This window comes from Necator americanus, chromosome II (genome assembly GCF_031761385.1).
Source record: "Necator americanus strain Aroian chromosome II, whole genome shotgun sequence".
Lineage (NCBI taxonomy): Eukaryota > Metazoa > Nematoda > Chromadorea > Rhabditida > Ancylostomatidae > Necator > Necator americanus.
The window spans coordinates 36,091,281-36,379,638 of NC_087372.1; the positions used below are offsets into that span (position 1 = coordinate 36,091,281).

A 288,358-nucleotide genomic window follows, 5' to 3' on the forward strand; every position below is an offset into this window, starting at 1 on the left:
AATCAAAATATACATATATAAATAAACAAATAAATAAATGTACATAACGGATATAATACCGAAGAAGCCTTTTTTAAACAATAAATGGAAACAGTGGGAACGATAAAAAACAAATAAATAAATAAATAAATATAACATAACATAATATAGCATAACAAGTATAATAACATAGGAGTGTTGTCTTTAAGTGGAACTCAAGTCTGATGTTCTCTTTCTCTTCTCTGTTGCAAGAATAAATTACTAATGTAAAGTTAAGGAAATACCTTACCTACAGTAAGTACATAAGAACAGAATCACATCGTAAAAGAACGAGAAAGTGTCGATGACTGAACGAAGTGAAGAACTGGGCAAATCCTAGCAATTAGAAATCCAGAATGAACGTGATGATAAAATCGTCCCATCAACGGTTAAACGAACTGGAAACGAACATCGGACGGCCGGGCGGGAGGAGGAGAAGCTGTTTCTAAACGTGCGGGAGATGTGTTCGATGAAAGAAAGAAATGGAAGGATGGATGACATAAAGACTCGACCACTCCACCACCACCATAAATAACAATGCTGAGAAATGTGGAATGAATGATTTGTGAAGAACATAAGCGGCGTCACGGATACGCCACCAGATGGCTGATGGCGACGACGCTACAGATTTCGTCGGTCGTACCGTCTTTTTTTTCACCCACTCTTACGCTTCTCATACAGGCGCCAGATCGTAATCCGCCCTGTTTCAAATGCTATAAATACTGACTGAACGTTGTTCATCTTCACATTTCCACCGTTTTCAACTAAAATTTCCTCGTAATATTTTTCTACATTTTAATTTTCCATAATATTTCGCTATTTTTATTTCTATCTAAAAATCTATATAAAATCTATAAATCTTTTTTATCTACTAAAATCTTTCTATCTATTTTCAATGAAATTACCCTGTAATATTTTTATATAGTTCTACATTTTAATTTTCTATAATATTTCGATGATTTTATTTATATCCAAAAATCTATATAAAATCTATAAATTTTTTTTATCTATTAAAATCTATATAATACTCCGCTGTTTTATTTGTATTTTAATTTTCTACAATATTTCGCCGCTTTTATTCGTATCACACGCACATCATATAAAATTTCCTCCTTAATCTCTTTGCAATGTGCATAAATATATCAACGAAATAATAAAATCTTATCTTAATGAGTACTGTTGGGCTTTCAGCGACATTTATTGCAACATATATGACACGAGGAAAAAAAATTTGGATCTTTGTCCTCGTAAACGGCAAAAAAAAAAACGCTTTGGATGTTTGCTCTGGACTATTAAGATAGAAAAAAATAGAGCGAATAGAAAAAACAAATAAAAACGTCAGTAAAACTAATGAAAAAATAGAATTATTGGAAGGAGGCCATACGAAATTGGGCAAATTTATTTCTGTACTTCTTTTCATTTGTAAGAATTCTTTTTCATTCCTTTATTTTCAACCCCAATTTTCAATTTTTAATCTTTATTTTCAGTTTTGAATTCGTAGGTGCTCTGCAAAGAAAAAAATGAGAAATTTCTAGAAAGTAAGTCAAATTTTTCAATTCTATTCTTCCCTCGGTTTCCTTCTTCCAGTACTTGCCAAATTTTTACAGTATATTTTGGAATTTTTCGACTGTACTACTATATTCGAAGCCAACTGCCTTACGAATTCTCCATGTGCGACTTTCGATGAACCTCGGCATGTTAGTGCTTCAATAATTGTTTTCTTTAGTAGAGCCGTACACAAGGTTGTTATAGTCCTTTATTCGTGGCTAACGTTTCGGCAATATCGCCTTCTTCAGAGCCTGAAAGGGGTGAAATCGAACGTGACTAATCCGATCAAACGCCTTATCCGCCCAATAGGGTATGGATGAGTACCAGCAAATCAACGCAATTACCACCCTCGACTGCGACCCGGCTTAAAACAGAGTTACCTGCGTGTCCTGTCTTGTACCTCCTAATAAAAACTCACAAGCTGAACTCTGATAGTGAACTTGCCTCTGAAGATCCTTCAACGTTCAAGGTAAGACCTATCATAAGCTGCGTAGGAGGTCCCACAGATAGCATCGCTTGGTTCTTAAACGTAGTGTTGGTGCAGCTGTTAAAATTCGTACCAGCCCACCTTACGAACACCCATATGTTTTTGGACCACCTAAAGAACACGCATTTTGATAACTCATGCGTAATGGAGTCTTTCGATGTTACTGCATTGTACACGAACGTCTCCAACGACTCGGCTATGCAGGCAGTTTTTGAGCTTTTAACTGAACACCAGAGCTCTATAAACATGTATGGCTTTTCCGTGGAGCAGTTGATGGTTGTTCTCAGGGAATGTCTCAAATGCACTGTCTTTAGATGGTCGGGCAACTATTTTGCGCAAATCAGGGGTCTTGCCATGGGACAACGGTTGGCGCCAACGCTCGCCATTGCTTTCATGGCTAAGATTGAGGCACCGATTTGGGAAACACGACCTTTGCTATATTGCCGATATATCGACGACTGTTTCCTTGTCTGTTCGTCTCAAGCAGAGATGGACAACTGTTTCAAGATTTTAAATGAGCAGTCGGAGTATATAAAGTTCACTCGGGATAAGCCCAAAGGAGAATGGTTACCCTTCCTTAACGTCCAAGTGCATATTTCAAACAGAACGCACAGGACAAAGTGGTACCGCAAACCCAGTAATAAAAATATCTTAGTTCACTTTCTTTCTGCCCATCCCACACAAGTTAAAAGGTCGGTAGTACGAAACATGTTTCGCACGGCCACCTCCGTTTGCACTGGAAGAGAAGAAAGACGAGAATCTATCGAGCTTGCTAGGAAAATTGCGGTCAGTAACGGCTACACACCTATGCGGTCTATCACAAAAAGAGCACAAACCCGAAATAAATCTGGTATGGAGAAAGTACCCTTTTGTGTACCATTTATTTCCGATGAGGTTAGCACTGCTATTCGGCGGTGTCTGAGGAAAGCTAAACTTGAAGAATCTGTCACCATCGTGGAGCTCCCCCCTAGCAACCTTAAGCAAATACTCATTCGTAATCGCCTATATGATCGTATTTGCACGACACCGGAGTGTAAAATATGCCCGGATAACAACAAGGGTGATTGCATGAGTTCATGTGTTGTTTATATGATTTGCTGTGTACAGTGTGGTGACGAATACATAGGAGAAACAGCTAGACCACTATGTATTCGAATCAAAGAACACCTGGACGGCAAAAGGAAATCATGTGACTCCACTGCATTGGGTGGTCACAGGGTGCGGCGTCATAACGGAGAAGATTTTGAAGTTAAGATCACGATTTTGGCGCGCGAACCCAGCATTGCGGCGCGCAAGGCTCTGGAGGCTTTTTGGATCCACTCCAAGAGTCCAAAAATGAATCGCAAAGAGGAATGCCTCTCCATTACGCGGGAACTCGCGCCTTATTTAAGGTTGATATTTGATTGCGCTAGTCACCTCACATCAGATATCTAGCAGTGGCAGGATAGTCAGCTGATGCTAAGGTACGATGTTTTCTTTCACGGATAGCTATGAGACCCAACGGTTAACGTAGGACTTTCTTTGTTGGGCGGATAAGGCGTTTGATCGGATTAGTCACGTTCGATTTCACCCCTTTCAGGCTCTGAAGAAGGCGATATTGCCGAAACGTTAGCCACGAATAAAGGACTATAACAACCTCGTGTACGGCTCTACTAAAGAAAACAATTATTGAATGCCTTACGAATTATGAGAAATTAAGTAGGATGCGTAATTTAACTAATACTACACCTCTAACATATTTTTTAAAATAATGTTTTGAATTATATTTCACTTTGAAACAATAACTTTAGTAACCTTATAGTTCTAATCACTTATTTGAGGCGCTTTCTTAAAATATGCCTCTTTTTTATGGCAAAATCTCCCTTCTAAAACTATTTGCCGCTTGTAAATTACTCCCAAAAAAATTTTCTTCTCATTTTTTTCAGATTTTTTTGCTGCTCCTATTATTTCTACACTAGCTATTGAAATCAAATTAATTTTTGGGTTGATGCATAAATAAATGCGTTTTTTTCACCTGAATTTAAAACCAGAAGTCGAAAATTAAAGAGACGAAATTAATTAAGGACGAATGAAGGAAAAATAAAGAAGATAAAGAAGGCGCCTAAAGTTGATCTCAATTCTTGGTTCTTGGTTCAACGGAAAAAAAGAGTTTAGCGTTTTTAAATAAATAAATAAATAAAATAAAGGCGAGTTTCTCCTCCTTAACTTAAAATCGCGTGCAAAAAAGGTTAAGCGTAATGTAATAGAAACTATTTGAAAGAGCATATTCCATTCTCTAGAAGGTTGTATTTATTTATTTATTTGTATACTATTTATTATTTGATTTTTGATGATTTTTAGATGAATAAGTAAGAATTAAACTGTTTAAATCTGTCAACATTTCTTCGCTAACCTATCGAATTTATTTCCTACATAAAATTTCGAACAGACGGATACGGAGGTGAGTTGATGTTGACGATGACGGCCACCACATTTCTCTTCCATCCACGTGTAGATTTAATATGCCACAAAAAAAAATTCATCGCCACACAAAAGAAAAAAACATCATTCAAACGGAATCCACGGCCACTAACAAAGCGACGGGAAGGTTGAAAAGTGCGAAGAGTGCTGCTCTTCTTCTCCGTCCCCGTCACTTACTCACCTGTCCTCATTCTTTTGATTCACGTTCACGAAAATGTTTCGGTTTTTATCGCGGTGGCGGGCGGCACCGGGATATCCGGGCCAAACACACATACTACATACATCCTCTGCCTTATATAAATACCACATATGGGAAGGTGGTGGTGGTGGCGGTGGTCAGCGATCGGCGACGACTGTGCCCCTCGTTCCGGTCTCAGAACAAAATCCGTCATTTTATTTCGGATTTCCCTTCACTTACTCTATTCTCTAGGTGATGTTTTTAAAGTAAATAGTAAAGTAAAAAAAGTAAAATAAAAGTAAATTGTAAGGTAAAAAAGTTTTAAAGTAAATGGTTTAAATAATAAATAATAATATGTAAATAAAAAATTTCTGGTGTCTAAGCCCATAATCTTGACAGCTAAACAAAAATTCCAGCTGAGAACAGTGGATCTTTACCGTTTATTTTGTTTTTTAAATGTATTTTTTTATATTTATATTATTATATTATATTACATCATATTTTAGTTTGACATTTGTTCATTTTATTTCCGTATCTTATTAGTTTAGCATTATATTAATAAATATAAATATTATTATTAGCGATCATTTTAGCATTATATTTCATTTGGAAAAAAAGAGGAGATTTTTGTTTTTCCATCCGAATACGTGATAATGATAGTTAATTATTAGTACATATTATTATAGTTTATTTTGTTTTCATATTTGTTCGTTTTATAATTTCATATTTTTGTATTATAATTTATTTCGTTTTTATATTCAATTATTTTATATCTATGAATTGCTATATAATGCTTCATTTTGTTTTAATATCTATTTATTTTATTTTTATACTGTTACATCATAAATTTTTTTAAAAATGTATTCTTGTTTCATTTCTTTCAACATCATCGCCTAATTCCTCTACGAATTGCTCGAAAAATCCTTGCGAAGATTTTCGGCACTTCTTGAAAATGTGCTGTCCGCTTTATAATATTTTATTAGCATTTTCATCATTCATTTTCATTTAATTTATTGACTTCGCAAGAAAAAAAGCGTCCTTTGCCTCATTCATACCTCAGATCTGTCAAAAGATAGGAGAAACTTTAGGAAGGAATAGAAATAGAGAAAAAAAAAGAGAATTTGAGTTATTTCCCAAATTTTGTTCCATATGAATTCTGCTTTTTTTCTTTTTTGATCGCAAAAATTCTCCCGTAATCCTTCCTGTTCTTCCTTAACACGTTGCTCTTACATATTTTACTACATATTTTACTTTCAGTCATTTGAAATTTCGGAAAAAAATTTCAGGATGAATTTAACTATTCTCCTATTACTCGGATTTTTTGTGATCGTAGTCGCAGCGGATAGTTCCAAGGTGGGCAGCTAATCATTTTAGCTCATTCATACTTCATTTGGAAAAGAAAAAAAAAGAGGAATTTTATGTTTTTCCATCTGAATATTTGATAATAATAGTTAATTATTCCAGAGAGAATTGACAGATGAGCAATGGGAAGAGAACATGCAAATTTTGGTCTGTTTCTTCGGGAAAAAATCGGAATGAATAGTTTTTAGATTAAGTGTAGTTGGTCGATGTCCGGATAGAGCATGCATGGGAGGGGAAAAATGCAGCAAGCAGTTTTTCGTAGAAATTTTTGAAAACGAATTCTTTCAGAGCACCGTTGACGAAAAGGAAGAAGTTGCTGTCGCTAAGAAAAAAGAGGTAAATTAATTTTCATGCGAACTTTTCTTCAAAGAGGGGGAAAAATCGATTAGTTCCACTTAATTATGCAGATATATCCGTGATCGAAAAGTAGCCGAGCCATCCTATTTGCAAGCACAAAGCATGAGAATAAAAAATAATAAATAAAAATAAAATAATAACAAAAAAAGACGAGATGACAAACGACAAAAAAACAACAGTAAAAGTAATAAATAACTTTATAACAATAATTTCGTTTACTTTTTCCGACAAACCCTCGTCCCTTCCGCCCCAAATTTTCAGAATCAGAATCCAAAATATTAGGTTACTTTAGACTTGCAATATAGGAGCTAAATAAGATAGATGTTTATGGATCTACGTCGTCTATTAAGGCTACCGTACACTTTGTCAGCGTAAATGCCAAGGAAATTTATTGAGAAATTCAGAATCGTGAGAAGAAAGTGGTGAATCACTTCTAAAATGACCAAGATTTTTAACGATATTTATTTCGGCTGAAGTTTTTCTGCGTCGTCGCCTTTTGAAACGTCCAAGTTCTGAGTAATCAAGGAAACGTACAGTACCTGTCTGCCTACGCCTTCCCTCTCTCTCCTCAAACCACTCACAACCCCCACAACCTACGATTTAGCAAACGGACTACTCAAAGGCAACAAGTTAGACATTGTCGGTGGTCTGTTACCTGTTACAGCCAACTACCTAACAGAACGACTACCTTAATAACCCTTAAAGCGATGAGGTTAGCGGACAGTAACGTCAAAGGAGGCTCTCAGAGACACTAGAACTTAGTCGCGTGACCTGACCATGGGACCCTGTACAAGAAGTTCTCTAGCACAATGCGCGCATATTTCACCAAAGCGACTGGTGCCGCTGGTCCTGAGGCGAACTGTCGTCGATCCTGGAAAGTTCTGGACACTGAGAGACTTTTTTTGCGTTCTACTTAGCGGACTACCATTATTTAGAATTGCGCCGCTAGTAGAAACTAACGGGAATATCTCCTCGTATCCGAGCCCGCGACTCAAAATCCACAAATATCCTGGTACGTTCGTTGTCAGTTCGCTGTCACAGCGGCATATTTCTCTTTACTATTAATCATAGGACTTCAGGCTTTCGATCAAACCTTTCTGGATGTTTTGCGCGTAGGAACATCTGGTTCCATGACAAGATCGTGGCTATTGTCTTGAAAGCAGCACTGTCGTGAACGTTTTTGAAAAAATTCAAAGATTCAGCGGAAACACCAAATAATACCTCTCAATAGATGATAACATCGAATTAACGGTACTGTTGAGCTGATTACTGTAGTTCTATGTGGAAGCAGGATCCTCGTAGCGAATTCTGTTGAACTACAAGTTGAGGGAATCATGAAACGGAGGGTTTGAAAAATTGAAATAATAAAACGCATGAGATAAAAAATCGAGTAGAAATAATGTTGAAGCATTTAAAAAAAAAATTCTTGTAAAAGTCTTTTTTCTTTTTTCTTGCGAGGGTTTGTCAAAATTCACACCAAAACGTTCAATGATATTTGAAAAAAAATGTAACAAAAATAAATAAGCTCAACGAGGAAAGTAAACTGATAAACATAAACAACGCTCATCTCTCTTACAGAATGCTATCGATGTCTCAAAGACCGACAGTGCCGCGAAATCGGAGGATCACAAGAAAAAGGTTTTGTTTTGATTTTTATATGATCTTACTGGGAATATGGCTGCCTACCCTCAGGGCTTATTCCTGTATGATCGCTGCGATAGTACGGAGTGATTACATAATCGCAGCGATTACCTTAACTCACGCATTGAAGTATTAAAGGAGAACATCGTACTATCGCACAACGCTGCGATCGATCTAATACAAAAATTTTATTAGTTTTTTTTTTGTTTGTGCAAAAAAATATTCTTTTTCGTGTCATATATTTGTCGAGGACTATAGGATAAAATTTTATCAAAATTACTGATTTTTAGCTCGTACAGCAGAAATATCGCTGTGTTCTGGAGAAATTTCAGCCGCAACACCGCGATATCGCAGCAAATCAACGATCCATATTCAAAATATAGGCCAAAATCAGAGTTTTTATTCAAAATCAATATTTGACCTCCTTACAGGCCTGCCGTGCATCTTTCTACCGTTCAGAAATTTAGCGAGCGATTTATACGTAGAAGTAAAAGAGAGAAAAGTAATAAAAGTGAAAATTTTTAAAAAAATTTCAAAGTATATTTTGTTTATTGTGATATGTCATTGCTAATAATGATTATTTTTTAAAGAGTTGTCACAAAATGATTCCTGAGAAATGATTCCTGAGACAGCTGTGAGCATAGTATATTAATACCTTCTAAGAGTAGAATCAATATAAAACAATAATCCACCTGATTTACTTAGTTGTATTTATTTTGGAGGCTTCTAAGCAAATAGTAGATCAAGAAAAATCTATCGCGATCATTTTGAATTTTAGTTTTTTTGGTAACGATAAAATAAAATGCACCTATTCACTTTAATGATTTTTTAGCTTCGATATTTTTTTTGCTTTTTTCACCATATTAATTACATATTTTATCTATAACATTACAATTATTGAATTTTTCGATGCGATATCGCACAGCGATTCGGTGCAGAATTTCTTGAGGATTAGTGTCAATGTCCTTGAATAGCCAGATTTTTTTCAGGAGAAGACAGAAAAACTTCTCGTACGACAGAGACGAGGTGCTAAACGTCGCCTTAAGAAGAAACTACGTCGACTACGTCGTCAGAAGAGCTATCTGGCACGACATGACCAAGAGATTATCAACAAATTAAAAGCGGAAAAGAAAGAAGCACTGAAAGAAGTGAAAACCCTACAGGAGGAGAAAAAAAGGGACAAAAAAACAAGTAAAAACTGAACAATAGACTAACTCCTAGTTATTTATGTTTTTTCATTTCTAACATTCGTAAATTATTTATTAACATGGAATGGAATAAATTACTTTAAAGATATGAGTTCGTACAATGCACCGTATTTTTTCCGTGGACTTTGTAAAAGTCCCTAGATTTCAATGTAAACAGACTGTTTTTTTTGCTTCAAAATGATACGACCACAGGAATTGAAAGACTAGTTGTTTTTTTTTCGTGAGGAAAATAATGAAAAAAGAGAATCGCCCAAGAAAAAATTCCCTTAGAACAAGGTGAAGGAAAATACGTAGCGATATGAAGTGAGCGGCAAGTTTTATTTTTTCGGTCGCGTTGCGGTCCCCTCGGACGGCTAGAGCGCAGACTACCAGAGCAATGCGAGTGCACAGTCAATTCATAGAGGTGCAGAGATAGCAAAATGGTATTATTTTCAAAACGTCCTATGCTGTTGTTAGTGGACTTGAGTGGGAATTATTTCTTTTGAAAAGGTTTAAAATTAAATTTTAATTAGAATTAAATTAATCAATTAGGAAATTGATTGATTGAAAATTAGGAAATTAAAAAAATAAAATTAAAAAAAATTAAAAATTAAAAATAAAATTTAAAAATATCTTGAAAAATATATTATATTCAGTACAAACGAATATGTTGTATTTATTATAATTTATATATTTTATATTTTATTATTTTATTATTTGTATTTATTATATATATTTTATATTAAAATATTTAGTATAAACGTCGTCAGTGTTGTGATTTCCGTCGGATACGTCTATCAGAGAATTAAAAATTCGACAAAGACCTAAAGGAAAAATTATTTAAGAATTAATTTAATTGAATTGAAATTAAAACTATTTTAGTTGTGATATTTTAATTATGGTTCAATTTAGAAAAAAACTTCGTCAGTGGTTGTGATTTCCCCTGAAAATGTCCGGTCAAAAATTTAAAAATATTTTGTAAATATTCAATTAAAATCTGTGAAGAAAAATCGACTAAAAGTCAATTAATTAGGTTAAAATCAAAATTATTTTAATTATGGTGCAATTTAAAGGTCAGTAGTTGCAATTTTTCTGGATACGTCCGATCAAAAATTAAATATTCAACAAAAATCTGTGAAAAAATCAAGTAAAACTCGATTAATTAAATTTAAATTAAAATTATTCTAACTATGGTGCAATCTAATACAAAAGTCGTCCGTAGCTGTGATTTCCTCTGAACATGTCCGATCAAAAACTCGATATTCAACAAAAATCTATGAAAAAAACTCAATTAAAAGTTGATTAACTGAATTTAAATTTAAATTATTCTAACTATGATGCAATTTAAACGTCGGTGGTTGCATTTTTTTTCTGATTACGTCCGATCAAAAATTGAATATTTGATCAGAAAAAAGAACAACAGAGATTCCTCCTTTATGACCGAGATAACCACATATGTACTTCTCCACCGGTCCAGGTTGCCCTTTTATCATTTTTATTCCCATTCAAAGACTGATAATATAATTTTTCTGTACAGTAAAATTATGGCGCCACGTCACGTGCCTGTACTGTTCTCCCTCCACCGTCGCGTCTTTGCAACATCATATTCCTCCAGGCCAAGCAAACATTCTATGAATAATCTTGTTGCTGAAAGAAGAAGAGTAAATAATATGGAGAGAGAGTTCAGTAAAAGTTCCAGAAATTTCTCAGTAAAACCTACATCCCTTCGAAAAGTTTTTCACCCATTGTGTGGTAATGCGAAGTGCTCGAGAAAAGGATCATACCGGATCATTTTTTTTCCATCCCTCGCCTTTCCCCTTTCCCCTCTCAAAGCTTTAGAGTTAGTCTTCAGCTGTTAGTCATATCGTTATGTGCATAATATTTTCCATTTCTCTATTTTTTTATTCCATTTTGTTCCCAAATCCATGAATTTTATAAGTTAGTAGTTTTTTTTATAATTTATAATTAATTTATCCATTTATAGTCATAAGTTTTTTTTTAATAAAATATAATTTATTTTATTCTATAAGTTGTAGCTTGTGTGTACGTCTACGTGTGCGTGTGCCTGTCCCAGAAGTTTAAGCTGACCTTAAAATATTTTACCTTCGACATCAGTACTCACGTATATTGGGGGGAGGGGGGGGGGGCGGAACTGCTTAGGAAAAACTTTTAAAAAAACAAAAACAACCAAAACAAAGCTGTTGCTAATTAACCTCAGACCTTCGTGGATCCCGAAAATTGACGGACCTTCCGTCATGAGACTGAGTAAGTATCGCCGCTCAACTGTAATGATGGACCCGTTCACCATGGATTAATCTTGATTCAATCCGAAGAAGAAACTACCCACGTAAAAATTTATTTCCTATTTTGTATTTATTTATTTTTATTTATTTTAAAAATTTTGAATTACTAGATGTTGCTATGCATAAATAAATAAGTAGTAATAATAAAAAGTAACAATAATGAATAATATTAGCATAATAAATAAATAAATAACCTCAGACCTTCGAGCATCACATTCATTCATTTCTCATTTTCTTATTTTTATGGGATATATCTGTCTTATTTGATCCTTTCATACTCCGTGCTTAAAAATGTAATGAAAAACATAATAAAAAAACAAAAAAAAGTAAAAAATAAAAGTAAAAATAGAAACATAATAGAAATGTAATGAAAAACACATAAATAATGATGTAATCAATGATTGTATAAAATAAATAAATAAAGGGGGTGGCCTCCCAAATCGAGGACACAGCGACCGTAAATCACCTCGCGGTTACTTCAGTAACCGGATAGCCGTATGATATGATCACAGACATGATGTATCGATGGGCTGATGACGTGAAACCGTGGAATCCGAAGCGATTCTCGAACCTCCTCTGCACCTCCCCGAAACACGTGTCGTGTCGCTTTATCGCATTTTATGTCCTTTTTCCCCGTATACATGGAATTCTGGTTGCTGAAAAAGGGAATAACACTGTTGACATTGGATTATCTGTCGTTTAGATATCAAACGACTACTGATTGTGCTTCTTCTCATATCGTTCACATTCATTTTGTTCTCTGGTGATTCTTACCCTCAGAGAGGAATCTTTGCTGATTTTCCGTGACGACTTTAATAATATGATTCCAGCAAATTCCAATCGTAGTGTATTTTAGGCGGGTCTAGCGCAGTCGACCCCACCGCGACTGCGACTGAAGTCCGAGGAACGCTCGAGACCGGGCTTGAGCCAACCAAGCTGTTCATCCCTCCGTGATCGATTAATTGGTACCAGACTGATCTGAGTGGATGAAAAACACTGATCTGATAGATCGGCTCGCCCACGCAAGTCATTTGTACAGGCTAGGCACAGGTTCCTAAAACTGTAAGCGATTCTAAATCAAAGTCATCACTCCACGAATCTGAGATGGTACGAATTTCAGGTGGAGTATTCATATACAGGATAGTAGATTATGGAGAGGGGGTGATTCCGTTCATTTCTTCCTAATTGCCGTAAAAACGGCCCGGAAGATACGGCTTCGGGCGTTACGGCACGCTATTTTCTACAACGAGTTCGATTGGAGCGCACCAGCCTTGTGCACGCGCCGCATCCCTCTCCTTGATGTACTATCCCGTATACGAATACTCCACCTTAAATCCGTACCAGCTAAGATTCGTGGGGTGATGTCTTTAAAGTCGAAACTGTTGGCGCAACCCAAGTAAATAGATTAGTGCTGTAGACCTCATCCACTTATCCTATATGGACAAATAAAAAACGTAGGTGTAGCTTCAAATCTACGGCTAGTGGAATTCAATTCTATTTAAGAATCATAGCGAAAAACTATCACAATTTGGTGAAATTCGCTAATGATGTGCCCAGAAGGACTATATTTTTCATAAAGGCGGGACGACTTAGGGTTTGGCTTTAGGTTACGAGTTTGAGCGTACCCTTTTTCTGTTGCCTCTAATCGCACTGCTAAGGATAACGTGGGAAACGCGCTTAACTCCTACGAGGTGCGTCAGAACGTGCCACCCGGATGCACGCGTCGCGTCGACGAGCGAGCGGTCGACGAGCGAGCGGTCAACGATCGATGAGGTCTCCTCAGTGACCTATTCAACTAAAACCAATGAATATGCTGCTGAGGGAACCATAACATGTACGCCAGTCGCGTTCTATCGTAACTCATAGGAACTAAAACCATTCCCTTTTTTTTCTTTTCCAAGACGACTAAGGGGAACTAACTCTACGTTTTCGTTCTTTGAATTTCCGTGCCACATCAGTTTCGTGATACACATCCGCCTTTAAATCATCTGGTCAATATTGCGAGACAGAGGAACCATATCGCCAACATATCCCATAAAATCCCATCAAAACCCCCGAAAAAAGTCGAAAAATCGAAAATTATTCCATCCGTTCGTTCAGCCGCACAGTCGTGTTCGTGTTTTACCGGAACGTTCGATAATGATACGATTATTTCACATATACATAGCTAGCTGTACACGCGCCAAACATAATTTTTGTTTGTGTCTCTCGTTTAGTGACGCTTTTTTCTTGCGTTAATGTGAAATTTTAGAATAATTTTCTGGACTTTTCTTTCCCCTTTTCTTATCGTTTCGTTCTTTCCTCTTTTCCTTTTCCCTTTGAACCACCGGACACGTATGTTCTGATCTGTTCTTTATTGAAATCAACCGATTTCAGCCTTCAACCAAAGAGCTAACCTACATATTTTTTTCTCTGTTAAAATAGTATGCGTATTAATTTATTTCTATTTTATTATTTGCTATTCATTATTTATTTTTGTTACTATTAATTTATTTTTATTTTTATTTATTATTTATTTATTATTTATTTTTGTTTCATTTTTATTCTTTGCTATTTTTTAAAAAAATTTTTGTTTTGGTATCATTCTATGTACCAGTGAATTATTTTTTGTTATTTATTATACATTTATCTAATTTTTTTATTTGTACTTTAAGGAATGTATCGAAAACTTCAAATTGCTTACATACTTTTCTTTTTAATTTTTCTTTTTCTTTTCCTTTTTTTTCACTTTTCTTTCTTTTTGATGATTTATATTTTGATTTTCTGATGATTTTGACACAAAACCATCCCAGTTCTCTCCTGAATCAGTAAATTGGTCCCTTCTAGATATTTCCTCCAGAAATGTCCATTCGTACGGGTGTTTACGCGAGAAAACCATCAAGTACAGTCGTATTTCGGTTGATAATCCGTGACGGACGTGTCACGGAACCACGAGTCGAAGCCATATGCCCTATCGGCTCATCAAAGACTGATTTATTCTCTCTGTTTCCAGTTATTTTTCAGTTATAATATTTTTGATTTTAATTCGTTCTCAAAACAAAAAAAAAACAAAAAGCACAAAATTCAAGTTTTTTTCGGGAAGAAAAATTATGTGCAATTGAGCTACGAAATAAAATTATTCCTACGATATCCTAACGATTCCAGGATTCTCACAATAACGATGAAAAATAGGAAAATAGCGACAATTTTGAAGAGAGGTTTATGTAAATTCTTCATCTTTATTGAAAAGTATTACAGTTGCATTTTTAATCGGTTTTCGGGGCAAATCACATCATTTGCGCACTAAAGCATTAAATGCAAATATTTCTAATTTGAATTTGAAACATTTATTCCAACGCGTATATATATATATATATATATATATATATATATATATATACGCACACGCTCAGAGAATGTTTTTAGTACGATTCTACTACCGTATCATATCATGTCCGGATTCACTTTTCTCGCGGCCAACTAACCGCCGCTGTTGCTGATTGTTCGAAAGAAAACGATCATGAAAAAGTTCATGTGGCCTTTTCTTATCTTACAAATTTTTAAATCTAATCTAGAGAAAATTTGCTAAATCTTTAAACCTAAATCTATCTTTTGCAAGAAAATAAATTTAGCTGATCGTGGAAGCATAGCGGAAATGGCTGTGAAGAATTTTTTCCCGGAAACTTTTCAGAAGATCCGAAATTAGCGTAGGACCTGGATGTGTATGTGTTAAAAGTTACTTTCCCAGCTTCTCGATCCTATTAGAAGCGATCTTAGAACTTTAATATGTTGCCGTGGATTTCACTACCGCATAGATCATCTTTTAACGTCATTATCAATTTTTCTTGTTATTTTTTCCTAATTCAAAGTAATTTTAGTCATTAAAAAGAGAAAGATATAAAAAGTCCTGAAAAAATTGTCCTGATTTTGAATAGGCACATCTTAAAGCAGAATTTGTATGGAAGAATGTGAAATATGTCGACTAGATTAAGAATTTTGGAAATTTCCGTAAAAAGTGTTTTTTAAAGAATTTCTATTGTGTTTCTTAAGACATTTCTTTCACAAATTTCTTTAGAATTTTTTTTTTTTCAGAATTTTTCTTAGAATTCGTTTCGGGAGGAAAGAGAAAAAAATGGAAGTTTTGAAAAGAAAAACTGACCAATCAAGCGTACTCAAGCATAATATAGGAGTCTTGACATAGTGTCGATCGTGGAAAACAAGAAATCTAAGAAATAAAGACAGAAAAAAATTTCAGAAAAATAGAAATATTTAATATTGAAGGTAGGAGCGGAGAGGATAGTTGGGCGAGATCGAGAAACGTACGTAACTTCTCGAAAGACTCGCCGGACGTTTCGCCCTAGAACCGATTGATTGGTAGATCATTGGGTTTGATCTGGATATGGCTAGTGACGGGCATTGTTGATTCACTTCTACCCATTCATTCTAGTGCTGAGGATCACGATTAAAAAATATAAATAATTTTGAAAATCATTGCATTATGTATTGTCATTGTATTGAACGGCTTACTTAAGGTTAACTCAACTGAACTAAAAAAAAACACTGCCTTAAAAAGCCATTAAACTCTCTGAAGAGTAAATTAAGTATAATTTTTATTTTTAAATGAAGCTGAACATTGATGTTTACTTAACGGCTGAATCCGTCTCAGTCATTCGTTAAGTCTGTCAGCAAACTCTCCAAGGTTGTTTTACCTGTGTACTTATTAGCAAACTTCTCTCTTTCATAGAATCTGCGAGCTGTTCTCCAACAAAGTCTCATGGATGTAACGTTTTGTTTAATTGAAGGAAAAAAAATCCGTTGAAATTCCGAAACAATTCAAAAATTTCCACCGAAACCCGCGCTTCGCCTCGTCATTTTATTGTCCTTTTTTCCCGTATGCATGGAATCCCCCTAGTTCAACTGTGGAAAATCTGCTGTCCTTGATTTGCGTGTTGTTTTGAGACCCGTATTCACTGATCCAACTCGCATGATTATTGCGATTTATTGTGATAATCAGTGAGTGAATACGAGACCTTTTGATGGCCACTGATCCGACTCACAATATCGTTCACCCTCATTTTGTTCTCTGGTGAGTCATGTTTTTAGAGGTGAGTCTTTACCTGGTCTTTGAACGATTTTTGTGTACTCTTTGTGAATTTCAATCGGCTATAACGCAGTTGGAACGATCAGCTACGAGCGCATGGTCGAGGAAAGCTCGAAACCGCCTTGGAGCCAACCAACCCTTTCATCACTCCGAGGTCGCCATGTTGATATCAGACTGGTCAATAAATACACTGATTTAATAGGTTGGCTAGCTTCCGCAAGTCATTGTATAAATTAGACATGCGTTCGTAAATCTGAGGCGAATCTGAATTAGAGTGAACGCCGTTGCGAATCCCAAGCGGATTGTCGAACAGAATTGCGCCTATGACATCTGATTGAAGGCATCACCCAACGAATTTGAGGTGTATTACTTTCTATAATCTACTCTACATACGAGTACTCCACCTGAAATCCGTACCACCTCAGATTCGTGGGGTGATGCCTTTAACGACAGACACTTTGTCATTTTTTTCTTTTACTGATCACCTGTATCACTTGTCCTCCCGTTGTTCGTCATTTTGTTCAGTGGGCATCAGTAATCCTTCGATTTGTTTTGATTGTGCGCAAGGGCAGCCAGTGGCTTCCCTTTGCGAGCAACACGAAGAGGATTATATCCTGCATAAAAGAACATTATGGAGAGGTCTGACCACAGGTCGAACGTTCTTGCTGCGACGGGTTTGATATTGCGTGGTATTCATTTGCTCACAGCACCGGTTCAACAGTTGTCGTTGAAACGCATCACGTGTACGCACCACCTAATTTTACTTTCCTTGACACATGAGGCAGGGTCTCTTCGATCGGTGAGAGAATCTTCTGTGATTCGCTGGTCGCATTTTCCTCCTGGTAGCGGAACGCCCAGGTTTTCAACGTCTAGGTCGAGGAGTCAAAGCCAGAAGAAGAGTGGTGTTCAATGGACGGGCTCATAACCGGATTACTCATTCCTCACAACATCCTCGATGCTTTTACATGCTCCACAGGGCGCTCGTTCATTCCTGTACAGCTCGGAGGCCAAGTCATTCGTCATTTCAATTTCCCGGCCAAGATATACATAGCTGGAGCATTCGGTTAGATTTGCTACGTTGAGTATGAATGGGGCATCAGAAACCAATCCGCTCCTCATGAATCTCGTCTTTTCCGGGTTCATCTGAAGACCGATCTTCTTACACGTCTGGTCAAATCCCACCAGCATTCATTTCGCCTGATTAGTGTTTAAAGGCATCACCCCACGAATCTGAGGTGATACGGATTTCAGTTGGAGTATTCGTATACGGGATCGTAGATCAAGGAAAGGAGGTGATGCCTTTAATGTTATCAGAACAATGTCATCAGCGAGGCGAAGATGATGTAAGTGCCGGTCGTCAACATTCAATCCGTCTTCATCTCATTCCAAACGTCTTATCACGTTTTCAAGAGTGGCATCGAATTCTTTAAGGTGGGACTGTATCACCCTGTCAAACCTCTCTCTTCACGTCGATTGCGACATATGTTAAAAATGGGGAAATTTCACCTATTCTTTACTTAATTGTAATCGTCGCATTTTCTCAATGTGTGTCTAGGACAGGAGTGCGAAGTTCTCGATATGCTTCATTTTGCAGTGCGGCTGCAGCGAGGGTGCTCTCTCGACCGCAACCGATTCGTTCCACCACGCCAGTTCGAGCGCAGGCGCTAACGTAACTGTAGACAGTTTCAGGTCGTCTTGATCCGACTGTACATGTCATGACTGTATATGAGGTAAATATCGTATGTCGTAAGAGAGGAGGAGGATGGAGGGGGGGTCGTGTTTACTCGTACGCAAGGGTAGCAAGGGTAGGGAGATCTGTGTCCACTTTGCAAGTGCAGGATATAATACGAATATATTTTTGAACTTCATTAGTAAAAAAATATTCCGATTTTAAGATCAATTTAGACACAAGAACGCAAACAAACCAATTCGTGTTTTTAAAAGCCACAAACAGCCACAAACACGAATTGGTTTGTTTGCGTTTTTTGTTTAGAATAATCTGAAATTGAAATATTTTTCAGTAATGAAATTGATGTGTGCGACAAAAAATTTTGAAGACAAAAAAAAACGAGAGAAAAAAAAAACGAGAAAAAAAAACCGAAAAAAAGTTTTGAAGAGTAAAAGAAAGAAAAAGATTGTGGCTGCGCAAGCAACAACAATAATTGTTTTTACGGCTACGTTATGTATCTCACGGATTTATTTCGTATCCAACGTGTGAATAAGCCGAAAATTAGGGAGTGTAGCAAGAAATTTTGGCCCTCCTCTAAGTTCTGTTATCCAATTTCCAGTTTGGAATTCTACATATTCATTGCTTTACAAACACGACTATGAGTTGACGCGATAAGCGAGGAATCGCTATTTCAAATTTCAAGAGAAAAAAAACCAATACAAAAAAGATGTGTCGTTGTGCAAAGAGGTTGTTATCAGCAAAAAAGTTAGATTACTGTATCACAAATCATTGAACCATCCCCACAGCTGAGTTACTTTTTCGAACGTCTCTTCTGTAGTCACAGAATCTCATTCTGTTCCTACCAGCGCTTTCAATAACCTCATTCATTTTGAACAGACCAACTGAAACACTTTTCAACATCTTTCTTGGGGTTTATTCACAATTTCTAAGGATTTCAAAGAACATCCTCTTTGAGTTCCCTTCTATGTTGGGTTGTTCTTCGATAAGGCGCTTCTCACGTTGTTGCACTAACACATGTGAACTCCTCAAATAATAATAGGATCCATGGAGTAGGTTGTCCCGTAAGCGTCTCTCCTACTTTTCTGAAATTTGTATTCTTATTCAACAATAAAGATATCCGAATCGAAAAACAGTCATCATAAATAGTTAAAGGCATCACTCCACGAATCTGAGGTGGTACGGATTTCAGGTGCAGTATTCTTATACGGGATAGTAGACTATTGAGAGGGGGGTGATTACGTCCATTTCTTCCTAATTGCCGTAAAAAACGGCCCGGAAGATACGGCTTTGGGCGTTCTGGCGCACTATTTTCTAAAAAGAGCGACTGGAGTGCGCCAGCCTTGTGCGGCGTCGCATCTTCCGTGCCGTTGTTTACGGCAATTAGGAAGAAATAGACGGAATCACCCTCCTCTCCATAATCTACTTATAAGAATACTCCACCTGAAATCCATACCACCTCAGATTCGTAGGGTGATGCCTTTAAACCTTAAAATTTCCTTGAAATACAGGATTTTCCACACGGATACTTCAACTTCTATGGGACGCAGCCACCCCAGAATATACATCGACGTGTTCGCAGTTATTCGCTCACAACGCTCACCGATCAAAGAAGGACTTCGAGCATCCTCTAGAATTACTGGTGATACTATTTTGAATGACATCTTGTCATTAAAAGTAGTATACCACGAAATTGGCGATGTAGGATTTCAATGGTACGATAAAGTTTTTTTCCCCTGAAACATTTTCTGTCGATGTAGTCAGATAATTGGGGCGCAAAAAAAAGGAGTATAGCACCATGCGGCGGATACGGTAGAGGTCACTCGTCGGTCGGTGTTGTGTCAAATACTCCCTGATTGTGGAATCGTGTTGCTCGACGATGATCCAACTCTTCACGGTTCCTGAACCTCCAGGTGTGCAGGACATGAAGTCGCTGCCTGTTCATCGCAGTAAAAAAGATTCCTGGAGAAGTCCACTTTTTTTTCCTTTTTTTTTGACTGCGACACCATGTACGTCATCTGGATGGGGTTCTCTGAACCATCCAAACAATGTGCCAGAACCTTTTTCTTCATTCAAAAGTTCATTTCATTCAATTCTTTTCGGCACTTTTTTAAAAATGTATACATTAAGGATTTCCGAAGATGCACATACCGTGTTTGTGCATTGGATTACAGTTTCTTACATTTGAAGAAAGAAAGAAAGTGCAAACACACATATCTCCACAAAAACCACATCAGAACTCATGTACGTGTCTCAATAATCGTATTTAAACGTGAAAAAAAGTGGTTCTCTTATCTTTCATTGAAATTTCTCTCCCCATCACCTTGAATGGTTTGACGTTTTCAAGGATTAGTGTCGGCAACAGGACAAGATAGTGATGAAACAAGGATACCACCTATATAGTTGGTGATAAATAACAGCTAACGTTCGAGGATAATTTCTCAGCCGATTATCCGTAGCTTCGAAAAAATAATCACCTTGCAAAGCAGAGTTCGACATTAAAACCCTCCACTACTAGTAAGCTAAGGGGCGGGTGTAGTGAAGCGGTTAGAGGTTCCGCTTCCTGCACGATCGATCGGAGGTTCGAGTACGCCCTACTGCTCACCAAGCCTTTCATCCTTTCTGGGGTCGATAAATTGGTACCAGACTCGTCTGGGAGGAAAAAACACTGACTTGACACATCGCCTAGCCCCCGCAAGTCGCTGTAGGGGCCAGTTACACGTTCCTCGTAAACCTCGAACGATTTTGAATTGAATTGAACGTGGTGGCGAAGGTCCTAAGCGGATTGATTAACGCCAGACGCTGTATCCTTTATATTTTAACCAGTAAGCTAAACTTTCAAGTACATATCACTTGCTATTTACCTCCCTTCAACAAAAGAAGTGAAAAAAAATTCGCCTTCTACTTTTTACTCGAAGAGAAGGAAAATATTGCAAGCATTTCCAAAAATTTCGGCACATCATTTCTGATTTACCATCAAAAGCTGCCAAGATATCTGTTACTTTATTGATTGGTTATAATATTACAAATTATTGAAGGCATCACTCCACGAATCTGAGGTGGTACGGATTTCAAGTGGTGCATTCGTATACGGGATGGGAGACTATGGAGTGGGGGGTGATTCTGTCCATTTCTTCCTAACTGCCGTAAAAAAACGGCCCGGAAGATACGGCTTCAGGCGTTTTGGCTCACTATTTTCTACAGGGAGTTCGACTGGAGCGCGCCAGCCTCTTGTGGCGCCGCACTTTCCGGGCCGTTTTTTACGGCAATTAGGAAGAAATGGACGGGATCACCCCGCTCTCCATAGTCTCCCATCCCGTATACGAATACTCCACCTGAAATCTGCAACACCTCAGATTCGTGGGGTGATGCCTTTAATAGCTTGATAAAAGGACAAAGTGTCTGGCGTTAATCAATCCGCTTGGGATGCGCCCCCACGTTCACTTCAATTCAGAATCGTTTGAGGTTTACGAACGTGTAACTGACCCAAGCAATGACTTGCGGTGTCTAGCCAATGTGTTAAGTCAGTGTTTTTATCCTCTCAGACAAGTCTGGTACCAATTTATCGACCTCGGAGGGATGAAAGGCTTGGTGAGCGCTAGGGCGGATTCGAACCTTCGATCAATCGTGCAGGAAGCGGGACCTCTAACCGACTGCGCTACACCCACCCTATTATTAGCTTACTATTAGTTTCTTTTTATTAATTATTACTACTAAACCTCGGCTTCACTGTATTAGCAGGGATCAGACAAGTACAGTCCGCAAAGCCTTACACGCAAATTTTTGGTCTGGCACTGCTGGTGTTTCCCTGCTACTTCTTCTTTATCAAGTCTATAATAGTAGTGCTTCCATCTCTACATAAACCCCGTTAGATTGAGGTGAGAGAGTAACCGCTAACCGCTTGCCGAACTGCCGGTGCTGTAGCTACAACTTCCTAACTTAAAGGCATCACCCCACGAATCTGGGGTGGTACGGATTTTAGGTGGAGTATTGGTATACGGATAGTATTTCATGGAGAGGGGGGTTCTTCCGTCCATTTCTTCCTAATTGCCGTAAAATACGGTTAGGAAGATGCGCGCGTACACAAGGCTGGCGCGCTCCAATCGAACTCTTTGTAGAAAATAGCGCGCCGGAACGCTCGAATTCGTATCTTCCGGGCCGTTTTCAACGGCAATTAGGAAGAAATGGACGGAATCACCCCCTCTCCATAATCTACTATCTCGTACACGAATACTCCATCTGAAATCCATACCACTTCAGATTCGTGGAGTGATGCCTTTAAGAGCACAACCTGCTGGCTGATGTTAATAGATGCCACTAAAATCCATAGCTTACCCACACCTTATAACTCCTCAGGTCTTAATACCTAACTTCCTAAGTTTTGGATGCGTTTGATCACTAAATTATCCTTGTGCCGAAATCGTACACGGGACTAATCGTCCCTGCTCATTCCATTCTTTCGCTGCTTTTTCACTCTGTAGTTTCTGTATTTATATGTATTCATCGGTCCCAGATCCTTTTGGGACGCCATCGAGCCAACGCCTAGTAAATAAACAAATAAATAAATAAATAAATAAATAAATAATTGATTAAACAGTTTTTGTTACAACTGTTTATTAATTATATATCTATCAGATTCTATTACTTTATAAGTCATTTTTTATTAGATCAAAAAACTGCAGGGTATCGATAACGTTCCAGTTCCTTTTTTCAACTTTAAGGAGCTCTTACTTGATTTAAAATAGATAAAAGTGCCGTTGGTCTTAAAGTCTTAAAACGAGCTGAAGTTCGCTGCAGTTGCAGGAAATGGCTGTGGCTCAAAGCGGCCGGGTGAAGCGTAGCGCAGGTTGGGACCGAGGTGGGACCTTTGTTAGCACTACTACTAATGGCTGCAATTCGCGATAGTCCCACCTTGATCCTCGGAACCGCTTCGCTTTGCCTCTTTGAGCGCAGCCGCTAACGCAACTGGACCGAGTTTCTGCTTTGACCCGACTATTGTCTAGAAAGTGGAGGATCCTCCCAGCGTGGAAAAAAACGTTCTCAAGAAAAAAAAAACGATCAGAGAAATGTGAGAAACACTGTGACGCTAAACTAAACAGATTATTTATTTGGAGGAGATTTTTTGAAGTGAGAATCGGTCCCCGGAAGTTGATCCATCAAATCCTTAATCGAATGCAACAAACGAATTAACCGGATCAGAGAGAAGTGAAGAGAATGGAATGGAAGAAGAAGAAAAAATATTTGTTTAAAAGTACGTGACACGTGCGCGTACATAGTGGAAATCCTAAGAACACTGGTATTTGAGGAGAATGAATAGTTTTTCTGTTTTCTCGCAAAAATGTTAAGCTTTTATCAGTGGCCTACGTTGACAAATGTTTGCAGAGAAAAAAAAACTATAAACTCCTTTAATTTGCGCTGATAATATCTTACACGCTCCCATTGAACACCGAAAGTCACGCCATAGCCGTGACGATGCGTCAGTTTACCATCTGTCGATGTCATGCAGATTTAATTGCACGGCTATATGTCCAAATATACTGTAGCTGCCATAAAATGCTAATGTATTGCCGTAATATTGCACTGTTCCTGTATTTATTTATTTATTTATTTATTTATTATCACAAAGCTATGATTTGAAAAAAATGGAACAATTGGACGTAGAAGGATCAACCAGCCACTTTATTTTTTTACTTCATTAATTATTATTATTAATTATTTTTATTATTTATTTTTTGTTTATTATTAATACCTAATCAATATCACGACCACTTTATTTTTCTATTTTCTATATTTTTTATCACGAAGTGCTGATTTGAATTTTTTTTTACTTTGTTTTTCTATTTTCTATTTTTTTTTATCACGGAGCGATGATTTGAAAAAAAAGAACGAATGGGCGTAGAAAGACTCTCTCCGCTCTCTTTCTCTTTCTCTCTCTCTCAAAAAAGATGATCCACCAATATTCATTGTTTTGCCGCTCACTGCAGTTTATACTCAACATGCTCGCGATGCATCCACCGACTTATTTCGATTACTTTCAGGTATGCTCAGCAAGTCGGGGACACGAAATATGTTATTTGCTATTTTTTTCGGGTTATTGTCTTTAATTGTAGCGTTGAAGGACGGGGAAATGGAACTACTTCTGGTACAAGTGGTGAGTAACATCGATTTATGATGGCAGTGAGAAATCCAGTAATTTTTTTGGGGCAATTTTCTAATTTTTTTTTAAACGTTGAAGTTCTTCAAACTACAGAAATTTTTGAAAGAATTTTTTTTTTCAAATTATAGATCCTTGAATTACCGTTACAGGTGGTACAATCTGAACCATGATAAGTTAGTCTCAAACGCTTCAACGGCTCCTAGGACGTGAGCTTAGATCTTTAAGACCTGAGCGGGTTTGGGCGAAGGTTACGGAGTTGCATCGTACCTACGGGCCCTGAATTAGATTTTTCCTGGCGCCTCACTTCTGCAAATCCTACACTTGTTCAAAATATATTAGTGACAAATAGGACCGTAACCGCACAGTTAGACATAGTCCTGGTCGAAACGACGCGAAGTTCCGTGTAGTTGCGTAAGCGGCTGCGCTCGAAGCAGTGCGGTAGAGCGTAGCGGCAACGATCGACGAGGGACCCTTGGTAGCAGCACTCATCGCTTCATTTCGCGATCATTCCAACTCAATCGCCAACCACCAGCTCGGCCGCACCGCCTACGCAGCCGCAACGAGATTCCAGCCGTTCTCACCCTACTATAGACGCGCGTCGGGATCACCACTTGCAGCGCAACGGTCGATTTATGTGAGGGAAATGGATCTCGAGTGACGGTCAAGCTTCACTGGATGTTTTCTCGAAAAAAAAAACAACCCTGTTTTTGTTTTCCTTCCAAAAAAAATTCTCTTTTTAGATATGGCGACATGGAGACCGATCACCAACATTAACATTTGCATCCGATCCTATTAAAGAAAATAGATGGAAATTTGGAGGCGGAGGTTTCGGGCAGCTTTCTCCGGTGAGGAATTTTGTTTTTTTTTTGTCCTCTTTTTCCTCTTTTTTTCTCGCTTTGTCGAGGACACACACACAGTACGACAGTATGGCTCACTGAAGGGTCAAATCCGTTCAGGACACGTTTAGGAGGATGTGATTGTGATTGATTGATGTGATCGGACATAATCCTATTAAAAGATTACTATAGAAAAAAGTATGGAAAACTAGCAAAAAAGGAGAAAGGAAACGACTCAGAACGCTATCACTGGAGAGATTACTTTCCACAGCTGGTGGTCGTATGCGAGAAATCAAAAATGACTGTTCCCAGGGTCCCATGTCCACAAAAACTAAGAAACAACTAATTCAATGTGTTAACGGAGATAATGAAATGGTTTTTTGGAAAAAAAGCGCATTATTTCAGATAGGAATGAAACAACATTTGGAGTTTGGAAAACAATTACGGAAAACTTATGTCGATACGGGATTTTTAGGCGCACGATATTCGTCCAAAGAGGTTAGTCCTTTTTTTTACAGTAATTCCAAAAGAAATTTTGGCGCACAATTGCCGCAAGGGGAGCTTTCCCGCAACATATCTGCTCTTAGGGTGAAATTGAAAAAGTCCAACAAAGATGACGCGTAAATCACTTATATAAAAGAAAATTTTTTAAAAAATACAAAAATTATATTTAAACTAAGAATTAAAATTTAATTTGAAAATTCAAAATTAATTAAAATAAAAAATTTTCTGGAATAATTATGATTAACTCGATTCCCATGTCTATCATTTGAACCATAAGTATTGATTGCAATGTCTTCCATTAAGAAAAAAACATGAAAATTTCTGAAATGTTGGAGATTTTAAGAAGTTTAGAACAACTAATCTGATTCTTAGGACAGGTTCCTTAGAGTTACAGGAAATTTCTTACTTAGTTGCTCCAGCTGTTCACTTATTGAAGCACTTAGAGAGAAATTAAAATACAAATTTTTTCTCTTACTGTATCTTAACAGGTCTTCTTACTGTATCTTAACAGGTCAGTGAGGAATTAGCATAAGGTAAAGGATAAAATCACTTCCGTATCAATCCACATGGGATACGCCAGAGCGTTTTACTGTAATTTGTAATAGTTTTTTGAGACGGGCGTGTTATCCTATAAAATAACTTCCGGGGGCCAGTCGATGATCAACGCAGTGTTTTTGTCCTACCGGGTACTAATCTGACGACCATGAGGAGATTAAGGGGTTAGTTGGCACTTGGCCGGTGTCGAACCCTCGACCTTGTGGCTACAACGGACCTCTTACCGACTGCGCCACACCCGCCACTGAATTGACATTGGAAAAAAGCCTAGCGGTGTCCATGTTCGACAGTCCTCGAATCCTTGCGTGCTTAGTATGTGGATTTGATTGATTTGCTTGAGTTTTAGCCAAGTTATAGTTAGTATTTACTTCTTTTTCTTTTTTTCTTTCTGATTTTTCCAAGCTCTGACGAAGATGATAACGAAAAGTTAGCTGTTAGTAAATAAAAAAAGGTCATTACCAATCTTACAGCTACAGCTCAAGCAAATCAATCAATGGATCCCTTGGATAAAGATCCGCAGGATCTTGGATCTACACAGGCCAGGCAAGACTGCCTGCAGCATGCTGCAATGGTTGGTGTAAACGGTTCCGCTCGACCTCGTGATAACGAGATGGGACCCTCATTCGCGTCCAAGCGGACCGTAAAGACAAGCCAGAAAATTCCCAATGGGCCGCTCTGAGCGAGCGCAACTACGTCAGCGCTCGATTGCACTAAGCTACATACAACAAGTGTTGACTTCATTCCACGTTTTATGTGCTCTCAAATAAAAATCTCCTAGAAATCACAGTTTGTCATTACTATCTTCAACTATAGGAGATATCCACGAATTGTTACAGGTCTATTTCCGTTCCTCTGATGTTAATAGAACTATAATTTCTGCTATGGCAAATATAATGGGTATGTATGGACAAAGCAACGGTAGCAATATCAAAGATGTTGACTATCCGGATGTAGAAGGTTGGCCGCAAGGATTTGTTCCCATAGCAGTGCACACGGTAGATCACGACACCGATCATGTGAGTGAATAACACATTTTATTTATATCAATATACAATACTTTTTTTAGTGGAAAGTAGTAGTTCCTTTGGGAAAATCTGTGTAAAATTTCGAGTTGAATTTGGCTACATTTCAAATCTGAGTGTCCGTATATCTTTAGTCGGATGAGAACGACACGACGTACGGTACAGTTGCGTAAGCGTCTGCGCTCCAATATCAACGCAGTTGGTCTCCTCCCTAAGAAGTAGCAGAATTACACGATAGAACTATTATATTTTGTCAACGCAGTGGAGATAGCGTTTGGAATCGAGATGGGACCCAGTTGCGAACTGCAACGATGATAGGTGCGTCGACATGGGTCCCTAGTCGATCATAACCGCCACGCTCCACCCACCTACCGTAAAAACCAGCTAAAAAGACTATGAAAATACTAAGAAGTATCAGAATTACACGCTGGAACTATTATATTTTGTCAATACCAATTTTTTAAGACTCTGGTTCCCCATGCACCATGTGATCGACAGACACAACTGTGGAAAATGGCAAAACAGTCCGAGGAGGTCCGAGGATTCCTAACCAGTCCTACTGTAAGCGAATACAATTTCCCTCGTTTTTCAAGAAATCCTTTTCTTTAGCGCGAAGTGGTTTCGAACCAAAAATTATGTATTTTTTCAACAAAAAATCTACTAAATCCCGCTACAAAGATATGTATCAGCACGAGCAGAAGAAATTCCTTGTCGCACAAAAAAATGAATGAATACCGCTAAAAATTTCCTTAGGCTTTTCTAGAATGATGCGCCCAGTGAATGACAGAAAAAGTACAATTACAGAAATTTAAACAAACACAATTCTCATCTGAGATGAGAAAAAAAATAATACTTCGTTCTGTGGGAAAAGTAACAACGAAAAAACTGAGAAAACCTAATCCTAACCGGTTAAATTCGAACCTGGACACCCAAAAATACACAAGAATTTTTAGAGTTTTTTTTTCAACTTTAACCAATGCTTAATAGTTACGGATATGATTATTGCAGGTGGAAAACTTGATGAAGCATCTAACATTGAAATGTGGAGAAGTAGTGGATGCCGATAATTTATGGATAGTACAGGATGCTTTTAAGATCGAGGTCAGTGCAGAAAAAAAAGATCGGTTCAAAAAGTACGACAAACGACATTAAAGTGGAAGAAGCTTCAGTTTTTTACCGCAAGAAACAATTTCTCTTCTAATTTGCCCTTGGAACCCATCTTTGATGCAAGTAAAAATATTTGCTCTTTTTTTAAAAATTTTTTGGCTTGAAGGCAGCATGCCACGAAACTGACGTGGTAAGAGAAAATAAGGGAAAAGCTAGAGGCGGGGTTGTAGATCGAGAGATCCGACGTGGTTTCGCTCATGTCTTCCGAATCGTCGTAAAAAATCGTTGTGAAAGACGACGTTCTTTCCTACGGAATCGGTTGCAAGGCGTCACTCACGTGCACGCGCCGCATGCACACAAGCAAGCGGTCGCGTAGAGTGATGAGGTCTCCTCAGCAGCCTATTCGAGTGAAACCAATGAATAGGCGGTTGAGGGGACTGGAACGTGTACATAGAAGCGCGTTCTAACGTGCCTCGTAGGAATCAAAGCGGTTCCCACGCTGTTTTTCACGACGTGTAGGGAGCGATGAGTGGAACCACCACTGATCCTGCCATCTACAACCCTAACTATAGCTTTTCCCTTATATTCCTTTTCGTATCCTATGTCAGATCCATTGCATGTTTCCTTCAAGCCATCTATGCATTACAATAAGAATGGGTCCTAAAATTTCATAGATTCTAATGACTTCAAATAATTATGAGTGATTTCAACGGGGAATTCGTCCGAAGCAATCATAGACCTAGAAAATAACTCTCAAATGTGATCAATTGTTGGCGTCGTGGACGAGTTTTCATCATCACTGTCCAACTGCAGACGTCAAACAGATTCACGTCGCGTGACCCGAATACGCGTTTTGACGAGTACACGCGCTAAAAAGCGGTGCAGTGAACTCGTCCGCCAAATCTTCAAAAACCAACCCTAAGTTTTATCTCCACTGTCTATTATAAATCTTTCTAATTTGTATTGGTCATTGAGTTTTAACCTAATCAAAATTTAAATGATTAAAAAATAAATAAATGAAAAATCTAATTTAAAATCTCAGAAAAAGAAATAGATTAGGGGCTCCTACAAAACACATGCGTTATCCGAATGAATGGAAAATAATTTCACCGCGGGTTCTGTATTCGAAAAAAATAAAAAAAGCAAAAAATCTCGCGAAAATAATGCCTCGATTTTCTGAAAGGAAAAAATGTGTTCTCTCAAAACAACGGACTAATTTTTTCAAAAAAAAATCTTTTAGCAACGTCACTTAAATGAAGACTTACGACGAGAAAATAAATGGTTCTCGGACAAACTCTATGGAGAGATCACGAAGGTTAACAATCAAATTCAGCTTTATAACAATGGGATTTATGGTGAGTACCAACGTATACCGTACCCGTTACGTATACAGTACAATGTTAGATATACTATATGTCTACAATAATAAAAAGATGAACAAAATAAAAGGTCATGTGTACGATAGAATGCAATATGTACCGTTAGAATACTCCTAGACAAGTCCGTACACCTTCTAATGTGGGTTTTGCAAAGGTAATGGAGCAGATCTCCTTTAAATATAGTTCCCCTACCGTATCCTGAATCGATAGGAATTTAATGGATGCTTTGGGGAGGTCTTACTCAGTTTTTTTTTTCGAGAAAGAGAATGACGCGACCGCAAAGTAACCTACGCACTCGTCGAAAAGAATAGGGTCGGACATAAATCGAGTGAAGATCGCAAAAAGTCTGCGATATCCCTTTAAACGCTAAAATATAACATTAGAACCTCTTTTAAAGGGATGCTCCTACCTTTTTCTCAAAAAAAAAACATCAGTACAGTCGATATCATCGAACCGCATTTGATTTTGCTGCCGAAGAAAAAAAAGAAGGAAATAGCACTGATGATTTGATTAAGATAGCCGCATTGGTAGCTATGACCTACTCAATATTGACGGATTGATTCAAACATTCTTATTTCCTCCGAACTACGAACCACACAGAAAAGCTTAAGATTCAAAAACTACACCTGTGGAGTAAAGCTGATGAACATCTTTATATTCTACATGCATTTCGCTTAAAGGAATCACCCCACGAATCCGAGGTGGTTCGGATTTCAGAGGAGGAGTTCCTAGACGGGGTCGTAGATTATAGAGAGGAGAGTGATTCCGTCCTTTTCTTCCTAATTCCCGTAAAAAAACGGCCCGGAAGATGAGGCGCGTGCACAAGGCTGACGCGCTCCAATCGAACTCCTTGTCGAACATCACCTTGATCACCTTGACTCCCGTTGATCTTCGAACTGGTCGAGCGGGCGCCAGTAATTCTTCCATTTGTCCCGATCGCGTGCCAGAGTAGCCCAGTGGTCCCCCCTTCCCGGGGGGACACGAAAAGAACCCCATTTTTCTTCCCAGACCCCGGGGGGAAAAAAAACAACGGGGGGGGGGGGGGCCCCGGGGGGGGCAAATCGGGGGGGAGGGAGACGCCCACGCCCCTGGGGTCCAACGGTTGTCATTAAAGCGCATCACGTGTCCGGCCCACCTTATTTTACTTTCCTTGGCAAACGCGGCAGCGTCTCTAATCTTCGATCGCTGACGTAGGAGAGAACTTCGAATCCCGTCCCTCACTTGCGTGAAACGGGATACTCCTAGCATCACTCTCTCAATTGCGCGTTCAATGACGCTCACCGCGTTTTCTTCCTGCTTGCGAAATGCCCAGGTTTCCGAAGCATAGGTCAAAGCAGGAAGTACGGTGGTGTTGAAGAGGTGAGCACGGGGCCGGGTGTTCCTGGTCTTCTTCACTACATCCTCGATGCTCTTGTACGCTCCCCAAGCCGCTCGTCTCCTCCTGCCCAGCTCGGGGTCAGGTCGTTCATCATGTTCAGTTCCCGACCCAGATAAACGTAGCTGGTGCATTCGGATATGTTCGTTCCGTTGAGCGTGAATGGGGCATCCGAGACCCATCCGTTCCGCATGAACATCGTCTTTTGTAGATTCAGCTGAAGACCGATGCATCCACATGTTTCGTCGAATTCGGTCAGCATTCGTTCCGCTTGGCTGATGCTAGGTGTTACCAGTACGATGTCATCAGCAAAGCGCAAATGGTGTAGCTGCCGACCATCAACCTTCACTCCCATGTCGTCCCATTCCAACTTTCGCATTGCGTTCTCGAGGGTGGCTGTGAATATTTTGGGTGAAATTGTATCACCCTGTCGGACCCCCTCTTCACGTCAATGATGATGTTCTTGTAGAATGGCGAAATTCCGGTCGTGAAGTTACTGTACAACTCTCGAAGTACCTTTATATATTGAGTAGGGACGCCTTGGTTGTCCAAGGCTTCCACGACCGCTTCCGTCTCAACCGAGTCGAAAGCCTTCTTTAAGTCGATGAAGGTGAGACAGAGCGGCATCTTGTACTCTCGTGATACCTCGATGAGTTTCGAAACAGTGTGAATGTGGTCAATCGTGCTGAATCCTTTTCGAAACCCTACTTGCTCGCATGGCTGTCCTTCATCCAAGACTTTTCAATCCTATCAAAAATTACTCTTGTAAAGAGCTTGTAGATGACGGACAGTAGGCAGATTGGACGATAGTTGCCGATGTCATGTGGATCTCCTTTTTATACAACAACACGGTCTTGCTGGTCTTCCACTGTTTAGGAACCTTGCATTCCGACAGATAACGTGTAAAGAGCCTCGCCAGGGTGTTGATGAGTACTGGCGGAAGGCTCTTCAGGTGTTCTGGTCTTATTCTGTCGGGACCGGGTGCTGTACGATTTCTTACCGACATGATAGCATGTCGTATTTCGGACGGGAGAACCTCTGGAATGACTTGTCCATCTTCCCTCAGATGGTGAGGAGGCAAGTGGACATGGCTGTCGAAGAGATCAGAGTAGAAGTCGTAGATGATTTTCTCCATCCCCCTTCTCGATGCAATGGCTGTTCCCTTTGGTTCCGGAGAGCAGTCATCCTCGTCTTGCGACTGGCGAAGTCTCGACGGGCATAGCGGATGTTTTTCCCCGCCTCTGCAGCTTCAGCCAGCACTTCTGCTCTTCTCTCTTTAAGGTCTTCCTTTATCGCCTCTCGGCAAAGCCTTGCGAGCTCGGACGTGAGTTCTTGGTTCCCTGCGGCTCGTGCTGCTCCACGCTGGCGTATCAGCTCAAGAGTTTCAAGAGACAGACGCCTCTTGGTGGTTTTAAAACTCTCAGCCTTCTTTGCGCAGTCGTGAAGGTGTTCGACAAGCCGGTCATATTCCTCGTCGATGTTGTCCATTGCAGAATCTTCCCAAAAGCCGATTAGCGTAGCGAAGAGATCCCAGTTGATGGTAGTCCTGGGATTTCTCTCTCCGAACTTGGCGGCTTTCTCTGCTCTCCTTGTGAAGGAAAATCTTCCTCGGAGGAGGCGATGGTCCGATCCCGTATAGAACTTTGGTACAACACCGACGTCCGTCAGGCAGAACCTTTTATTGACGATGATGTGGTCTATTTCATTACGGTACCCTCCACCGGGTGACTCCCCCGTCCACGACGAGCGTAAAGCTGATGATTTGATTAAGATAGCCGCATTGGTAGCTATGACCTACTCAATATTGACGGATTGATTCAAACATTCTTATTTCCTCCGAACTACGAACCACACAGAAAAGCTTAAGATTCAAAAACTACACCTGTGGAGTAAAGCTGATGAACATCTTTATATTCTACATGCATTTCGCTTAAAGGAATCACCCCACGAATCCGAGGTGGTTCGGATTTCAGAGGAGGAGTTCCTAGACGGGGTCGTAGAGGAGAGTGATTCCGTCCTTTTCTTCCTAATTCCCGTAAAAAAAAAACGGCCTGGGAGATGAGGCGCGTGCACAAGGCTGACGCGCTCCAATCGAACTCCTTGTCGAACATAGCGCCCCGGAACGCTCGAAGCCGTATCTTCCGGGTCGTTTTTTAAGGCAATTAGGAAGAAATGGACGGGATCACCCTCCTCTCCATAATCTACGATCCCGTATACGAATTCCCCACCTGGAATCCGTACCACCTCAGATTTGTGGGGTGATGGCTTTAATTATATGTTATTATATATTATATTTCTAACTATTTAATCTTAATTTTCATTCATTTTAACTTTATTTTATTTATTTCAGCCAAGCCGATTATCATGAACAATCTCGATATTGGATTGGAACTTCAGAAAATCCGTGGAGGATCAATGTTTAACGATCTCAACATGCACATGAACATAAAATTTGACTGTTTGAATAATAATCATCGACCACAATGTTCGTGGGTCAGCGGTCTGAAATATTACGTTTATTCAGCCGTGAGTGAAAGTTTTTCAAACGTTGCCTAGGAACATAGTCGACGCCAGGCATGTTCTTCCAGGCGGCCGCGACGCGTCCCCAGTACGAGTGGGACAAGAGGGTAAGGGTGTGCGCATCAAGCGGATGAAGAGCGTGAATTACAGCAGCCGCGTCGCGGCCATCCGGCTGGACATGTTCGACGTCGACTATAAATGACATTTGTTTTTTTTTGCTACAATTATCCTTTCAGCACGACACTACAATTTATGCTTTTCTCTCTGTTATGGGAATTCAGACAAAAGTTGTTGGTTCTGGTGGTGGATATCCAGATTATACAGCGGCTGCATTTATTGAATTATGGTACAACACAACAGATAAAAAACCTTATTTCAAAGTATCGTAAGATCAACAATTTCTGCATTTTAATGGAATATTTCTGTGCATTCATATTTCTAGATGTCCTATCGCGCTAGTGATTTAAATCCAGAAATACATCCCATAACTCATCATATAGATGCTTGTCGTGGTAAAACCTATTGTGATTTGGAAGTGTTCAGAAGTTATGCGGCAAGAACGAAGCCTGACGAAACGATGGACAAGGTGGTTTTGTAATATTGAAGTAAAAAATTAGTAAAAAATAGATGAATAAATTACCATAAATAAAGAACCCGAAACACGATGTTGTAGAGTAAGAAATGCTTCATCAAATAGCACGTAAAATAATATTAAACTCTTTTATTTCGTTTGCAAGTTTTTATTTTTTGCAAGTTTAAATTTAAATTAAAAAAACAGTGTCGTTACTTATACAACAACCCAATATTAACAATTATTAGAGTAAAATATTAACATTAACTAATATTAACATGTATTAGAGTATGAAAATGAAATCAACGGCACGCTCTCATATGCTCTCTTGCGTTCAGCGAAAAATCGTGACGCGTTTGAGGAACTTTTGCTTCGCGCGAACTGAACCCGCCCTCTGCGCTCTCGCCGCGTCGCGGTCGTCGTGGTAGACACAACTCCTCGCAAAAATGCGCTGGATATGAAATTTTGTTAAAATGTGAGAAATGAAGCTAAGAACCTACGTACATTGTGAACATACGTGCAATTTTTCCTTCAGAATCCTTTTGAGGAAAATTCCGAGTAAGTTTGCAAAAACTCCCCTGTTTATAGAAAGATTCTCGCAGTTTTTGTTCTTTCTGTCCATATTCTTTTTCCACGAAAATTCAAGAATGCCACCGAAAAAGTGTTTGTGGAAACCAGCAGTACATTTTTCGACAGGTCCTAATCCATTTAGAGTCCCATACTGTCGTTGTCCCATACTGTCGCTTCGCCATCGTGTCGCTCTCTGCTCACTCCTCCATATCTGTGGTATTTCGGTAGTTGTGCGCACCAGCCAAAAAATCTCTGGCATATCTCAATCTTTCCAATCAATAAATATTGCACTACGTAGAAATGCTGAAAATGCGCAAAATTTCCGGAAAACTCGCACATAGAGACTTACGAAGAACGATTTTTATGCACTTCTCTTCGTACCATTTGGATTTTTCTAGAGGAACTCGGGACGACGGTAAAAAGATTGCAAAAATTGAAGATATTATAAAAAATGAAGTGTGACTTAGAATTAAGTAAATATTTCTAGTCCTCAGAGTTGATTACGAGAAAAAAAAACTCGATTAAAATCATACTGAATAGTGCAATGGTTCCATTTCAGTGGTGTAGTGTGGATCCACTGACGTCGGCCGCAGCGTTACGATCCGTTCTAACGATAGGTACATCGATTTATCATCTATCATCAGACTTTTCCTATTTCCAACTATTTTTAGCTTCTCAAAAAAAAAAATCCACGGTTTATTCCAGGTCCGATTCTGATTTCTTATATATGGTCTCACATTTGAGTTTCGCGAAAAAACTGCATATTAACGCTGAAAATGACAAGATTTTCGAAGGTGTTGTTATAAAGTTATAAATAGTTACTGGCAATATATTGTATACTTTGAAAGGTGCAATAAAAAGACTTCTTAATCTCTGTTTTTTTCCTCAGCAATTGTAGTTAAAAGACATATTTTTCAATCATTTTAAAACAAATCCTGTGATTCTCGCTTATTTCCAAAGCAACTTCAAAGGTTTTGTTTATAAAAACGCAGTTTGTATTCAAGAACCTTCGATCCTCCTCCTGATCTATTCCAAATTATAATCTATTGATTACACCTTCATCAGTACCTATTTAATATCCAGTTATTCAATCAGATTTAAAAATTCAAGCAATCAAGTGTCAGATGTTTGTTTTTTACTTAGTGACGCACGACATTTTAGCCAAATTTGTCCCGCTGAAATTTAAAGGCATCACCCCACGAATCTGGAGTGGTACGGATTTCAGGTGGATTATTTGTATACGGGATAGTAGATCATGAAGAGGGGGTGATTCCGTCCATTTCTTCCTAATTGCCGTGAAAAACTGCCCGGAAGATACGGCTTCGAGCGTTCCGGCGCACTATTCTCTACAAAGAGTTCGAATGGAGCGCGCCAGCCCGCATCTTCCGGGCAGTTTTTTACGGCAATTAGGAAGAAATGGACAGAATCACATCCCTCTCCATAATCTACGATCCCGTGTATGAATACTCTACCAGAAATCCGTACCACTCCAGATTCGTGGGGTGATGCCTTCAAGAAGAATTCTGCACCCACTTATCCTTTGCACATACGAAATCTATTTGGTCAAAAGAAGCGACTCTTCTATCAACTCGATAACCCTTTGAACAACGCTATCTAAGAAAAAATTCCTGCTAATCTTGACTATCACATAAAAAAAAACTTGAGTGAGCGGTGCTTGTCAAAAACATGTATGAAAACGTTCCATAACTTTCTTTTTAAAAGAATTAAACAAGCACTGAAACTGTCTGTGTTGAGGACTTTGAGGACTGTTGAGGACGATGAAAATTCCATAATCCAGACCGATCTCAAAAAAGCTAACGCACTTGCTTAATTCTTTGACTCTAACTACTCATTAAATTTGAATGAAAGCAGTCGTAATTTTCCATTGTCCACTACTGTTTTCTTTGTCGTTGCTCAAATTCGTTTGACTTTGTCATTCACCTAAATGATGTTCTTACCGTTCTGAAATGTTTAAATCCTTTCTTTTCGTGTCCCTACGACGGCATTTCCCAGATAGTTTAGCCAAAATATGCAGATGTTTCGTGTCTTTCTCTTGATCATATTTTAAATGTGTCGATTATCTTCAGTGAACTTCCGAAGATTTGGAAAGAGGTCCTTATTACAAAATTATAAGTGCCCAAAGAAGCAATTGCAACGCTCTATCAGTCTCTCACGTTCGTCGTGATCAGTAATGTATCGTTCGTCAGCAAAATTTTGGAAAAGATAATCAATGAAAGACACAACGAGTGGCTTTCAACAAGACAAGTCATTCCTTTCGAACAACACGGCTTCCAATCTGGATCCTTCACTACTTCTCTATTGCCTGACTCGATCTATGAGTGGATGAACGGAATAAACAAGGGCAAATCAGTCGATGTAATATTCTACGACCTATCTGAACACAGTGAATTACAAAAAGTTGGCCTTCAAACTTGAGATACCATAGTGTTTGTGGAGAGTTGCTGAATTGGTTGAAATCGTATCTTCAAGAACGACACTTGACTGTAAAGGTTCGCAGCAGTTACTCCAGGCACTATGCACTCCAAACCAAAGTTCCGCAAGGCAGTGCACTTTCACCGTTTCTTTCCCTTGCGTGCACTGCTGACCTTCGCAATTATTTGAAAACCCATCCTGACATGAAAGTTCAAATGTTCGCCGACGACATGAGGATATATTTTTTGTGTCGACCTAATGAGCAAACTTCCGTCCGCAACAGCGTTTCCCTAGCAGTCGAGAGGATGGTGTCATGGTCAAGAAAACCCCTAAATGTTTCCAAATCTTTAGTGGTTTTGCATTTTGGAGAAACTCCTCAGATACCCTGCTTATGCAAATCAAGAAATATGCAATATTGAGAGCAAGTTCGAGATCTTCGGTTAGTAATTGATAAATCGTTTGACTTTTCACTCAATTTGACTTGGTCACCAAAAAAGCGCCTTCGCCCAATTCTATAATATTGAGGAACATGACGGTCGATAAAGACCCAGATTTAGTTATGGAACAGAGGATGATTGCATAGTATCAGGAGTGGTATACCGTGTCACATACAAGTCGTGTGGTGACGATTATATAGAAGAAATGGGACCCTTTTGTCTATTCGGGTCGAGGAAAATTTAGATAAGTTAGACTTAGATTTTTTCTGCATTTTACAAGTTTTACAATATAACAAATGCTCGGATGGTTCAGGCTCAAACTTGGGTAATTAAACTTATGCTTATTAAGTAAACAAACAAATAACACGACGACATCAATGCTCTTATCACTATGCACAAAATGATAACACACAAAAATAAATGTTCAAGGAAACAGTAATGAGAGAAAATAAAGAAAATCAAAGAGAATGGATACAACAGAAAATCGCCGCTTATATAGGCGCACGCAGGCGCTTCTGATATGATATCGCGGCATATCTACTTAGCAATGTAAACATAAACAAAAGCGAAAGCAAAAGCATCTACATTCTTCTACTTAAGTTCTACTTGTCCGTGACACTCCCCCCTAATCTTGGTTTCGACCATCCGGATTACTGTCCAGGACCGTAGTAGTCGGCGAAGGTCTCCAGTTCTCGCTCAATCTCCTCCAGTTCATAACGCTGGTCGTGGATGCACTCTGGTAGGATGCACAATGCTTTGTTGTGGTTCCTCGATCCACAGTGCATGTATTCTCTGCTCTGATTCCAAAAATGCTCTGTATCGTGGCGACTGTCCATGCACCTTTTGCAGCGAACACGCTTCCTCCTCAATTCCACGCTCACGTACACAGGGCAGCTATCGGAATAGTGTTGTCCCTTTGCCAAAAAGAACGAACACACCAGATAGCGTTCTTCCGCTCTCATGAAGTTGACATGACTGGTCCTTCTATCTGGTACTTTCCTTCTGCTTCCAAGAATCGCTTCGAGTGCATCCCTTCGCTTTTCCAGTTCCACTCTCTTGTGGCGTCCTGGGTATTCGTGGTTTGGAATGATTCGTCGTTTGGAATGAATCTCGAGATCCGTGGTTTGTGCCCTGGTTGCCTGCCTCCTCATGGTCGTCGATCACTTCGTAATTGTCGTAGAGATCCAGAAGATCCTCTTCGGGCTCCTGATGCTTTTCGGCGTCTCGTGGGTCACCTTCGCCTTGGTTCCTCGAGGGCGGCATGGAATTATCTCCATGAGGTCTGGTTGGCTCTCTATCTTCCGAGTTACACTTCTGGTCGGACGTTTCCCCATGATGCTCTCTCAGTCTCTCCATTGACACCTTAATACCTTCGATGCTCCCGATCATGCTCTTGAGTTGCCCACGGAGTTCCTCGTGTTTTTCTTCAGATTCCCGACGCAGCTCCGCGAAAAACTCCTTGAATTGGTCGAACAGGCTGGCGTGGTTCTCGCTTTTCTCCTGCAGCTCAGCCTCCTTGATCTCGTTCTCGACCTTCCGCCTGAAGTCGTCTATGAATTCGACTTCCTTACAAATGAAGTCGGCACTGAAGCATGGGCGGATAATCACTCCTTCTTCCCAGTCATCATAGAAGTCTTCGCGTTCATCTGAAAGAGTATCATCCGCGAGAACGAGAAGTCCGTACAAGTCGTATGCTATCGATAGCGTTTCGGCTGCGCTGCGGATCCTCTCCATCAAATTGGACGCTTCATAATGCACTCTCTCCAAGCGACAACGGTAGAGCGCCGCCTCCCTCCTGGCGAAAAGTTGGGGCCTACTCCCACGCAGCTCAGTGAAAGTTTCCACGAGATTGTTAAACTTAACAAGCTTGACAACAATACTCAGAAATCTACGGATCTTGCATTGGATCTCTTCTGCCGACGGGAACGTGGGTGCACGTCTCACGCATGACCGTTTGTACCGAATTTCTTCGATCAATTTTCGCTCCTCGGCTCGGCGCTTCTTCGAAAGATCGTCATCATGCGTCGATGCCATTTCTCTGGAATGACGAGATGCGTCCACGAAACAAAATGCACTGAAGTGATGATGCACTGCATGCACGAGCAAATTTTCAGAGAAGCTTCTCGTCGGTTTTTGCAAATCTCCTGGTGCGTAAAAGGGGGACATGCTTAGGGATGAACGACAATATGCACTGAAGCAAGTTCCACGCACATTTGAAGGCTTCTACCAAACATTTCATGCAAAGCACGAGTAAGCGACCAAATGTTGTTGAGAGGTAAAAGTAGCTCAGGATGAGAGCTCCTGCTACAGCGGCAATGACTAGAAGAAGTCCTTTGTACCACTGTAGGTAGACGTCTAGTATGTGACCAATGTCTGCCCAGCGAAATTCAGAGGTCACATTGTGATGTTGCTCTATGTAATGTATATGTCCTCCTTGGAAGGTGTGCGCATATTTCAGTATGCCAGTTAGTTCAAAATAGGTCACTCGCAAACCGCACTTGACAGAACACTTAGTTTGTATTCTAGCTGACTCATAAAGAAACTGGATTTGGGATGATGCGCCAGTAGGAGAACAAAGGATGGTGAAGCTGTTGGTGCCGCATACAATGCCGATATGTTGTAGAAAGTAGATAAGCATGTCACCGTAGCTCTTGCTCCTTTTTTACACTGGTAGCAGCCGGTGAGTTGAGTGCTCTCGATTGTACAGACATCATCTCTGATCACTGTGATGAAGTCGTCGACAATTCCTTTCATGTTAAGGATTATCTCCGCAGAGATATCTTGGTCTACCTTGGCTACCACTCCATAATATGGGTGCTGTGAAAAACGTACTTGTTGACGTGTAAACGGAAGAACGTTTTCCAGTTTTGAGAAGCTCGTCTCGACGTCATCGTCTCTACATTTGCACACGACCTGCAACTGGCCAGAAATATCCTTGAAGAAATTCACGAGACACACGAAACGTTCGGAAAACCGAGGCATTACCTCCCACACCAACCTGTGATTACCCCACAAAAGGACACTACAAAATTCAGAGTAGTGTTCGATGCATCCGCGCATTACAAGAACTGCCCTTCGCTGAATGACGTGGTGCATCAGGGACCAACAATACTCCCTAAACTGTATGGAATTCTTTTACGCTTCCGCACGAAGACGTACGAACCCATCCTGACATGAAAGTTTAAATGTTCGCCGACGACATGAGGATATTTTTTTGTGTCGACCTAATGAGCAAACTTCCGTCCGCAACAGCGTTTCCCTAGCAGTCGAGAGGATGGTGTCATGGTCAAGAAAACCCCTAAATGTTTCCAAATCTTTAGTGGTGTTGCGTTTTGGAGAAACTCCTCAGATCCCCTGCTTATGCAAATCAAGAATTATTCAATATTGAGACCAAGTTCGAGATCTTCGGTTAGTAACTGATAAATCGTTTGACTTTTTCACTCAATTCAACTTGGTCACCAAAAAAAGCGCCTTCGCCCAATTCTATAATATTGAGGAACATGACGGTCGATAAAGACCCAGATTTACTTATGGAACAGAGGATGATTGCATAGTATCAGGAGTGGTATACCGTATCACGTGCAGGTCGTGTGGTGACGATTATATAGAAGAAATGGGACCCCTTTGTCTATTCGGGTCGAGGAAAATTTAGATAAGTTAGACTTAGATTTTTTCTGCATTTTATAAGTTTAACAATATAACAAAGATGACGAGAATACATTCTCCGACTCCAACTACAACTCCGAAATCGAGTTAGTTGTTACGATATTATTGTTCGAGACCGAGATCAAAGCACGCAGAACACTAGAGGCATTTTGGATGACCGTGAGAAGTCCACAAATGAACGGAAAGGATGAGTGCATTGCGATCACAAACGCATGTCCCTTCTCAATATACATATGTGCGGGTTTTGGCCTACGGGACCCTATAAAAGACACTTGTGATACATAGTTGTGGTACGTGATGGTCTGTTACGCTACCAAATTTTAGCAAATGAGATAAGCGCCAGCCGACGTGTTGTCCTTTAAGTTTGCTCATCGTTTGAGTGCTTTCTGTAGGGTGATAAAGCGCTTGACAGGATAAGCCGCTGATGGTTTTGATTTTTCCAAGCATTGACGGATGCGATAACGTCGAAACGTTAGCTGTTAGTTAATGAGCAAGATCAGTGTCAGTCTTGCCTACAATTCAAGCAAATCAACCAAAGCTACATATTAAATCATGCCAAGATTCAATGGCAGTCTAATATGAGCGTTACTAATCTCAAATTAGTTTTTAATTGATTTTCTTGAGCTGTAGTCAAGATTAATATTGATCGTCTTTATTAAACAACAGCTAACGTTTCGACGTTATCGCCCTCGTCAGAGCCTCATTAGCTAGACTTGGTAATGCAACAGACCACCACGTTATCAAGTCGCTACCACCACGTTGCGTTACCAAGTCTAGCTACTGAGGCTCTGACGAGGGCGATAACGTCGAAACGTTAGCTGTTGCTTAATAAAGACGATCAATAACAATCTTGGCTACAGCTCAAGAAAATCAATTAAAAACTACGTTTCAACATGCCAAGATTCAAAGACAGTCGAACATGGGCAATCTCAAACTAATTTATATTTATTCAATTCAAGAAATACAAGACTATAGAAACAGTGATTGACACAACGGTTGCGTTTTTCCCCGGCCTCAAGTCATCGCTGTATTCTATCAAGAACACCACTCACGTACATACCCGATTTAGATCCTCCTTCCCTAGGAGAAACAAGAAATGATTTTATCTTAGTTCAAAAAAATATTGTATGCTTATAGCGGGTGTGGAAATAAAAGTGGCCGGTGAAAGAGTTCCAGGTTACAAAGAAATACATCAGAGTTGGAGATAGTTCGCTAATCTGCTCATAGGAGATGTTGAAAACGATCATCATTAATCACTTTGCACCTTTGAGCTCTGTTCAGTAAGTTACAAAAGACAGATCAAAGCCGGACTGTTGGAATGGGTCTAATCTCATCAGAAACGTTCTGATGCAGTTCTTGAAGCTGTTCTATAAAGGTTGTTGTTGCGATAAACCTTATCGTTGAGTATTCGCCACAAAAAGTAATAATAGCACATGGCAGATCAGGTGACCTGGGTGGTGCCAGTGGTGCCAGTCTACGTTTGAGATAGGATTGACCTCTGCTAACAACTCTGTCGGAGAAGTGAAGATTGTGTGAATGTGATCCATTGTTCGGCGAGGTGTATGGGCCGCTGCACCATTACATTGTTGGAAGTAACTGTAGGCTAATTTTTCCCCTCAGTTGATGTTGCACAATTGGAGTGAAAATGTTGGACATGTGAATGAAACTCGACCAGCTGAGAGCTCAGCTTGATACGGCTCAAGGACCTCGTCTACGTCACTCAGGAAACTTGAGAACATCTTGGATGACAATGGCGAGGGAACGAAACGAGTGGAAGAGATGCTAGGGCCCGCACGTCCAGTGAAGATGGGCCGTCTAAGTATCTATCTAAGTAAGTAACCTAGAAGTCTTTTCCACCCAGGCCACTTTTATTTGCTCCAATCATTGCTAGCGTGAATTTCTGAAGAGAATGAAAATTTCGAACCGACATATGATGTGGGGTATCAAAATGCTCTAAATAACCTCCTGATTACGGATGTAATAAGCATTTTATTCAATTTCGAGAAATAAGCGGAAATCCTCTGAACACCCCTTCCTTCCATGCAGATGTATCCGCGAGATATGCCAATGGCAGGATAGCGGAGGTGTGAAAGTAATTAACGGGACTTGAGGAAACTTTGCCCGTTTTCAGGCCACACATTTGTCAAAAGTGAATTCTCGAAGTATATTTGAAATCAGCAGCTCATTTACTTTCGAATGGTACTTTCACAATTTAATTTTGACCACTTCCAAGCATCCCGACGGTTTGCGACGGATTTTGGGGCACAAGTTAGTAGCGGTGTTGTACAATGAATAAAATAAATAAATAAATAAATGCCATAGTGAATAGCACTCCACCTAAATCTCCATAATATGACACAGATCTCCACATCACACTAATTAGGGTATACTCTTGATAACTTCAAGGTGGAGAAATCAACGTGACGTTGGGAAATAAACGAAATATAAATGGTATTTCCCAAAAGATTTATTCCTTCATACACTGAGAAATTATTCATTCTAGGAAATTATTAATGGGTTTAATATTAGTTTGGTGGAATCTAAAATGGAAAAACGAGGAATTAGAGCAATATGAAATTTCTTAAAACTGTAGCGATAAAGTACTAGACGGTACTTATCTGGTTCTTATGCCGTATAGGACATTAATCTAAGGACATTATGGTACCTGTCCTTTTATCAGCACAACTTTCGCGCCAGTTATCCTTTGTGACCGTTTTCTTTCATTATTCGGCTAATTAAAATCGAATTAATTAGTTGATTGATTGTGATCTGTTAAAAAAAAAGATGAGAAAAGATGAAAAATTCGGCAGGTTCATGTGTAGCTTTGAGTAATAAATAATAAATAAATAAGAAATAAAGTAAAAGGTGGATGCATGAATCAGAATAGTTTCTTGCCTGCATGTTCCCGTTTTCTGCTCTTTCTGATCAGTGCCCATTGTGAGGAAAATTCCTCCATTTATACTATGAGTAATCGTGTTCACTCGTCATTCATTTCTGAAAAAAAAAACTTCCATAGATTCTACATTCTATTTTTTTTCCTGCAGACGCTGGATAGTTTTATTCTGAATTTCTTCCAAAAAAAAACAACAGTTTCTGAAAGGGATACCATGGGATCCTGTCTCTATTTTACAGCATCTACATCTGGTTCATAGTAAATCTCAGACATTTGCATTGAACTTTCTGGAAATAGAAAATTCCATGAGATCTCTGTAGAAATGGAGGCGTGGCGCTTCCTAAGAGGACAGCCGCCGTAAAAAGCCGCAATGTAAGACAAGTGCAAAGTACAATGTTTACGTCAAACGCTCAGCTAATTACTCTGCACCGTCCATGTCCGTCGCCTATCGCTTTCCGACGCGATCTATGGGGAGTGAATTGGACTCAGGCAAAGCAAGACAGACTCATTCCCTATTTATTCCATTGTTATTATTATTATTATTATTATTATTATTGTCATTATTATTATTATTATTATTATTATTATTGTCATTATTATTATTATTACTATTATTATTATTATTATTACTATTATTATTATTATTATTATTATTATTATTATTATTATTATTATTATTATTATTATTATTATTATTATTTTCCTTTGCGAATCAGAGATCTTAACACCTATCAAATTTATGGGAAACTTTCTCATTGATATTTACATAAGGCTAATTTATTCCTCAGCTTTTTTCCTAAAAAAAATCCACGGTCTCGAACAAAACTCATCTGTATGCATGGTTTTTGAAATTAACCGGCGCAGGTGTCTCTTTAGTACGTATTTTTGCGTTTAATTTCAAATTGATACGATAGGTGTATGGAGAACTGAGTTAGGAGAGTTGTCAAGAATTTTCGCATTTTTTTCATTGCTCGAAATTCACAACTTTCTTGTGCGTTCTCCGTCGCGTTGTCGTCGCTACGTGAACGTCGCAGGTCGTAGGCTACGACGGAGACGAGCCAGCGCTGCTGTTGTAACTAATGAATATGATACGCTTGGCGACAGCTCGAGTTTTTCGGGTTTGCATCGTGTTTATGGCGGCTTTAAATAAATAAATAAACAATTGAATCTGGGAAAAATCTGAGTTGGGTGTTAATTTTCACGACTTCAGCGTCTCATTTTGAAGATTTGAAATCTACTTCCAAGAGTGTACGGTTCAAATTATGAGTTTACTGGTGGTGAGAAATGTTCTCTTCTCCCAAATGTTGCGAACTATTGCTATTGACAAGAGATTAAATAAAAGATTAGACTACATATGTCAATCATAAGGGTATTATAATGCAACTAACCGGGACAGGATGATATCGTTTCTTTCTGATTCTGATTGACTTGTCTCACTTTAGATGCTAAAGTGATTACAGGAGTTTAAAAGTGATTTCATTATCTCTTCGAATGCTTAATCTTTCTATTTTCTGGGCCAGAGATCACTTTTTGTCCAAATTATTCGTTGTGCAATAGTTACTGACCTCCAGGTCCTCTCCTCTTTAAACATTGGTGTGATCAACTGGATTTATCTTTTCCTCTTGTGTCGTCGAGATTTTAGTGGAAATTTATTTATTGGCTTAACCTCTTCCTCATCAAAGGCCTAGAAATCGTTGTGGGTGATTTGATGCTATGTACATATCCCACCAAGCTCCTCCTCTCTTTCTAAGTATTAGCCAAGGAGAAAGAAATGTCTGCTGAGAGCGTAGGAAGCATTTTGGATTTTAGTCTGGAATCCATCCATGAATAACAGAGATGAGTGCTTATCAATTACCACTTTATGTCGTTTGTGATACTCCATGAGCTATAAGATTGTCCCACATGCAGTTCCTTAGCAGTATCCAGACACCAGTACTTAAGGATACTGCACAGTTCTCATTCGCTCTCTCTGTATCTGTAAAAATGCGGTGGTTCATCAACCCCCCCCCCCCTCCCCCGTTCCACCAGTTCGTTTGGAAGGAAAAGAATCTGGTCAGTTTTTTTTCCCTTTCCGAGTTCTTTCGTAGTGTACTTGGACCGATGCCGAGGCCTTACGAGAAGAAGGAAGGAGATCAATGGGAAATGCATAGCATCAAAGACCTCGAAGCATTTTTAGCTTTTTCATAGAGAGGAGACTCTCGAAAAGTCAGCCCAAGAATAAATTCTCACCTAAACTTCATTGGTATAACAAGAAATCCACTCACTGATCTGTTTAGAGGATTTTTTTTCTGAACGTGTGTAATGTATGTATAGACGTTAATAATTCCCAAAAATTTTCAGTATACGGTTCCCTCCATCACTGGATAGAATTCGGGATCCAATTCGCAAGTATCGCAACGAAAACGGAAATCATCGCCGAGAAATCCAGGAATTAGAGGCATTCGAGGCATCCAGGGTATCTGTTCATCCAACGAGGCGACTCCTTACACCCATAAAGCTAACCAGGTGAGAGCGCGTAAAATGGAATAGTGGTGATCATTACCAAAGAAAAGAACTCTTCAACCGTTTCAATGATTAAAAGCAACGTATCACAAAATTTTTGATGTTGGGACCTCTGCTGCACAAGTAGATAGTGAGGTAGAGGCGTAAATCAGGAATATGAGAAGTTCCAGCTCAGTGATGTTGGAAGATCAGGAAAATGTGTATTGTATCTCTGTGTGCGTTCTTTCCAACGATAAAACTTACGACGGGTGATAGAACGCAGGCGATTTGCAACACGTGTCACAGTTGTGCTGGTTATTCGAGCTATATGTACTGCTTGGATTAAGAACTTTAAGTGACGTGGTTGCCCGTTTCCTATCGCGTAACGTGTTGCATCGTTGGGAGATGGGATCACACAGGACTGTTTCACACATATATTGTTGAATTGGGAGGATTGAAGTCTGATCACGTGCACAACACCACCACCGATATCCACCCGTGCAGAGATCAGAGCATCGAAAACTCCCCGATACGCTTGAGAACATTCTGGACACCAAAACTACGGGCTACTATAAATCTTTTCAAGAAGCCATGAAACCGAGATTATTTTCTTAAAACATTGTTTTTTTTTCTAAAGCTAAGATTTTAATTTCACTTAACGCTTTTTTGTTTCCTCACTTCATGTCTGACGGCAATTTCCTCATCCAGAAGAGATAAACGACTTCTTGAGGCTTACACGGTGTTGAACCCTTTACCACGCGAACGCGTAATGATGACCTCTTGGCGCTGCGCTATACTCGCCATGAACAGAGCTACAGTTCAGTGCAGTTCAGCTAATATTGAGAGATATTTCAAACGTTTCCTTCCCAGAAACGTTTCCCTGGATGAATTTTTTCTTTTGAAAAGCAAATTGTTCTTATGATAAAATCTCACTTCGAACGTGATGATTTAGGCATCATGGAAATTTTTCAAATATTTACATCGTATCAGATGATCCAAGGACCCGATGTCAAGGAAATATTTTTTCTGGATCTGATTTCTTAAGCGGTTTGAAAAAAACCGCTAAGATGATTACGTCTACTGATATATGCGAAAAGAAATTTCTGAAGGGAAGAAAACGCCTCATTTTGGCGGCAACAAACCATACACTCGTCACGTTCAGAGCGTTTATCAAAAGAAAACGAATACTGTAAACCAGAAAAAAATCCAAGGAGTGATAAATTATGTCACGAACGTAATGATAATATAATGGTGTTTGGTGTCATGATTTCTTGACAACCCTCTGTTTAATGTCTCCAAATTTTTAACATACTACGAAAAAAAAATTAAAATTTCAATCCTAAAAATTATGGAATTGCAGGATAAAATAGGAAAAAAATTAATGATAAAAATAATTATATTTCTAGTAATAGTATTTATAATATAATAGTATTTTTTAGTATTAGAATTTAATACTAATTACTAGGGAAAAAAGTTAAGTTTTCAATCCTAAAAATTATGGAATTGCAGGATAAAATAGGAAAAAAATTAATGATAAAAATAATGATGTTTCTAGTAATAGTATTTATAATATAATAGTATTTTTTAGTAATAGAATTTACTTAATTAATTAATTTAGTAATAGAATGCTAATTACTAGGGAAAAAAATTAAGTTTCCAATCATAAAAATTATGGAATTGGAGGATAAAATAGAAGAAAAATTAACGATAAAAATAATAGTATTTCTAAGAATAACATTTGTAAGATAATAGTATTTTTTAGTAATAGAATTTAATACTAATTACTAAACAAAAAATTACAGCCAGAGAGCTATCATTGGAAGGTATTTCGCTATGCTTTGAAACGGAATTTCCAGGATGGAATTCAAAACACCTGTTTGGTTTGATTTATCACTTTCTTCTTTCAAAAAAAAATTTCCTTTGTATTTCTTTTCCACCGTTTTGCGTGAATCGTTTGGTTTATTTTTTTTGTAACTAATTTTGCGTTCCTGGATCTAGTTAGATTTCGTCGTTATTTCTGAGGGTATACTAATGTTTTTCTTATGGATGTACTGCTAATCGGATAGGTTATACCTTGATTGATTTGCCATAGCCCTGCCTCCTTCACTGACATATTTAAAGGCACGAAATTGACGTAGCATAGAATTACAATGGAAAACTCAGAGTTCGTGGTGTAGATTATGAATAGAGACGTGACTCTGCTCATTTTCCCCCTATAGTCGTCCTGAAAACGGCGTGGGAACCGCCTTAGTTCCTACAAACTACGTTAGAACGCGCCCACCGTATGTGCACTTTCCGGTCCCCTCAGCAGACTTCATTGGTTTTACTTGAATAATCTGGTGAGGAGACCCCATTGTTCTTCGACCGCTCGATCGTGGATGCGGCACGCTCAAACTTAGGAAAAACCCCATTTCCCATAACAATTTTTAAGACGATTAAGGGGAATTCACCAGGACCGCGCTCATTTTCGTAATCTGCACACACGGAACTCTTTCCGAACATTTTCCAGCGGGTTTCCATTTGTTTTTTCTCTGGTTTCTTTGTCAATTTTGTGATACGCTGCCTTTAAGGAGTACCGAGACTCATCTTAATCTTTATTTTTATTTCTAACTCCCTTCTCAATCGAGATATAGAAAAATTCCGAGGGAAAATTCTAGTACACCTCCTACATCTTCTTGTTATCACGACGTAAGGTAAAGCTTAAGAGAGAGAATGATTCATAGGAAATTGAACTCCTTAAAATTTTCATTGCTTCGTATTGCTACCTACAGCAAAAGCAAAACCGCACCGAGGAATAATTTCCATCCTTTTAAACGGTAAAAAGTTTTTTGATTCTAGATTGAAACCTGTTTTAGGAATTTTTCCACGCAAACTTTGTCAATTCCTAGTCGTGAGACCGGACCCATATCCACATCCACAAGACGAAGATGTTAGTCCTCTTCACGTTCCTATTTGTAATGACCGCTGCATCGGTGCGGGATAAAGAGATGGAACTTCATTTCGTACAAACGGTGAGTGCTTGATGAAGCTTGAATCGGAAGGAAAATTCCAGAAAACTATAAAGCAGCAGAAATCCTTAACTAACAAATTTTTGATCTCCAAGAAGAAAAATCTAAAAGAAATTGATTGCTCTATATATATGTTCCTTGGTTACATTTTTTTAATGATTGTAATCTTTTAATTAAGCAAATAAATTTAATTAATGTTGGTGATTTATTTAGTGAACAACCGATTAATTTAACTAAAAAGTTATTCCACCATGTTTACAATCTGAATAAGTGAAGTACAAATTTCTATTTCGGCTTTTAAGATTTTTCAAAAATAATTTTTGATCCCCATTCCTTTCCCTCTTCCCTTCCATCCCACTGTATCGTAATTTAATGAAATAACATTACTGTATTACTGCAATTATTTAACTTCGTTATAGCACCGCACAATATTTCCGCAATAATGATAAAAACAAATTTACAACAATAATATATTAAGATATGGCGACACGGAGATCGCTCACCGTTGTCCACTTTTCAAACCGATCCATTCCAAGAGGACTACTGGAAATTTGGAGGAGGAGGCTTTGGGGAACTTTCACCGGTAATGAATCGTTTTTTTATGAGGACTTCAAAGCTATAAAAATATTGAATTTAGCAAAAAAAAACGGTAAATACAACCTTTTTACAATGTAGGTATTTGGCTTACTTACTGAATGTTAGGGTACACCAAAATAAAAATTAAACAGTCACTAGAAGGATTTGAAAAAAGTGAAGAAAAAAGAATCCACGGTACTTTTGTAAAAAAAAAACTTGTACGTAAACCATGTACAGTACTTTTGTAAAAACAAAATTGTACGTAAAAAAATACGTCGTAATTTCCCACGAAAAGTTTTTATTTAACAAGAATAAAACTCATCGTTACTGTTTCTATTACAGCTAGGAATGAGACAACATCTCGATTTTGGGAAACAGATCCGAAAACGTTACGTCGACACTGGATTCCTCGGCCGACGATACTCATCCAGAGAGGTTAGCGTATCTAACAGTTCAGATTGTTGCAGGCACTTTACGTCATCATTAAGTCGCATAGATAAGAGAAAGAGAAAAATTCGAAAAAATGAGCTGCAAAAAACGTTAATTCTGGAACTGCTCATAGAAATATGAGATAAAAATTTACTCGCTTTTTTGTTTCCTCAAAGCCATTTACTCGCTTTTTTGTTTCCTCAAAGCCAATTTGCAAGTTTGATAACAAGAAAAGAAAGAAAAGTAGAAATTTGTTGAAATATATCCGTGAAGAAAATTCCGGGCGAAAAAAAAAACTACGTGTGTTAAAGCCTTCTAAAAACGTCTCAACGCTTTTGGTAGAGGATTCATTAAATTGGCGGTAAAGAAACTAAAAAAGAATTTATCTTCAGGAAGTAATGGAAAAGATCTGGTTAAAAAAAGACTTTACGGTGAAAATGATTCAACTCTTGTCTATTCTCAATTATTTAAAATATACATGATGCCGCTAATATATTTCTCTTCTAAATTCTATTTTTAATTTCCATATTTTCTATAATTAACTGCAAGAGTGACCGGTGTAGCGCAGTCAGTTAGAGGTTTCGCTTCCTGAACGATCGATCGAAAGTTCGAATCCGCCCTAGTGGTCACCAAGCCTTTCATCCCTCCAAGCTCCTTAAATTAGTGCCAGACAAAGGTCCCAACTTATCGCCATTTTAGCGCAATTAAATTCATCACCCCACGAATCTGGTGTGGTACGGATTTCCAGTGGAGTATTCGTATACGGGATCGTAGATTATTGATAGAAGAGTGATTGATTTCTTCCTAATTGCCATAGAAAGCGGCCCGGAAAATACAGCTTCGAGCGTTCCGGCGCACTATTTTCTACAGCGAGTTCGATTGGAGCGCGCCAACTTTGTGCACGAACCGCATTTTACGGGAATTAGGAAGAAATGGACGGAATCACCTTTCTCTCCATAATCTATGATCCTGTATACGAATACTCCACCTGAAATCCGTTCCACCTCAGATTTGTGGGCTGATGCCTTTAATTACACAACAGCTCTACATCGTCAAGTGTTTTTGACTCAACTACACCTCACGCGTAACAGATCGATGAAAACCAAAGTTTTTAATATCTCTCTCGTTGTAAGATCGTAATTCTTGACAATCTTGTGGGAGTCAAACATTGTATATTCACAAACGAACTAGCCCCATCTCATGCCCATCCGAGCAGATTTTGATCTACAGGGTGAAGCGTTGGTTCTCCTGTAGAGACCGTTCTGACTCATAGTTGTGGTAAGTGGTAGTCTGTTACGTTACCAAATTTCTGCAAATCAGGTAAGAACTAGCCGATATGTGATTATCAGAGTTTTCCCATCGTCCAAATCCTTCCTGAAAGGATAATTAGGCACGTGAGAAGAATAATTACTGATGGCTTTGATTTTTTCCTGGTTAACGCCGAAATTTTCGTTAGTAAGGAAAGATCAGTACGAGTCTTGGCTACAGCTCAAGCAAATCAATATAAAATCAAAATCAAATCAAAAGAGTTATCCAGTTTACGGAATAGTGGATTAAAGGCATCATACCACGAATCTGAAGTGGTAAATCTGAAGTGAAGAGGATTTCAGGTGGTGTATTCGTATACGGGATCGTAGATTATGGAGAGGGGTGTGATTCCGTCCATTTCTTCCTAATTGCCGTAAAAAACGACCCGGAAGATGCGGCGCCGCACAGGGCTGGCGCGCTCCAGTCGAACTTGTTGTAGAAAATAGTGCGCCGGAACGCTCGAAGCCGTCTCTTCTGGGCCGTTTTCTACGGCAATTAGGAAGAAATGAACGGAATTACCCTCCTCCCCATAATCTACGACCCCGTATACGAATACTCCACCGGAAATCCGGACCACTCCAGATTCGTGGGTGATGCCTTTAAGTTGTCCAAACTCTTCGCACGATTCCACTATCACAAAATCCCATTAATTCCATTACAGATCTATGTCCGTTCCACAGATCGTAATCGTACACTAATTTCTGCTATGGCAAATATGGTCGGTATGTATGGTCAAGACGATAAATCAAACATTAAAGACGTCGATTATCCTGACACAAATGGCTGGCCGTCAGGCTATGTTCCTATAGCCGTGCATACGGTAAAACGTGAAACTGATTATGTGAGTTAAATCCTTTTATGTTTTTTTTTCTTTAGGGGTGCACGCTATTTTTTTTTTCAGGTCGGAATCCCTCATTTACCTTGTGAACGTCGAGATCATCTGTGGAAAATGGCGAAAGAATCGGATGAATTCAAGGAATACCTGAGTAGACCTGCCGTAAGTCCTTGCTAGAGATTTTTGTTCGAATTATTCGAAATAATGTGAATTTAAGGATAGCTGTTCCAGATTCTTAAGGATGCCCGAGTGCTCAGTACAGAATTTTGTTTAAAATTTGAATTATTATTATTATTTGCAATTATTTTAGGTTGTAAATCTATTAAAGAGCTTAACGGAAAATTGTGGAGAGGAAGTAAACGAAGATAATGTTTGGGCAGTTCGTGACACTTTATTGATTGAGGTTTGTATTAGTAAAAATTATTCGGAAAAAACATACACAGACAATACCACATACTTATTGGATACGAACGACAGAAGATCCAAAAATGTCCGGGAAGAAAAAAATTGAGAAATCTTCCTTGAGTCTGTGTCCATTTGATCGAATATACAGAGCAACTCGTGCAAAAATGCGGAAAACTCTGTCTACGACCTACCTGTGGAAGTATAGAGGTTCCAGAACTGCCCCACAAGTATTATAGAAACCAACAAAAATTCTCGGAAAAATCCCAAAGTTGATTTTTTTCTTCTAAAGATATGTAACGGCTAAGTGTCTTAGTATCTCTGCACTGGGATTCGGTTTCGCTCATCTTCCGAACGGTTCTTGTTTACGGGATTACGGTATCGCTTTCGATGTTGAAAACGCGATCGACAAGGGGATAAAAAGCAGCCGATAGTAGCAGTATATAAATCCATTCGAGAATCGAACAGGAACAAACTTAATTACCAAGTGTCCTGTTTTTAGTCATACATTTTAAGAAAAGTTGAATTTTCTGGAAAAAAAAACATTTAGAAATTCCATTGTGTCCATGAAATGACAACAAGCAAAGGAATGAACTTTCCTCGCAGATGAAGTAAATCTTCACAGTATCAAAAAATTCGTGAATTTATTTACATTAAAAAGCATATTCTGCTTAATTGTTGGGTAATTTCATTCCACTACAACTTTTAAAAGAATCTATTTATCCATTTAAAAAATCTAATAATTTTTCAGAATCTCAGTAATTTTAGATCAATTTAGCAAATTTACGCCAACGAATCATTACGAGAAAAGAATAAATGGTTTTCGGATGATCTTTTCCGAGAGATGTCAGAAGTTGATGTTCGGATGAATCGCTATTTCAATGGCCTTTTCGGTAAGTTTATCGGAGAAGAATTTGCTTTTCTATAAAAGAAAATTCTCACTGCCTTTCTGAATTAGTATAAGTTTTGTTGCGTTATATATTGCTAGCAGAAGTTGAAAAAAGTCAGGGAATGTGCGCAATACTCGGAAATTCCTTTAAACATGACATAGTCTACCTGGGAACTCTTTTCGGGAACTGTCGCGTTCCTATATGCTAGTGTCCCGGGTCCAGTGCTGAAAGCTCATTGATGTGCGAGTACGGTGAGGAACTGGCACCGGTATCCTAACAATAGAGGGATGCGACAAACTGGATACCAATCTATAGGGTATTCGCAAGAGGAAATGGTAGCCACCACGCTTGCGTTCGGCATCAGTGGTTCACACCTTGCTTCGAGAGGACACAAACCAGGAAGCCCTATGGCTACCGCTTCACTTTCCCGTACTTTACTCTTACTCTTGGCTCAAGCCGGCTCATACAATATGCTCTGACACTTGCAAGGTGTCACCACTTCACAGGGGCTACAGCTGGGCTCCTTGAGCCCCTTCACACACATAATCACAACACACATATATTGCTATACTATATGGATTGCTTCGCCACTCTCTTGTGGATCCTGTGCAGTCGATTGCATACCGTACACATTCACTACTTACTCAGTCTTCATTCCACACCACATATATACACAACAATACAAAATAGGCGGGGTCTAACCAGCCACTCACTATGGGCAAAGGAAGTACAAATTACCGAACGTGTGAGCAAAGACTGGACGCGGAAGCGTGTGCTCCACCTCGCCAGACAGTGTCAGAGACGCCGATTACCTCTGACTCATATCAGATCCTCCTCCCCTTTGGCCGATGGTATTGTCTGTATTGAAATTTGCGCTGCTGTTCTTATTGATATTGATTGATTATTATGTTATTATTGATCGATAGTATCCGCTCCTTGAACCAGCACCGTTTGTCACCGCTCGATGGAAATGATGGTATAAATGACTTGCGGAAACACAGAACGGCTCCCTTTATAAAGGTGAATATCGGTAGAGCCTAAGGCGCGCGAAACGGAAGAGAGGTGTAGGACCTTGTTGCGCTAGGGCTAAGCGTTCTTTAGATGGTACGGCAAAAGAGTCGCGTGGAATCCATGACAAAAGTCGTTCTTCTCTTTCTTCGACGTCTCATCATTCAAATAATTCATTATAAAATAGCTATCAAAAATTATCTTTAAAAATTAAGTTCAAAAATAGAGATGTGAAAGATAATTAATGAGTGCTGGGCAAATTCTTCCTAATCGTTGTTGCTAATTGTAGCTCATTGATAGCTTGAGAGCGCTTCAACAAAATCAGATAATTTCTGAATAAGTTGTATTAAACGTTTCAGAGGAAGAACACATATTTCAAGCGTTCCAGATAAGCCTGCGATAAGAGACAATATCGACATTGGACTAGAACTGGCGAAAACTCGTGGTGGATCGATGATCAACGATCTTAGTACGCGTATGGATATGAAAATAGATTGCTTGAACAATGCACATCGACCAGAATGCAAATGGATAAGTGGTCTCAAATACTTCATTCATTCAGCTGTAAGTTAAATTACTGAACAGAAAGTTGATTTCTCAGTACTCAGGTTTGCTTAGACGATCGCAATTTGAGCGCCGTATGAGGCAGAGCCAGAAACGAAGACATTGAATAAATTGCGGTGGACGCATTGCGGTCGCTTGGCGGAACATAGGTCGAGTCCTCGTATAGTCGCTGGTGAACGTAATTTTGGATTGTTTACCGTGTCAAATGACCGTAAAAAAAGCACCAAAAGGATTTTTTCGCATGTTATCCGATACCAGCCAGTGACTAATATGGTATTCCACCTAAAATTTGTTAAATAATTCGAGATAAGTGGTGGCGCCACCATGGTTGGAGTCGATCGCTGCCGAAAATGCGTTTTTTCTTACAGCACGACTCTACTCTTTCTTCATTCCTCTCTGTTATGGGAATACACAAAAAAGTGGTCATAACTGGATATCCCGGCTATACGGCGGCTGTCTTTATCGAGCTATGGATGAATTCTACGGATAATCAACCTTACTTCAAAGTAAAGCTTACCAACGACTTTCTCTTCCCCTTGACATACTTATCACTCGAATAATTTCAGTTATCCTATCGACAAAGTGACGTGGAGTCTAATATTAATCCTGTAACACATCATATCGATGGTTGCCAGGGTAGAATGTACTGTAAAGTGGATGTGTTCAGAGATATTGCAGCAAGGACAAAACCAGATAAACCAATGGAAGAGGTACGTAGCGGTTCACGGAGGAGTTTGGCGACAGAATCTCAGGAAAATTTTTTTAAAAACTTATCAATATCGAACAGTCAATATCGACTTGAAAAAATACGCGTAGTGTTTTGGTGCGATTGGTATTTTTGAATAGATCGGGTGTATTTTTGTAATCATATGGGTGACCTATAAATTACACCTAAATGACATTTCAGAAGAAAAATTGAACATAAAAAATCCAACATCTGAAAGCGGATTTTGTTCAAAAAATGAAATTGAACTTAAATTTCACATTCTAAGGATGCGGGAGGAAATTAAATTATGTACGAAGAAATATTAAATCTATGAAATATTAATGTAGACAAAATATTATAGTAGAAATCAAATGCAAATAGACGCTGCTTTTAAAAAAATTATACAAATGTTAAATATAAAGTTTAAAAAATATTTTCACAATATCAGTATTCCTAAAAATTTGAGTGCGTATTGCTGATTTTTGTATAACATCCATGTAACACCATCATAAATTACGCTGAGATAATTTTAACGAGGAAAAAATTTTCCCAGAAAGAAGAGGAAATTTTTGAGTACAAAACTTCTGAAATAAAAGAAATTTTTGGAAGAAAATTGAATTAGGCTTAAAGTTTACGTTTAAGAGATGCAAAGGACGATTAAGCTATGAATTAAGAAATTCAGAGAAGAAATTTCTTACATGGATTCATCCAAAAGTACGATTACCTTAAATGATTTCATGATTGTCTTCAAGCGAATGAGAAGAAAAAAAAATAAAATGCAGAAAAAAAGTAAGTCAGAATTTAGAAGAGGAGAATAAATTCATATTTCAGTGGTGCAGCGTGGATCCACGGAAGGCTACGTCTGCATTATCGTCGTTCTCTAGCATAGGTAGGTCTAATAAATACTTGAGTAGTAGTTTTGAGTACAAAACTTCTGAAATTTGAATTTTTTAAAAATTGTAATTGAAAAAAGAGCTGGATTGGACAAGTTCATTTGTGATCGCAATGTAGTCATCCTTTCTGTTCATTTTTGTTCAAAAAACGGTAGCACTTCAAAAAAACGGCAGGGATTTTCTCCCCGGAAAAAAATCTACAACCATTGTGAAACTGCACTAGTTTTCAGGCCATCTGAGGTTCTCAGTTGATTAATAGTCTTCCTGGTTTTTTTTTTTTGAAAAAAATTCAGTATGCTTTCTTTTTTCTCTGGAAAAGAAAAGAGTTGTAGTAGGAGTTATTGATATTTATTAATAATATGATAATAGTTGATGAGAATAACAATGATAATAATTATAGTAGTTAATATTTACTAATAATATTCCATAATAAGCATGGATGTGTGAGAAATTCTTTGACTGAGCATTTTCTCAATTATAAAAAAGAAAAGTTCAATGACTGACGGTATCAAAGGATCTTTTTTTTGTGGAATGGTGGGGACCCCGAAAAAAAAAGCATCTCTATTTCAAATATGTGCGCGAAAGTAGTGAGAAATTGAAGTTATGGAAGATAAGAGTCCAAGAAAATCTAGAAGGATGAAGATCAAAATATGCCTCTGAATTATATTTCTGATTAGTTCACGAAAGGATAATGTTACAAAGATCTTCCTGCTCCATCTTGAAAAAAAAGTGGGGGAAGAAACAAATTTAATCACCAAATCGAAAAAAAATAACAATTTCCGGAATATACAAAGGAAAAATGCCACGAAACCCACCCTGAATAGGCATATTAATCCGTGCAAAGAAATTCTCTCCAGATGCTCGTTGATGCGGACGTAGAGTGAAAACGCGGGGAGTTTTTCTTAATGATTGATCGTGGTGGAAGATCAGAGAGGTAGATCAGGCAGAAGGTGGCAGATATACATATACAACTACAAAATTATTAAATTTTATTATTAGGAATGCAACAGAACCCTGGAAAGAGCTGAAAATAGAAAAATGCCTGAACATTCTTTCATATTTTTATTTTTATTTTTTTATTGGTTGGGGATGGGGGAATTGTATCTTGTGTTACTTGCAATCATCTCACATGATCACCTTATTGAATTAGGATTTATCGGTGATGTACTCTAGGGCCGCTTACTCCTTTAAGATACCGAAAGAGTACCTAAAAAAGCACTCTTCCAATTTTTCATTGATTTTTCACTTCCAATTCTTCAATTTTCAATTTTTTCTGTGTTTGTAAGAGAATTCCTATTCGGTGGATTCGAGATGACGTCATCCATTATTAAAGGCATCACTCCACGAATCTGAGGTGGTACAAATTTCAGGTGGAGTATTCGTATACGGGATGGGAGACTACGGAGAGGGGGGTGATTCCGTCCATTTCTTCCTAATTGCCGTAAAAAATGGCCCGGAAGATACGGCTTCAGACGTACTGGCGCACCATTTTCTACAGGGAGTTCGACTGGAGCGCGCCAGCCCGTATCTTCCGGGCCGTTGTTTACGGTAATTAGGAAGAAATGGACGGAATCACCCCCTTCTCCATACTCTCCCATCCCGTATACGAATACTCCACCTGAAATCTGCACCACTTCAGATTCGTGCGGTGATGCCTTTAAGCTACACGCATTATCTTATTTCATCCTAGGGGTTTACCAAAACATCAGCCACCCAACCACTACCATCCTCCCAGCACTTGTGCGGGTCATCAAAAAATCAATAAGCGTGCCGGCCATCTCAAATCTTATATGCTTCACTACAAACACAAATTTTGTTGTTACTTTATTTTATTTGTTATCATCAATTTTTATTTCTATTATTTGATTTACTCATTATAATTGATTATTTTATTACTATTATTTATTTTCATTCATTTACTTAATCTATTTTTACCTAATAATGTGACTTTTTCAGTTTTCGTCCTGTTATGGTACATATGTTTGCAAAGCTGACATCCAAACATGGAGAGCTAGCGGTAAAATTATAACACTACTGGATAGTTCGTTTCACGGATGTTCCGCGCTCAATAAAACATTTTGAAAGATTTTATTTGTTGTTGTAAAAAGTCGTATTATTATTATTAATTTCTATTGTAGTCAGTCACAAAAATGTTAAAAAAAAAGTTCAAGGTCTTATTGGTGCTTACACTAGTTGCCATAATTAACTATTTTATTGACCAGAAAACTTTCTTGGAAACATTTCGCACCGAAGACGTCGAGATATCATTGAAATCTGATCGAAAATCATGTATCTGCTCAGTTTTCCTAGAAAGCACCTGAACAGCTTCCCTTTCGGCTACAGTCGAGCTTCCCCCTCACCGTCGACGAGCTCTGCCCAAGTCTCTAATCCGTACATCATGATAGGTGGAATTGCGAATAGGTAGACTTGTAGTTTAACTTCTTGGCGATGAATGCCGACCACAGGCACTCGGTCAATGAGTTGAATGCCGAATTAGCTTTAGCGCATCTTTGCTGAGTATCTTTCTGGTAGCTGCCATCGTTTTTCAGCATAGAGCTCAAATAAGAGAACTCATCCGCTGGTTCAACAGGTCTGCCCGTCCTGATTCCCAGTGAGGGCCTAGAGTTGACCCACATCTCCTTGCTTGTATTTATCAGGGCGGTGTCGCAGTCAATTTCGACATGAGGTTAACAACATGTTGTAACTTCGCGCTGCTAGAAACGAATATTACTACATCGTCGGCGTACTCGAGGGATCCACCAAGGGACGTGCAGAAGGTGCCAAAATAACATCGGCGGGACACTGCGCAACCGTTCTTCGCATTATGTCATCGACGGCAAAGTTGAAATGAAAGGGTCCCGCTACGGCCCCCTGTCTCAGTCCAGCTTCCATTTCGAACGGTGTGGTACATACAGTGTTCGAAACGCAACAGTTGCTCTACTCATGTTGTTAACTAGGCGTACAAATTTGGCTGGGACTCCATCAACGCGAAGCGCGTGGAGAAGACGTTTTGAGGAGCGAGGAGAATCGAAAGCGACACCGAAGTCCATAAAACCTAACTGTTTGCTCCGTGTTGTAGAACTATTTTCCAGGTTGTTGTTCGAGTCCCACCTATGCATTCGCATTAATTCATCAGTTATAGTCTTCAGCGTTTCCGTTTGTGCGTGAGCACTTACGATCTGGAGTTTGAGTCCTCTGCGATCCGCCAATCGTACAAAGGCGCATCTTGGCGACGTTTATCCAAACTTCTCCACCAGATTGTTGACGTCGTTTCTCATTGCTGTTGCGCAGTTTCCTGCTTTTTTCACCAGCATTGCCGCAGTAGATGGTGTAAATATCGATATTGATAAGGGGGCGATCCCTGATGGGTGTTTCCTGCAGTGCAGCAGACGGGCCATAAAGATATCGTTGAAGTCTGGGCAGCGCGGCTTGTTCACCTGATAGCGACACGCAGTTCAATGCTACAAGACGGATGTTTTTTGCCAAAGATTTTATATTTTTCTCAGGTATTCGACCTCCCAGGGCTCTGTCATGGTGCGGGATGACAACACGTAATAAGTATAACTTCACCGACACCTGTCACAAGAAAAACTTTAATCCGATTCACAATGTTGTGGTTTCAAAGAGCACTTGGAGGATTTATTCATTTCTCAGATCTTTTGTTTTGTTGCAAAAGATAAAGGATAAAGGAATAAAGTGCACAGCGTCGAGCAATCTCTGCGTCAGTTCGCCTACGCATTCCACTTCAATTCAAAATCGTTGGAGATTTATGAACGCACGTGCAGCCTTACAATGAATTACCGAGGCGCTGATTCAAGTCAGTGTCTTCATCTACCCAGACAGTGTGGGCCAGTACCACTTTATCGACGCCGGTGGAATGAAGGTCATGGTTGGTACTAGAGCGGATTAGAACCTACGATCGTGTAGATATAGCGTAACCTCTTACTGACTGCACTAAACCTTCCCCGTAAAGTATACTAAAAACTAATATAGTGAACTGAAAATTTCTATTCGTTCATATATTTGAACGTGTCGCAAAGCAAACGCTGACCTCCTACACTTTTCACAGAAGATAATCGACAATAATTTGAGCGAAAAAAAAATTGTAGTTTCACTGCCGAAGCGATTAGATAACGTTGTCTACGTGTAGTATGTTGCATCAATTTGACATTTGCTTCGACAATAACAAAAGATAAAATCAGTTCTTAATTCCGTTTCAGTTTCCCTTCTATACAGTATCTTTCCATTTGTGTGGATACATGATTTTTTTTTTGCTTGCAATCACCTAGAACATATGTGAAAACAATTTAGAGTTTTCGATTCCGGCTTAGAGACCAGAAATAAGTGCACTTTTGCAAACAGTCCGATTCTTCATCGACATGGTTTAGTTACAACATCCAGTGACGCTCACGAAAAACCTGGAGCTTAGAAAATATGGTTCTTTGAAAATAACAAAATCTAATACGTGAAAATTCGTTTCGGGATTTCTCGTCTTTTCTGCTTTGATTCGGCCTGAATATGGCTTTCTTTTTCCGCTACATCACTTCATGTATGCGGATACAAATTTAAAAATAAATAAATAAAATGAACCAAAAATAAACGATGTAGAGGAATAATCAATATACAGTAATATAATTTTTCTTCGTGGTTCTAGCTGTCACCGCTGAAGTTGCTATAATCAAACCATGTCAGAACCGTTACATTTGTGCTCCCTCGAAAAACATTCACTCGTCTTCGTTCATGTGCTAATCGATAGTGATCAGCATCGATTGATGACGTATGTAGTTCATACATGTCTGTGTTATGGAATCAATGAAATGTTGGGTTATCCCATAAACAGTCTCTCGCTTCTTACGTTTTACGAAAAAAAAAAGTTGAAAAAACAAAAAATGTACCATTTCTCTCTCCGAACTGAAAGAAAACATTTTTTTCGTTATAACATGTGCTCTCCTTCATTTCTTACAATTCTTTTCCATTTTCCTGATGTAATTTCAATCCAACTTTTCGAAAATTTTCTGTTTATGGTGAAAGAAAAGCTCTGAAACGACGTGAAACATTATGAAAAGCTATACTGTTTTTGAGGTGATCCAACCTTGATAAATAATATAATGCATATCAAAAATCAATCAAACAAATCAATATCAAACGTATTTTCTCATTGAAAAAACCGCGTTATTCACGAGATAATTCAATAAATGAGAAAATAGCTAAGGTCTTTTTTTCACTAATGTTTAACGTAGGAATTTCAGCGAAGAGTATTTCTTCAATCGTAATTGTCAGTGATAAACTCATAAGAATCACGGGGATCACCGATAAATTCGTACCTTTCGTCAGAATTAGTTGTAGTTGGCGACTGATCCTCCTACTACCTTCCGACTATTATCAGAGTTAGTATTTACTGCTGTAAATATCAGAAATCAGGAAAGAGTGAGAAATGATCTCATTGATGACCAAGAACGGATCGGAATAGGGTAGCGAAAAAAAGCTGCATTCATTTTGCGATCACTAGTAAAAGTAGAAAAATTAGCTTGACCTAAAATCCCTTAAAAGAAATCAATAGATCAAAGTGCACTACATTTTCCTTAGTCCAGCGTGCAATTCGCGCTTATTGTTCTCTTCTTCCTTAACTTCCCTTAAATACGTCCTCTTAGAGGCAGCGTTCTACGAAATTAACGTTGCACGAAAACCTTAAGGAAAACGTAGAGTTCCGGTTGTAGAAACGAGCGTTTCCCTGGCGACGTTAACCTAATCATCTTTAAAAAAAAGTGTGAAAGACGACATTTTTTCCTACGAAGTCAGTTACAAAGCGCCACCTCTGTGCACGTGTCACTTCCACGTGCGAACTGTCAAGGATCAATGATGCCTTCTCACCAACCCATTCCGCTGATTGTGCTGGTGAGGGAACCGAAGCGTGCACAATGGGCTCGTTCTAACGCATCTCGTATGAACTAATTCGGTTCCCACGCTGTTTTTTTAGGAGGACTAGAGGGAGTTGAGTGGGGCTACGCCCGTTTCCGTAATCTACAACCAAAACGATACGTTTTCCCTTGAGTTTCTGTACCACGTCAATTCCATGATACGCTGCCATTGATTGAAGAATAAGATACTTTGAAAAGAAAAATGTACTGAACAGAACACTAGTAGCTAGAAGGTAGGTTCACTATAATTTCTTCAGAGAGGCGAAGATGAAAAATTTGTCAAGCCTTGATCACATATTGGTACCTGGAAATCAATAAACAATCATCAATCCATGTTTTGCTGACGATCAGCGAATTCTTCAAAAATTTCATCAATTTATAGGTGGTCGTATGACGCATTAAGTAGAAACCATGCTGCATTGAGATCACATTGACGCGCCCCTTCTGGTGTATAAAAGTCTCACTTTAAGGGAGGAAAATCTACGAGAACTTATATGTCTTTGCGGGTTTTTTCTTCTCAAAGTTAATAGGATCATCTTACTGTACTCGCAATTTTTTTTGTTTTTTCTCTCTTCTTCTTATAACACTAAAACCTACCGTCTTGGGGAACACTTGTCGGCTCATCTGACATCGAAGCCGAACCTATATGATCTTTCATATCGTTCTCATATCATTTTACAAGAGGAGATTACAAAAAAATAAATTCTTTCACTTTCTATTTTCATCCATTTGCTTGCAGCCATAAAAGTAATAGAGATTCATCGCTGTGGAGGCCATCACTAAATCTCAAGATTTGATCTTAGGCAAAAGAATAATGTCAAGGATAAACTCTCATACATGAAAAACGAAACTGAAGAAAAAAAAGAGAGAGACATTGGAAAAATGTGACGACATCTTCCAAAAAAAGAAAAGAGAAAAAAAAAATTAAGAATAGTCGTTTTGATTAGTGAGTGTTGGTTCAAGTGACTCCTCCAATCGTCCAATGCCCGTTCAAATTTTCAATTTCCCTTGTTTGAGAGCTTCACATAGACCCTAAGGAAAGGATGATTACTGTACCCAAATACAACATAAACAGGAATCTTCGTTTTAATCGAATACACTCATTTTCTCACAGAATTAAAACTGAAGAGGACAAATTTTTCTTGTCTTCCCTTTTCTTTTAAGTTCGAAAAAATTCGTTTTTTTTTTAAATCAGAAACGAAGAAGCTTGTCTTAAACCAGATTAAATTAAGAAAATTATTTTACGCTCTATTTTCGAGAGTCTGCATGGAGATAACACTCTGAACGCAATTTTTTCAATCAGTAATAGTCTTCTTTGTTCCACAACGATAATTTTCATAGAACAATGGGGTTTGGAAATGAAAGTCTCTCTTTAAAGAAATCCGTTAAAGAAATCCTATTTAAAGAAAAAACTAAACCTGATAAATAAAGTGTGTACTACTTTTTCGGATTCAATTTTCGTTGCTCTACGTACGCTATGAAAATTCTCTGTTTTTTTTTTCCTAGAAAAAGAAAAATCTGCTCAATAAATAAAATATCCATACTATTCCGTATGTGAATTGAAAAATTTCAAAGCTATTTTCAAACATTCAATTCCGAAAATTTTCAGTCCATCTGAGGATTTCAATGATGTGTAAAACAATCGAAACAAGATCTCCTATCCATAGTTCTTCTTTTACTGCCACAGAAGTTAACGTTCGTAGAATATGTAATTTTTGCAACGGATGCATTTGCTCAGTAAAAACGTAAAAACGTAGGAGAAAAAACAATGAGTACTTTAAAAAAAAACTAAATAATAAATGAATTCAATACTGGAACATTTTAAGCGATTAATTCTCATTGAAAATGCTATCTCCATGATGTGGAACTAAATAGCATTAATGAAACTGCTTCTTAGCAAAGCATTATAACGCTGGTGATAATAAGTGTCTAATTTGCATTGATTCTCGTTCAATTCAACATCAATGCGCTCTTTTTTCGATGCTATGGAAATGACTTCTTCAAACCGCATCACCGTTTACAGATTCCCTTTCATCTGTTCCAAATGATATCTACCGTAATCTGTGTCGTCGTGTTTCTCTTCTCCCACGTGCTAGCTCTACAGGACGGTGAAATGGAATTGGTTCTAGTACAAGCGGTAAGTCATATCCACGTAGGACCGTACCGTACTCTTTTTGTCTTTTGTTTTTTCTTTTGATAAAATAGTGCTGATAGAATGACTAGGAAAAAATCCTGAAGGGGTAAAGTTTATCTATTCATACATGGAAATATAGGACTATTTATAGCGGATAAGTCAGGGAATACTGGAGAGCAGGGAATACTGGATGGTTTCCAGATTCATTCACTTCACCTACGGTCATGTATCTGAATATTTTCCGATGGAAAATCTTTTTTGATTATAATAATTAGGAGAAAATGAAACGATCATTATTTACCAATCAACGGCGCTAATATTGCTGTTATTGATTACCGCCGCCTTCCGATGAAAATTTTCCCGCGGATAAATGCATCACGCGGCTAAAATAAACACTATCACCTCCTAACTAGTGCGAAGTTCATCAAAACAAATGGCTAGGTCTTACAACGAAGTTCCGCTGCAACGAAGTTGTATCTCGCCCAATTCCAACTAATAATAGAGGACTGGACGGTTAGAAAAAGGAGTCGCTAATGGTTTCCATCACATTTATCCTCCCAAGGACAAATATGTACGATGGATACAAGATCTGAAAATTGCGCTTCATTTTTTGTAATCACGATCAGCAATAGCGGATTGAACAGCGTTGTCTGTGCGCATAGTCGATGCCAATTCCGTTCAACCGGCCGCATGGTTGCAAGGCGTCTATCGCAACGCATGCTGCTTCTCTGTCTGCCGCACACTCCCTCGTCGTCCTGTTCTGTCCCAATCGATAGCGCGTCGTCGCTGTTCGAAGAAAACAGATTTCAAGGGGAATTGGGAAGGGGTGGGAAGGAGGTGGGGTATTCGTAAATCCTTATATATGTGGAATAAAAATTCTTCGCTATTCGCTTTTTTCTGCTCCCAAATTAGAAACGCTTCAAAAGAGTAAAACTAGTTAAATTAATATAAGTAATACTAAATTACCAAATTAATATTCTGCTTCCTGCGATCCTATAGTACCGTAAGAAACGTTAATTCCGGGCAAATTACAACGACCGAAATACCAGAATCAATAATATAAACGCAAAATAGAAGTATATATAAAATTAAATGTACAATAGAAGATTTCCATTGTTATGGACGTTCTCAATGTCATAATTTCGAGAATCGCTTTATTTTAGATGTGGCGACACGGAGATCGATCACCGACAAAAACGTTCAAGACCGATCCGTTTCAGGAAGGGAACTGGACGTTTGGTGGTGGTGGATTTGGACAATTGTCACCGGTTCGTTCGTACACGATCAGCTAACGATTTCCTATAATTCATAAATTGAAACGAAGTTGTCGAAAAATCAGCGAAAAAACGTCGCTTCCAAAAAGAAATTAAAGAAAGGATAAGGATAGTAAGTGCAAGTCTCTTACTTTGCTCCCTAATCTATCCACTAGCTATCGAAATGGCGAGAAAATCGAACTTTAAAAAAATGAGTTTCAGAGAATATGACTGGAAAGTTTTAAGAATTAGATGGAGTTCAGGGGGAAGAATTATTCTCACAGTCGTAAAAAAGTAAAAAACGAATTGTTGGTCGACGAAAAGATTTTCAAAAAGTAGGATATCACATGATTGTTCCTAGCGAACTGATTACTTTCTAACCAAAAGATGAGCTGATATAGCACACTTTTTAGGGGAAGTATGGGAATTCCGAATATCGTTTAGATAGTCACCTAATAAATTGTGTTAAACAAATTTTGCAATAAATAAGATAATAAACAACGCGAAGATAAAGTGATCAAATATTGAAGATTGGTAAAATTAGGTCATTATAAAATCAAGTTAAATCCGCCTCAATCAGGCCGTATTATTAAAAACTGTAAAAACTCAACTTAACTATGATAAAACTATCAATAAATAAAAATTCTCACCGACTTCTTCACAATCACTCAGCCTTATTTTCGATAGCTAAATAAATAAAAGAAAAAGGACGAAAAAAAAAACGCTAAAAAAATAATTCTCATAAGAAATAAAAGTGAAAGTACGATAGGTACGAATTTCGTGCGTAGCTCCATAATCTCTTTATAATTTTCAAGATACGAGAAAATCGGACTTCCAAAAATGAGCTTTAGAGAATATGTAGCTATGTAAATGTTTGTTTACGTATGTTTTTGGGAATTGAATGAAGCTTAGAGTGAAAAATTATTTCACACGCTATAGGTGTTACTGAGGGAAAAATTGTTCCTCTTACAAAAAGATTTCTAAAGCTAGATCTAAGGTAACTCATTTTTTAGAAGAAGATGGGAACTAAGAATATCGTTTAGATAATCGCGCAATAAATTTTATTAAACAAATTTTGCAATAAATAAAACAATAAACAATGCAATGATGGAATTACCAATTATTAAAAATTGGTAAAATTAGGAAAAAAATTATTATAATATTAAATATTTAATAAAATAATAATAAAATGTTAATAATAAATGAAATAATAAAAATAAAAACAAAATGATGATAATAATAATAAATAATAAAATATTAAATAATATAAATTATTTGTTGATGTATTATTAACAACATGTTCTCCATTGAGACCTTCCCCACATCTCAGAGCATCACCGATGAGGTCAGATCACCGTGTTACGATAAGCCTAATTTCTATACGTTTAGTGCTTGGACTGGCAAAAACACTTTGTTTACGTTTGAAAATTTCCCATCACTCCACTAAGAAGTTTACTTACAGCCGACCCTTGAGGTTAGAAGTTCAGTGATCGGAAAAAATTATTGATTAATTATTCAAATTTTAGTTTGGAATGATGCAACACATGATGTTGGGCAGACTCCTGAGGAAAACCTATGTTGACACCGGATTTCTAAATAGAACATACTCATCCAGAGAGGTTTGAAACTATTTTAAGCTCTAAATAAAGTCTAAAGAGGTAATAAAAGATTTTTTCTTGCTAAAAAAGAATTACTTCTAGAATTTAGGTTTTGCTATTATTACTTTTTTTTGTAATTTTATTTTAGATTTTTCCGCGAAAATTTTAGATCTATGTTCGTTCGACGGATGTGAATCGAACTATTATTTCGGCTATATCTAATCTTATGGGAATGTATGGTCAAAGAGATGGTGGAAATGTTCCTGGCATCGACTATCCGTTCGATCCGAATTGGCCTATCGGATTCGTGCCGATCGCTGTGCATACGGTTCATAAACCTACGGACTACGTAGGCTCTTAAGGCATTTTTCACCTTGACTAATTTTCAGTTGAAAATAACAAAAAAAATTGTCAATCCAATAAAATGTCCAGTAATCCAGAAATGTCTTTACAGCAACCATCATCTCTTGCTTTACCAAAATCGATAGATTTATTTTTTAACTTTTTTTTAATTTTATTATTTTTTGATTTTTTATCTGTCAAATTTACAATTTCCTGATGTATTGTAGAATAAGAAAAAAAGGAAATAAAAGAACAATATTTTATACTATTTGAAATAAATCGTACGAAATTTTCAAGACATTTCCTCTCAAGTCGAACTCTTTCCTTTCAAGTCTAGTTTTCTAGGAATTTCCAAAATTTCCCTCTCAATTTATCATAATTTCTTTCATTTTTTCTTTTTTTATTTCCCACCCTGTTAAGTTTATGTGCTTTTTGAAATTACTAAATCGTCCCTTGATTTCCTGTTCGCGTGACTTATCCCTACTTATTCTCATTCTATTCTTCTCTCGTTGCTGGATTTTCTAATGCTTATTTGTATTCATTCCTTGCCTCTTACTCTGGGCACGCCTTTGAGCGTGGTAAATAAATAAATAAACAAACAAACATTTGAAATGATAGTTCAACTTTTTAAATAAAAAAGCGAATTAAAAGCTCTGTTTTTTTCCTCGAATTCAGGTTGGGATACCTGATGGGGATTGCTATCGGCGAGATAAACTCTGGGAAATGGCAATGTCTTCCGGAGAAGTAAAAGAATATATGACCAGGGAAGATGTAAGTTTACTCGATTTTTTTGCAAAAAAATGGAATGAAAATTGTGAAAAACGGATAAAAATAGGCTATAGGTGTTCGAGTGTCGGAGTAAAATTAGAATTGTTGTCGGGAATTTTATTCGGATTTTTTCAGCAAGTTATGACCTGAAACATGAAAATTTTACTTTTATTATATTTCATTTCAAAAAAAAAGAAGGAAAACGTTGCAGAATCTATAAAATTTGCCATTTCACAGACCCAAACCCGTCCATCCAGAATTTCTACCTACATATCGTGATAAGGTTTATTCTGGATAAACGAAGACGTCGCTGTCGTTCCCCCCAAGAATGTGCGTGCGTGTGCGTGTGTGTGTGTGTGGTGTGTGTGTGTGTGTGTGGTGTGTGTGTGTGTGTGCGTGCGTGTGCGTGTGTGTGTGTGTGTGTGTGTGTGTGTGTGTGTGTGTGTGTGTGTGTGTGTGTGTGTGTGTGTGTGTGTGTGTGTATGTGTGTGTGTGGTGTGTGTGTGTGTGTGCGTGCGTGTGCGTGTGCGTGCGTGTGCGTGTGTGCGTGCGTGTGTGTGTGTGTGTGTGTGTGTGTGTGTGTGTGTGTGTGTGTGTGTGTGTGTGTGTGTGTGTGTGTGTGTGTGTGGTGTATGTGTGGTGTATGTGATGTGTGGCATATGTGTGTGTGTGTGTATGTGTGTGTGTGTGTGTGTGTGTGTGTGTGTGTGTGTGTGTGTGTGTGTGTGTGTGTGTGTGTGTGTGTGTGTGTGTGTGTGTGTGTGTGTGTGTGTTTGGATTTACCTCATTTTTCCTGCGTTAATCCAATACATATGGATCAACGGCGGTCAAGTGATCTATGACATCTATGATCTCATGTCCCAACATCAAATCCATGCATTATCCCAGGATCTTTTGTTACTTGTATATTACTCAGTAACGAATAGGGGCACCAGAAAGATTTTCGAACGTTCTGCTCAGATCCGTCTGCTCCGAATCTCTGAATTTCGAAGGTTTTCCAGATAACCCCTTTAACAAAAAAAAATTCCCCTGATTCTCCGCTCATTTTTTCTCCCATTGAAAAAAAATTTAATTTTCTCAGAGATCACATTTTTATTAGCATAAATTATATTTGGCATGTATCCATATTTCATATTTATATTCTATTCATCTATCTTATTATCCTTATTATTATCTCACTATCTTTATTCATATTTCATATTTATATTTCATATGTATAGATTTATTATATGTATGTTTAAATTTATATGTATAGATAGATTTTGGCACGCACATAGATTATTTTGTTGATTTTTTTTCTACATTTCTTATTCTAGCAGATAGTTTTTGACTCAGTGCTTTTGGAGTGCTATGTCTTCTAGCAGCTCTATGAAATACTCACATTAAACGTATATGTATCGATTTTTCATTTGATCTTTGGGATTCTTCATTTGTAAAAGTGCTAAAAGTAATTAGCTAATTCTACGACTTTGTCCCGGAATTCTAGGAAAGGTTCAGGATCTAAAAATATCCTACACAACATTTATGCAACACTTTTCTATACTCATTACAAATTTTTTAGGTATTAAAAACGCTAAATTTTCTAATTTCTAAGTGCGGACAAGAAATTTCGCTCGATTATCTTCATGTTGTACGTGATCCGTTATACGTTGAGGTATGTTCATAACTTTTCGTGTTGCACTCCTCACAAATTCTTATTTCCAGGATTTTTGAGGTTTCCGAAAATTCTTGTTTTTATTTTGGAGCTAAGCGATATTAAATGTGCCAGAAACATCGGAAATGCATGACTAAAGAAGAATTTTTTCGTCCAAGTGCTCAACTAAGTCCCAAAAATTCCCTACTTCACTTTCCCTTTCATATTTACTTTTTTCTTCAGTTAAAATAAGCCTTCTCTCTTTTTCAAACACTTGCATTCGAAAAAAATTGCGATCGCTATTGGGTCCTTATCTTTCTATCGGATTTATTTTTCTGAAACTCTTTTCTCGTGGCTGCAATCCTTCGTCGCTGCAATATTTCCGGAAACAGAAAATTCGCTCCTAAAAAATCGCTTTTAAGTCTTTGAACTGCATGAGTGGGGGCAGTTGTCGTCTAGATCGTATTGATTTTAGAGATTTGGTTGTGACGTCCATGTTTGATCTTTCTTCTCATGTAACTGATTTGATCTGCTACTTCAGAACAAAACAACAGTGTTGTAGGATTGACTTAGAGAGCACTCTTTTGTAACTGCGGACCAGCGGTCTTCAAATGCGGTTATACATGGAAAAATTCTCTCGAATTCGATAATTCTGATGATAGCTGCTATGTGCCTTTAATATACTCCCTCTAGTCTCGCCCGAATAGAAAAAAATTGACTTATCATAAAAGTAGGCGAAAAAAACTTCTAATTTATCACAAACTCCTCTACGATTCCATCAAAAGTCAGCAATCACTGGATAATCCCGCTGAATTTATATCAAATTGGTCCAAAAGTCTTGCATCAACTTTTCCGCACCTTTTTCAAATGATTATAACTTTATTGTTCATAGATATCAGTCAATAAAATAATGATCATCACGATCTATAACGTACGGCCAACGCTTCACTATGTTATCAATTCCAGAAGTCCAGAACTCCGGCGGCTGCGAATCGAAGAAGCGCGAAATCTCGATTTCCTTTCTCTTCATGATCATCGAATTAATCCTCTCGTAGATCACATCTTCAGCCCCAAAACAAATGGTAGCCAGATGATGCCAAGTCAGAGGAATAAGCAGGGTGCGGTAGAACTTTCCTAGCAGGCTCGGCAATTTCCTGGCGAGTAGATTTTGTCACGTGAGGTCGGGGAGTTTATGAATGTATCATGAAGTAGAGCAACATAGCCAATTTCCTTAACTGCGACTGCAAGCTTCTGTAGTTGAGAGGAGTAGAGTTAAGCGGTGTATCCAGATGGGGAGAGGGAGGTATTTCATACTGCAGCATTCCCTTGGAGTCCCACCAACAACACAGTGAAGTTTTCTTTATGTGCAATTCTCCTCTCGGCCATTTTAAAGGTGATTCGCCACGCGGGAAACAATTTTTCTGCCATTTATGATCAGCAAACAACACCCAACTCTTATCTTCTGAGTCGGCGGAGAAGGTCCTGCTTGCGTGGACGAAGAAAGACTGACACACTCACATTTGTCGGTAGCTGCTGGGCACTCAATTCGTGGGGAGCCAAATCGACATCACTTTTCTGTAGCCCTGAAGTTGAAAACGTCTGATGAACGTGTAAATCCGCATACAAGGGCTTGTCTCTGACAGCGTCACGCAAAGCTTCATCATTCCAGTCAGTCGGGCGGCCAAAGCGAGGTCAACCCATCAGGCGAAATATCCTCTGATTTGAACTATTGAACAAACCGGCGTTTATTGAACACTCTAGTGGGATACTATATCTCTCTTAAAAGCATCACCCCACGAATCTGAGGTGGTACGGATTTCAGGTGGAGTATTCGTATGCGAGATCGTAGGTCATGGAGAGGGGTGTGATTCCGTCCATTTCTTCCTAATTGCCGTAAAAAAATTGTCCGGAAGATGCGACGTGTGCACACGGCTGGCACGCTCCAATCGGACTCGTTGTAGAAAATAGAGCGCCGGAACGCTCGAAGCCGTATCTTACGTTTTTTACGGCAATTAGGGAGAAATGGAAGGGATCACCCCTCTCTCCATAATCTATGATCCCGCATACGAATACTCCACCTGGAATCCGTACCACCTCAGATTCGTGGGATGATGCCTTTAAACACAGTACGGATATGAGCGGTAGCGTCGCATGCGTTGAGATTTTACAGAAATTCATAGCACACGGTGAGTTGCATTTGACTCCGGCTTATTGAAGTTATGGTGGAAAGTGGAATGAACGTAAAATGCGCGCCCTTATATACACCGGTGTAAGCTTCTAGAACATTCCACCAGTTCACAGAAAGATCAATTAAAGACCTTTAGAATTCTGGATTGAAAAATGAATTTTGATGCAAGACTTTCGGGACAACATAATAGTTAGCTTCAACCTGCTAGCCGCATCGGGCCGCTTGGCCGCAAGCTCGGTCTGCCTAGCGCGATGCGTCTGCAGCACGCAGTGCGTCTTCTTCGCCCGCGGTTCGCTCTTTCAATTCTCTGGATTGTTCCTACGTAGCGCGTACAGCGTTCCCATCCATAGACATATGTGCCGGCAAGTATATACTGCAAAAGGAAAATTCTTCACTAGTTCTAGTGAAAATTTTACACATTCTTACTGCTATCACAGACAAGTCCACCAACAAAGTTCCAAGGATTGTTTTTATACCATGTTTGTATTGTTCTTAAATATTTGTTCATTTTTCAGCAAATTTATTTCAATGAAACTCTAAGAAAGGTCAATCCCTGGTTCACAGACGATCTCTACAAGAAAGTGAATGATATGCATAAAAAAATGGAGCGATTCAAATATGGGAACTTTGGTGAGTTTGTTCTTTAAACAAACCTCAACTGGATGAAACATTATGAAAGAGAATAACAATCCCGGCGAATGAAAGACGTACCAGGAAATAAGGATAATTTGAAGGTAAAGAGCTAGGGTAAGGTCATCTTTTAAGTCCCAAAAAAACTGACTAAAAAAATTAATATAATGAAAAAGAACTAGACTACTCGAACATCACAATGATCGAATATTCCACTAATCCGGTGTTTGAATGCTTTTTCCCCAAGGCAAATCTTAGGGAATAGAAGCGAAACAAAAGAATCTGACTTGAGTGTTGAGAAAGGGTGAAATTTTGAATGGAAGGGAATTCAAAAGTTCTCTTACGAGAAAGAAGTTGAACAAAATTTTCGGCAATGCAGACATAAATAACTAAAGCGGTAGGAAGCAACGTAGATATGAACACAAACAAATAAATCCTCAAGAAAACCAGCATTACTTCTCTGTTATCATTTCGAAAAACCAAGGCCAACAATTTCTTTTGATGCAATCTACAGTCTATCCGAGAATTTTGGTTGCTCAACTTCACGCACCATGTGCGACCGTAACTTAAAAGCATCACCCCACGAATCTGAGGTGGTTCGGATTTTAGGTGGAGTATTCGTATACGGCATAGTAGTTTATGGAGACCTCGAGTGTTCCAGGGCGCTATTTTCTACAACGAGTTCGATTGGAGCGTGCCAGCCTTGTGCAAGCGCAGCATCTTCAGGGCCGTTTTTTACGGCAATTAGGAAGAAATGGACGGAATCACCCTCCTCTCCATAATCTACTATCCCTCATAAGACTACTCCACCTGAAATCTGCACCACCTCAGATTCGTGGGGTGGTGCCTTCAAGCGAGCACCGTACAGTATTTCTATTAATTATGAATTTATTTACTTATTCATAAAAATACAGAATTACGACTTGTTCCCAAAAAAATACGCTGCTAATTGTTACAAGTATTTTTTGAATAATAATAACTTAAAAATCGCTCTGAGTAGAACTCCAGGAGAGTCCTGGTAATTGTTTTTCAATAATTTTACTTTTCCACTTCAGAATTGTGGAGTTATGCCTTTAAACGGCCGCATCACATTTCGTGATTAGCATCGAACTGCAGAACGATAAAAAAGAATGTTGTAATAAGAGATGTAACAAGATGCAAAAGGACAATTTTCTTACCCTCCCCCCCCATATCAGCAAAACTAATGTTTGGCTAATTTTTTTTCTCGTTTTCAGAAAAGAAAATCTTAATCAACGGTCTTGATATTGGTTTGGAATTAAAGAAGATGAGAGGTGGACCGATGTTTAATGAGCTTACTACGCGTATGAATTTTAAACTTGATTGTATGGGAAAGAATAAGCCCGAATGTAAATGGATCAATGGTCTTAAATACTACGCATATTCAGTGGTATGTTTTTGCAGCAACATTTAGTGGTTTTCAATTCAAAAGAAAGTGAAATTGCATTGTATTTTATTATTCCAACGGAAAAAAATCCTCTTACATCGCACTACATCACATTACATCATCTTACATCTGACTGTCGTTGGACGCACATAAAATGATGTTTGACTAATTGCTCAACTTTTCCATCTTTTCTCTCCTTTTTTCTTTTTCATCCATTAATCTCTAATTAATATTCTCAAAACTTATCCACAAACAATTCCCAGTGTCTTTTAAACACACCTATCAAGAAAAAAGATAGAACTCATCGCAGTTCTGCAGCTTACGCAAAACTATCCGAGATGATCGCTGAATGTGTACAGTCTGATGAAGACGACTTGATTTGTGGTGCAATCGTGAAAGCGCGTTGCGTTGCGTGTTGTACACGTGCTCAGTATTTCTATCAATCCGCGATACACAACGTAACACCACTGTATACGCAATAAGGGAATACAGAGGCGATGCTACAAACCGAAGTAACCGAGCCAACTGTATTAGGAAACTATAAGAAAGCGAAACAGATGAAAGACAGAGGATGGCGAAATTGGTTCCTTTATATTGTCCGGGCTCGAGTGGGCGGTCCTTCACAGGAGAAGCCAGCCTATGCACCAGCTCGCTAGTGAGAGCGCGCATTTGGCTACTGGGCACGGTTAAAGGCAGCATACCACGAATCTGAGGTGGTGCGGATTTCAGATGGAGTATCCGTATACGAGGTCGTAGATTATGGAGACGGGGGTAGTTCCGCTCATCTCTCCCTGCATCGCTGCAAACGGCCGCCTCCAGAATCCGCTGTTTTGTACGACGCCATCTGTTGCAACGCTCCACCCCTTGCGCCACCTCCGGCCTGCGATTCGTCGAAAATCAATTCGGACTGTCCCGATAAGCAGTAAGGGACGCTGCACGTGCAAGGGCGTCGCGCGCTGCAGTAGAACGCACCATACAAAACAGCATTCAGGGCCGGCTGCTTGCAGTGATTCAGGGAGAAATGAGCGGGACCACCCCCACCTCCATAATCTATGATCCCCTATACGGATACTCCTGCCACCTGAAATTCGTACCACCCCAGATTCGTGGTATGCTGCCTTTAAGCAATGCTCTCGGCCAGCCCTCGATCAAGAGAAGCGAAGCGAGTCGAGACACTATTCAAAAAGTGTTTTTTCAGAAGTAAAATATAAGCACTTCACTATTAGACCTACGCTAACCGTGCTATTCCTTAAGCATTGATTGATATTGCAGGATCCGCCACGTGGCCCGCACATTGAAGGAATTTCTCTCAAAACTTTATGCCGAGCAGCTGAAAACTTGTATTCAACCAATTCCTATTCTCTATTCCCGTCGAAATTTTGCAATATTTATTACGGAATTCGTTTGAATTGCTGAAAAGTTCCATTTATTGACTTTTTGGGGGTTGCTTGGAGTTTAGTTCGAAAAAACCCTTCAGTTTGCAAATCCTGCAACATGCGCGTCGCGGTAACCTGGCTGAACCCAGGCGGTGGTGCCCGCGGAAACGTCTATGGGCACAACTTGGGAATTTTTAAACAGCCGTAATAATTAATATTATTAGCTCACGTTAACTTTATCCACTTTGTTTACTGTTTACCAAATTGTTATTACGCGGTAAATTGTTGTAATTATTGCCATTATTATTACTAAATTATTATGTCGTATTATTAATTGTTTATTTTCAGAATGTTATTATTATTAATTATTTGTTATTATCAATTATTATTAGTTATTTATTATATTATCGAATAATTGTCACTTTTTGCCAGATAGTCACAGATCCTTGAAATTCGTATTTCCAGCATGATTCCACGATGTTCGCTTTCTTTTCGGTCCTTGATATCGCCCAAAAGGTTTTGGTACCAGGTGTTTATCCTGAATATTCAGCAGCAGCGTTCATAGAGCTATGGATGAATCATACTGATAATCAGCCATATTTCAAGGCGAGTGGTGTTGCTGTAAGAATCTCATTATTATTATTATTATTATTATTATTATTATTATTATTATTATTATTATTATTATTATTATTATTATTATTATTATTATTATTATTATTATTATTATTATTATTATTATTATTATTATTATTATTATTATTATTATTATTATTATTATTATTATTATTATTATTATTATTATTATTATTATTATTATTATTATTATTATTATTTCATTGCTTTATTGCCAATAAATTTTACTACACGTCGGTTTTCCGTTCAGCTTACCTTCCATCCGGATGACAATTCCGGGATAAACTCAATAACAAAAGAAATTCACGGATGCGATGGTAAAGATTACTGTAAACTGGATGTTTTCAGAACTATTGATAAGAAATATAAGCCAGATCAGCCGCTGGAACAGGTGCATCCTTTCTTGGTGATCTGTCCTTGATCTACGTGATTTCGATTTCATTCGATTCGACTACTTGTTTCAGTGGTGTGAAGTGGATCCGAATTCAAAAAGTGGATCCGGAGGAGCTGGATCCAGACAAATTTCAACATCATGGACAGCTTCAATACTAGGTAAAGATACTTGTTCAATAGAATTCCGTTATTTTTTGTGATAGCGAGAGGAATTCGTAAAACAAAGAAAAAATCTTCTAAAAAAAAACTAAAAAGCTTTTAGCTTTTAATAATTCCCTGTTTAGCGTTCGCAGTGATCTTCTTCATGTGGTAGTACGTTTGAGAAAAGGCACAGATCAAGATTTCTGATAATTATTTATAAATGTATAAATATTTTCTGTTGTAATAGAGGAATGTTCTACGTGAAAGTGAATTATTAAAATGGAGGCAAAAAATAGATTCCAGACAGCAGAATCGTGGGTAAAGTGGATATGTCGTGCTTATCTGTGCGGGACCAACCGGCTCCCTTGCTACTATTGGCTGAAAACCCATATTAAGTGTTAAGACTACAATTAACTTTCCCAATATCCATTATTGCGGGCGACCACACGACTTTCTTAAGCATACAGCGTATCACGAAATTGAATATGTTGCGGTCTCGCCACGAACAGATAATCGCATGCGGTGTACTACACAAATGTGAGCGCAACCGTTTTCAATTCCTACAAGCAATCCCGAGGAAAGAACGTGTGAAACAATCATGTGTGACCCAATCTCCCCAACGATGAAACTTATTACGGATAATAGAGCGCGGGCAAATCACAATGCGTCCGCAATAGTTTATGGTGGGGCAACTTCTTTTGCTTACTTGAGTTTTATTGGTATGATTGTGGACGTTGGTAGAGTTGCCCACGTTCTGTCGCGTAATAAGCAGCATCGTTGGGAAATAGGGATCACCCAAGACTCTTTCATGCACCTTTTTTTATGGATTACTAGGGAAATTGAATGTGGTCGTACATATCGATTAATGGTGATTTACGTTCTCCTCCTCCCGTTCCTTTCCTTTTCTTTTGTTTCCTTTCCTTTCTTTTCCTTCTCTTCCTTTCCAATTCAATTTCTATCCTGTACAAATCCTAGCATTGAAAATTCCGTGACACGCTTGAGACGACGACTTGACTCGAGACGTTCTGAACAACAACCCGCACCCGCTTCTACTGATCTTCCAAGGAGCCACGGAACCGAGAACATCTTTTGAAAATCCGTTTTTTTTTTCAAATCCAAGTCTTTAAAGTCGCTCTCGATTGCCAAATTGTCACAACCACGTCATGGATTTACATTTCTGCACCTATTCATTCGTGGATGAATTCCAGTATCGTAAATTTCGCCGTACAATGTATTCAACGCAATCTACATAGTAAATAACAGTCGTTTGAGGAAGCTCCACTTATTCCAATGTCTTGGAAAAGTAAAATTATTGAAAAACAATTACCAGAACTCTCCTGGAGTTCTACACAGCGCGATTTTTAAGTTATTATTATTCAAAAAGTACTCGTAACAATTAGCAGCGTATTTTTTAGGAACAAGTCGTAATTCTGTATGTTTATGAATAAGTAAATAAATTCATAATTGATAGAACTACGGTGTACGGTACTCGCTTAAGTCGGTACGGTGTCATTGAAGCTCAGCAAATGTGAATTTCACTGCGAAAATAAACACAAAGTATTCGCCTGTACATCGATTCCGTGAGATTAGATAAGAAGTCCAGAGAGCAGCGATTGCTGCGGTGTGAAGAAGCTCAGACAACTTGTTCCAATCAGACTCCTAGTAACACACCCTATGCCATCCTGTCCGCTTTTGTGTAGGTTTCGTTTCGACTACGGTACCACTTGCACAAAAATGTGCTCTACAAGGTGCTTCACATGAAGTGTGGCGCAAAAAAAAAACTACAAACTTGCCCCGTCCAAATAAGAAGTGCTTTTTTTTCTACATAATATACATACAGTCATAAAATTCTACATAAGATCTCACACATCACTTTCAAAATTATTGCCTTTAGCTTCAATAGAAACATCCAATCTTTTCCGGGAATTTTTGAGGATACGCGCGATCATTTCCCGTGCGCCATATCTTCTCCAGGACTCTTATCAGCTAATCCTGTGAGCTGTACTTAAAAGGGCAGGTTTTTTGCGCCAGAACCGTAGAATCCTAAGAAGAATTGAGTTCAGGCGAGTTTGACGGCTAAACACATTCGTCCAGAAATCCGAAAGATTTGTCTAACACCACTCCAGTGTCCTCTTTGAGCCGTGGGCTGGGACTGAAATTTCCAGGAAGGTCCAGACATTGTCCTTACCGGTTTCTTTGTCTCAGAAAAATACCGCATCTGTGGATTTTCCATAGCCCGTCACAATTCATGTGAACCACCCCGTATTTGCAATGTATACATAGAAGGATTAAACGTAGCTAAAACGTAGAAAGTAAACACGTAGGTATTACATTTTTCTCTATTGTATGATTCTATGCGATCCTCCAGCATCAATGTTTACACAGGCGACCGCGACGCGGCCGCAGTAATTTACGCGCTGTACCTGTCTGGCATTTCTCTGCCTCGTATCCACCAGAGGTCATAGCAGACTTTCAGAAAAACTAGAGATGCTAGCTATCTTAATGGTAATATTTCATATAAAAATAGAAATATAAAAATGATATTAATAATTATGTGCATGGGAATTTATCGTGGAAAAATTTGCAGTCGTCAAACATAGCGAAACTTCTAGATAATCTAGAAAGTTGACTTTCTAATAATAGTTGGCGCTTTATCAGACACTGTGAGTCACAACTGTGATGACTTTAGCAAATTTCCCATCAGACCACATTTGAAGACTGTACGTAAGATAAAAATGAGGAAATTTTAGCGCTTATCATAACAAAGTTCGCGAACGTTAACAATAGGCGGCGATAAGTTAATCTGCGTAAACGCCCGTCGCACTACGCCTGTTTTATCACAGCGTCTTTCCGAGGAGCACAGTGCGCTCTTACGCTCTTCTGAACCATCCAAGACCAGAAAATTCCTTTTAAGATCAGAAAATCAAAATTTTTTTTTCATCATATATTTACAACATAAATTTTTTGGAATTATAAGTGATCATCTACGACTTATTGATTATTTATTTTTTGATATTTTTTAAATCCTTGAAACATGCAACAAATTACACCTTTTGGCGAGATTGCACTCCACGACCACTATAAAAAATTAATTCAGAATTTTTAAATTTTTTATTTTTAATCAATTTCCTTTGACTTAAAAAAAAATTTCTTTAAAATCATTTATGCTATTATGTAAGAGCCGCGACTTATGTTTATTCGCAGGGCCAAAATGCTCGTCACGTTAAAACAGGAAAGAGGGCACAGGGTGTTTCTGAATTAGGAGGAAATGTGCGAATTGCTGCGGAAGCGTCGCGTTCGTCTAGGTAAACATAAGTGTACCTGAGGCACATATGTCCTAAAGAAAGTCCTAAAAAAGTTGATGGATATGCGGTCAGGACGTGAAAAAATTCGAAATAAGCCAGAATTCTATCCTTAAAGCCAATGTTTTCTATATTTTCCAGTTTTTGAGCTTGAACCACTCACGTCAGGATGTCCTTAAAATTTCAGCCGTAGAAAAATCATGTTAAAAAAAGGAACATAAATGATATATAATAGTTTATAATATGTATAATAGGCTATATGATATAATAAAGTATAATACGAAATAATAATAAATAACTCTTAAAAATTACCTCCATTACCAAATTCCAAATTACCTCCACCTCCAAAATTACCTCTATATGGCCTTTGTCTTCAATTAAATTTCAATTTTATCCTCTCGTTCTCTTTTTCTCTTTTTTCTCTTTTTTGTCGCACTTCTCTTTTTTTTTCGCATGTATCAACGGTTTCCGGAAATTATTCCTAGGAACAATTTCAGGGACACATTAAACCTTGTTGGGCCTAAAACTCATATCACATCACTCACAAATTTTACCACAACATAATGGTGCTAAGGCTACTTCTCGCAGTGCTTTTGTGCCAGACAGCAGAGATGATCAGGGACGGGGAAATGGAGCTACTATTCGTCCAAGCAGTGAGTAGTTCTGTCACTATTATAGCCCATTCTCGTTAATTTTATTGAAATAGCAAACGAAATTAATAAGATTTATAATAGTTAAGAAATGAGCTTAAGATACCCAATCTGAGGTGGTGCAGATTTCTTTAGGTAAAAAAATTTATAATACGGCAATTGGGAAGAAATGGACGGAATCACCTCCCCCACCCTCCAGTACGAATACTCCACCTGAAATCGGTACCACCTCAGATTCGTGAAGTGATGCCTTTAATCATAAACTATCACTGAATTAATATTTCTTCTACACAATTCACTTGTTGGGATTGGAACAACGGTAAGATCTTGTGGAACGTTAAACAACCGTATTTATTTATATTGAGGATCATTTTTTTATCATAAACTGCTTCTTATAAACTACTAATCCTTTTATTAAAATTTTTCAGGACTAGGAAAGTATAAAACCTAAGTACATTTTATTATTTTTTTTAGATATGGCGACATGGAGATCGATCACCAACAAAAACGTACCCGACTGATCCGTTCCAGGATGGAAATTGGACATTTGGTGGCGGAGGATTCGGACAACTTTCACCGGTAAGATCCTTATAAACTGCTGATACTTCCGAAAGCGATATCCAAATTAAGGAGATATTTTTTGAAAGAAAAATGAACTTTAAGAAGAGATACTTTAAAACCAGAATTAAAATAATTCTTACAATTTTGAGAAAAGAGAAAAAAATTTTTTCTAGATTGGCATGAAACAACATATGAATTTTGGAAAATATCTGCGGCACGACCTACGTCGACTCCGGGTTCCTCTCACCGAGGTATTCGTCAAAAGAGGTGAGGCTGACTCAATAAAGTAATGATTAGTAATAATGCTAAAGTAATGATTAATAATAATGATAAAGTGAATTAAAATTTGGAGAACCGATGTCTCACGTTCCTGGAACACTCATCCAAGATTTTGTGATACACCGGTGCATCACCAAACCGCAAACAATCAACACCTTGATATGGCGGTGACTTACGGTCTTGATTGTTGATTTCAAATTTGAACTTTTTGCAGATGTTGAGAAGTAACTGTATTTGTGTGCTGAAAAAATCAAATTTAAATAGATGCCCTCAGATTTCTTATCCTGTTACGCTTCCTCTCAGTTGCAATCGTGAAAATTTTTCCTTTTTCTTTAAAGGTATCACCCCATGAATCTGGGGTGGTACGGGTTTCAGGCGAGAAATGCCTATACGGGCTCGTAGATTGTGGGAAAGAGGGTTATTCCGCCCATCTCTACCTATATCTATCCCTATCACTATAAACTGATGACCTCGGAACGCTGTTTCTTACGACTGCTTCTGCGATGCAATGCGTAATCATTACGCTCCGCCCCCGCCTGCGATTCGTCCGAATGGGCATTACCCGCCAGAAACCCCTACCACCCCAGATTCACACGGTTATGCCTTTAAAAAATGGAAGTTGGATGAAAACAATAAAAAAAAACTTTGAAATTTTATAATTGAAATTGAAAACAAACTTAACCTTTGTATCCTCTGGTCCACCACAGACTGATTGTTGACACTTTAGCTCAACTATTATCAAATAGTTTAAATAGTTAAAATAGTAAATATGTTAAGAAAAAAGTTATACGCTAGAGCAGAACGTCATTAAAGAAAATATTTCAAAAATCACATTTTTTTTTTCTTTTTGTTCTTTTTGTACCTTTTCGATTGCCTTTTAGTTTAACAGAAGCGTAGAATACCCGCTAACTATAGACGCAGAAATAAGCGGAAAAAAACACACAACAATTCAGCAAAACAAGGTTCAACAAAACAACAACAAAATCAATCGAAAATGTTGTCCTCATTGTCACCGATATTTCGACTCTTCTTCCCCAACCCCCTCCCCCCTTCTCCCCTTCACGAAAAAAAAAAAACATGAAAAAGAAAAGTTTCATTCGAAATTAAGCGCTAACGTTAGTGTTCGTCTCGATCATGTCCTTAGGAAGAAATGTCATGGAATTCCATAGTAATGATGCGTGAATATAAAAAATAAATAAGTAAATATAATATTGAAAATGTGCCTGGATTTAGATCTACGTTCGATCAACGGATAAGAATCGCACGATCATATCGGCGATGTCGAACATGCTCGGCATGTACGGCCAGGACAACAACGCCAGCGTCGCCGGAGTTGATTATCCGGATGAACCGGGTTGGCCCGTTGGCTATGTGCCAATCGCAATCCATACGGTCGACGATGACACCGATTATGTAAGTCAGCGAAATTTAAAGGTTCAAGTCACACGTTCAAAGAAATTCAAAGGGGATTCAGTAATTTCTATTTTAGATAGGCAATCCTGACGCCGTATGTCCGCGCCAGGACCAACTATGGGATATGGCGAAGACTTCCGATGAACTGCAAGAATTCCAGAATAGGAATGATGTAAATCTATGTTATGACATAAAAACCTTAAACTTCAAATCAATTTTACTTTATTTATTCTTATATATTATATTTTTTTACTATTATTATTTTTGAAATTGATTTAGGAATTTTGTGCTTGAATTAAGTCAACATGAGCGTTTGAATTTCAGCAAAAAATAAGTGTAACTGTATAAAGTAGCAATAAATAAAATAGACAATAAAATAAACAATAAATAACTAATAATTGTAAGTTATTATAAACAAATTATAGGTTTTGATGCTACTTGCAAATCTAACTGAGAATTGCGGAGAGAATGTCACCATCGACAACCTTTGGATCATTCAGGATGCCTTAATGATTGAGGTGTTCCCCTTTCCCTTTGCAGTATTTTCTTTTATTTTTTTCAAAATAAGCTCTAAGGTTGAGCAATGTTTTGTTATTATACGTCCTTAAAAAAAAAACAGAAAACAAATTGTCATTTATAATACCTAATTTTTTTCGAAAATTTTATTCAGCAAATCCACGCGAATGATACCTTAAGACAAGTAAACGAATGGTTCACGGATGATCTCTACAATCAAATGACAGTGATCAATGATCAAGTAGAATTATATCAGAATGGAAATTTCAGTGAGTTAAAAATGTGGATATCCATCAATATCGTTCCTAATTGCTTTTTTCATTGAGTTTGAGGATTTGCGTACGTTATTAGGGCATTACACTCCTCATGGTCATTGAAATTTCGTGCCACTATTTTTTATGCGATTTTCACCTGGACTTGGTATAGCGCAGCGGTATGTAGTCATCAATATGTCTGCGTGGTAGAGAGTTCGATATCGGCCAGAGCCAACCAAAACATTCATCCATTCTGGATGTAAATTTCTACAGTACTTGTTCGAAACGATACGACACACTGACTTGACACATCGGCTGAACCTCGCAACTCATTGTTTATAGAGTTGCGGCTGTAAAACTTCAAACTCGATCCTGAATTGAAGTGAACGCTTTGGCGCTGTGCCAAATACATTATCTTTTATTCATCTGTTTAAATGGGTTTAAAGGTTCGTCGTGAGGAATAACAAAGCTACAGAGCCACATTTCCGTTACGTATGAAATATTAAGGGTGAAGGGATGAAGTGTCTGACGTTAATCTGGCATGAAGTGTCTGACGTTAATCAGGCTTAGGCGGATCTGTTTGGGATCCGCCTAAGCCTGGACTTCAATCCAGAATCGTTTGAGGTTTATGGATGAGGGTGGTTTTTATCCTCCTAGATAACTCTGATACCAATTTAACTGTCCCTGAAGGATGAAAGAGTCGATTGGCACTAGGACGGTTCCCAAGCAACGATTGATCGTGCAGACGGCAGCGGAACCTCTTACCGACTGCTCTATAAAGGATACAAGGATAAAGTGTTTAGCGTTAATTATTCCACGTGGGATCAGCCACCGCCTTCACTTCTATTCAGGAGTGGGGTTGCCGTTTGGGGTTCAGGAGTGTGTAACTGGCATATACAATGACATGTGGTGGCTTGTGTCAATTCAGTGTTTTTATCCTCCAAGAGAAGTCTGGTACCAAATCATTGACCCCGGGGGGATGAAAGACTTGGTGAGCACTAGGGCGGATTCGAACCTCCGATCGATCGTGTAGGCAGCGGAGCCTCTTACCGACTGCGCTACACCCGCCAAAAATGAGAAAATTAAGCAAAATAGCATCTAGTATTCATTTACTAGGCCATCAGAACATTTTCTCACCAGGTAAGACGGAAATTGCACGGAATTTTCCCAAATCAAGAGTTCTGTCGCAGAACGATGTACTCTATCGATTGTTATTCCAGGTTAACTTCACCCGATGGAAATCACCAACGTTCATCCAGACTTATTACTTTCAATACTCATTTTTCTTATTTTCCATCGTTTTTTTTTTTTTGAAAAAAAAATCTATTCGGTAGTAAGGAAGAGATGAACGAGCATGTTGATAAAAGAAAGAACTTTTGCCATTACAGATGGCACTTTGATGATGAACGGTCTCAATATTGGCTTGGAATTGCTGAAACTTCGTGGAGGATCCATGATTAATGACTTATACATGCATATGAATGTGAAATACAATTGTATGTTTTCTACGAATGCGAATCCTACGGATTGCAAATGGATGAACGGAGTCAAATACTATGTCTACTCAGCTGTAAGTAATTCATTATAGATTTTTTATTTACGAAAAGAGGTAAATATTTGGTTAAGCTTATGATGAGCAATTAGTTCACTTCTTATAGTGATGAAAATAGAAATTTTCATGCAAAAATTCGATAAATTAATCAGAAATCATCTCAGAGTCTAATTGTAACAAAGGTAATCTCATTTCGTTGGACTATGAGTTAGGATCAGGAATGTAAAGTGATGGATGTGGCGCTGAGGTGGTCCTGTCCAGTTCAATTTTCTCTAAGCAAAGTTTTTAAAAAAAACTGGCTTGTTGGAGAAAATTAGAATAATAAAGAATCATCATAATCATTTAAAGATTAAAAAGAATAAAAGGATAATAATTTGGTAGAGAAATGTGGATTAGGGGATTTGTAAGACCTCAAATTGAAGTTTCCTGGAACATTAATGACTAAATTACTTCATCTCTATATCAATTATTAATTCAAATTAAGATTCCCTGGAACGCAAACGACTAGTTGACTTTATTTATGTATTAATTATTAATTAAGTCCTAATTAATTTATTTATAGCATGACACAACTATTTTCGCATTTTTCTCGATAATGGGTATCGTCGAGAAGGTGATCCGACCTCGTGGATATCCTCTATATTCGGCGGCGACGTTCGTGGAACTATGGTTGAATCATACCGATAATAAGCCATATTTTAAGGTTGAATCACTTCAAACCTGTCAAAAACAACACTTTTTATAGTTGATTTATTTTTTTTAAATATTTTTTATGATCTACTCTATCATAGTTTAGCTTTCCTACCATGCAAATGACGTTAACGTAACGATTTATCCCATTACTGCGGAGATCGAGGGATGCAATGGGAATAAATACTGTAGTTTAGACGTGTTCTCGAATTTTGCCGCTACGGCAAAACCAGATAAACCAATGGATCAGGTACGTTCGGAGATCAACATCACCTCGGGAACTGAACCAATTTAGGGAAAAATCTCTAATTAATCTAATTTTAGTGGTGTAACGTAAATCCAAATGTGATAAACACCACCGCCACTACTCCTGGAAATGACGTTACTCCTGTGAATGTGACTGTTGTTCCACCTAACGGCACTACTCCATGCACTGAACATTGTTCTGCCTCCTCATGGACCACATTTATCACAGGTGAATCTCCGGAAAATTCTCTCGAATTCTACAACGGAAATTTTCAGAATTCCATTCATTTTCAGCTATCCTTACGATATCATACGCATTGCTCCGGAACTAAGCGTCACCGAATAATTATTTATGTATTTTTTTGGTTGTATTTGTTTCTTTTTGTTGTAATAAATAATAACACATAGATGAGAGATAGGTGACTCACCTAAAGTGTTTTACATACTATCAAGCAGCATCAAGCAATCTCGTGATACACCCGTGACTCACTCACCGATTCCACACGTCAAACCCAGCTTACTGTCTGCTGACACCAAGTATCTCGCAAGAAAGCTGTGACTCACCCATTTCACATATCACCTCCAGTTTTACTGTATGATTAGCTCAAATATCCGGTGATACACCCGTGACTCACCCATTCTTCCACGTCACATCTAACTCTGATTGGTCATGTAAATTATTGTGGCTTGTACAGCGTTGGCTTCTCGACGTAGGTATGGCTGACCGTGATGAGGTTTCTCGCAAAAGAAAAAAAAAATCACATTGCAATCGATTTGCATTAATTTCATAGAATCCTGGAAAAGGAGTTATGCAAGCGATTTAATAATTCCATGCTACCGTGTACTGTAGTCCTTTCTTCTCGGGACCGTTTTTTCCAGTACAATTGCAGATTTCAGTGGGAATTTGTTCTGAAGTATACTCAGACCATCTATTAAAAAATTTACCTCGCTGAGAAAGAGGACAGATTTTATATGTATATAAATATCTCTACAGATTGCGTGTTTTCTGCCCGGTTTGGTTAAAATTTTGAAAATTGGGCCCATTTCCTTCAGAAAATCTTCAAACCACACCCGGGTGGACTACCAGCCATCTAAGCTTTTTTCTTCCGCTGTGAAAAAAAAAACCAACACTTCATTTATATATTTTTGTTCAAATAATCAAATGACAAAAATTGAAGGATTCGCAAAAAAAAAACCTCACACGTTCATAAGAGCAGAAAAATAGTGAAATTTCTATAATGACCTCGGAAGAAGAAACAGAAAACATAGGGTTACTTGACCCAAAAGGATTTTTACAGATGGTCTGATGAAGGATGATGTCTCGGATCAAAGTTGCTAGTGAAGAGAAAAGTCAGGAGAGAGAAGAGGAGGCTCCTCTTCTTTGTACTCATCGGAGTTCATTTTAAAAAAAATGTGCAAAAATGCCAAAAATCCCCCCCCCCTCCCGAAAAAAAAATGAGAGTTCCCCCGAATCACCTGTAGAATCGTGCACAATAGCCCAACAAACGTATTTCCCTATAAAGTCACGCGAAAAAAAGGCAGGAAAACAATCAACGAAAAAAACACCTACGCAAAATACTGAAACAATGCGAAATGAATAAATATTCGGAAATATTTCTTTTTGGCGTAACCCAGGAAAAAAAGGATAGAAAAGGCTAACAAGTAAAATTACTACACAAAGAAAAACTATTTTTAAAAAAATGCAAAACAATTAAATATTTGATTTCTTCTTTATCGTTTCCGCAAGCAGCTTTACCACTTTTTCGATCTTCTGCTTGTCCGAGTTCCCTCCGAAGGTACCAATTCGCCAGAGTTTTCCCACCGTTGGTCCAAGCCCTCCGGCTATCTGTAAGGGCACATTTCACATGTGTGGGTAACCGATGGGACCTTTCCAACAAATAAAGTCTAGCATGGAGCGCGCTTTCCCATCTTTAGCCATGATCAAAGTCACGGTTATTACGGGATTAATGACAGATCCAAATCCTAAACAAGCATATTCGCCGTCGACAAATAATGACGCGCGATGGGACCCGCTGAAGGAGGGGGTAAGGAAGGGACGTCTGGTCTGAGCGGTATCCAACCGGGCATTCGGGAACGCATCCGCTTTTCTATTCTAGGCCGTATATTCCTTAAGCTTCTTAGAGAACAATTGCTTCTGCACTATTTCATTTTTTTTAATGAACGAAAGAGACTTATGTTCAAGATAATACGAAGAAAATAAAAACTTGAACAATTATTTTGTACCTTGGATTTATGGTCATTTAAAACTTTGAAAAAATTCGCCACACTTCTCCACATTCCTCCAATCCTCAATCATCCTATCTATTCGTGGTCGATCCTAACAGGAATTAAAGACATCACCCCACGAATCTGACGTGGTATGGGTTTCCGATGCCCAAATACTATACTTGGGCGAGGATTGCAAAAACGGGGATGGGACCTCGCCCATCTCTTTCTGCATCACCGTGAACAGGCGGCTTCGAAATTCTCCTTCCTTACGACGTCCTCCAATGCAATGCGTAACACTCCCTGCCTTCGATTCGTGAAATGAAGTGTATTGCCCATCGGGGCGTTCGAATGGACGTTCCGACGAATCGCAGGCAGGGGCGGGGCGCAAGAGTGGCGCGTTGCAATGGAGGACGTCGTAAGGAACCGCGTTCCGAAACCATCTTTTCACAGTGATGCAGGGAGAGATGAGCGAGATCCCATCCGTTTTTGCAATCTACGCTCCCGTATAGTCTTTGGCCCTCGGAAATCCATACCACGTCAGTTTCGTGGGGCGATCCCTTGAAGCAGCTAGTACTCTCTACGATAGGTACAACACAGTCTGCAGATCACATAAATTAAACTATAACTTTGTATCGTACCTCTGTGCCTTGTTTCATCATTTCTTCCATTACTCCTTTCCAATCGACTCCTTCCGGAACTTTTACTGTCGTTAAACATGGTAGACGCCATTTCTGTAATTGCACAAAGTTACGCATCAGCGCACTAGCACATAACCTGTAGTTCTTCCAAATTACAGCGAAAAAAAAACGACGAGGAAAAAAGAGACGAAAAAAACGAGAAAAAATAACGTATTCTAAAGGTTTCTGCTTATGCAAAAATTGAGATTTTTAGTTAAATACATTATTCCGCTTCTAATACTAAAAATTATGTTTGGTGTGGAAGGTGTTTCTGATAAAGGCATTTGAACGAACAAGTCCCGAATTCCTTAATAAGTTCACTTGAATTCCTGGACACCTCAGGGACCATCGTTCTGAGCACCGGGGACGAGTTCTCATATCTTTGACTTTGAATTTAAGCGAAGAAAACATTCTGGAGCGGATACCAACGAATCAGCGAACTTACGAGGAATTTTCACACTAAAATCACCCAAATTTAAAATTATTCGATTAATTCATATTTATTATTATTTATTTTATTTACTTCGATTTTATTTATTATTATTTAATTATTCTATTCATTCTAATTTTATTCAATCACCCAAACTACTGGAGAAGATCACCCACAATTAAAACCATGATGATAGAGACACTGCATAGGAACAATTTTAACCAAACTTGTACCGTACCCTTAAGAACATAACCATGAGCATCTAACATACCTCTTGTTCAACAAAACATTCCAACCGTTCTTCTTTTAGTTTCTCGTAGAGAAATTTCGCATTTTCTACATGTCTGCGCACTCCTTCGTCGATCCCCTCTTTCGCGATGACAGCAAGTGCAGCTCGAAGCGCATAGACGGACGAAATAGGAGCCGTATGATGGTATCTGTAAGCGTGGAAATACATGACCGGACAGAATGAAACACCTTAAAGGCAGCATGCCACAAAACGGGTGAGGTTAGGATCTATTCACGGATAGATAAGGTTAGGGATGTAGCTCACGAGCTCAAATCCCCCTAATTATTCAGAAAAGGGTGTGAGAAACCGTTTTGTCGCCTTACGAGAACCCCTCTACGAGGCACCTAACAACGTGCCACCAGGCAAGAATACTGTGGACAGACAGAGATGCTGTGGACATGGATTGTCCATTCGCTAGAAGACACGTCGCGCGTGCTTGCTCCCGCATACCCGACACGTTGTTAGGTGCCTCGTAGGGGATTTGGTGCTGGTTCCTCACGCCGTTTATCAGAATGATTAGGAGAAACTGAGCATGATTGCTCTCGAACTCATAAACTACACCCCTAAATCCTATCTATTCCTGGAGAGGTCCCAACACGCCCAATTTCATGGTATGCTGCCTTCGGGGAAAGAAAGTATCGGCTCCACTGCCCAAGCGTATTCGATAGCAGTTATAGTTGATAGTACGCGTTTACGTTGACCTCAACGCTATCACTGTGTGCTATCGCTGAAGGATCCGTCAAAAATCGATAGAATAAATTACTGGTCTCCTGAAGACAGCAAGGCAAGCGACTCAACAGCGTTCACCAATGTTTTGTTTTAGGGAAAAAAGAGGAAAAAGCTAGAAAAGGCTAAAGAGGCTCCAGCGCAGCTGGCTTCAGGTCATTTTTGAGGTTCCTCTGTTCCTTGAGGTTTTCGTGTTCCCAAAAAGTCATAACTTCGTTCAGTTCTTGATCAGTTTTTTATTATTGGAATTGAACCACTCCTCAGAGCTTCATTGCCTCAAAAAGGTTCGAATAATCTTAGATGAGGCCGAACACCACACTATACTACTACATACTAATATGTAAAATATAATAAAAAATATGTGACACTAATATATCTGTCTAACATATGTAATATAGGAGAACGTCAACATCTTGGTGGCCCTTCTGAAGTGGTCACGGAAAACCGTCTTCGCTTCTCTGGTCACGTTATGAGAAGACCGCCTGATCGTCTTGTTAAAGTCGCTCTGAGGATCCATCCACCCTAACTAGGATCCTAACTGGAAAAGGCCCCCTGGTCGTAAAAGAAAGTTCTGGACGGAGGTGGTGAATGAAGATCTGAGGACATTTAGCGGTGACAGGGAGTTCAGTCAAGACGTAAAGTTCCGCCCTAACAGAATAGCGACGGATGAATAGATTCTATGCGAGCTCTTGCTGAAGACCGAACAGGATGGGCTCAGGATGGGCTGTTCAAGGACGAAACAACTCGGTGCGGAAGGTGAGGATAGGCCTCAACATAACATCCGCCCTTAGGCCATAACATCCGCCCGCCGATTAAGAAAGTCATGTAATACTGTACTAGCCCGTACACTCATCAACTACCGTTCTAATCCGGATGATACGCTTGTTTCTAGGATTTGTGAAGTTTCTAAATGATCGATAAAGATAGACTAACTCACCGCTTTGCCTGGTCATCACATCCCCAGTAGTTACCCAATTCGAGAACGTCAAAATAAAACGATGGCACGCGTTCCTTTCGATTTTTGATTTTTTGTCTGCAAAAAGATGTAAATTTTCTAAAATGTGCTACATCTACAGTACCCCTCGCCCTTATTCATTTTCCACTTACATTGCTCTGTCACTGAATGAAATTGGTGCCAATCCTGGTGGTGCATTCAGGACTTTTTGTGTTGCCGAATACACACAGTCCACATCCCAGTCATCCATACGAAACTCTGCTCCCCCCAGTGACGCCACCTGGAGAATTGATCAATAGAAGGATGCGACTGTCAGATATTGATTAGTACGAGATTTTCGCAACAAATAACAAAAAATGAAGTTAATCCTAAAAAAATCGGTAAAGACTGCTATTATCGGGCATCGATCGGTAAATCATTCACATACAACACCGCTACTAACTTGTGTCCCAAAATCCGTCGCCGACGGATTAATCCATCGCAAACCGTCGGAATTCTTGGAAGTGACCAAAATTAAATTTTGAAAGTACCATTCAAAAGTAAATGAGCTGCTGATTTCAAATATACTTCGAGAATTTACTTTTGACAAATGTGTGGCCTGAAAACGGGCAAAGTTTCCTTAAGCCCCGTTAATTACTTTCGCACCTTCGCAATCCTGCCATTGGGATATCCCGCGGATACATCTCCATGGAAGGAAGGGGTGTTCATAGGATTTCCGCTTATTTCTCGAAATTGGACAAAATGTTTATTACATCCGTAATCAGGAGGTGATTTAGAGCATTTTGGTACCCCACATCATATGTTGGTTCGAAATTTCCATTCTCTTCAGAAATTGACGAAAGTGCTCCATCGAAGCTTAATAAAAAGCCATACTTTCCAAGCTGTGAAAAATCTCCTCGGAAAGTTTTCAGCAAACAACTTGCACTTGACAATAGTTTATATTGTAAGTTTCTAGCTTTGAAAATGTCTAGTTTTTCCAGTGTCAAACTTACAACATTACTCTATTTCGTTATTTGGTCCAATTTTTGAGCAGCTGTCAACGGCTTAGAATGAACGCTTAAGTCTCGCGATTCGGTACTTGCCTAGAACTCTCCTTCCTTTACGAGAAGTGAATAAGGCGCTAACCTTGGATGAGAGCTAGACCAGTGTATTGACACCATCACTTACCGTGTCCACCAGTAGTAGGGTCCCATGACGATGACATGCTTCTGCAAGTCCCACTAACGGTTGACATACACCAGTTGAGCTCTCACCATGACAAACGAACAGTACGGCCGGTTTATACTTAGCAAGAGCCTAGAGATTCATTCAATAAACAGTGAAAATTTTTTTAAAAAATTGCGGGACCATCTATTATCAATAAACACAACAAATAAATAAATAAAACTCAATATAAATAATAATATAATAATAATATAATATAAATCATAGAACCATTCAATAAAGCATAAAACGAACAAGACAGCATTTACAAATGAAAAAAGAATACTCAGCGAATATGGGACCTTATTAAAAGGATTTGCAGAGTTCTGCCTATCTTCCGGCACTGGTACAGGTATTCTGGATCAACTGTCTATCGCTGTAGGTGATGTTGCACAACAGTTTTGTTCTTTAGGATACGTTTTGAAACTGTTTCGAGCAAAATTTGTCTTTATACGCTTCTGGACATACTTATCCAGAATTCGCAGTCCAAATCTTATTTGATTCCTCAAGAACGCGCTGCGACCATTGACGTAGACATAAGTTCTGAGGTATATACTATTTTGTTATGGAAGAAATTCGAATTGAACTGATTTTCTGACGATCATGAGCGTTCCAGGAGTAAAATTGTTTATAATATGAAGGAATGAGGCAGCTGTGGAAAATCGATTAGAGATCAGCGCATCAGCGCCTACATACACGGATGAATCAGAACGTTTTCTTTTAAAAAAAAAAGAACAAAAAAAAAGCAAAAAAGCAAAGCAAAAAATACCTCTCCCTTGGATATAAAATGAGGAACAAAAAAATGTTTTATTCTAAAAATAATTCATTCATTTGATTATTATTATTCACCATTTTATTATTATTATGCATTGTTTTATTATTATTCATTTATTTGCTTATTTCCTTTACCTCTTCAATCGCTTCCACCTCGACGGCACAACCGTGTGGTGCGGTGACCGTATGCACCTTGGCTCCAATCCTAGCTCCAAGATCAGCGGCTCTCTTCCCCCAGATACCAATTTCCACCACCAAAAACACATCATCTCTTTCCACAAGATTTATTACAGCACATTCCATGCCAGCATGTCCTTTAAAAAGAAGAAAAAAGTTTTCTTTCGGTTATTTTTGTGCACTAACGTGGAAGTTGTGGCTTTACCTGTCCCGCTGACAGCAAAAGTGTAAGCATTTTTTGTTTTGAAGATGTATTGGAGACCTTCTCGAGTGTCTGACATCACCTAAAATCACAATTCTTAAAATTTCTGAATGGATAAATCTTCGAAGTAAAGCAAAGATAAGGAGAGAAAGATGAGGGAGGGAGATAGAGAGGAACAAAGAGAAAGAGTGAATGAATGAACGAATGAATGAATGAATGAATGAATGAATGAATGAATGAATGAATGAATGAATGAATGAATGAATGAATGAACGAATGAATAAAAGGTGGAAAGTATGCATGCACAAATAGAAGCTCGAAATGATGCGAGAACTGTTCCCCTAATCGTGAGAATGAACAAAAATGTAAGAGTAACATAAAGGAAGAAAAGGTATGTACTCTGACAAAGCAATCGGCAAGTAATGAAAACGACAGCCTGGCAATTTTCCTTAGCAGCAGAAATTAAAAAATATTCTCACCTTAATAAATTCAGGATGTAGATGTCCCAATAAGGATCGAGATTGCGATTCGGCGATCACATCTCGCATATTTGATGGTCCTGGGCCGAATAATTGCCGTGGCGGTATGTCCATATCTTTTTGAAGACATGCTGGTGGTTGACATGTTGACATTGCTGTGACCTAAGCTACATAAAAATTAAGCGAAACCTTAAAATCAACCGTAAAAATCGAAATTTTTCCGAACATAATCAAAGCGCAGCTGAAATTGGAACAGATTTTCTTTGAAAATCAAGAGAAAAATAGTTTCATGTTACAGTACATGCTATGTACAGTATGCACGTTTATTCATTTAAAATAATAAATAATAGTTAGTAAAGATCGCTCTCAAATAGGTGATACTGTTGTGTCTAGGACAAGTTCGTAATTACTGATAATAGAATTGAGATCATAGTTCAAAAATCAATTATTTACATGTAAACAAAGAATCCAAAATCGTGGTAAAATACGGAATTGAACGATTCACAGTTGAAATTACTTATAATCTCAATTCTTATATATTGTTAGCCCAATTATTGTAATTTATTCTTATAATTCTTTTTATTAGGTCAAATTAAAAAGTAGAAACGGTGAAAAAAAAATGCTGTAGAAACGTGTCTTTGCTAATTTTAAAACACCTATGATACTACTGGTATACTACTAGTAACACGGTAGTACAGTAATCATAGAAAATATGGAAGAATACTTCTAATGAAAAAAAAATTGAAATAGGAGGAAATGGTGCGAAAAACTTATCAATCATGCAAAGGGTCACTCTATACGTTAATGTGAGTAGAACGAGGATTATCCCACCTACGGAAGATCACAAAAGATCAATACATATTCCTAATAAATACCTTAAAACATAGATAAATTAGTCGAAATTCTTGTGGAAAATACGTGAGCGTGAGTAAGAATAATCATTAACATAATGGGAATTATATTAGGAACTAAGAAAAGTCGAAAATCCAAGAAAAGTTTAGAAAAAAACAATAATATTTGCATAGAAGAAGGATCGATGAGATTTATAATGTCTACATAAAGAATAAGTGTAAAGGATATGCAACTATAAGAAAAAAAACGAGTTTCAAGGATTTCCGTGGATTCATCCTATCGCTATGAATTATTTTTTTAGCAGCTTCATGGAAAAAATCCACTCAACTCAATTCTAGTTGTAATTAATCAATATTCAATTCCACAAGCTATTAGCTATTTAGGAACGTAGAAATAGAAATTACGTAGAAATCCTAAACGCTTACCGTAATGTGTCGTAAAGTGCTGGAGCACCTAAGGAATGTGGGTGCAAGGCGACTGCAGATCATTGGTGTGAGATAGTGATGGGTGACCGCTGGCTCGGCACAGCCGGGTGGGTGCTCAACGATTTCGGCTGGGGCCACCCCAGCCAGCAGTCGATCGATTTTTTTCTCGTACCCCTCGATTGTAGAGTGCACAGGAAGACACCACCAGGTCAGGTTCACCTTATATCCACGGCTACATCCGGAATTCACTGATATACTAGGCATTGCTCGCGTTTGGTTAGTTAATTTCACTTCAATTCAATAATTTTTCCAGAATTTCTGGTCTCTTCCTTTACAATCCGCCCCAGCTTATCACGGCGCTTATCACCGTAGGCCCGTTTGCACTGGGACAGGAGTGAGTACATTAAAGAGAATTCCAGGGAAAATAGCATCTTCTGATGAATTGTGCGACAATTGCAGTTGAGTTGAAAAAAAAACTATTTTTAGAAAATAATCTCATTTTCACGCCCACATGAAAAGAAGAAACCACCGAACCTGGACATTGTCCTCAATCTTTGCTGTGTTTGAGGGTTTTCATGTCCTCCAGCGGGGAATTTCTGGCAACTGCATTGTCGAATGGAAAAGTACATGTAAAGGCGCCGCAAAATTTTCCATCCTCGAATAGGCCACGCCCCTTTGAAACTTTCTCACTTTAATAATGCCGGTAGTGGCTACTATATACTGTGTAACCCTTTCGTAAACATTTTTTTTGGGAATTAGCCGGTTTTTTCAGGAACCGAAGAGAAAAAAAATATATCTGGATTTTTTTTCCACTGCTGGTGCAATATCGCGTGGACATTTGCGTACAACGCGCCGAGCAGCGTTTCACAGCTCTCCGATGTTTTCGAGGATACCAGTACCACTATCAGCACCTTATTTTATACCTGAAGGCACTACAAACGAATACCTTAGTGTGAAGCGATAGAAATGACGATATATTCTGCAGCGACATGTCCGGATGGCCAGGATATAGGTCGGTGATGGTGAGTTTTCAAGAGTTTCGTAGTTGAGAACTATTTTCCAAAAAGTTAAGTTAAAGAGTAAAGTTAAAAGTTACTATTTTCCAAAGATTCAAGAGAAATATTGCAAATAAATCCATAATATAACGTTTTAGAGCTAATAAACTAACATAAAATCAAAAACTCGATATGAAATTGAAATTTTTGAGGAATTTGCAGTATCAATAGTAATAATATCGACCAATGTAAATAATAATAATAATTAGAGCAGCACCTCTCACAAACAGCGTTCTAATGGGCATCACTGGTAATGTTATTAATGTTTATTGTTATCATTTTTATACTTTATTTTTTTAATTTATTTATTGAAAATACCTGCAGGTGTGCCATAAAACAAAAAAAAAAAACCAAACCATATATCTTTATTATGTCATTATTCTGAGATTAAAACTTTCCTTACTATTATTTAATGCTAATAATATTATCCTATTAATGTTTATTAATTTCAAAACACAAACAAGATGGGAACAAATCCTTTTCACATTTTTTTTTCTATGATCGAAAATGATTATTCATGAATATGTATGGATGATTTAGCTGAGCACCTATGAGTATTGTCTTCTTTATTGTAAATTGATTTATCATATTATTATCGTTATTTTATAATCAAAGGGTTTTGATTTTAAAAAAATATTGATTCGTAAACAACAGGCAGTTGATGGATCAGTAACTGCGATTCCTGTCGTGAGATGCAGAGTGCGAAGGAAGATGGCTTTCAAACTGTATATGCAAAAGAAAAAAGAATGAAAATTAAAATATGAAAGAAAGGAAGGGTGGGGATGAAGGGTAGAGAAGCATTTATATATGTTGTTTATTTATACTAACATTTATGCCTAATAAACAAAACAAAAAGTACGGAATTCAGAAATAAAGTCAATTTAAATTGAACTAAACACATAAATATTTAGAGAGAAAATTATGATGTGAACAACGAGTTTAGTGGGGAGGCTTATGAAAGTTTTTTTGAAAAAATCCAGGGAAGAATTACAGGACCGTTCTGCCGTTTATTTCCAAAACCGCGAATGTTGCTAATACTGATTTAATATTAAAAATAGTAGTAAATAACAGCAGACATATAATCTAGGAAATCTCTAAAAATTAGGAATTTGAAAACAGCAGAATAATTACATTTTGTGACATAACATAGGAAAAAAAAAACTGAAAATATCTATGAGATTTTAAAAACTTTCAGAGTATGGTAGTTTTTTTTTGAGCAACTACACGAATTAAGTAGTTTTTGACCGCCGTACTGCAAATCAATCTATATCGATTATTAAATAAGGTTCAATTCTGCGAATACATTCACGTCTTAGTTAATTTTAACAACGGAACCCAGAATACAGGTAAAGCAGTGGAAAATATGAATAGACGAGAAAATTAGCCAATTTTTTCCTTCACAACACATGTTTTCCTGTAAATTTCTCTTCTAAGATAAATGGTAGAAAAAGGAAATTTTGAGAAAATAGAGCTGAAAATTAAACGATGAGAAAAGGGGTAATGGATTTGTTTGTTAAACCTCATCCGGAGTTAGAAGAGAAATGCAAATGTGAATGTTAGAAAACTGGTTTAACTGGTTTTTTTCTTTCCTTTCAAAAGTTTCAGAAGATATGATGTTGAGCAAAATAAATGATTTTTGACGGCGTAAATCGCTTTCTAACACAAATAAATCTAAAATAATTGTAAAATAAAATAGCTAAGAGATGTTCTCGATGGAAAACTCGGTATCATGATGACCGCTGCGGTATCGATCGAGCTGCGATGAAAAATGCGAGAGAGAAACGGCTGCCCACAAGAGCGTTTATGGATGAAAAGGACGGGAGCGGGTCAATTTTAAGCAAACAAACACCTTAGAGCCAGGAAACACCCGTTTAACTGCTTCGCAACTATTTATTTATTGAAAAATGTTTTTTTTCCTGGCTCAATGCTCCTAGATGCATTTTAAATTTTAAAATTTCAATTAGAAATCAATTTCAATGAAGAAAAATCTTTTACGTTCTACTTTTGCTTTTGGAGAGTTACTTTCAGAAAAAAAAGTAGCATGATATGAAAAAAAGGTGTTTGTATTGTTTACAACTAAGCTACAGCTACTAATTACAACTTCTTGTGAGAAATTTCCCGAAATAAATAGGATGAGGTTCAACTGTATAATAAAACCGTTTCGCTCAGCATCAATTCAAAAAAAAAATAAAAGTCAGGAGAAAAAACCTGGTTTCTAGCTAGAAAAATGCAGCAAAATATTCAAAACCACAAAAAAAAATAAACGGAGGAAAATTGCCGTTCAAAAATATGCTGATTTGTTGTTGTTTTGTCAGCACGTAATCCTTATGACAGATTCCAAATTACTCCATCCGGCACTGTGTAAGTGCTACTTAAAAAAACCTCAGCTGAGCCTGACATACTATCAATTTCTTTGAAATCTATACGTATCGATCAATTCATAATTAAGGTGGTTGGTTGTTATGCGTGTTATATAGGCTAAACTATGGATACCAATGATCTCCAGACATCTTCAACAGAACAGCCTCCAAATTCTTGTTGGCTAACAAAAAGGTTCGTACGGCTCTTCTCCATTAATCTGTGCACGTAAAGTTGCAGACAAAAGATAAAAGATGGGACACTTGAGTTCCTAACCTAACTAATCAGTCAATCAATCACCATACAATTTAATTTAATTTACTCGTAGTGTGTAGGGTCAAAGGACGCACCCTATTGTATACGCGGCTTATCTTGAGGCGCTTCGGTGGAGCGTAGCAGCTAGGATCGTGGTGAAACCCTTGCTGGCAGCACCTATCCCTGCAGTTCGCGACGATCCCAAATCCCAACTGCAGCCTCCACCGCGCCGTTTCCAGCGCGTACGCAAATGCATCGCAACTACACTCATGTCATTCATGTGATTCATGTCATTTTGACCCGACTATAAACTCTTCAACTGAGCGATATTACCACAACCCGAACTTTGTTGACAAAAGCTATACATACTACAGAAAACGAAATAAGACTAGAATCCGTTCGAAAGAAAACAACAAACATACAATAAACAATTTTTATTAGCCTGATTTATGAAGCCTGAATACCAAACAAAAAGGGAAACAAACAAGAAACAATTGCGAAATCTTTGATTTCAGGAAGCAATTAATAGCCATAATATACATGAGGAACCACACTCTTCCAACAAATACTCGCTTAAGAAAAAGGCGCACTAGAAACACGTCTCTGAGAAAGGCAATCGAACGAAATCAGCATTGCATTTGAAGCATCTTCACGCACGCTTCCTAACGCAAAAGATCAATAAAGAGCTATTCAACTAAGAAGTACACACATACCTCCAAAAATCTGACGACAAACTTCTCAACAACAATTGAATCTTATGATTTTGAGGATGAAAATAATGACCGGCGCATATGTCCAGCCAAAATTAACTAAGCTTATGAGCAAAACACTGCACTGAGCATTTGAAGAACCCTGTGTGAGAGAGAGGAAGCAACGGAGGATCAGTTTGAAAAAAAAAACAAAACAAAACGAGTAAAAGTAAGCTCAAGCATCCAATGCTCGCACTTTCATGGATAGATGTGCGGGCTTCCTCTCTAAGGTACTATGGCTAGAAACTCGCGAAAGAGAATAGGATGGTCGACGTAGGTTCGACGTGGATCTTAAACAGTAATGTGATCAGCTGTTAATTGAAATTTTAAAAACGCAGTAGTATGATGCAATTACTAACATTTGGTTGCGATTGAGGTGAGTGATTTTTAAAGAATTATCGAAATTACAACTTTTCCAGAGAAAAATGGTCTTATATTCTCCAAAAACTTTTTTTTCTGATGAATTTCGAACCCTTCACATAAAGTACAAGCCAAGTATTGTTTGTGAAGCAGTAAACACGGATTCAGATGAGCTGGCATACTTGAGAATCCAAAGAGCTTATAATTTTTACATTTTCAACACAATATCAACGTTATTTACTTATAAGAACACTTACCTTGAATGCATAAGCGAGTATGAAGAAGAGGAAGACGAAGATGTACCGAATCCTGTGGTGGTAGTAGCAGATCTGCGGAGGCCAGATGGACCATTTGTCGCTGAAAATAATAACCGAAAAGTTCCCAAACTCGTTTTATTAAACTTGCATCTCAAGAAAATAATAAACCGAAAAGTTCCCAAACTCGTTTTATTAAACTTGCATCTCAAGGCACACACGAAAACTTCATGTGTTCAGGCAAACAACAAGTTTGCACCCATTCAGCTTGTCAAAAAAGGAATAGTTTTGAAAAAAAAAGTGAAAGAAATAAATGAAGCGTTTTCTCAACGCTACATAAACGCAAAAAGTCTAACATAAATTCACAAATGCAAAGAAAAGTTCAAGAACTCACAATAAAATGTTGAGGAACTAAAAGGACTCTTACAAGGCGACGGAGACGATGTTTCCAGTGATGAAGTAGAGGTACTCATGGTATTTCGTGAAGATGAAGATGGAGTACGTGATGGTGGACGCGGCAATGCAGACTCGGTAGCAGCTAGAATTTGAATGTAACCACATTTCTATTAAATTTAAGAAATAAACCAACTCCTTGGGTAAGTAGATTTCAAAAAATGAGAAAATACCTCTTTTCAACGTCTCCTTCTCTTTTTCCCTCGCGGCTGTACTCAATGGCAGACGGCTTGGTCTACCACCATCGTTAGGCTTTGGCACGGGGCTGGCCGACCTGTAAATTATTATTACATTAAAGATGGGAAACTACGAAATTATTGATGCAATACTATCTTAAATGCAGCTCTCAGATCACTGGAACAGAAAAATCTCGGGGAAAAACTGATGCTGGTTGTTAAGTCAGTACTATAAAAGTCGAATTACAAATATCTTTTGACTGTATTGCCACGGTCATAAGACAGTAAAGTAAGAAAATGAGTAAAAGCAGAAGAAAATGAATATGAATATGAATATATATATTTTTTTATATATATATATATATATATATATATATATATATATATATATATATATATATGAAAAATCTCATTACCTCATAACCACAACAGGTTGTGGACGAACAACTGCGACGGCTCGACGTTGAGTTCTCCATGGTGATTTAGATCGAGATTCTGGCGACCTAATATTGATATTTATAATATTTGTGAAAACCAGGTGCAGGACCAACATAAATGCTTTGCCCGATATGAATCGCAATATGTTGACCGTTAAAAATTCTGAAATGCAAGGACTGGAGAATTTTGTCCTTCTAAGGGTCCGCCCACAATTGAAAAATAATCGGGAGATGTATACTGTGAAAACAACCTACTTCGGTACGGAGAGTTCTTTCTTTACATTCCTTGGGCTGGATGACGGTTTCGTTGTTTGCTTCTCTTTAACCTTATTCTCATTCCACAACCGCTCTTCTTCCTTTTCGCGAGCTGCATCCTCTTTATCACCTTTCGCCCTCGTCTCTGTTCTAGACAGCTCACAAGCGGCCTAGAAGGATTGAGCTGCGCAAACGGACACACAGAAACACAGTCATTGAAAGGTCTACGCTAGACATAGAAGTACAACTGACCGTTTGCAGGAACTGTCGATTTCTGGAGTCTTTTTCCGCACTTAGTGCCTCTCGTACAGCCTTTTCCAATGATAGAAGTACACCATCGTCATCAGGAAGAATGAGATGCTTTTTAACCAGAGGTAGTAATCGAATTGCCTTTATTCTGAAGAAAAGGACTTATTTAGAAACACTGACGTATTTCAAAGAGAAGAGATCGGAACTACAACTTTTACGTCTATTCGACAAAGTCACAGGAAGTTTTGCAACAAATATGATCCACAAAAAAATGGAGTAGGGGCTTCCGAATCAAGTTGAAGTAAAAGAATACAAACATGAAAGAGAATGCCAATCTAAACAACATACCTAACGTTAGAAACTTTGTCTTGGACAAGTGCTAGCAATTTATCCAGGAAATATTGTATGAAAAATTTTCGACTGAATAATTTTAGCACATTCATTACAACATCCAGATAAACCATTCGCCGATAGCAGCTTGAATGTCCAGCTACTTCTAAAATGTTTTTTATTTTGGAACTATGGTACAGGCCAATACTTTTAGATAAAATTTGACAAAAAAAAAAGAATTGATTTCTACCTATTCTGAAAAAGTCGATAGTCTCCTCTCTCTTCTTTTTCTCAGGTTGTTCCCTCATAAATTGCAGCAATGTACTCACAGCCGCCACTCGGCAAGGAATAGCACGCTAAATCGAGAAGAATTTTAATCAATGAAAAGAAAACTGAACAATAATTTTATAGTGACTTACCGCTTGCAAGACTTCCCTTTGCAACATAGGTATGAACGTGTCTGCTAACTGAGCGTGCGATAAACAGCTTTTCAAAACACTCATATTTTCCAGTAAGGCTGCATGACTTCTCCATGAACCTGTTCCACGTAGAACTTGGTTGCATCCGATCAATATGCGATCTAGTTGTACTGTTGTAACTTTCTGTAACAAAAACCCCTCCTTGTTAGACACACCGACAATATCTTAAGAAAAAAAGTTATGAACGCACCAAAATTCACAATTTATTACTACAACCACTAAGCTGATGACTTGATTCTCAGTGGGTTTAAAAAAAAACAGTATAACAGAACACTAGCAAGATTCAGTTTTGTTTCTGTTTTTCTCAAAGGTTTTGTCACGCATATATTACCTATAAACCAATTTATATACTTTTAAAGAAAACTCACAATATTTCCGTGAGATGTGGATGCACACTTATAAAGAATCGGCAAAATTTTATCCATATTGAAGGTCAACTGCAATATTGAGACATATACTTCTATTTTAAGAAAAGTGGAAGCGAAACTGTACTTATACAAAGAAATACATTTCCATTAAAATGACCTGACTTGTGCAATTGCATAGGTACTTTCATTCGAATTTGTGCGGTTGAATCCTTGCTCAACCCCACATCAGATAGGAACTTGCCTGGATCTGAACGCGAGCCGCTGCCGTTGTCGCTTACGCAAATGCACGAAAAGTCAGGTCGTCCTAACTGATTTGCAGAAAACAAAGGTTGAACGAAAAAAAAGATAAATTACCTTCGCCACAACCTCTGCCGATCCACCACGGAGTAAGTCAATGAACGGCTGCAAAAGTTCGGGCTTCGTTGAATGCTGTGTGAGAATCTCGTGATAAGATGCTGCCAGTGACAGCCGAACTTCATCATCTAAATTTAAAGGTTAGGATATTTCAAAAATGGTTCTTGATATTTATAGCTTATAGAAAACGCTGCAACATCCACCATATTGTAGATAACATTTACGGAATTACAATGGCTTTAAAATGATGAATATAAACGCTTTACTATGTTGAGACCATGAGTGACTATAGTTCACTCAGTTGGAAGGACATTGGAACCCCGACAAGGAGATTTGATAAATAGAGGGATTACTTAGACATGGAGCTCTTAAACATATCGTGAAGAGGAAAACTTTAAATCGGAGACATATTTACATTATTAATTTAGATGTGGCTCTCGAAGCGGTGCGGTGGAGACAACGGTTGTAATCGAAGTGGGACCATCGCAAAATAAAGCAAGGAATGGTGTCAGCGAGGGTCCCTCCTAGATTCCGACCGCTACGCTCCGCCGCACCGCTTACGCAACTGCACCGTGCTTCATGTCGTTTTGACCCTATTATATCTCTAATGCTGTCTATCAAAGTTGGCAATAGCGGCTTCCTTTTTGATAGGAATTGATTATGGGCGTGGTAGTCAGGACAATCGCCGCTATCTTCCAGGCGGCGATCAATACCTATCAAAAGTGAAGTTACCGTCACCAACAACAATATTAGAACCCAAAACCTATCGTTCATGGTATCCAGTAGGAACGTCCGTCATGTACTTGGCACACTCCACAAGACGAAATACACTACATTTCCCCCTGAGAAACCGGACAGAAAAGTGGAAATGGAGCTGTCTAATCCTCTTTTTTCCGGCAATACAATCCAGTAAGATTTGGTTGATTCATAGGTGAACAATCGATGCAGCAGTCCCTTGTTCAAAGATTTGAGTGTTTTCTCTTCGGATAGGCGATAAACAGTGTTGGGACGGATATAAACACATATCTGCCGCGTGCGGTTGTATCTGCGGGCAAACCCTTACGGGATGGAATTATATCCTAGCCGAACCTTCACATCTACTAAACCTCTTTTATTCATTATGATAAATTATACATAAATTATGGATGCAGCACAAATACAAAAAAGTGATTTATACTGCATACATTAAAGAAAAGTGCGTAACCGTTCCCAGTGGGTGCAAAAACAGAATCGAACTCCCAGAAATGGTGTGATTACGACAAAAACAGCACATCCTATGACGGTATTGCTGTGGGCGAGTCCAGAAATCACCTTTTTTCATCCACTACTCATCTTTGGATCTTATGACAATGTATCCAGTTATTTCTACAAAATTCTCGGGAATTATGGTGTGTGGAGATGTTTTTTGAGATAAGGTTTCATTTATTTGAGTGTTTTTGGTTTATTTTTGAGAAATTGAGCATTCTATGGCTCATCCGATAAAATCGTTCTTTCACGAATTTGCCTCTTTTTGCTGACAAAAGCAATACTATTATTGTTTTATTTAGATACTTATTATTTGCTGCTTCCTATTGTTGCTCACTGCTTATTTTTACGATTGCTATTTCATTTATTTGCTTATTACGACGATGCTCAATCAATGCTAAGGTTAAGATCCTACTTGGAAAACTCCTGACAAAGGGAGTCTAGCGCATACACAGCTGCCAGCAATAGCAAATTTTTAATGATGGCAGCTACCAGATGTATTACTTCTTCAATTTTTTCTTAAAGGTGGTCTAGTTAAAAGATCTTAATTCTTGGAGTTGGTACTACTAACTGCGCAATGCGTTATATGTGGTTTTTCTTGATAGTAATCGATACTATACTAATCTAATCTACTATACTAATCGATTAGAACATTAGTGATTCAGCTGAAGCTCAACACTCAACTCATGAAGTCAACTGTGCAGGTGCACCAAATAAATATTGGATTTTCATATTTTTCTCCTGTAGTTTTTAGCATTTTTCTCGTATGCTCCTTTAAAATCAAATTCACAAATTTTAGAGGGATTTTTTTCACTGGTTTCAGCTTCTATTACATAAGCTGTGATGCTCTAATTGAGATGCAGCAACAATTAAAGCCCAGATAGGTCCGGAAGACGTTTGTTTGGGAAATTAAACATCGTCAAGGTGAATGATTCTACCAGCTTTCAATTTTTTACTATATTTTCGGTAATAACTTCCATGTTTCGGTTGCTCAATCGATTGGGGCACGTCTTCAAGAGAAGTGGAAATGTTATGTTCGAAACGTTAAGTATTAAGTGCTAAATTTATGAACATCGTATGAATTTAAGTCCTTTGAATTTTATAGACGTTTTCTCTTTGAATTACAGAACTTTTTTTCAGACAGAAACTGACGTTGAATAATGTGCTAACTTAAATAAGTAATTCCAATACCAGTTTGCTGCCGTTCAAAGTAAAATTATTGCATGCGTCCATACAGTTAATCAATAAAAGTCAACGTTTTCTTGTTTTCCCAAGGAGGATTTGATGAAAAGTATAACATATTGTAATATAATAATAATAATAGTTATTTGTGACCTAACGTTTCGACAACCTCGTCCTTATCAAAAGTCTGGGAATGGTTCAAGGTCTTGGATGCTATGGATATCCCATACTACTTTCCTCCTCTTTCCTCGCCACTCCTTGACCGTTCTAGGTACAGCACGCGGGTAAAATGTAGTTAAGGGGAGTGGAGGGGCACTCTGTGACGCCCTTATTTCCCTAAGTAAATAATTAAATCAATTGGGCCCTAAGGCCTAAGCATTAGTCTTAGAGGATCTATGACATACAAGTTAGAGTTACTAAGAGAAAAAAGTAAGTTAGAGGGTCGAGAAATAAAGAAAGCGCCACTGCTATCTGGTACCAATTTATCGACCCCGGAGGGATGAAAGGCTTGGTGAGCACTAGGGCGGATTCGAACCTCCGATCGATCGTGCAGGAAGCGGAACCTCTAACCGCTACACCACACCCGCTCTGGAGATTAGTACCAGACTTGTCTGGTAAGTGAGGAGAATGAGATAACTAATAAAAATCAATATTATCATCATCGTACCTGCATCGGTTGCGAACGATTCGACAAATGGTAGAAGACGATCGAACGATTTCGGGAACATTTCCACCATACACTGAAAATGACGCAATTCAAAATATGCGGCAATCAATGAGAAGTAACGCGTTCGAACACGTATATGGGACTTCTTTTTCGTGTCAGTAAACGGTTGGTTTAACATGTTAGAAACATGTTCGAAACATGTTTTCGGCGTTATTTTGATGTTATTTTGCTCATCTCTTTTCATTTTAAGCAGTTAAAATGGAGAATCAATAAAATCAATAAGTCATGATGAGACCTTCTTGTAGGGTGAAAAATTCTCTATCGAATGATTTATAACGTTATGGGAATATTATTTGTTCTCAGCATCGAAAACATTGGATCTTTGGTAGTGAAGGGCGAAAATGTCGACAAACCATGTAGAAGTAGTTTTTAATTGATTTTCTTGAACTGCAGCCAAGATTGGTATTGATCACCTTTATTAAACAAATTAAACAAAAAATCGATTAGAAACTACATTTCAATATGCCGAGATTCAAAGACAGTCGAACATGGGCAATACTCATTTAGAAGTAATCAACAAAATAAAACTCAAGTCCTCTTAAGATTTTTTCTCTTGGTTTATAGCTGTCGATCGAAAGCGCGTGATCCCCGCAAGGTTACCGCGCCAAGTGAGCGTCCCGCAACGAACGAGCCGCAGACACTCGACAATGGAACCACAGGGAGACCAACCGTCTTTGACCCGACTATGCACCATGTTGTTTTTTGAAGTTTTTTTTTTTTCGCTTCCTTTTTTTATTTCTTAAGTTTTCAGTTGTTTCTTCGACATTATCATGGAACTGTATTTTCCAACTGTGTTTTTCCTCCCTGCGGCACAATTACAAATAATTTTCACCTAGTATAGATACCAAAATTTGGATCAAAGAACGGAGTTGAAGTTAACGTTCCGCAGCGCAATTATCTGTAGGAGATCCACCTGATCCAAACAGGCCGCAATGGAACTTTGCACTGTTATGAGAAAATTCTCGAGGAATTTTAGACGTGTTGCAGACACGTGGCGACAGCGACACGCGAATTTTCTCATCGCATTGCGCAAAAGTATAAACCGTGAACATGTCAGCTTTGCACTGTACATCAACATCTGTATGTCCTACTTGTCCCACTCACCTAATCATGTTTGGGGAAGATCGAAAGACAAAAAAACTGAACTTCAGGGGAAAAAATCGATACTTACCGGTAGGTTAAATGCAGACATTCTTCGACACATGGTGAACATCATTTGTTGTGTGGTGTTCTCCCCTTCAGCTTGTGCAATTTGACCAATTTTACAGTACGTGTTCAGTACCCAACATAGATCCAACTTATCCAGAACCTCTTTCAGTACAAAACACCTGAAATTCTCAACTAAACTGTTGCATTCATTTGTCGCTTAAACTATAGCCCTTGAAGTATAAACGGGTCGAAATGTCCTGATTTTGGTGCAAGATGGCGCAAATTGCATTCGATTTCGGCGCTATGAGACCTTTGCGCAACCGCGTAAACTGGTCAGGATTTGGAAGGAACGAAAACCAGAATTGAATTTAAAATCAAAATGTTCGGCTTCCAATGAACCTCGCCAAAGAAAGATCTCTTATTGATTTTTTCCTAAGAGCTGTACACGATGTTCTTCTATTGATTTTATAGGTTAACGTTTCGAAAAATCGCCTTCTTCAAAGCTTAAAATGGTGAATTCAATTTTAATTGAATCTAAAATAATCAATATGTACCGGTGGGTTAAATGGAACCAAAACACGAGCGTTGAACGCAACCGTTCGTGTCTTACTGTACTTCAAGTCAGGTCATTTTATCGTATTTGCTTTATCATCGTATTATTATTTTATTATCGTATTTTAAAGTAGAAATCGTTAGCTTGCTCACCATTCACCGAAGTTCTTCGCAATAACCATTAAAGTGTCGTCGTGCTTCTCAAGGCTATACTCTGTCGATTTTTTAATCAACGGAAATACCGTAGTCTTTTTGGCTTCTGAAATGCGCCCTTTTAAAAGACTTATAAGTAATTTTCGACATTTTTTTAAAAGAATTAATGAAAGTTAAAAATTTCAAAGAAAATTAGAAAATGATATGAAAGTGCGTATACGTAGTAACAATCTAAAAATTTAAAATTCTAAAATTCTAAAAAAAATCTAAAATTTTTAAACAATCTACAATTGAAAGAAAAATTTGATTCTAAAAAAATTGCGGTCACTTTACCGTTGGTAAAGTGTGGTATACATTGCGCTATGTTATTCATACAAGCTTCCTTAACGGTGATGTCATCGTCCTGATATAACTGCACAAAACACGGCAACAACAGCGAAACAACGTCCGTGGGGTTTCTGAAAAAAAAAGATCAGAGCACAATTATTGATTTTTCCCACGTTCAAGAAATGTTCATACTTTAACGCTCTAGCGATCACAGGTAATCGTTGAGCCATTGATGTCCGCACATTAGAATTGGTATCCTGGCAGAGAATTTGTGCACAAGGACCAAGTTCTTTGCGTACTCTAAAATATAACGAAGATGTGATTGGTTTTTGTGCATTTGCGGACAAGTGCGCTAAAAATGAAAATAAAGTATTTAGAAACGTTTTTAGACTTTCTGAGACTTTCTAGGAAATCCGGATTCAAAAATCAGTAAGGACCCCAGTAGTTGCCATTCCATGCACCGAGGACTGCTTACTAAAGCCCGGTCTCCAGCAAGAGCATTACATACACGGGACGGTAGTGGCGTGAATTGCAGTAGACGCGTCGCGGTAGTCCGCGTCAACATGGTCGACGTGTGCAATTCCTGATTTTTTTCACTGTTTTCGACTAATGAAGAATTGTACTGTGGACACTGTAGTTTTGCATGTTTTATTTACATGCGAAACTACAGTATCCGTAGTACAGTGCAATTTAAGGATTATAGGCGTTTAAAGCTCTGTGATTAGTAGATTAAAATGCTTCTTGTAATTATGAAATCACCCATCAACGTGTCTTAAGTCAGCGAATCTCTCTAATTTCTTATCGTTTTGGTGTGCTCCATTTTGTGAATACTTGAAGATTTCACTCAATAGTAATCAATCAATTTCAATCAATCAACCTACTCGTTAGATGGTAGAATATCCGCAAGTTTATGTAACAACTTGGTCGCGATTATTCGACGTTGAACTCGTTGCGCCGGTTCGGCTTGTTGCTGGACAACTGGTACAATCTGAAAACAGGTCTTTCACAGTAGGATAGCGATTTTTGTTGTTCTGGTGGATATTTTTCCAAATTTTTCCACGAATTGAGCCATGTATCACTCACATATTGTTTCACGGACTCGACAGACACTCGTTCGGCAACGTCCACCAGCGTTTCTAGCCATGCTGCAGCACTTACTGAAAATTCAAATCTTCACTATGTTTATGACCTTGTGCCTGTTGATATTCAAATAATTAAAAAGTATAGGAGGTGAATACGTCTAAAAATCCATGTTCCAAGGTATTTGAGGTTACGTAGCTCAACATTGAAATTCTATTTATTATTTATTTTTAGTGTTATTTTTCTACAGATTTGCTTGGAATTGTTGGATAGGTGAGGAACCCACAGCGAAAGCATAGGGTTCGGATAGTAGATTACGGACTCCAGCGTGGTTCCGCTCATTTTTACTTAATCATTGCGAAAAAAGGCCTGGAGACCAGTTTATTTCCTACGATACACATTAGAACGCGCTTATTTGTACACGTATCGGTTTCCTCAGCAGCCTCTTCATTGGTACCATATGAATAGGCTGGTGAGAAGCGGTTATTGATCTTTGACTACTCGCATTTGGATGAGACACGTGTACAAGGCTGACGCGTCCCAACAAACGTCGTAGGAAAGTACGGCGTCTTTCCTACGACGTAAATTGAAGAAAAGAAGTTTGGGGAGGGATGAGCGGAACCACGCTGTATTCATGTTCTCCAATCTATTATCGGAATTCCGTGCTTTCGCTGTGGATTCTACACCACGTTATAACCGCGATAGGGTGCCTTCAAGTTACCTTATGTAAGCTTGCCGCCTACCAGATCTTACTGTATCACTAATTATCCTATGAGGGCACTATAATCGCAGTAATCCGGACGGTGCTGATAAACAACGATAAACCTGCGCAGCTCGTACTACCTGCCACAAAACTGTAAAGAGGTGTTGTACAAATTTTCCACTACCAACAATTGCGCATTAAGGAACGGAAAATTCTATGTATAGCCTCAAAATCCTTGGGACAATGAAATTTTAGAAGATGGAAGAAGAACACAAAAGACAACACAACGGTGTTAGCTGTTCATTTGTTACGTTATCACACGAAAGGTTGAAGGAACGCAGAATATGGATGAATTCCGTATCGACATCTCTTGAATTGGTAGCTGGAACTCACGATAATGGACCTGTGTCTCGACGCTCACTTTCAGACGATATTTACCGTTGCCGTTCGTTATTACTGAAATTCACGTTCACAACGAATATTAGATGAAGTAGATCATATCTGGATTAAGAAAGCATGTATAACTATGCGGATATGGTCGGGTGAAGGTCACATGAAGCTGGGTGTGGTTGCGTAAGCGGCTAGTTGCAGTGGGTCCCACCTTGATCATGACCGCTACGCCCTACCGCACCGCTTCGAACGCAGCCGCTTACGCGACTCCACCGAGCTTCATGTCGCTATCACCCGACTACAGCTAAATACACTACTATAGCTTGATAGAAGAGAAACTACGCTCGGAAATAAACCAAATTACACGACATTCACGATGACCTACACAATCTACACATGAACACGGAAAGCGATTGAATCCAACTAAAATTAAGCGATGTTATATGTGGGCGGGAAAAATCACCGGTCGCCAACAATCAGGCAAACTCTCGCTAATACAGTAACAGGAAACCAACAGGACCGAAAACGGTAAAGTTTAGTTTTGCTAGTAAAGTCTAGTTTTGCTATGGAAACATCTCGCTATACTACTTCTTCCTGGATGAAGACCACATCCTTTTGCTATGCTATTTTAAGGTTTTTTCTTCTCAGAACTTCTCATGTTTATGTCTCTAGCAACTCAATCAGAATAATAAAACTTTAGCCTGCTACGCCCTCAACTTTCTACAAATTCGTTTGCGTTTCGCTACGATTTCCAGGAAGGCTTTCATATGTTTCTATCAAACGCAAAACTTGACGTACTAAGGAGATCGCTGGGAAAACGTAGAGCTCGGGTTGTAGGTTACGGAACCCAATTTGGTTCCTCTTAACCTTTCCTAATCATGGTAAAAAAGGACGTGGGAACGGGTTTTGTTCCTACAAGGTACGTTAGAACGCGTCTCTATGTGCACGTTCTAGTCTCCTGAGGACTATATCCGTTGCTTTCAACTGAGTAGGCTGCTGAAGAGACCTCATCGATCTTTGACCGCTCGCTCGTTGACGCGGAACGTGCGCAATGGTGGTGCGTTCTAACGTACCTCGTAGGAAAGAACGACGCCTTCTACGGCGTTTTTTACGACGACTAAGGAAAGATGAGCGGAACCACGCCGGATACCGCAATCTACTACTCGAAGATTACGGTTTTCCCGCTTTTCTGTACTACGTCAATATTGTAATATGCCACCTTTGAGGATAATTATCTACCCAACCAGAGTGGGTAACTCTGAATGAGCATAGCATTCGTGCTGACATATAAGGTTTCTTTCAGAAAGAAAATGCATGACTCATTCTAAAAAAAACATTTTGCTTTTCTTGACTCTGAAGAAAAATTGAATACCCGATAAAAAAAACTCACAATTGTCGCGTTGTCCTGTAACATTTTCCAGAACATTTTGCAGCATAGTATCAACGAGACCACTGAATAAAGGTGGATTCATGCTCGAACAAAAAGAAAAACGATGATTAAAGGATAAAAATCCATTGGTTGTTAACTTTAGACACTCTCAGTGTTCTGCTTTTATTTTATGAGTTCACAGGTTCTGATAGAACTCTCTCTTCCTCCGCTGATTCTCCCACATTCTTTTCTTATACTGAATTACCCTTCCTCGCAAGTTTCTTTTTTTTTCAACAGAAATATCTTAGTTTCATTTGCTAAATCTTCCTGCTAGGGTCCTAATGAGAGAGTTGAAAAACAAACAAAAAGAATTGGATTGTTCCATTGTAAATAAATATGGGAAAGTGCAAATGCGATAATCTATGTATGCCTGTTTCATTTTCAAAACTGATTTTCAAAATTGCAGAAAATGAAGAAGAAATCTAACAAACAGATTTTTTGTTGAGCCTAAAATATACCCTCCTTTATTTTCTGCAACCATCCATCTATCTTATTTCTAGTAGATTTCCAGTACCCCTCTTCCAAAATTCAGTGGTCTGTAACGAAAACTATCCACTTCACCACTGCCGTTGAAAAATTCTCATTAATTATTCAGTAATTATTTCATTAATTATCTTCAAATACCTTAGTGACACAGGTTATAAGCACAGAAGCGTTTTGGTAGTTGAAAAACATTATTTTATTCCTTGCTCCTCTTTTAACTTTTTTCCTCTTTTCTAAAAATACAACAGATTAAGGCTATAGTTATTAATTAAAAATTAATGTTGAAAGTACTTTGGTTAAAAAAAAAAGTTTAGAAATTACTTATGTGAGGAATTGGTCCCATAGATGTACGGGGAATGCGAGGTTAGAGGTCAGCATAACGATTAGAAGGAAACGAAAAGAAAAACGTACGGAAATCTACTGCACAGCTTGTCATTCTGGATGATTCCCTTAAAAACAATGGCAGCTTCGCAATGTAGATCGAGATTTGATCGTTCTTCTAGTAGTGCTCGCTAAAAAAATTTATTCAATAATTTTACTTATTTCCTTATTTTGAATTAATTAAAAGAGAATCACATGTATCTTTGGATCTTTTTAGATCGTTTCCCGGAATTGTAAGGAATAACGTCAGCAAAGTGGGAGCAAAGAAAAAGAATTTTAAAAAAATTCTGGCATGGGTGGAGCTATAAATACACCAGACTACTGCGAAAAATTAAGCGAAAAAATATCGCGTTATTTACCATTGCATCTCAAAATCTCCCAATCTCATAATATTGATGTAAATTGTCAAAAGCCAGAATTAGCGAACCCTAAAAAGCGCACGCGTGCGGTCGCGGTGAGTGCGCACCTACTTCGGCTACAGCCACATTTTTGAATAGCGCAATTAGTACTACTTTTTAAGTCATTCTTATGGTTTTTTGTCCAAACCCAGAAACCACGGATGTCTCAAGAGATCACTCATCACATCACCAGTCTAAGTTGGCAATTGATGGATAGTGATCGATACGTCGATACTGCACACGGTTGATCATTAATTGACGCGAGAATCTTGCGCGCGTCAAAAAAGTATAACCACCCACACCGCTATGTTTCACCGTATAGGAGCGGCGCGATAACAAAAAACCTTGTGATTTTCTTTTAAATACTCTTAATTTGATGCGAAAAGAGGTTCTACAACATCATCGTTGTGTCCTTTTTAGAAAGAAATACGGAAGAAATCGTACGATACCAAGTTGAAAAATGATCAACGACAACACTGTGCGATTCTTGGCCAAAAAATCAATATTTTTCTAATTTTCACCTAATCAATAACTTCTAATTTCCTCTAACACACATGTTTATATGATTAGATTCCATGGCATGCGACGTAGACGCATGTGATCAGTAAAAAATCAACAGGAGGATGTCCGAAGTGCATGTTTTCAGGATTTATGCATATCAACATCTGGGAGAGTCACCTGAACAGCTGGCAGCACTCTCTGGATCGCGTCCTCGCCTTCGCTTTGAAACAGCTCGCCAAGATTTCGTATCGCCGAAAGTTTGTGGACTTCTTTTCCTTCGCTGAAAAAAAAATAAAATTTAGTGGGGTTATGACTCTAAAGGAACACTTATTTTACAATTTCAATAAATGCCAGAGAATAGTGTTTGAAATTTATATTGATTTGCTTGGGCTGTAACCAGGATAGGTATTGATCTTTTCTTTTTTATCAAAAACTAAAGTTTTGGCGTTATTGCCTTCGTCAGACTCTGAAAAATACCAAGCCGTCGGTGGTTTTTTCACTCAAAAGCCTCATCACCCTACAGAAAGAATTCAAACGATGAGCAAACTCAAGAAAGCCCATTGCCTGGTGCTTACTTCGTTTGCTAACTCTAATAAAAATGAGAAAAATTTCCATTATTTTTATTCTAATTCCATTTTATTATCTTCTGATCCTAATAAAACAAATAAAAATATTTTGATAAATGACCACTGCGTAAAACAATTATCCATGTTTAGATTATTATAATCACTTGACCATCTGTTTCATAGATATATTGATCGAGCAAGCCTTTTCAATCATATCAGGAATTCATCAAATATTAGTAATCCTGGCATACAGAACGGTACAAGGCTCATTTTCCAGGCTCATTTTTCCGGAGAATTACGTTCAAAGGCATCACTCTACGAATAAATGAAAACAAAAAACTTCATTCCACGAATCTGAGGTGGTACGGATTTCAGGTGGAGTATTCGTATACGGGATGGGAGACTATGAAGAAGGGGGTGATTCCGTCCATTCCTTCCTAATTGCCGTAAAAGCGGCCCTCAAGATGCGGCGCCGCACAAGGCTGGCGCGCTCCAGTCAAACTACCTGTAGAAAATAGTGCGCCAAAACGAATGAAGCCGTATCTTCCGGGCCGTTTTTTACGGCAATTAGGAAGAAATGGACGGAATCACCCCCCTCTCCCTAGTCTCCCATCCCGTATATGAATACTGCACTTGAAATCCGTACCACCTCAGATTCGTGGGGTGATGCCTTTAAGAAGAGTTTTTGTTCTCTCACAAACGATCTTTACAGTGTTAACACTAGCAAACGCTTGAATTTAATAGAAGTACAATAATTAAGGGAAGAAGTTAGAAGAATAGCTTTATATACAATTATTTTATTGCATTTTTATATTTTTCAGTATTAATATTTATTTGATTCTGTTTTTACTATTAAATTTCTTTTGGATAAGCCACCCTTTCCTACTGAGGAGCCTCAAGGCAGGCTGATCCAAAGTGGATCGTCTAGGTAGATGCGAAAGAATCCAGCTTTTCAATTTTATCCTCCATCCTTTTTCATATTGACGTTTTAGATCGAATGAACTCTTTAGTTCAGTTTAATTGTCGTTAAGTAGAGGAAAAATCAGATAATTACCTCATTTAGGCACTAAAACTACGGCAAAGAGATCTCATGCGTCTCATTACTTCATGGATGCTGTAAAACTCATCCATACGAATAATAACCCAGTTCTCGATAATGATCACTGCTGTAAAGCTATAAAAGTAAAAATTCTAGCGGGAAACAAAAACCATAATCGAATCAGCGATGAGAACTGGGGAAAGTGTCCAGAGTTATTTCATGCGACTTTTGGAAACAGAAAATGCATTTCCAAAAGCACTGAATCACTCCAGATTCTCTTTTAAAATTGAAATTCATATTTTAAGCAAATTATTGTAGCCGTACATGCACTGAACAGTAAACAATTTATAAACTCTTGATGATGTTGGTCCGACCCCAATACGTTGATTAGCGAGCATTCATAAGCATATGACTACGGTGCCAGGCAAATCCCTGGATAAGGAAAAGTTTTTCCAGTCCGACCTACTAGTTACTGAAATTTTCCTATCATAATAGTTGATCTTTTTTTTGTTGGAAAAAATAAAACTGAAAAGACAAAAAACTAGGAACAGATAAAATGATAAATCGAAAAGGATTAAATAAAAACAAAAGTATACTGAAAAAAGTGGTGAGAAATTCACCCCAGAGACCGTGAGTTGTCAGAAACTGCAAATATCGATATTCTATTTTCTTCGCCATCGTTGTAGCTCTTTGAAAGTTTCTCATTCTTAGAAATAATTCAGAAAAGTGGAAAAAGAGTGAAAAATGGAATTGCGGGCGTGTTGTATCGCAAAGGTGTGTTATTTAGGTGTTCGAAAAAGTTATTTAGGTGCAGAAAAGTGTTCTAACGCTAAAGAAGACGAAATATACTTTCGAGAACATTCAGCTCTGGAATGGATCTGGATTAATGAGTGATTCCCTAATTTTTATCCCAAAATACACCAACATTAATTGAAATTTTGGAAATTCCAAAACGAAGAAGTTAATCTCAGATAACATTAACTACCGTAAAATCCCATAAGTCTGCCCATGGATAAGTCCTAAATGGAGAGCCCATAGATGACTCCGAAATTATTTTGACTTAGCTGGCTTTGTTATAATATCTTGTTAATATCGGGGTGGCAGAAAAAAGCATACGTCTTTCCGTAAAAATGAAAGCATCTTTGGGATTTTCGAGTAAAATAAATTCCACTAATAGCACAGAAATTGACGTGTCTAATTATTCTTCCTCTGTATGTCTCCCATTATTTTCCCTCGGGGACTGAATTATTCATTTTCCTAACCACAGTGTAGAAAATTTTACTAATTTATTTCAATTTTTTTCTATTTAATTGGACCCTTTGTTTACTTGAATTTATTCAAAATCGACTCACAGGTGCACCAACGCATTTTCGATTGGGCCACGTGTAACCTCGTCAAGATCCAGGTCTTCGGCCATTTTGAACAATTTGTCCCAATCGAGCCCGTTAGAGACCGGGCTGTCCTCGAGGTTTGCATCCACCATGACCTGTGAATGCAGAAAAATCGAATCGAAATCGAAAAACTAATTTCGTAAAATTTCCAATAGAAGCTGTGGGAACGTCCAGAAAAACAAAGAAAAATCTCAAACGTTGTGACCTAGTTCCTGTTTTTGAAAGGAATGCTCAATAACTTGCTGAGCGGATGAGATAGGGCTGTTGGTCCCTGGTTGGCAATAAAAATTTCGAATCATTGCCCTCAGTCTCAGCATACGAACATCACCAACGAGTGTGATAAAGGGAATAGAGGGCAGAGTTAACGGAAACGAAAACTTACTTCCACCATTAGGATCTCCTAGATCTGGTGTAATGGATCCTTTCTGGGATTTCTGGAAAAGGGAAAATTTTTCAACAAGTACAAAGACTTTCTCATTCTCGGTAAGAAAAAAATACGCGAAGAATGAGAAGAGGAGTCATGTAGGATTCTGGAAAAATGGGGGAAGAAGTGGATTACAGGATTCAACAGTTCACATTTGAAATCTGGAGAGAAGAAATGGTCATCGAATCTATTATCTATCATTTTTGTATTTTCTATTTTTCTTCTTCTTCTTTCTTTTTCATTTTACTTTTTCTTCTTTCTATTATTTTTTTCCAAAAGGAAAAAGGGAAACTAACAAATTGCTCGACAGTTTCTCTTCAATGTTGTTTCGCCTTTCTTTCTCAACGTCCTCCATCCACGATTCATTACGTTTTTCAGGACCTCCCATTGTTTCTCCACCAAATTATTAAATCATTATTAAATCGAAAGGCAAGTATTTTACTGAACGAGTAGTTCTTTATCAAGCGATGCGTATCATTTTAAATTGATTTTAATTCAATTTAATTTTATCATTTTTATTAAATTAAATGGTTTATTTTTTCATTTTTTTCATTTTAAAGTTGAAGTTTTCTTCTACTTTCTTTTTGTTTCATGTTTTCTTCAATTTTTCAGGTTTTTCCTTGCTCATTTGACAACATCCATACGCAGCATAAATCTCCCGGTCAATTTCAAGATTTTCAACACCTCGATCAAATCCGACAAGCGACATATGTCGAAGAATTCAATCCATTTCGTCCATTAACACTCATTTTAATGAGTTTAGTGGTTAGAAAAAACATGAATCAATGGAATTATTAAATCAAAAGGCACGTATTTTACTGAACGAGAAGTTCTTTATCAAGCGATGCGTATAATTTTAAGTTGAATTAAATGGTTTATTTTTTTCATTTTTTCATTTTAAAGTTAAAGTTTTCTGTTTCCATGTGCATTTCTTTATTTTGAAGGAAAAAATAGAAGACCATTAATTATTTTTCGACCCAATAAATTGCATTAACCACTTTAATATTCTCTTTTTCAACTCATTGACCAAGGCAAATTTTTTTGTGGATTACGTGTGGAGTTTTTTTTTCCTTTTCCTGCACCCTAAACTTCTACCAAACATGAAATGACCGAGAAACAAGAGTCAATTCATCTTTCAGAATCTATTTTTAACTATTTAATTATTATTCATTTATTTTTGATTCTTTTTTTTAATTTCCTTCTTTTTTATCTTTGAAAATATCACTTATTTGCATGCTCCCAAGATAAGACCTCGGATACAGGGCAAAGCATTAGGAAACAAGAACAAATTTTTTGAATCAACCATTCCATTCCATGTGAGCAAAAAAAAGAACAGAGAAAATTCCGCAAGTGTTATCCAGTGGGAGAATTTTGAAAAGTTCTTCTTTAAAATAAAAACTAAGAAAATATAATGAACAACGAGATGAACACAATCAAGCAAGTAGATGATCTGATTTAAGAAATGACTAAAGCAAAAATAAACGTAGAAGGTCCTGCGACGAACTTCGTCCAAAGTAAGACACTACATTAACCATGCATATATACATATACTGTAGTATATATATATATATATATATATATACTATATATATATATACTATATATATATGCTAGATGTACTAGCCACTGAAGAAGGTAAATCATCCAATTAAATATAAATTGACGCTTGCGCCCAGTACAGTAGAGTATAGAACCAGTTTTACTCGTAAATGGATAGATCCATAGAGTAGAGCAGTTACAGTTAAATACTGGACAACTAGTAAAACTAACAAAACCAAAATGAGTGAAGAAGAAAAACCAATATTTCAGGATTTCCTGTGGAATTTTCGTCGTGCTTTAAGCAGCTCAAACATGGCACACACACTTGTCGCAATGCGGCAAAAACTGTCAGTTGTCCGAAACGGACTTCCCACGTGGTCTGAATTGGACGATTAGGCGATACTGTGAAACGAAAGTCCTGGGTCTGTGAGCTGCTTAAAGCGCAACCCACAGGAAATATGGAAATATTGATTTTTCTCCTTCATTCTTTTTTATTACTTTTAGAACGATTAGTGAAGACATTATGTAACATTTAGTATAAGTTATCATGGATAAAGTTTTAACTGTCTCAGAAAATTATGTTTCTGAGAAAATTTTGTACTTGAGAAGAGAAAACAAGATAATTTCTACGTTCTTTCTTCTTTCTTTTTTCCAAATAAACAAAGAACGCACTATTTACAACGAGCTGATTCCCCAAAACCAAATAATTCGTGCTAAGTGTCGCTTTCGGTAACTTTGTCAACTTGGAATTTAATTTTTTTACGGAAAACGAACGAAAAGCCGAGATCAAGTGATTTTGCAATGTGAAAACGCTCGTCGTCATGTTCCAGACCTGTCCTGAATCGTAAAGGAAACAAGCCTAGAAATTTTTCCGCATCCGGTATCATCTCGCTCCATTCGAATTCGGAAGCAAAAGAAAAAGGAACAATGAATTCATGCGACACTGAGGTCAGCTTACAGCGCTGGAGAACAGCGGTGATTACTTATTTATGCAGTTGTTTATCCAATTATTTACAGGACTAAAACGTCATGCACTTAAAAGACCAAAGAAACGTCGATTTTCAACTTCATTTCAAATAACAACTGGGAAAAAAATCTATCGTATCGTCAAAAAAAATCAGGTACAAATGTTTCCGGTTTTTATATTTGCGATTTTTGCCCCCGATAGCAAAAAAACACTTCACAGCCGAGAACGAGAGGAAGTGAACACGCAAAAGAAATGATGTAAGATACAACTAAGCTAAAAAAGCTCTCGCCGGGGAAAAAGTAAAGCTTTTTTTGCCAGCTGACTGCTACTTTCTTTCATTTTCCCGCTATTTTTGAGTGGCGGAAATGTTGAAAAGAATGGCTACGTGTCAGGGAATAACTCAGTGAATTCACTGTCTTAATTGACTTTCAAAGAATTTTGCGGTGCGAGCTGTTGACATTTGATCCGTCAAAAATAGTAATTTTTGCTAGCAGATCAAAATCTCCGAAGTTGCCAACTACAAATAAGAATGGACAAAAATCTGATGCAAAAGCATGGATTTCGGTGAAATCACAAATTTTCCATTTTGAAATACTTAATTCTGCTTTCCTCAACAGAAATCTGTGGCTAGTTCACGTGCAATGCACGTGCAGGTACACGAAAACTGTGGATTGATAGATACTACTATGGGAACAGCTGCAGAACAGCAGTGAATGCCACTTTTCGATGTGATCTTCATAGTAAACGTAGAAATTCAATCAAAAAATCAATGACTCAATTAAAAATAATGAGAATGAGAAAAAATATAGTCAAATCAATAATTCGCGGCGAAAAATGATTCAGAAGCTGTACGCTCGCACACAGGTACGAATACAGTACCTTTATGTGATTGAACAGGCGTTCACGCTAATTTATGACAGAATAATCCGGAAGATACGCGGATAAAGCTAAGCATTCCGAAGAAAACGAAACCCGAACAACAACGGAAGAAGAGCCGTCGGTAGTAGCACAAGAATAAGTGGACAATCCAGCCTTTCGTAGGATCCTTCAAGCAGAAAATCCTGTTTTACGAGAAGAAAATCATTAGAAAAAAGTTTTTTTCTCTCATTCAACCATGTGTTCAACCATTGTTGTTAACTATTGAAGCATCGAACGCTGGAATCCGGCCATCCGAATCCTTATAATATAGGGATGAGACCATGAACGGAGCAACTAGTCATTACATTAGAGAAAAAAATAGTGGATTTTCCAGTATTTCTTCTACAGATTCATGTGATCTATTTTTTTGCGCTAATAGCGGTATTTCTTTTCAACTTTCTTTCTAAAAATCTGAAAGAAAAGTCGGAAAAACAATGTAGGTTTCGATACGTCTAAATGCACTCACAAATTTCCCAAATATTAAGAAATTGGACAGAGGCAACATCTACGTACATAGCTGCTATCGTACGGTAATTGGTAAATAGTGATTAATGATAATTATGCTTTAATATAGGTAATTAATATTAGAAACTAATGAATTAGTGAAGTAGTTGATCTATCTTCTTTTTCGCTGAAATTATGGCACTTATGTGCAAGAAATCTTGTTTTTTTTCTCATTTTTAAATGAAGGTAAATTTCTTGTCTGTTGACTATCAATTAGTCTCTGTGATTTTTTTCTAAATAAAAAATGTCTATGAAGACTCTTGTACAAAAAATTCCTGGGTGAATAAGGCACTGCAGGTGTTTTCCTTTGGAACTACGTCACTTGTCAGTAAAAAAATCGTGTTTTTCCACATTCAAAGGATTTTTTTTTCACTTTCCTCTTAAACTGTTCTTTTTCCTTTTCCTCTCTTTTTTTTTTTGCTTGAGAAGCCGAAATTCAACGCTTCGCCCATGGAGCAACAAACAAATTGACAACGCAAAAGATTTACGTAAATCCACACATTTGTCGGTCTTTCAGAGTATTTTTTAAGAAAAAGTATACATTTATGTTTTATAAAAGTAAATAAATAAAAAGTCTCTGACGTCTCCTCGATCCTCATGGGATGCGTCAACGCGTTTTACTGCAATTCGTTATCGTTGAGATTTTGGAACGCATGTTGGTCAACGAAAAAACTTTGCGGGGGCGAGCCGATGATCAAGTCAGCGTTTTTATTTCTTGCCCTTAGTGCAGCTATAGCGCGACCGGTAAGAGATCGGCTGTGGCGGCCGCAAGGTCGATGGATCGAAACCGCTCTAGTGCCATTGAAGCCCTTCATCCCTTCGGGGTAGATAAATTAGTACCAGACTTGTCTGGGAGGATAAATAAATCAGTAGTAGTAATAATGATGAATAATAAAGAATAATAAATGAAATAAATAATAAATAATTATCAATACTACTAATATTTACTAATATTTAATACTGTAATAAACCACAAATGAACACTTAATAAATAAACAAGTAAACACTGATAATACAATAACCAATACCAATACTGTAGAATGCGATAATTCTGGAAGAGAGTAAAGAGGGGCTAAGCCCATGCAGCAAGGATTAGGATGATTTTTCAGAGTGAAGGAATTTTTCCCTAGCTTTTATATTTTCCTACTATCAATATAAGATCATTGATTAGATTTAAAAGTAGATTTTAAAGAAAGAGAAAAAGGAAAAAGAAGGAAAAAACTCTGGAAAAAGAGTTATTGATCACTGCTCAAGAAAATTGAGGAGTTTTCAACGAGGAGACTTTAATTACTACAATGAACAAAAAAGTAAACAAAAAATAAATACGAAAATATTTCGGTACCAACCTTAGCATGTGGTAAAATAAAACAAGAGAAAAAAATGGGAAAGAACGAATCTCAAACGAACGTTAGTCCTCGTCTCACAATTCCCAATGAAAAGACTACAATCCATACATATGTCCTTATTTGCACACAGGATACTCTAGTCATCGAGCCCAGTATTCCAGTCAGAAGGGCATCAACATCAGTCCATTTCCTCCTGGCTCAGTAAAATGAGTCACGTCATCCGGCTTTGAATCTCTGGACGACCACGAAGTAGTTCCATTTAGCTTCACCCAAAGAAATCACACCCCCAATCAATATCTATGAGAACAATTGCCGAAGGAAAGATCTCATGGATATGTCATCTACGAATCGAATGCAAAAATTTACAACGTAGACAAACCAAGAGAAGCATGAAAGAGGCAACGCAAGATGGAGGGATGATTGGCACTGTGCCAAAAAAAAGTATGGATGTCAAGAGAGTACGACGGGGAAAAAAGGCACAACTGAAAGCGCTAAACCTCGATCCAAACATGAAACTAATACAACGAACGCTGCTGCTATTGTTCCTTGATGTTCTTTCTTCGAGAATGTTCTGCTCTGATGCGGTGGTTTAAAAGAAGGGAAAATCCGACAACTGTTAAGCCAGTTGTTGTGTTTTTTTTTCCTCTTTTTCTGGACGGTAAAATACGATTAGAACTGCATAATAATGAAAGAGAAACAATCATCTTTTTCTATGATGTTAGCAAAACAGAAAAAAAAATATCATTAAAATAAAACAAAAATATCGTGACGTCGACTATTAAACTCCGATGAAGATGAGGCGAAGACGTCGTCGTGCATTCCCTCCCATCACATTCGCATTCATTTGTTATAAGCCAGTGAGGGACCATTCAATGTGTCGTTTCGTGGAGGAGGAGAGAAATTATGGATTTTTCCAAGAAATTACACCAGATGATGATAGCTATAAAATGAACGATTCCAGCCTAAATCAAACAGCACGACTTTCTTTTTTATGAATTTAGTTGAAATTGTAGTGGCAGGACAAAAATTACTCGGAAAACAAAGAAAAATAATGGATTCTTTCCAGCATATGTAAGAGGAAAATGAAAAAAGAGAGAAAAAGGAAAGAAACAGAAAGGAACATGAGCAAAAGGAACAAAGAAAGTAATAAACGATGAGAAAGAAAGAGAAGAAAAGAATCAAAGAGAAAGATAGAAAAGAGAAATAAAGAAGGAAGGGAAAACAAAGCAAGGGAAAGAAAGAAGGAAGGAGAAATAAATAGAAGAAAGAGAAAGAAAGTAATGAAGAGGGAGAAAGAAAGTAATGAAGAAGGAGACAACGAAAAAAAGAGAAGGGAAGTAAAAAAGGAGGAAGAAAGGAGGAAAACAATGAAAGAGAAAGAAAGAGGGAAGAAAAAAGAAAGAGAGAGAGAAAGTGAAGAAATACACAAGATGGCTGAAGTATGAAACTAAATAATGTTTCTTTTCCAGCGTTCACGTGCAGATAAGAATAAGGGAGAAAAAGAGAAGAAAAAAGAAAGAAACACACAAACATTGATTTATCAGAGAAAACCGTAGATTCAACAACATTCTGAAATTCCTAATTAAAAGTCAACGAATAGGAAAAACAAGTATTTAGAAGGATGTGAAATGGTGGAATGTTGGAAGAGAACGCCACTTTTTACACTGTTTGACATTTCACCCAACTACTGGAAGAGATATTTCTTTCAACTCGTCCTAAATTACACAATTACACTAATGAGTCAATTTTCCCCGATATTTCATTGATTATTTATCTTATTTATTTTATTTATTTATTAAATTATTAATATTATTTTATTTTTATCGTTAGAACAGCTCGAAAGATCCAGTTTTTATTGTTCTAGAATTATCGAAAGAAAAGAAGTGACTGTTTAGACATCGTCGTACAAATCGAATTTATCCTACAAATACGGTTTACGATACTATTTTGGCCTGTAAGATTCTTGGATACGCAGCTGGACATCGAGAAACGGTAACCGTTTTCCTCTGGGCTCATTCCTGGTGAATTTTATTTGCTCCAACAGTTCATTCAGTATGTACCTTGAAAAAATTGTCCATCTCCGTATGAGTGAAGCAGATAAGGAAACAGTCGTCAATGTATCGGCAATGAAAGCACTAAAAAAATCATCCGGACGTTTTACTCGGGAAAAGAGTCATGTCGGGGAAAAATCCTTTTCTTTTTCGTGTCTTCTTTTTTTTGATTGTCATTTACCTTTGGCAACCATTCCAATGCAATTCTAAATAATACTCCGACGCTTTTACTCAGCAAGAAGCATCATGCAAAGAATTTCGCGATGTTTCTGGGCCACGGAATATTTTTGCCACGATTCAGGAACAGCTACATACAATCGATTCATTCAAGCGAAAGCTGATTGAAATTTACAAAATCTTCACCCGGCGGAGAAAAATTAAAAAATGTCTTTCAAAATTTAAATTTAAATTTTCACGAGGAAAATTGTAGTTTTAGAAGCGTAACAGATCAAAAATCTTTGTTAACGTACAATGCTAGGATACGAGAAGTTCCTGAAAGCAGAGACGATCATTGAAATTGATACTATTCACCGGTATTCTCATGGATTTCCTTCACTTATTCTAAAAAGTTTCTCACTTTTGTAAAACGTTTCACCACTGCGTTGTACATAGGTTCGCTAGGATTTGCTGCTGGAGAAACGTTTCGCGTGACCACGCACCACTTTCTCCAACGACGTTTCTCGGCATCTTTTGAAGATGTGCGAGAGAAAAAAAATCGTTCGAATTTTGCCTTTGCTTTCCACTCAATCACTCAAGTCGAATATTCGAATAAAAAAAACACCTAACGTTCAATTATTAGTGGTAAAATGTGGTAAAAAAGTCAAATACATCGCTAGAAAATAAATATAAAGTGAAAGGATATGAAGATCGAAATTATTACCAAAATCATTAATTTCATATCACCATAGATCACAAAAAGAAACAAAGATCACCGAACACTGACCACTATCGATAGCCTCCTACACGAATTCTCCTCTTCTTCTTCCTCCTCTTCCCGCTTTTAACATCTCCATCCTTTTTCTTTTCCATCATTTTTACTGTCTAGATACATGTTTTTTTCGAGAACTTTCTCAAAAAAATGCACAGAAACGGTCTTCTTCATTCTTTGTTTGAAGAACTCGAGAAAAATTCTCATTTATGTTCTCCTTTAAATGATAATAAGCTGCTGTCAGAGTTTTTTCAGTCAAAAACAAAAAATCTTCTTTTCTTCTTCCTAAGTTTTTGATTTTCTTCCAACAGAGAATTCAAAAAAAAAACGAATAAAAATAATAAAGAAACAAAATCCTTTTCTCGATCTTGCTTTAGTCCTACTTTTGTTTCCAGCACCAAATTCTCTCCCTCCTCGTTTAAGGCTTCATATATCTTTCTACTGATAATAATGTTTTTTCTTTGAACCTATTCTTTCTTTGAACCAAAGTAAACAACAACAAATGTATCTTTTGATCTTAGTGCATCGATTGTTTCTTCTGGAAATTTCCATTGATGACAGCATACGTAGGATTTCAGTACACCAATTAGGGTACGCTCAATTTGTATGCGTTCGCTCCGATGTTTTTTTTTTTCAGGAAACGTTTTGCTTCTAAGCAGAAATTCCAAATTATCCATGAAATTACGGTTTCATTATGGGTGGATAATGTTTTCCTTTGGTGCAGTACTGGTTTTATTCATCCTCAAAACACAGGTGATTCTGGTTTCCCCCTCGAGTAGAATAATTCAAGAGATCTCTTTTTTTTCTCTTTTCCCTTATGAAACGTTAAGATTGCGATGAAGAATTCCATGATCATATGAATTCAACTTTTTACGGATTTTTATGGACTAATATCGTTTTAGAATTTTCAAGCAAATTTAACGCTCAAATTGAATCTTAAAAGATTTTCCGTCTGAAGGAAATTTCGCAAATCTCAACCTAATCTCGTTTGAATGAATCGATTGTAGCAGTTCCTGAATAGTGGGAAAATATTTCGAGGCTCAAAAACATCGTCAAATTTCTTGCATGGCGCTGTTTTCTGAGTAAAAGTGTCGGAGTATTATTCAGAATTGGATTAGAATGGCTTCCAAGTGTAAATGGCAATCCAGAAAAAAAGAAGACACAAAAAACGGGTTCTTCACACCGATGTTAAACTCTAAGTTCCAAATCATGAAAGACATGGACATTGAAAATGAAATAAAAAAGGAATTGTTCTCAGGATGTCTCAGGATTATAGAGGATAAAAACAAAAAGTACTCACTAATTGAAAAGGATTGTCCAAGGAACTGCCGATGGTTCCTGAATCGTGGAAAAATATTTCTTGGCTCAAAACATCGTCAAATTCTTTACATCAGACCTTCCCCCAATAACGACAGGAATTTTCCTTAGGATCTACCAGAAATAAGTAGGAGATGTTGTAGATGTGGGTTGTGCTATAGATTTCATTTTTCTCCGTAAAATTCTCATAAATTTGCAGGATAACATTAGAAATCTGTCAGTCAACACCCATGTTTCTGGAATGAAATCTGAACAATTGAAATCTTAAGCAACTGGATGTGATTTTTACGAGGATTTACTAGAAACCTCACGGAGGTGCAACAGAACAAATGAACTGGAAAAGCTATGGGTCACAAAGAGATGGTCGAAATGCGGTCAAAAAAGAGGCGCAATCAGTAATGAAGTTCTAGAAAAGTCCGGATAAAGAACACTTCTATCTGAAATTCCAAACCTGAAGCAAGTTCGTCGAAGGAGAAATCATATCATGAGTGCATTACTTCTTGGTGAAAGGTTGCAGAAAGATTTTTTCCTCGAATTTTTTCAGAAATCGACATGATAAAGCTATCATAGATGGAGAAACAGAGAAGTAAACATGACGGTCCTAGAAAATTACCGTAGCTTTTTGTTTGCAACTATGTAACCCTTAATAATAATGATAATAGATTTCTACAGATAAAACTTCTCAAACTGAACAAAATCATATAAAGTTCCTAGACAATGTTCCTCATCCAAACAGCTTCAATTCGAAAACATTTATAGATTGTAGAATTGAAGCAGAAATAGCGCAGCTACCTCAAAATGAAATTATCCGGGCACAACTTCAAGTTTGATGGAGGAAAACATTAGGAAAAGAATATCGGTTTGAAAATTTACAAATATAAGATAGGAAGAAGTATCTTTAGAATAATTTTGGTAGATATTTCTGAGGGAAAAGTTTGTGTGGTCAATCTTACGATTTTTCAGATTTTTCCTGTGATGCTTCCATAAATTTTTACAGAATGTAAATACGCGAATAAAAAGAACAACGACTTAGATACACAGCGATCAACTATTCATAACCTGAAACTCATCAGCGCATAAAGACGGAAAGACAGACAAAGACTGCAGCTCATTCCGTAACGTGTTGAACGCCTGATGAAATTAGGCACAAAAAAAAAGCGGTGCGAACGGAATTTTCCAAGAACCTCCTATTACGCGGATAATGAGCGTTGCGAAATTCACTTGTTCAAAAGAAAACTCTTTTCCTAGGAGATCCCTTTCTTTTCCTTTTCTAGAAGATCAAAGAAAAGAAAATTTCAGACATTCATGTAAAATTTTTAATAATTCACAATTTTAAAATTTGACATCGATAAGATAAAAATTCCCGTTTCATCAGTATAATTTGATCCATACTTGACGCCGGGAGGCGATGTATAACACATCGAGATAGGGCTGTAGTACTAAGCGACTGTGCTTGGTTTTATTTTTTTTTTCTTTTCAAGAAAATCTAAGTAAATCGCTAAATTTCATGGCGAAACAGTAGCTGATCCCGAAATTTTGGGAAACTGCACGCGTCTCGTCGTTTCTCGCATAAATTTCAGCTATTCAACGGTTATATACGCAGAAACTGTATGCTTTATAGATCGTTTGCGCTAAAAAAAGACATTAGGGACGGATTCTCCGAGAAAGTCTTGGATTTCCACGGGATTCCTCGCGATTCTTTTTGAAAATCGTGGTCCTATGAACCAAAAGCTTTCGAAGATTTCACAGAGATTATCGGGATAATTTTAGCGTCAAAGACCGAAAATCCAGAAAATAACGAAGCTAAAACTATGAGTAGAATTTAGTTCAAGGAGAACATGTTCAGGAAAAAAGTCAGGAAACTAATAGGTGAAAATTTCACGGAAATTCCTCCTTATGGCTGAACAAAAACTTCTAGAATAATTGTTAAATTGGTTAGTAACATAGCGTACTTGTTACAACGCGGTATTAGCCGAAAATACCCGCACTATTCGAATTTTTTTCTATGAGCACTACTCATGAACTCTAATGCGCTAGGTATAATTATAGAAAATTGCCCAATTTCCCTTTTTTTCCTCACATTATTATACAACTCTCCATGAGTGGATGGTTAACTGTTCGGCTATAAGCGCTCCATTGAGGAAAAAATGAATTAACTATTAATATTAGAACGAACGATTTGAACTCTGAAAAATACCCAGGAATTCTCGGGTCCTATTTATTCTTTCGCTTATAAGAAACCTAATCCAGAAAGCTGTGAATTGAACTAAATTGAAAATCTAATAATGAAGATTTTCAATCAATTATTAGTTCCAGAAACAAAAGAAAGACTCGTGTAAAATTTGAAGCACACAAGCAGAACATATCACTGTTTTCCCCGGGAAATGTTGCCGCATTCGAACAATGAGTTTTTTTTTTCTCGTTCCGAACTGTACCAGTAACAAACATGGCACGTGAATCCCCGAAAAATCCCACAAAAAGCTGTCGGAATCAATGAATTTCCTGGAAAATCGTGGTTGATTTGGGAGAAGTGTGCCGTGAAATGAAATGAAAGGTCAACACAGAGCCAGCTAGCGAACCGATGCCAACCGATCGCGATCAATGCTGCGAAACGAGGAAAACAGAAAATCCTCGCGCCTCCGGCAGCAGGATACGCATGTGTGTTCCTGTGTGTTCGTGTGTGTGCTCGACGCTTTTCGATCATCTAACATCTGCGATTTTTTTTCGTTTCTGTTTTCAATCAATAATTCGATGAGCAACAAAATATTTGACAAAGAGTACAAACTGGATACGGACGTCAAAAATCAGCGGAACAAAAAACCGGGAAAAAAGAGCATAAGCGTCAGCTGATTAGCCAATTATCTTGTTACAGCTGTAACTACATAATAGTGGTCAATATCGAGCTATTTTTTCTCTCTCAAAATGCGCAAAAAAAACTTTCCGGAGAGGTTTTTTCCTGAATAACCATTTACAGTTAATCATAACTGATCATATTCATTGAACTTTCCGGAACAGTGTCTGTCATAAAAACGACATTACGATAAACAGAACATCAGTAATCACTAATTCTATATTACTAATTCTTCTGATATAAAATTTAATTTTGAGAAAAAATTTAAAAAAAAAACAAGCCAAAATGGTGGGAGATTTCCATCTAACGCATAATCTTTAGGAAGATCTCTTCTAGGATTTTTAGGCTAAATAATAGAATAGATCAAAATAATGGGAAATTCATCTAATGCATAATCGATTTAGGATTTTTAGGACACTTTGACTTCCATGGATCAATGAAGTGCTTCCCAGTTCAACGAAAATTCCTAAACCCGCGCAAAGTAGTTCAAACTGAAGTATAAACGAAGCCTGGTCGCAACTTGCGCTCGGCCTCAACGTCAATGAGGTGAGAATTCATAAATGTATAAAGAAAAGAATTTCCATCAGTTTCTATGGATTACAGCTATCACCAAATGAGTGACAGAAAGGAAGGATAACAGGATGGTATGGAAAAAATCAAGAAAGCAGGTGTCAAACCTAGGAATTCACTCTGTTGGCTATTTTCATATTCGTGCTGCCCAAATTCCCAATCCAGGTCCCATGCAGACTACTCAGCAACAGGATAAAGTGTACTGTGTGCACAAAATGTAACATTCAACTTTTTCTGGAGCAACCGCTATACATCCGACAACAGAAAAGAAACACGAAGTAACATTAAACCTTAACAAATGAGATGTACAGAATCGAATCCAGACTTTGAAAAACAGAACTCAGTGAACGATGATGGAATAACATTCCCCTGGAGCAATTAAACAAATCGACAAAGAGTGTAAAAACAGCGTGGCCTGACTTCATTTTTACAACCAGGAAGAAGAGCATCACAGAGTTCGAGTTTTGCGAGTATGACTTCTTTTTTGATGGACTGGATGGATACGACAAACCAGAACCTATTTGGATTAATCCACAAAACTTCGCAGAAGTCCAGATTTTTCTGAGAGGGGTTTTCTAACTCATACGCGAACGCATTTTTCAACCGGTTGATGTGCTTAATCTTCTTAAAAGAACTAGCCTCTAAATAATTCGAATATTTTTTTCCCATTTGAGAAAACGTTTTTTGAAAAATTTGACCAACATACAGTTCAATACCGACGACAAGGTCATAGAAAAAGAGGAAATGGTTTGGTATTCAGATTCTTTCTTTGGAAAAAGGAAAAAATACATTGAAAGGGTTCCGAAATCCCCAAAGATAAAACTTTTCTAGGATTTCCCTCTAAGAATTAGCTGCAAAGAATTTGAGGTATGGAGTCTGGAAAGAGAAAGCCAAAAAACTCACTGCTTTTTGGTTCTATTACGGAAAAACTGCAGAAAAAAGCAAAATTATCCCAAGCGGATTGAAATTTCCTCTCGATTCGAATTCTTCAAGGAATTCTTAATTCGAAAAATTTATTATATTCCTCAAAAAACCAATGATTTCCCGAAGAAAAAAATGACGAAATGACTGAGAGATCCTCCTTCAAAGAGTTCTAGAGGATCTCCTACTTTTCACTTCCTCATTCAATGTATTACTTCGAGAGGAATAAATTGTTGTAAATAAGAATGAAGGAGAGGAAGGTTAGGATCTGATGAGGGTCAACTTCACTCACATCCGAGACGTACGAGAAATGCGGTCCGCCTGCGCGTACACCGAGAGCAGAGCCGGTGAGCCAGCTGTAGGTGGCACCTGGTTGTAACAAATTCCTCACGAACACATCGAAATCACCCTCGACAGCCGGGTGTTTTTTTAGCGAGTTTATTCTCGAAACTACTCTTCAAAAGATTTCTCGGCTTTTTTTCTTTCTTTCTATGATTGTGAGTTACGTAGTCACCCTGAGGAAATATGTATTCAAAAAGATCACAAAAGAATACGGAATTTTCCAGAAATTGTTTGAGTTAATTTTATAATAATTCTCGAGCAATTCTTGACTAAATACTTGAGCTTGCCATGACGAAAACGACAGTTTTTTAGTCGACTGAGGGATTTCCAACCAAACAGACTCAGATGTATCCAAGTTAAAATTTTTGCCTTAAGGATATCCTAGAAATCATGCATATGAAGAAAACATTGCACCTGTTTTATGTAGAATATCCACAATTCCACCTACCTGAACAATATATCGAAATTTCTGAAATGTTTTCATGATGGAAAGCAACAATTGCTGAGGTCATGTGGAAAAGGTCAACTGTAATGGATCACCAAAAACTCCTAATGTAACAAACAACCGGAAATACTCTGATTTCTTCTTAGTTCTTTTTTTTTCAAAACAATAGGAAACTGAGAAGATTACCAGGGTTTTTCATTTGAAAATTTTAAGAAAAAATTGAAGAGTCAAGTAAACTGAAAATTAGCGGTAGTGACCATCGAATTTCTAAAGAAAACTACTCTAAAAAAACTTGAAAATTCTTTCAGAATGTAACTCGGAAGTTCACAACAGGTTATTACAGACAATTCAGATAACCAAATAAAAATAAATAAAAATAATATAATATATACGATAGTAAGAATGAAATATAAATAAATAAATAATATAATAAAAAAATATTATAAAATGTAAATCAGCGTGTAGTCAATATCAAACAATAAATTATTTGATTACATCTACACGTTTCTACAGATCAATGTAGACACTTTTATTGTTGTTTTGTTCTTAAATTTTAGTTTCATTTAAATTTTTTCCTTTAATTTCTGATTGTAAATGTGGCAATAACAGATACATTGGATTTGGAAAGGGGGAGGGAGAACGAGAGAATCGTTTTTAAAAAATTAAAACGTTAAATCCGAAAAACAAAAAGCAGAACAATAAAGAACAAATCAAAAGAAAAATTCTGTTCCGAAAAAGAGCCAAAATTTACTTTATAAAATTGGTGTCAAAATTAACAAAAAATAAATTAGCAAAAAAAAACAAAAACGCTATATTTTTAAGAAAGAAACGCTCTTTCAAGTAACGCTAAATTATTTTTTTCCTGTGTGCGCGTTTAAGTTTTAAAAAAAAACCATTTTGCAAGCGTCAATCTACTGCAAAGCCTAATTTATTAACATAATTTTTCTTTCAATCCAGATTGATCACGAAAAAGGGACGGTAGGATCAAGGTGGCACATATTCCTAGCCTAACGTCTAAAATTAGGTTATTCTTTTTATGAATTCGTTAGTGCTAGCCGTAGCACTCAGTTGCCTACAAAGAGGATCCCGTAGAGGAGGAAACAGATGGAATACGTACTGCTCAAACAAAAACATCGAATTGGAATTGTTGGCCGCATGCCAACAAGAAATTAATTGGGAGAAGGTTCAAAACTAGGAACTAGCGAGCGGAACTAAATTTCAAAACTTTTCAATTAAAATTGTGATACGAAACGAGTAAGCACGAAGAATGAAGCTCATAAAAGAGCGTGAAATGAAATTCGAGAAGTTTTCCATGTTTTTCATCTACGTCCTGTTCTACACAGATATTTCGTAATTTCTGGTTCGTTTGATTTTTTTTTTGCTGATTACCGGGATTCATGCAAAAAGACAATTGGAACATAATAAGAAATTCATTAGACAAAACTAACAAACTGCTCTCCTACCAATAACTACCCGATCTAGTGAGACAGCCATTCCACCGGAACAGATTCCACTAACAGCCAGGAGGTCTACAAATTCGCTGCTAAAGTAAAATTCACCTGCTCAAGAAACAGCTCTCAAAAGTAACGGATGATCCCTGACTAGAGTAGTACTGAGAGTATGAAAAGTTTTTTGTTCGCATAATCAGTTTTATGAGATATGATCATTACTACAGTATCTCCCCGAAGGGAATCGTAATATTCCACTGTAAAATGCTGTATCAACAAAAGGCAGACAACATAGAACTATATAGAACCTATTGGAAATAAATAAAAATTTAGCAGGCATTATTATTATATCATTCGGTCTATTATTTATTTTTGCTTATTTATTTAATCGATTTCATGAGTGAAAATTAAGTTCAATTAATTTATTACCATTAGGCAATTCATTAAATTGAAAATATAAAAATAAATCTAAAGAATACAAATACAAGAATAGATATAACAAGTAAATATCACCTAAAAAAGACACAATAAGAAGATCCAGAACCGTACTGTCTTCATCTCCGAATTAAAATTAGTGTTACGAATATTTTCACCGTCTCTGTTTGCCTATCCACTCGGATAAGCTGGAAATGTGGTGAGCGTGAAGGAGCCCACTCTCTCTCTCACTCAAAGAAGCAGCGTTTATACTTTGACCGAGAAATTTTACAGCAATTTTATGGCTCAAATAACTCGACGAGACCGTGTGGAATGGATAAACATTGAGCTGAACCCACATTGACGTATGTGAGTGTGGGTGGGTGTAGAGGGGAAGGGATAGGTCGCGGCTGATGTGCCAGTCCTGTGACGCCTGCCGCTGTCGCTCAGGAGTTTCTTTCGGCTCACCGAGATCACGTGTCAGTGACTATCAACAATATCTTCGTGTCGGTCACTTCACGTACCTCAACCAGAATAAATTTTGTAAACGTTACGCATCCATCCAGAAACATTCTAGTTCGACAGCACACCGCAGTAAGTTTTTGTTAACCGTACAATTCCTTCCACGAATGACTGGATATCTTCGTAATATGAGTCAAATTACGTTACTACAATCACAGTAAATGTTACATGTCTTTTTTTCGCTAGCATTTTAATTTATTATATATTTTTTAATTGATTTGAGCTGTAGCCAAGATTGATATTGATCATCTTTATTAAACGACGGCTAACGTTTCGGCGTTATCACCTTCGTCAGAGCCTGGAAAATCTAAAGCTATTAGTGATTTATCCTCTCAAGCGCCTCATCACCCTACAGAAAGCATCTAAACGGTAGACAAACTCAAACGGCAACACATTGACTAGTACTTACCTTATTATATATATATATTTTTTTTTATGCAACCGCACTAGTGCCAACTAAGCCTTTCATCTCTCCGCAGTCCATAAAATTGCTTTCGGACTTGTTCGGGAGGATAAAAACACTGGCTTGGGCATCGGCTAGCCCCTGGAAGACAGGCCAACACACTTTCCAGAACCTCAACGATTACGGTTTGCAGAGAAACGCGTTTGCGTATTCCAAGTGGATTGATACGCCAGTGACCTTCTTTTACTTTATGTTTTTATTTGTGTTTTTATTTATTATATACTTCTTATATGAATAATCGTTATTACATTATTCGAAATATTCAAATAAGCCACGGCGGGTTTTGAAGCTCTGAAAACCTCTGCGAGACAACTTATGACCGCTATACATCGTGGAACGCATTACAGGAGCATAAACCTATCCGAATAAACCGAATTCTTACCGAAATGTTGTTTACTCAAAAAATCCCATTGTAAGGATAACAATTAGGAGTAATTCAAAATAGAACGAATACCACTTCCTCATATGTTCTTATACTGCTCGCATACTAGTCTGGGAATTGTCACTTAGTGTTACTTCGGACCCAACTATTGATCAATGAGCTGCAATCCGCAAAACTGAATCGTTCCTATCGTTCCTAAGCACGGGATCATGGATTTTTGACCCTAACCGCCAGGCAAGAACCGCGCCGGTAGACCTTTTCATCGAGTGCGCTCAACTGGGATACGTCCATCGATCATAACAAAAACACATTTTCGAAGTTGAAACCACAAATTCAATGCTACATAGCCGTTTTTTAGGACTTCCGGTAGGTAAAGGCACCTCACACTAGAACTTTTCTAGTATTATTATTCTAAGATGATGCTCAACAATAGGAAAATGTATAGAAATAACTACACAAACAAAAAAGAAGTAAAAAATATGAGATCACAAATGCCAAGTGGATAAATATACTTAGACCGGCAAACACCTAACTATACAAGAACAGGATTAATCAATTTGTACTGAAGTGAAGAACTATGAATGCAAAACTGTAGAAAATTTCATTCCGATATTGCCAACTCTATAAATTTCTCAAAGTTTTCAACATATGGTGCTAATGAGGTATGTTTGTAGCCTGAAATATAAAGAATTTTAATCTTACAGGAAGAGAGAAAGGTTTAAAGTAGGTTTCATTACCTAGAATTTTTCGGTTTTCCTTCATATCTTCATCGGCAACACTCTTCGACAGTTCGTTGATGAGAATACTGAAAAATATCGATTAAAAACTCGTTTTGTTTCTAAAAAGAAACAAAGGTTTTCTAAGCGAAGCCAACTCAAAAAAAAAATACTACTCTTACAACGTTGTTTAAACAGTGAGAGCTACTTGCAGTCAGAAAAGTAGTTCCTGGTTTGGATTGAATAGGAAAAGTTGAAACGTTAGCAGTGAATAGTTTTAAGCATCATCAGTTATTTCCAGACTTGAATATTCCTTCCACTACATTACTTTTACAGATACAAATAGCATACCGCTTCGGAAACCTAAGAGCTGATCAAAATGAGATGGAAGGAACCATATATAAACCATACTTCAATTTGACATTTTTCCACTTTCACCTCACACTTTCTCAAATCCACTACAACTTTGCGTATTACTGAAAAACAGTATCCAAGTTTCTAAGAACCTCCAAGACACTAAATAACACTGTACAACCAAAAATAATCGAAACAGACTTTACACAGGTGATCAAACTATCTCATGACTTGTGGGCAGCTGTAACTGTTACAGCAAAGAAATACGAAGAAAACAACCAATCTTATAATAGATACCAGATTAGATTGGAGTCATTAACATTCCATTCTTGGTACAAAAATACATGCGGCCACGTTCTTGGACATATTCGACTTTATAAAACGACTCACTCACTTTGAATTGAATTGACCAAAACGTCACAAAGCAACATTTTGATGGTTTTCAAAGAGATTTGCTCCGAGTCTGACATATTACTGTCCATACACTTTTTTTGTTTTGAAAAGCAAATCGTCATAATAGGCTCCATTGTCCGGAAAAACATCAACTTTGAAAATCATGGTTACTAAGTAACCAAATAATGACATTAATTATGGGACTATTTAGCTGACCTCATATAAACGTGAAAGGCTAACTACAAATGAAAATAGAAATGTATGCATTGAAAAAGTTGACTGGAAATAATTTCGTAATAAAACCTACTCAACACGAGGACATTTTGTCACGTCGAAATCGTGAATCTTGCTAACGTCCAGAGGTACAGCAACATTTCCAGTTTTCGGATGGATGCAAAACGGCGACTTTAGCAAATGATTCAAACCTAAACACGATTTGATGGGCGGTCCTTTATCTTTGAACTAAACTATGTAAAAGCAAAAGGTCACCTGTTGAAACGTTTACATCTAACCGAGGGTAAGCGTGCCACAGGACAAACCATCGCAGAAAATTCCTACTTGGACCATTAACTCGCTGAAAAGTACATTCAATGTTGCTCAGTTAAACACTCCACAGATTCAACGCATATGATATAGGATAACTTCACATTTCAGAAAGAATGTATAGAAACGGTAGGAAAGACGAAAATAGTTTTCTAATGATTTACCTCTGGAACAACTTGATTTGCTCGTGCCATTTCATTTCGGTATTTATCATCAAAGTGACGTTTAAGTAGTTTCCATCTTTGTTCAGCGCTGTCTACCCTAAAAATGAGGCGCGCTAGTTAAATTTATGTCCATGAGCATATTAATGAAGAAAAAACGAAGAAGTACAACCCAACTAATCATCTAAATTTCTTCATCGAACATACTGGTACTATTTGTATGACTTTCACTAACTTTAAAACAATTCAACAACAAGTAACTTACTCTTGAAACTGCGAACGAAGAGTTTCTCGAAGATCTTGATCTTCACAGTTCTTCAGAACTTCGAGTGCTGAGTCGAGTTCCAGCCATCCTTGTTCAAGAACCTTCAGGAATTATTAGAAAACAAATAATAGGTCAATTCAGATTAATAGGATTATACCATTGCATCCAGTTCACCGCAATCCATTGCCACTCGATACGCTGTCTCCACCATAGGATGAACTGGCAGCGACTTCTTAGCCATACTGGATCGTCCAGCGTACATATCAAGTTTGTCTCCCTGAAAGTGATATATGTTTGGTGTGAAGGCACTCCACATTCATGAACATGCATTTCCAATCCTAGAAGAAATAAGTTTTGTTTCCAATGAAACTGAAGGAATGAATATGTTGCAGTTCTAATGTAGTTCGATGATAAACAACATCAGTTCCAGATATTTCACGTATTACATGAGAAACAAAACCTAACTATGGAGGGAATATGGAAGTACCTATGAAAAGGAAAGGTATAAGAAAGGGTTAGGATAATCCTCATATTACTTTTAATACAATTTCGGCCAAACTCGCCCGCATCTGATATGTCCGTAGTCGCGGTTTATATTGGAGTTGTGGCAGAGAAATCATTCTTTAGCTAGCGAGAATTTTTAAATTAAAACTAATACCATACTGCAAGCCTGAGAAAGAGGAGATTCGAAAGTGTTCTATATAATCGTTAAATACACCCACAAAACGGAAAGAAAAAAGTACGTTTGCTTTTTTTTTACTCAAGCAAGTATTTATTTCAATTCTACTCTTACCACAATCAACGAAAGGTACTCAGCAACAGCAGAACGGCCAGCGTTAGTCAACTTCCTCGCTTTCTCGTCTCCAATCCAGCAATGAACACCACGTCGACCAGAGAATACCCACATACGTGCTTTGAAGCCGAAGTGCTCTAAGAATCAACTTATCAAAATTGAGAATCTGCGACGAAGAATAGAATCCAAATTTGAAGCTACCATCAAGTGATTTGTCAAGAACTTGGACTGCGAGAGACACAAAACGCCAACATTTCACGCACACCTTTGCTTCGCTACAAACACATAGATTATGCTAAATGAAGAGAGAAGCAGAAACAAAGAGATTAGAGAAACAATATCGATGCAAAGAAAAATAATGGAAAAAAACTCACGAACAACACTTCCTAACATTGTCATAATCAGTAAGATCTATGTCAAACACCAACTCCCTCTCCACGGCTTTGAAATCCGAGTGTTTTTTGTTGTCCTTCGGCTAAAACAAAAACAAGTAGGAAGTAATATGGAACACTCTTTAAAGGCATCATTCCACGAATCTGAGGTGGTACGGATTTCAGGTGGAATATTCGTATATGGGATGGGAGACTATGGAGAGGGGGTGATTCCGTCCATTTCTTCCTAATTGCCGTAAAAAAACGGCCCGGAAGATGCGGCTTCAGGCGTACTGGCGCACTATTTTCCACAGGGAGTTCGACTGGAGCGTGCCAGCCTCGTGCAGCGCCGCATCTTCCGGGCCGTTTTTTACGGCAATTAGGAAGAAATGGACGGAATCAACCGCTCTCCATAGTTTCCCATCCCGTATACGAATGCTCCACTTGAAATCTGCACCACCTCAGATTCGTGGGATTATGCCTTTAAGCCAATAACTCGAAAAGTAATAAATGAGCGGACACAATAAGGTGCACAATAAATCTCAAAAGCTTTATAAAAAGTGCCAAAACACCTTGATTAGAAAAGGTTCTTTTTTCAAAACAGGTCCCAAAACAAACATTATATCCTACCTTGTGAGAGTAAACGGCACCAATATCTAATTTGTGAGGGTTGATTTTGCATAGCTCAGTCTCGAATTCGTTCTGATCGTTAAAACTCCGATACCGAAGATGCACATCCTCCTCCAGAATAAACGCGAACTCACGTCGGGCAAAGTATTCACCGGGTTCTAAAGTTTCTACTGCAATTTGGACATTGCAACTAACAAGTTTAACAATGATATAACCTTATCAACACCTCAATATCATACATGTCGTTTCTCCATCTCTCAAATTTAAGCATAGTAGTTAAATGCTGAGAATTTTGAGGCGACACCCTCCAAGCATTCAATCTCCAATTCGAATAGATGTTCAAGTATTATTAGGGTAAAATGTAGTTGGAAGTAAATAACTAAATCAATCGGGGCCCTAAGACTTAAGCATTAGTCTTGGAGGATCTATGACATGTAAGCTAAAGTTACTAAAAAGGAAAAAAAAACCAAGATAGAGCGTCCAGAAATAAGGGTGCACTGAGTGTCCCCCCCCCCCCCCTCGTCTTAGCTACATTATCCCCTGTTATTGCTATTAGTTACGCAAAAATGACGTAACACCTGTCATTCCATTGAGTAGCACTTCAAAAAGCGAAAAAAAAAACTCACTCTGATTATAGCATAACCATTTCACATACGGTTTAAATGGAAATATTTTTTTGTAGTATTGTGGTAGAAACTGGTTCAGAAGTGATGAGTCGTACGTAGACATTTGTTAACCTTAAACAACTAGCCAAGTACTATAGTTTCCAAAAAAATAAACAACAACAAACAAAAACATGAGTTAGTTGCAAGGAACTCAAAAGATAATACAAGAACAGCACTCTTCATGTGTTTCTATACTTAAATAACAAATTATTACGATGATAGCGAAGAACCACCACTACTAGAGAAACTGATCATAACCTAGGTTGGATTCGTTGTGAAAGGAACGCTAGACCACCTATTCTATTAAAAATTAAACCAAAACCTAAACCCTACTACGTGAAATATAAAGGAACTAGGTTAGTGTTAGCAACTTACCATAAAGCAACGCAATAGTAACACTTCGGCAAATTTTCATTTTCAAATATTATGGTTTCGCGCAAACTGAAACCTCTATGGAGCGCGCTAAACGGTGCACACAAATGGGAAATTCGAATATTCGAATCTCTAACATTTTGATTTGGAAATTCTTCCACAGTATTTCACTAACTAATAGGTACTGACTGTGGTATTTACGTTTAATTCCTTTCTTATGACAATTCATTCGTGAAGTCAGCGTATCACGAAACAGATGTAGTTGAGAAACATGTGGGCAAATATATGGATTACGTAGATGTAGATTACGAATATGAGAATGACCCGGTTGATCTCTCTTAGTCTTGCTAAAAAAAGAAAGCGGTGTGAGGAAAAGTGTTCGTTGCTATGAGGTGTAGTAAAGTCAAAACGACACGAAGCACGGTGCAATTGCGTAGGCGGTTGGACTCGGAGCGCTGCGGCGGAGCGTAGCGGTTAAAGGCATCACCCCACGAATCTGAGGTGGTGCAGATTTCAGGTGGAGTATTCGTATACGGGACGGGAGACTACGGAGAGGGGGGTGGTTCAGTCCATTTCTTCCTGATTGCCGCAAAAAACGGCCTGGAAGATGCGGCGCCGCACAAGACTGGCGCGCTCCAATCGAACCTCTTGTACAAAACGGTGCGCCAAAACGAATGAAGCCGTATCTTCCGGGCCGTTTTTTACGGCAATCAGGAAGAAATGGACTGAACCACCCCCCTCTCCGTAGTCTCCCATTACGAATCTACTGAAATCTGACCACCTTTTTTTTTAAGATCGAGTGATGACCCGTGCTGCCACCGTTCACTGCTGCAGTTCTCGATGGTCCCATCTCGATTTCACCCGCTATCTCCACCGCGCCGCTTCGAGCGCAACCGTTTTCGTGCCTAAAGTTACTCTCTGTGGGAGGCACTCCTTGGACCAACGCTAATAAGCCATAAAATTCGAACAAGTATAATGGCCAAGTACTTCCTACATTGTCGATAGTCCAATTTAAGCAACAGCCAGAATTGTTAACAAACTTTGCGCAGCGAGATTATGCCAAGGCGGATGAATGTGTATTGCATTATAACTGGAACTTCAATCACGACAAACTGATACATGATAAGAACATTGAAGTGCAAAGGACCACAATTTGCACGAAAAAAATAGTGGACTTTCTCATGGAGAAAACGCTTTTTTTACAGCACATTCTAAGTTATTTCACTCCAATATTGGAACCAGAAAGTGAAAAAAGTGCGTAGGAAAGCCAAGGTGTTCGGTAACAACACTTATGTAGCATTCTCAGACTTTGCGAAGAGTTGAAGAAATCCTCAGTAGATATTTTTTTTTGATTTTTTGACTTTCAAGACTTTTTTTTTTTGAAAGAGCAGTCTTCTGCCAATATTCAACCAATTTCGGAAACAGAAAGGGAGTCTCAACCTCTCTCCATATTTAAAATTAAGCCAAGCCGTTTTCAAAGGAAATAAACGAATGAGCGAAATTATCCATGGTAATTAATACCTTTTCAAACACTGAAACCTAAAGCTCAACTCTATTTCTGTTCCTTGTCTGAGCGAGAGTGTGACTATTCTTTTATTCATTTAGAAGATCACTTGTTCCGACACTGAGGTTATTCTGAAAAACTGGCAAAGAGGTATATATGGGTGGAAGCGTTACACATAGACAAGGAAACAGTGAAAGTATTTCCAGAAATCTGATCATGTTAGAATCAAATTGGAATAGTACCGCTTTGACTCTCGTGGTGTTGTTTCGTAATGGAAAAAAAACGGCATGGAAAAGTGAAGAGTGCGATTTCGTTTCTCCTCTTTCCTATCACTGAAATTGAAACAATAGCGAAGCCAAAAGCGAGTGCTTGGATACTGTTTCTAGATGAACACTGTTTGACTACACTACTCTTTCTAGCTATCGGTTTCGAGCGAGAACGGCAATGAACCTAACTATGTTCGAAGAAGTCTGATTGGAGACTATCAGAATACGCTGGTATTGTTCTATTATAGAATCCAAACTAGTGGTGTTTAAATTTAAGGTATTCCATTCTCTTCCGTAAGGTGTATCCAATGGCCTTGTTTAAGGCTAACTCCTTAGATGCATTAGTGCATACATCAAAATAAATTTTCTCACTTTTGTGGTAGTCTTGAGTTTCTTATTTTAGTATGTAAACACTCAGAGGTAGCAGCGATACCGTGAATTTATATTTATTAGAAGTTAGGGAATTTATATTTATTAGAAGACACAAATCTGCTTTCTACTAGCCGATAGCATAATATGTAGTATTCATTCTTTAAATCTACTTTAGTATTGCGAGTGCTATACTTAATTTCAGCGTAAAAAATAGAAACATAACAAACGGGCTCCCAGAAATACTGTTTACTCAACTGTTCTATCATAACTGCATGATTCAGTATCATCCCTAAAACTTCGTTCAAATTCCAACACCTTAATTCTCTTTCATTCTTATTGTGATATTCTATCTGCTTCTGCTCTATCCTCGCTTGGAAAAGTTTGTAGGATATTGTATTCCATCCATTTACAGGTTTTTCCGAATCTATCCCTTCTGAGCAATGGAGGAAGTTCTTTACTGTTGCACACGTTTCAATTTCACAATCCGTTAGCAGTGGTCCACGGGGAGAAGCCTCCCGCGCAAGTCGCACACGTGCGAGCGGTCGAAAATCAATGAATACGGCTCAGAAGGCCGTTCATTGTTCTAACACTGTTTTTAAGTGTTTTTTTTTTCGTTATTCTGTTTAGTTGTCAGCGTTTTTCGTTCTATTATTATAGTTTTATTGTTCTGCACTGGTTTTCGCTATTCTTTGATTGACATTTGATCTGAAGTTCAAATGAAACGTTGCAGCTATTGCAGTCTACATTGCAGCCAAATTCACTTTATTTCGTTATGGGAAATCAAAGTGACCAGAGCAGGCTGCTAAACAGAGAATTTGATGTTCCTTGGATAAAGAGGCTCCTGCGGACGCTCAGCATAGAAATGCGAGAGAGAGAGAGGAAGCAGGTTCATCGCTGCCTTTAGTAGTTCGAGGGGAAATGCCATCGCCTGCGAATGTTCTGCTTAACTGATTTTGAGTAATTCTACTTCTACTCTTCCACATAGTGAGTTTTTTGAAATCGTTTCCTGCTAATCTTTGCTTTACTGACTTTGTTAGGATGCGCTTTCCCGGCAACTTGTGGAGAAGATTCAGAGGGATCCAGTAAGCAGGTGTATAAATATAGATGTATATTTAAATACATGTTAATAAATAAATAAATATGTTTTTCATATTTTCTTAGTCGCATACCAACCTCGACCACAAGACTGAAAATTGATGACACCTGAAAAAGCAATAAAAACAATTTTGTGTTCTGTCAACTCTTAATTAACACGACTAGCCACTCTGATTTATTTCGTTTACACCTTTTCTACCGACAGATTTTCTACCAACAGCCTCTCCTGCGGGCACTTATTCGGCTGCAGATAATCGGCTGCGGGTACCTAACGACCGCCCCCCAACCGCGCCCGGTAGCCAAAAGCGCGCTCTCTTTCCAGCGAGCTGGCGCATTGGCTGCCTTCTCCCGCGAAGCTCCGCCGACTCGAGTCCAGGCAAAATAAACGAGCCGTTTTCACCAACTTCTGTTGTTTCTGTTATTTGCGAAATGATTTCGCAAAACAGTTGGCTCGGTGTCTCGGTATTAACATCGCCTTTGTGTTCGCTTCGTGTGCACGCAATGGTGTCACGTTGTGTATTGCGAATTGATGGATGTAGTGCGCACGTGCATAGCACGTGCTGTGAAGGTGTAGTATCTTGGGAAAGAACAGGTGAGTCAAAACGTAGCAGGAAGAGCCACGCAGTCACGTACGCCTTAGTGGCACGCGGTTGCTACTAGATGGCATGATCCACATTATACATATCCCCTTCCCTAAGCAGTATTTGTATGATTTCCCATCTATTATACGATATCGTAAAGTGCCGTAATAGAGACGACAACAAACACGCAATGTTGCAATACTGGGGCAGGAGAAGATTCATGAAAGACAGGTGGTCCAAGACAAAACAGAGACAGTACTAGTACTGGAGAGAGCCCCAAGTCGCAACACCCACACTGTCGAAAACTCCGCCATTCTCAGCGATGTCAAGGAGGGTCCGGAGATCAACACCCGCAGTCTTGCGACGAGACTCGGGTGTAGCCATTCAACAGTCAGTCGCCTCCTCTAGACCCTCGGCTACAAAAAAGTGCTGGTTCAATGATCCCTCACACCTTGACAGATAACATTCGGTTTACTCGGGTATCCATCTATCAATCTCTCCTTCTTCGTCCGCTTCGAAAGAAGTTTCTCGAAGATCTTATTACTGGAGATGAGAGTTGGGGGCCAAATTGGGCCTCCACCCCAAGAAGTGTCTTCTTTGTTGCTTCTGGGATTTGATGAGAATGCTCTTTTATGAGCTGCTCTCACAAAGCCACACCGTCATATCTACTACTCAGCTCCAGAAGCTCGCATCGCCCGTTCGAGAAAGACGGCCGAGAAAAGTTTCGATGCACCTCCTCCATGATAGCGCTAAGCCCTTTAGCGAAAGCTATCGCGGAACGTCCGCGAGTTTTTATCGCAGAGCCCGCAGCCCAATGGTATCCAAAGACCCCCGGACACTACGCCCTTTAACTTTTCTCCTCAGGAACCACTCTTATTTAGATTCTCAGAAGAAAAACGAAGATAGGCCCACTTGTCCTTTGTAAGCCTTTTGTATTCCTTTTTATGTTGTTCCTTTTTCCTTACTTAGTATTTCTTCACTCTGTTCATTCTTTTGTTTATCATTACTTTTGGTTTAATTACCCAAGTTTTAGGTGTTGCACATAAAACGTTTTATCAACTGGTGTCGTGTGTAGCCCGAAGGAACACAGAGAATTGTCGCAGTACAATGAACCACCAACGACAGCCTTTCCGCACATGGTGCATCGGCCCACTACGTTGGATCAATTAGTGCTCAAGATTTTTGATAATTTCGCAGTATACTGATAATCTTGAGTACATTGGACCTCTTGTATCACGGATTTCCGATTGCAATTTTATTTTACGCAATTCTACTGGATTATTTGTTTGCAAACGCTGATTATTCTGCCCCTTCAATACGATACTACGAGATACGCAGACACAGACAACTTAACGAATACCAACACGTCCCATAACTAATCGTAGACATAGGGGAAAAGATGTCACGCCCGGCTACACTACGCTCACACAAAGGGCTTTTAACTCGATACTGCAATTGCTTAACGCGGCTTCCTGACGAGCAATCACCAACGACAGCCTTTCCGCACATGGTTTTGCTGAGGAGACAAGGAGACAATATCTAATTGAACGCGGAAGATATCTGAAGTGCCTCAGAGAGAACTGCAGAGGGGTGTAGATTGCCCAAGAAGAAACGCGTCATGTTTTTACTGCCACAAGTATTCTCACCACGCTGCAGTATGTCCGATGCCCGATCAGACAAGAGATGTTCGGTACCGGATGGAAGAACTAAACCTTGGTCTAGAGGAGGTCATGAACAAAGTCAAGCGACGCCGACGAAGACTGGAACGATTCGACGCAGAGCAAAGGATCTAGGACGCTGGAGGGGGAGTATCGCGGAATGTCCGCGAGTTTTTATCGCAGAGCTCGCAACCCAATGGTATCCAAAGACCCCCGGACACTACTTTAACTTTTCTCCTCAGGAACCACTCTTATTTAGATTCTCAGAAGAAAAACGAAGATAGGCCCACTTGTCTTCTTAAGCCTTCTGTATTCCTTTTTATGTTGTTCCTTTTTATCAACTGGTGTCATGTGTAGCCCAAAGGAACACAGAGAATTGTCGCAGTACACTGAACCGCCAACGGCAGCCTTTCCGCACAAAAGCAACGTTATCACCATTAACGTCGGAGAGGGCGCAAAGATCGCAATTGCAGGAAACATAAGCGTCAAGAAACTATTTTAGGCCAATTCTCATCATTCCTTCATTTCTGTTTCTGTGGTTGGTTATGCTTGTTCTCGTTGATACGTGGAGCCATTGACATCTTGTTGAGTGAATTTGCGACTATCATAATCATCTGCTAACTGAGATCTGGTAGTAACAACTGACGAATTCTTGCTTTTTCCTTGTCTCTGAGGGGAATTTGAATGGTGAATTTAATTCATTCTTGTGAACATCCATGTGGACATTAATCTTTTCAAACTATTTAAAACTTCATTCCTTTGTGTTTGTTTTGTTTTCGTCCTCCTCGCTATCGTTATATGTTACTTATGTTTATGTAAACAACCACAAAGGTTTAATTACCCAAGCTTTAGGTTACGTCAGCCCAGGGGCTTGGCACCAAAGTCGCCCATCAGACGGCCCACGCGGCACTATTCAAGTGCATCGTCACTGAACCCACGAAAGGCCCCAAGTAGCTGAGGAGACCCATGAAAACCTGGAGGAGTTAAGCTGGGAAACAGTGCCCCATCCACCCTATTCTCCCTTGCTCCCTCAGACTACCACTTATTCCGGCCCTCCAAGGCTTTCCTAGCCAAGAAAATCTTCACCAAGTTTGAAGAAGTCGAACGGGCGGTCAGTCATACCAATCCTATTATTATAAATTCACATACATATTGACGGCAAGCCGTCCTTAGGAAAATAAATAATCAAAGACACGACCCGAAACTGTGCGCGCCGTCTGTGCCTCCCCAAACGCCACACCATCATGCTTCTCGAGTTTCGATGGGACGAGACGTGATGGAACGGCGGGAAATAGCATCAGTTGCACTCGAGCGATGGAGAGGATGGGCTGGGGAGCGGTAGGTGAGGGGACGTGCTTGGGTTAAGTGCCCTCTTTGTACGGTGTTGAGAACCTAGGAGTAAATGAACGTTGTGTACTTAGAATGTTTTATACGTATGATTATAATTATTATTCGGTAGTAATTTTAATAGGTATATGGAGTTTGTGAGTGTCATGTTGTTTCATATTTTGTATTTATCGTTATCGCGAGATTCCGCTGATCTTTATGTTATTGTGTTTTTATTGAAGATATAAAGGCTTAATTACCCAAGTTTGAGGCATCTTGTGGAACGTCGGTTTGGACCGAATATACCGCGTGGCTACAAATCAAAGGAGAACAAACCCTCGCGTATCCACAGATATCCATGTAAATGTACTCTTCTAATAAAATTTGTGCCTTGGATCCAAAGTGACTTCCACAGGCGACATTGGTCAAGAAGGTCGAGCAGTGTTAATGCGGCATGGATGAAATGCAAAATGGCAAAAGGCGTACTGTGCGACGAGAGAGTCCGTGTTCGACTGAAGTCGAAGATCTTCAAGAGGGTTGTGCGTCCTTCTCCCCTTTACGGATGCCAGTGCTGGCCGACGACGAAAGCCTTGGAAGGAGTGTTGCACGCCATGGATATGCGGATGTTGTGGTGGTCTATAGATGTAAGCCTAAAAGACAAAGTACCCAATGACACTGTACGCTCCATCTTCGGCGTCGTGCCGATAACTGAAAAGATGAAGGAGGCGCGATTGAGGTCTGGTCACGTCTTGCGGCGAGAGGAAGATTCTGTTGCCAAAACCGCTCTGAAGCTCGACGTTTCAGGAGTGAGGCCGCGCGGGAGGCCAAAGATTCGCTGGTTGGACCGTGTGAAGCTGGTTATGATAGATGCGCGTTTGTGTACGGCTCATGCGATGAATCGAACCAAATGGAAGACAAGAAGCAGAAAGGCGGACCCTGCAACAACGAGGGACAAACACTAGAAAGAAGAAGAAAAATCTGATTCAGAGAGTAATGTTGCGCCGAGTTTAGACAAACAAGTCAGGACAGTAGATAAGCAGTCTACCAGTGCTTATTTCTTATTCTTAGAGAATTCTCGTAAATCAAGCCTCGCAGCATTCTTTGAGCATTCTATAGGTCCATGCGAAATCTTAGATCCACCCGAGTTTTTCCAAAGGTGGTCCAATGGTTTTCCAACGCAAAGTTGGGCGTAAATAAGTAACACAGCGTAAATAGTAATTTTCATTTTCTGCTTCAATAGTTGAGTCTACCAATCTTTCTGCTTACAACAAACCCAGGTCATTGCCCTTTACGCGGCTGATCTTTCAAACAGGAAGATCGCGGCTCAAGTAGGGCGACCTCACAACTGAGACTGCATCAACCACTATCTGAAGAGCACGGAAGTCTACGAGGAAAAAATCACTACCGGGCGCCCAAGAAAGTTATCTAGAAGGGAAGAAAATCGCCTGGTGCGGAAGGATTCAACAGCAGCGAGTCCGCGGACAGCCTGAGTCGTTGTCTTGATCTGCTTGTATCGAAATGAACAGTACTACGCAGCTTGAACAGCTGTCCTTAAATCGTTAATCAGGTTATGAGATGTGCACCTCGTTCGACTGACCGCCATAATGCTGTCAGATTTAAGTTCGCACGTACACATGAGCACGAGCTGGGAAAGGGTGAGATGCTTTTGCAGCCGATCGGCCTCGTGCCCAAGTCTCTATGTTTCTAGTATCATTCTTGTGTCGCTATTATACGAACTTACAATTCCTCGCATACGGTAGATTTCGTTCTTTCGCACACGTTCGTGTTATCGTTTTAATGGACCTTACACTCAGTTCAGTAACCCGATGTTGAGGTTGGTGTCAATCATGAAGTCTGGCATAATCGTATTCTGTCGTAAGCCGCGAGATGGAATTAGTGGGAACTCAAAACTTCAAGACATGGCGACACTACGGTACACCAATTCCACGCCGTTGGACCCGTGTCGCGACATTTTACCGTTTTACAATGCTGGCGCACAAACTCGACGCCTGGGGACCCGTTTCACCCTATTGTATAGCTATCTGGTCTGGGTGCCAACTCGACTCTGTAGGATCCTTCTCACCTCATTTTACCGCATTTCGACTTGGGCGCATCAATCCGATGCCGTGGGATACGTTACCCTCCTCTTTGGAATTTCGCGAGAGAGAGAGGAAGAGAGACACACACATCACACACATACACACATACACACATACACACATACACATGGACTAAGTGCGTTACTACAGTCATGATTCTTCTTTCTATTCTTCTTCTATTCTAAAACTAAAAAAGATTCATCAGGATTTAGGATTCGCCCTATAAGCAAGGTAACAGGCGTAGTTTATCTGTTTAGTTGTTTTGGTGGTTTTAATTGTGAATTGAATAGGCCATTTCAGGGGCGATTTTGCCGAAACGTAAGCCAATAAAGTCGAACTTTCAATCGTGTACGGTCCGTTTTCATCCTTCTATACTCCCCGTATACGTGTTTAATGAAAGAACGGCGTACAAATTCATCGATTATTGGTATTACTACCGTTTTCTTGTAGGATGCAAGCATATTGAACTAGTGGCAGTTGTTTTTATTCTTTCATTGGTATTTTACTGCCTTTGATATGATTGTCATACACATATACGTATCATATACATACATAAAGAGATCAGTAATGACGTTCAAGGTTTCCACGCTTTTTTTTTTTTGAAGTTTTGTTTTGTGGTTTTGGAATGCTCAATCAATTTTGGGTAGTTCTTTGCTTGTACACCAGAACGGTGACCTAACTATGAACGAGACTTCTTTGTCTTCCTCGAATGTCACTTCTTATGGAGTAGTTGCTGAAAGCCCAACAAAATGACCTATAAAGCAATTTAAAGGTATCACCCCACGAATCTGAGGCAGATTTCGGGTGGAGTATTCTTACAAGGGATAGTAGGTAATGGAGTGATTCCATCCATTTCTTCCTAATTGCTGTAAAAAACGGCTCGGAAGACGCGGCGCTGCACAAGGCTGGCGCGCTCCAGTCGAACTCCTTGTGGAAAATAGTGCCCCGGAACGCTCGAAGCCGTATCTTCCGGGCCGTTTTTTACGGCAATTGGGAAGAAATGGATGGAATCACCCTCCTCTCCATTACCTGCTATCCCTTATAAGAATACTCCAGCTGAAATCCGTACGACCTCAGATTCGTGGAGTGATGCCTTTAAGGCAACAAAAGAATCATACCTGAAGCAAAATAAAAAATCGTTCCGTGTAAAAGTAAATGTAAATGTAATTACCGCTTGACCGGGTAGTGCACTGGAATTCCAGAACACAAATCTCACCTTAATTACAGCACGTCGTATCTCACGAATATAGGTGGGCGCTTACTGCAGCCTGAAAGTGGTCCGCGGTTTGTTTATCCCCACGATTACACAAATAAGATAAACGATGGAAAATATTCACGGTATAGACCGTTGCTCTCAGTAACCACACAATCGAACAATATATTCTTTATCTGAATTAAGTGATGACAATAAATGGCAAGTGAGGGAGAACAACTCGTTCGATATCTTATGGCGACTTCCTGAGATTAATGAGGTGACGGCAATACACTGAGATTGATGAGTATCAATGATAATGAGAATACTAGGCTCGTGCCGATTGGTGACGCAGGGTAAGTGCGGCTGTGATGCCACTAGCCGGTCCTAATCCGCCTACTCCTGGCTATTGCGAAATGTTGCGCGTGACCTCCACCGCAACAACAGCTATTCGATGATTAATCGAATTCCGCCACTCAGGACCTCTCGGTTTCCTTCGCCGGTTCTAGGCTATCCGCCTTATTTTGGCTCGCTACCAGAATTCAGAGGATCACCTCTCCCTTGCTCGGTTATCCGATCAACTGCCTTTTTGTATGCGCAGACGCGCCCTTATATACGCCTTGGCCTGGGAAACCCCGCCCATTTGTGCGCGAACCCTGAGTCACCAATTGACCTTACTATCGATCGATTATGATGCACTAACAAATAACTAGGTAATGAGGGATAACATAGTAACAAATAACTAGGTGATAACATGACAACAAATAAGTGGGTAATAAGGGATAACATCACAGCAAATAGCTATGGCAATAAGGTATACTACAAGAACAAATTACTAGGTACTAACTGTACACAATGCACCTGGATGTGATAACAATGTACATAATACTCCAACATCCGTTCAAATCTGCTTTTGGACTTCCTGGATTTAACGGAGTTTTTCCAATCTTCAAATCACGGAACCAGGTGCGATCGTCGACGTACTGATAGACATGTTCACTACGAGCCGGCGAACTGATACCGTCTTTCAAAACTGGCATCCAAGAAAAATTTTCTTCAGCATAACAGTTCCCAATAATCTTTTATTTTTCATGCAGTAATGTTTAACGATGAAACACAACAACAATAATTTAACGAACTTGTTCCTACTTTGTTTTCTCTATAAAAAAGAAGAACGATAAAAAAGTACTACTTCTATTTATTTGATGAACGTTTATGACATAATAACTTAGAACCTTACCAGATAATAAGATGACCTGACTTGAAATAGTTTTCTACATCTACAAAAAAAAAGAGAAAATATACCTAAGCACGTTATTATGTGTTTATAAAGATGGGTCAGTTGTCTCGAAATTGTCACTAACTGAATGTCATGACTGCTTCGTTCCATTGCATAAAAAGTCCTTGTCAGTCAGTGAGTTATTCGAATCTCTCTCAATACCCGCACCATCACCTCCCAAGCTGCTCACATAATTACTTGAATTATAGCCGTTTGCGTTGGACAAAAGAAGGTTGATCACTGATTGATCGTATCTAAATATCGAGGATTAAAGGCATCACCCCACGAACCTGAGGTGGCACGGATTTCAGGAGTATTCGTATGCGCTGCATGGTAGATTATTATTACTGCATGGTAGAGGGGGTGATTCTGTCCATTTCTTTCTAATTGCCGTAAAAAACGGCCAAAAAGATGCGGCTTCGAACGGTCCGGCGCGCTATTTTCTACAACGAGTTCGACTGGAGCGCGCCAGCCTTGCGCACGCACTGCATCTTCCGGGCCGTTTTTTACTGCAATTAGGAAGAAATGGACGAAATCACCCTTCTCTCTATAATCTACGATCCCGTATATGAATACTCCACCTGAAATCCGTACCAGCTCAGATTCGTGGAGTGATGCCTTTGAGAATGATTAGAAGGTTGGAGTTGTTTCTGTTTAGACTTACCTGTGGCATTTTGCATATTCTGTGAAACGATTTTTTCCGAAACTACAGGTCAGCTGTGCATGAGGAGGTCCCATACAATTCTTTTCCAATGCACATAGAACATACCTAAATCACTTCTTTTTTCTGAAATCGAGCGAAAGCATGAATAATAGCATGACACTTCAACAAGTACGTAATTTTGACACTATTATTGAGTAATTTTCTGTTTCCGATGCAGTCGGATCAAAACGACCTGAAGCTCGGCGCAGTTCCGTAAGTTGCTGCGCTTGAAGCGGCGCGGTTGAGCTATCAGGGTGGGACCATCGCTAGCTTCACTCGCACTATGGTGCTATGAATGGTGCCAGTGAGGGTCCACTCTCAAACGCAACCGCTACGCTCCATCGCGTCGCCTCGAGCTCAGGCGCCTACTCAACTGCAACGTGCTTCAAGTCATTCCGATTCGACTACAGAAACCTAGTAATTTTAGGGGCATGTCACACAAAGTTACGTTATATAACGGTTGAAAATTCTAGTATGAAGATATCAACGTAGTTTTGGTCATCTTTGTAACTATATCTAATCAGATATTCCAAAAAGCATGAAACCTACGTTTCTGACTATGCATTTCCCAGTACAATTGTCTTTTGAACGCGCAAATATTTGAAAATTTGTGCAGTAGTACAAAATGAACAGTTCTTTTTGTATTTTCTTCGCATTTGACCTGGAACGCATGGAAACATTTTCGGTTGCAAGAAATTGAAAACAAGTTGTAGTATCCGCTCTGCTGAAGCTGGAATATCTGCATAACCTTTGAGGATTTAGGAAATCACGTTGAAACTACTAGTAGTGCACTATAAACGTGCTCACCATTTCAAAATTTGAACAGTGTCTATAGTTTTGACAGCGAAGGCAAAACCAGCGTCATGATTTTCGTTTCTACTTTTTAGTTTCTCGAGTTCCGTGGGAATGTAAATGTAGACACCTGAAAAGAAGTTAACAGTAAATAACCAAGAAAAACATGCAACTAGAAGTGCAGTATTCAAAATAAAATTTCTTGAGAGGAAAAGCGAACAAAGCAAATTTGTGGACTTGTTCGGGTAATTTGAAAAGTTTATAATGCATTTATTTCTCCTGAGGTTTTTTTTTGTTCCTATTCAACGATTTGTTTGAGGAAACCAGCTGAGAGAAGTCTTTAGAAACTTTTTGATGAGAAGCAAAATTTTGTTATTCAAAAAAATGTTACCGTCTACATTTACATTAAATGATTATTTCTTGTTTGGGACCACATGCTACACCCATGTATTACCATCACGTCAGTTCAGAAATATTAAATATTACAACTACCGGGGATGTTTATGAATTTGAAGACTTTTTTAAGAGAAATTTTCCTGAAACTCACCGGTACGTTCTCATATTCTGTAATTTAGATTTTAAAATTTTCGTTAATCCCTTGGAAAGCGTGTTTAATGCACCACTTTTAATCACCTAAGAATTTTCATAGTCTCACTGCTTAGCTATTAATTTTCTAAGAGTATTGTTGTTGGAAAATTAATGGCTAATTAGTGAATAATTCTTACATTTTAAATGCATGCCGATATTATTGTAATCTACAAGACATACCAGGATTAGTGGTTGGAAAGACGCCATGTCCGGATGATGAGTGAAGAAGATAGGCTGACTGAAGAAAATTATGAATTAGTTAGAGCTAATTTGAAGAATTATTGGTACCATGATTAATGGAGCATTGGGAAAATTGGATGCAAACTATGTATAAGAAATATAGTTGTAAGGAAAGAGAAGAATTGAATAAATAGTGAATGAAGTTGAAATAATGAAAATACAACAGATGTAGTAATGAAATATCCATCAAAATTCGGAAGTAAGGAATCAAATTTACACCTGGATTGTCTAAATGTGTTAAAATTGCAGGATATGTCATAGGAATACGAAGAAGTGCTGATATGAAGTGCAAATAATCCATACTGATGTTTTAAATACACTAGTGTCCAAAACGTAAGGATGAAATTAAGAAATACGCAATGAGAAGAACAAAAATGACATTTCTATCCAAAGACAATAATTAAATTGAAGATATCACCACGTCTTATGATGACCCACTGAATATTACAAAAGGCGGGACATTGTCTTGAAAGGCATCACTCCACGAATCTGAGGTGGTACGGACTTCACGTTGAGTATTCGTATACGGGGTAGTAGGTTATGGAGTGGGGGTGATTCCGTCCATTTCTTCCTAATTACCGTAAAAAACCGCCCGGAAGATATGGCTTCGGGCGTTCTGGCGCACTATTTTCCACAAGGAGTTCGACTGGAGCGCGCCAGCCTTGTGCGGCGCCGAGCTTTCCGGGCCGTTTTTTACGGCAATAAGGAAGAAATGGACGGAATCACCCACCTCTCCGTAATCTATTATCCCTTATAAGAATACTCCACCTGAAATCTGCACCACTTCAGATTCGTGGGGTGATTTCCTTCCAATGCTGGTCCCAAGGCTCATAAGCCGTTTTTTTGGTAGGTCGCTATAGCCTACAGTCGCGCTGTAGTCACGTCGATCCCAAGCCAAGCGACTTCCAGCTTTCTACGCGCGACTCGGAAACTTCTAAGAACATATTCCCGAACATTTTTATTCACTTCCAGAACGAGTTGTTAGTACAGTACTATGTTACGTTAACTATTTTCTTCTTAAGGTTTGCATACCAGACCAATATCACTGTTTTTTAATCAAACTCTCCGTAAAAACACGGATATCTTCATTTTTCATCCGCTCAGAGTTAAGACAAGAACAAAAAAATTGTTAGGTAATTACTTTGCATATTTCCCTCTTAATAAAATTAATTGATTACTAAATATAACAGTGCAGCACACTTTATAACTAAGTTAAACGTATTGTAATTTATCCTATTAGAAGAAAGGCATGGTGTACTTTGAGAGGTCAGTCGCCAATTACCTCAATACGTAATATCTCGAGATTTTTTTTCTCGGATAACTATTCATTCGTCAATTAGATATTTTGCCCGACGTATTAATACATTATGTGACTACTTTAACTATACTAAAAGAAAAAAATTGTAACTTTACCTTTCGGCATTCCGTGGTAGCATTGTTAAATAGATTGAGACCCCTGAAACATGAACGAATGGCGATAGTGTTTAACTTTTATCCAATAACAATGCAGTGATTAGCAAATAAACACATATTTTCGATTTTGCTTTTTTGAGAAAAATGGATTAGTCGGCGTTCGGCTCTTATAAGCGGTTCTTATGATTGAAGGCAAATAGATTTTCTTTTTCAACTCACAATTTCCATGTGCCATCTTTTCGACACGTAACTTCATTGTATACCACATTAAGTTTGTCTTTCTTCCATCGCACTGAACTGTCCATGTACCAAATTGCTCCGAATTCATTTAATGTTTGCTAGAATTGAGGTTGTACCTTTGTTAAGTGTCATGCACAAAGCAATTTTTCATGCCAATTGATTTGTTGATCGATCAATAGGCTTAAAATTTGGTTTAGTTTAGTTTTTTTTTTTTAGTTGTGGAGTTGTTTTTTTTTTGGTTGAATCACACGTTTTCGACTCGAAAGAAGGCGATTTACCGGAATTTCAGTCGCTTATGTCAATAAACAGCTTAATGTCCAGCTCACGGATCAATATATCATCTTTTCCTTTTGAGGTCTATCGACTATATAAATTCTGAATTGTAAAAGCATCACTCCACGAATCTGAGGTGGTACGGATTTCAGGTGGAGTATTCGTATATGGGATAGTAGATTATGGAGAGGGAGATGATCCCGTCTATTTCCTCGTAAAATTACCGTTAAAAAAAAACGGCACGGAAGATACAGCTTCAAGAGTTCCGGCACGCTATTTTCTACAAGGAGTTCGACTGGAGCGCGCTAGCCCTGTGCAGCGCCGCATCTTCCAGGCCGTTTTTTACGGCAATTAGGAAGAAATGGACGGAATCACCCCCTCTCCATAATCTACGATCCCCTATACAAATACTCCACCTGAAATCCGTACCACCTCAGATTCGTGGGGTGATGCCTTTAAAAGCCAGAAAGGTAATACAAGTGACATTGGAGCAGAACTAATTGGTCTGCTCCAATGTCAATAATTAAGAAAAAAAATAATAAAGGAAATATGAAACATATTTACACCTTTCTTAAAATAAAATGTTGAATTCTTCCAAGTATTTCATCTGGTTATTTCTAAAATAATGAAGAAACTTGTTATAATTTAGCCAGAAATGAGCAGTTTGCTCTCAGAAATAATAAAAGTTAAAGGATAAAGTTTCTAGCGTTAATAAATCCGCTTGGGATGCGCCCCCACGTTCACTTCAATTCAGAATCGTTTGAGGTTTACGAACGTGTATCTGGCCTATACAATGACTTGCAGTGGCTAGCCGATGTGTCAAGTCAGTGCTTTTACCCTCCCAGACAAGTCTGGTACCAATTTATCGACCCCGGAGGGATGAAAGGCTTGGTGAGCACTAGGGGGCGGATTCGAACCTCCGATCGATTGTGCAGTAAGCGGAACCTCTAACCGCTACACTACACCCGCCCCTTCAGAAATAATAGTGATAAATAATAATAATAATAAATAATAATATCGAACCGCTATAATCAAGGGTTTCCATCTGTATTCCGATAAGGTTTCCACGTATGGTGGATAGTCATCAAATGGAAACTGCCGTACTTCTATCAAACACATCGCCTGTAAAGAAAAATTTCTCAGAAAAAAGTGATTAAAATGGTCTCATAAGGAGTTCATCAACTACCTTAATCCTGTCTAATGATTTTTTTGAAAGCCCGAGATCATAAACATAAAGTTTCCTTTGAGGCCACATTTTTCGAAAATTTGCTATCTAAAGATAGTAATTATGGAAATAGTGAGTGATCCTGTAAGGTTGAAACTTGCAAAACTACCTACTAATGTGAGCCCTTCTCCATAGTGATTTTCTGACATTGCTGTCACAAATGCTGGATCGGGAAGTTGTTGTGTCTCTAGATCCACGATATTCTTATCCGAGAGAAGACCTGAAAGTAGCTGTGAGCACTTTTTTATTTTGTTGAGTAAAAGAATATAATTTGATAAAATTTTGCGTACCTAATTTTGTTAAATGCTTGGTATATTCGCAATTGAAACGTTGACCTTTAACACTTGTGTTTGTTGGTAAACGATAGCAAAAATAGTACACATCACCATTTGCGGTACATTGACAATCAGATTCCAATACAGTACCACTGACCATTGATTTCTTCATTGGTTCCTAAATGAGCAAAATAAGAAAAAAAAAAGAAAATAACACTTCTTTCAACGTTCTAAGGTACAGTAGGCTTCAGAATTTTGAGAAAGATCGTTGTCAGAGAGGGGAATTTTAACAGAATCACAACAAAAATCGTGGTTAGACATTGAGCACCAGTTTTTTTTTTTAAATTTAAATTATATCATTAGCAATGAAGGGCTAAGGACAACAGGAATTTTCCACAGCAGGAAAATTTCGAATAGTTAATGAAATCTATTCAAAAAAGCAATTTCTCCTCTCTGGCCACCTTCGTCTACTCGGACTTCTACTACAACATTTACATCTAATTATAAAAGTAATACAAAAAGAACTGTTGGTGCTACTAGTATAAGCGCTGATACTAAGCTCATTTAAATATTGCAACTACGTGTGATGTGATTTGATATCCATAAACACGAAATATCCAAGACTGCGTTAAAGACAAAGCACTGAATGTCTATGGGCTCCAAAATCCTAGCACTCTTCCATAGTTTAATCGTGAAAGAACGCGACTACATAGTCTTCATCAGATTTTTTGTCCGGCATTTCGATGCAGCACTGCGGCTGCGACGCGGCTATACTGAAAACCCTATTTTTGAGAGAGAAAGCGTCAAGATATGCTCATACTCCTCCTGTTGCGACTTTTTGTTTTTGTTGAAAAAAAAAGTCATAAACATACGATTTTAAGACTTACCACAATTTTTACGACAGGATTAACAGTTAAAGTAAATATAGCAATAAAGGCGACTGCCGCCAATGTTGCATACAGTGATTGTCGCAGTTTCGTCGTCATTGGACAGTTCTGTGGATCAATGATCTAATCTGAAACAAGGATTGTCAGTCTCAGTTTGATATTTAGAAAGAAACGAAATTTCCTCCACTTGTTTAAGGCAACTGAAATCGAAGGTGACACTATTTATGAAGAAAAGATCATTTAGCTTTACTCGACTGAGGAAAATAGGAAAAGTGAAACAACTTTGTCATTTACAATTCTTCAGATTCCATCTTTCCATTTACTACATACCTTTTTAACATAGATTGAAAATCATATTATTTTAGAATGCGAAGGATCTGAGTAGGATGAGAAAAATGAGGTTTGGAAAGATTTTTCATAGCAAAAACACGAAGAAGAGCGCTTCAGATTTTTGTGAGCAAATATTTATGTTGGCATTTCTTCGACTAGAAAAGCCTTGCCATCTTTCCAAGTTTTCTCTGAAGGGAATCGTGATTCTGGAGTTCAATGTGATAAAAACGTAAAAATAAGAGTCGACGCTTATGTTTGCCTCCATGACGAGTTTGATTAGAGCAGTGTAAGCGAATAATAAAATACTGGGACCCTGTAGAGAAATCACGCTGAGGTAGCGTGACGGTTGTTCGGCAAGATATTAATACAGACAAGTATAAGTGACGCAGGTTTTTTTTTTCATTGAAGAATCAGCGCTCTTCTTTGTAAAATTAAGATTGAAAAAAACGAATTGAAATTATTTTAAAAAGTAAAACTAAAATTAAATATTGAAAGGGAGCCGGTGTAGCGCAGTCGGTAAGAGGTCCATTGTAGCCGCACCGTCGATGCGTCGAAACTGCCCCAGTGCTTTTCATTCCTCCGATAAATTGGTACCAGACTTGTCTGGGAGGATAAAAACTCTAGCCTTACATATCGGCTGGCCCTGCAAGTCAAGGTGACACGTATTCCAGAACCCCAACGATTACGAACTGCTACGAATCGCAGTCAAAACACGTTGACGCATTCCAAGTGGATTGATACGTCAGTGACTTTATTCTTACTTTAAATAGTGAAAGGAAATAAAATAGAACAGAACAAAATGTGATAGAATTCTGCAACGTCTGAAGTAACACTATAGCACGAAAAGACCTCGTATTAACCGTGTGGCTTGAATTTCCGTTTCGAATAACAAAGTGCATCGCTATGCCAACAAAGTAAAGTTGATATACATAAAGTATTGATATAAACTAGTATAAGTCAACGAGTGTAGTTTTAAGAGTAAGTATCAATATAAAGTAATATTAATCAATGACTTAAGTGTATTTTTCTATGTGGATGCTCTCTTTTAATTGAAGATTAAAGAGCAAGAGAAAAGGAACACAACAGTAGAATTTTTCATCTATTTTTTTTTGCACGTATAGGGAACAATCACTTTTTTGGCTCTGTCAAATATTAGGTATTGCCGGGCGGTAAGAATTCAATAAAAGTAACGTCTAATAATAACAATAATAATAATGTAATTAAAAAAAACTCTTAGATCTTCATGACTTCACCCACAAAATATTTCCCTTGTAAATATTCCCCGATCGATAGTTTTCTTGTAAGACAGAGCTTTCAACATTCTTATTGTGCAAAAATTCGTCAAAACAATCCTTGAACTCTTATTCAAAAATTTCCCATAATTTCAAATATAGACGATTCAGATGTTGTATTCAGCTTCAATATCAACAGAATAATTTTTTTCCAAGTCCAGGAGAAAAAATTAGAAAGATGAATTCTGAAAGTTCAAAGTTCTAAAGTTATATTTAAACTTTTAAAGTGTTGTATTTGTTCTCAAATCAAATTATTTTTCTTGGATACGATTGCTGAGTTAATTATACTTTTTTTTGAAAGAAAACTACTTAGTTACTTTAAGAAGACCGAGTATTTGATTGTTAGTAAGTATTCAGTGATGTGAGACCTTCGTAAATGCTAATGGAAGGACAAAGAAGGAAAGAAAGAAAGGAAGAAAATAGAATTCCCAGCGGGATCCGGAACGAATGATGCTGAATTCTCACATATTCTACGATACTAAAAGCAAAATTTTTCAAACGGTGGATGAACGAAATTGTAAGAGAATTTTTGACCAAACCATGAGAATTACATGTGATTAGAACTAGTACAGGCAAAATAAAAATGTCTGGAAACAAAAAAAAACTTCAATGAAAAATATGGGCCTATTTTTTAAATATCCACATTAACTATCTCGTTACGAGGCTATCTCGTAATAACATACCAGTTTTTGCATGTTTTGTTTCCTCGGCTACGAAAGAAGACCCGCTAATCTTCCGCGTGATGCTTATGATTTGCACACAGAGAACAATCCCCATTGATTCTACTTTATTTTTATTAGTCATACGGATGCATTTCTCCTAATGCTAGCCCAGTCATCCTTTTGTTACCACCTCATTCGTAGAGAAAACGTCTTGGTTACAGTGACAAGTCAAATTAACCTTACGGCTTCATCCGGGCAATTATTTCCGGTCTCAATTTAAATTTTAGGATTGGTTTTGAGCTTCGAAATGTATACAGCAAGTTGGCTGTTTTATTTTTCTTCGGAGCTTCTGACTTCTAGCGGTGGACGTTAACAGAGACCTTTTCAAAGAATCTGTCTCCAGACGAAATACTGAAAGTGGGCGGATTTTTGATGTATTCATAAGCTTCAGAAACTGTTTGCAGTCAGAAATGGAAAGAAATTTGAAGAAAAGGAAGAAAAAATATTGGTATCACAAAAATGCTGTTCACACAACTAAACTAAAGCAAAACATGAATTTTCGATGGAACGAGAATTCCATTTTCCATTCCATACCAAAAAAAAGCCGTTGAAACTGTACGAGAAAGACCGACCAATTAAAATTCAAAGGAAATGAAAGAAAAATTAAAATAGTCCTTAAAATCAATTTTGAAAAAAAAAACTTTCTCGCCAACGGGTGCTTAGCTAAAACATAAGGTAATTAAAACATAAGCCCTGAGTCCTAAGTGAACTTGATAGGGAAAAAAAAGCTTTTAAAAAATTCAGCCATTTTCTCACATTACATGACAGAAATAAATCCCCGTAGTCCTCTACTTGAGGCTGATTTAGACATGTGTTGCGTGCGTTTGCGTACGTAATGAATCATCGCTAATTTAGCGAAATAGTTTATAACAAGCGGCACTGGCTATGACTTAAAGGCATCACTCCACGAATTTGAGGTGGTACGGATTTCAGGTGGAGTATTCGTATACGGGATGGGAGACTATGATGAAGGGGGTGATTCCGTCCATTTCTTCCTAATTGCCGTAAAAAACGGCCCGGAAGATACGGCTTCAGTCGTTCTGGCGCACTATTTTCCACAGGGAGTTCGACTGGAGCGCGCCAGCTTTGTGCGGCGCCGCATCTTCCGGGCCGTTTTTTACGGCAATTAGGAAGAAATGGGCAGAATCACCCCCTCTCCGTAGTCTTCCATCCCGTATACGAATACTCCATCTGAAATCTGCATCACCTCAGATTCGTGGGGTGATTCCTTTAAGGATAGGAGGTACGTAAAAACGTTGGGGTTTTTAACGTGGCGAAGGTGTTCGTTGCGTGGTAGAATGATGTCCATACTTCCACAGAATTCATCCATGGACATTTGCTGTGTACCAGGATCCATGCTACTAGTGTAAGTAATTAACTTCTTATTGTACTACAATTTGAGACTAGAAACAACTTACACATGATTTCCGGTTGATCTATTCCAAATAGGTCCCATCATCAAGGAATTAGACGATTGCTCATTTAGAAATGTAGAAATTTTCGTCAACGGCAACGTGCGAGAGATTTGTGGCCGCGGATTATGGATTAAAAAAAAACCAAAGTTCGGATCTTTATGATGTCATATAGAGTTCAAAGATGTGATCACATAGCTTCGGCTCGTCTTTATCAATTGGCGATTATCGACCGAAAACTGCTACAGCATCCAATCTCGATCGATAATCATCTGCTGGAACGCGCGCCTTCGTAATCTGTGAACTCTACTGGAAGATAGTGGACATATGATCGAATACTAATAAGGAAAGAAATAACAAAAACAAATTTAAAGATCACTGATGTGGATTTAATACCTTTGAGCGTAGATCATGTGGGTTACGTCACCCAAGCGGTTCGGATCCTTACAAACGTGCCACACTTGGTTCGAAAACTAGTGTTGTGCATATTTTTACGTTCCCTACGTAAAAAAACATGTTTATTCGTGACTGAACCTGATTTTTCAGTGATCTAACGTGTTTTTCTCACGAGAATACATGATTTTTTCGTGATCGACTTGGTTTTTTCCGTGATTAGACGTGTCCGTAACAGGTTGCAGACAATTTCATCGTGTTTACATCAGAAGGAGCATACTACGACACTGAGGGTGAAAAGATTTCTCTAATTAGTAGTTCACAGGCATCACCGCGATCACGCTCAATTTCAATAATTATCCAGAAAAATTGCGTGGGAAAAAGGTTTCCGGTGCGAAATCCGCTACGAGACACCTTACGACGACGGGTCACGTATGCGAAGGACATAGGATGACGCGTCGCATCTCCTAGCGAGTGTGCAATCAATGGCATGCTGATGCTGTCTTCTCTGCTGTTCGCACGAAGACGCTGTGCGTCCGCGCCTGCTTTCACATACTTGGGACGTTGTTAGGCGCCTCGTAGGGAAATCTGTAGCAACAAACCCGTTTCTCACGCCATTTTCCCCGAAGATCAGGGGGAATTGAGCGTGATAGCGTTCATACTCATGATCCACACCTTCAGGCACATGGAATCCTTTAAAGACCACACATATTCTCAAATCCTTGGCATGCTACGGTGGATTTTTTCCGTGCGGGGACTCGTTAAAAGGGCACAAAACGAAAGTTACGGATTTTCAAACACAAATTATCTCTTTAATTACGAAATTTCACTGTCCATGAGCTCAATAAGCGGAGGAGTGGGAACAAATGAAAAAAAAAAACAAGTGGCGAAGGAAGAATAATAGAAAGTAAGGTGGCAAGAGAGAGAGGTGGCATTTCCGAACAACATTATCTGCAAATTCCAACGGAATTATTAAAATGAGAAGAATTGCAATCTTCATTGTTTCGTCTGAAATAGCATTATCGATTATTTAATGGCAAATAGGCCAACTATAGACCTATTAAGTGAAATATTTCCATAAGTGGCCATCGTTATCACACTGCAATAGTATGGAATCCAGAAATTGCGAAGAAAGATACAATAATCGACTTGTTAGATGTCTTATGGAAAATATTTATCGGGGAACGTTTTCGTTGAATGAGTAATGCTTTTCAAAAATGACTAGCCATACATTAAGAATGTATAGGAGTTTCTGAAAGTTTTTGACGTTTAGCACGACTTTGTTCCTCTATTTGTTCATAATGGAATATTTTGAGGGGAATTCGAGGTAGTCATTAGAAATTCTGATGGCAAAGAGGCTAGTAATTCTCACACCGAGACTAGTCAACCTCAAATTTTCGATAGTTACTCGTCTATATCAGCTGTTGCCGTTATTTTGCACCTGCCACAATTATTCTTTCTAAAGAAAAGTTTTTTCATGCTTAAAAATCCACAACTGAGAGTCCAGAACTATTGAAAACTTTCAAAAATTCTCAAAAATTGACTTAGATTCAATTCTTCGCCACCAATGACGGCGGAGCGCTTGCAACAGCAGCTTAACATTATCACCCGGAGCGAAAATGAGCGACATTCTCCAGATCTTACCAGGATCTGCGGAAAATTTATAATTACTATTGCCAATGAGCACGAACCGTTAGTAGCTTTAAGTACAAGGTGCTTTTTTCTGGAAAATATCTTTTTCCGCTCTCATGTTACCATAAAATTTTCTCTTTTTGTCATTAAATATATCTTTTTGTTAAATATATCTATCTTTTTGTTAAATGAATTGTATATTTTTAATATTCAGTCTCGTATCGGACATTTTAAAGCAGTAACTGGATGTACTTGCATTTCCAGATCTTTCCAGGATCTTCTCCAGATCTTTCCAATACAGTAGGACGGAGAATATGAAGAAAAAAAGAGATCACAGGAAAGAGGAATGGCACATTATTGACCTACGATCTCCGGCAGGAATCATTGGAGAAGAGTGTGTCATTTTGAGAAATCTGAATAATTTTTGCGGAAATGAGAGACAGATCAATGAATGAAAAGTTGCTGGCAATCCAAGAATTTGGAAAATCTACTCTGCAAGAAGGAAACGTGCATAAGAAGAGAGTTACTGAGCATCCGAGGAACACGACCGAAGTTCTAAGGAGAGAAGGTGTCTGATCTCATTGTACAAGCATTGCTCATTGATAAGAAGGTTGCCATACGTGCTCATGCGATAGTAGCATTCAAGATAAAAGGTTCAGCGGGAAGATTTTAATTCTTTAAGGATTAGGACAAGGTGTAACGTAACATACAGGTTGTGTGTTCTGTTTTTGTGCTTTTTCTCTTCGTTTTTTTTTCGTGAATTTCAATTATTTCAATCAACATCTAAGGTAGCAGTTATGAGTTCCATATTTATTACAATAGTTTCTTCATTGAAAACATCATTTTTTCGCGAGAAAAAACCTCAGCTTCGAGAAAAGGAAGTAGCCATGACCTGTTACAGAACCGAAGATTGAACCCAGATGTAGGTCAAAGATCATTCTCGCTCGTTTTACACGATTGGCATGCATAGAAGACGATAGCGATATTTGCACAAACAATATGACCAAGTTACAACCTCACAGCAAATTTATCTCGCTGGATACAAAAAAGAAACTCTGATCACAAGCAAAAAATTATTTAAAACAGTTAATTTGGGTATTTTTCCGTTGTAAAAACACAGGTGTGAAAAATTGTTTCCTAAAATAAATTTTGATTTTTACTTAGTAAGAAATTTAAAGAATTTAGGAATTTCTAGAAATAACTTCTCATTCATTTTAGTAGTTTATAAATAGTTAATCAATCAAAGTTCATTAACGATGATCTGAGAGGACTTTTCTGGAAGTTTTTAGAGCTGACGTGCTGTAAAAGCAAACAGCAGATTCATTATTCGAACAAGCCTAGAAATCGAGCTTTTCACAAAAGTAACATGGCTGAATTCCGTACATTTAATCTAATCATAATTAAATAAGTAGTATCTAAAAAAAAGAACACAATATTTTCCTTTTTCAGTAGAGCAAATATCGAAAAAAAGCGCTGAGCGAAAAAAAAACGTTCGCCGCAGTTCTAAAACGTTGTTCCGGACTAATCCTTTGCACTATTCCGTGATTATTTTCACAGTTTTTATGGCTCTTAATCGCAAAGAGATTTCAGATTAAATTAATGGATTATCAGATATAAAAGTAAACATTTCTGGTAGTACATTTTCTCAACTCGTCGAGGTCGAAAAAAAGTGTGCATTAAGGAAAGACACGGAAAAAAATGGAACCAGTGATAGAACTATGGACAAACGACAGCATCATTCGATCAAAATCCAGTATCGCCTATCGCAACAAATCAATAAACTGGTCAAATCATCTGTGGAAGAAAGTTGTGACAACCGATGTTAGTCCTCCTTACCAGCCTTGCTGAATAAGTTATTATTGTTTTTTGGATGAATTGATTTCAATATATAGGTAGAACCAATGGATAGAACTAGTTTTCAGTCTAGGGTGTTTTTTCACTTATGCTTCTAAAAATGCATATACTTTGTATTACTGTTATTTTTCGTACTGTTACCATCCAAATATTTCACATTCGAATTTCGTATACGTACGTAAGCAACGTTGTTGAGAGAATTCCACTTGAAAAAAAGAACGTGCAGAACTTTTTACTTTCCAAAACAGTCTAATTACATTTATGGTGAAATTAATTATTTATTAATTTTCTTCTCGGTATGCTTGCTTTTTCGAATTATTAGAGGATTTTTTAACAAGTAACATCGCCTACTTAAAATCCAATACAACCTAGCGTGACATAATTTCTTTTGAGAACGATTTTTTATGAAGAAAAGATAAGTTCCTTCCCCAATCATTTGTGTTATTTTCAGGATAGCACATTTCGCCTTTATAATTTGAAAGAGAAAATTGGTTTGTCCATAGAGGTGGTGCGATATGATGATTTTTGAAATATTAAGTCAGCGGAAAATCGAACAATTTAAGAATGGCTTTTACAAGCTATGAGAAAATGTTAATAATAAAGGCGAAGTCGCTGCATTATTTCTTCAAAAAATGATGAATAAATTATTCGAAATGGCTAGGCGGAAGCATAAGAAGTTTGGAGAGGAAAGAAATAAGAAACAGAAAAATCTTAAGAATTTTCATAGCCACTTCCAATAAGTGTGTTAGATGTTTCCCTGGAAAGCAAAATTAAACATGAATCACTTAAAAAGAGTTGGTTATGTTTTTAAATATTCTATTGCATGCAGAGTTGCTAAAAGCAACAAATAACGTCCATGAGAACAAAGCTCTTATCCGTTTTTCTATGGGACGGGGGAGGATTGAAAGCAAAATTGTTATCATTTAATAATGCCCAATGTTTTTCATCGTTTGACTAATCCCTTGGTAGGGATAGCAAATTCATCTGAATAAAATATTCTTATTTTCTGGATTTATTTGAGGTTGAAAAGCCTATCCAACGATAAATACAGCCACAGATCCTGTTCTCAAAGACCTGTACTTCTTATTAGCTGTCTTCACCTTTACTGCTACTCATATGTATTATGACTTAGTGATGAGAATTTCGAATGCTCCAGGACCAGGAAATTTTACATTCTTCAAAGACAATAAATTTTTACCACACTTTCTAAACTCTAGTTATCCAGGAAGAAAAAAATCCTGAATTGATACAGTAGTTACGTTTCGCAAATCACTGTATAGGCTATATTATACGAAGGATAAAGTCTGATGTCTTGTTTAGATCTACACCATGTTTTATTAAAGTGGGCCTTGATTAGTCGATTTTTCATCCGGAACACCAAAACAATGGATTTGTAACATTCGCCGCTGCCTAGGCGGTTACTCGTTCACAAACCTCAAACGATTCTGGATTGAAGTGGAACGGGATGGTGCATCCCATGCGGATTTTCTAAAGCCGATAACACTGCCCTTTTTATTGTGTGCATTAATAAATCACTTCAGGAGTAAAGAATCGAAAAATAAATAAATAACACCAGTGATCAATCAACTACCTACAAAAAAAGCGAAAACTATGATTATACAATGTAGATCCGACCAATTTCAAAAAAAAAAGCAAAGAAATCCTCCAACATATCGGAAAAGGACGAAGAATGACGATTATACGAGCAATACATACATTGACACATATACAGTATTACATTATTTAATGTTTTCCATGGAAAACCATCACAAATCTTCCATAAGTGTATTGCTCGTTACCATGGTTTCTCACTTTTTTTTCTATTTCATAGAAATCACGTTTTGTTACACGTATTTAATAGGTAACCTCAAAATTACGAAAAAAAAAAGAATATGTGAGAATATGAATACGCAAGATACCGTTCCTATCATTGATTGATTCCTACGATCGATTGATTCCGCTTACGATGTTGAAATATTAGGTCAGCTACCTACTTTTTTTACACCTTCACAATTTCATAGTTCCTTAATCATACGTCAGTAATTATCCGTCGATCTATCCACGGTGAGTGTCTATCACAGGGTACTATCCATAATGGGAGAGTTACATTTTCCTAGGACCAAAATCTGGAGGGCTGAGACTCAATGAACAACTTTTTGAGACATGAGTTCCATATAGTTTCCGATTTGAACAATTTTTCCTTCAGGAAATGCTTGAAAATCTGTAATAAGTAGTAGCCTAGTGAGGTCAGGTCCGGAAACTCAGGTGGATGAGGAAGCGTTCCTCAACTCGAGGATTCAAGTTGCCGTGTGGCCGCAGATATGGACAGAATGTATTGCACTCTATCGCTTAAAAATCTCCTTGCGGCCTGTTCTAGTTAATGATTTCAGTCGATAGTAGTTTGTAGGAGAAATATAAAGGTACATATGAATTTTTTTTTTTGGTTAGGCTGGGCGAACATTGTTTAGCGCCAAACAATACACGCTTAAAACTTTCTTTTCTCGGTGAACGTGAGATATTATAATGTGTACATTGTAATATGTGGATTTTTATAATATAATTACCGGCACTTATGTTTACAAGACCTGAACGATTACTGATGAGCAAAAAAAAAACCAGTAATATGTGCTCTTTTATATGAATTCGGCGATACTTATGTTTGCAAAGGCGACCGCCGCGCAACCAACCGTTCAACCGCGCGTGAAGCGTTACCCCGTTTGCAACCAAAATCATAACAAGAACTAAAGCTGCTTCTTTTCTACATTCGTCGTATGTGATTGTCCATAGCAGGGGACTGTGATTATACCAAACAAATGAAATAATTTCCTTTGCGGAATAAAATATGCTGAAAATGAATGCTATTTTTAGAAAAATCCATTATTATATGCAGTATTTTATGCATGAAGAGGATGTAACGTTCGGACTGCTTTTAAAAATCCGGGCGTGATTCTAATTATTCCTCTTTGTGGCTGAGAAAGATAATTATCAAATTTAACAGCAGCATACCTCAAAATTGAAGATCACACTCAATTCCACCTAAAGGTCCTCAAAAACGGCGCGTGAATCGAAGTGTGAGCGATCGAATTTCCCTACGAGGCACTTAGTAACATTCCACATCTGCGAGAATGTAGGCGTACACGACGCATCTGTCGACGAGCGGACAACCAATGTTGACACTTCCTCGATCGGTGGAAGACGCAACGCGTACGCTCACATACGTGAAATACGTTACTAAGTATCTTGTACAGGTTCAGGCAAATGAAACGGAAAGGAGTTCCAGGTTGGAACGAAACACATCAAAGGAAAGGAGATAGACGAATAGTTATTCCCAACAGAATGGTTCAACTCCCCACACATCCCGCCGAACCATGGATCATAATCACACAATCTTCACTCCTCTTCAGAGTTGTTAGCGGAGGTCAGTCTGATTTCGTCCCTGGCTGCCCATCACCCAGGTCACCTTACCTGTGAGTGTGCGATTACTTGTTGAGAGAAACCCTTAAGGCTAGGACATACCGCAACAACCCTCATAGAACTGCTTCAAAAACTGCAGCTGAACATTTCTGTTGAGACTGCGGTCATTCCAGCAGTTCAGCTTCGATCTGCCTTTCGCAACTTGCTTGCAACCAAGGCTCAAAGGTTCCAAGAGGTGAATGATGATCATTTTCATTATCTCTAATAAGCAGGTTTTCTAAGATTTTTTTTCAAGCTATCTCCTTTTCTTTGATGTGTTTCTTTGTAATCCGGAAATCTTTTCCCCGGACCACTTTTATTTGCCCCATCCCGCAGAAAAATTCGATCTACGAGGCAGTTTTCCACGCCGTTTTCAGAGCAGTTCGCGAAAATTGAGCGTTTTCGCACTCATACTCGTGATCATCGTTTTTTCGCGGGGACATCCTAACATTGCCAATTTCATGATTTCCTGCCTTTAGCAGTTCAAAGTAAGTGTATCGCGAAATTGAAGTGGTACAGGAATCCCAGGCAAAGTTAGAGTCTGGATTGTAGATTACGGAAACGAGCGTGTCTTCATTTATCATCCCCTAATAGTCGTAGAAAAAACGGCGAGGAAGACGGCGTTCTTTCCTACGAAGTCAGTCGCAGCGCGCCACCCTTGTGCACGCGCCGCGTCTACGAGCGAACGGTCGAAAATCAATTAGGTCTCCTCACCACTCTTTTCACGTAGACCCAACTAGAAGGCTGCTGAGGAGACCGGACGTGGACATAGAGGGCGTCCTAACGTACCTTGTAGAAACTAAAGCGGATGGCACACCATCTTTCAGGGTGATTAAAAAGAATTGAGCGGAACCATCTAAACCTAATCTTAATCTACAACCCAAACTCCACGTTTTCAATAGAGTTTCCGCACCACTTCAATTTCCTGATGCTCTGCCTTTAATGAATTGTGTTGTCTGCTCCTAGAAGGAAATCTCCATTCAATAGAATATTTATTATTACGTTATTATAAACAGTTTACTGTAGCTATTCTCGACTTATCAACTGCAATACGGGATCAGGTTGTGCACCGGCTATTTGTCTACAGCTCTTGGGTAACGCTTCAAAATGACCGGCAACCGCATGCCAATCGGAAATGTCGGTGGCATGCCAATGAACGAACGATCGTACCAAATTCACAGTTTTCTGAGCCATTTCCGATGAACAAACCTTAAACAGCCGTTTTCTGACTTTTTTAATCGATCTATATCGATCGATAGACGTACCTCATCAACTATTGGCACCATGCATTGAAGATAACATGTTTGAAACGAGCACAACATGCCAAGCTCCTTCTCGTATCCACTAATATCAGAAGAGGAGAAGACCTTAAATCTTGGCTGTTCAATCGCTCAACCAGTCGATAAATCGATTTCTATGGTCACCTGGTTCATCCCATTATCCTTTTGTTCGTGATTAGCTCGTACAACCTCGTCATGGCACTGATGATCGCACTGAAATTAAGAAATTCTTTTTTCAAAAAACGATGGAACCTTGGCACCTAGGATTCGGAAAAGCAAAAAAAATGGGAAAAAATCCTCAAGAGATCCTCAACTCTAAACTCACCTTCAAAAATGTGATTGGCTCAGCATCTGCTAAACATTGCCGTACCTCGGTGAAATGTGTGCGTTTAAAGGAACAAATAAAATTTGACGGTGAGAATACCGTATCAGCTGACTGCAAAAATGAACTGGCTCAGAAACTCATTGTAAAAGGGAAAGAACTGTAAAGTACCAACTTACTGTATCTTTACATTGTTCCACATAGCATTTAGTACGTTGCTCGGCAAGTTTACAGTATAGTAAAAATGTAGTATAATCCAATACAAGAGGATGGAATGGGAAATCATAAAATATCGTCGCTGACATATTGAAACTATACTCGAAATCATGTTGAAACTTAGCATTACATTTCTGAAAATCAATAACCGTTAATCAGCTTGAGATCAAAAAAAGTTGATTTTTGAGAGAATTTCACAACCAAATAAATAATTTCTTAGTTCGTTCGGGAAAGAAATATTCATCCACATAATAATTCTTGTTTTCTTGAAAATTAATAATAAACTAAATTAGAAATTACTAAAATAATAACATCATTTTGGTGTTATGACCGTCAATTTTAACACAAAATAGCAATCCATTATTATTCTCAAGATCTTAGGGTCTAGATACCGATTTTGTAGATTCATGTCTAGGTGGTGACCTTCTGCTAAAGATAGAGTGTGGAAAAAATCACTAGGTCTAATTTTGGCAAGGTTCCTTGAGAAGTAAACATAGATTTCTACCTCTATGTACTTCTTCCAAACAATTTTATCGAAAATATCTGGAACAAAACAAATCCCATGGATCTCCTTACTTTTAGAACCTGGAACTTCCTGTAGAAATATTCCTAACTGTCTGTAGATGTAATTGTTCGTAAAGAATCGTGTTGTTTTGGGTGTATCGCCGTAGGGCATCATGAGAATAGTTTTGATTTATGTGTGTTGAAAATCTCCAAAAAGGAAAAAACAACTAGAAAACAACTACGAAGAAATAGGAAAAAACGGAACAAATAATCTCCAAGTCCTCTCTTCTTGAAACCTTGGCATTTGGTGTTTTGTTTTTATGTTTTCTTGTTATGTCAATGAGGTTTAGGTGAAATTTTTTTATTGGCCTGACGTTTCGACAAACTCGTCTTTGTCAAAGGCCTGAAAATGGTTCGAGGTCTTTGATACCATGCATATCCCATCAAACTCCTCCTCTCTCCTCGCCAACCTCCGATATTGTTCCAAGTACACTACGCAAGACCTTAAAAGGAAAACAACTGACCAGTTTCACCGACTAGCGGGGTTGGTAAACCACCGCGTTCTTAAAGACTGTCACTAAGGCGAATGAGATCTACGCACTGTGCAGTATCCTTAAGTACTGGTGTCTGGATAAAGTTAAGGAACTGCATGTGGGGCAATCTTATAGCTCACAGAGTGTTACGAACGGCAAGAAGTCATTGGTGATTGATAAGCACTCATTTTTGTTATTCATAGACGGATTTCTGACGGAAATCCAGAACGCTTCCAAAGCCTTCCTAGCAGATATTTCTCTCTCGTGCGCTTATATCGTACATTTTACTTCAAACTCATTTCCATCATGTTTCTCATTTTTGTGGCGCCCTAACGGTGTCCACTGAGTAAATAGGTTACAGTATTGTGAAAGTGAAGTGTTCATGCAAAAAGTGCACAATGTGCCCGAACCGACTGCCTCGCGTCCGCAACGCATCCGCAACGCATGTCGGTCGGTAGTGCGCTCTCTTTCTGCATTCCCCTAATAGGATGTAAATCGCGGTGCTCCAGGTGAAAATAAATATCGATGTGTGCACTTTTTAGGCTTGACAGAAAGTCTTGTCACCATTTGTCAATTTTTCTGCTTTATTTTTTTTTACTCAGATTACAATAGAAATTGATCAATAATGTAATCACCACTATTAATTACAACTGTGTCTAATGGGCAGGTCAACGATCCCTTTCTCCCTGAGTACTGAGGAGAATCTTCGAGAATGTTCTACAACTACAACATGGCGCAACATGGGTTCCGTCAAAAAAAATGGAAAGTTCTGGAAATTTCAAAACATGGGTGACAAGACTTTCTGTCCAGCCTAATATAACGATCCGAACTGAGTACGGTACGTGATGTCCATCGATTGTGTGTGTTCACAAATTAGCTCTAATATCTCGATCAAGCATTTTTTTGGATGAAACGATTGCAGAAAGGATTTATGACGTCATAGTGGCTTCGAAACCATTTGCTCGTCCAAACACGATACGCTTAGCCGAAACAATACGAGTCCGGACGAAATATCGCTGAATCATCGTTTGGAACTGGATCAACTCCCATTGTTTCCGGATCTCAATACGATTTTCATCATTAGCGGTCATTTTGTGGTTTAAAACTCGAATATGGTCATTCAATCAATGTGACTCTACACAGTGTTAGAAGATCCTAGAAATTTTCAATATATAGAGAAGTTACTGAATGAATAAAGAATCTGAATAAAGATAATAAAGATAAATAATGAATAAAGATCTTCGATGAATAAGGAAAAAAAGCTAGGCAAAGATTGTGCCACTTTGTTCCCCGTTTTTTTTCCTAACGATGTGTTCGTGAGGAAAAAAAACGTGTCGTTGAATCGAGGGGACAGAAACCACGATTTTCAGCTTGATGCTTACGTTTTTGACTGAACGAGAGAACAGCTACGCATATTTATAAACCGCAGTATAGTTTTTTTTATTTCATATTTATATTATAATTTTTGATGGATGATAGCACTCTAGTGCGATTAATAAATTAACAAACTTTAATATCTTGCCCCAAAATCATGACGATGCATGATTTTTGACATTACCAGTAGCCGTGTTTAGTTTTTAAAGGATAATTTCTAGATTATTGTAGCTGATATTTTTTACAGCTTCAGAGAACGGCCCTAGAAATTTCCATGTATCACAAATATTTCGCTCCCCTACGAAATTCTTACTAGCCAGAGTTTCTAGCTGCACTAACCTGAAAACAGTCAGCATCAGTGCCGTTAACATCTGAAACGTACATAAAATCTCGTTTCCATCGATATGCAACGGATAACGACAGGAGGCAGAGAAGACAAGCAACGACTTCTAACCGAAGAATCATTCTAAAAACATAAATAATTTTTCTGAGAAGGAGTAGATATCGAATAAGCGAAATTGTTCAGAAAAATTTGCAGACATCACCCCATGAATCTGAGGTGGTACGGATTTCAGGTGGAGTATTCGTATACGGGATCGTAGATTATGGAGAGAAGGGTGGTTCCGTCCATTTCTTCCTAATTGCCATAAAAAACGGCTCAGAAGATACGGCTTCGAGCAATCCGGCGCGCTATTTCCTACAACGAGTTCGATTGGAGCGCGCTAGTCTTGTGCACGCGTCGCATCTTCCGGAGCGTTTCTTACGGCAAGGAAGAAATGGACGGAATTACCCTCTTTCCATAATCTACTGATACGTATAAAAATACTCCACCTGAAATCCGTATCACCTCAGCTTCGTGGGGTGATTCCTTTAAGTGCAGAAATTTTGCTTTGACTCGGACATGATGGGGATTCCTTCCTTAACTTACCAATGATGTATGTGAGTAAACAAATGTGAAAGTAGATAAATAAAAAATTGACTGAACACAACAGAATAAGAGATCGAACATCAGAAAGTCAAAACGAAAAAACTTCCGATTTATCTTTTCGAGACCACCAAGAAATTTCGGGAACTGGTTTTCGGGAATTTTGTTGCATACTCTCTGGAAGTTTCACATTTTTGTAAATGGATTATATCGGTTGATCAGTATATTCTCTGTTAGTTGTGGTAAATGCGACATCGGTGACCACTAAGACATGTTTACTACTTAACATATACCAGTAGGTCACAAATCACAACGCAAAGAAGAGTCACAGGCCATGGTCTTTTTCGGCGAATTAAATCAAAAAGATATAGATCAAAAAAAGAACAGGAAGTAAAAGGATTAAAGATGAGCGCAAATGGCTCTCAGAAGTATGAATAGCATGAGCAGCATGACCGAAGCCTTGAGTAAGTTTTATTGAGAAAGTTCAAAGAACTAGAACGTCTTAACCAACAAAGTTTTCTAGTAGACCAAAATTTATAAGAAATATGCGTGGCCCACGGGTTTCAGTCATAAGGAATCACAATGAATTAATTTATTTAATGATAGATTATCTTTCTAGTAGAAACAATCGAATTCTTCCAACGAAAATGTGGAACAGAATCGGGATGAGATTTCAAATATTCTATTCTGATAAACAAAATATCAGCAGCAAATTAGAAATAACCGTTAAGGGAGGCGTGTCGATGTGAATCGTATCCAGCGGCTGCACAGTGGACATTCTGACGTCACACTTTCACCTTCAAATAGCGATTCGGATGCGATAACACGCACTTCACAAAGAACACGCATTAACCACATCCTCGAGAATACCCGAACTGACGTATTCGGCCGAGGATGTCCGATTAATGTAGCTACTAACCCGACCACGGAAACTGTTAACATTCACAATGCAAACTTTCTTTGTGGAACTGAAAAAGCTTGGAAGTTGACGGGAATATTTGGATCGTATCTATCTACAGCATAGATCAGCTGCTTTCCGTTACGCGTATTTGGGTCACTGAAGGAACTTGTGACGTTGCATTGCAGTGTCACAAATATTCAAAGATTTTTGTTCTTAGATGTCAGATCATATGAAACATACAAAATATTGAACAAATAATTCCCGCTTTCTCATCCTGGAACTCCTCAACGAACTCTAGTCTCTGGAAATCCATAATAAACTCCATTTTGATAACCTCCACGGCCCTTGTGGCACAAAATTGTACTCCTAATTTGAATTTAAGACCACCTAAGAGTATCGAAAAACATGCTACGCCCATACCTTGGAAAAGAAAGGTTTTCATCAACGTTTGATTAGGTTTCCAAATATTCTCCAATGTCAAAATCGTCCCGCTCTTCCTGACTTTAATAGAATATTGTATGCTGAAAGGGAGTTGAAAATAACACAGGAACGCACTGACCACTTCAAATTCACCAAATTAGAAATCTGTTTCACGCACAAAAATTGAGAGCAACAAGTTCGCAAGTTTTTCCGAATGAAATTTTTGTTTATCACGGAAGTGTGGAGATGGGGTCTATAACTACCGCTTCAAGTATTTCTATTGCTTCAATGACATTTGATGATTTTTCGACAGTCTTGGTAACTATAAAACAGGAAGGTGCTAGTCGTTCCACTGATCCCATCTAACATCAAGTATCTTACAGAAAAATGCGGAAATTGTCGTCTTGTTGCACTCGCTAAGTCCCACAAAAAAACCTCCGAACTTTAGAGCCATTTTTTTTCTTAACGATCACAAAAAAACCACATCTCACATTCGCAGAAAATTTATCTACTTCATCGGGAAGCTCACAGAAAACAAATCGAGAAAAATCATAAGTAATGTCAAAAAGAACGATCAAAATAATAATAATTAGAAAAAGTAACCGTTTACATAAATTACGCAGTGTTGACAGCTGCCATAGAAATGAGATGCATACGAAAATGATGTTCTTTCATTGCTCTTCTGCGTAGGTGTCATTTTCAACGCCTCCCTCGAGTTCGCCCTCATCATCAGCGGTTGCTTCCTGGTATTGCTGATATTCCGATACGAGATCGTTCATGTTCGACTCAGCTTCCGTAAATTCCATCTCGTCCATTCCCTCACCGGTGTACCAGTGCAAGAACGCCTTACGGCGGAACATTGCTGCAAATATGGTATAATAGTTTACGAAAATACGAGTACGGTCAAACTAACAAGGAAAAGACCGCTAACCAGTGAACTGCTCAGAGATCCGCTTGAAAAGCTCCTGAATAGCTGTCGAGTTTCCAACAAACGTAGCTGCCATCTTCAAACCGCGTGGGGGAATGTCGCACACTGCTGTTTTCACATTGTTCGGGATCCATTCAACAAAGTATGACGAATTTTTGTTCTGCACCGACATCATCTGATCGTCGACCTCCTGGAAAACAACCGTGAATCTTGCATCATCATGCATCTAACCGAAAAGTGTTCGCTATTCAAAAACTCACGCGCATGCTCATTCGTCCACGGAACATAGCGGCAACGGTCAAGTACCGCCCGTGACGAGGATCGCAGGCGGCCATCATGTTCTTTGCATCGAACATCTGCAACAATAAAAATTGTAAGGAACCAAGTACGTGGCCGAATCAACAGTAATTACACACTTGTTGAGTGAGTTCCGCAACAGTAAGTGCACGATAGGCTTGCGCACCCTTAGCCGATAACGGCGCAAATCCTGGCATAAAGAAGTGGAGTCGTGGGAATGGTACCATGTTGACAGCCAGCTTTCGAAGATCGGCGTTTAGTTGGCCAGGGAAGCGCAAGCACGTTGTTACACCCGACATAGTTACGGATACTGAAGAGAAAACAATTAACCAAAGCATAGTCACGGTAAATCGCAGCTTTTACAGCACGACCTCTTTCTGCCTCTACTTCTGAAACTTTTGCACTGAGTCTGAATGTTAATATCAAATATGTATTCTAATTCTCAGCACTACTTCTGCAAAAAGCAAAGCCTAGAAAAAATTATTATTATTATTATTATTATTATTATTATTATTAAATGCATGCAATTCTTCATAAATTATCAAACACTTTCTGCTTCCACATGAACTGAGCGCAGATTCTTTTTTTAATGTTCAGCCATCGAAAACTCTAGAAAATCATACATTATTTAAAGTCCTATTAAATTACGTCTTAAAAATTTATTAAATATTTGCCGGAAATGGAACAACTGGGAATCGTTCACTACAGTGGTGATCAAGAAGGATGATGTGTTCAAATACTGTTTCCTCACAACCACACTGTTAAGGGAGAATTTCCGAAAAACTTATCCCGCCCTCTAAATAAATCGAACTCCTCCCTGCCTTCACCCTAACGCACAGCAGTCCAGTCCAAACCAGCAGTGAGCGATTTGAGGGCATTTTCATTTCATTCTGTGCATGACACTGGTCTCTGGAACAACGCGAATGCAGCATAAAAAGACTCATGCTCAGATCGATTCGCTAAGAATGGCCTATTCCATCTTTGGCCACATGGCTCGTTGTTTCGTTAAATTGATGGCCGGGTGACAGCTGGACGTCCACATCAATAGTGAGCTAGTCAACTTACACAAAAATTTAAGAAATTTTCAGTCACGGTTTTCTACTGCTTTCTCGAAAAATGAGTGTAAGAAGCATTGTATGGTACCATCAAAGAATCACGGGAGTATTCGCTTTCAGAAACAAACGATTTTTCCGTGTACTTTTGCAGAGACATTTGATACGTCGCTTTTCAATGACTCAGCAGACACAGCTTTGTGCAACAAGGATGAAGAAAAATAACGGAAGACAACAATTCTTTTTTTTCAGGTTTGTTATTTCCTAACTATAATTGAAAAGAGACCTCATTCTGGTAGTGTTCATGCACAAACAAGGCATTAAGGCAACAACTTCTCATCGCACTTCAGCTTCCCTTCACTTTAAGACCCTAGATATGCAACGGTCAATAGAAGCTACCATAAACGGTCCCACTCCTTCACCCCAACACAATGAGGTCATCTGCATGCATCCCTTTCATCTTGAAGCAAAGCATTGTTCATGAATTCATGGGTCTTCATTTCCTCAGGGGCTATTGCGAAATTCGCCCTGACATATGTGAGTCATTTCAGTTCGTGGTAGAGTCCGCTCGTCATTGGAAAACGGACCACGCAATTGTGGCCGCGACTCTGTTGGCCGCTTCAACGATAATTGCAGTCACAGGACATTAAATAACGCAGCAAAACCTTATCAATTACTTCCACTTCCACTATTTCCACTAATAACAACGAAAACTGACCGAGATGGTTAAGATCTCCATAAGTAGGATTCGTGAGCTTAAGGGTTCGGAAACAGATGTCATAGAGAGCCTCATTATCAATGCAGAATGTCTCGTCAGTGTTCTCGACAAGCTGGTGAACGGACAAGGTAGCATTGTAAGGCTCCACAACGGTATCAGAAACCTATAAAAAAATTCGTCCACTATATATAAATGAACAGAAAACAAAACGGTTTTCATGAAGTGAACATGGGGCGAAAAGAACCCTATTTATTTAGAATTTCAAAGGAATACAGTCATTTAAAATAGCGATAATCGTGTATTGTTTTTAAAAAAAAACTGACAACTTGTATAATATTTGCATAAATATAGTACTGTGACACATCCGCCACGCTTAATGAAGAACACTGTCTGCCTACCAAATGTAATCAAAACGCTTTAGCCATCCAAAAGTTGAATAACAAAGTTTCAATACGGTCGATAAAATTCAAATATACATAGGTTTGGATGTAGCAGCGAAACACAACCAACCTTCGGAGAAGGGACGACTGAGAACGACGACATGATTCGATCAGGATACTCCTCGCGGATCTTGGCAATTAGAAGTGTGCCCATCCCTGATCCTGTCCCACCACCGAGTGAATGTGTGAGTTGGAAGCCCTGTGAAAATACACTTACGATTATTCAAGTTGTAAGATGAAAATGTTCAAGCCTTACCTGAAGGCAGTCGCATCCTTCAGCTTCTTTGCGGACCACATCCAGAACATTGTCGACAAGTTCTGCTCCTTCGGTATAATGACCCTTTGCCCAGTTGTTTCCGGCTCCGGACTGCCCAAACACAAAGTTATCAGGGCGGAACAAGGCTCCAAACGGTCCAGAACGGACTGAATCCATTGTTCCTGGCTCAAGATCGACCAACACGGCACGAGGAACGTACTTGCCTCCTGAGAAACAGCGTAACTAATAAATCCAAGGACTACACATGTGAGTTAAACACTTACCATTAGCCTCGTTGTAATAAACGTTGATTCTCTCTAGCTGAAGGTCCGTTTCTCCCTTATACGTTCCATCGGGTTGAATGCCGTGCTCGTCGGAGATAACCTCCCAGAACTGAAATTCAAAACATTGTGTATACAGTGAGATACCAGACCAATGACGCAGCTTACACTTTTGGCGCACATTATTTCAAGGACATATTGCATGCAAAGACGGTTGAACACAGTTTTTGTCAGCAGCTGCGTCAATAAATCCTTCTTATCGAAGTTATGGGCCATAGCACATCTTCTAACGTTTTTTGAAGCACCAATTAGTATTCCACATAAACTCTTATTTTCTTACTTTACATAACTTAACCCTTCCTTTTCAGAAATATTTTCTGCGCAATGTTATCCCTGCACACTCACAGGATACTATCTCATCTCTCAGATAGAGCAGCAAGAATTTATAGCTCAAAAAAGTCTTCCTAGAATCAACATGACTTTTCTTTCTTCAGGATTAGGAAGCACAGATCTGATAGCTGCACTGCTTTTCCGCTAAAAAGACGAAGGAATGTTTATTTCAGAGAGGTTTCCAAAGGAATTCCCAGAGTAGCAAAACACGCACTGCAAAATAACGAAAAGGGAACGAATCCCAAGACATAACCGGTTAGAGATGCTCTTGCCCTTTGACAAATTGAGAGGATTGGAGGCCATGGCCATGGGTTGCAAAAGTAGAGAAAACGACATATTATTTCCCTTCCCGAGCATGCGGCTTAGTTGTGACGGAAGTTTCTTTTTGTTCTCTCATCCTGTTATAGCCTAGTCCTCTGCCACATCTTTGGAGCGCAGCATTTATCATATCAGTGTACAGCGCAGCGAGCCAGCGCTCCTTAGTGAAATGTAACTATGTGGAATGATAAAATAGATGAGAAATACAATTCAATATTGTTTCATTGGAAACGCTGAAAAAGTAACGCACAACAATAAAGTTCAACCATATGAATTTCCCGCCTCGCTCACGCAATTTTGCACCAACTTGTCGAAATGAGCCGTTCCATGGATTTGTTGTCTCTACTGTCTTCTCTATGGAGATATGAGGAGAAGCTACTATGAACTGAGATATCCAGCTAATCATAAAAACGCTATCAACAAGCAAATACCACGCGGAGTGTGGTTCCACCTGTTTCTTTCTCAAAACTCATCAGATCTCACCTTCGCTCCAATCTGGTTACCGCACTGACCGGCTTGAACATGAACGATCTCACGCATCTTGTTTGGAGGTTGGTGTCACCGACGACGAGACTGAAATGAGGTCGTTTCAAGGATGACCGCGAGTCGTGCACGCGACGCTTCAACGCAACGCGAAGAAAGAACGAATCACGACAGCAGGAAGGCGGGGAATGGGTGGAGCGTACCAATCAGACAAAAAGGGGGACGGGCTTCCCGCACTTTTTTACCCAGCGGCGGTAATTTCAAATTGCCGCACTGAACACGGCCATCTCTTCGAAATGCACGCTTTTTCTTCGGCTGCTGATTCGGGTTTCACGGGCAGCCTTATGCACCGCCCGTAGGGTGACTTGTGCGATGCTCGAGTAGGAACTAGGTCACGTACACCACATCTGACCAGAAAGTCCAATAGGAATCGAATAAATTCTGAAACTACGTGGGAAATGACGAATGGCGTTCGGAGCTGCCAAAGATGGATTGGGACTTGAAGGAAAGACTCGTAGTGGGAGAGAAGTCAAGATGCTATCAGATAACGAAGCACAAAGTCAGCAAAAGAAGCCCAGCACTACTTTAGATAAACGTGCAACCAAAATAATGTACCTTTTAGAAGAAAAAAAGTTCTAGAAATGAAAGATAAGTCTTCGGATTATGGCAAGACAAAAAAGAAAGGAAAAGTGCTATGAGCTTATAATGTTAGTAATTAGTTTAATGATAACATACGACGAAAACCTATCCGCGGACATCAGAGAATTAGGCTCGTGTAGCGGGTTCATCTATTTCCTCTTATTAACTCTATTAGAAAGACAAAGTGGACAAATTGCTTCAAAAACCCTTCAAAAACCCAAAAACCTTCTAGATTGATAAAACTGACACCAACTTTGTGTTCGTTTGGTTTCTGAATTTCAGCTTTAAATGAACACATTCTCGATTCCATTGACATCAAATAGTGCAATTAAATGCAAAACAAAAGTACTTTCATTGGATTATGTAGCGGATATACATTGTTTATTCAGGAGAATTAATGTGACTACATCTAAAATGCAATTTCTAGCGAACCGATGCCGACTAGAATAGAATATGAACACAGATTTGATTGCGAGAGATAGAATCCGAGTCTATTCACTACGAAAACGGCGGGGAAAAAATAGTAGAATACTGTATGGAATGTACAATCATTGCTGCTACTAGGCGTGAATCAACATTATGAAAGTATTGCATCCAGCAGAAAGTTTTCAGAAGCGGTTCTTCAAAACATTTCCTTCGTTAGAAAAAATTAAGAAGTTCGAGTTCTTCATAGTCATTAAAGGGACTGACCGTTCTGCTTTTGTAACTTACTGGGTTAAAAACCATCTTTTCACAATTTCACGACCGCCTTCTTTGCAAAGAAAAAAACTCGCCTGTACTAGCTAATGAAGTTGTGAGAAGTCAACGATAAAGCAGAATGTGACTATTATATCACATGAACCAAAGTTCGGAGGTAAAGAGAGATAGAATAAATAGTTATTCAGGAACTGACTTCTTCAAGGACATAGGGTTCGGAGAATCCAAAATGCAGCAATAAATGTGTTGAATACAACAGTTTCTGATGTTCTTGCGAGCAATGAAGAAATAAAACTGAGATGGTTGCATTCGAGTTGAGGACGTACTTCTTTTAAAAGAAATTCTTGGAAGACAACAACGAGAAAAAAATCGGTGTTCGCGTCTGAACGAACGCGATGACAGAACGATCTCATCGTAAAGTAAGTTTACTACAGCGAAATGCGTAATATGTAATATCGAATGATCGTGAAGTGTACAGAGTGGCGCCGCTCGGCTCGACTGACTCACCCAACGCTGCCGACTCGGCGGCGGCGGCGGCGACAGAGTGTGCGGCGTTGGTCACTCCTACCACGATCGACCTCCGACCCTCATCCTCACTCACTCGCACAGCACAGCACAGACACTCCGCAATTCCTTGACATATTCGTCTAACGACACAAATTTCGGCAGAAAATTCAGCACATGTGGAAATGAGAAATATCCTAGATCCTTGGAAATGAAATAGGACTAAGCAAAACTCTTGTGTTCTAGAGCGACAAAAAATATTGAAAACCAGTACGTGAAACACAATTTGTAACAATCATGTACACATTTTAAGGCAACGTAATAAACAACATAATGAGCTCTTCTACTCCCTAGTGAAAACAAAGAAAGGAAGAAAGAAAAAAAGAATAAAAGAACCACAAATAAATGTCATAAATAGACCATCATTTTGGACTTCGTAATAAAATCTCTTGGACAACACAGAATTGTCTACAGAAAGTTTACCCAAATTTACCACAATACAAAAGTGGTGATGGGGCATAACATTACAGAGATCCCGGAGCTTTAAACTCAAAATAAGATTTAGTAGAACTCTGTGTGCTACGGCTTCAATATATGCGGAAAAAACAATGTAAAGAACATACCTGGAATACATATAAACATTCTTAGTCAACGTAATAAAGAATATAATCAGCTCTGCAAAGAATTTAAAAAAAAAAACAAGAAAAAGAACGAAAAAAATTACCATAAACAGGCCATCACTAGAACGGCCTAATAAAATCCGACGAACAACATAGTATTCTTCATAGAAATGTGCAAATTTACAAATACGGTAAGAGTATTGGGAAAGTGACCTGTTCATGTAAACAACTCTCTTCTATATATCGATGTGTGATGGAAAAATCATAAGATGGCGCATTTGTTGAGCACTAATTGGTAAAATTGGGTGAAAATGACAACTGTTTGGTAATATTCAATATTTTAACAGCAACTGTCACATTCGGTGAATGACTCGACCTGCAAAGTGCGGACCGAATGACGATGAAAAAGAAAGAAAACTGACTTATTTGATTGCATCATCAAGGTGAATATCTGGTATCTAAAAAATAATAACATTAACGATGACAGAAACTAAGAAACTTCAGTGATAAGTGGGGGATTTCCAAGAATTAAACTTTTGAAATATTTACAGAGGTAGAGAAGAAAATTACGACGGTTCCTTATTAATAGATGGAATGAAAAAGAACGATTCACTTTCTCAGTCGAGTTGAATAATCTAATTCTTGTTTCATTCAGTGTTTCTTCAGTAGTTTGAATTAAATAAGAAATAAATGAATGAACGATTTTTTTAGAATGAAGAAGAAATAAGAAAAGCCGAATATTATGATATATTCAATGAATAATCGATTAAAATACGGTCTTAGCCACTAGGTGTGGTATTAATCGACACAGTATTGTTCTGTGTCAAGTGCAAAGAATAGGAATTTAAGGGTCACTGGCAATAAACAAATAAATAAATGGAAAAGCTGCAAAAAACGCTGACAGTCGAGAAACAACGGTCACCCTAAGCCTAGTACTGCATGGAGGATTTCTTCACGTTTCCTGGTATTTCCTTTATTTTATCTGTGAAAGAATCAAGAGCGCAATAAATGGGGTGGGGTGTGGTGTGGGTGTGTGCGCCCACCTCGGCACACCGGCTAAGATCGAAAAATTTACAATAGACAATAATACAAAAATGGAAACCAGGTAATTAAAACAAAATTTACGCAATGAGAGATCTCAACCTATTTTTAGATTGGCAGTACTAGCAGGGGAATTCATGCGTACCCGAACAACCTGACACGCTATTTTAAATGTATTTTTCCGAGCGCTCTTTAAATTTATGTTCTCTGGATTCGGTACAAAAAAGCAGTGCTACTAATACCAATCTTGGCCGATTTCAGGCCAACCTCGTTCTTATGTTTACCCATATTTAGCAACTATGGAAGGTCACGGAATGCCCTATTTATAACTTTTACGAAGGAAGCACTTGTGATCCGATTTCTTGTAGATAAAATGGTTTCCCTGTACCTCACACAGGTTCATTTAAAAACCTTCAACATATCTAAAGAGAGAAAGGTGAGATTGTGGTAATCACTGCACACAAAATAATGAGGATGTCCGTAATATGTAAATAGAACACAGGGACTACCTGTTAGACTAACGAACAAAAAAGTTTATCCGTGTAAATAGCTGGATATGCAACCTGGATAAACGGTCCATTTAAATAACTGAGATTACTTAACATTAGGATCAACGCTTGGTGGTAATGAAACTGAGGTAGGATCCATAAATAACATGAGATTACTAAGTCAGCAGAAAAAAATCCATTTAATTTTTTCATAGTCGACTACAGTTGTTTTTAATGGCAAAGAAAGAAAAAAGAAAGAACAACAAATAAACATGGAGACTCTGACGCTGACCTCCGACAGTAGCCACATGATTACGACTATCCAGAGCGCTACCGCATCGTTATATTGGTATAGTAGGGTGCGATTTTGGGGTAAAATGTAATTGTGGGGAGCACTCAGTGGCGCCCTTATTTCTTCAATTAAATAATCAAATCAATCGCAGCTCTAAGGCCTAAACATTAGTGTTAGAGGATCTATGACATGTAAGCTAAAGTTACTAGGAGAAAAAAGTAAGCTAGAGCGTCGGGAAATAAGGATGCCACTAAGGCCCCACCACCTACTACATTTTCCCCGATTTTGTGGTCAACTTTCAATTTCGTTAATAATTTACCTTCTGAGAATGTCACATAGATCGCTCCAATAGCATATTGAAACTGAATCCTTGAAATATAAGGGGATACACAGACTTAGAATGAAATTTATGATGTATGGATGTAGTTAAGGAAAGAAAACTGTTATTTAGTTAATTTATTCTGCAGTCTCACTAAACGCATACCAAGAGTTTTCTACGCGAATCTCTTTCCTTCCTTCCCTTCTCCTTTACGACATATTTCCCTAATTCTGTACTCTTACGCTTGGATTTTAGTCTTTGTCTAGATTATGATGCATGAACACATGCGATAAAATGGTGATTCAACAAATATTTGCACAGTTGCAGCTCCAAGCTTGCGCGTCATGAAATGAATTTGACATTATGCCAATACAAAAGAGTGACGACGTTATGAAATCACAAAAAAATTGAAAAGTGCACAGGAACAACACTAATGGACGACTGGAAACGGAGCACCTGCTCTGTTAGAAAATGTAAGGGAATTCTTGTTAAGTTAGATATCTTAGAAAGAAAAGAGAAAATTTAAAAAATTCTTAAAGCTTCACATTTTGAATAGGCTTAAGTTAACTCCGAGAAACAGTTTTGGCACGGCAGTTTTTTCTAGAGATTGATTTTTAATCTTCTTCATGTTATTAGCACGTCTGATATGTTGCTAATCAAAAGCTGCGCAATTCAAATCTAGAAGAACAGTCGGCCAGAAGCCGGCTTGCAGAACACTTATAAAAAGAGAAAGAAAGCAAGTGAACAGCAAGCAAACCGTGCCAAGCACGAGAAGAATTCGACGAATTAAAAGAACTCATCTGCAGTGCACGCATGTGATTCAGAGATGTATTGGACACAAAGAAAACACAGAATCCTGCGAACTGGAAGAAAAAAGAAGGAAAAATGAAGGGTAATGAACGCCATAGATCAATCGCAAATATTTTATAACCATACGAAAAGCCTGTCAGAGGCACTTGTGGCAAAAATCGTTCTAATGAGGGTCCTATAGCGAAGTACCGAAAGATACAATTTCTTGCTTTGTTCTCTTCAATTTAAATGGAAACGAGCATGATATAAGGAAATTATGCGAATTGGAAGTTGTTGAAGCAAGTTCTATTTCATTTATCATGTATTTTATTTTATTGATTGGCGTTATGGGTACGTGAGGAAGTTGGAGGATGGAAGTTTTCCTCTCATCTGTGTTCGCTTAGAATTGTACTTCATTAGAACCAACATGAAATTTGTGTTCACGATTAGATCTAAGTGCATTTACACCGCCTGCGTCTTGCGCACAGGCTTCAAAAATCGGAAAATCGCCGGGGTCGGTTAGGAAATTCCCCCATGCTCTGCGCGTACACGCTATGTCGCCTGCACCTATGTTCGCAACGCGCGTTCGCAGCAAATCATTCTGTTTCTTTCTTTTTTTTTCTCTCTATCTTTTCCTTCTTTCTTGCAGTCAAATGCACATTGTTCGAGCAAACATAGGTACTTCGCTTGCGCAACTAAATGGATGATGATGATGATGATGAATATTTACATAAACTGCCCGATACTTCACAATACTTCACGGATTGTTTAACTAGTATCTCGTGCAAAGATTTCCTCAGAGAGGGAGAAAAAAAAACCAAACGCTATCATGTTATTAGTTAACTTTAACGGAAAATGCTTACCTGGACGTGATTCTATGGGAAGTTTCCCGTGTCAGGGAATAGGAAAGTTTTACTTCAACTGATTCATAAGTGAATTACTTAGGCACATAATGAGTTCCATCTCAATCAACTACATTACTCTTATTATTTGAAACACTAATTTACATAATAAAGAAACCGTGGAGAACATAAAAAGACCCGAGTAAAGTGCTAATCAGATAAGTTGATGGGAAATAAGTATAAGACGAGAAAAAAAGCGAAAAGGAATTCTGCAGCAACTATTAGTTCTATTATTTACCGCATATTCTATATAGTACGCCTCATTTCCCATCAGTTATTGTTGTGAAGTATGGAAACAAACAAACAAACAAACAAACAAACAAAAACGTCGCAGCTAGCGAGAAATAGGATCAGATACAGATAGGATCTGTTATCGGAAGTCCGGTGCGTCCATGAGCTGCGAAGGAGGAATCTTCACTCCTTCAGCTACGGTGCCAGGTTCGAGGTCAATACGAAGGCAGGCAGGCAGGCGTACAGATGGCGACCTCGGATAAACTGCATTACTAAAACGATCGCTCTTTCAGCACATAAGGAGGTGGAACGACCGTAGTCGTATGAAAAGTCGCACACAAAGGTGCTAATGGCGTACGGCGCGATTATTATGTGTCCTGCAATTGCGGATCTTCGATTATTAAAAAACATTGTATAGGATCTGAAACAGACGAGAATGTCCTTTTTTTTTGTTCTAATTGCGCCGACGTCGAAGAAGTTACAGTCTGATCGAAACGACCCGAAGCCTAGTACGGTTTGTGCGTAAGCGGTTGCGATCGAGGTGGGACCATCGCAAGCTCCAGTCAGACTGCAGAAAAGAGTAACGGTCCCATGGCGCCATTTCCTGCGCAACCCTTTACGCAATTGCACAAATCTTTCATTCCTCTTGACCCGAATGAACCTGAACCCGAAGTTTGGATTGTTTTTATTTTTTTTTTTATGAAGTTAGGACTGTTCTTATTTTATTTATGATGGTTTGACAGCTGCTTATCTAGTTTATTTAGTTTTCTACTTAGCTTCAGTGAACAATTTCTTCTATATAGCCTTATGGAGGATAAGGTATGTGCCGTTAACCAATCCACTTAGGATGCACCAATGAGTTCGACTTATCAGTATCGCTATGTGGTGCAAAAAATTATAGTAACGTCGCTCTGGGACCTTTTTTTCACGTCTCGTACATGCATCAAATGTGCGCTCGATAAATAAACCATTACTCCACTGTTGTCTTTTTCAAATTAATCACTGATCAGGTCCTATCCAGAATTTTTAAAGTTTTTTTTTCTACTAAGAACAACTAGTAGTCGATTCACTAAGGAAATGTTTTGTGGTCTTGGATAAACGAATACCAAGACGTAGACGTGCGACCTAAATGCTACTTTGAGGTCAACACATAACGTCGCAAACAAATCCGAACTTTGAAGGGACGGCGAAGATGTAACGGTTCAGGAACAAACATTTGAAATGAAGCGAAGAAAAAAAAAGATGTGCCTGTAACCGTCATTTCAACCGATTCAAGGATACAACATCCAAAAACGATATAAAATCCATAACTGCTTCTAGGCAAAGGAAAACAAAGAAACAATGCCGAAGGATTGATATGCTGCCAAGAAATATTGTGTTTCCATTCTTTTCCTACCTGGAGCAGGTCCAGCGCGTTGAAACAAAGTTCCTATGATAAGAGTTCTAGGTTCATCGATACTGATCCAGAGTAAATCCCAGTTTCCCTTGTTTTTCTATGATTTTTAATTGCTGCTCCTATTTCTGGTCAGCCATCTTCTTAGAAGTTAATCTGTCCGAAAAATAAACAATAACAAACTTTTATACTTAAAAACCTCCCTCTCCAAACTGGAGAAACTCGCAGCGAGGTCAAGCCGCTACGAGTACCTAGTTTAGAGGAAAACGGTGATGATCTCAAAGATCTGGTCGATATTTCAGCAATTCTTGCGGTGATGATCTCAAAGATCCGGTCGATATTCCAGCAAATCTTGCACCTACGTTGGTATTGATTTTCGGCATTTCAGTTATTCAGGTATCCGGATCGTATCTCTGCTTTATTTTTGAGCTTCTAAACTTAGTCGATCCTGTACCTATTCGTCAGATCTGCCCACTTTTTAGACCAAATTTTTACTTTTACTTGTTTCCTGATTCTTTTTCGGTTAGTCTGTTTTTTTTTTTGTTTATTCAGTTTTCGCTTCATTCTATTAGATGTGCATTTGCGTCCACGCCGTTTTATTACATAGATGAATAGAATTTCCGGAACATAGCCCAATATGTGTGCGTGTTATCTATCCGTCTTTGATGGATGCGAGGGTCAGTGAAGAGGCGACATCTGGCGCTGCAGCGCGTTTTGAGTGCCTTTGGGGATTAGCGGGTATCGCATGATTGTGGCATGTAATTAGATAATTTCGTTAGTATTAGGTTTCATTTCTGGGCATCGGAAGGGAATGAACGCTTATTCTCGAAAGAAGAATAGTGGAAAAACAGAATGAAAATCCATAAAATCTCAAAGGTGGCCTAGAGTCTGAGGGTCTTCTAATTACCTTTGATACTACTAATTCTAATTAAATATTTCCCCCTTGAAACAACAGCTTGGTCACAATAATTGGATGAGTTGAACAGAAGATTATCGATAATTCCACTTTTGTCTCAGCGACTAGTACTCATTTGGAAGTTTCAAATCCCGCAAAACTTCCGAAAACCTAAAGAATTTAATAAATATTTATAACCAGGATGTGTCCAAAATCAAAGGTGAAAACATTTATTTGTTATTTTTAAAAAAAAATATCTTAATGATGTGCAGATAGTGTTTTTTCATTAGTTTATACAGTAAGATAAAGTTTTTAAAGGAGCAAGATAAGGGTCTTCTAATTACGTTTGATACCACTACTATGTATGGCAGCTAACGTTTTTAAGCGTTATTTTGATGTTGATAATATAAGATTATTAATAATACATAATATTAATATGTAATAAGTAATAATAATAATAAAATAGTACAATAGTAATATCAATACAAAATAGTAGTGGGCGGGTGTAGTGTAGCGGTTGGAGGTTCCGATATCGTCTGCACGATCGATTGGAGGTTCGAATCCGCCCTAGTGTTCACCGAGCCCTTCATCCCTCCGGGATCGATGAATTGGTACCAGACTTGTCCGGAAGGATGGAAACACTGACTTGACACATCGGCTGGGCCCTGCAAGTCATTGTGTGGGCCAGTTACACGCTCGTAAACCTCAAACGATTCTGAAATGAAATGAACGTGAGGGCGCATTCCAAGCGGATTGATTAACGCCAGAAAAGTTATCCTTTTTCCTTTATGTTCAGCTACCGAGGGAAGGATAGAGGGAACAGAAAATAATACGGTCAGAATGATGAGTTTCCCAGCAAGATTGAGGAAAATCTTGAGTATTTGATACCAAGCAAGCAACTAATGGCTAGTGAACTGAAATTTTAGAAAGGAGAATGAAATGATCATGAAAAGTGGTACAAATTCAAATTTCAAAGTATGAGAGAAACGTTAAAGCGGTACCATAATTAAAAGTTTTTGAAACGTTCCGCGACTATTGATGGACACCAGAATCCCTTCTACAGGCTTCCGATGCAGCGTGCAATCGGTGGTAAGGTAGCCAGAGTCAGATAATTTGGTCAGTGACGACGACGACGAACCCCCTTAGGATACATTCCGTCGCTAATTAATTGCTCAAGGCAAGGCATGATCGGAGGCGCGCTCGGAAACCTACAGGAGTCGTTTTACCCGCTGCCCATGTAAGAAATGTCGGAGTTTTAGGAAATTTCTCGAGCTCTCTCTTCATACCTCCTCCGGAACGAAACTCTTGTAAATCCACTATTTTGACTCTCTTCTACGTAATGGTCAGATATGAGCTGAACTCGGGCTTAAGTTAGTCGATTGAAGTGAATTAGAGTGTGTACTCATGCTCCTGAGTGCTTAGCATCTCTCTCTCTCTCTCTCTCTCTCTCTCTCTCTCTCTCTCTCTCTCTCTCTCTCTCTCTCTCTCTCTCTCTCTCTCTCTCTCTCTCTCTCTCTCTCTCTCTGGATATCGTATCCCCTAATGATCTTAATAGTCAAGCAAGAGGATTTTATCTTAAAGGCATCACCCCACGAATCTGAGGTAGTACGGATTTCACGTGAAGTATTCTTATACGGGATAGTAAATTATAAAGAGGGGTGATTCCGTCCATTTCTTCCTAATTGCCGTAAAAAACGGTCCGGAAGTTGCGGCGCGTGCACAAGGCTAGCGCGCTCCAATCGAACTCCTTGTAGAAAATAGTGCGCCAGAACACCCGAAGCCGTATCTTCCGGGGCGTTTTTTACGGCAATTAGGAAGAAATGGACGCATCCCAATCTCAATAATCTACGATCCCGTATACGAATGCTCCACCTGAAATCCGTACCACCTCATATTCGTGGGGTGATGCCTTTAAGGATATTGGCGGGGATTAGACTTGATAGATTCAAGGATTCACTCCTGTTTTCTCGTTATGTACGATCAATCCGTTCCTATATATAGTGAACAATTTAGGTAAATTCGAATTAGACACATTTTGCTTGATTTCGAATATATAATGAATGATATCTGAAGATGTATCTTAAGAACAGAATAAGCTGTGAATTTTCACAGTTTGAAAAAAAAAATCTAACTAACGCCTATATCCTTCAGAATTTATGCAATTATTCCAACTATTCCGCTTCGAATGAAATCTTCAGTATCCTACATCAATTTACAACTATTTGTGGAATGATATGTTTCATTTTAGGATTCCAGTGTTTTACGTTGGATATTGCACTTCCAAGAAGATCATCACCATCCTCGTTTCGATGAGAATTACATACATACACCAGTTCTAATTTCTATCCACACAATGCGTGTAGAATCGAAAAATCGAATTATGCTGGAATATTGAGCATTATTAGCGTCCTAGTAGTGGAATACACATCAAAAACCAAATTTTAACCCAATGGCGACAGCTTTTTCTGTATCTGATGCCAATCGAGTTTTATGAGCTATATTTGAGTAAGGAAACAATAATAATGAATAATAAACCCGCTAAGCACAGAAAACTTCTGAAAAAAAACTCAGGAAATCATGAAAAATAACCGTGAAAAGTGAGCGGTTCACCTGTGAGCCGCGATGTCGTCAAAAAGATTAAATGCTAATTATGAGGGAAAGGAACGACTGGAAACGGAGTTGAGATCAGGAAGGATCAGTGAAAATGAATCTATGTGTCTGAGTAAGTATTGAGCGAGTGGTTGCGCAAAAATTGTCCCATTTCTAACCACAATTTCCATGATTTGCACGAAAATGAAAAAAAAAGCACAAGGAAATCCAAATAAAAATCTATAAGAAAGCACAGTAAAGATGTGATTTTTGCGAGAGCAAAGAAAAAAATCAATACGTCCTTCCTGAATTCTCGATTTCTCCGCTCTTCGCTACGCCGAACACACAATTTCGATCGACATTTCGCCAACGTATGGAGACCGCGACCTCTGATCTCAACGTCCTTCGCGGCTCCCGCGCTCACATCGCACAAACAGTTGCACAGCATCGACACACTTTTCGGCTCGTCACCGATTTTTTTCGCGTACTTTTTTTTCTCGGGCAAATTCTTTGGAATTTTCTTTCGTAGAAGAAAGAAAAGAATGGAGTAGTTCTAGTTAGTGTTTCACATAAGTATTCCTACTGTTTTTACTCCAGAACTCATGCTTTCTTATTCTTTAGAAACTACTTCATGCTAAGCTATGCTATTTTATTGCTTCCTCCTAAAAATTCATTAAATCGGACCATCAGCGTAAGCCCCGCCCATTATGAACTGATCTCTGCCGTTTAATCTCCCTTCTTATCAACAATTTCTTCGCTGTCTTTTTGCGTTAGCTGAGTTCTTCTTCATCTATAGCATTATTATTATTATTATTATTATTATTATTATTATTATTATTATTATTATTATTATTATTATTATTATTATTATTATTATTATTATTATTATTATTATTATTATTATTATTATTATTATTATTATTATTATTATTATTATTATTATTATTATTATTATTATTATTATTATTATTATTACTATTGCTATTATTACTATTATTACTATTGCTATTATTATTCTTATCCTTATTATTGGCAATATGAGTATTAGTATTAATATTAGTATTATTACCAATTTCTCGTCATAAACAGCTGAAAACGAACGGTCAACTTTTTTTTTAATTATGTGCCCAGACTTTTTATCACCGCTCATCAATTTATGGATGAAAAACACCGGAGGTACGTCCACGTGGGGCAAGCCCACCACCCATTTTGATTTCTATACACCCTTATCGACTTTCTTCTCTTCGTGGAATATTCCCAAAATTTTCTACATGCTCGAATTTTAGCATAACAACGTTTTAACAGCAACGTAACATCTTGTGGCATCACATTTTGGTGGTCTCAATTATTTTCCATAGTCCTTTTCCAGCAAATAATTTCAATGCTCGTTGGAATCCATGCGTTTTCTTATGAACTCGTAACTCAGCATTTTTTTATTCAAGACGTATTATCAGAAAACTTCATCTGAGATTATTTTGTACAGTAGTGGTTTTTTTCTATGAATCTTTTATCTCCTTATTCCTGTCACAATATTTTCTGTAGTTGTATAAATGTCTGAGAAAAAATATCAGGTAGAATCCATAATGTTGGGAAATATAGGGGGTAAGGAAACATTTGTGACAAATGCGAAATGAACGGAAAGCGAAAATAAATAAAAAGAGCCAAAAAGAAGAAGGAAGAGAGGAAACAGAAGAATAAATATGGGCATGATTGGGGAAAATAATTACCCCAAAATTCCGTGGATAAATCCGCCCATGGATAAGTCCGCCTGACAAAGTGAGCGCTATCAGTAAATCATCATCGCTATCAGTAAATTGCCTAACTCAGTTTGTTATAACATTTTGTTGTTTAAATTTGAAAAAAAGAACTTGTTAGAAAACTTTAGGAACGTTAGAAAACGAAAAAAGGCGAAAAAGGAAAGGAGTGAGAGGGGTAACAACAAATCATGTGTGTTTTCCCGCAAAAATGAAAGCGGACTTATCTTTTAAGGTGCTTTTTTTTTTAAAATGAATAGTCTTAGCACCATTATTATTTAAGAACGCCTTTATTATTTCTGCCTCTATTATTTAAACACTATTTTTGGAACAAAATTCTGTCCTGGATGAGGTTTCCTCGAAAATCCTACTTTTTCGTAATAATGAACAACTCAACTTCTCATTTCTTTCTTCTTTCTCCTTTAAAGGCATCAGCCCACGAATCTGAGGTGGTGCAGATTTCAGGTGGAGTATTCTTATAAGGGATAGTAGATTAGGGAGAGGAGGGTGATCCCGTCCATTTCATACCGTAAAAAAAGGCCCGGAAGATACGGCGCCAGTCGAACTCCTTGTGGAAAATAGTGCGCCAGAACGCCCGAATTAGTATCTTCCGGGCCGTTTTTTACGGCAATTAGGAAGAAATGGACGGAATCGCTCCCCTCCCCATAATCTATTATGCCGTATACGAATACTCCACCTGAAATCCGTACCGATTCAGATTCGTGGAGTGATGCCTTTAAGCTGCTACCATCTGAGGCAAAGTAACTCTTAATAATAGTTGCTTCGAAAGCAGTACTGTAAAAAAATAGAAATTTTTCTTTTCTATGTTCTCTGATATAATTTGGAGTGCACGATTGATGTTAATGCTTCAGTGAATCAATTTGTTTTTTTTTTCAAATTGCAAGCAGTGAGGTCCCATCTAATTTCCACTATATGGCTGAATGTTTTCTCAACTAAAGGCGCCTATGCAATTTTTCAATTAGAAATTGTTGCTGCCTTCCTCAGTCCACTGAAGAATCGTAGCGAGTCCCTCTTTTGTTTATATAACAAATGGAATAAATCATGATAGATAAGTCAAATATTTGATTTTGGACTCTTTTTAGTTTCGTTATATGGGTGATGCTTTCGAACAAGTGTTCTAGTGGCTTTTTTCCACTAAAAATAATTTCTGACTGTTCCTTCACCTAGTTCTTTCCTCTAATTCCCAATTCTGAAGTTCCCATCCTTGATCATGGCATGAAGCTTCATTAAACCACTCGTTTCAACCGTATAGCCATGGAAGGAAAAATCCATGGCTACAAATTATTAGTTTCTAACGAGACTAATCTTCGCCCTGCTTTGATTCTTCGGTGAAATGTTTATTTGATCCAAATTTTATGTTTGGGGTTCGTTGTCGTTATATATGAATGGTCGAATGACTCGAGAATTTATTCGAATAGAATCAAACGGGTCTATTGTACTACACTATGTACTCTATATATGTTTTGAACTGTTTTTTTTTCTGATTGCTGTGTTAGTGGATTCTGGACACTGACAGGAAACGTAGAGAGAGAGAGAAACCACCGCAATTGTCAATTAAATGGTTGACTTTGATTGGAGTTCCACAAAAAATGTATTTAAGATAGTCGCCGGTTTAAAATACTTACCAAAAAAAAATTAGCTATTCCAAATATTTCAATTTAGGTACCAGAGCAGAGAATGGTGGTCTTGTCACGATTAGCCAACCCTCTCAGACTCTCCCCGAAGGTATAGTCGATCCTATTATTGTTGTTTTGTTATTTTATTATTATTGTTGTTGTTGTTGAGTTGTCGTTTCTGCGCGGCTACAGTAAACGATACGACTTCGCTGATTCATTTGTATGCTTGCATTCCCTACCTAACCAATCGTATCGATCAGTGCAGCCGCCCCGCAGTGGTCGTAAGGCGGCAACATGTGGGACTATAAAGCTGGTAAAGGCTACATATGAGAGAATCAAGCATGTAGCCATTAGTCTACATTTCGTCATCCTTATTTTTCACCAAAAAATCACTTGTACACTTGGAAGCGAAAGGTTGAACCGTGTCTACTTTCAGATCCGACCGATTTTTATCATCCAAAACAATTTTGCCACATCTTCACCTCTTAATGTAAAAATTTACGCCAGTGCTAAGGAAGCTGTTCAGGATATTCCGGACAACTCGAAACTGCTTGTTGGAGGTACGGAGGCTTTGCATTCCAACGACTAGATGTCTAGTTTTTTTTTTTCTTTGATTAAAGGACATAATTTTAGGATTTGGATTGTGTGGAATTCCTGAGAATTTGATTAACGCTCTAAGCGGAACGGGTCAGAAAGGATTAACCTGCGTCTCAAATAATGCTGGAGTGGACGATTGGGGTCTCGGGATCTTGTTAAAAACTCGACAGGTTATACTTATTACTAGATCAAGTTTTCTTAAATTTGAAAAATATTGAGAACACTTATAAGTCCGCATTATTTCTGTAATTGTGGAAAGAGGTTCTAGTGCTGCTGGACAGCTCTACATTACAACTATTGCTTCTTTTTTCAGATTAAGAAAATGATTTCTTCATACGTAGGCGAGAACGCAGAGTTCGCACGACAATATCTTTCCGGAGAGCTTGAACTCGAATTCACTCCTCAGGTTAGTGTTGGGGAAGTATCTCGAGGTCATATTGTCCGTCAATAGAAATTTATGAAAGAGGGAAAAGAAACAGGATCAGTTACACGTGGCCGGAAAAGAATGACAATTCTATATCGGAATGATCTCCTTGTGTGTATGTGTACCCTTACTTTGTTACTGCTCTCGCACGCTTTTTTCTCTTTCGAGATTTCGTTTTCAAGCTCAATTGACTCAAAACGATCTGATACTTGATGTAGTGGCGTAAGCGGCAGCGATCGAGGTGGACCATCGCTCATCTCTGCAGTTTGACTGTAGCAGGCGACGGTCCCAGCGCGATCGCCTCAATTTCACAATGCTTCACATCGTCTTGACACTTCAACACATGATATGCCAAAAAAGACACATCGCTGACTGAATACACTAACATTAGTAAACTATCCACACATATGTTCCGTAGGCATTGACACAAAACTACGTGTTTTTTTTTCCAGTTTCTCAAATTGTGAGATGAAGACTGCGCAATTTTTCCAGATAAAGAATGTTGCGTTTTTCGCCATTCTGCTTATGACGCATCAAACCGGTGATCCTTGCGTAGAGTGGGTCAGAACGACACGAATCACGGTGCGCTTGCGTAAGCGGTTGCGTTCGAAGCGGCGCGATGAAGATGGAGGTTGTAATCGACGTAGGACCATCGCGAACTGCAGCAGTGAACGGTCCTAGCCGCTACGCTCCATCGCTCCTTTTCAAGCGCAATTGCACCGCGCTTAATATCGTTTTGACTACAGTACCTCGTATTCCAATCAACTCAAAGAATTCGCTGATCTGCGCCTAGAGATCTAGAGGAGGGTTTCATTCATTGGTTTCGGGACTCTGGAGAAAGTTTTTTTTTCTTCAAATAGCGGGGCGAATGTTTTTGTTGTTGTGGTGAGATCGAAATGAAGAGGGGGGACCGGAAACTAACGAGATTTTACAAAAAAAAAAAAAGAATAGCAGGATTGGATTTTTCTTTCTCATGAATAACTGTCCCTTAACGTTTGCTTCTGTACTCGACCTGCAGTAATCTCTGTGGACCCCGTTTGAGAAGAATAATTTGCATTCTTTCTGAGAAACCGGTTCGGTTCTTATCAGCTGTGATCAGTGATCTTATGCAACAAATAGTTTTCTTATCTATCACATTGATTAGTGCCCAGTCAGTAAGGTTGATGGGATCATCAGATTGATGATAGGACATTTTAGGGAACTTTGGCTGAAAGGATTCGAGCGGCTGGAGCCGGTATACCAGCTTTTTACACGCCGACTGGTTACGGGACATTAATCCAGGAAGGCGGTGCCCCAATTAAGTACAGCAAAACAGAGAAGGGAAAGATTGAGATCGAAAGTAAAGCCAAAGAGGTGAGTTAAAAAAAGATGCTTTTTACTTTGAGAATGTATAGTACAGTCAAGAAGTTAGACATGAAGCATTGTGCCGCTGCTTAAGCGATTGTGCTCCTAGCGGCGCGGTGGAGATAGCGGTTGTAATCGAGGTAGGACCATCGCGAAGTGCAGCAATGGACGGTGCTAGCAGGAGTCTTCACTCGATCCTAACTGCTACGCTCCACCGCACTGCTTCGAGCGCAACCACTTACGCAACTGCAGCTTGCTTGCTTCATGTACTTTTGACCAGACTATGTATCTGTTGGTTTTTCTTTGACTTTTTCACACTTGCAGAAGTTTTGCAGCTGAAGTCTTTGGAGCATAGTTTGTATTTATTTATTCATGACAGTAAGACGCACATAAACACCAATACTTATGTTTGCTCGAACGATCGCAACGTGTGTTCAATTGGGGCAGGGCAGAAGGAAAGTCAACGCATTGATAAGGTACCCTGCAGTTCAGAAAAAGCTGCGACGGTACCCCAAACGTAGGAATTAGGAATGGAATCGGATTAGGATAAGCAAGAGGACATAATACGTGTTTTTTTTTTGTTGTTTTTATCTCTTTTTTCATACTGCTCTTTCACCAGTTGAGAACCAGTGACGGTCTTGAACTCTGCTTGACCCTAGAAGAGAAACACTGAAAAAATAAAGATATAGCAGTGAAGCAAAGGGAATTTTTGGCTACGAAGCATTTTCGGGTAATGAGCTGATGTTCGGTAATGGTTTTAACGTGGACGTGGTGTTAACCTAACGAAGAGGTACAGTCGAGTCAAATCAACTCTACCAATTAGACTCCGTGGAGTTGCGTAAGCGCTCGAAGCTGCGCTCATAGAGGGCGGTGGCGATTGGTATCGACGTTGGACCATAACGAACTTCAGCGATGAGTGGTGCTCGTAAGCGATTCCTCTCGATCCTAACCGTAAGTAGCTGCCCTCGAAGCTTTGCGATTCGCTCCATCCCAACGCTTCGAGGGCAGCTACTTACGCAATTGCACCGAGCTTTAGGTAGCTTTGACCCAACTATACCTCTTGTATGTGCCGCAACGCAACAATGCGTCAGCCACAGCTCACACGCCTCCGTTGGCTAAAATATAGTAGAGTCAAAACGACATGAAGCACGGTGCAGTTGCGTAGGCGGTTGCGCTCGAATCGGTGCGGTTGAGCATGGCGTATCGGATCCAGTGAGGACCCTTGTTACCACCGTTCATTGCTGCACTTACCTCGATTCCAACCGCTACCTCCACCGCGCCGCTTTGAGCGCAACCGCTTACGCAACTGCATCGTGCTTCATGTCGTTTTGACTCGACTATATGCCCTAGTGGAGGCCTTGCTATACTGGAACGCACCAGGCGGTTATAGAGAAAAACGTATGCGTCATTCTTCACAGTTCTAAGATCGATTTTTGGCATCAAAAACATTTCAGAACATCTCACAGGATGCATTTCTGTTCCCAAAAGGAAATTTTTAAAGTCTGAGATTACTTCACAGACAGAACTCTTCAGACTCGCGTTTTCAATGGGAATAATTATGTTATGGAGGAAGCCATCTGGGGAGACTACGCTCTCATAAAAGCTTGGCGAGCAGACAAACTCGGAAACATCCAGTTTAGGTACCGTTCCTTCGAGAATCATTTCAACAAACAAATAGCAATAAATTTCAATAAACAATAAATATTTTCTCGTTAAAGAATCCTTCTTGTTTCTAATGGAAATAGGTTTTCATTCATAAGTTATATGTATAGGTGTCGTCCTACCCTTAACACAAATTTTCCATTGAAAGTTCCATTGAATAACAAGTGATGAGCGGGATTTCTTTTCCTTTGAAAATCTTGTAAGCCAATTCTTCTTCGTTCAAGGAGGACATTTTTATGAAAACTATTTGTAATAGTTGCACATTTTTGCAAAAATTGGCTTTTTAATTATATTCATTTACATGCGAAAATTCGTGATCCACTAATTCCTTCATCTTTCGTTTTTCTTTTGCAATCAGTCGAATCACTATGCGCAGCTTTCTCGTATGCATTATTTGAGGAAAATTGGTGCTAGGGAAGTTTATGCTCGAGGTATGTGAAAACAAATTGAAGTGAAGTCTACCCCAACAGATATTCCTTATCCTTGAAGAATTGTATTTGTTCCAGTGTTACTTCAGCAACACTTTAACTATCGGAACATCCTTTGTGAGTCCGTTAAATTCACATCAATCTAAGGTTAACAGCCGGAAACTTCAACAACGCTATGTGCAAAGCAAGTAAATGCACCATCGTTGAGGTGGAGGAGATCGTGGAACCCGGCGTCATTGATCCCATCGATGTGGGTCTTTTTATTTATTTATTTGTAACAACCTACAGAAAGAATTTTCTGTCTTCCTGCGCCTTTTTTATCTCTTTTTCTTACGTCCACTGCAAGTTTCTTCTCTTTACTTCAGGTTCATATTCCCTCCATATATTGCGACCGAATTGTTTTAGGAAAAGGCTATAAGAAGCCTATTGAAAGGCCTATGTTCGCTTCGGTATGTGTATTTGCGAGTGTTTTTCTGTTATTTCTTCCCTTTTTCTTTGATATCACATAAATATCGGAATGTGATTTTTTTTAAAGGAAGGACCTGTGAAACCAGCTACGTCGGCTGCTGGAAGAAGTCGTGAAATTATCGCTGCACGAGCAGCGCTCGAATTCCGCGATGGAATGTACGGTCAGTTCGAGACATTTTTCTCTGACAATTTTTTTGTATGCGACTACGTGAAGAATAAAAAGTTTCTCTTTCATTTTTTGAGATTGTTTGATTACTGATTACTACTTTGTTGTGCCTATTCATTGACAAGCTGAATCTTCACAAATTTTCAAATTCAAATCTAAGAACAAATTGTGCTATTGACATAGTGGAATTCTATTGGAAACTGTATTCCAGTTAATTTGGGCATCGGTATCCCTACTCTCTGTCCAAACTACATCCCTGATGGAATTAAAGTTCATCTTCAAAGCGAGAATGGTGTAATAGGCGTGGTAAGCAAGTCCAAATTGAACCAAACAGCTTTTCTTTCTTTTGTAAATCAGAATCCACATTTTATTTATTGTTTTCAGGGTCCTTATCCTCGAAAGGGAAAAGAAGACCCAGATCTCATTAACGCTGGCAAGGAAACGATCACCCTGCTTAAAGGAGCTTCCATATTTGGTAGCGACGAGTCTTTCGCAATGATTCGAGGGTGAGAATCGGCACGATTTCTATTTCTGGTACAGAACTACATTCCTGAATTCTATTGTTGCAGATCCCATATGGATATTACAGTTCTTGGCGCACTTCAAGTTTCACAATTCGGCGATTTAGCTAACTGGATGATTCCAGTAGGTTTGCACATAGTGTACTTGCTGCTGCAATTATTCCCCCGACAAACTGAAATGTTTAGCTATTTAGGGTAAACTAGTAAAAGGAATGGGCGGAGCGATGGATTTGGTCTCAGCTCCTGGAGCTCGAGTAATTGTTACGATGGAACATTGTTCGAAGAACGGTGAATCGAAAATTTTGCCGATTTGCGACTTACCACTTACTGGAAAGCATGTTACGTCCAGAATTATCACCGATATGGTAGGTTAATCAGGTCTCGTTGTCCATTAAAAAGAATCCATTTCGGATATTTAAGGCTGTATTTGATGTTGACAAACAAACGGGACTTACGTTAATTGAAGTGCGATCTGATCTCAGTGTAGAGGATATCAAGAAAGTAACTGGAGCTCCTTTCAAGGTAGACTTTGCTTTACTGTACTCACAGCTCTGTTAGCAACTTAAATAGTTATATTCATCGACTATCAGTAGCTATTCGAGATAATATAAAGGTAAGATAAAGCAGAAACAGGTGAAAGAACTTTATAAATTGGTTGTAAACATGTAATTGTTTGATCTTCTACTCCTTTCTCATCTAAAATTTTTAATATTCGTTTTTTTTTTAATCATTTAAACGCATGTTAAGCATGTATTAGTTTCTTTTGTCAATGTTTGATCTGGACATGTTATCAAGACTCCATTGGGTGTTTGACATTTGAACTCCAATGTTGATATAAACACAAATTGCTGAGCACTAAGCAAAATCCGAGAGTACAGAAAGTAATATAACTACAGAACAAAGTCATTATTACTGAAGTTTCCACCCTTCATTATTTTTTTTCACTTTTTTACTCCACAGAAACACCCTCAGATGTCATGTACTCTTTGCATTTCCAGGTCTCTGAAAATTTGAAACCAATGGGCCAAGCGAAACTGAATCAACACTGATGCGGTATCTTACGGCCTTCCAAGCAACACGTTGCAGACACTCTGGACATATCTCTGAAAAAATTTACCTTATCAGACTAATACCTCAAAGACGGTACCTAATCAAAATTTGCTCAACAACTTAGATTTATTATGTGTGAAAGCAGACTAACATCATCGACAACATCGTATTTTATTGTGTCTTAAGATACACTATTAGAAATGAGAAGGCTTTTCTTATTGGATAAATATGTACAGTTGTTTTTCATCCTCTCTAAACTTCTGCTCCGTTACTTTTTACTTCTATAAAGTTCGTCTGAACTGGTTTTGATCGATGGATATCATTATGGCACGCAATCTGCAGGAGCTGAGGACGAAGTTGAGTGAGTGTGCGGGTCCAAACCACACAAATCTCCTACTTCCACTCGCCGAATACAGACACAAAACAACTGGTCAGACTTGGAAATCCCTAATTTTTTTGAGAACTGTAACAATTGTGCACTGATTATCTCTGTGGAATTTTAAGTTCACTTTAATGAGTATGACATAAAAGTTGGTAAGTGCGGCAGACTCCCGTTCTCCTAAACTTGCGGAGACAAGAATATCATGACATTGCGTTGACTTCAAAGATTTTGTTTCTTCTGCGGTAGAGTTGCTAGCATTGAATATTTATTCATAGGAAGTGATAGTGTATAACAAGTAGGAGAAGGAAACGTCTAAAGAAAAAAGTTTGATGCGCTGCCACGAGCATATGATGGCTAGTTGTGGATTATCCAGTGCTGAGATGTTCGTTTCTCGGAATCTTTATTCTTCTATTCGGCCTTGCTTTAGTGCACGTGCTGCTTTAAAACTTCCATCAGTCCCATCTTTTTTCTCCTCCAATATTTCGCTTTCTGATAGCTAGTAAACCCGAATATTTGAACAATATTTGCACAACAACTTATCACTTAGAAACGCTGTTATTTTCTTTAGCCTTATAAAAAAAACCAGACTAAACTGTAAGATTCATTTTATCCCAAAGAACTAGACAATCTACTGTTGGTGATCACTTCTCTCGGTGGATGTCTGGCTTGTAATTGGGGTCGGCTGCAGCCGTAATGCTCTTCGCGTAAAGGTCCAAACGCTGGGTCATCTGAAAAGTAGAGGATTTTCATTTTGATTCGCTTTTAGAGAATTTATAGGTGAATGATACCCTGAAACAAAGGTGGTCTTTTGTTTGCCTGCACAAATTCAGATCGATTTCGACTACGAGCACGCCGTCCTTCGTACGGGAAAGTCCCTGTAGAAAATCAGGATACTATTGATGTTATAATTTGAGCAACTTTAGAACCTCTCAAAGGATTTGAGTTGTACAGAAGGATCGCAGCGCGTCAACACGTCACCGCATCACGATCTTCCGGTGCAAAACAATTAGCAGAACTTGTTATGAATATCAAAAAATGTTCAGTATTTGTGAATTTGTAGGTAACACAACATATTTAATGGAAATGGAGAAGAACAACTGACTGGAGTGCGACTTCCATCTGGTGCAGCAACGTAAGCGCTACCGTAGAATTGACCGATCTCCTTATGAGCTGAAATCCGAACAAGAACTAGTCAAAGTGCTTCCTTGAAGCCGTTGTCTACCTGTACTTTCTTTAACTTCAACCTCGTGAATTAATTGACGTCCTCTTCAACAAAAATGAACTGTTTCGTCTGCATTTCGCAGTCGTTTGTGTTAACAAAGTCAGAGTTACCTGTACGTCCGTCTCCCGATGTGAACTCGTTCGGGAAAGATTCCCTTCCAACCCTGTTGATAGGGACGGTAAAGCAATGGTTGGCGATAGCTGCACTGCGAGCTTCAATTGCCCACATTGGTTCACTTAAAAGAAGTTTTGTCGGATCTTCCGGACTGGATTGAAATAGAACAATGAAATTCTCCCACTTCAGGCTTAACTAATGTCTAACTTCCACCAACGGCTTCACTGTACCGTAGGGGCAATCCTGGTTCTTATAGTCTTTTTGCCAGTGTTCGAACAGTAACTGCTACAGTACCATCGATGTGGCTGTAGTTGTTGGGTGACAGCGACGCTCAGAGCCACGTTCACATATCTTCTGCGCACACTGACACACGCTTGCTCTGTCTTTGTCCTGCTCCAATCAAACGCACATCGCTGCCGCCCGGATAAATATGCATCCGGAGTCTATCCATCATGAACCGACCCCACAGAAAGGTGAAATTAAATATGGAAAACTACTCAACGATCCTTCTACCTTAAATTCTCAACCACTTCAGCGCAAGGGTTGAAAATAATCTCAGCGCCATTTAACGCATACATCATCCAATTCTGAGGGTGGTGGCGACCGTAGCACACGTTTATGGCAATTTTTCCTAAAATATTTCACATGGAGGTACTGCTACTTCGAATAAAGTTCTTGGGAAAGGCAAACATACCAAAAGCAGTATCAAAAACAGGATGACCAAGAGTTGATTCCATGTAATACGTTGACTACAAATCAAAACATTGATTTATGAAGTATTGGTACTATCGATAAATGTTGTCAAAGAGAAGAAAATATTGAAATCGTCCGCTCACCTCAGAGAAGTCACCGATCCTTGGAATGTGATTCTTACGACTTTTACCGATAACTTTTCCCGAGTTTGAGATGACGACAGCGGCATTCCAGAGAACATCGTCTTTCGATTCGTCTCTTTCTAGGATCGAAGACACAATGACAACTCCATATTTTGCAGCTATCTGTAAGACAACGCAACAGAAGATAAATGCACAGGACGGTGTCATTACTTTACAATACAATCCTGCTTCACTTAGTTACTGTTGCGTATAAGTCTTATTTAAAAGTAGGCAGAATACGGGCGCAGAATCTCAAAGGCTAATCTAAAATGAGTTCTCAGTGAAACTATAGGCCCTAACGGTGGCCTACTGCGAAAAGAAAAACACAAGGAAACTGATTTTAACCGATTATTCAGACTTCCAGTGATTTTTAACTGATCAGAACGGATGAGGAAGAATAAATTTCTTGAGGAATTGGTTCTCATCCATTTTGATTACATAAAAACAGACCGCCCCACCAATGTTGTTTCCTGCCGGGACCGCTACAAGCTGGCTGAGCCCTTAACTATTAACGAGATAGGGAAGCGCGCGTTGGTTTCAAGTGCAAATGGGACATTCCGCAGGAGAAATAGCTTATGAAACATTGATAAAGGGAAACAATAGTGTAGAAAAACCTAATTTTTCATGTTCTACAAAAATTCCGTTACCTGACTAAGAAACTTGGTTGATGGGCCGTGCTCTGCCGACTCTGCGAATTCTGTCCAAGGAAGTCGTTCACGTGTGCAGAACGCAAATGGCATAGCTTAAAATATCACCACTATCATTTTAAAGACGTGATTTCGTGTCGGGAATTGCAAATGCAACTCATTCGCAATCCAGAAAACAAAAAGGGCGGAACGAATTGCAGCTTTGTGCACAAAATATCACATTGCTCTTTTTTGCCGACGAATGTACTCATTCATTTTTCTCGGGATGTTTTTCGAACTCATCTTCTTTACCCTATTTTTTTCTCTTATGAAGGAGTCTGTGAAAATATTAAAGATGAAGCACACATACTCCACAATTCGTGCATGCAGATGATGTTAGCTCCAGCAAGAACAGCGGCATCGATCATATGGGCAACCTTTTGATGGATCGCTTTTCTTTGTTCCTCAACTGGAGCGTTCGTCGGCAGTACAATCGAGAATTGAATGGCTGCCACTTTGACCTGAAGAATAGGCAATTCTTTGACAGTATAACGAATGAACCTGTTATTATATTCAGTAGCATTTTTCTTATGAATCCTCCAACAAACTCCCTATATCCGGATCAAAACGAGATCCTCAAGATCAGTGCAGCTGCATTCGCGCCAATGCTCGAAGAGATGCAATTGAGGTGGGAGTTACGAGAGATCAGTGAAGCTGGTGAAGGTCCCACTTCGATCACAGCCGCTATCTGAACCGCGCCGCCTCGGCAGCGTCCGCTCACGCAACTGCACCGAGCTCCGGACCACTATGCGCACTAGAATTGTTCCAGCTGGTTGAACTCGCTCTAGCGGAGAAATTTGCCGTGACTGGGTCCATTACTATCTTGTAGTAATTTGTCAAAATTAATTCAATTAAAAATAGACTTACGCTTTATGCAACGAAAATACATTTTCACCCGTTTAGCACCGGGAATGTTCGTGCAAAAAGGCTAGGTCCCGCAACGAATCAACCAAATGGTATTGGACAGCAGGATTTGAAAAATAAATTGTCGGTAGTTTCCCTTCTACTGTATGTATCCTCTCAAGGACAGATACGCCGGATACAGACACTGGTCGTTTTGATGCTACACTATGTCCACTGTTCCGCTACCTTCTGTTGCACAGGCGCTGATTTTTCCTTCTATTTTGTTCTTTTTTTTTGTTGTCAAGATCGTCCCTAACGATCATATCGATCATTCAGTGGCGATTACTGGACCCGTGGACGACAAAATTAATAAGAACTATACCTTTCGTGGTGCTCGCAATTGCTCTGGTTCAGCAGTGATTTCGTATCCACGTATGTCAAAGTTGTTCTTGGTGGCTATTTCCAAGGCATCCTTCGGGATTTGAAGTTCACTGAAATTCAAGACAAAATCAAATTCTACAAAAAAGCTGAAAAATATAAAAATCAATAGGCAGAAGATTTTGGAATATGTATAGAAGTTAGAAAGTTCTACCATTTCTACTCTACCGTTTTCGTTAGGGACGAAACGATTACATCTATGTATGTATTGTAATTTTAACTTAATTTAAATTTTTAACTTTAATTTTTTTTTTGTAAATTTTTGTTTGATTTTATTTAATTATTTAAAAGAAAACAGCTTACGGATGACTTCTTCCATAGAGGATTCTGTGCACTTCCTCGTAGGCGGGCCCTTTTAATGCCTCTTTCAGAGCTGCATCAACACTATCGAAATCAAAGGGGGAGCTCATTTCTTCCTAAATATTTTTAAAAAATTAATTTAAAAATATACGTTATGTTCCGCTCGGATAACCGCAATGTGAGGATTGCGCCAAGACAGACGGCGGTGATGGCTCGAATTGTTGCTAAGTATTGCGGTCGCTCGGATAAACATGAGTACTTGGGCTTATAAATCCGTAAATGTACATATTAAACAGACTGGAAAACCCCGAATCAGAAAAAAAACTATTCAGTCTGAGCACTCTTCAAATACAATCAAATTTATTTGTGTAACAGGATTGAACGCAGATAGAAGTTTATTGAGAGGAAAAACGTCCATGCAACTCAATAATAAATCAACGAGTCTGAAAAATATGCAATAAGTATGGAAATGTAAAATGAAAAGGTTTAAAAAATGTGGATGGAATGGGGAAAACACTAAAGAATTCAGGAACTCATATAGTTTCCGTTCTGTAGTGGTTCTGTAGTGTTTTACCCGTCATTTTTGTAAAATTACCTATACTATTCTGATCGAGCTGTGAGTTTCATATCTACGCTCGTGAAGAACAAAAAACCGCAAAACATGAAGTAAACTACCAAACAAAGAGTATAAATTAGCCCAAATTGGTACTTATAAAAAACAAATAATAAAATACATTATAAAATAATACATACAGCACAACAAAATATATTATAAAGTTATATTATTCGATAAAGAACCGCTTCTTTAATAAACATTTAAGAAGCAAAAGAGCATTGAAATTAATTAACCAAAAACAAAAAAATCTGATGAGGAATTCCTTTCTAAAGCGAAAAAGTTCAATGACACAGCACAGCACGCTGATCAAAACCATCCCATCAATCTTGTCCATCCACGGTTTGATCAACGATACTCAATAATACGGTGGTATAGGATACGGATCCTTCAGATCTACGAAAAAAAGAACGAACACTACATATATGTTAAGAACAAGTTCGGGAAGAGTCACAGCAAAAGCAGGATGAAGTGGGCTATGTACTTTTCTTCCATTCTGTTTACTACATAAAATAATCAAGTTACCGTAGAGGAAAACCGTGCAAATAGTCAACGATTTGATCTGGAACCGGGATAAGAACCACTCATGGCCACCGACAACACCGACTGCGTCATCATCCTGTTGATTTTGATTGGCTCCATCAAAATATTTTCCGTATCACTTGCTACTGCTGATCCTCTTATCTATTACTTCTTCGATAACAGTTTGAAAATTTAAACAATAATAAACTGTGTATCGTTAAACTCTGTTCCTGTACTGAGTGGTGATTATTAGGTTGATGAATAAATTCTTTCCATTTTTTTTTACAAATCACTTTCCTTGTTTATTCGTTTGATTCTGGTGAAATGTCGTATACTATTAGGTTGAGTCGAAAGTTCTCGAACAATGTGGTAGTGATGACTTCTAGAGACCATCACTCAGCAAAGAGCTGACAAGAATGGACGTGTTAGCATGACGTTGTTGGCCACTGTTTGATAGAGTATAAAAGGTTCTTCAAAGTGTTGGTTAACAATCACGCCGAGCTAGTTCCTTTCCTGCCACCATGTCATGCAATTTCAAGCCGTCTCCAACGCAACGTCATACTCTTTCTCCCTCTATCTGACCAAGAACCCGCGGATATCGATAGACGTCTGCAAAAAGTTTACAAGGAGCACGCCCCCGCTAGAAGTACAGTCTACAAATTGGACTCGAAGTTCGCGTCGGGCGACTATTCCATAGAAGATGAAGACAGTTCGGGACTCCCGATGGAGTCGGATTTGGACTTGCTGTGGAGACAGGTGGAAGCCACTTGCCACTGTCAAACTACTCGCAACTTACAGTCGCTCTTGAGGTGAGTCAAACCAGAGTTGTTCGCGGATTGAAGTCAATCGGCAAGGGGCGAAAACTAGGTCGATGGATACCACATGCTCTGACGAAGAAAGAGTGGACTGCCGTGCTGATACGGCACTTTCCCTCCTCACGCTCAAGCGCACCCACACTTGACTTGGGTACATAGCCACCGGGGATGAGAAGTGGATTTCCTATTCTAACATTCACCGGCGTGCCCAATGGGTTAACAAAAGTACGGATGCAAAAGACGTCCCTAAACTCAACGTACACGCCAAAAAGGTTGTGCTCTGCAACTACGATCTGCCTAAACGTTGGCAGAAGACCATCGATGCCAATGGGGCATACCTCAAATGATTTACAGTTAGTTCTGGTACGTGGTGGTCTGTTGCGTTACCAAGTCTAGCTAATGAGGTAAGCACTAGCCAATGTGTGGCTGTTTGAGTTCGCCTACCGTTCGGATGCTTTCTGTAGGTGATAAGGCGCTTTAGAGAATAAACCACTAATGGCTTTGATTTCTCCAGGCTCTGACGAAGGCGAAAACGCCAAAACGTTAGATGTTAATAAGTATCAATACCAATAGTGGTCACAGCTCAAGCAAATCAGTAAACAGCCACGTATTCAACGAGCCACGATTTAAGGGCAGTCGAACATGGGCAATTCTAAGAGATGTGCCAATAAGCTATTTTCGACTGGTAAGGAAGTTCTTTCTTTGAGACAGAAGATTGTCTCAGAAAGACAGACCATCCACTTTCTCCACCGATGTCAACAACATCGAGCCACCCCGCATTTCATAGCCAAGAAGCGACTCCACGAGATAAGCGGTGTCTCCAAGGAAAGCCGGTGGATCTACAATGTCGAAAAACAACTCCTGCGTATGGTATTGAAGGCAAAACAGGATCACATGTTTTCTTTGCTCAAGAAGTGTATGTATAAAGGGCAATGTTGTGCACGTTTTGTGCTGAAACGCATTTGGAGGAGAATATTGGGTGAGTGAAAGTCCATTTGTGATTGTATTCGCTCTAGTGCTGTCTAGACTGCAGGAAAAGTTCAGACAATTAATAGAACAACAGAAGGTTAGTGAATATGTTAGATCTACCTCTGTATTTTCAGACCACAACGGCACCATTGTTAACAACAACAGTCCACAACGTTCATTTCGTGTTTATGTGACCGGAGATATACTCATCTCAGCTGATGCGCTGTCCGTCTCGTCCCTAATTTCGCTCCAGTTGGTTCATGATAGGTTGCGACTGAGAGCAAAAGAAGAAGAGCGAAGACAAGAAAATAGAATAGCTGAGCGAGCATCTTTACCTTCCATTCCTTTCCCACGTATGGTGTATAACCCACCGGACCCCAACCCCACGGTAGACAACAAATTTCGAGTGTTTGCAACATTAGTGTATTCCGTTTTGCAGCTGTTTTCCAGAAAAAAACACGTAGAATTCAACCTCTGTTGCGCAACGCCGAAGCCTACGTGAGATCCGCAATGTACAGCTGGGAAGACCAAGGTCTCCGTTATTGATAGGGGAAGGAAATTTGTTGTCTTGTCATGTGAACTAGACATAGCAATAACAAAGCAACATTTTAAGGCTGATATTCTATACGCTTCATCCTCCGCCAACGAATTTAGAAAACAGTATCGCCGTCTAAATAGGGCATGGGTTGAAACAGCGGGAACAGCAGGGCTTCCTAAAAACCTGATCACGAATAACTTCTAATTCTTTTTTAAGAAGAACTTTTAACTTTTAATTCTTTTTTAAGAATTCTTAAGAATAACTTACCTGCATGTCCAGTAATATACACCCTAATTAAAACCCACAAACTCTCTGAAAACGGCCTCGCTTCGAATAATCCAGGTGACTTTAAAGTGAGACCTATCATAAGTGGTATTGGGGGCCCCACAGATAGAATTTCCTGGCTACTCAACATAATCCTAAATCAGCTGCTCAGATATGTCCCTGCTCACCTAAGCAGCTCAAAAAGGTTCCCCAAAGATTTCACAGCACCTCATTTGAACGTGAATGTGTAATCGAGTCCTTTGACGTTACGTCGCTCTATACGAACGTCTCAAACGATGTCGCGAAGCAGGCTGTTCAAGAACTGCTCACGCAGAAGCAGGCTTCATTGAACCATTACGCAAATCATGGCACTGATGAATGAGTGCCTGAATTGCTCTATTTTTCGATGGTCGGAACAGAACTACCGACAACTTAGAGGCCTTGCCATGAAACAAAGGCTGGCGCCCACCCTCGCCATTTTTTCCACGACCAAGATCGAGAAACCTATAATAGATCGCAAACTACTGCTAAATTATCGTTACATAGATGATTACTGCGTCGTCTCCCCAACACAGGCAGAATTAGGCACGTGCTTCAGTCTTCTGAACCAGCAGTATCCGCACATTAAGTTCACAAGGGAGTTCACGTTAAAAAACTGCTTAGCTTTCTTGAATGTGCACATTTACTTGCAGAATGGGATATGAAAGACTAAGTGGTATCGAAAACCCAGTAGTAAAAACATCTTAATACATTATCTTTCAGCGCATCCCAGCAAAATGAAAAATTTGTTATATATAACATGTACAGGACGGCAGCAAGAGCCTCACTGAGTAGCCTCTAATGGTTTTGATTTTTACAGGCACTGTCGAAGGCGAAAACGCCGAAACGTTAGCTGTTAATAAATATCAATTCCAATCTTGGCCACAGCTCAAGCAAAACAATAAAAAAGCTACGTATTCAACATGCCAAGATTCAAGCACAGTCGAACATGGGCAATTTTACGGTTATCGTTTAAAAATTGTAGAATAAATGAAAATATGTCCGAGAACTTTCAAATCAACCTAATATTTGAAAATTCGTTTTACATTCTAAAATTGTATTTGTGGTCCATGAACAATGGAAGCAAATTCCCATTTATTATATATCATATAATTTATATTTATTTATTAACTTATTTGTTTCTCGTTGTTTATTTGCTTTTTTTTCAATATTTATCTGCTCATACTTTACAGCTCCTTTTCACATTTAATTGGGAAAAGAACCTTGCCAAATTCAATCAAAGATTCATCGACACGCCCATTAAACAGTTAAAAATACTTCAGTCACTTTACTGGCTAATTTGATGTAAATCATTTTTTATTTTAAAAAAAATCTTACAAATAGGTTGAAAAGATAAGGATTAAAGTATGAAATAATAGGAATTAAAATACCAAAAAGATAGAGTAATAAAAACAGGTTAAAAGCGACCCTGTTCCCCTCCTTAATAGCTATCTAAGTGGGCTTTCTTCAAACAATCAACCTCAACCTGGAATACAATGAATTTTGTGCTGCGATTCTCGACATTTTTAAGTGATTCGGTCTTTCATGTGACCACATACTCAAATTCTAGGTTATTGATTGACTTTACAAGATCCGGAGATCCAGGGGATAGAACGCGAAGCAGGATCGGAGGTCCACGTGGTAAGCACTGATAATTGCTGGAGATTTTCAACTCTACCTTCTATAAACAGTGTTGGATCTCGAAATGAAGCAATTTTTTAAAATTTTACGACGATTTCTACCCAAAGTTATTTTATGGCATACACCACAGCCATCACGTAGGAAATATAGCCACCCGAGCTTACTTGGCTGCGTGGACAACCGCTACGCATCCGCAGCAACTCGTGCACTCATGCTCTTGCGATTGTTCGAAGAAACATAAGTGTGTGTGTTTCTACGCGATTTACACGACCGCTAGGTTAAGAGTGATCGGTTGAAAATGTAAGAGGATCATCGTCAATACACAGATTTGGGAAATATTGTAACTGGAATGGATTTCCTTAAGAAATGCTTTTTTCTTCTGTATCCTCCTGCTAAGTCCAATAGGATCGTTATAAAATGTGAATTAACTACTTTGAACTGCGAACAGTTTGACCTATAAGACTTTTCAACCGATTTAAAATAATATACTATAGTAACAAGAAATTTAATATAATATATTAAGAAAAATTTTGTTGAAAAACAAAAAAAAAATCAGTTCGCTAGAAAGTGACCGAAATAACGGCAATCGGGTGTCACTGAAACAATGTTCAACTAAAACGACAAAACTTTGTGGGCGGAATTTTACAACGTGACACTTGTGACCGCCTATAACTAACTGCATGTGATGAATGATTGCAAAAATGATCGTCTCCCTGAACTTCCCATGGTTCTCAGAATGATGGATTTCTTTTCATTTTATTTCTTCGATTACAAGATGAAATGCAGAGTTTATTCCTCAGACGAATTGTTATTATTCTTGCTGCGCACTGCGTAACAAAAAAAAATAAAAATGAAATAGTAAATAAATAAAGTATAATAAAATAAAGCAGTGAAGGATAATAAATAATAATTAAATAATAATCAAAAATAAAATAATAATTAAGCAATAAATAATAATAGAATAAATAAATACGACAAATAGCAAACATTGTATCTTCCATAAGAAAATGATCCGAAGCTACACGCTTGTAGTTTTTCTTGTCTCTTCATTGCTAGAAAACATCAAAAGCTTTTATGTTACAAATGAAATACAGGTAGTCAGAAAAAAATATGACCGTCTGATGTTCAGTAAAATGTGAAACTGAAACTGGAAAGCGGAACTTCTGCTACTTTTTTCGAAATATTTTGCTCATTTTTGTATTTTTTATATTTTTGAGTTGACCACACGACTTCGACAGCGATATTGATCCAGTTAACGACAACAATCCAGTTGCGGCAGTGCTTCCAGGCAGATTGTACAATAATGGATTCAGGACGGTAGCGTTGAGAGCGTCAGTGACTGTTAGAAGATGTTCTTTAGTCCGAACAGACAGCGGTCGCGGCAATCCTTGCCCGAAGTCAGGTAAACAGCACGCGGGCGCATGCACTTTGAGTATTTGCAATCATTCATTTATTTCTTGCAGCAGAGCTCCCGTGGAATGTTCAAGTCGAACTTTGCAATTCGATACAGTGTAGGGATACTGTAGAAGAAATTCTGTGTTTATTTGTATCTTTCAAGCTAGAATCTCCTACTAAGATAAGATAGAAGATGATAACAGACTCGTAACTTACAGCAAATCCAGGGGCCAGTGCCTATGTTTGCTCGGATGATCGCTATTCACGTTCACTCGGGACGTAGTAGTGGATAGAGTTGTGGGCAGCGCCGAGCTCCAGCGCGCGCGCGTGGCGGCCCCGCGGGTCTGCACTGCTTGACTGCGTTGGTGATTTCTTCAGGCGACCGTAAAAATTACAGGAATATTGACTTGAAAGTTAGTTATCACCTTATCACATTAAGGGACTATTGAATGTGTTTTACCTCCTTTACTTCTTTTCTTCTATTCTTGTGAATTAAAAGAGCCACTACAGGGAAGCTCACGCCGTTGTGCGAAGAAAATACTTAGAAAATGATTCAAATGGTTTAAATAATATGAACCACGGTGCAGTTGCGTAAACGGCTGCGCGTGAAGCGGCGGAGTGGAAATATCGGGCCGAATCGAGGTGGTACCATAGCCACAGAACGCAGCAAAGAATAGCAGTGGTCCCCGCTCGATCAAAACCGCTACGCTCTACCGTGCCGCTCTGCGCGCATCCGCTTATGTCCGCCTCGCCGCACCATGCTTCATGTCGTTTTGAGTCTACTAGGCAATTGTACGAACACCACCTAAGATTTCTGTGGTGAAAGTTCTTTTCTTCAATAAAAGCGTAAGTGTTGGAAGGAGCAATCCTGTTGCTTATTTACGCAGCAATGGTTGTGAACGTTCTAGGGAAGTTTTTTTTCCCCCTAAGTCCAGCGCTCTGCAAAGGAGAAAATGCTCCAGGAGGTTAGCTTAAAAGAAAGTTGGATAGCCTTTATCCTTTATTAAATCCATCGCATGTCTAAGGGATTGTGTAAGTCGAACGTATAGCGATGTTAACCCTCTTCACAGATGATTTGTGTGGTTTTCTAACAGCTTATCATCGTTTGATTGTGCAAGCATTCGTGCAGCTTGCAGTTGCAATCATTGTAAAGATGGTTTTTTTTTCTTTTTCTTAACACGGCTCAACTGTTCTCTATGCCACTCTGCAATGCTTCGTTCATAGAGCGAGCATCGCAGAGAAAAACGAATGATTTGAACAGGTGCAGGATTTTGGCGCATTTTCTCCTTAGTTATCGATGAATTTCTTGTTATTCTTGCTGCTATTTGGTGAGATCAATTTAATAATCAATAATTTGATAGTTATTTGATGATTAACTGACAATATAAGAATGAGAAAGGAACCAAATTTTGACGAGTTCGAGCATCTCAGAGCTCTGAAATGAGAAACACCATGTGCTCAGCCACATCTTCTCTTCTTCCATTCGTTTTTTTTTTATTGGAATTCGCAGCATAGAGCTTGGCGGCGATTGGAAGAAGGATCTAGACGTCATTGTTGTACTTGGACAGCGTTCCCACGAGAAAAAAAGAACTCCACGAAAAAGGATTCCATCATGTGCATGGTTCTGAATAATCACATTCCTAATGCAGTCTAATCACGCGATCAGATACTAGACCAGATGTTATATCGAATCTTGTCCTTGAATTTGGACGTTTTAATTCTAAAGGCTGCCAAGTACCCCTTTCAAATACGGTGGTGGACAAGTTCAGAACACAGTAGCCATTCCCTCATCAGAATCAGAAGTTCTCAACCTTGAGTGTTAAGTGGTTCTTTAACTCTTATATTGCTTTCTCTTTTTCTTCTTTATGTCGTTGTTCCATTACATAGCTGGAGCATAACTGTAGTCATTACGTAACTAGAGCGCAAAAAAAAGCTTATGAAATGGTTGTTGTGAAAAACAGGGCGATACCTACCTTAGGCAGAAGATTCTGAAGTGCTTGTCGAACATAATCAATTCTAGTAATGTTAAAATACAGCGTATCACGAAACTGACGACGTTGGGGTGTCTTTAGACAACCATAGCGTCAGGAAGTTTGGATTACGAGTATAAGCTTAGCTTCAATTCTCCCTAACTGTGCTGAAAAACGGCGTGGGAAAGGGGCCTGTTTCTGCGAGATACATTAGAGGGCACCTCCTAGGGCGCGATGGCGCTTCCTCACGTGCCTCGTGGGAATAATCCTCGTTCCCACGCCGTTTTTCAGGAGGGCTGGAGGATATCGAACGCTATCACGTTCACGCTCGCAATCTGCACTTTGTCTATATCTTCCTACAGGTTTCTAAACCACGTCAGTTTCCGAATACGCTACCTTCAAGAAAAGAAATACGCTACCTTCAAGAATTTTTATCACACTACGCTTGAGCTACCCTTGAGTTGTCAGTAAATTCCATGTCTTCTATACTCAGTGACTTCGCCATCAATCATGTTCTGCGTGCAAATGAATCCAGTCGCCGATAAAATTGATCTCATTTCTATCTATGAACCAACTATATGTGCAAACAAGTTTATTCAATGTTTCTTAGTTCGACCCATGTTGGTCCAGCGTCCATCAATATAGTACCGGTAGAGACAATCGTTCACAAAGTCTGCGACAGCCCTTCTGCGGAGGGTTACAGCACCATCCTGAAATTACGTAAAAAGTAACACCAACTATTAAGAGTTGGGAAGAAAATTCCAGCAAAGTCCTACGGTCAGTTTTTTGATTATTCCATCAATGGCATCTACTAGATGTTGGGGAACATCATTAACATCCTCATAGAAAAAAACCGTTACTGCATTTTTGTCCTCGTACGTCAAAAATCCACTTCCGTTATATTTCATCTCGCCTCCGATGTGTTGAGCCTGTGATTTCATCTCTGTCACTTCAAGATAAAGGAAAATGATCATCTTGACTCACAGCATCCATTAAATGTTTCTGGCAAATTGATCTGTGTGTTTGAGAACATTCCTCGTAAACTCTCCTGTCGTCGATGGCATCGATGCGCTCGAATAAGACCAATGCGGGAAGTAAGACAGTGATATAAGTGCTTTCCTCCTTGTTCATTCGTATCATTTTCACATTGACAAGATTTTCACATACACGACATGTATGTCCGGCTACATTTTTCAATTCGTTTAACTGACGAATTTACGGATAAGTAAATATGTGCTCTTACCATTCTGATATAAGCAGCACATCTGCGATAGGACTATTTCAAGCTGAAAAGCACTGAGCAACAATTAAACTCGACTGAATTACTCACGCTTATCGAGTCTATCATACGTCACCGAAAAAAAAGTGATTTCACGTCTTATCATTCAGTGTTTCAAAGAAGGAGCAAAATTTGATGTTTCGATGTCGCATTATACTGGAAATACTGCAATTTTCATCGCAAATTCATCAAACGGTTGTATCGACAACCATAAGAAGTTGTATTGAAAAAGTAAACATCAAAAACTCACCGAACTACATAGTACAGTCTGGCCAAAACGTCTTGAAGCTCGCCGCAGGCGACTGCGCTCGAAGCGATGCAGTGGAGCGTAGCGGTTGGGATAGAGGTGAGACCCTTGCTAGCTCCGAACATCACTGTAGTTCGCGATGGTCCTACCTCGATCCTCCGAGTTGCGTAAGCAACTGCACCGAGCTCCGTGTTGTATTGATCCCACTATAATAACATTTCAATTTTAGTTTTTGAGGACTACTTAGCTATAGTCGGGTCAAAATGGCATGAAGCACGGTGCATTTACGTACGGTGGTGCCAGGAAGATTTCCGGCACGCTCCTAACCGTAACGCTCCACCGCACAGCCTCGAGAGAAGCCGAGTACGCAATTGCACCATGCTTCATGTAGTTTTGATTCTCAATCTTACACAATAAGCTATGTAACAGAATAGTGAGAAATGGTCATGAAAGCATCCTGCAAAAGGCAGAAATCCTTCGAAACTGCACATAAAAGGCAATAAATTGAAACATAATACTAAAAAGAATAGTACGAAAACACCGGAATAAATTCCATGGTTTTAAAAGTTTACGCCAGTAAATTTCTAGCAAGTTTTTGAAGTAACGTTCATTTACTGACAGCAAAATCATGACCACACTATGTTAGGAATAAATTTTATCTTATCGTAAACGTAAGGTTATTGAATAGAATGTGTATAATGCATTTTAAGTAAAAATAAAAAAAGCGACAATCCGAATAAGCGAATAAAAAGCACGATTTGAGTGAATGTAACACAAATACACACATTGCGAAGTTTTATCCTTGAAAAACCAGCATCTAAATGAGCGTCATCGTTAGTGAAGGATGACTGCTAAGTTATAAAAAACAATAATCGCACAAAAAAAAATCTCTTGATAACTACCTTCTGTCCTTTAAAGCGAAACTCACCGACTACAATAAAGACAGCATGCCACAAAATTGACGAAGTTGGATTCCCGTCACGAAAAAATAGACTTAAGGCTGTACAAGTGTGAGTGTACTCACGCTTAATTCTTCTAATATTCTTGAAAAACGATGTGGATGGAAGACCTTACTGTAAAAATCCTCCTACGAGGCATCCTACAACGCGCCACCGCTGCACACATACGGTACCTGTGAGCGAGCGGACGATAATCAGTGAAGTTCTCTAGCAGTCTATGAAACTATAAGTAATGCAGGGGCTGGAAGGGAGTCGGCGCTTGTACAAGGTTGACGTTATATTGTGGTTGCTAGGAGAATTCAAATTTGAAGTTAACCTTATCTTTTCCTTCAGAAATGCCAACATCAATTTCTTGCTACGCTGTGCATCAACAATGTCTCTAAAAATACTCGTGCATTATGACTTCTCCTCCGTATAAAAAGCAAAAATACCGCAACTCACAAATATCAGTGAGACCCGAGACACTGTCACTTCTGCCAAAGAGAAAATAAGAAGAAACATAAACGTGCGTACAATGAAAGCAGCTATTTCAAGTTGTATGAAAACATAGACCTAATTTCCAAAGGTTCTGGTGTTTGGTTATCCTTCTAAGGTGATATTAAGCATCATTTCTGATCCGATTTTACAATAAGGTACCAATTGTCCTTATAGTTCAGTATCTAGAACTACAAAGTTCCTAAATGAAATAATTCTTTGCCCTTATCCATTCTTTTTTAAGTCTAGACCTAAATGTACGCTTTAAGACGATTGGCAAGATGTGTGCCATCAAGAAGGACGACTCCGCAAGTGTAGCTCAGCAAGTAGATGTCGCTGGACTGCTTCCGATACAGGAGCTTCTCATAGGAGCAAAGTGGTCAGAATTAAGTTCTCAGTTATAAGAAACTATCGCTATCACGCAGCTTCTGGATAGACATACACTTAGACCTACCTCCTATGTATACTTTTGAAAAAGGACCATGTAGACTGCGCTTGTAAACAATGCAGACAACAAGGAAATTGTCCGGTAGGAATTTGTTACAGCTGTTGTATGCTTCACGGCAAATGCAAAACTTCTGGAAGAAGTTCACTATAAACTATTACAACAACAAATTTATTCAACAAAGAAGAATGACAAGAATTCAGATGATCCCGATTTTGTTAGCGCAGTCAAGAGCGTCATAATCAGAGGTAAGACGAATGTACGCCTTCTTCTCCATAAGTGGTGTGATCAATGTGTTGATCTGTAAAAGTACTTCTAATCAATACGCACAATTTTTCATATAATCAACGAAATTAAAGAGTCGCTAACCTTCTGCACATCAATATTGTACAGCTTCTTTACAGCGTTCCTAATCTGATGTTTGTTTGCTCTCACATCAACCATAAACACAAGGGTGTTGTGATCTTCAATCTTTTTCATGGCTGACTCAGTGGTAAGCGGATGCTTAATGATGGCAAAAGTGTCGAGTTTCCCGCGAGCTGGAGCTGACTTCCGAGGATATCTACAAAGATGAAAGATTCGTTTCTGTTTTTGTTCTAAAACGAAGTGGACTTCAAAAGATCTGGATTCGCTCAACCGCGAATCTGTTTATCCATTATGAATAAAAAGTATCGCACAACTAATAGTTCGTCCAACATACATGAACCAATACTACATCATTTCTGCTGATTGACTTTTATCCAACTGCCGTATTTTATTTGATGGATAATAATTACGAATGAACTACATTGAAATCAGGAATTCAAATAGTGAACAAAACAAGCCAATCTTTAAAGCTAATGTCGACACTGAAACCAAATGTTCAGTAAATGCAGCATTTGCGATTATTTCTTCTATTGAAACGACAACAGCAGCCCTAAATGATAGCAAATTTTCAGCATTAAGAGCAATCAACCGCAAAATCATATGGCGCTTTTATATATCCTAAAAAGTGCGGGAATGAAGCCGGCAATCCCATGCGGGTCTAAATTAACCCTATTACTACATATTAAAAGCGTCACTCCACGAATCTGAGGTGGTACGGATTTCAGGTGGAGTATTCGTATACGGGATCGTAGATTATGGAGAAGGGGATGATTCCGTCCATTTCTTCCTAATTGCCGTAAAAATCGGCCCGGAAGATACGGCCTCGGGCGTTCCGGCGCACTATTTTCCACAAGGAGTTCGACTGGAGCGCGCCAGCCTTCTGCACGCGCCGCATCTTCCGGGCCGTTTTTTTACGGCAATTATGAAGAAATGGACGGAATCATCCCTCTCTCCATAATTTACTATCCCGTATACGGATACTCAACCTGAAATCCGTACCACCTCAGATTCGTGGGGTGATGCCTCTAATCGACTGATAAGTCATTGCAACAATTATAATAGAAATTAGATTATTTTATGTGCGCACTTAAAAAATCAAACTCACTTGGGTGCACGAGGAGTCTTCAAGGTTTTAGGACGACGAAAATGCACAGATGTGCGGATCTTCTTTTTATGTACCAGTTTATTACCTTTCACAACCTTCTTCTTCGCAATGAGCGCTTTTGACGACGGATTCGCGGCTGATTTCGATGGTGCCATGACGTTACCTGAAACTATCGTACTTCTAACAGCACCAAAGAATACATGCACAAATTTCTGATAAAATGCGAAAAAAATTGACAAGCAAAAATAAACAATGACGTGATTGTAGCAGGGTATCGAATTCCCCCCTAGAACCTCTGATAAACTAGATCTTTCTGTAATGAAGAATTCGTAATTTTCAAGACAGCTCAGGCGGCAGAAGGATATTCGTGTTTTCTAGAATTTCCTCGTGGAAATTCCTAGAAATAAGACACCAGAGATCGGCGGTCGAAGAGATGAGGTGGGAAGAACAAGGTATTCTCACTAGTTCCAAAGTATTCCTTCGAAATTAAACAAACACACGGTAAATGATCCATTCCTTTACCTGATCTCATTACAGTCTAATTACCTGACTAGCTACATTGTCAAAAGAAAGGTGAAAATTTTGCAACTACAGAAAAAAAACCCGTTGAAATCTTAATCGGACACTAAGTCCGCATTCACGGAAGAACATTGCTGTTCACGGCACTTCAGATGTCCCTGGCGGACGATTGCTTCAGGATGAGTGGAGAAAGAGTTTAGGATCTTCCAGGAAGGAGTTGTTGAGGTCCTTTCATTTGCGCGAAGCTTCAAACTGAAAGAGTGGCGGCAGTGTCTAAGGTGGGGTTCCGATGAGCTGAAGATAAGCGGAATAATGCTGGGCCGTTACCTCGGGGGAAAAGAAAAATATCCTTTAGTAAAAATTGCAGGGATATATCGCCTTCATGTTATTGCAAATATTAGAATTCAAAAATAGAGTTTTATTCGTGTACTGTGCTGCGAGTTTGCTTTGCGCCGAAGCGGCCGCACATCCACACATCGATTTTTGAATTGAAAACACACTGCGTTAAGAAATCATCAGCATTTTTCTTCTTTATATGAGTCGATGTATGTATTATTTTGATTTGAAAACTAACATTTCGTTCCAATAAAGAGGAGAATGATCAATAGATCGCAGATCTTCTTGTTGCTTTACCTGTGCAAGATAGACGATCATAAATAGCTTCTTTTAAAATTCCCGCTGAAAAAGGAGGGTTTTTTTCTGTTTTCTTCTTCGAAACACGATTAGTTTGTCCTTATGAAGTGCAAACGCATCGTCTGAGGATACACCTCCTGTGCTTGTCGTTCAAAACCGGAATCACGAGGGAATTCTCGGTTCCACTCCTGTAACAGTTCATTTATATTGAGTTAAAGTAACTACGAGAATAACTTCATTGTTCCACGTTGTTTTAATTAAATTCCAAGTAGATTTTCTTCCGTTTATTCAATACGGTTTTAGAAAAGAAAATAAGCGTCACAGATACAGTTCAACAGTTGATTTCGGTAGTTATCAATCGTCCACAGCTCACAATAGCTGGTGACTTATTCTTGATAGTTTTATTTCCTTATAAAGTGTAAATTTCTTTAAGAATACGTTATGGTCACTGAGATAATTAGTATGCGACTAGCGTGCTCTAGCAGCATGAGGGTGCCATCGGTCGAGCGGAGACTCAGCGCCTTTAACATCTATTTGTTTGTATATGCACATATTTGAATCCTTATAAAATCCGTCCTAGTTCATCGTGAAATTTTCAGTCCTTATCGACCGATCACTCGATACGTGATCGATCAGCTGATCGGCTATCATTTCTTGAATATCGTCGAATTTCTTTAGAAACGTTTGAGGTAGTTTGAATGTTTTGTGTGTGTCCCGGCCTCTTTATGTATCGATCTTTCACAACGCGCTGCGTGTCTCGAACGCCCCAGCAAATTCATCTTTTCTATTCGAAGTAGAAACGTTTTGTACATCGTTCAGAATGCCTCTATTGAACAAGAAACCGATCGGAAGACGTGAAGTTCCTTCTAATTTAAAGCTTACCGATAAAGTCTACTATTTGGAGGCAAGCAATGAGATATTTACCAATTATGAGTAAGTGATCAGTTTTACTTTTTATCCATGCTTTTTTTTTTTCGTTCCAAGTCATTGCCGTTTAAAGTGATCTACGAGCATATCTCATTTGATCTACTAGTGGATTTTTTTTGTTAATTTAGTGAATTTTTCGAACGGATGATTCAACTGAACTCCACACTATTCTCATGTGAGTTCACAGGCAAGACTGGTCTAACTTACTTTGAAGCGTTGGACTCGGAAAAACAGGCTATGGTGGGTTTTTGCTGAGTGCTTCACTATCACACTCCAGCTCTCTTAAGAAAAAATAGCAAAATTCCTAACCGTTACGGTGCGCCTAACATGATCTCTTTGCGAGACAATCGATAGTGATATTTGATTAGGACTGTTAAAGCTCTAGATGTCATCTGATTCCATAAAATCCTCTTTGTCCTTCAAAATACGCACAAAATTCGACAATTCGTTGGTTTTTCCGGTTGATACCATTACAACGAAAGGATCAGCCATGAATTCTGTGCTAAAAGGCGTTATATTTTTCTGTAACGCTTTCTAAAATATCGAAAATTGGGTTATGCTTTTATCTAATGTATGTAAGTGTAGCAGCTTTTTCACCTTTTTTTGGCTTAATTATATACTGTATTATATTTTTTTATTGGATGTATAACTGGTATTTCTACCCTACAGGGGAAGGTACTGTCACCTTTTCATTCGTTCATTCATGTGTCGGCGTCTTTTTTTTCCTCTTACATGGTTTTTCCAGCTGTGAGACAAAAGAGCCTCCCGCTGTTGAACCATCAAGACGAGAAAAGTGGTGATTCTGGTATATTCCTAATTTCATTTTCAAAACTATGCATTCATGTTAGTATAAGACTAATGCAGTTCCTGATTAGTCTTATACTAACGCCGTAAATCCAGGAACTCTTTTTAATCTCAAGCCTCGAGATTTGAAATCTTGCGGTTCTGCTATTTCCGAAATGAGTGGGTGGTTCATCCAAATCCCTAAAAGTGAACTAGTTCCAGCGGTGCACATCAGAGTTCTACTTCCAAATGATCCGACTGCTTTCATTCCGCAGGTCGACCTCTTGAGTACTGTTTTGTTGGGTTTCAATGACTTATTTTGCTTTATACAACGATTTTCTAGCTTAGTAGTAGGTCCTGTTCTTTTTCTTAGTTATCTAATATCCGCAGTTCACGAGTCATTGCGTTGTCTTTGAAGGACAGAACAGTTCCGTGACTCATTGTAACCGAAATCGATGGTGCCCTTAGAGTTGTTTATGTGCGGGACGACAGGGAAGCGTGCAAAGAGTAATGCTACTGTGAGTGATTCTCTTCCATTGCAGAAGGCGCTTGGGAACTTCCCGCCTCAACTGGAGCAATCTGTGCTTTTTCTGGTTAGAAACTACTTATGTCGAGGTCGATTTGAAGATCTACTTAATGATGTATCTTTATTTATGAAGGTTTGTTGCAATCGTGAAAATCCGTTACGATTTGTTTTGGCGACCACAAATATTGCTGGAGCAATCTGCGTTGATTTGCATTAAAGGATCGATATTTTGTTGACGAGGAGTGTTTCTATGTCGATGCTGGCCAGAGGATTCCTGTAAGAGTGACTGGAGTCAAATCAATTCGAGACTGGCAGCCAGAAAACACGTAAGTTACTATTGTAGTTAATCAATCAATTAGCGCTCATGTGCGGTTTTGGTCTAGTTAGTGATAATACATTCTAGAATTCCGATTGTGTTCGCATTGTCTTTTCCTTTCTCTTTACCATACTCTCCCATATAGGTGTCAGTTCATTTAGGGCTATCGTTTCTTACTTATTATAGACATAAATTAAACAGAAAAGTGAAGTCTACAAAGTAAAAAAGTACAGTCTGACATAAATGCATGGTTAATGTTTTGTGAGCTACTTTTAGGCTACAGACAAATAATCCGCTCAACTTCCTGTTATCTCTTTTTTACGAGAGAGATTTGCGTCACTTTTTTTTTCCTACTCTAGATCCAGCAAAGAGCCTCAAATACCTCCTCCTGATGTATTCCGCTACTCTTTGGAGTTCCTCGACAATAACTTCCATTCTGACGGTTATTCCGGTCCAGACGCAGATGAGAATCCAATCTTCGACCACACCTCTTTACAGTTGGTTATTTTCCTTTTGTTTTACTAAATTCTGTACTTCAAACATCTCTATCCAACATTTCTCGTAGTTGAAAAGTGATTTGCTGCAGTGCAGCATCAATTTTGAAATCAGTAGGGCCAGTTTCACTTTGAAACTTTCGATTTATAACACAATAATCTGCGTTGTAGCCGAGCACGAAGTGTTGCCTCGAAGCCGAAGCTGAAACTGTTCTTGAAAAACTCTTGCGTTGTTCGAAAAGGAAGATATGATATCAAAGTGAGTATGTAAGCTAGCTCTATTGTTTCAGGTTCTAAAATTTGCCGATGGATCCGTCCAAACCTCTTTTTTAGAAGTTCTTTCGAATAAAAGCGTTCCCTACGTTCCATTAAAATGCAAAAACATTTAATGATAACCTGTGAGCTTTTCAGCGATGTATTTTCTCCAATTTCTTTATTTTTCTTTGTATGCTTCTTGTGTGGTTGTTGATGGTCCTTCAAATATCGCACTACAAAATAATCTTTGCTATTTTTCGTGAAATGAGATGTTTCACACCACATACACTTCGTTGTAATCATAATGGAACGAAAAATGCAGATCGATTACAATCGTTACGTGATATTTGGAAAACGTTGTATTCGATAGTTCATCTGTACCTATAGTTAACAGAGAACTCTTGGCAGCTTGCGGATTTTGTAGAACTCTCTTAAGACTATCTCTTTAATTGATGTTCCTCTCTTTTTCTTTTCTTGAGAATTTCCAGGTTTCAATGAGTTTTAATTTTGCTGCAACTTCTATTTAATAAGGTTTTTGCAGGAAAAGTTCATTAATGAAATAGATGCCTTGACCTGGGAAAGTGTATGCGGAGGTCCGCCGCCACTATATCCACGAACTCCAATGTTACAACGAGGACGGCAGCCAAAGACCCCTAATTCTTCTGCGTCAACTTCATCGACGCCAGCAGGAAAGCTGGAGGGGACACCTGGGAACTCCGAAGGTTCGTGGCTAATATTTGCCTGGAGGATTGCATTTCTGATCCTAGATAGTTTATAAATTTAACTCCAGAGTACCACCTGATTTGTGCGCCTATGCTTTATTTGGCTTACCGGAACGTCCTGTCATTGAACTTGAATTTCTTGAAGTCAACACTTTAAAGATCGCTACATTTAGAACTTACACCTGCTAATGAGACTCCAAAGGCGGTGAAGGAGAAAAGAGCATATACAAAGAGAACAGAAACTCCTAAAGGAATGACTGAGAAGAAAAGACTGCAGGTGATTTTCGAACTTCTCTGTTTCTCGGTTCCATATCTCTATTGCTTTGCTGCGTCGAAGATATTCGGTATTCTTCAGTTCCGCACGTTTATGCAATGAATTTCCTCATGACTAGGTCTTTTAATGTGCACGTTTTCTTTCTGCGTTGCCTGGTGTTTTCTTGCTGCTGGTTTTGCCGTTATAGGGAACTTTATTGAACACCTCTTCTTAAAACGCGATGCTGTTGTTATTATCTTTGAAATGTTGGGATTTTTCTTAACAGAAACCGAAGGTCAAATGTTGAAAGTTCTCCATATTCTAAATTTCGCGGTTTAGTGATCATTTCTAAGGCTCTCCATGTTTGCATAATAATTTCGGATCCCTTTTACATGATGTTAGAACTTGATTTTTTTATTGTGGTCTCTGGCCTAGCGCAGTGACTTTCTTGGCAACTACTCTACCTTTCTTAAAGGAAGGAATGTGATTTTCCATGGAGGTTTTCTAATTGCTCCGCTCAAGAATTAAATACACCAGCTAAATGACTTTTTTTGAACAATTCACATATAAATTCATAGTTTTGGTGGTGTGAGATGCGAAATGTGATAAGTGCCATATTTCTTCTTTTCCAGATTATGGCCCAACAAGAAGAACTCGCCCCGCTTTTTGAAAGTGCTAGGAAATTTGGAGTGGATCTAACTAAATACGAGCAAAAAACAAAAGTACTTTCCACGCACGAGATTGCAGAACTTAAAGTTTTAATCAAATCCTCAAGAACCCAAGTAAGTTATGATTTATACCACTTATGGTGAGTTCATCTGTATTTTTTAAAAATATGATGTTAGGAACGAGAACAAGCTCGTGAAGCAAAAAAGATGAAAATCAAAGCGAAACACGAATGGGCAAAGAAAAGAGATGATCTGGATTGTGATGATTTGAAGGTGAGTGAGCATTGTTGTGATACGACTAGAAGAGTGAAATGAGTTAAAGGTGAATAATCATAGAATCTTTTAAAGTGGAATACTCTTGCGGATTTTAGGCTTTCCCTGTCTATCCAGCGTTGAATCTCCCCGTTTGGTTGAATGATGAAGAATTATCCGAGTACCTTGCTATATTGCAATTTTTCACGGCATTTCAGGTATTTGCAAATCTGATTATTTATTTTGCTTCTGCCAGTTTTCTGTGCTTTATAACCAATTAAATAAATAAGTGTAGATCCAATGTCGCTTTTTCAAATATGTAAGCTTTCATCTTGAGCACCGAATTTGCAGTTTTTTGGAGTAAAGTCCAGATAGGGGTCAGGGTTACGCGTACCGGCTCTGCTGTGTTTACCAACATTAAAACCTTGATGAACCAGTACTCGAACCATATGAGTGCCAGTTCATGAATGTTTCATAGCTGAAAAATCAAGTTTGAGATTGTCCATGTACATTTGTCTATTACCGTATAATCAAATGAAACTGAGTCGAGATCCGTTAACTGCAATTTTCAAGAAAGCTAGTAGGCTCTCTATTCCCTTTTATCTTCTTTCTTCGATCCCCTCTCTCAATCGATATCTGCCCTTATCAAAGAGTTAGGGTTGGTATTCTTATCCTATCTGCACTAGGCTATAAGGGTGAAGCGCTGTCACTAAAAATAGCAATATTGAGTTATCGAACTCTTACACTGCACTAAAAGTTGTTTTTAGGAGCTGCTTCCAATCAAGGAGGTCAGAGGTGAGAGGTTTATCTATTCACCTGTTTTGCAATGGCTGGACAGATCCCGACAGACCTGCATCCTTTTCCTCTTTTTTCTCTTGAAATCCTCCTCTTGACGTACGCAATAAGTGTAAACAAATGTATAAAGGTACACACCGTGTGAGCTTAACCGACGTCATAATGGCTATTCGGTGCGCGGACCCCCAGTATAGCACGTATGCTGACTTGATGAAAATTCTTCTATCAGCGAGAACTGATCGAGCAGATGAAGAGGACGGAGATGAAGGTGAGACGTTTTGATTCCAACTTGTAGATCCAGACGAATTATAGAACTCGTTTCTTTGCAGCCGATTTAAGCAATAAGGATGAAATAGCGCTAATCCAGCTGCAGAACTGTGATCCGGATCATAAAATTCACGGTGAAAGAATACGGGAGATGAACTATTTGCATGAAGAGATCCGTCTTACGCATGGTGGGTGATTGTTTGAATAGCTGATAAAACTAACACATGTTTGTTATCCCCACATATGTGTTACAGGCCAATCATTGCGACACATACCGGTCGACTGGATGACTTTAACTGAGTTAATACGGTTAGTGCTACTAACTTCTGGATACTATACTGGCCAAAGTACGCATCGACATCGACTATTTGCAAGGGGAAACTACAAAGGGTGAGGAAACCAGCATAGATAGGCTATTTTCAAAATATTTGCTTTCTTTCTTAGATATGAAGATGCAGGATACGTTTATCGAATGAATCATCCGGAGACTATGGAGAAGCTGCGCACTGTATGTTGCGGATTGTATGTTGGCGACTTTGTTTATGTTTTTGTGTCCTATTTATGTGTTTTAGGGTACCGTTTTCGACTTGACTCCAATCGAGCGGTTAGAGCTCATGAAAGTTGTTGTATTTCAACTTCTCAGCTATAACAAGGTAGCTTCAGTTGCTGACTTTTTGATTTCTTCGATAACAACATCTCCTTCAGTTCCGAAGTCGTCAGGACGATCGGCTTTTTGAGTTGTGGGAACAAAGGAGAGAGTTGAAGAAGCTGAGAAATTGGGACCAGACGCAGGAACAGGTGAGAGGCATAGTGGAAAATATTTACAGATTCCTCAACATTATTAGGGAAGTTTATGAACAATTATACGAACTAGTAGACAAAAATAGAAACCATTAGATTGGACTATCTTCCATAAGTGGGGCAGATAGCTGCTGTGGATCACGGGAACAGCTCGACTAACTGTTCATTTTTTCTTTGGCGCACCGGGCAATGTTCGGTGATGTCGGGTAGCAGTATCAGAAAAAGAAACTCTTAGGGAACTCATCAGATATTTAATCTTTTCTGTAGTCTGTTTCTTGGGACATTGTCCGACGACGTAGTCGGATAGTTGGGAAGCAAAAAAACGCCTACTATCACGCTGCGGATATGTAAAAATACCGCTTGGTCATCATTGTGTTGATTTTAAAAGGGTGAATGATCCCACTAAACGGAGATACCACGACAGGTAGATTTTTTTGGGAAACAGGGACAGAATTTTTAAATTTTTTTTTTCTGTTTTAGGATGCTAAAGAAGCAAGATTGGCTCGTGAATACGAAAAAGATCTCATAGAGGAACAAGGAGCAGAAGCAGCCAAGCAACAACTGACTGAGCGACCAGTTCCATCCGAGGAGACCACAAAGCTTAAGCATCACCTCAAAGCAGTCCATGATTCACGGCGGCTCGATCGAGAAGAGCTCGAACAGGTCCGTTGTGAAAATAGTTAATTGAGTAAGTGGTATAGACCTAAATCGCGTTTAGTACTTTCTAGATCCTACTTTCTGGTGTGGCCTTTCATGAATTGGAGCTTTCGGAGATTATTGTTGCCCGTGATCTGCAGCGTGAAAAAGTTCAAGAGGTTGAAAAGAAATTGTTGGAAACAATATTTGATCTCACATGTAAGTGGCTTGTGATTATATTTCTTTCCTGATGTAGTTTCAGAAATAAGGAGTTTTTAGCGATAGCCGGACAACTGCATCTTGGCAGAGATCGGGCGTTCAGGAATTATTTCCTTTTGGAATGCTTACCGTGTTTGCTCGTTGAGAATCCTATAGAAGCAGATCATGTGGGAGTCTGTGGTGAACCCACTCCTGTTGCAGATTGTGTGAGTTTATTGAGTTACGGATGCACCGTCTTTGCAGGACGGTCACTTCGCACGAGTGTACGATGGAACACAGTGCAGAGACTAGTTGTTTCTCATCCTATTATATTTGTGTACCGAAGAACTCACAAACTTGCAGAGTGAGTACGGTAGCGAAGAGGCAACTCGTCAGTTTGTTCTCGGCTGCTCTGGAAACATGAACACCTGTTCCGTTCATGGCGAAGGACAGAAACGAAGACCGAGATGGACCTTTGTGGATTCGATGGAAAAGATAGATCAGGTTGGTAGATAGAGATATGCCTGTGAAGTCTTCAGTTTTGAGAAAAAGAAAAGCTTTGCACACAGATCATCGCAGCATGCAACCCCCGGGGATTGCGCGAAATCGATCTCGCCGAGGAAATAACATTTCATCGGCCACGAATTGCCGAGGTCATGAAGAAGGTGGTGAGTTTTATAGAGCTCAGGTTGTCTAATAGGGTCATTTTTTTCAATTCTAAGGAATCGAGGTTAGCCAACGGACAGTTCTCGTCGTTATTCATGGTAGACGAACTGGATCCTGCTCAGATGCAAAGTGGTGTCGAATGGGATGTCGAAATCAGGGAACTTCTGCTGGATCTTGAAGAAAAGGTCGGCTTAAATTGAACTCATACTTTATTTTATTTTTTTAGAATAGATGAATATTCGAAAAAGTCTATTAAACCATTGAAACAGATTAACTGGTCCTTTACGTTCTCAAGAGACAGCTTCTTTGAAAGATACTAGCCGTAGTTATGAAATTTAAGAAAAGATCAAAACTCGAGTTCCTCTCTGGAATCCATGCTCGTGAAGCTAGTAGAACGTCACAGATACTCTCACATATGGGTCATTATAGATTGCTTTGATAATTACGACTTAGATCTCTATTTTTATAAATGAGATTTCTTCCGTGATGTATTTTCTTAAGATTTTAATGCCTTTAGATAGAACAAGGGCTTCTTGGTCGTCTACCGCCGACCATAGATCGACAAAAGTGGCGCGATCTTCTTTTGGAAACGGGTGATGTGACGTCGTTGATCGACCACGACGTAGTTGTTAGAGGAGCCCATGATGAACTTGTATGGACAAAGAACGAGCTATCTAGGCTAACTGATGTCCAAAAGTTGGTCTTCTTGTTGGTGTACTTGTCTGCATGCCATAATCAACAAGTCTTATCATTATTATTGTTATTGTTATTATTGTTGTTACAGGCTTTCCGTCGCGTTTCTACAGCTGGTGCAGTGTATAAGCTTAAAATTCCTTCAGAAACCATTCGGAGTCATGAAGACGGATGACAGTGAGTGGAACAACTGATTTTGTTCAACGTGTTTTTTTTTTCTCTGGGGGAAATGAAAGCATCTTCGTTTTTCAGAAGGACGACACGTTGTTATGCCTACAGCTCTCTTCCTTAGATGGCAACGAAAATTGCTGGCTTGTAATTCAATACCAGCTATCTGCCTTTTTCTGTCTACTTTAGAACCTGCTATTATGTGGGATAAGAGCAGATTACAGGTGAACCTACTTATTTGGTACACTACGGAATTCGAACCCATATCGAAAGTTTCCAGGCCCGTTGTCGCGCATGTCGTCGCAAAGCAAACGCAGAACAACTTGTGTTATGTGCCGATTGCGATCGTTGCTATCACTTTGAATGTGCTAGACTTGATAGTGGACCAGCACCTTTGGATTGGTGTTGTGCAGATTGCAAAGCAGTACAACGGAAAATTGCTGCTGCTGAGAAAAGAAAGGCGCAAAAAGGTTCGTTTCACATGAAGGCTCGAGATAAATATGTTTTAATCTAGTAATAAATAACATATAAAATTAGCGTCTTCGATTTTGTACCAAGCAACGAAAATATCATCAAAATGCCAAAAAAAGGATAAGGTTTACTACTAAGCGCAGACATTTTAGAAGCCACATTACTGCATGAGCAAGAGGATTTGGAAAACGAGCACGTTGGAGATGAGAATAGTCTGAATACAAGTATGGAGGAAGAGCTATCGTACGTCCCTTTTTTCATCACATATACATAAAAAGCGCTGTTTTTATTGCCACTTTTCTCAAGACAGACCAATGGTCACAGTAACAACAATGTATTCCGCACTAGTAGCGGTCGTGCAGTGCGGCGTGTACAATACGACGACGGTGGTTCAACACCCGATTTTGAATCATCACCACGTCCGTTAAAGGTGAGCCCGGATATCAAATGTTCTGTATGTAGGAGTTTTCTAATTCTTATGCGTTCAAGTCCTCTAAACGGCAATCCGTACGGTCTAACGGTTTCGTGAATACGGAATTTGTTGAGGATGACTTAGACTATGACAGCGAATCATCGTCGATTTCCAAGAGCAAAAGGAAACGAAAAAGTAAGTTATCACTAAAAAAATAAGTGTCGGGAAAAATTTTATCTCACATATAGTTTCAGATGTTGATGAATACACAGAATCTCCAATACGTAGTTTTGCACCAATCCTGCGTGATGCTGATGTAACATCGAGAGCTAAAATTGAAGAGTTGGAAAAATTGATCAGAGAGGCTATGCGAGAGCCGTATGCGTGGCCTTTCTTGGAGCCCGTGGATAAGAGAGAAGCAAGTGTTTTACAATTTTCCTTTCCTTTTCTTCGTTTTTTTCTGTCAAAATGATTTCAGTGTTACAGTGCTGTTACGGTGCTTATAGTCAGGACAAAATGATATGAAACGCAGTGCAGTTGTGGAAGCGGCTGCGCTCGAAGCGCGCTTATGGAGCGTGGCGGTTAGGATCCAGTTAGGACCCTTACTAGCGCCATCCATCAGTGCAGTTCGCGATGGTCCAATGTCGATTGCAGTTGCCACCTTCACTTCTCCGTTCCTAGCGCAGCCGGTTGCGCAACTGCACCGTGCTTCATGTCGTTTTGACCCGACTATACAAGCACCGTACTGCTAGATAATATATAGGAAATCCATTTTCGTGTATATTTGGTACCGTACCTTTTCCAGTTCAACTTTGTTTCCAAATACAGATGAATTTTGAACACAGAAGACTTTATTTTAGGGACTGACTTGAATTTGTATGCATTTATGAAGGAAAAAAGAGCTATTTGTAACTGAAGGATGCATTAAAATCGAGATCGTAGTTCTAAATAAAATCATTTACTTTACATAGCTCGGTTGTTCAATGAAATCAGAAAAAATTCTATGTATTGGGAGGTTACATGTGACGTCTTCGTTTTCTTTATCCTCTTTCGTTAATCCTCTCTCCTAATCTCTTCAGTGAATAATGAGTAGACTAATGTTTATTTGTAGATGGGGATCTATCTAGATACCCACTGATGTACTGCTCCTTTTTCCTAACTCTTATCCAGGCGGTGCCTATGACGATTTCAGTTCAACTTTCCTCCATGCTTTAATCATCACTCACATAATACTGTTCCTTTCTCAATCAATATATTGAGGGATTTAACTTTGCTCGGGACATGAAAAAGAAGTTTCATTGTCCGTTACATTTACGCCATTTGATTCGAAAATATGTGCCTTGGAGATTAATAGCGTGGCGGAGATTAATAGTAACCGGATGGATTATACTCCCTATAGCAGTTCGAACGTTCTCTTGTCTTGAAACCTCGGCATATTCTGTCTATGGTGATGGTGTGCCTGCGAGGTTTTTAGATGAAACCTTTTATTTGCCTGACGTTTCGACTTTTTTGCCGTCTTCAGAGGCCTAAATAGAGGATGACTGGAGCAATGCTACGTTTATCCCGTCTAGTGCCACACTACCTTGGGTCAGTGCTTCGATAATCGCTCAGGGTAGTGAAAACAGAAACCTATCCACATTGAAAATGGTCTTACGTGTTGTTCCACCGGATGTGGCGCGGCTGGTTGCACGCACTTGTCACTCAGTGTTCGAGCGAATGTGTATTGTTGCCTGTAGATCACCAGCGACGATATAGATTATTTGATCTACGCACAGAATATCAGGCGGTTATAGGTCACAGAGCGGTACAAGTGGCAAGAACTCATTCGTTATCGACAAGCATTCATTCATATTATTCATTGAAGGGTTTCTTTTAAGAATCCAAAACGCCTTCAACGTCTTCCTTGCCGATATTTCTGTTTCGTGAGCCAGTATAACGCATTTCACATCAAAACGTAGCATTGCTCCAGTCATCCTCTATTTAGGCCTTTGAAGACGGCGAAAAAGCCTAAACGTCAGGCAATTAAATGGTTCCATCTAAAAACCACGCAGGCACACTATCACAAAACACTCCCTATAGCGTTTTTTTTAAATAGGTCATTGCTCTTAAGTTTGCTACTGTTTCAGGTTCCGGACTACTACAACGTGATTACTCGCCCCATGGACCTCAGAACAATGATCAATAAGATAAAGCAACGAGTATATGATACACCGGAAGAAGTTCGATCGGATGCATACCTCATTATCGCAAACTGCAAAGAATATAACGAAGAAGGCAGTGAGATATATGATGTGAGTGAATACGTTTAGTTTAACTTTTTAGACACCCGTCTCTATTTTTATCCTGGAATTCAGTGTGCTGAACGGCTTGAAGACTTCTTTCAAGAGAGATTTCAAATTTTCTTCGAAGACAAAAAGAAGAGGAGGTAAAACGTATCAATGTACTCCTCTACCTCAACCCAATTTCTTTATCCTGCTACAGGTTTCTTCTTTTGTTAATGTAGAGCCTGTTTTGTTGTTATTTTGCAATTTATTTGTTAATACGAAGGAGCTATCGAACTAACTGGTCATTTCCATTGCATATTTCTCTAAGCATATGTGTTTAGATCATGTCGAAAACTTCATGTTTGTTTCTTAGACGAGTAAATGGCAGTTTTAATGCAGTATACGGTGCAAATTATTATTGTAAAATCAGTGCTGACAGTTTTAATTGTACAGAAATAGTCTCCGCTCTACTTAATTCTTTAATCGTATTTGTAGCTGTTTTTCTTTGTCCCGTCCGTATTTTGTTCTTTTCCCCTACTGCTCGCCACAAGTCCTATGTTGAGAAATTGATTAGTTGTTATACCCGCCCTAACGATCATATTATAACAGGTGATTTTCGCACTGGTGTTGCGTTTTGTTAGGTCTCAATGTTTCCCTTTACAGGTTGCCCTCTATAGTAATGAGGATGGCTTCAGCAACGAAGAATGAAAAAAGTGAACAAAAAATACAATAAGTATTTTTTCTTCACAGGCTCGCTACGTTGCCGTTCTCATCGCCATCAATACGTAATAACAAGCATAAAAGGGCGGGGTATGTTCACACTCATACATAAAGCGTTCCCTCTTTCCCTCACTACTTCAGAGTCTTGTAATCTTATTTTCTTGTAAAGTAATACAAATGGGGACGTAATTTGTGATCTAAAGATGCTGACCAATAAATATTTCCTTAATGTTTCTTTGTTAATAACAAGAAGAAAAAGCCAAGTCCAAAACGCAAAGCTTAGAGACACAGTAGTAACTCTGACGTTGATTATTCCCATTATTAGTTTAATTTCGACTTGTGAACCAGAATGAATTTGAATGCATGTCCACTGGATTTGTATGTTAATAATGGGATATATATGCGGCAGCGCATATATTTGAACGGATAAGTGCGATGGGGCTTTGACGAGGATCGGACGGAAGAAGAGGGAATGTGCGTCCATAGTGGAATGAGCTTGTATTGCGGCAGACACGTCGCGTCCACTTGCCTGACCATTTATAGCACCGAATCTACGTTTTTTTTTGCGCAGCTGCGACGCTTTCGCCGCAATCCACACATCCCGTCTATTCGACTCGCACTTTGCTGCACAAACCACTCGAAGGGGCAACAGATTGAACACGAGTGCCAAACGATTTTTAAGCTACGTTGCCAAACGATTTTTAACTTTTGGTGGACGGTGTATGTGTTAGATACAGGAGGGTCAACAGTTACTAAATAGTTCAGTAAGAGCCTGCGGTGGTGTAATCGGGGCGGTTGAGCTGGTGGTTGCGAGCGACTCAAGCAGTAGAGACGAAGATCCTACCTCGGTCACAATCGAGAGGTTGACAGCGCCGCTTCGAGCGCGCCCGCTTACGCAACTACACCGAAGTTTGGTTCGTTTTGCTTATGCATGGTGCATGGAGGAGCTTCTGAGCACGAGGGTGGAGTTAATTTGTTGTGGATTCATGTTTCTTGAATCCTGTTGTGAAATGTCCAAGGAAGATTTGTCAAACCCAGAAACGCGATGTTTGAACGCGCAACCGCAAATTCTGATTAAGTCATATGACAAACGATCCATTTTTTTTTGGTGGGGCAGAACGTCAGGGTGCACTTACGTAAGCGGCTGCGCTCGAAGCGGCACGGTAGAGGTGGCGGTTGGGATCGACGTGGGACCATCGCGAACAGCAGCGATGCAGGTGGTGTTAGTAAGGGTTCCCACTCGATCTCCTCAACCGCAACGCTCCACCGCACCGGTTCGAACGCAGCCGCTTAGGTAACTGCTGCGTGCTTCATATCGTTTTGACCCTTCTATATGTGTACACGTTGCCCAACGAATTGGTTCACGTGCAGCCTAGAAATGTACGGATAACGCTTGCAATAATCGCCAGTATTTTCGAGTTGAGCTGTCAATGTTCCAATTTTTAACGCCTAAAACTAGTCTAATATGCATCTCTTTATTCTATCCGATCGGGACATCATACCTTAAAATTCACATTTGTTTTGTATATTTCGGTAAGAAAACTGTATCCAGCTTCTCTGAACGTGTGACTATTACGTAAATGATTTTTTCATATGAATTATGAGCGTTTTAGGGCGACGTATTGGTGAGTAATGCTTATTTGCACGCACTGTTTGTTGAGACTTGCGTCTTTCCCGTCGTGACTCACGATCAACTTTTCTTTATTCGAAGAAATTCTGTTGACGTCTTATTTCCCATGTCTTTTTGTTTGTTAATTATTTCCAGTCAGTTGCCAAGATCCGAAATAACCATTCATGCCTTTTCATCACAGTTGTTGGGCTGGAAATAATCAATCTATGTGGTTTCGTTGTCACAATTAACTGAATTTTGACGTTAGGCTGAACAAATCCTTTTGGCCACGGTCGCATTTGTGATTCAGTACAGTCCATAGCAGCTAAATGTTATTGCTACAACTGAGTCAGAATAACCTGACATTTAACTGCAGAAGCGACTGCGGTTGAAGGGGCGCGTGGAATTCAGGGTCAACTTCATAATTGCGAAACCCCGCCGCAACCGCACTGACGCAACTGCATACATAGTCGAGTCAAAACGATCTGAACCTCGATGCAATTGCGTAGGCGGCTGTGCTCGAAGCGGCGCGGCGAGGCGTAGCGGTCCCGATTCGGGTGCGACCACATCGAATTGCAGCGAGAGTGCAATTCGATGTGATCGCGATGGTGCTAGGAATGGTCTGCACACGACGAGTCCGACTCAAAAGGTCCCAGTTAAATTAGATATCATTAATGAAACTGAGCGTATCTCTCAGAAGAAATATGGGAGAAAATGTAGTTGGGTGATGGGAGGGCACTCAGTAGCACTTATTTCTGGACGCCCTTTCGACTTTGGAAGTTATATCTCTTAGTAACTTTAGCTTACAAGTCGTAGATCCTCTAAAATTAATTCTTATGTTTTATGGCCCTAATTGATTTAGTTATTCACTTCTAGAAATTAGGGCGCCATCGTGGCCCCTCTACATTTTAATCAAAAAATGTCGTCCCAAAATTTTACTTCCCATTATGTGTGTCCAAAAGTCCAAAGAAGTCAACATCTCAACAAATAAATAAACAAACAGATATATAACTTTCCGATTTATTTCAGTTTGCGAACGGAAACCTCTGACGATGGAAATCTTACATTTGTAATGTACTGTACTCAGAACCTATTATGTGTTAAAAAATAAAATGTTGACGACAGAGACGAGACAGAATAAAATGTTGACGACAGAGACAGAGATGAGACGAAATCTTCATTTGAAAAGTTTCAATGTCTGCAATTACGTCTGTGCAACTATTTAGACGTCTCCGATTTGCATTCTGCATACATTGCAATATTTGCTAAAGTTTCCCCTATCTTATTTATGTGATGGCTTTCCTGTTACGTAGTTTCGGGATACAAACATACTGTGTAACCGTAGAAATATGTTGTATCGTTCTCATGAAGCATTTCGGTGTCATAGTTCAAGAAATCAACACCTAGCATCGATATTGTACAACAATCTTTACTGGAATTTATTCTGTGAAGGAAAAGAAACATATTTTCTCCATTAGATCCTAAATGTTATGGTTGTAATTAGGCAGGCATCATGCAGTTTGAGTGTTTTTTTTTCTTTTCAGAAATCCAACTGCATGCAGTGTGAAAATCGATGGCAGTTGAATTTTTGTTCATTGCTGATGCATGATTAGTGAGAAATTACCTGAGATATCATTTAAATGGTTATTATTTGTTTTTGGCTTTGTTAGCTTTATCGCAAATAATTTGGAATTGTCGATGTTTCTTGGTCTTTCTTAGTTTCGAATATACACTGGAAGAATTCAAGGATTTTTTTTCCAAATGTTTCTATTAAAAGAGGACAGTGGGTCAGTAGGTTCGGTAAAATTAGTTAGTTTCTGTTCTCTAGCCGACGACGACGGTGTTAAAAACGGGAAAATGGACTTTATTTTCCCTTCAATGAGTGTTCAATTGGAAATTCATGAGCTTAAATGTTGGTAGAAAGGCGTCTACGCACTCCCACGGGGGGAATCCAATGTTTATGACTTTTACATTGTGCGGAATTCTCAATTACGAGCACGTGAATCACAGCGGGATATTGCTGTGACCCGCTCTGCGCAGCAGACAGTTCCCAAAATTCTACCTCTACCTCACGAAACGTCGCGTATTGGGTCGTAATCTATGCTAATTACTACTAATCATTCTTCTTCTGTGGGTTAGGACAAAATCCCCGTTCAAATTTCAACTATCCAGCTTTGTTTGTCTCGTCTCTTCGTCTGCTTCGTTATTCTAAGAGTCTCACGCATTCACTGAAGACCACGGCGTCGTCGTCGTTATTATCACTGTGTGGCGTAGTGCGCCTGAGTGTCCGTGACGTCATGGAGCAAATCGTGTCGATATTGAAGGAAGCGCTCGAACCGATCGGCGGTGTTGGTGAGAAGACGAATCGAGGATTGGGCGACGGACAACGACCGGTACTGGGACCAGAACCGCCGGCCATGTACGAGGAGTGGCCGACGCTCGAGTTCCCCGACCTTACAAAGTCCATACTTGACTTATTCACAAAGTAAGTTTATTTTTTTTGTTTCCGCTTCACATTTTTAAAAAATCAAAACGGTCACATATTCGTAGTTCATATCCACTTTTTTGTGTTTTCTCGCTTTTGAATAAGCATCAGTTACAATACGAAAAAAAATCGCCATTCTGTAGTTGTTATGAATGAGTTTGAATCTTTTTAAAGTTGAATAGGGACTAAAATGTCACGTGAAAGACGCTTAGAATGAAATTGTTAATAGAGGTGAATAGGAAGCCCCAAAATGTTAGAAAAAATATGCGCATAGAAAGTATTTCAATTTATGCTCTCGCCATTTATATATTGTTCAATTTCATGCCAAGTGTCTTTTATGTAACATTTTGGCGGTCATCAGGGATGACTCAATTTCGAAAAAAAAAATTTTGTCATTGATGAAAGTATGGAAAAGTTTCGATTGGCTGAAACATAATTATGGGTTTCATGAATGGTGGAGTCAATCAAATGGTCCGAATGGGATCTCAATCAGTTTATTACATAGCACGCTTAAACTTGGACCTATTTGTTTTCGTTATGTTCCCGAAAATTGCTGCCGAGGTTACTGTTTGATTTGAAAGTGGTTTAAAAGAATTGTAGATGTAAGAAAGAGGTAAAATGTAGTTGAGGGGAGAAATAGGAGCACTCAATGGCGCTCTTATTACTTTAAGTAAATAATTAATGCAATCGGGGCCCTAAGGCCTATGCATTAGTGTTAGAGGCTCAAATCAAACATATTTGTTGGTGATAATTAGTCTGGTAATTAATAATAGCGTACAATACTCGCATTATTTGTATTTACCATACACATCTTTACTTAGCATTAGAATTTACGGATTTCTATAGGTCTTTTTAAATGCTTTTACTACTTAAAACTATTCATTGGTTTTCCAATAGTTCCAGTTGTGTTTGTACATACATATAATACATTTGGTAAGGGTAAAGTGCAATTTGTGACCTACCCGAACAAGTTTTGAACAATAACATAATCCTGTTAAAAGCAATAGGATTAACGCGTTCGGCGCTTACGTTGCCTTATTAAGATGCAAAGCAGCATAGTTCATTTTTCTCTGCAGTTACATTACCATCCTTCTTTGTTTGGTCTTTATTTTTGAACTGTTAAAAATAGCTCAATGAACATATGTATATTTATTAATGCATTAAACAGGACTACAAGTGAATCAGTGTCATCCTCGCTATTGTATGAACTAACTCGATCGGATAGTGAAGAGAGTGAGCAAGCATCCATCAGGTTGCAGACGGACGATCAATTGAGATGGTGTATGCAGGTAGGGAAATATTCAAATTTATCCTATAGCTTTCTTTTGTACACCGTTTGCATCACGTCCCAAGTGTGATGCGGACGCATCTAAAAAATAGCACAGTAAAAAGCAAAAACAAAAACTTTTTTAACTAAGCACTCGAAAGAACGTGTTTGTTGTCTTAGATTTTGCAAGCGGTTGAACTGTACTAACCTGTAATACCCATTTCCACACAAACCGGCGTCGAACACGCCTTGAAGTACAGAACACTTGGGACAAAGATGTTGTCCACCAGGGATTAGGCTTCTTTTTAGAAGATTCCTCCTCTCTACCTCACTCATTCACGGTATAGGTACTGTCACCTCTTGATGCTACCAATTTTATTACCCTGTGGCATTGCCGTGGATATGTGCAGTTCCACATTGCGGAGGCAATATTTTTTCTATTGCGGTAGTTTGCAGCTTTGTTACGTTCTGCTGCAGATACACAACGCTTTGCATTATACGCACGGCCGCAAAATTTTTCAGAGTAACTGCTCGTAGGCAAATATTTCCCGAACAATGTCGCGCGGCGACCATCGGACTTTGATTGTGCAGATGCGCACGGTAAATCGAGCGCAGATGCTTGAGAGGATGCATCGGGGAAAAGAGTTCGATAGATCTATATGTTACACACCGGCTGCATACATCACTTCCTTTGCTTCTAGTGTTGAAAGTATAAGTGTTTTTATGTGGTTAGAAGTACAACAGAAGTTTCCTTAGTAGGGAAATGTATAAGAAATATTTTCTGTACTTTATGGATTACTTCCAATTACTATTTTCGTGGATCCAAAGTCACTTGGGGTGCATTTATCTTCATAACTTTGTGTTCACCTTTTCTCTTTTTTCTATTCATTTCGATTTTTATTTAGGTACTGAATCATTCTCTAACACTTTCGTTCTATACGCATCGAGAATACGAAACAGTACATGGCGCTGTACGGATCTACCTGCATTGGTTGCTGGCACTCACTGACATTCCAGATGGGAACATACCGACGCCGTTGTTAAATACACCTGAAAAATATTTTAGGTATGTCAATGAAGTTTACTCTTTTTTGGTCGGACATGTAAACGGCAAGTTTCAACCATACGATTGAAATTCAGAAGTTTTTCTTCTCAGAGTTAGTACGCCCAAGCACGTATTGAATGTCACGCCATCACCAATACGATGGCGGATTGTGCAAGGTAGCACGTGGCCAATCGTATTTAGTGCAAAAATGGTTGAATAGGATTTCCGTTTTGCCCATATCGCATCGTTGTGCTGCTGCTCCGTTCATAGTTGCCCAGTTGTGTTGAAATAAGTCACAGAAACGCCACAAATGGACTTTGGACACACTACACACCTAATTTCATGTTATTTGAGGAACATTATTGATGCGCTTCGAAATCTGTTTTGTCGAAGGAGTGAAGTAAAAGGAGAGGTACGTTTGCTTCGTCTTTGATACAGACTGATTCTTTGTCGTAGGGATGTCGCTGTTTTGCTGAGTCGTTAGTGCATAGGAAAGCCTTAACAGATGTAATCTAATCTAGCATACAAGCACTACCTTAGCAATACGTTCAATATTGATTTTTAATAAAAATTTCAATGAGAGTCTTATTTAATGTTCCTTTGAATGTATTCTATCCCACCTATGACTTCATTTGATTTTGGCAGCTTATCAGAAAGAACCTTTAAAGCGATTAATCCGTTACCACCATTTACTTGGAGCCCCGATGTTTTTTCCCTGCAAAATCCGAAGATCCATCAACTTTTAAAGCAATAAACATGGTTCTGTATGTACAAATGTGGGAGATCATTAGACTTCTCAATCGCCTTTGGGAACCGTTTCTTTTGAAGTGCTGCTTCAAGTTCTAGATGTATATTTTGAGGGATGGCGAAAAATCTAGTTGCAGTTGAGCTGCGAAAATATGGGTCTGGTTGTTTGGACAATTGCGATTAAAAAGTGTAATTAATTAAGAAATTTGCAAAGATTCTCATTCAAGGTACCTCGAGGGTTAGCCATCGAGCGACAGGCTCGAGAAGTCGAAACTGTCTTGGATGCCATAAGAGGATTGACACATTCAGCAAGCAGGAAGTATCAAAATGAGGTTGTCCCATTTTACTTTTACCTTAATCGGTTCATCTAAAACGGTGACTCTTAGTTAAATTTCATAAGAAAATCACGTTATGGGTCTGCTTTTTTATTACATTATGTGCTTTTATCTAGTCTCTTTTTCGTAAATACTTCTCTGGTTCTCCGCTTTGAGTGCTAATTACTTTAGGTTTGGGCCCGTACGCTCAGTTTTCTTCTTAATTCGGCCGATCTTCTCTTGGCTGATCCTCTTTCGCCTGGTTGGTGAATTACAAAAACTTTGTATTATTCGTGCTTAGTCATCCAGTCATTGTGATTTGTGCGCAAAGAGTACTAATCTTGCAAATTGCTGCGTTCGTTCATGTTTAGAGGAAATGGGTATGCGAGTTGGTTCACGCGTCGTGGATACCTTATTCGATTTGTGGTTTCATGCTGTAATGAATGAAGAAATCCCGTCACCAACGTACTGGCGGACGTTAGCGGCGCTTTGTCGGCGATGGAGGCATCACGTAAGTTGTTCGCTATCCAGGTGGTTGCTTATCTCTCCGTGGTCGCTGTAAGAAAAAACGGCCTGGATGTCGCCGTTTTTTTTTATGGCGGCTTCCATTGCAACGCGCCACCTTTGTGCATGCGCCTGATCAATGAGTGGAGCCTTCGAGGATTAGTAAGGTCTTCTCACTGGCCTATGTGAGTTAAACTAATGAACAGACTGCTGATAGGGACGGAACGTGTGCATAGAGGCGCGTTTCACCGCACCTCATAGGAACTAAAGCAATCCTGGTGCTGTTTCTTACGAGGATCACGGAGAGATGAGCTGAATCACGCGATTTTCCGTAATCTCCGACCGTATAGAAACTTTTTTTTTAATGAAAAACGACGACGTTCCAACGTTTCCATTTTTTTGCGCTTAACATTTTGCGCACCAATGATAAGTACAGCAAAGGTTTTTATTCTTTAAATAAGCCATGTCATGGTAGCGTTGCAACAATGCAATTACGGAAATATTGGCGCTTTTGGTATCAGAATTGGTCTTATCATTCTTTTAGGTAACCGTGGTTGAGTCTTGGGCTAGAAAACTTTTAGCGCTGACGGTGTTGGTTTGCCGTAAGATGTACGGAGACGAGTACTGTAGGATTTCTATACGTGAGTTAAACGATCATCAGTTGTTTGATACAAGTGCAAAAAGTCATTCGAATACTTTTTGTCACATTCAGACGATGAAAGCATTACTCCGTTTGCCTATTTGCCTCCTGTGGAAGATGACGAAGTGGATCTGTTGTATCATAGTTGGTGAGTAGGAAAATTTGTCAGATAGCGTTGATGTGTTGTTTGCTTTTTCAAAAGCTTGGATAGATTCAAATTTGCTGAAGGTTAATTTCACTTTTATGTGTTCTAGTTTGATGCGTAGTCCTTCTACGGAAGAACGATTTTCTCGATTACTTTTCACTTGGTTATAAACTGCCTTTTAGGTATAATCTTTTTTCACTTATGGATTCGCCAGCAGATATTCTAGCACACAATCCTGTCAACAACAAACCAATCAGTACGTTGCTTGGACGTGATGTAACGTTTATTTCGATTTATTTGCTCTTTTGATCACTATTTTTCTGATCTTTAGACGGGGGAATCCAAATAAACGACGAAAACATGAACATTCAACCACCAACATCATTACCACTGTGCTTTTTCTTGGCAACGACAGCACTTCAAAGAATGATCGACGTGTTTTATGGTATGAATATTTTGTAATCATTTTATTTAATCCTATCTTGCCTAATTTTTAGGTGATGGACGTGTATCCATCGAGTTCAAAGAGTCTGACATACTGGTAAGGAAATGGAATACGTCTACACCTCAGCCATCTTTAGCCTCAACAGATCATGCTAGTCGTTCTCGAAGCGAATTTAGCGTGAGTGACGTCATTGTTTAAGTCTTTGACGAGTATAATTACAGCTTTTTCAGCGTGAAAAAGCACTTACTGTGACAGAATCAATAGCACCCTCGAGAGATACTCGTGACACCGATGGAACGTTAACGCAGGAAGGTCGTGCGTCCTTTTCTTCGTCAACTAGTGGGAAAGAAGGCAGGAGTTTGTCAGATATGGCCAAGAGATCGGTGAAGACTAGACAATCTGGTGAGTCTCTTTGCATGATTTTTTCTTGATTTAACTCCCGGTTTGGACTTATTACCATCGCTACTTTATAAAATGTTATGAATTCTACGTGGTGATCAAGGATTTTAGAACGCGGTCTTCACCAAGATGATACGAGTGGAACTAATATGAGCTCGTCACATCATCTTAGTACTAGTGCTACGAGTCGACAGACTCTAGATCAGGTAAACATCGGTTGTTACTGTTTGAATTCTTCTCAGATTCCCTTGTTCATTTAAGATTACCATTTCCGGACAGTTTTGACTATTATAATTAAAATAAGCATGATATTTAGTATCTGCAGGTATCTCCGGCTACGTCAAAATTTAGCGAAAGTGTGAGCCAAGGACGACTGTTGGATGCAAAACAGTCAGTTGCGTCCTCCGAAAGCACATCAAGACCGCTTGCTGTGCACTTTGTGGCGCATACCTTAGCAGGTAGGTGCCTGGTGATTTCCAGCAAAAAGAAGAACAATTTTAAAACGTCATTTCAGTCAATCCCGCCTATATTCCATGGGTGGGCGAAAAGGGACCGAAGGCAGAACGCCTGTTGAATTTAACAATGGAATGGCTGTTAGCGGCGGCACGCGCGAAAACTGAACACAAAGGAAAGGCAGAAGTGGCCGATGGTGAGCGATTAATGAAATTTATGACTTATTTCCAACAGAAAAACCGCTGGAGCAGAGGTAGATGTGATTGCATGTTGTTTGTTGAACTATAGCTTCCGGCACTTGCCACTTGCTTGATGGTAAGTCCTAAGAGATGAAGGAGAAATCTTGTATTTCATGCTAATAATTTGTATCTACTTGTCGGTATACCCTAAAAAGGATTCACTTTACATTACTGATATGATGGTGAGATTTTTATTCATTGAGTTTTACGGTATATTCTTTTCTGATTCTTCATCCACTGTACGGTTTATCTCGTCATTAGCGATTTCCAGCTCAGTTCTAATTCAACAACGAGTCTTATTTTGTTATTTTTCCGACTCTGATAAGTGAGGATTTTGACATTAATACACTAATATTCTATTTCCTGTCTCGTAGTTCGAAATGTTTTCAAAATTCCGTTACATACAATCTTTTACATATAGTTTATTTGCCTACGTTTCTGCTGCGGTCGATGCGTCATCTCCTAGATTTTTATATTACTCAGTGTACGGTATCGTAACTGGGGCACTGAGCTAAAACAGTAAGTGCCTTTTCTATGAACTACGTAGCTCGAATTTATGATTGAAAGGAATACAAGTGAGAAGCCTAATTTCACGTGTGCACCACATGGGTTAGGTGATTTTTTTCGGCATAACTATCGCTGTCCATTCTCATGAAGTGTGTCCATCGGCGAATGAGCCCACTAGCTGCCCGTTTGTGGGGCACTAAAGCTTCGGTTGGTATTAGTCTTGAAAAAATGCATTTGTGGTACTCTGTTCCTTTAACCGAGTATAAATTTCACGGAAAACTCATTATATACTGCCAAACCTCAAAAGTACATGTTCTAAGTGTCTGGGTGTCGTTAGCTTATAAGTGTTTTTGTGTGGTTCTTCTGTTTCCTTACTATATATCATTATTCGTTTTATTTATCTTATTGGATTTTTTTTGCAGCTGTTGTTTGAAGCTGTTGAATGACATAAAGTCTACTGGACTAATGGTTTATGTTAATATTTTCGAGTAGTGTTGTTTTGACAGTCCAACTAATTTTGTTCTCAAAAACATGGTCAAACCAAGCGGTTGACACGTAACGTACTGCATAAAGTCAGCATTTTTACCTTTCTTTTTCTTTTCTTCTTCTTTTTCACTTTTTTCTTCTTCTTTTTCCTCTTTCTTTCCTTCGTTTCTAAGCATTCAGCATTCAGTTGTTCAATTTATTGAGTGGATGTTTTAGCCGTTAAAGTGAAGCTCGGCGTTTATTTGCACCATCTTAGTATTTCCTCGTCGTTTTCATCGCAACCGTGTAACTGTTCTTTTCCGCTCCGTTGCGGAGATTCCAATGGGGTTAAGAGGTAGGCGTGGCCGGAGGATGTTGGCAGTGTCAGGAATAAGGAAGTGTTGTTGAGCAGTAGCAGTGTTTTTTGTTCGCACTCTCTTACCTCTCTAAAGTTCGAGTAGTTGAAGTTCAATAAGTGGGCGGGCTTGCGAGTCACTTAGGTCGAGCATAGCGCCCGTCCATTCTGATGACCTTGAACTCGTAAATCATTTATGGGTCCATAAGTGTCCATTAGTTGTTTTTTTTTTCGCCACTGTAGATAATTGTTCTTAATAACTTTATGCGTTTTTTCCAGTTCCTACACTTTGTTTTTTGGTCCATGTTTTGGAGTTTACAGCGAATTAATATGCGTATATTGTATGAAGAGCAGTTCTTTTCATTGATGGTAGAACATAACTAGGGTTTTGTTTCTGGGTAGAATAAAGAGGTTTTGCAAGGGAAAACGCTACGGAACCTTTTACGGTATGCTTGGAATTTTTTTAACGGACCAACAGGTTCTAGAATAACACTTCGAGAAATGTGTAGCTTCGAAAAAAAGGCCAACAGATATTAACGGTTCTAACAGTCACCCCACCTCTGCAGGCGCAATCCCACGCTTTTCAGACCATAATGTTACTATAAAGGAGCTATTTTGTTTGGTGATCATAGGGATTTCTTCGACATTTTCTCACCGTTTGTATAACTTTTTGTATTCTTAGCCATCTTTAGCTGCCACTTTGTTTTGATTTTCTTTTTCTTCTTTCTTTTTCTTTCTTTTTTTTTTGATCTCTTAGATCTGCGGATCTGCTAGCTGCACCGGTTCGTGTTATAATAATTGCTATTTAATTTTGAGATGAGTGTGCTGCTTTTAGTTAAGTTGGTTTCAAAGGGTGAAACGTTGGTACTACGTTTCTTTGTAGAAAATTTGCATTTTTATCGTTAGCGTTTAAAAAGTAAAACAGTAAGCAGATGAAGAAGTTGCCGATTTTTTCGCTGCGTTAAGTTAATAGCGCCCGAGCATGACGATTTTTAGTGAGATTTCTGCTCTAACTTTGCTCTCTTTTTTCTCTCTTAAACCGTGGCGTTATAAGAATGGATCTTAATATGAGCTAAAATTGGACTTCCGATACCTGTATAACGCTCAGCTTGCATGAATTATGTGCAATTTTTCGCCTATCAAAAATTCGTTTTGTTTTATGAGCGGCACCCACAGCGTATGTATGAAATTAGAGAGCTTAAATTCCAGAACATAGGTTGAGTATGATTTACTGCAGCTCTAAAGAAGGTCACAAATCTAGGATTAAGGCTATGACATTTGATTTATTCTGGAATGTTCCTGAAAGCAAAGTAGCCATCTTTCTTTCTTTTTTTTTTTTTTGGGAGCCATTTTAAGAGCAGCTTGTAAGATAATACCGTAAGATTACACCGTTTCTCGGTTTCTTTCCTTCGAACGACATTCTCCCGTGAATTTATCGTATTTGTGGGATATTATTGTACAAAACAAGAACAAGTAGCAATTAGCAGATGTCAAGTGGTGTTGTGGAGGTATGGAATTAAACGCATTTTTCTTTCTGAGGATCGTTTCATTCTATCGTTTCGAGAAATGGGGTTTTTTTTTTGAAGCTATGGATCTTGAAGTCTGGAAGTCAACGCATCTCAATCACGAAGTGACCTTTCCGCTGTCTTTGCGCACTTACCATTATACGCATTATACCATCATCAGTTATACACTTTTGTCGTCAATTTGTCATTTACAGGATCGTAGGCTTTTGTTTATGACTTTGAACATGGATGTTTTTCTATGGAGTCAAATTGACATTCTGCCCATTACATTTAGAATAAAAACGATGCATATTAGCATAATTTCTTTCTCATGTGGACTGTGGAAAATTTCATTAACTTCGATATCATGTTCTTCTTTTATTTTGTATTTTCGCCCAATGATTGCGATTCCAATGATTGCGCATGTATTGAAGCGAGTGCGTGAGACCGCTTTCCGACAACGACCTCGTTTTTGAGGTGAAAGAGAACGTAGAGGCGATGGTTCACATAACGCATCGAACTGTAGTTTCCTCACCGTCACGTTATATGTAGCGTTCCGATCAATATCATGATTTCTGTATTCCTTTGTTATTATTTTTTTGACAGTTATGCCATAAGGGTTTCACGTGCGTAGAGCGTTTCATAGTGAAGAAGTTGACGATGGCAGAGAATTATTATTCGTATTCACGTGTTTCCTGGTATTATCCGGAAGGTTGGTTTTTGTTTTGCAGTATCCTTCCTATTCGATTTCTTAGTTTATTTTTACCTCTTTTCTTGCTATGATAGAGACCGAAGGAATGAGTCATCTTAGTTCTCCCAAAATTCATCCTTTTCATTTTTTTCCGATGAATCTCTCACTACCCACCTTTGTTTGCGGTTGTGCTTGACGTGAAACCATGGGAGTCTTACCGCAATGTTGTAAGTGTAGAGGGATTGCTAATGGATGCCATCCTTCAGATATTAAAACTTTTGTAAATTAGTATGCTGATAGTTTGAGGATTTTTTTGCAGACTTGTAAAAAGGATATTTTTTCGTACAGTATTAGTGTATAACCAAGAGGTGGTGTAGTTTTTCCTATCATGTTGGCGCCAGTAAGAAAACTGCCGTCTGTTTATTTTTACGGCGTTTTTTTCTGCTGTTTTCTTCTGCTTCAGCTTATATTTCAGATTTTTTTAGTCCAGCAATTGTCTTTTTCTTTTGTGATTTTTTTCCCTGAGCTTTCTCAGGGAACCCAGTGATGGACGTTGTCTTTTTCTGACCTGATTTGATCATCTTTGTCCAGAGATTTTTCATTGATCCATTCTTCTTAACATAATTTCACTTCTTTCTCTTTTTTTTCGAGTTCACTACAGTTTTGCCTAAACCTCATACAACAATGCTGGCCTTTTTTTGCACATTCGTGTAATGAGTTGGCAGGTCATTCTTCTGCTACAGGAGGTGAGAATGTCCTCTTTCTTCATGCTAGATTCTTTTCAATAATCCGGAACACTGTAGTATTGTAACAACGGTTATTCAGGTGTAGCAAGTACTAGTCTAAGGCTACAAAACCGGTTCTTAGATGTAATTTGTGAAAAATTGTGTGGTTGGATCGCAAACCAGCTGTTCTCTGTTTATTTCTGATCCTTCTATCCTTTTTTCTTCCTTTTTAATTCTGCATAATAGCGAAGCCTGGGAGTGTTACGGTTAAATAATCTATCTGTTCCTCTAGGAATATTTCAAGCGTTTCATTTCGTTTTTCAAAATGAGCAATTATTTTCTGGAAGGGGCTTATAACTGTATCATCCGAGATATTTTTGATCTTTGGTGTGATTCCTGGGCGATATCTTTGCTTCGTTCTAAATATTATGGATTGTTCAAACATTCCAATGTTTGCGCGTTTATTTGCATAACAATATTGTTTAACGCTTAAACAAAGAAATGCCCGAGAAGGTATGGCTGAAGGAGACGTCAATGGACAGGTATCAGATATATCTTCATTTCGTTGGATTACTTCAGGTACTTGATGGACTTCGCTATGATTTTATATGACATTACGAATCTGATTCTTGCAAAAAAAAAAGGTGTGGGCAAATTTTTGTTCCGTTCTAGCGCAGTTAAAATTGTTCCTCTCCCTGGCGAGGAAGCGAACTTCCTCTATTAGCTCCTAGACAGTAATTCTTGAGAGTAGTAGTCGTGGAAGTTATCCGGAGGTTATTTTTGTACAGTAACGATTTTAGTATTTAACGGTGTGATCCCTTTTCTTTCGTTTTTTCTTCTTGCTGTTGCGTGCTTCTCGAACACATTTAATGTGATACTGTAGTCTTAAGCTTCTAATGATGTTAGGAACAATTGCAAATCTGGTAACGTAGACTTCAAATGGAATAAAACGTTTGAGAACGATTTTCCGGTTTTAATTTGAAGCTGATCAAGAACGAAATCCGTTCGTGTACGAAAAAAAGAAGCGCTTGCGATGTTTTTGTTGTTTGTGTGTATGAAGTGGTGTTCACAAGACAGCAATTGTGAAGTGGATGTACTTGAGGACGAAGGCGATAAGCTTATGGAAGTTAGTGCTTGTATGAGTGTGTATGTGATGTGAGGATGGTGAGTGTGTGTGTGTGTGAGCTTGTCTCTGTTGATTCAATATGTCGATAGCCGTCGAGACGTATTTGTGCGGCGACGGCGGCTGCGTCGTCGACGTTGTCGTCATCCACGTATCACTACGCCGCCGTTTGTGCATTCTGCAGCCAAACGATCGGTGAGCTCAGCTGGAGAGTCGGTGAATTTCGCCGCGCACCGCTAACCTCCGTCGGCGTTTAATTGCGGCGCCATTCGATTTATACTGAAGGATTTCGGTTTACTGTAGACTGTGCTCATACGGTGCTTATCCCAACTACGAAACTGGCTGGTGAGCTTTTTTTGATGTTGTTCTCCGGAATTTTTTTTGGAGATCCTGGCGATAGTTTGATAGGAAGTAGAAATTAAAGAAAGAACACCTTATGCAATCCAGAATTTTGAATGGAAAATGTTTTTTCTTTGGAAGAATGGGACCTATCGTAAAGAATACAGCGGTGACCCAAATAAAAGTCGAGCTTTATATGAGCGGCACGTTTTTATTAATATTCTGCTTATCGTTATTTATATTTACATCTTTTTATTTCATTTCCTGTTGTATCATCATAAGTGACCTGAGATCCATGAGTGATCCGGGATCTTAAGTGATTCAATTTGATCACAAATATGAAATGCAATGTTTCAGCGTCAAATCAGCTACTATTAATTTTGGCGCATCTTGAAAACATAAGAAAAGAAGCAAGTAAAAAAAAAAGGAAAATACAACAAATTTTTGGGGGCCGAGGGAGAGAGAGAGAATAGAGATTTTGGACCGAATTTATTTGCAATCAAGAAGATCCTATTCTAGACATGTCAACTCTATAAAGTGCGAAAGTGGGACGTGTAGAGCATATTGACATTTCTATGTTATAGTGACCGTGAAAATGACACATCCAACTTTTTCCACTATTTTAGCACTTCTGAAACTTTTATTCCAATTTTTTTTTCAAAATTCAGATACACTTAACGATGGTAGTACCGGTAAACACTGTAGAACACTTCAGTTTTGCATTCTATCAGTATTTTTTCATTTGCGCGAATTGTGATTCTGATTTCAGATTGGGAAAAGATCACATTGTCCATCCTTGAGCACGATTTGTTCAGAAAAATCCTTTTTCTTCCCCTGGGTTTCGTTGTAACGTTGACGTCTTCTGATGAAGAAGGGAAACTTCGTCACAACTGAAATATGTTCACCTCTTATTTGCAGTTAAGTCCAATAAGTTCCAATTAAACCATAGGTCAGTAAGATTTTTCCTACATTTTTTTAGAGCTGAATTGTTCCAGAATATCTTACGGTCTCCATTCTTTGTATAAAATGGTCCAGCTGTTTCTGTGTTCTGAAGCTGTGTTTCTTAAGATAATTAGTTCAATGAATTCTACGTAATGTTTTTTTAAAGTATCTTTCTTTCTTTTGTTTATAACTGTTTGAATCGGAAACGTTCAGAACTTGAAGGTGCGAAAAATACAGTCAGAGTGTCTAAAACTGGCGAGTGTTTGCTGTTCCTTGCTCTTTCTTGCTTTGAACGATTTTTCTTTAATTTTCCCAAATGGTATCTTTCTAAACAATAGATGATTTTTGCTGTGATCCTGAATTTTCGAACCATTAATGTTTTGGGCATGTTCTCCTGTACTACCCAAATTCTAGGTTCTTTGACGTGGCCGCTACAAGATAGATTTCTGTCGACCAGCATAGAGTTATGGAGTTATTAGGGAATCTTATTCCTACGTCGAAGCGCCTAATTCATTTGAGACAAAATTGAACGTGATTGCTATCTTTATGGGACGCTCAGAAAATAATGTCCTACCTAAGACTGGTTCAGCTTCTCTTAGAAGTTTCAATCTAAGTGTGCCACGGTTTTTTTTCACCTTCCCCGCAATAGATCCAGTTAATAGTGGTGTCGGTCGGGAGGTGAAGGGAGATTTTCAAAATACGCTCTCATCTAGTCGGTACTTTTCTACTATTCGGTTTTAAATCGCATTTTTCATGTTTTGATGAGCTTTTGGACTGTTTACATTATCATTTTTCACAGATGTTTACCACTTCTTTTACTATATTTATTTTAATTTTTTGTTCTATATTTACTATCATTTTTTGGTTTTTTTTTTAATTTTTCGTTCTGTTTTGCAATATTAAACTGTTAAATTATTGTCGACTTGTTATTGTCACTATCGGAGTGATTGGATAGTTGCACTTGCCAAATTTTAATGAATATTTAAGCGTTCTAAGTGGAAATCTCCTACTTTCATACGAATGAGACACATAAATGAGTTATGTAAGTGTTTTCGTTGCACTTGACAACGCGGTCAATTCTAGCTTATTTATTTTATCCTTAATTATTTTCAGATTTCTACACTTTTCAGATATAAATGTTACTGTTTTTTTTGTACGTAATTTTTTTCGTTTTCTGTTGCTCTTAGTTTGTTAGTAGTGTTTTAAAAAATAATCAATTTTTTTTTGATTTAACAAAAATGTTTATATCATCTACATCTATAATGCTTTGATAGAGTTCAATACGCGATCATATCTTTGTTGGAGTTTCCAATTTCCACAGATTATTCTGAATATATTCACATCTCATCTTAATTTATGTTTTACTAAAAACTACTTATGTGTGCTTAACCTTGAATTGACTTTGAACGTTTTCGTTGCCTTTGTTTGTCTTTTGACGATGCTGTATGTACTATGCTGCGTACAAAATTGAAAAAAAAACAGTAGTGCTCGTCGATTTCGATTAAGTTTCAAGTGTTCTCCAAGGGTCAATTCTTCCGTTGCGTTTCGTGAATATTTCTTTGGCAAAGAAATACTACTGGAGAAGCGGAAAAGATCAGCAGCGTTGTGGTGTTCTGCTGATTTTTTTTGCTTCAATCACTTATTGGTCTTCTTTTTCTTTAAGATTCAGTTTTTTTTTTCAAATCATCTATTGTAAAGAAAGGAAAGGCTAAATAATAACACAACTTGGAAGAATAAGTCCTAGTTCTTAATTTTTTGACCTCCATTGCACTGAGTAGATTTGAATTATTAGTTGCACTTCTTCAAGGTTGACCCTTGTTGTCTCCTAAATGTATTTTTTTCCTAACTCAGACTTTAAGTTGTTAAGTTGGGTCGAGTTGAATCGAGAAGTTCATCTTCTTTCTGTTGGCAACACTTTTTCCGCTTCAGTTATAACGTCGTGAAAAGGTTTTTGTAGAGAATTAAACCTATATGTAGAGATCTGCCTTACAGAGAATATCATATCGTGCTTTTGTTTTCTTTCCGCAGAATCCTCACTCATTTTGCGAAGCTAGTCGAGTCTCGAGCTTATTTTCTGAACCGAAAAGCAAACAGAACCTCTTTCTTCCGTGGACAGCATCAGAGGGTGCGGAAGTCTTAACGCCGTTGACTGTTGATGACCTGCTACAGATAGCCGTGAACAATCCCAGCAGGCAGGCATGTGTTAACGTAGGTTGGGTGTTCGGCGGCGACATATACATCGCGGTCTTCATTTCATGGTAATCCGTATTATGTCCCGTTGGTGAATAAGTCTATTGTGTGTTGTTCGGAGGTGGTGCTGTTGTCGACGATTCAGCAGAGCATTCGACGCGGCATCGATTTTATTAGCATCCTGACGCGATTACGAACAGGTGGGTATTCATCTTAGATGGCTTAGATGGGCTGGTTTAATGTTCTGGTAATGGTGGTGGTGGTGGTGATGTCGGTGGTGGAATGAAAACGGAAAACTTCGCTTCTCAGCCACTTTCCTCACCTTCCTCCTGGATATACACTTGAGTTTCTACAGTTCATGCTCCCTCTTGTTAGGACCTCTGTATGTTGTGTTGAGGCTGTTATAGTGCGATTTCAATCGATTTGATCTTTTTTTTTTGTAAATATTTTAAAGGGATTTTTAAGGATCTAGGGATTTTTTTAAATACCTAAAGATCAAGGGATTGATTCGTAATAATTTGAGTAGCTGTAACGATTGAAGAATTTTTGATAACTCACACCAAATAAGTCTTTTTTCCTCCTTTTCCTCCTTGTGTCCGATTGTACTTTTCAAACAGAAAAAAAAAACAGCTCCGAAATTTTCCATTTGGAAAATCAAACTGAAAATCAAATAATTTTAAATACACAATTTATCCCAATTATCTATTTTTATCTCTGTTATGGGTTCGCCTACTGGCTTTATTTCATCAAATTCTGTGGGAGGAAAACACGCATTTCCAATGAACAAAGAGGGACTCATTCTTGTTTTTATGAAATAGTTTGAACACCTGCTTTCATCGGTCCCACAGTATTGTACAATATCGATTTGATTGAATTGATGAAATCTGACATGTTTTCTTCTGCAGTGCCATCGTTTATTTAGGTGGAGTAAGAATTCCTGGTGGATAGCCGCATTGCAATGTGAATTTGAAATTTATAGGATAGGAAAAGGATTTATAGGAAGATCCAACATTTTCCAGCAGTAGAAAATTACTTCTATGTCCTTGTCTTCACTATTTCACCTTGCTGGCAACGTTCTGAATTGGGTGCTTTCGAAGAAATGATTTAGGAGAAAGATGGATGTACATAGTACAGTTACATTCCGAGCACATATGAAAATTACTCATTTTTTTCCGGGAATTGAACAAAATTTCTGGTTTAACTCCGCTCACATCCTTTGAAACTCAACTGAACGCAGCTAATCATTTTACTACTGTTGATAGATATCCTTTTTTTTTCTTTTGTGGTCTTTTTAGTAGAAAAATGACGTATTCGTACTTTATTACAAGAATGGCGTATTTTTTTTCTTTTGTTGTTTTTCTTTCAGAATGAGAATGTCGTATTCGACGTCATTAGTTGTTTTACGGGATAAACTATCTCTAGAATATCCATTATATTTTCTTTCTTCTTAAAATATTTCACTAATAATAATAATAATAATAACAATAATAGTAATAATAATAATAATAATAATAATAATAGTAATAATAATAAATAATAATAATTTATTTTCTTGTGTTGAGGAAGTTCGGAGAAGTACTACTTTGAGAGAGGATACCAAATAACTAGTTTAAGAAATTTCTAGATAAGAAATAAGTTATTTTAGCACATAAGACGAGATTTCATACCAAGCGATTGGATACCAGATACTAGATATTGAATGTCATTTGCATTTGATCTACGAGAGTGCTCTTTTCATTTCGTTCATTGTTCGTCGTATTGTACTTTATTCATTCAAAAGTACGAATACGTCTGCTGTGTCTAAGCTGGAAAGAGGACGTTCGTCACCGATGAGCAGCATCGCTAGATTAATGTGCACGATCTGGTTTTCATCATCCCGATGCCCGATCGGACGCATAGACGGTTTTCACCTCCACATTACTCGTCAAATTCATTGTTTTCCTAAGTGTCACCGGTTTGAGTGAACGTTTTTCTTCGACTAAAAATAGAGGAGGCATAGAAGATGATGCGCGATAGAATGTTACGGATACTACTGTAGACGACAGTTTTTCGCTTTGATAGACAGGTAGAGCGTAACTCTAACAACGTCATGTCGCTGTCACGCCGTTCTTACTTTGTAGACACATGCCAAATGTAAAATCAATGTCCTTTCTAGTTACTGTTGTAGATAAACCGTGTAACCAGTTGTTGACGCCACCGCTCCCCCCTCCCACTTTCCTCCCCTCCTCTATTTATGGTCTCGCGAATCGAGTTAATGCATAATTTCCCATCTTCTTGTGATTAAACCTTGATCTGGTGCTTTGATCAATATTTTTTTCGGTACATCTTGGCTTTGAGTACATAATCTAGGTTAGAGTACAGAGCGCAGAGCTCTCCTGTAACGAGATGTGCCTATGGATTTCTCAATATTTGCATAGTTTCATGTTTTGCCCGCGTTTTCTCATTGTTAGTTTTCGTTTTCTGTCTGTAGCCGGCGAACGGTAGTGGTGGTGGTGGTGGAGTGGTTCTATCCATTCATCCTGCAGATATTCATCTGGTGGGTTCACGTAATCTCCTTGATTACTGTTAATTTCTTGTGGTAAATGGAAATTCATAAAGATATTGATGTGCTGGTATTTTGCAGCCCGAGCGATATTCATTAGCGTTTTTTTTTTGTTAGTAATGTCTTCTAGTGATCCTCTCTTCCTTCCTGAAAGAATGTCTCCAAAATTGACTTCAAATCTCATATTAACATTGATGTAAATTCACAGGATTTTACAAGAGTATGTAGAAAAAATTATAGTGGCGTTGAAGTCAGTAACCCTGAAAAAAAAATGCTGAGCATAGAGAAGAAACTTATTAAAAGTTAAAAAAAAACTAGACTTAAAAAAGCTAAGTCTATTGAACTGATGGGAATGTTACAAAATTAAATGGAAAAGTGCTACCTCTAAGCGTATTTATTGTCTCGTGCCACTCTATCTACGGATCTCACCCGACTTTCCTATTTTCCCACCACATTTTACGATTTTCCTTCGAAAATAGTAAGGTTTTTGGTTTGTAAAGGTGATGTCTCTGCGTACGCTCATTATTTCTGCTGTAATTTTTGACTTTCTAAAAAATTTCTCTGTCCATAAGCTTTAAAATTTCTGTACAACAAGTTTGGTGTTCCTCTTTGTTCGAATTCTAAGGATTTACATTGGTGTTCCTTCAGAGGCATCTTGCATAGCAGTTTAGAGGTAGATTTTTTTTCTGCGTTTAGGCACATAGAGTCAAATAAAGTCCCAATGTAATAGTGAAGCTCTGACAAGAAGTCTTCAGATTTGAAAAAAATATGAGATTGAATACACTCTGCAACCATAAATTCAGTATGTAAACAGAGATTCTGTTGGGCTCCTGTAAATTTGCAAGAGGTCAAGAGTTTTTGGAAAAAGTGGCGCTATTTCGGCTACATTGTCATGAGTATCACTTTTCAATGGGATTCTTCATATGTGATTGTAAAAATACAGTGTTTTTGTGAATATTAAGATTAAAAATATTAAGATTGTTGCTCAGCCTTTCAAAGTAGTGACATAATGCCTATCGATTAAGATGTCCAATGTTTTCGAGATGCGATTTTTGATTTATTCGTTGCTCGAAAAGCAGCATTTATCCGGCTGAAAAAGACTGACTGCTGAAGATAATTTTGAGAAATCTTCCGCGCTGCACATTTTTTTTCCACTTTTTCTTATCAGCTTTGCAATTTTTCTCATTTCAAATGTTTTTTTTTCCTCATTTCAAAGGGTTTTTCCTTCATTTTCATCGAATGTGCCACAAATAAAGCTCTTCATCTACAGTACTACGTTTGGAATGCTCGTCTTCTCAGATTTCAGTGGAACAAGAGAGAGAGAGTCGTTGATTTTAAAAGTTTCCTATACTTAAGCATTTTCTGAAGTGGTTCAGCAGGTTTTTTCGTTCTAAAAAATGTTGGAAAGATATGTAATGATGAGTGGAATACAAATAGGAACAGGTTTTGGTGGGAACTTTTTTTTTGTGAAGTGCTGACATTTTCAACTTGTCATGTTTTCGTCGAAGATGTTTCTGTATGTAGCGACATCTTGGCGGCATCGGATCTTTTCACATAGGAATTTTATGAGTTAGGCATCATGGATGCCAGGTACCGAGTGGTTTTTCTGTTTGATATTATAACATTTGCGCAATTTTTTTTACAATTTATCTTCAATTTTATATTCAAGTTTTTTAATCTATTTGTATTTTATATTCGTTTATTTATTATATTTTATATATGATAAATAAATGAGTATAAAATATATTGACGATTATTCTCTTATATATGATCCAGGAGCTATATTAGAGTGAAGTATAATAAGTGAATATATAAGTGAATCGCCAAATCTTTTTATCCCTCTGAGTTCCCCGTTTATGCCGATATTCGTTAAAAATTGAATATACTAACGATGTGCGCTAATATAACATTAGTTCATCTTGAATATGCGAAAAAATTCACTAATATTATGTTTCTTAACTGATTGTTTATTTGTGTTCATTTGTTTTACTTGTTAAAATATTTTATTTTCTTTCGAGTATATGCATGGTTGCCTTGTAGTATCAACAGCATAGAATCACACCGTTACTAGTGCATCCATCATTTTGTTAAAGAACGTGCACCCGATTCCATGCGAAGGTATAATCTCATTTTCTCCATGGGTGGTCCTGCAGCGGCTGCACCTAATGGGACGGTTCCCTGAACAACGATGATTGTAGCTCAGTGGTCAATGCCGTTGGTAGCGATGACTGGTTTTACTGCGCTCTGATAGTTCTGCTTGACTGATTGACTGAACATGTTTATTTATTTATTTGTATATTTATTCGAAAATGAACATAAATTTGAAAATTCCCGTAAGTCTGCCATAAAACAAAAACGAGAAAGACCCAAAGTAGTTAGAATTTTGCCAATTTTGAATAGTTTTGATCTTTCAGATTTCGTACAGCAAAGTAGGCCGTTTTCCATTTAGAAAATTTAATTTTCTTAGTTTACTTTCCAGCTGTTCTAGACATGGGTTTTTTTACTACTTTTTTTCCTCCTTTTTTTCCCCTGTCTTAGTGTTTCTTTTTCAAGTAATCTCCTATAATATTGTTTCTACTGCTCGTGCGATTGCCACTTTTTATAAGTTCTCTTTTCCGGTGTAGTCCTAAATTGTCACCTTTCCCAAATGACTTCGTGAGAAAAATTTCTCTAGGTAAGCACAGTTGTCTTCGATTACAATATTATTCATGAGAATCGCTGAGGACTATGATTTTATGGCATTAGCATAATTGCAATAACCTGGAATTTTCGTGAATATAAAAAAAAGTCGCGCCTCGAAACGTTCCCGAGGCGAGAACGAGTCTGAATAGAAGTAGAACGGTCGTTGTGCACCGTATCTATAGTTGCAGTTGTATTATTAAAATTATAAGAACACCTTTTCTCCGGACCTGTTCAACTTCTTCATATCGAGAACAAAGGAATCGTTTCGCATGCTGGTCGCAATTACAGACCCCATTTTCCACACCAGTATCGTTTTCTCGCCAAGAGTTGGAACAAGAGATTGGGGTATCGGTTGAAAATATCAAATTTTATTTAAAATTCTTATTTATATTCAAAATTTTCCTCCTAAAATTTATTTATTTAAAATTTTCTTGAAATAAAAAAAAATTTAAGGAGAGAAATTGCTGTGGTATACTAGATGGTGTTGACAGTTGTAATCACTTTCCTTACTGTCTTACCAATAACTCAACGAAAAGTGGTTTTATAGGTTTTCGGGTATGATCGTATGCATAGTTAACCTATTTGAAAAAGGTTCGCACTGTAAAGTAGTCTAGTTTTGTTTAGTTTCTCATAAGAAGTCTATTTGAGGAACTCCATCCGTAGTTTTTCGTCCGGTTACACCTTCCATGTTCCAATTTATAGTATAGCACTTGTTTTCTTAAGAGGAAACCAGTTGCTTTCAATTTTCTTAGTGAAGTCTTGGGAAGATGTCTTTTTACTTTCATGTTATTGTATTTTTGCTTTATTTTGAAACTATACAACAGTAAGAGAACGAAGTAAAATTTACCACACCAGAAATTTGACGATGTTGGGATCCTTGGGACGAAAATATTATGTTAAGAGTTTAGATCACGAGTACGATTATGCGCATTTCTTTCCAATTGTCCTCAATAACGGTGTGAGAAGTAGCGCCGTTGTTGACCAAATCTCCCTACGAGGCAACGTGTTACTTGTGCGAGCGCAGACATACACGCTGCCTATGCGAACAAACGGACAATCCATGCTGCTGATGCTGCTCCTCTCGCTTGGGATACACGCGCGTAGACGCGTACAGCAATGGCTACACTCGCATAGGCGGCAAACACGGCGTTATTAGGTGCATCGTAACCATTAATCTATTTGGTCTATTTTGAAAGCATTAATCGATCAACAAGGACGTTTTTCACACTGTTTTTCAAGAAAATGACGAGGAACTGTAAGTGATCTCGCTAATACTCTTGATCTACACTTCTAACCTTATTTTTCCGTGGAGAAATCATCAGTTCCAATCGCGTGCTGTGGTGCGTTTAATGGAGGAGCATTTATCGGAAAGCGGAACGAGCAGTGAGTCGTGGTCTATTTGCATTGAATACGCCACCGTCGTGGATCTACAACCGGTTCTTCACGAAGGTTTTTGCCCGCACCGTCACCATATCGCGTGTTCCCTTTTGCTAGAGCCACTCGATAGTAGCTGGTGTACATATCAGAAATCTCCCAACGAATGTGCTTCCAAAGGCACATGGACCCGATCTGCTCCATGATTTTCGATTGAAGAAGACCTGCGGGCTGTCGACTTCTACAAATACTGTTGATTCGTGGTGTTTAAGATGATGTACAACGGAATTCCCGTCTATTCAGTTCAGAATAGTGATGTGTGTGAGTGCGAGTTCGTAATATTTCTCGAAACATTGCTGCCAATCCCGTTGGCGCTGTCTGTTTGCTTAATTGATATTGTACATTGATCGCAGGATGATAACGCTGGATGCACGGAAATACACTGATTCGTGGGCTTCCCCGTTAGGATTCTTCAGGCCTACTGAAAGTTCTCGGCGTTTCTCTAAGCGAACTTGTTTCTGATTTTTTGGGAGACTGAGCCTAACTTTATTTCCGAGGTTTTCTTTCTCAGCACAAAGTCGTGTTGTTGATGAATAGTGGCTTAGAAATTAGCTCAGATTCTAGTAATTGCTGGTTTTCTACTTCAGACGAGTGTGACTGTAGGAGAAGTCACAGTAGCGAGTTTTTTTTTTGAGTAATGAATCTCCGGAAAAGTTGAATGATTCAGTAAAAACTCTGATTGAAGATACCGTAATGCTGACTTTTGTGGTCTGCTCACATTAATCATTGTTATTGTATATGGTATAGTTGTGTTTGTTCTCTTATTTCATTGTTTCATTTCGTATTCACAAAAGTTTGGAATCGAACCTAAATTACTCAGCATGTTTCGCAACTCGTCGATTTGAGGAGAGGAACAGGTTTTTTCCGTAGAGGACTTTTTCACAAAGAGGAGGAATATTCACATTCTATGCGATTTAGTGGACTTTACAGTTACATACCATTGTGGAATAGTAATTTTACAAATTTTAGAAAACGATGAAATTCAAAGCTCGTGGCCAGTATCTGCGTTTGAAAGTTGGGAAAATTTTAATATGTATTCAAAAATTTTGTTATGTAATAATTTATTCTTCGAATGAATTATTTATACCTTTGATCTCTGGACGATCTTGACTATTATCCATAGCTGTAACATCGTATGATTGACTAGTAGAATAGTTTTTGAAATGAAAAACTTGGTCTCTTGGAGAGAGAGGCTTGACATCGGTACCGAACAGGTACTATTAAGTGTAAATAGAGGAGAAATAGGAGGTTGAGCTTAATTTCTAGCAGCCACTATCCTAACCTTCACTTTATTCAGATGTAATAGCCGGTTTGTCCATACATTCGGTGGATTTGGATGACGTGCCTGAGGCAATGATCGCTGGTACCGGCGGTAATAAGCGTCGGAGTATTGGTGAGTATTTGCCTTGAAATGTAGAATTTTTAGCATTGGTTTTTTATAACGTTCATTTTTGTTGTTTGTTTTTCGAAAAAGTTCAATTTATTGAATTTAGCTGCTTGTTCTGAGGTTATTATACCTGTTTAGTTTTTATTTTATTTATTTTCCTGTGATCTCCTCTTTCGTCTAATTCTCTTTTGCAACAATCAGTAAAGCAACTCCTATCGCCATTCTTCTTTTCTGAATGCTATACACTAAAATTCATCAAATTTTCAGCTTTGTGATTATCACGAAGATGATGATCATGATCAGATCCCGTTTCAGCGAGTTCATGCTCATCAGCAACCGGGGACTCGGTCAAGGGTGATAACGGCAGCAGCGTATTTACTGGCGCTACGAACACCGAAGGCATTGATGGTGTCTCAGCGGGTCGAGCGGCTGCGATTGCAGCTCTCACAAGGATAATCTGCTCAAAACGGACCAGTGAAAAACTTCCCAATCATCAGCTGGCTAATTTTTTGTCCACCATACACGATGCATTGATTGAGGTAAGGTTTTAGTTCACAATTTATTGTGTTTTCTCTACACATTCTTGTTTCCTCCTTTTCTCCGTGCTTTCTGGATTATAACCTACTTACCTTTAATCAATGCTATTTATTGTTAGCAATTCGAGATGTGCCTTTCTGTGTTGCGAACATTTCGAGATTATTGTTTATTCTAGTTTTCCTTACTTTTTATGTTAAGAACTGTTACTGTTAGAATCTGTACATTTCTTTTCAGAAGGATCGACTAGTTCTTTGTTCATTGTTCTATTATGGACAGAATCTGTTCCGGCTTGGACTAACTGGTGTGGAGACTATACTGCCGCATTATCTTTTTGCACTGGACATTATACTAATTGAAAGCGCCAAATTGAGGTAGTTTAGTGTAGTTTTTCGAGTTATTCTTCTATTTGATTTCCTTTGATTGCTTTTCGTTCCTTCGGTTTTAATCATTCTTAGCTTTTCTACTTTTTATGTTAAAAAAAAGTGCTTTGAATTTGACGTACATCACTCGTAAGAGAATTTCCTCTTTTCCTGATTTTATCCTTTATAGGTTGCATCCTTCGATACCTGAAGTAGAAATGCGACGAGCGTGTCTTCGAGCGTTGTCGTCCGTTGTATGTTGGCCTACGACTTTTGGAATGAGCAAGATACCGCGTGAGTTAGATGTTACTCGCTAACCATACTAAATCTTGTTTTTCTTTTTCTTGCTGGTTTTTTTTTAATGACAATGACAAACCTATTATTGATTTTATGCGAGTAAACTAGTTTTTATTTTTTTTTTGCATTTATTTTTTTGTTTTTTTTTCGTTTTTTTCCCCATTTTTCTTCTACAAATGAATCATCACTGGTTTTTCTGATACTTTCTTTTGCAACAAAAAAAAAACCATTTTGAATCTGGCCATTACTCATTTTTTGTATGAGTAAATCAGTATACCTATTTAAATCTCTCAAAGTCCAATGAAAGGTTAATCTACACTAATTTGCTGCAGGTTCAGTCTTCTCATGCCTCCAATCTGCGTGATTGTTTGTATTAGGGATGGGTATACTATTTAGCTAAGAGAAGACATTAAGTCTTTGAATAAATGTGAATAAATGTGATGCATTTGGTACTCAAAATTCTGGTGTGGTCTCACTTCTTGGATGTTTTACCAGTTTTTATTCAGAGAATGAAGTCATAAAATACATTCCTCTCCTGTTACTGTATGTTTTCAGAACTTCCAGAAAGCTCAAATCTGAAATCTTCCGCAACCACCTATCTACAACTACGATCTAGGATTTACAAGACATTAGTGTTCAGCTTGAGAAATGAGACAGATCCTGTGAATTTGCATTTAACACTAGGTAAGTATTTATTACGCTTATTGTTCCTTTATGGGGTCTTCCCACAGTCTCATTTATACGATTTTTTTGATGATAAAATAAAAGATGTGTTTTGAAATGTTTCCAGCAATGTGCACAGTTCTAATGGAGGAAAGTTGTTCATATGATCTTGGACTCACCGACGAACAAACCGCAGAAATGATTCGAATGGTCACGCAGCAGCATGGAAATCAAACACCAGAGAAAGGTATTCTACTAATTCTAATATCTCTCATATTTGTGTTCTTCTATGGAAAAATGGAGTAGAAACAGTGTATTTGTATCCAGTAATACTAAATACTTTACGAATACTTTACAATCCTTTGCAGGACTGTGTGTTTCATTCGTCAGAGGATTAGTATCAGCAATATGCGACAGAATTTGTCGTCCTGAATGGGCTGGTGAACATTCAGTATCGTTGGCTGCTATTGATGTGATGAACAGTTTGTCACATTTGCATCCGACAGTGTTGTTTAATAATAGTATGTCTAGTCCTATTTTTATTCTTTGTTGTTTAATTTTTCCAGAATTTATTTGATTAGCAACGCTATTTTTTTTCTTTTTGCAGAGGACGTTTCCACAGGATCTCTTATAGTTGCGTCTTTATGTCGCTTTATTGAAACACAACTTGGCAAACCTCCTCCTCTGCATTCGAAAGATCTGCACTCAACAGTAAGCTCGACCTGTTGAATCTTCTTTTTTTTTTCTGTTTCGACATCTAATTCATTTTCTTGTATGACAATATCTTTATTGTATTCCGGCTTTTTTTTTTTTTGAAGATATCAGAAACTATAAACCTCGTCCGTAAACTTATTGCATCCTTGCTACGAAAAACTGTAAACTTCGTTCGAAAAGTCTACTTTTCTAGAAGTCGATTTTTACCGGTTGTTTCCTAAGAATACGGAAAGTTGCCTAAAATGTAATAGATTGATTTTGTGAGGTTGATATAGAGAAGAAAAAATACATGTAAGTGAGGCATTCCTTTTTTTCTTCAGCTTCAAGGTTTGACTGCCTTTAGCGTCATATCTTTAATATTTTGTGATACTTTGTAATACCGTTCACTTGAGTGTGTATAGTCTGTAATTAAAATCAGTTATGTTAATGTTTTGAGCATTAGTTCTCGAAAATTCCTCTCTGAAACAGCGCTTAACTACTCTTACAAGTGTCATAAACGTTCTACCTCCACATTATTTTGCTCCAAGTTTCGTTTTCGTTTTCAGGTAGTGGCAGCGTACAGTTCCATAGCCGTGTGGCTGAATGCCGCACCGATTTTGGCCGAATGTGAGAGCGTTTTAAATACAGTAGCTGAAGCTGTACAGTTGGGAGTTACAGGAACGAAGAAAAAAGATGTGAGCCGAGACTTTTCTGTTGACTGTTTCTTCATTAATCTTCTAGTTTTTTTTTTTCTTTTTTCGTCCTGGAGAAGTATATTTCCTTACATTTCCTTAATTCAGAGTTCTCTCGAGGAATCTAAAGCGGCCAGTAAGCGTGTGCTCGAAGCTGCAGAGTACTTGATGTATTCGTTGTTTTCTGTAGTGGTGAGTGCTTTTCCTCCTATGTTTCACGTCTCGATTTTGTTTTACGCCTATTTCCATAGTTTGAAAAAGAGTTCCCATCCATTCTATGTTTAGGGACGAAGCGGTCAAGCTATTTGTGATGAACGTCGCTTACTTTACACATATGGTCCAGCAGCAATTGATACAACTAAATTTATGCATGTGATAATAAATGGTGACACATTGTTCTCACTTCATGAAGCGTCACACATACCAGCTTTAGCGGATGGTGAGAATTAAATGGTGTTTTCGGAGAGGGTAAGCTTTATTCGTACTTTTTTTAAAGGATGCCCATGTGTACTGTACGTCAAGAGATCGCCAATGCAACCTGCGTCAGTCGGTGTTGCACAGCTCCGTCCACATCCTGAAGGTTATCAACCTGATCAGCTACCGCCACCGACTCCGATGGCCAGCACTTTTGAGAGCTGTAAGTTTCTTTTTTTCAAGAAATTTCTAAATGTTTTCACTTATTTTATTTTCTTCGTATACTTATGAAACTTCAAATACTTCAACTATCCTATATGAAAGGGTTCTGAAACTTATTTCACCAAGTTGGTGTAGAATACAGGGATGCAGTTTCCTTCTTTCATTTATTTGGTTTTTTTTAAATATTCCATCAGTTAAATAGTGGTGATTTTGAGCGAAAAAAGATTCAACCTTCTCTCAAATATCAAAGCCTTCCGATGCGTTGTCAATGACATCAACATCTACAGGTATGGTGATAGCATGGTTGTTTTTATTATTCTTTAGTCTGTTTCTATGTACCTGTTTTTTTTTCTCTTCTTGCTGTTCTTTCCCGTTATTGCCGTTTTTCACTGGTCGTGTTTCCTTTGAAATCCCATACGGGTACGCTGTTGTAGTATCTTGAGTAGAAATCGCAAGATATGTCATTTTTTAAAGAATGATTTAATTTTGAATTTTATTTTGAAGCGTTTAAAAGACCTGCTATTGGTAATCACTCAACTGTTATACCACGAAATTTCACTGAATGCCTCTAACAATTTCTGTCCCTTATTAGCATAAAACTCACGGTTAGGATGAGCTATATTGTACTGATTTTTTTTCCGCACAGCGCTCCATACCTGTTGCGAACAACAGGTATGGAGCGCTGTGCGGAAAAAAATCAGTACAATATAGGTGGCTAGTATCGAATCAGCACGAACTGTAACTGCAGTTCCAATATCTTCAACTCCTGGTAGGTGAAATGGTGTCGTACTTTACTTATTTCACTTTCTTACGTATTCTTATTTTTATTTGAACTGATTAGTGGAAACTATTCGAATATCTGTTAGATATGATAGTAACATTACCAGATGCTGTATCAACTCGGTCCACTGTCTCAGCACCGCAGTTATCCTCTAGTGCGAAGAATCTCACCCAACCTGCTAACATAGGACATCAATTTGAAACGCCTCCTGAGTTTCTTAAAGTCACGTGCAAACTGTAAGCGTAGCAGAATAGATAGTATTTATAACAAACGCTTCGAATTGGCTTCATGGTAACACTTATTGGTGTATTTTTTCCTCGAACTTGCAGAATGTTCAAGAATTTAGTAGCAAGGTTGCTTAAAATTCGTTATTGAAGTATTTTCCGTGAAGTAATCTAAAAGATGTCCTTGCAATTTTATGTTGTGCTCTGATGATAACCACTTTTCTGTTCTATTACTTTCTATTACTGTTAATATTTCATTATAAAATCTTTTTTGTATTATAAATTTATTCCATTCTATTTTTAAATTCTAACTCGATAATCACAACTAGCATAACAATTATTTTCAGCTACGTCAACCACAAGTGGATTGTCATCGACTACACAAGGCAGCCAATCGTCAAATCGGTCGGTAGCAACTGGTTCGATTCTGAGCGGTGTAACGGTGACTAGTATCGAATCAGCACGAACTGTAACTGCAGTTCCAATATCTTCAACTCCTGGTAGGTGAAATTGTGTCGTACTTTACAGATTTCACTTTCTTACGTATTCTTCTTTGGATTTATTTGAACTGATTAGTGGAAACTATTGGATTATCTGTTAGATATGATACTAATGTTTCCAGATGCTGTATCAACTCGGTCCACTGTCTCAGCACCGCAGTTATCCTCTAGTGCGAAGAATCCTACCCAACCTGCTAACATAGGGCATCAATTTGAAACGCCTCCTGAGTTCCTTAAAGTCACGTGCAAACTGTAAGCGTAGCAGAATAGATAGTATTTATAACAAACGCTTCGAATTCACCTCATTTAGGGATACGACAGTTCGACCCTTAGAAGCAACGAAAGAGACGGATGCCATAGAGGCGGAGTTACGAAGAATTGACGCCGAGACTCCCGAGGAAAAAGCACGTCGTGAGAAGAACCGATGGACACTGATGAATGAGGAAAACAGACGTGTGAAACCAGCTTTGTGAGTTTTTTTCAAGTAATTGTAGTAAGAAATGTATTGTTTTATTCTCATTGCATTGGTTTTATTTTCGTCTTGATGGGGATTTTGTGTTCCTCTTTCTGTACGTCTGATGTCATATTGATCTGAATTGCCTTCTTATCAATTCTCCTTTCGTTTTTCTAGGAGGTCACATGCATTATTTGCGCTGTTTTTGTAGAAGCACTTTTTATGTATCAAGTCTAAGTTTTAGTTCAGAAGTACGCATTGGTTCTTTTTCTCCACTTCTATGACATTTCTGCTATTTAAAATCGCTCTTTAGAAGTCCTGCGACATGCAAATCGATCCGTATCTTGCTCTACGATATGGGTCTTGTGGATCGGGAAGTGTTTGGAAAAGATATCGTGTGCTTGGATAGCGGTCAGAGGTATGTTATTCCTCTTCTTGTTGTTTTACCTACCTCGTCGTCAATTATTGCTTTCACTTGCAGGTTCTTTTCGGTCGGTTATGTTCCTTTTTCACATTTTCTTAAATTGTAGCTCTGATTTCTACCGTGATCTCCATGATCTTGTCGATAGTTGTCCGGCGCGGGCACTTCACACCACCCACATCTTTTACGTTAAGGAAGGACAACGTTCTGCGGTGGATATTCTGGATAATGCGGTACGAATATCAGTTTTTCTGTTCCGTTCTTATCCCTTGATAAGATCTGCTGTATAACTAATGTCTAAGACATCCTAAGAAGACTTCCTTGAGCTTTTTTTTACCATTACAACATGGTGAACATCACCCTACTATGCTGTAAGGTTCGAAACGTTATCTTCATACTTTCTAATTTTCTCTGATCTAGTTTCCTCTCTGTCCATCTGTTTCTAATTCGTTATTTTTTGTTTGAAGTTTACAACCTTTTTCTTTTGTAGTGAATCTGCCGTGATGGAAAATCTCATTTAGTTTCATTGCTACAATTCTTTACTTAAACAATAACTGAAACAGATTGTTTAAACGACAAACTTAAATGAGGTCATCGACAGTTTCTTTCTTTTGCTAAAAAGGGAATAATTCCAGTAGAAGAACCAAATCTATAATCTTACTATTCTAGTATTAATAAAGAAAATCTCAAGTTTGATAATTCTCTCTTTCAGCTGAATGTGCACAATACAAAACCGGATTTCTGTGGATTCTTAGCAGGACTAGGCGAAGGAGTAGAAATTGGACTACACGATTCATGGACTGGTCATTGGTCAACAGCTTTCAGTAGTGAAAGAAGTAAGTATTTGGTAGGGTAGATTCTGACTTATTTACATCAAACAATGAAAAAGACTAACGCACAGGTAATTTGAAAGTAAATGAGTTCCACTATATTTAGTTTATGTCAACTTTTAGTGAAAATAGGTTTATTTATCTTCCGTTAAGGTCCGGTTGTAATATGTCAAATATGAATTCGTAGTTAAAAATAATTCTTTTCAGAGCCATTGGAAGAATCCGATGCTGTAGATCACTACATTATCGACGGAGTAACTCATGCTTTATGGTGGGCGGACGCAGGCTGTGAACTAGCGTTTGTTCTACCAACTGAAAGAAGTCTTAGGGTATTCAAACAAGACTTAGCGTCACCTGCTACAAGTTCAAGACGTAAGAGATCATTTCTTGTTCAGTTTTTTCTCGGTTTTAGACTTTGAAGTTTTCGTTTTTAAGGTTTTTTTTTTCATGTACCCATCTTTCAGTTTCGCATCTATGGTTTGTTTACTTTGTCTGTGACATTTGTTTTTAGTTTTGAGTTTCGTTTTTTCTTTTTCTATCAAAAGTCAGCAGTTGTTTAGGAGGTTCAAGCAAAACTCCGTCTGCTATGTCTGGTTCCTCGGATGAAGTAAAGGCGGACGGGTTCGTTGATTTAGAATCCCTGATCTGTTTACTTTACTTATGATATTCATTTGTATTTAATTATAAGTGTCATTGTTCTCTAAATTCCTGTTTGCAGTCATTCCGATGTGTTTCTCGATGTGGGTCGGAAGAAAGGTACCGGTTCAACCACTGGAAGTGATCGTGATGGATTATTGTCGTACGGTGGAGGTGGATCAAGCATGGGTAACTCACCACCGTCGCGAAGAAGTGCCGATTTGCGAGTAATGCTGGTTTGGCTGGAAAGGGCTGAGGATATGCTGCATTTCCCTGTCGGTGAGCCCTATGAATGGTTCTATATTTTTGGTTTTTTTTTCGCTTTTTTTGTTTTTAGAATTCCCTTATTTTCACGTTTCTCTTCTCAAAGAAGAAAGGAAGTAATGTAGTAGATATTCGATGTTAATTTATTGCGTTTTGTAAAGGAAAGCGTACAAAATGAAAAAAAAAAACCCAACGAAAATATCAGGACGTGAAGACATCTGTTTTTTTTTCAACGATATTAATGATGGACTACAACCTAGCAACGTAATTCAGATGAGCTGCTAAGTGCATGTGATGACGGTGGCGAGAAACCACCATTGTCGGGTGTTGAACGGCCAGCTCACCTTGTAATTTTCATCCACCAAGTGGAGCCAGGATTAGTGCACATAAGAACGAGAGGATCACCGAATAGGTATTTCTAACTTTTGACTTCTACTGAAATCACGGATTGTTTTTTTTTTCTGATTTTTATTTCTATCTTTAAGTTTGTAGTCTTGGAATGATTTTCCTTTGATAGTGAGTAAGCTATGAGATGATGTTTTTTTACTGTCCAAATCCTAATGTTAAAGGTTCGGCGAAGCAGGACCGTTGTGTGATTCTATGGCAGTTTCAATGGCGTCACTTCCATCATTTGTTCGGTTAACTGTGCTTAACATCGTTAGACGTAACGTGGCGGAAATAGAGAAGTGAGTTGATTACGTAGCGATTTTTTTCCGGTACCTGCTGATTTTTTCGAATCCTTTTTCACCAGAGCCGTTACGCTATAGCGTAGATCCTACTCACAACTTTTTTGCAATGTTTATTTTTGAAATTTCAGTTACCAGTTCACACATACCAAAAGAAAGCAAGCTATTGTGGATTTGGGAAAGAAGTATGCTGCAAATTTAACCTACGAGGATTTCTTGCTACGTCTTATGTCTTGGTAGTACTCACTGTTATTTAGTGGTTCATTCGGGCCAGACTCATAATTCAGGGTTTATTCATCTCGGTTTCGTAAACTTAACTTGAAGCATAGTATATTTGTCGTCATAGGTGCGATGGGAGGAGCCGGATCCTCATCCTCAGGTGACGGGGGTCTAGCTCACGGGGTGCAGCTCAAGTGATGAGAATCCTTTTCCCGACTGTCTAAATGTGAAGGGGATCGCGGCACCGGCTCCGACTATCGCATGTATATTTGACGTGATTTTACGATATACGATTTCCTTAAAGAGGTTGGGAGAAATCGAGTGGATTCGATTTCTTTAGTAGTTGTTAAGAACAGCTCGGAGAAATCCGAAGAATTGTACAGGTTAGCTAACGGACTTGAAAGAGAACTTGACGGTGGTATCTAGGCTACGTAGTTGTATTGTTTTCCCTTACGAGGCAGAGACGCAGAGGAGTACTTCGGCCGTCTGCACTCTCACCATACGTTAATAATATCAATCTATTTAGCTTTTCGTGCAGGTAAATGAGTGCAACATACTTTATTTGCTTTGAATGGAATTTTAAGCAATTGATCTGCTAAAGTGATTTTCACACTCTCTCGGCAAACTTTGCATTTTGTTATTGGAATTGTTGTTTCTATTGGTTTTTTTTCTTAATTTTTTTTTGTCATCATATGCGGTAATTTGATGTGGCTTCGCGCGTATTGCCTGATTAACCTCGGTGCCTTTGCTGCGATCGCGTCCCTGAAAAGTTTCCAGAGATGAGATGTTCAGATTCTAGACGATTTTTTCTTTGCTCTTCTTCTTCTCAAATAACTTATTCTTGACATCTATTTTGTTAATCCCTAAAATTATTTATTGAGCCTGTGATGTACAATGAATGTGATATTTACGATTTTGTTACATATTTAGAGGATTACAGTTTAAGAATTTGATTACATTAGACGGTGGACATTTAGGAACAAAAAGTTACAGTAGGAAATAGAACTAGAGAGTGGAAGGTGTAGTTACGAGGTAGTCGAAGAATCTAGAGGAGGCGATGAGAGTCGCAGAATAATAATAATAATAATATTATAATAATAATATACAATATATAGCATGTGAAATCATGAAGATCATTGGAATTGAATCTATTCGCATGCGAGAACTGATCCCAGCTTAAAATCATGCATATTACTTTACATATTACGATGAAAAGTTCTGCAGTGAAAAAAAAAAAACATCGTCTTAAAAGGACTACTATAGCCTTAGCAATGAGTGAATATTCCGAAAGTCATATAAAAAAGAAGTGAAGAGGAGACGGATATGAGTTCTCGCAATGAAGGATGATTGTAGTGTGTGGAGGTATTTCAGCATAACGGGTAGGTACGATAAGTAATGTTTAAGTCATAACCACTACTGCGTTTTGACCTCAAAAACCATAAAAATTCTGAAATCCTCAATTCTTGTGGAGTTGATCAAATATCAGCATTGAGGCGTGGTCTGCAGCTGGCTGCTTAGAAATCTGTTCAGAAAGAGGAAAAGTAACTCGTAGAATTAGAGAGCAGGAACTTAGAGCTTTGCTCACAACCTTGGTCTTTCATTGGATCACCTTGTAGAAGTTATGGGACCAAAATAACTTGAAAGAATTGAAGTAATTTGATTGAAAGTGAAACAAGAATGGACGGAGATGGTTCTGCTGACCTTATTAGTTTTATGGATCTCAAAGGATGTTCTCTGAGTCGTGTATGAGGTCAAATCGTCTAAAACCATTGTTGAAATGATAAGTGGTGTTATGTACTTATTCTATTATTCAAAATTTTTTAAGATATCCGAATTCAACACGAGAAAGTTCTGGATTCATTTGGATATGCGGGTCAATTTTTTTTAAAGGGGAAAAAAACGAACGTGAAATTTTTCCAAACAACTTGAAATTATTAGTTTATCTAATGTTAGAGTTGTTTTGAGTCGCTCTGAGTCGCTAGAGTTAATCTGGAAAGGTGGATGTAGCGAAGTTGGTAAGAAGTCGCGCTACGACTGCACGATCGATCGGAGGTTCGAATCCGCCGTAGTGCCAACCAAGCCTTTCTCCTTTACGGGTCGATGGCAGACTTGTCTGGAATATGGCATGGTGGAGGCAGCAGTTGCAACCGGGTTGGGACCGTCGCAAACTCGCAGCGATGGGTGGTTTTGATAGGGGTTTTACCACTCCACCACTCCTAGTCGCTACGCTCCAACGCAGCGCCTCGAGAGAAGCCGCGTACGCAACTACCTACGTGTTTCATGTCGTTTTGACCCTACCATACAAAAAATACACAAAAGTTCGAAGTTGTCAGTTTTGACAACACACATTCCTTTTGTTTTTGATGGTAAACTCTTAATTTTGCGGTTATTTCGGCTCAGCACCTTCAACGGAACGCTATAATGACTTGTCAAAAAAAAAGAAAACGTTCGGCTCTTTTTCACCATTAATTAGTTGTAAAATAGCTGGATATCACCGCCTTTTCTGGAATAGTTTTTTCTGATATAGTTTTCTGGAAGTCGAAGCAGAAGATATCATAATTCCTGCAAAATATTTCGACCCGATAATCATTTCCTTGAAAGTAATCGGATTTTGAAGTGGGTACTTTGCCAGAAAACGATAAAAGTGAAGTTTATGGAATTTTTCATACATTTGGCGAGGTTTGCGCATATTCAGCATAGAAATATTGTACCACAATGCGGATATTTTGCCCCAAAGTCCACAGCTATGAACGCTTACGTGCTAGTCAATATTTCCAGTGTAAATTTACGAATAAAACTATGCAAAATCACTGGATAAATGTCCCCGTTTGGTCACTGTCGGGAAACTCGTCCAACGACATGGACGAGTTTCCTGCGACGCTAATGAATTAATTGGATGGTGTTTTCCTAGCCGATCGTATTACCGCTTATTTTTTGCGGTAATCTTTGGGAAAAGGCCAGTAGGATCCGACAGAGATCAGTAGAATTTTAGCGTCATCAGTTCCGAAAAACACATTTCCTTTATCGTCGGTTTCCCAGCCAGCACGTTGAAATGCATTTTGTGTGGTCTCTTCCGGAGGACAAGCCTGAAAATCAATAAATCGATTGCAGCAATTAATCATTAGATGACAATCGATGCATACCGTCGTAGGAGGAACAGCTGTAGTTGTTGTAGGTATTCCAAGTAGGTTATTGACACAATTCATACAGAAAGCGTTGAAGCCGACCGGTTGGTTCGGTACTGGCACGGGTTGGAGGATAGATGGATCGACAAATAGTAGTAGGAGTAGGATGGGATGAATGAGAGAGAATTTGGAGATCATTTCTGGAACATAAGCTGAGGAGACATTCAGGAAAAGCGATGAAATTGGTATTAGTAAAGTACGAACGATTGGAGGAGCATAAACTGAGAGGCTAATGATTTGTTAGGTGCGATTGGCCCGTTGGTTTGTTTCAATCCAGTGATTTCCAGGGTTTCTATTGTTTTGTCGTGGGAAAATAGGGCCTATAATTCAATTTGTAAACTTTTAGGAGTTCATAGAAAAAAGAAAAGTAGAAAAAACTTGAATTCCTATTAAATTACTCTACTTATTTTTATTCAAATTAATTAATCAAATTTATTTCTTCTTTAAGTCAAATTTACTTTTAATTACTGGATACTATTTCGAATTGCTGTCAAACACGTTGCGGATCCTAGAAGGATGGATGTGCCAGGGTCATTGTCCTTTTTTTGTTGCGAATTATTGTTTTTTTACAGCATATTTTACACTACTATTAAGAAGTGTATTATAATACCACTATGCATTGCACCTACTGTTTTTTTAGCGTTATTTTGATGTTGATAATATAAGATTATTAATAATATATAATATTAACAAGTAATAATAATAAAATAGCTATAGTAATATCAATACGAAATAATAATGGGTTGGTGTAGTGTAGTGGTTAGGGGTCCCGCTTCGTGCACGATCGATCAGAGGTTCGAATCCTCCCTGGTGCTCAATAAGCCTTTCATCCCTTCGGGGTCGATAAATTCGTACCAGACTTGTCTGGGAGGATAAAAACACTGACTTGACACATTGGCTAGCCACCGCAAGTCACTGTATGGGCCGGTTACACGTTCGTAAACCTCAAACGATTCTGAATTGAAGTGAACGTGGGGGGCGAAGGTCCCAAGCGGATTGATTAACGCAAGACGCTTTATCCTTTATTCTTAATAAAAATAATTTCAATAATAATATCAAGATGGAGACTATTACTTAAAATTTAAGGGAATAAAGACAACAGTTTTCGAATAAGAACTTAAAAGATTTACTAAATTCAGATGAGAATAGATCCGCGTTTTTAACGAAAAAATAAAAATAAAGACCCGTGTACGCTTAGATATTACGGATAGAAAGACTAGGAAAAGGACAATGCGACGCTCCTTATAGGGATAAATGGCCGCCTGGATGACAAATGATCACCCGTATCGTATGGTATATCGATATTGATATAGAGAAACTGATCCGAACGGACTCACACTTGGTGAAACGATATGGTGCGGAGAATTTCGCGTCATTTTTGTTGCAAGAGCGATTTTTTTGAGGAGGAGAAAAAAAAAAGAGAAAAATGAAAAGAAGAAAAGCATAGTCTCTGCTCTCTTTCTGTTATCTTCCACTGTCTATTTATTATATTTGTTTTATACTTGTTTATGACACATTCTTTTCGTCCGATATTGAGCGTGAAGAATAAATGAATAAATTAATAAATTAATAAATAAACAAATAAGTAAATAGAAGAAGAATATACAGGAATTGTAGAGAAAACCTACGCACAGCGTTCACTGGAGAAACTGTTATCTTCAGAAGGACTCTGATTTCAAACTTCTCAATTTTTATTCTGATAATTTCGGTGAGAATAACGTATCTTGCAGTAGATAAATGGATATTCGTGATTTCCTGAACACTACGTTAACACTAAATCAAACCAACTAGCCTTCCTATACCCGTGGGACATGAATTTTCGGAGAGACACGCTCTGATTGGTTGATTTCCACAACTCTTTAGTTTTTACTTTTTGATACAAGGCAACTTCACTTTATTTGATTTCTGTTTGTCTTAGTATTAGTACACTATAGATTCTGTAGGTACAGATTTCAGGTGGAGTATTCGTATACGGGATGGGAGACTACGGACAGGGAGGTGATTCCGTCCATTTCTTGCTAATTACCGTAAAAAACGGCCCGGAAGATGCGGCGCCGCACAAGACTGGCGCGCTCCAATCGAACCTCTTGTACAAAATGGTGCGCCAAAACGAATGAAGCCGTATCTTCAGGGCCGTTTTTTACGGCAATTAGGAAGAAATGGACGGGATCACCCTCTTCTCCGTAGCCTCCCATCCTGTATACGAATACTCCACCTGAAATCTGCACCACCTCAGATTCGTGGGGTGATGCCTTTAAGGGAAAACTGTGAGGGACCATATTGAACCAGTTTCCTTTGATTTTTGAAATTGCAACAATCTATTTCTTCTTGGCAAGAAAACTGTGGAAGCATACAAGCATTGTCTAGTTTCTGGAAAGAAGCTAAAATATTCTCGATGGCAGAATTGCGTTGGATTATGTGTCTGCGTGAGATACCGAAAATCTTCCTCGTATTGTTTTAAACTTTTATAGATTGTTTGATAAGAGCGAAGCGAATAAAATATGGTGGAATAAAAAGAGAAAAACTTTACAGTCCCTGTCAATTGTAGGATGAAAATTGTGTAGTGTCGGTGGTTCAAAGCTCGCCTACGGTTTGTATATGGAGCACGCGGATGATTGTTGCTTTTCTGCGAATACAATACAATGCGAAATAAAGTGATACTTTATAATGGCAATAAATAAAATATATACACATAGAATAGATATTGTACGCTAACTATTGAATAGTATGAAGATTGAAGCGACTACCGTAATTGCGTAGCCTGAACGTATCGCCAACGAAAGCTTGGGTGCAAGCGGGATTGCCAATGGGACCCTTCAGGCTCACGTTGTCGTCGCCTTTGTACTGTACGCGGATCACCTTGATCACCTTAACTCCTGTTGATCTTTTAACTGGTCGAGCGGGCGCCAGTAATTCTTCCATTTGTCTCGATCGCGTGCCAGAGTAGCCCAGTGGTTCGTCCTTTTGCGTGGGACGCGAAGAGCATCATCTTTGAAGGACTTCGTGAAGAAATCTGACCATCGGGTCGGCGGTCTTCCTGTAGTGCGCTTAATATCGCGGGGAACCCAGTCGCTCACGGCTCTGGTCCAACGGTTGTCGTTAAAGCGCATCACGTGTCCGGCCTACCTCATTTTACTTTCCTTGGCAAACGCGGCGGCGTCTCTAATCTTCGATCGCTGACGTAGGAGAGAACTTCGAATTCCGTCCCTCACTTGCGTGAAACGGGATACTCCTAGCATCACTCTCTCAATTGCGCGTTCAATGACGCTCACCGCGTTTTCTTCCTGCTTGCGAAATTCCCAGGTTTCCGAAGCATAGGTCAAAGCAGGAAGTACGGTGGTGTTGAAGAGGTGAGCACGGAGCCGGGTGTTCCTGGTCTTCTTCACTACATCCTCGATGCTCTTATACGCTCCCCAAGCCGCTCGTCTCCTCCTGCCCAGCTCGGGGGTCAGGTCGTTCATCATGTTCAGTTCCCGACCCAGATAAACGTAGCTGGTGCATTCGGATATGTTCGTTCCGTTGAGCGTGAATGGGGCATCCGAGACCCATCCGTTCCGCATGAACATTGTCTTTTGCAGATTCAGCTGACGACCGATGCATCCACATGTTTCGTCGAATTCGGTCAGCATTCGTTCCGCTTGGCTGATGCCAGGTGTTATCTGTACGATGTCATTAGCAAAGCACAAATGGTGTAGCTGCCGACCATCAACCTTCACTCCTATGTCGTCCCATTCCAACTTTTGCATTGCGTTTTCGAGGGTGGCTGTAAATATTTTGGGTGAGATTGTATGATTGTAGTGTGAGATTGTATCACCCTGACGACCCCCCTCTTCACGTCAATGATGATGTTCTTGTAGAATGGCGAAATTCCGGTCGTGAAGTTACTGTACAACTCTCGAAGTACCTTTATGTACTGAGGGGGACTCCTTGGTTGTTAGGCTTCCACGACCGTTTCCGTCTCAACTTATAGAAGGCCTTCTTTAAGTCGATGAAGGTGAGACAGAGCGGCATCTTGTACTCTCGTGATACCTCGATGAGTTTCGAAACAGTGTGAATGAGGTCAATCATGCTGAATCCTTTTCGAAACCCTGCTTGCTCGCATGGCTGTCCTTCATCCAATACTTTCTCAATCCTATTAAGGATTACTCTTGTAAAGAGCTTGTAGATGACGGACAGTAAGCAGATTGGACGATAGTTGCCGATGTCATGTGGATCTCCTTTTTTATACAGCAACACGGTCTTGCTGGTCTTCCACTGTTTAGGAACCCTGCATTCCGACAGGTAAAGTGTAAAGAGCCTCGCCAGACTGTTGATGAGTACAGGCGGAAGGCTCTTCAGTTGTTCTGGTCTTATTCTGTCAGGACCGCGTGCCGTAGTATTTCTTACCGACATGATAGCATGTATTTCGGACGGGAGAACCTCTGAAACCTCTGTACGCGGATATCTATCTAAATAAGATGCCTAAAGAATAACATTATGCTGATGGGGAATGTACTGTAATCTGAACATTTATTGATTGGTAGCTTGATGCTATAAATCGTAATTGTACATAATTCGAAATGGTCGTGTAGCTTGTCCTAATTTTGCCACAGGTACACAGATGTGTCAGAATTTCTGTAGGATCTTCTCTTCCGGATTTCTGACAGATTCTTATAAAATTTGGATCCTGATGCACTTTTTCAAACATACTCGAATAAGTTCACATTGAATTTGGCGTCACGAATTTCCTTGGGAGGTTTTTTTCGATAACCTTTTGCGAATGGGAGACCCGAAGATCATCGAGATTTTCATAAACATTTCTAAGGTTCCTATAGAAATTCTTTTAAGAATACAAAGCAATCAGAAGTGATTTATATCATTCGAAGAAGAATGATAACGAAAATTTATTAACTTCAGATTTATTCACAGTCGTAGAAGTGTTTGAAACATTCTGTACTCATTTTCACTGACATTGCTACATATTGCTCGCAAATCCTGAAATATGATTTTTTTAAAAAATTTCTATCATTGAAGAAACGTTGAAAAACTTTGGATAGTGCTACGTAGCCTACATTTCTTCGCAGTCCTTTCTCTTTATTATATCATCTGCCAAACAAAGATAAAACGGGGTACACACTTTTGCGAAGAAGGCTTAAAAACTTGAGATTAAATCGAAGGAAAGAATTAAGACAGGACAAATTTCTACACTCAACCAGTCGCCTCAGGGCATCCTCTGAACTTGGCAAGATCCGTAATGAGTATTTGATGGTTCGTGCCGCATGGATGACGGATCCATTCTTTGTCGCCGCCGATGAGAGTAGTCGTTTTCTTCTGAACATCAGTAACTTGTGTGCTGTGTGGTTCGCTACTAAGTATTTTTTTTCTCCAAAATTCCTAAGGTTCTTAGTCGTAGACAAAGGGGCAAGTCACTTTTTGTAGCCATACATATGAAATCATTGACCGATATCGAGTAGTATATTCGTATAGTATGTAAAGTATATTCGCCCCTGCACTAGTGCAACTCGATCAATACCTATGTGAAGAGTGGGGGACATGGAGCATGAAAATGGCGCTTTTCTCGAGGAGAAAGCTGTAAAATCACCTCCTCGTTTGGTTCTTGCGTAGTCCGATCAAAATCAGGGGTTCGAAAAGTTCCAAAATCGTTAGTATCGGGGCTTCCGTCATTCTTATCATCAGGAAGTCCATCATCCTTTTTATCAGGAAGTGCACCACCGTCATTATTGCCGTCTTGGTTCTGGAATACTTTCACATGTTGTGCGTTAATAGTGCAGGGATAATTCGTCATTTAACTAACATCAACATATTTCATCAGTGCCGCTATCGTGTCCTTTAACATTTCTTTCAATCCTTTGTCCTCGAGCCCGAAACCTATCTGCATTTCGGGGCAACTCCTTTCTAATAATATCAAATAATCGAAAGAGAACTCACCACAACGTTATAATTCGGGTCATCTTTAGAAGATTCATGTGTTTTTTCCTGCGGTTTCCTCACTTCTTTATTTTTATTCACGGTTTCATCGTAGTCGTAGTCGTAGTCGCCGTCGTTAGAGTTTTGTTTAGACATTTCTTCTCCATATTTTTCTTCAAGATCGAAATATCTTTTATTTGACGGTTTTGCTGCTGCCCTCTTTGGTATTTCTTCGAATTCGTACAAGTCGCCTTCATCTGTTCCCAGACTTTTCAAATCTTCTAACCTTCCAACATCTCTAACCTTTCTCTTATTTGTATGCGAATTTTCTTCCGGTTCATCGATGGTTGACGTCGTCGTCATCGTCCTCACAGACGGCGCAACAGGATTCTCCTTCTTTTTCAGATGACGATGTGTTCGAATGAGGCCGGCGTATGAATAGCAGAAAGGTAGAAATAGTAGCAAGGTTAGTAGAACCTTCATTGACGAATGCTGATCGAAAATGAGATGGAACCGTTCTGATCTTGCTATTTATTGTTTATTGTTTGGGTCTGTGCGAGTATCAGAGAAAACAGATCACATCATTTAGAGTTTAATATAAAGTGACCGGCGTATCCTTCCGCTTCGGATGCAACAACACTTCAATTCACCCTCATGTCATTTCAGAATCCTTTAAGGTTTACGTGTGCAGTTTGTACAAGCTATCGACCCTTAGGGATGAATGGCTTGGTTGACTCTCAGGCGAGGTCGAACCTGCGATCCACGGTGCAGTCAGAGCGGAACCTCTTATCGACTACGCTACATCCGTCCTAAGGTTTAACACTGATTTAATTAATCTCCAAGTCCTCTGTTCCTGAAACCTCGGCATTTGAGAGTGTATTTATGTTTTGTTGTTATGCCAGTGAGGTTTAGGTGGATTTTTTCAGACCTTTGGAAAAGACGAGTTTGTCGAAACGTCAGGCCAATATAAAAGTTCCACCTAAACCTCGTTGGCACAACAAGAGAAATAAATAGACTGAACTAATTATAGATTTTAGTCTGATTTTGAGGATTTAAATTGTCGACAATAAAAAGTCGCTGATAAGATGCTGATAAGATTATTCTCTCCTGCTTGGAGTTGCTTCGATGTCGCCAGTGACTTCCTGATATTTAGAGAGCGACTACGTGTGTAAAGAAGTGTAGGCGTTACTGTAAACTGTTATTACCGTGTTTGTAGTTAGTGTAGATCAAAACGACATGAAGCACGTTCCGGTTACACGAGGTGTGTCGACATGTGGTGTGGGTGGTGTGTGTGCAGACGTCGCTACATTCTGGATCTAGTGGCTCTTGGCAACGATCAACATTCCGAAGTCACAAATCAGAAGTTTGAGGCCAGAGACCCAGAGAATACATATTCTCTCAAGGTATTTTAACTGCTAAGATATGGACTCAGGCGCTGTACCATTTTGGAATTTTCAGGAAAGCTGTAACTTGCAGCAAGTTATACAGCTCTGACGATCTCGAGACTTACACTCAGATTCTCGATTGCATTTAGTGAAAGCACGTGGCCTCACTTAAAAGGAAATTTAAGTTTTATGTTCAATTCGTAACTGGGGGGTTACTTCTCAGATTTACTGTTTTGAAAGGACAGATTACTTTAGATTACATGCAGATTCATTTCATTTCCATCACTCCACTTATTTTGGAGACTCATGAGACTTTAATCGATCCATCGTCCGCTGGTTCCGCTGATCATATATATCCTTCTATCTTGTAGAAGAGCCTCTAAAATTTCAATAGTTAAAAAATTACGACATGTTGCGATTGTTTACCGACTGTTGTTGTGAGTGTTCACCGCCTCATGATCCATTCTTCCGGTGCAGCTTGCCTTCACTCGTCCAGTGCTGCCAGGTTCTCTCCCAAACCATAGTGCCTCGCACTCATTCGAGGGTATCCCCCTGAAGAAGGGTTTTCGCGCGTTTTAGTTCGGAAGATGTTATTGTTACTGTAAAATGTAATGTAATTATGTAATTTCTGACAAAATACCAGTCGGATTTCCTGGAGAAAGTTTTCCTGTCGTAATTGAGGTGTTGGGGAGCGCGGTATTCATTTTGTGCTAAGCAGTTCGGAATTATTTATTTCAGAAGCTCAGTAAACCGTGTAGGTTTCGATTCGCACTGGAAGGGAACTTAGAACTCCACAGTCCTCAATTCGACTATGAGCACAACTGTTCATTGTGTAACACCTGTTCAATCCTCTCTAGAGCAGAAATGCGAAAAACTTGACATAAAAGAGAAGTGAAGGAGGGATGTGAACTCACCCGACTTCGTCACGATTCGCTACCCAGTAGCCGCGGAAGCAGGTCCCACACTGCTCGTGTTTGTATTCATCTTAATCAAATTTAATTAATTAATTCCTATTCATTCCAACGTTAACGGAAATCCCTAACTCACCTACTGCACGTTTTTCTTGTGCGTTATCTTTAAATATGGCTAGTTGGTATGCAATTTTTTCGCATCTCTTCTTAGCATCTTCCATAGATATAGGCCCGCTTGTGACAACCTTCAAAGTATTGATAGCGATCACTGATTCGTTTTCTTTTGCATATATGGTATATCGTCATCGAGGCACAATGTCTAGAACTACCAATGATGGACAGGAAGATGTTTTACTGGGAGATATAAACAGAAGTTATTCCGCTACTATACTCCCAGGAGAACAGCTAATGATTGTTCTTATCTATATTTTCTATGTGTAAAAGTGTGGAGAGTCCGGGATTAGGAACGAAAAATCTGCTGTTTGAAGGATGCACGCTTCGTTTGTATCCTTGATATGATTCGTTTTTTGCTCGGTTTGTTGGGGATAATATCCAGTGAAAGGATGGATGTAGCGGTGCGGTTAGAGGTTCCGCTTCCTGCACGATCGATCGGAGCTTCGAATCCGCCCTAGTGCTCATCAAAGCCTTCCATCCCTCCGGGGTCGACAAATTCGTACCAGACTCGTCTGGGAGGATAAAAACACTGACTTGACTTATCGGCTGGCCACCGTAAGTCATTGTAGGGGCCAGTTACACGTTCGTGAACCTCAAACGATTCTGAATCTAAATGAACGTGGTGGTGAAGGTCCCAAACAGATTCACTAACGCCAGACACTTTATCCTTTATCTTTTATATCCCATGAAACTATGTGGTCATGTATGGTGCAGTGGTCACTGGTAACTGTGGTAGAAGAAGAATATCTTGACAGCTAGGACAACAATTGAAGTGGGACTGTATTTGCGACTGTGCGTTGCGAATCCTTTTTCTCCTTCTTTCTAGTGTTTGTCCCTCGTTGTTGCAGGGTCCGTCTTTCTGCTTCTTGTCTTCCATTTGGTTCTATCCATTGCATCAGCCGTACACAAACGCGCATCTATCATATCCAGCTTCACACGGTCCAACCAGCGAATCTTTGGCCTCCCGCGCGGCTTTCACTCCTAAAACGTCGAGCTTCAGAGCGGTTTTGGCAACAGAATCTTCCTCTCGCCGCAAGACGTGACCAAACCTCAGTCGCGCCTCCTTCATCTTCTCAGTTATCGGGACGACGCCGAAGATGGAACGTACAGTGTCGCTAAGTATTTTGTCTTTTATCTTTGTCTTTTAGGGTTACATCTATAGTCCACCACAACATCCGCATATCCATAGCGTGCAACACTCTTTCTAAGGCTTTGGTCGTCGGCCAGCACTCGCATCCATAAACGGCAACAGGACGCACAACCTTCCTGTAGATGTAGACTTCAGTCGAACAGGGACTTTCTTGTCGCACAGTTGCGATTATGCGTTTCGAATCCGCTCTGAATTATTCTCATCAGACCTGATTCATAGGTGTTTCTCTAATGACATCACTAAACTAGTCACATACACATTTTCAGACCGAATTTTTGTGAGAATCAGATTTAAAGACTCAGATTTGTCGAATTCTGATAATGAAAATAATTCGGGATAAACTTACGTAATAATGAGTTCTGTTGACTGTTCGAAAAATCACACCCGTTTCCTCAGGATCTGGTGCGGGGAATTCTGGACATGCAGAAAATTTAGCAACTTCACGCGAACATACAAATCCCATTTTCGCTGTATTTGGACGATCCTGAAAAACAACTGCCGACAATTTTTTTTGAATCATAGTCTTGTTGTTATCGTGTCTTATGTGTATTTGGATTATTTACGAAGTAGTAGTTGGCTGAACAACGGCATGGCGAAAGTTTTCTGTCGTCTAAGGACACCACTGGTGGCCGTTCGTCGTTTGTTTTGTTGTCAATGATAAACAAATTAATAATAATAATACAGTTTGTGAGAAAAATGTGCGAAAATTCAGTATTATCGTAGAGAACATTCCCGTTGCTTAATGTGCGCCAAATTGTAAGTTGATGACGTATAGAACTGTAGTTACCTAGGTCCTGCTGCTCTCCATAAGTCTACCCTGCACAGATCCTCGTCCAAACAACAATCAATGCGGTGTTTTGCTGGAATTTTGCGCTCGCATTTCGAGAGAATTTCTCGCCCCCTAAGCACATACTTTAACTCACTCATAATATAGCCTTACTCGTCTTCGTCTTCAAATGATCCGAGTTCCTTGTCTAACTCTCTGCAGTCCTCCTCTGCCTCTTTCCATGTTCTTTTCACGTACATGTAGATCTAAACGACATTACTATTTCTTCAAAGAATGTTTGCTCTGCACACAATTCTACGCTTAAACAAGTCATAGAATGTTATTTTTTTCACAGACCCTCTTAACGGTAAAGTCTAAAAAACTCGGAAGTTAATACCACCATGATTATTTTTTTTTATAAAAATTAGCCTACACCCAGTCTACCACCTCAAAATATAATTTCCCCTAATCCTAAGGATTTTCTGCATTCTGACTACCATTTTCTATACAAGCAACAATTTTTGAATAGTAAGTAGTAGCGGTCAGTATAATCACCTCGTGCTCCATGACTGTGCCGTCTTTTGTTACATATCTGATCCCATCGCGTAACGGATCGAGCTCATTGTATTCGTCTAAGGGGTTTTGGGTTCACCCGTCGACAAACAGACTGTAATACTAAAAAGTGCAATTTCAATAGCACTGAAGTGTGTAACGTCTAGGACGTACATTTGGAAGAACGTGGAAGAAGGGAGTGTGCTTAAAAAATCCTTTACCTTCGTTAATTTTTTTAAATTATGACTTTGTTTTAATTTTACCTTATTCCATATTTTTTGTATTCCAAACTGTATTCCTAACTATTTTTCCTCTATGTACCCATAACTACTCTTGATCTAAATGTTACGGCCTAACACGGGTTACCAGCATTTTCGACGATGTGGGGACATTTCAGCCCATACTGTTCGATATTCTGTTAAAGCTCGCTCAGAATCTGCCCATCCGTCGTTGTTCCGCGTTCTACGAAACGTTACTTCTCACCTGAACTGCTCGTCAATGCAGAGTTTCTTTAGATATTCCATTATTACTTCCGTCCAGAACTTTCTTTTGCATACACTTGGCCTTTTCCAGTTTTGAACTGGAAACGTCCTTAAGAAACAGAAGAAGTTAGAGAAGGTTACGTGGTGATATTTCTATAATGTGAGAAAAAAAGCGAAGGCGGTTTTCAGCCACTACTTTAGAGGACGAGGGAAGATCATCTTTTCCTCGTGTCATCCGCTGCTAAACGATACACGACCATTTCTCGGTAGTTTTCATTACTACGGCATATAATTTGCCGGAAGTAACTAAACATTCGTCTAAACAGGCTGATTTTTATGCTGTCGTGCTTCTCCATTACTGTGGGCGACGCTGCCCCCATCTACGATCCTACGCCGGGATGGACGAACTCGCAGCTTGATTTCGTTGGCGATGGGGGTCTACTGCAGGAACTTCGTTGAAGACATAAATACAGATCTGGC

General features: G+C 38.6%; 30 protein-coding genes across 45 annotated transcripts in view; 12 read left to right on the plus strand and 18 right to left on the minus strand.

The window, feature by feature from the left end:
• Positions 1–1,882: 1,882 nt before the first annotated feature.
• Positions 1,883–3,487, plus strand: RB195_020542 (uncharacterized protein; the record flags this gene model as incomplete). Its single annotated transcript, XM_064188891.1, has 1 exon — positions 1,883–3,487. The coding sequence occupies one exon, from the start codon at positions 1,883–1,885 to the stop codon at positions 3,485–3,487; it is 1,605 nt and encodes a 534-aa protein (XP_064044772.1).
• A 2,491-nt stretch (positions 3,488–5,978) lies between these two features.
• Positions 5,979–35,647, plus strand: RB195_020543 (uncharacterized protein; the record flags this gene model as incomplete). 3 transcript variants are annotated; one of them, XM_064188894.1, is made up of 19 exons in its annotated part: positions 5,979–6,044; positions 6,342–6,389; positions 7,989–8,048; positions 9,041–9,242; positions 12,398–12,479; positions 12,550–12,603; positions 19,820–19,950; positions 24,347–24,459; positions 25,206–25,310; positions 25,707–25,799; positions 27,197–27,376; positions 27,848–27,943; positions 28,391–28,483; positions 29,730–29,844; positions 33,594–33,769; positions 34,000–34,143; positions 34,206–34,349; positions 35,464–35,521; positions 35,610–35,647. In XM_064188894.1, 19 exons carry the CDS (start codon positions 5,979–5,981, stop codon positions 35,645–35,647), a joined length of 1,998 nt encoding a protein of 665 aa, XP_064044773.1. The 3 variants fall into 3 exon arrangements, with proteins under 3 accessions (XP_064044773.1, XP_064044774.1, XP_064044775.1); XM_064188893.1 differs by lacking the exons at positions 5,979–6,044; positions 6,342–6,389; positions 7,989–8,048; ... (2 more) ...; positions 12,550–12,603; positions 19,820–19,950 and adding an exon at positions 23,523–23,559; XM_064188892.1 differs by lacking the exons at positions 12,398–12,479; positions 12,550–12,603; positions 19,820–19,950; ... (10 more) ...; positions 35,464–35,521; positions 35,610–35,647 and having other exon boundaries at positions 9,041–9,253.
• A 3,111-nt stretch (positions 35,648–38,758) lies between these two features.
• On the minus strand, positions 38,759–39,808 carry RB195_020544 (uncharacterized protein; the record flags this gene model as incomplete). Its single annotated transcript, XM_064188895.1, has 1 exon — positions 38,759–39,808. The coding sequence occupies one exon, from the start codon at positions 39,806–39,808 to the stop codon at positions 38,759–38,761; it is 1,050 nt and encodes a 349-aa protein (XP_064044776.1).
• Positions 39,809–40,255: 447 nt separating this feature from the next.
• RB195_020545 (uncharacterized protein) lies at positions 40,256–40,756 on the minus strand (the record flags this gene model as incomplete). Its single annotated transcript, XM_064188896.1, has 1 exon — positions 40,256–40,756. One exon carries the CDS (start codon positions 40,754–40,756, stop codon positions 40,256–40,258), a length of 501 nt encoding a protein of 166 aa, XP_064044777.1.
• Positions 40,757–44,800: 4,044 nt separating this feature from the next.
• On the plus strand, positions 44,801–45,058 carry RB195_020546 (uncharacterized protein; the record flags this gene model as incomplete). Its single annotated transcript, XM_064188897.1, has 1 exon — positions 44,801–45,058. One exon carries the CDS (start codon positions 44,801–44,803, stop codon positions 45,056–45,058), a length of 258 nt encoding a protein of 85 aa, XP_064044778.1.
• Positions 45,059–46,235: 1,177 nt separating this feature from the next.
• On the plus strand, positions 46,236–49,748 carry RB195_020547 (uncharacterized protein; the record flags this gene model as incomplete). Its single annotated transcript, XM_064188898.1, has 3 exons — positions 46,236–46,321; positions 46,674–46,838; positions 49,670–49,748. The coding sequence occupies 3 exons, from the start codon at positions 46,236–46,238 to the stop codon at positions 49,746–49,748; spliced, it is 330 nt and encodes a 109-aa protein (XP_064044779.1).
• RB195_020548 (uncharacterized protein) lies at positions 49,742–78,020 on the plus strand (the record flags this gene model as incomplete). 3 transcript variants are annotated; one of them, XM_064188899.1, is made up of 24 exons in its annotated part: positions 49,742–49,825; positions 50,301–50,405; positions 50,741–50,833; positions 52,797–52,976; positions 53,037–53,132; positions 53,281–53,373; positions 54,151–54,265; positions 55,659–55,834; positions 56,203–56,340; positions 56,401–56,544; positions 57,372–57,433; positions 59,390–59,450; positions 65,375–65,488; positions 66,649–66,753; positions 68,265–68,357; positions 68,506–68,685; positions 69,354–69,449; positions 71,008–71,100; positions 73,783–73,897; positions 75,133–75,305; positions 77,144–77,284; positions 77,565–77,705; positions 77,779–77,866; positions 77,992–78,020. In XM_064188899.1, the coding sequence occupies 24 exons, from the start codon at positions 49,742–49,744 to the stop codon at positions 78,018–78,020; spliced, it is 2,715 nt and encodes a 904-aa protein (XP_064044780.1). The 3 variants fall into 3 exon arrangements, with proteins under 3 accessions (XP_064044780.1, XP_013292873.2, XP_064044782.1); XM_013437419.2 differs by lacking the exons at positions 65,375–65,488; positions 66,649–66,753; positions 68,265–68,357; ... (7 more) ...; positions 77,779–77,866; positions 77,992–78,020 and having other exon boundaries at positions 49,772–49,825; positions 57,372–57,429; positions 59,390–59,427; XM_064188900.1 differs by lacking the exons at positions 49,742–49,825; positions 50,301–50,405; positions 50,741–50,833; ... (7 more) ...; positions 57,372–57,433; positions 59,390–59,450 and having other exon boundaries at positions 65,396–65,488.
• Positions 60,566–64,009, minus strand: RB195_020549 (uncharacterized protein; the record flags this gene model as incomplete). Its single annotated transcript, XM_064188901.1, has 2 exons — positions 60,566–60,894; positions 63,949–64,009. 2 exons carry the CDS (start codon positions 64,007–64,009, stop codon positions 60,566–60,568), a joined length of 390 nt encoding a protein of 129 aa, XP_064044781.1.
• A 3,693-nt stretch (positions 78,021–81,713) lies between the features above and the next one.
• RB195_020550 (uncharacterized protein) lies at positions 81,714–87,643 on the plus strand (the record flags this gene model as incomplete). Of its 3 annotated transcripts, XM_064188902.1 has the most annotated exons (12): positions 81,714–81,803; positions 82,275–82,379; positions 82,535–82,612; positions 83,874–84,053; positions 84,130–84,225; positions 84,479–84,571; positions 84,724–84,838; positions 86,212–86,393; positions 86,938–87,078; positions 87,172–87,315; positions 87,390–87,540; positions 87,606–87,643. In XM_064188902.1, the coding sequence occupies 12 exons, from the start codon at positions 81,714–81,716 to the stop codon at positions 87,641–87,643; spliced, it is 1,413 nt and encodes a 470-aa protein (XP_064044783.1). The 3 variants fall into 3 exon arrangements, with proteins under 3 accessions (XP_064044783.1, XP_064044784.1, XP_064044785.1); XM_064188904.1 differs by lacking the exons at positions 81,714–81,803; positions 82,275–82,379; positions 82,535–82,612 and having other exon boundaries at positions 83,919–84,053; XM_064188903.1 differs by lacking the exons at positions 84,130–84,225; positions 84,479–84,571; positions 84,724–84,838; ... (3 more) ...; positions 87,390–87,540; positions 87,606–87,643 and having other exon boundaries at positions 82,535–82,628; positions 83,874–83,896.
• Positions 87,644–89,022: 1,379 nt separating this feature from the next.
• RB195_020551 (uncharacterized protein) lies at positions 89,023–96,993 on the minus strand (the record flags this gene model as incomplete). The annotated part of the gene is made up of 10 exons (XM_064188905.1): positions 89,023–89,157; positions 90,179–90,271; positions 90,919–91,084; positions 92,600–92,695; positions 92,770–92,897; positions 93,785–93,913; positions 94,730–94,908; positions 94,977–95,055; positions 95,453–95,614; positions 96,730–96,993. The coding sequence occupies 10 exons, from the start codon at positions 96,991–96,993 to the stop codon at positions 89,023–89,025; spliced, it is 1,431 nt and encodes a 476-aa protein (XP_064044786.1).
• A 4,328-nt stretch (positions 96,994–101,321) lies between these two features.
• Positions 101,322–118,948, minus strand: RB195_020552 (uncharacterized protein; the record flags this gene model as incomplete). Its single annotated transcript, XM_013435461.2, has 24 exons — positions 101,322–101,436; positions 101,764–101,863; positions 102,188–102,298; positions 102,387–102,487; positions 102,806–102,892; positions 103,082–103,251; positions 103,334–103,478; positions 103,679–103,826; positions 103,911–104,016; positions 104,080–104,262; positions 104,508–104,576; positions 104,862–104,989; positions 107,956–108,028; positions 109,187–109,343; positions 109,870–109,975; positions 110,203–110,327; positions 110,389–110,496; positions 111,078–111,184; positions 111,280–111,353; positions 113,760–113,821; positions 114,693–114,793; positions 115,739–115,841; positions 118,519–118,652; positions 118,940–118,948. 24 exons carry the CDS (start codon positions 118,946–118,948, stop codon positions 101,322–101,324), a joined length of 2,622 nt encoding a protein of 873 aa, XP_013290915.2.
• Positions 118,949–118,957: 9 nt separating this feature from the next.
• Positions 118,958–141,864, minus strand: RB195_020553 (uncharacterized protein; the record flags this gene model as incomplete). Of its 2 annotated transcripts, XM_064188907.1 has the most annotated exons (16): positions 118,958–118,991; positions 126,316–126,390; positions 128,535–128,572; positions 128,631–128,706; positions 137,530–137,584; positions 137,647–137,714; positions 138,680–138,797; positions 138,862–138,946; positions 139,080–139,176; positions 139,342–139,442; positions 139,499–139,618; positions 140,135–140,271; positions 140,336–140,409; positions 140,509–140,609; positions 141,136–141,293; positions 141,762–141,864. In XM_064188907.1, the coding sequence occupies 16 exons, from the start codon at positions 141,862–141,864 to the stop codon at positions 118,958–118,960; spliced, it is 1,440 nt and encodes a 479-aa protein (XP_064044787.1). The 2 variants fall into 2 exon arrangements, with proteins under 2 accessions (XP_064044787.1, XP_064044788.1); XM_064188906.1 differs by lacking the exons at positions 118,958–118,991; positions 126,316–126,390; positions 128,535–128,572; positions 128,631–128,706 and having other exon boundaries at positions 137,511–137,584.
• A 7,045-nt stretch (positions 141,865–148,909) lies between these two features.
• On the plus strand, positions 148,910–149,936 carry RB195_020554 (uncharacterized protein; the record flags this gene model as incomplete). The annotated part of the gene is made up of 2 exons (XM_064188908.1): positions 148,910–148,986; positions 149,246–149,936. 2 exons carry the CDS (start codon positions 148,910–148,912, stop codon positions 149,934–149,936), a joined length of 768 nt encoding a protein of 255 aa, XP_064044789.1.
• RB195_020555 (uncharacterized protein) lies at positions 149,445–149,936 on the plus strand (the record flags this gene model as incomplete). Its single annotated transcript, XM_064188909.1, has 1 exon — positions 149,445–149,936. One exon carries the CDS (start codon positions 149,445–149,447, stop codon positions 149,934–149,936), a length of 492 nt encoding a protein of 163 aa, XP_064044790.1.
• Positions 149,937–153,635: 3,699 nt separating this feature from the next.
• Positions 153,636–160,279, minus strand: RB195_020556 (uncharacterized protein; the record flags this gene model as incomplete). Of its 3 annotated transcripts, XM_064188912.1 has the most annotated exons (13): positions 153,636–153,798; positions 154,209–154,313; positions 154,879–154,908; positions 155,055–155,169; positions 155,808–155,865; positions 157,281–157,323; positions 157,500–157,618; positions 158,817–158,915; positions 158,980–159,066; positions 159,132–159,238; positions 159,309–159,353; positions 159,405–159,471; positions 160,181–160,279. In XM_064188912.1, the coding sequence occupies 13 exons, from the start codon at positions 160,277–160,279 to the stop codon at positions 153,636–153,638; spliced, it is 1,137 nt and encodes a 378-aa protein (XP_064044792.1). The 3 variants fall into 3 exon arrangements, with proteins under 3 accessions (XP_064044792.1, XP_064044791.1, XP_064044793.1); XM_064188911.1 differs by lacking the exon at positions 154,879–154,908; XM_064188910.1 differs by lacking the exon at positions 153,636–153,798 and having other exon boundaries at positions 154,251–154,313; positions 154,797–154,908; positions 159,309–159,471.
• Positions 160,280–172,294: 12,015 nt separating this feature from the next.
• Positions 172,295–175,962, minus strand: RB195_020557 (uncharacterized protein; the record flags this gene model as incomplete). 2 transcript variants are annotated; one of them, XM_064188913.1, is made up of 6 exons in its annotated part: positions 172,295–172,477; positions 172,534–172,635; positions 172,693–172,761; positions 172,874–172,984; positions 173,050–173,220; positions 175,837–175,962. In XM_064188913.1, the coding sequence occupies 6 exons, from the start codon at positions 175,960–175,962 to the stop codon at positions 172,295–172,297; spliced, it is 762 nt and encodes a 253-aa protein (XP_064044794.1). The 2 variants fall into 2 exon arrangements, with proteins under 2 accessions (XP_064044794.1, XP_064044795.1); XM_064188914.1 differs by lacking the exon at positions 175,837–175,962 and having other exon boundaries at positions 173,050–173,175.
• Positions 175,963–178,414: 2,452 nt separating this feature from the next.
• On the minus strand, positions 178,415–182,963 carry RB195_020558 (uncharacterized protein; the record flags this gene model as incomplete). Its single annotated transcript, XM_013444242.2, has 9 exons — positions 178,415–178,605; positions 178,675–178,861; positions 178,932–179,027; positions 179,088–179,278; positions 180,739–180,901; positions 181,249–181,377; positions 181,435–181,661; positions 181,719–181,827; positions 182,907–182,963. The coding sequence occupies 9 exons, from the start codon at positions 182,961–182,963 to the stop codon at positions 178,415–178,417; spliced, it is 1,350 nt and encodes a 449-aa protein (XP_013299696.1).
• Positions 182,964–194,337: 11,374 nt separating this feature from the next.
• On the plus strand, positions 194,338–195,345 carry RB195_020559 (uncharacterized protein; the record flags this gene model as incomplete). Its single annotated transcript, XM_064188915.1, has 2 exons — positions 194,338–194,437; positions 195,101–195,345. 2 exons carry the CDS (start codon positions 194,338–194,340, stop codon positions 195,343–195,345), a joined length of 345 nt encoding a protein of 114 aa, XP_064044796.1.
• A 2,411-nt stretch (positions 195,346–197,756) lies between these two features.
• Positions 197,757–204,354, plus strand: RB195_020560 (uncharacterized protein; the record flags this gene model as incomplete). The annotated part of the gene is made up of 15 exons (XM_064188916.1): positions 197,757–197,804; positions 198,132–198,255; positions 198,329–198,462; positions 198,606–198,698; positions 199,914–200,069; positions 201,594–201,700; positions 202,298–202,400; positions 202,516–202,599; positions 202,686–202,779; positions 202,996–203,090; positions 203,169–203,290; positions 203,354–203,429; positions 203,500–203,670; positions 203,726–203,827; positions 204,304–204,354. 15 exons carry the CDS (start codon positions 197,757–197,759, stop codon positions 204,352–204,354), a joined length of 1,560 nt encoding a protein of 519 aa, XP_064044797.1.
• Positions 204,355–205,378: 1,024 nt separating this feature from the next.
• RB195_020561 (uncharacterized protein) lies at positions 205,379–209,325 on the minus strand (the record flags this gene model as incomplete). Its single annotated transcript, XM_064188917.1, has 11 exons — positions 205,379–205,465; positions 205,526–205,612; positions 205,840–205,907; positions 206,070–206,194; positions 206,587–206,704; positions 206,768–206,822; positions 206,910–207,071; positions 207,596–207,690; positions 207,945–208,095; positions 208,860–208,968; positions 209,219–209,325. The coding sequence occupies 11 exons, from the start codon at positions 209,323–209,325 to the stop codon at positions 205,379–205,381; spliced, it is 1,164 nt and encodes a 387-aa protein (XP_064044798.1).
• Positions 209,326–218,577: 9,252 nt separating this feature from the next.
• RB195_020562 (uncharacterized protein) lies at positions 218,578–219,632 on the minus strand (the record flags this gene model as incomplete). 2 transcript variants are annotated; one of them, XM_064188919.1, is made up of 6 exons in its annotated part: positions 218,578–218,691; positions 218,758–218,910; positions 218,966–219,165; positions 219,225–219,277; positions 219,357–219,416; positions 219,511–219,632. In XM_064188919.1, 6 exons carry the CDS (start codon positions 219,630–219,632, stop codon positions 218,578–218,580), a joined length of 702 nt encoding a protein of 233 aa, XP_064044799.1. The 2 variants fall into 2 exon arrangements, with proteins under 2 accessions (XP_064044799.1, XP_064044800.1); XM_064188918.1 differs by lacking the exons at positions 219,357–219,416; positions 219,511–219,632 and having other exon boundaries at positions 219,225–219,246.
• Positions 219,633–221,584: 1,952 nt separating this feature from the next.
• On the minus strand, positions 221,585–224,659 carry RB195_020563 (uncharacterized protein; the record flags this gene model as incomplete). Of its 2 annotated transcripts, XM_064188920.1 has the most annotated exons (6): positions 221,585–221,686; positions 221,755–221,947; positions 222,857–223,019; positions 224,009–224,053; positions 224,124–224,196; positions 224,633–224,659. In XM_064188920.1, 6 exons carry the CDS (start codon positions 224,657–224,659, stop codon positions 221,585–221,587), a joined length of 603 nt encoding a protein of 200 aa, XP_064044801.1. The 2 variants fall into 2 exon arrangements, with proteins under 2 accessions (XP_064044801.1, XP_013299693.1); XM_013444239.2 differs by lacking the exons at positions 224,009–224,053; positions 224,124–224,196; positions 224,633–224,659 and having other exon boundaries at positions 222,857–223,011.
• A 169-nt stretch (positions 224,660–224,828) lies between these two features.
• Positions 224,829–236,740, plus strand: RB195_020564 (uncharacterized protein; the record flags this gene model as incomplete). 3 transcript variants are annotated; one of them, XM_013444238.2, is made up of 34 exons in its annotated part: positions 224,829–224,941; positions 225,064–225,175; positions 226,261–226,377; positions 226,464–226,570; positions 226,920–227,057; positions 227,226–227,313; positions 227,851–228,031; positions 228,205–228,308; positions 228,917–229,066; positions 229,130–229,225; positions 229,324–229,422; positions 229,972–229,999; positions 230,130–230,267; positions 230,329–230,454; positions 230,521–230,656; positions 230,711–230,774; positions 230,839–230,919; positions 230,972–231,064; positions 231,548–231,730; positions 231,796–231,922; positions 231,983–232,128; positions 232,265–232,405; positions 232,471–232,569; positions 232,624–232,752; positions 233,085–233,263; positions 233,352–233,437; positions 233,513–233,652; positions 233,709–233,898; positions 234,052–234,142; positions 234,206–234,329; positions 234,389–234,506; positions 234,560–234,729; positions 236,438–236,602; positions 236,666–236,740. In XM_013444238.2, 34 exons carry the CDS (start codon positions 224,829–224,831, stop codon positions 236,738–236,740), a joined length of 4,134 nt encoding a protein of 1,377 aa, XP_013299692.2. The 3 variants fall into 3 exon arrangements, with proteins under 3 accessions (XP_013299692.2, XP_064044802.1, XP_064044803.1); XM_064188922.1 differs by having other exon boundaries at positions 234,566–234,729; XM_064188921.1 differs by having other exon boundaries at positions 232,471–232,566; positions 234,566–234,729.
• A 4,461-nt stretch (positions 236,741–241,201) lies between these two features.
• Positions 241,202–273,387, plus strand: RB195_020565 (uncharacterized protein; the record flags this gene model as incomplete). The annotated part of the gene is made up of 40 exons (XM_064188923.1): positions 241,202–241,389; positions 242,558–242,678; positions 243,562–243,722; positions 244,056–244,113; positions 244,676–244,780; positions 244,955–245,024; positions 245,134–245,273; positions 245,811–245,907; positions 245,979–246,054; positions 246,234–246,307; positions 246,383–246,496; positions 246,549–246,673; positions 246,727–246,898; positions 247,007–247,101; positions 247,221–247,353; positions 247,410–247,544; positions 264,385–264,480; positions 264,790–265,013; positions 265,246–265,382; positions 265,561–265,664; positions 266,223–266,351; positions 266,458–266,577; positions 266,699–266,851; positions 266,938–267,041; positions 267,590–267,718; positions 267,824–267,907; positions 268,001–268,154; positions 268,212–268,352; positions 269,704–269,856; positions 269,979–270,108; positions 270,167–270,325; positions 270,624–270,728; positions 270,841–270,964; positions 271,444–271,567; positions 271,769–271,933; positions 272,122–272,182; positions 272,280–272,476; positions 272,735–272,873; positions 273,031–273,147; positions 273,279–273,387. The coding sequence occupies 40 exons, from the start codon at positions 241,202–241,204 to the stop codon at positions 273,385–273,387; spliced, it is 5,022 nt and encodes a 1,673-aa protein (XP_064044804.1).
• Positions 273,388–276,293: 2,906 nt separating this feature from the next.
• On the minus strand, positions 276,294–276,689 carry RB195_020566 (uncharacterized protein; the record flags this gene model as incomplete). The annotated part of the gene is made up of 2 exons (XM_064188924.1): positions 276,294–276,452; positions 276,510–276,689. The coding sequence occupies 2 exons, from the start codon at positions 276,687–276,689 to the stop codon at positions 276,294–276,296; spliced, it is 339 nt and encodes a 112-aa protein (XP_064044805.1).
• A 2,726-nt stretch (positions 276,690–279,415) lies between these two features.
• Positions 279,416–279,661, minus strand: RB195_020567 (uncharacterized protein; the record flags this gene model as incomplete). Its single annotated transcript, XM_064188925.1, has 1 exon — positions 279,416–279,661. One exon carries the CDS (start codon positions 279,659–279,661, stop codon positions 279,416–279,418), a length of 246 nt encoding a protein of 81 aa, XP_064044806.1.
• A 12-nt stretch (positions 279,662–279,673) lies between these two features.
• Positions 279,674–280,297, minus strand: RB195_020568 (uncharacterized protein; the record flags this gene model as incomplete). The annotated part of the gene is made up of 1 exon (XM_064188926.1): positions 279,674–280,297. One exon carries the CDS (start codon positions 280,295–280,297, stop codon positions 279,674–279,676), a length of 624 nt encoding a protein of 207 aa, XP_064044807.1.
• Positions 280,298–280,457: 160 nt separating this feature from the next.
• On the minus strand, positions 280,458–280,943 carry RB195_020569 (uncharacterized protein; the record flags this gene model as incomplete). The annotated part of the gene is made up of 1 exon (XM_064188927.1): positions 280,458–280,943. One exon carries the CDS (start codon positions 280,941–280,943, stop codon positions 280,458–280,460), a length of 486 nt encoding a protein of 161 aa, XP_064044808.1.
• A 506-nt stretch (positions 280,944–281,449) lies between these two features.
• Positions 281,450–282,941, minus strand: RB195_020570 (uncharacterized protein; the record flags this gene model as incomplete). Its single annotated transcript, XM_064188928.1, has 6 exons — positions 281,450–281,525; positions 281,603–281,681; positions 281,744–281,861; positions 282,133–282,285; positions 282,346–282,423; positions 282,480–282,941. The coding sequence occupies 6 exons, from the start codon at positions 282,939–282,941 to the stop codon at positions 281,450–281,452; spliced, it is 966 nt and encodes a 321-aa protein (XP_064044809.1).
• A 1,248-nt stretch (positions 282,942–284,189) lies between these two features.
• RB195_020571 (uncharacterized protein) overlaps positions 284,190–288,358 on the minus strand; it is a gene marked incomplete at both ends in the record, with an annotated part of 8,471 nt that continues 4,302 nt past the window's right edge. Inside the window, 9 exons of one of the 2 annotated variants that reach the window (XM_064188929.1) lie at positions 284,190–284,222; positions 284,293–284,395; positions 284,484–284,553; positions 284,627–284,682; positions 284,758–284,827; positions 284,891–284,999; positions 286,425–286,562; positions 286,895–286,979; positions 287,880–287,987. In XM_064188929.1, coding sequence (XP_064044810.1) covers positions 284,190–284,222; positions 284,293–284,395; positions 284,484–284,553; positions 284,627–284,682; positions 284,758–284,827; positions 284,891–284,999; positions 286,425–286,562; positions 286,895–286,979; positions 287,880–287,987 — 772 coding nt within the window. Of the gene's footprint in view, positions 284,223–284,292; positions 284,396–284,483; positions 284,554–284,626; positions 284,683–284,757; positions 284,828–284,890; positions 285,000–285,874; positions 285,998–286,424; positions 286,563–286,894; positions 286,980–287,879; positions 287,988–288,358 lie in introns of those variants that run through there. The other variant, XM_064188930.1, reaches the window with a different exon arrangement.